Below are 251,172 nucleotides of genomic sequence, written 5' to 3' on the forward strand. Positions count from 1 at the left end.
TATGATTTTTGGCATAAAAGAGAAATCTATCATTTTGACCCATACAGTGTTTTGTTGGCTATTGCCACAAAAATACCTGTGCGACTTATGACTGGTTTTGTGGTCCAGGGTCACATATATTAATATACTCACTACTATCTACAATTATTATTTCTAGTTAATTATTTTAAGTATTGTTATTATTATATACTATTAATTACTAAAAAGCTATTCATTGATCAATTTAATATATAACATTATTAACTACAACTAATAATAATAACTTATAAGATTAGTTAATAATACAATTTTCAATCTTATTTATTTACTTACGTCTTAATTGTTTTTTATTGTTTTGGAGGATAAGCAGATAGTAAAAGCAGCCGTGAACTGACAGTAACCATCCCATGATGCACCTCATGAAGATTTAATGAAATTCTTCTTAATTTCAATTTCCTGACCTTACTAGTGAATCAAAAATAATCAAACAAGCACTTCAATAAATATATTAATCATTTATTACTTCTCCTATTTGTACAAAAGGGGCATTTTTTATTCTTAGTAAACTTTTTTCATTTCACATTGGTTGTGAACAACACAAGAACAGAGTCATATCAAGAGTATAAAATAAATGGATATAAGGGAGATCTTTTTTTTTAGGCACATTTTACAAATATTTTCCACTTAGAGGAAAATCTGGCATTTATACTGGTAAACAATACTGTTTAGTCCCCTAACACCACCAATCATGTGAGTGATGCACAGGAAATGATGCGATACAGGTGTACATTACTGAACATAGTCATGTTTATACACGTAAACAAAAAGATTTGAACAGTTATGTAATGTATAAATACGCACTGCAAAATGGTTTAAAATCAAGTAAGGTTTAATACTATAGCAGAATGAACAACTGTATTTAAAATTTTTTAAATAAATTGGAACTTTTGAGCCCACTTAGAAAATGACATTGAGATTTATAAGCCCATTGTATAATAGAACACATTCCTGGGAACAATAATATACTACAACCTCTTCCTGATGGTGATGTATGAAGAGCACAGGGCACTGCGTGCAGCCTAAGACACACTTCCAGTCCTACAATCACATTCAGCCTCAAGGCACTGTGATACAATCATTTACATATGTGTAACTGTAATCTAGTTACTGTACTATTAAAAAGTAAACCCATCCATTTTCCAAAACCCTTGTCCTATGTAGGGTCAAGGGAATACTGGAGCCAAAGAGCCAGACAATGTCGTAACCGCAATTTTAGGTTCAAAAGATATGAATACATGTCTCATTTTTATAATTTTGATAACATCTGACCAATAGCTGGCGCAGTCCTGAAATATCTCAAATACCATAATGTCTCAATAGCTATGTTTCCATCCAAAGAATTGCGAATTTACCTTATGCACAAAATTGGAATATCATCGCATAAAACATTTGCGAAAAAAAGCACGATTTCCATCCCATGTGCTCAAGAGAACAAAATCGTCACTTCCTGGGAAATTTGGCGCAAAATATCTGGGGTAGCTAATACAACCAAGCCATATTAATGACAGACTTTGGCTCAGGCATTTCAGAATAGGTAAACCAACATTTAAGATGCCGTGCAATGAAAATGGTCCATTGGTAAGTCCAGTTATCCAATCACATCCACTGTTGAGGCAAAGTCACATGAGTTTTTAAAATTTATGCGCATCTTGGCATTTCTTTTATGCAGTATCCCAAAATGCGCATAAGAATAGGTGGATGGAAACATAGCTAATGATACAATCACAATCCAACAGCATTGCCGATTACTTGTCTTTCCCCGACAGAGGGATGGACTTTCATGCACCAAAAATCACCCCTGATTTCAATAAACATAGGTTTTTGAAATCAAAATGGCATCTGAAACATCATTATTGTCTTAAGAGCTTTACAAGTCATTGTCGACCCAGGCTTGATAATTGACCTAAATTTAAGACACTTAATAGCTAATACATTGAGTATTACACTGTTTTAAACTGGACTTCAAACCCAGTCCATTTGACACTGACTTGCTTCATCAAATGCACATTTTCAACATTTTGTGTGCAAAAAAAAGGTCCATTGTCAATAGTGTAGCGATATATGAAGCACAGCCCACACAGAAGTCACTTTCAAGAAGTTTTCTGTTGGTCATCAATTTCACTGTTGGGAAATTCGTGTGACCAACTTGAACCCACTGTGAAATCTGTGTGGGGAGATTTTTCACAAATATGCGCAATTCCTGATTCGCAATTTCCCACGAAAATCTCCAGAATAATGCTAAAAGTGGCCACACCTTGAAACAACAATCTGCACAGTAAAATTATAAAAATAACACATAAAATCAACAAATTTCATACAGAATAAATGAAGTTGGCTATATCAATCATGCACCATTGAAATGACGTTCAGTAAAGGAATGCAAAAACGTTGTGGCACATATTAAGACAAGGCTCAAGGCAAAGTGGCATGTGTGACGTTAAACATCTCTAATATGTATTTTGACATTGTACAAGTAAACTTTACATACAAACTTGTAATACATCCAGTAAAGACTTCCCTGTCCCATTATGTACATTAATACATTTATACACGCTTCAAAACATTAACATTCTATATTTGCCACAACTGCTCTTGTTGCATCATGTTTATAGATGTGGTGACAAATCTCTATGAAGTCAAACAAACCAAATACAAACCCTTTCTAAAAAACAATCCAACCTGTGTGCTTTTGAAAAAGGCACACGCGCTGCTGGTTCACCTCAAAACCTGAGTGCGGCTGAGACGCTTGTATTGTGGTCGGTCATAGGAGCAGCAAGGAGTTTCAGGAGGTGCTACTTCTCTTCCTGGTTCGGGGTTTCCTCTGCATCACCTCCTCTTCTTGATCGCTCTCACACTCTCTTTCGAACATGGCCACCGTGCGCCCTACGTAGCCCATCTTGGGTTTGTCCTGTAAACCCCAACAAAGATAATATGCATTCGTAAAACGGTATTCGACAGATACCAACGTGACAGAGTATGTGATCTTGGGATCTAAGACAATAGAGGGTCGTACTTGTGATTTAAGGTCATATTATTACCTGGAGATTGCTGGACCTACTGGAACCAGACAATTATCTTTATTGGAAATGTTTAACAGAGTATAATTGAGCCAGGCTCATGCATTACCTGTGGTTTGGGCTGACCTTTCTTCATCATGCGTGTCAAGTGGTTGCAGAGGGCCACGATTCTGAAAGAAAGCTATTGGAGAACAGGGAGAAAATGTAATTAAATTTTAGACTAAACACTATAGTTCAAAAGTTTGGGGTCAGTAAAGTAGTGCATTAAAGTACTTTACAATGTTATAAAAGATTTCTAATCCAAATAAATGCTGTTCTTTTAAACTTTCAATTTAACGAAACCTGGAAAACAGTTTTCACAAAGATATTAAGCACAACTGTTTTCAACACTGTTTTTGAGCATCAAATCAGCTTAGAATGATTTCTGTAAGGTCCTTGTGACACTGAAGACTGAAGTAACGATGCTGAAAATTCAGCTTTACCATCACTGGAATAAATTACAATTGAAAATCTATTAAAATAGAAAACAGATATTTTAAATGTAAATGAAATATTTCACAATATTACAGTTTGTACTGTACTTTTGATCAAATAAATGCAGCTTTGGGCAGCAGAAGATATTTTTTTCAAAAACATTAAACAAAATATAGCTGCGAGCAGCAATTATCGGGGTTCAAGCGCTTTAAGGCATGCGTAAAAAGGTATTATGTTTTGATTAGCAAGCCTGTAACCATCTCGATCTTAGATGGAAAAGACCATTTACAGGCAATTTACCATAGGAAATTGTTTTTGAAGCTTTTTAACAGTTATCGAGGTTAAGCCAAAAACCTAGGAGTAGTTCGCCGAAGTTGTTTTTTAAATAATCTCCGATATTTAACAAACAATTTGATTGATATTGGCGGTCCTAAAGGCAAAGTTGCTGAGAATGAGAAGTTTTACTATGCGGTATGGCATGTGTGAAAAATCATGTGGTATACAATCCTTTACGCACGTGAAAAACGCGCAGCTGTGCCCTATAGAGAACCATGTGACTGCAAGCAGATTGAGTCAAGGACCTATCAGCCTGCACCATCTAGAGTTTCAAATAGGCCACTCCCCCCAATCCCTATTTTACTTAAAGGTGAGATGTCCCAACAGGATTGAACAGAAAGTGCAGGTAAAAATATATTGGGGAAACATACAGCACCATTTCTAGATCTAAAACTATGCAAAACTCCTACCTGCCACCTCCTCCGAGCATATTGTCTCCTGAAGTTCTCAATGTTCACCACAGATTGTCGTCGCACCAGGGCTTGTCGGGGGTTTATGGGCTAAAGGAAATAAAATCACATTGTCGTTACCATTCAATATACTGTAAGTCTTTGGATTTCCCTATTTTATCAACTACCAGGTGAAACATCTTAAGTCAGGCTGCCTGTCCACGCAATGTGGGGTATCACTAATGTCTGTAGCACAAACAGTGTTACAGAAGTTCACTATTTTAGGTTAGGGCTTTGTTCAAATCGCTAGCCAAAAGTTTGAGCAATTGTAAAAGTGATGCCTTAGTAATTGCACAAGACTGCACAAGTTCCAAGAAATACACACCCCTGAGGGACTGAATACACTTCATCTCCCTCTATCCCACAATGCACCACGGCCAGCTGCAGGACTAATGATCAGTGTGAGGTATTTAAACATCATTCCACTGCTTTATTCAGTGTAGAAAGAAATGACATCTGTCATGACACGCTGAAGAAAACATCCAAGTGCTGACATTCACAAATCAATGCACGTCACATATTACAAACATGACTTTTTAAATTAAATTAAAGTAGAAAGTAACAGGAATATACAATAAATTACATGTGCAAGAAAGAAAAGTCAGTTTTAATGTAAAATTAAACCTGGCAATGAGTATGTAATATTTAAAGTAAACAGTACTTCAAATAGGTGCATTTACAAATAAATTAGAGAACTCAAAACTACTTATAAGAGAGAGAGAAAAACAAAGCAAATAAACATTTGTATGAAAAAAATCAAATGAATGGCCCCTGTAAACAACAGAAAAACAATCCATAAAGATGAAGTAATGAAATCATAAAGGCTCACATCATCTCAACTGTTGACTCTTGCTTTTAAAAAAAGGAAAGAATTGTTTTATGGATGTTTGATCAGTATTGGACCATAAATGTATTATTGATAAAAACAACCATATTGGGCAATATGTTAAATTCAAAAGTATGCTCTTGAATGATGTAGGTTACCAACATGGGTATAACTTAAATATTAAATATATATATATATATATACATTTCTCAAGTATATACAAAACAAGCATGTTACAAATAAACAGCAACATTTATGCAAAACTGACTTTAAAATTGAGTGTTTTGCATGAAAACTGATTTTGAGGTACTACAGTAAAATAAATATAAAAAAATTCTCAAAATTACCTCAAACTAATGTTTTGTTGAGATAATGATCTTTAATTGTTAGTTTAAGTCTTGTGATATAAACCTGGCCAAGCCTGGCTCACGAATAATAATAATGTGACAATATTCAGTGTGCTGTTTGAACTGGGAACTTGATGCTTGCACGTTCATCCATTTCACTGCCAAACCTTATTTTGCTTGGTCTTAAAGTACTTTTTTTCTTTTTTTTCTTTTTCATTTCACAAAAATTAAACACTTGAAATCTAATTATATTCCAAAAAGTGCAGGACAGGGCAGGAATTTCATAAAGTGGATAATATATGCCATCCAGAATAATAAAAGGTTGCTACACCCTGGTCCTTAGACGTTTTTAAACCGTATTAGTCTAGCTCATAAATATTAAATATTATAGGTCACAAAGGTTGTTCACCCAAAAATTTATATTCTGTCATCAATTAATTACCCTCATGTCATTTAAAATCAGTATGACTTTCTTTTTTCTGTGGAATACATAAAAAGATATTTTGGAGAATGTTAGTAGCCAATCATTTTTGGTAACCATTGACTTTAATTTCATTTCTCAAAATATATTTTTTTGTGTTCCACCCAAGAAAGTCATACTGGTTTGGAACAACATGAGAGTGAGTAAATCATGACAAAATTAGATCTTTAAAATATTACTATTGCCCAAAATGTGTGGGCACAAACTTATACACTTCTTTCACAGCGGTTGCGACTCCACCATCTACGCCACTGACTACACATACTGCAACTCTCCTAATCCCAGTGTATTACAACTGCAGTCGAATCTCTTTTAGCTAGACTCGGGCTGTGCTCGAGGACATAGTTCGCCCCCACAGGCCCTGCTCAACAGCTCCTTCAGGGCCTTGTTCACCTCATTGTTCAGTGCTGAGTTAGAACCCAAGCCCCTGTTCCCTGCCTCTCCATTTAGTGAACCCATAACCTCCTGCAAACAGCGTAGTTCTGCGTTCAGCTCCTGTCTGAGGGAGCTCAGGTGCTCTTCTCTAGTCAGGTATCGTCTGTCAATGCTGGCTAAGTTGGCATCGGTTGTCCTCAAGTCCTCCTGGAGGGCTTTCTTCAACGCCTCCACTTTGCGGAACTCATATCGCACCTGCGAGATCTCCTGCCGGATGGTCTCACTTTCCTCTTTATACCAAGTTTCCTTCTTGCTGTAGTTAGAAAGAAGAGCCTCAATGTCGTCCTGAAGGGATTCATGCTTCTGAGCCACATTTTCGAGACCCATTTCCACCAAAGAGATGTCCTCCAGAACATTGGCGAAGCGCTCAAAGTTGACATAGGTGTTGTTAGGTGGCATGCTGGAGTGGGATTGAATGGTGTACTCTTTCAGGCGTTTGGTCTTCAGCTGCTGTGATTCCACTTTCTCTTCCGCCTCTAGGGTGGCGCTGCTGTCCTCCGGCCGTTCGTGGGTCTTCACATAGAGAAATTAGGAGGAAGAATGAGTAAGAAACTAGTTTGCTTTTTCACCAGGGAGTCAAAGCACTCAACTCACGCACGGGTAAACAGCAGACCCAGGCAGGAAGAAGGATCTTGGATCAAAGGGATGGTGGTGTTAGGATGAGGAGAACAGCATGGTACACACTGGATTGAGTCGTCTCTACAGTCCAATCCTTGATTAGAAGAATTCATCGACATGCGATTGCTTCCATGATGAAGACTTGCATGCATACGTGCATCTAGTAGTTGACCAACAAGGTAATACCAGGATACCTGTGTAGTTCTCCCAAAAATGAAAATTCTGGCATCATTTAATCACCCTCATGTCGTTCCAGATTTTTTAAAGGATTTTTTAGTTCCAAAACAACATTGGACCCCACTGACTTTTATTGTATGGACAAAGCAAACTTTTATTGTATGCACAAAACAAAGATTGAGACATTTTTCAAAAGATCTTCTTTTGAATTCAAATACAAAGGAAAGTAAGCCAAACTGGTTTGCAACGGCATGAGTGTGAGTAAATGATGACAGAATATTCATTATTGGTTGAACTATCACTTAAATTGCACAATGAAGAGCGTGGCATATGTGATATAACGTGTTTACAGTAAGTCTGTCATATGTATCGTTGTTAATGATGTGCGTACAACCCCGGTCAGTTCACTCTAAACAGCAGAGCAAAGTTCAACACTTGCATATGTGATAATGCCAGTAAGAAGCTCTCATTTCACATAAGCCGCACAAGCGTAGATAAATATGCTTTCAATTGTGCATGTTTCAGACATAATCCAAGTTGTTACCTTAATCCAGGGGTGGTTGAGAGCATCTTGTATCTTAAGCCTCTTTCTACAAAGAAAACAAAGACAAAGAAAACTGAAGGTAAACGAAAAAAAGAACAACTTAAAGAGAAAAAAGAAGTCAAGTCAAGTCAAATAAAGTTTAACACAACCGTAGTAAATGTAGACTGTAGTAAACTAAAGTGCTTTACAATACAATAAAAATAAATCAGAATTTATGAGAGTAAAGGAGTAGAAAAAAGACAGAAATGGAGATTAAAATAAAGTATCAAAAACAATCAAAAAAATCAAGTATCAAAAACAATCAAAATGTATACATAACGTAGAACACAGCATCACTCGAACGCTAGAGAATAAAAATAAGTCTTTAAACTGCATTTATAAGCATCCAGTGATGGAGAGGCCCTGATGTTCAAAGGTAGACTGTTCCAGAGCTTTGGGGAAACTACAGAGAAAGCTTGATCACCCTTTGTTTTACAACGAGAACGTGGGACCCATAAAAGTAACTGATCACAAGATCTTAGTGACCTAGAGGCTGTGTATAGCTTATAATAAGATCACAAATATAATCCGGGGCTGAATTGTGCAGTGCCTTGTATGTGAAAAGAAGGATCTTTAAGTCGGCTCTAAATTTCATTGTAAGCCAATGCAATGAGGCAAGCACAGGGGGATATGATCCCTTTTCTTGGTTCCTGTTAACGATCTGGCTGCTGAATTTTGAACCAACTGTAACCGAGACAGTGTAGTTTGAGGTAGGCCAACGTACAGAGAGTTACAGTAATCCAATCGAGAGGAAATTGGTGCATGAATCACAAATCAAATCGAAGTCAAGGGGCCCTATCTTGCACCCAGCGCAATTGACTTTGAACACCGACTCATGTATCATTCCTATTTTGCACCCGCGCACAGTGGACTTTTCCCTCCACAGACGCACGTCGGTAAATTAGGGAATGAACTTGCGCTCGCGGGGGCGGTTCAGCGCAAAGAGGAGCGTATTCCGGCGCAAAACTCCCCTGGTGCTATTTTCCAGTTTTAGAAAGCAATTCCGCCACTGACCAGGAAAAAAAGACAGTGGCGTGTTGCGCGTTAGTGATATGGTATTTTAAGGGCGCGTGCTTGGCCATAATGTAGCGTGTTAACGCGCATCCACTTTGATTCTCTAATATAAACAGACGCAGCAGTTTTCATTTTTGCAAATCATACATTATTACAAGGAAAAATATTAACACACGAGGGAAATCATTGTTGTGTCCGTGAAGATGTGGAAAAAGATCTAGGCCTATCTAGATAAAAAATAAATAAAAAAATCTAGATTAGGCTACACATTTACCCAAATTATACGCCTGTTTAACCGAAGCTAATTTGGGTGGGTTTCTTCCATCATCCCCAATGTCACTTCTCTGTGTTTTACGGCCCTGACGAGAACGTCGGTCTCCTCGGCTGTGAACTGCTCCTGGCGTGCGCTGGCAAATCCACCGTTATAATAGCAATCTGCCATGGAACAAGCGCGCTAGCTCTTAAAGGGAATGTGAGAGGACGCTCTGATTGGTTTATTTCACGTTACGCCCAAACCACACCTATGAATAATGAAGCTACTTCAGACCAACCCCTTTAGATTTGCGTCAGGCGCAAGAGTCATTTATTCCGCCGTTAAAATAGCAACAGCGCCGGGATCCGCCCACAGAGTTACTTGCGCTTTGCGCTTTGACACTTGCGTTTCAGATCGTAAAAATAGGGCCCAATGTCTTTACTAGAAAAAAGTGTTTCACTTTTGCTACAGTTCTGAGTTGAAAGACGCTACTCTTTACAACTGCATGCTTGTCAAATTGGAGAAGAGGATCAAAATAGACTGCAAGATTTTTTGCATGATTGTGTAGGTTGTTACTTAAGGAACCTAACTGTGTTTTAATGGAGTTGTTGGTAGCAGCAGGACCTAGTAAATACACTTAAGTTTTGTTTTCATGCAGTTGCAGTGAGTTATTTGTCATCCAGCTCTTGGCTTCATTGAGGCATGCGAAGAGATGATCTAATGAAAAGTCATTTCCTGGTTTGATTGGAAGATATAGCTGGAGGTCGTCAGCGTAACAATGATAATTCATGTTATGTTTCTGGAATATTGAGCCTAAAGGAAGCATGTAGAGGGAAAACAAAAGAGGGTCAAGAATAGATCCCTGTGGAACACCACAATGGGTGAAGTAAATGACCAGATATTTACAGATAAGGTCCTCCCCTTTAAGTATTAGGCAACCACTGTAAAGCTATGCCTTGGACTCCAACAACACACTCAAGTAATTTCAAGTAGAGTTGAAAGTTTCAACCAGTTGTTCAATGTTCATACAGAATGACAAAGAGAAATTCGAATTTGAAAGGAACTTAAGAATTCAAGAGCATACACTCAGCATACATACATGATCAGAAGTTCCAGCATCAAATACTTCACAGATATGTAAAGAGAAACCACGAGACAAAACAAGATACAGTGTATGGCCTAAATTATGTGTAGGGCTGGAGACCGACTGTACAAAATTAAGTACAAAAAAAAGGTAGAAACTTCACTTTGACTCATAGCAAGTCTACTTAGACGTAATTGACAGCCCTTTAAAAAAAAAGAAAAAACAATTCTACAAAAAAAGCCCCAAAGTCACACTGAAGCCTTTACTGTTGTTTCTCTTTATGGCTGAATCGTGATTTGAACTCTCACCTTGTATCTTTCACCAGCAGCTCTTTGATGAAACTTTTGGCCAGTTCACTTGTGTTGCCGAAGAACTCCTCATCAAATTCGAAGTTAACAGCTGATATGTTTGCAAGAGTTTCCTGTTTGGAGTCGCCCAGGAATGGCGAAGCCCCGCTTAATCTGAAAAAGAAAGACAAATGCTTGACCTATTCAAGCACATTCGAAAATTCCTGTTAATTAATTCCTGAAACTGATCCGACAGTGGAATCTGAGTTTACGCATCAGACAGCTGTTAAGTGCTGTAATTATGTTCACAATGGTGATGGATGGAAAAGTTTGGTTGTCAGTGTCTGATGGCCCAAGGCTCAACCTGTCATTCATTATTCACTTTTCTGGTATATCGATATATTTGTTTACCTCTATCATTCTCAATCAATATGAGCTTGTGAACTGTGAATACAGCTTTGCCATCACAGGCATTAATTATATTTTAAAATATAACTGGATATTGTTTGTTCTCCTACATTAAAATGTAACATGATCTAAATTTAGAATACACATTTTTTATTTGTTTCTATAAAATAGTTGTCAGATTTGTGAATCTAAACAAAAATGTAGTATAAACTGGTATATTGGGTGTGTTCAGATATTAATCCGATCATTTCAATTCACATGGGCTTGGGTGTAACATTAAGGGTGTTATTGTTTTATATGTGAAAGGCCCATTATGAGAACCTCTCATTCATTATTCATTGGTGTGCACTGTGCATCAATACATCTGTTCAGCATGTGACCTGTTAATTCCATGTGTATGGAACTCCATGGAATCTGTCTATCATTCTGTGGAATGTCTAGATGTCATTCTTCCATTCATACTCACAGGATGTATGTGATGACTCCGATGGTCCTGGAGGAAACAGAGGGACGGAAGAGAGCACATGGTTAAGCCATAGCCGAGCTTTGACGCTTGCTGTTTGTAAAGTACAAAGCATGATCTGCTAAAAAGTCCTCACCACATGTCGGCCTCTAATCCCAGCTGCTCATAGTTGACTATCTCTGGAGCTGAAAATAAACCAGGTTAGAGGCATTAGCTACATTTGATTCAAAACAACAATGTAGGATGTCCAAAGATGGTAGAGAATTTCAGAAGCATCTGACTCATCAGTGTCATCCAAGACAATTACTCACTCACTTAGCATTTTACATCATAAACTTTTGAACTTACCAACAAATTCTGGAGTCCCAAAAATGTTTTTGAACTCTACTCCATCTTTGATCCTATGTGCCAAACCGAAGTCGATAACCTTGATCCGTGGCAGTTGGATGTTGTTATCCAGCAGCATGATGTTCTCAGGCTGAAAAACAATTAAATTACCCATTAAAACCATAAACAGTCACCCAAACTAAGTCAAAACCTTCAATCAATTGGCAGCTATGTTCCCATGGACATTATGGGTGTCACTGTCTGACCGTCCAATGCTGAACCTGTCATTCATTATTCAGTTTGTTCTACTATATTATAATTTTACATGATCAATACTTCCTAAAAAGTTAAGGGAAAAAATTATCTCAATTTACAAAAATCAAGTGGGAAACATTTGTCCTCAGTTCTATATATTGAAAATGAGAGAGAGAGAAAATTGCATTGAAAAAAGTGAAACTGCCACATCTTGAGTTCACAAAACACATTATAGCCTGATAGCTAATATTTAATATGAGTCTTGCTAACCTTTCTAAGCCTGGCAGAAAATACAGGCTAGTTTAGTGCACTATGTTTTTGTATCATTCATGACTATGCAAACACCAGTGGAGATACACAAGCTTTCCATTTTCAAGTCCATAAATGGTATTTGTCATGTGTGTGTACGGCTAATCAGCATTAACCTCCACCTCAGCAGTTTGCATGCTGATGAAGTGGCTGAATGTTTCATGTAATTCTGAGGGACGTTGCGTGGGACTCAACACCTGTTATGTTCCCGTATTAATGCCTCTACGCACCCAAGAGGTGAAAAGAGGCATCCAGCTGACTTTAAGTGCGGAGGAGGACGTACACTATGTTCCCTCAGGAATTCTGCCATGTTTAGGATGTACAAGTAGGGATATTTGCTTCATTGTCAATGTAAAAAGAAAGTAAATTAGTCACTGGCTACTTCTTAAATCTTTGAATTTGGCTGCTAGCTAAAATAGCTATTTTTATGAATAATTCTTCTGTGAGCATGGCACACGTCTTTGTTCACATACCAGTTAGAATGTGTTGTTTTGAGCGAGAACGGAAGTCATGCCAAGCTAATATCTTTTTGATTGGCATTCTTTGGGAGTTATGCTAAGCTAAGCTAATATACAGTGACTTAATTAGACTCCGGCTACTTCCTAATGATCTGAATTTAGCTGTTAGCAAAAAATAACATTTTCTAAAAACAATTATTTTTTGAGCGTGGTTCGTTTTGTCAGCAGTTAGCATATGTTCATTGGTGTAAGCGAGAGAGTTATGCAAAGCTAATATCTTTGAGTGGGAGTCTTTGGGAGTAAAGGACGGTTTGTACAAAGATTGAATATTCATTGAATATTCAATGAAAAATTCAGTGCGATAAAAATTTAAATTCTAATGAACGCTGTTTATGCATCTGTTCAGATCAACATGAACGCTTGATTTTTTTAACGGAGGGGTGTTTTCATCTCTAATTTTCTACACTAGGCTTACTACGAAGAAAACATGTCCAGAGCATGACTTGGTGTCACTGAACTATTTTACTAAGCAAGAGTGAATAACAGAGGAAGATTCCAGATCCACCCATATTTCCCTGTACTCTTTCATTAGGCGTGAGCATGGCATGGTGTATTTGTCAAAAGAGCAGTAAGCATTTTGTTTTGAACAAGAAAAGAAGTTCTGCTAAGCTAATATCTTTTTAAATGAAAGAATTTGGTAGTTATGCTAAGCTGAGATAGCTAATATCCAGTGACCTACCTAATTAATTTGTAACTTCCTAAGTCACTGAATTTAGCTGTTAGCTAAAATAGCTATCTTTATGAACAATTATTTTGCATGCATCACACTATACGTTTTGTTTACATAGCAGTTACCATGCGTTGTTTTGAACACGAAACTGAGTTATGCTAAGCTAATTGATTGATAAACAAACAGCGAATACAAAATCTGACCGGCTGTTTGAAAGCATGCAAATACACTTTGATTTCCATGACAAGTGGGTGTCAGAAACGTAAAGTTACGTAGCATTTGCGTAGCAGAGTAATCAGGATATTCTGCTTTGCTAAAAGCACCATCTACTGTCAGAGATCTGCATTTTCATTCAGCCCATCTGCTTTTTACCCATCTGCCCATCTGGGTTTTACACATCGGTCTGAACAGGCCTTTATGCAAAGCGATATCCAGTGATCTACTGTAATTAGTCACTGGCAACTTATTAAATCTCTAAATTTTGCTGCTAGCTAAATTAGCTATTTTTGTTTGCATAGCAGTTAGCATGTGTTGACTGGAGCAAGAGAGGGAGTTTGCCAAAGTTATATCTTTTGAGTGTCTCTTGTCTGCCCTTGTAGAGTTTAAGCGTGTGCTGGCGAATGTGGAGACGTAGCACTTAGAAAAACAGGATGGAGATTATCGCAGGGAACAGCGAGGGTGACATGTCTCATCAAGTGCAGCTGATAACCTTGCTGTGTTAGAATGTCTGGATCTGGGCCAGGCTGGACGAGGAACACATGAATGGGGTTAAAACACACGTACGCTCTCAGTCCATGATGGGACGGCGTATGCAACAGTGATCAGTTAGAGCTGTCATTAGCAGAGGAAGTTGTAAGCTAAAATGGTGAAAGGAAGGAATTTCCAGACGGTTGACAGAAATGGGGTCATGTATGCATTCCCAAGAAACAGTACAATAGCAGGTCTTAGAAAAGTGAATAGCTATTTTGTCATGCAAAGTTGCAGGTGTTGCCACGCAACAGACGCGATTGTTCTTCAGTAAAGGCCAATTCACCTCTGCTTGAAGAAGGGCTATAATGTTGCCATGGCAACCATCATAGCTATTTCTCGCCTCCACAACCAAGCCATTTATAGGAAACTATACAACCGACTTAACATCGCCGAGACAGCCATGGACAAAACTTGTTTTGTACTGTACCTTCAGGTCAAAATGTGAAATTTTCTTGGAGTGCAGGTACTGAACTCCATTGAGAATCTGTTTGATGAATTCTGTGGCTTCCTCTTCACTCAGCGACTCCTTCTGAGCCAGGAAGTCGAAGAGCTCACCTCCTGAAACACTGAGAAAAAAAAGAGTCAGGTGGTTAGAAGTGGGTTACCCATATGTCATGCTAACCAGTAGAGTGACAGACATTCAAAGATGCATCCTCAAACAAGCCCAGCAAACATAAGAAGCTGACTATCCATCCATCCATCCATCCCTATTGCATTTTTGCATTTCTAAAATCATTTGTCTATTTCAATGTGATTATGTTAGTCGAGGGAAAAATAATCTCAAACCTACAACAATTGTTAAAACAGTTTATAAGTCTAAACAAAAGTACCCTCCTAACTGAGTATAAACTGAGCACCTCATTTGGCTTTTGGCTTGCTTAGTTGGGGACACTTAATATTTGATAATATTACTGATCTGACTGCATTGACACCATTATATGAAAACTGGGGCTGTGCTAAACTGTCATAAGCTATGACATCACTGTTTTCTCCAGAGCGGCTATAAATTAATAACCTTTTTACAACAAAAATGAACCAACTTAAAAGTACCTGATAGCGACTACGCTATTTTTTACGCTATTTTCTTCTAGATCTGATGTATAGTCGAAACAGACGTTGTTGCATTATTTCCCTGTAATCACCGTGTAAAGCTGATTTGAAACAATCTGTATTGTAAAAAGTGCTATACAAATAAAGATGACTTGACTTGACTTGACTTGACACACCAAGTCCAGTTTATCTCACACATACAGAGATGTTCATCTCAATAAAATGAGACTAGTAAACTTCCTCTGTGACAGTTAACCACAGCAGAGCTTAAACAGCTTAGCACAGCCCTTTTTTATCACTAACATCAAACCACTTTATCATAGCTCTGCAGAAATCTCTTTACCAAACACTCACAGACATTTTAATATGGTAGTATATCAGCTTAGCTGAATTTGTACACTACAAGGTCTGATCAGTGCACCCAGAACGATGCTCTTTACTTAAAATGCAGAGCAGCTGACTGTCACAGACAGTCCATTCAGCCACCGTTCAGATTGGATTCAGGCCACAATTAGTCCTAATTGAGCTTACACGCTCCCATGCACACATCCCAGGCAGAGAAAACCTGAGCCGGGCCTCCCAGAAACTCTAGAGCTCTGACATTTACTACAGCTTCCCCTACACATTCAGAGAATGACAAACACACTGGCCTTCAGACCACGAGATACAACAAATACACATAATAGTGTGGAAATAGTTCTCTTTAAAATGACGTAAGGGAAGAGTCAACAATGCTTACTGGCAATGTTAATACACTGTATTTGAGTATGTAAACAACAGTATGCCAGTTTTGGAACATAGCCTTTTGCCAATATATATATATATATATATATATAGCAGTAATATGATAAGTTATTTGCATACAGTCAAACCAAAAATTCCACCAGATGTAATTTTTTTATATATTTTTTTTACTAGTGGGTGCACAACACTATAGTTAATTTATGTAAGTGATGATAGCAGAATAAAGTAAACTGTGACATATTATACCCAAATATTCTTCATACAGTGGACTACTGGTAAAATGTATACAAATTTGGGACCAAAAATGATTCAGACACTTTGACCTGACCATGTTTTACTTTAGTGGTTTTTTCTTTATTGCTAATGCAACCTTTTTACACCACAGACTGAACCAAATGAAGCATTGCTTGGTAATTGGTTGACCTAAATTGGTATTATCTAATTGTGGACTTTTAACAGCTGACAGATATTCAGCCTAATTCATTAGTGAGACAGTCTAACAGAAGGATGGCCAAAACCAGTGAAACATCAACTAGTTCTTGCCATATTTTATTACCATTTTTTAAACTATAGCGAATAAACGGTGATAATGTGAGAAATATTGAAGGTGTCTGAATACATTTTGGTTCGACTATGTATGCAAGTTACCATCTATATACATAAATGTTATTACATGAATGCACTATTATATAATTTATAAAATACATATGTTATGCATTAACTAATATATAATATACAAGTTATACATTAACTACAATATTTTATAACCATTATATTTAAATCCTTTATAACTTAGATTTAAGGTTCATACATTTAGGTAGCATGGTAGTTTAACCTCCTCTTCTTCCATAGCACAAGGGGTTCGTGGGTAATATTAGACAAAAAAGTATAAAAATAATAGCCAAACATATAAGCCAAACTGATGCACTGATGAAAATCCAATAGAAATACTAATAATATTTAGAAGTACTATGCCGTCTTTGCACCTTTGGCATAATATTTACAATGCACACAATGATTTGGGACACCAATCCAAATGTCACATAGTGTACTGTGTAGAATGGAGAATATGCAGAATGGGATGCAAACTACTACAACTGTTTTTGCCGACTAATGCACCTGACTCAATGAATCAGGTGTTTGTTGATTAAAATGGTACTTGAAGCAGCTGTTATAGCTCAGGACTAGATGGTAAGCGTTCTTTCGAGAAAGCCTAAAGAGACTAAAGTTAAATAAGTGAGTAAGATAAATTATGAGCTCTTGGACGAGAGCGGCAGGCATTAGTCAACTAAAGAGGAATGTCATTTGAGGACAGGCACTTGAAATCAAGCAGTAGCTCACATTCATTTGAAGGTACAACCCTGTTTGTTAGAGTTGTAATGAGTCACATTTCCACAAATGAACTTTAAACTCAATATTTTGCTGGATTTTTCATTTACATTCAGAAATCTTGAGTGTGAAGTAACAAAAACACCCTTCTGAGTTCTAAGGGTCAGAGAAAAGATGAAAGTGATCATGTACAACTAAGGATGTGTCTGAAAGCTCAATGCACGTCAGAATCCAATGATTGTACCACATCCTGTCTATTGAAATACCTTCATCTGATTGATTTTTGAGAGCAGCATAGATGTATCTTCACTGCCTTTGATATACCACAATCCCGTGCTTTCCATTCTGTGACAGTTGGGTTAAAAAATAGATATAGCATCTGAAAGTTGTTGTTGGTGGTCGGTTTTTCAATGTTTTCCACTTTTGATGTCATTTCTAGTGAGACATTAGTATTGTAGTAATTCAATATTTGCTTATTATATTTGCTTGCTATTTTGTTGTAGATCATTAAATCGTTATGCTGCCTGCCTCAAAAGTCGGTCCGGAATAAGTTTTGTGAGGTACTGCCTGCAAAGTCACAGGGCAATGAGGCAACAAGTCAGCTGCCTAATCTTTCGGACGCAACTTAGGCCCTGTTTACATTATTAATGCTCTCGTATTAAGATGTGATTTGGTCAATCAGATCACAGGTAGACGAGGGAGACAAATCCGCGTTTATACCTGGTGTTTTAATCCGTCTCTTTTGTCTAGTTTCAACCACTTCTGTCCTGATTTCTCTATGAGCGGGTAAATGTATGTTTTTTTTTCAGATCTTTCGATCTAATGGACAAAATATTTACATATGAACGTGCCCAGAGATGACGGAAAAACATACGGAGAGCATCGGCTTTTGTTTCTGCTCTGAAAGCCACAAGACCATGCCGATCGCTGTGAGTGTGTGTTAGAAATCAGGAATGGTGAGAGAACATTGTGCTTGGTACATTTTTCACCTTCAAACCAAACTTGGGTCTCCAGCCAAAGCTTGTAAATAAAGCGATAAAAGGGTTTTGGATATGGCCCCTTTAAGAGCTATACGGTTAGAACAGCTATTTAGTGGGTAATTGTAGCTATTCACAAACAGCGTGGGAGGACGTGTTTTCACTTACAGCTCCAGGATAAGCACCACGTCAGTGCGGTTCTCGTAAACGTCATGCAGCGAGATGATGTTGGGGTGTTGGAGATCCTGGAGGATGTCCACTTCTCTCTCGATATCCTCTCGCCGAACTCCTCTCCGGCTTGCCCGACTCTGACGCTTTTTTATGAACTTTGCAGCATATTCCACACCAGTACTCTTCTCCTTACAGCGCTTCACAATAGCAAACTGCCCACTGAGTAAAAGAAAGGAGAGAGAGAGAGAGAGAGAGAGAGAGAGAGAGAGAGAGAGAGAGAGAGAGAGAGAGAGAGAGAGAGAGAGAGAGAGAGAGAGAATTTAGTTCTTCTGCATAACAAGCCAGATGTAATTACTTCTAACATTCATCTCCTCAGGATATGGTTAATAACGCAATAGCACAAAAAACTGCCACATTGTATCTGTCAGTTTTGTAGGATTAAAACATTCCAGGGGATTGAAACATTTGAAAGTTTCCTAAAAAAAAAGGGGGTTAAGAAAGTAATCGACAGCACAAGAATAAAACTAAATTAACATTAGGTAAAAAACTGGAACAATGTATAAACCACTCATTTATCTAAACAAATGACACTTTCCACACCAGCTGATTTAGTTTCAGTAAAAGGCAGCACTTTCTTTTTTTCTCCCTTGAATTTATCAGTGTTGGCAACTATTTTCAATGCAAATTAGCTCAAAAAGTCATTAAATGACGCTAGATGACGTAATGTGCCAACTGTGGACACTTAACATGTTTTCTCCCCTGATCCGTGATCACACATTTTATTATATAGTCATATGTCCGATAAAGCTGTTCTCCTTTACATATTTTCTGTCAGACAACAAAACGAGTATGATATATAGTGACTGACTAAATGTCAACCAGCAGTCCAAAAAAGTCCCTAGATTTGCCGCTAGTCACTATTTTGAAGAAAAAAAGTTGCTAAAGGGGTGTGAAAAGTTTTTAATCTAGCGACAACATTTATCAAAAGACATATTTCTTTTGTCACATAGGGAAGTATGCAATTTCGGATGAAGCCAACTTTTTGCACTAATGTGTGACCTTCTGGTATATCTGAATCAACATCAAATAAAAGCAAAACTCTTTATCTGATCTGTAAGGTGTTTTTTTTTATTAAGCACCACACAATTTGGTTAAATTTAAATGTGCACCTTTGTGGTGTTTTAAAAATTTAAAAACCTGATGAGACTTTAATGTGATTTAAGAAATAGAATGTTAATATAAACATAAAAATATCATAATATTGGTTTATTATTAGCCCCAAGTTAAAATGCTATTTTATATGCCTTCAAACTTGAACATGAATTTACACTGGACCAAAACAACCAAACTTTACCTCCATTGCAAAAGTCGACCCCATGCCACTGAGACATTGCTGGGAATATTTTCAATAAAAACATTAGATGCTCAATTTCCTTAAATGTAAACAGAAATGCTTGAAATGACACTGGCAGCAGAATTAGAAACAAGAGAAAATACTGTCAGTCTAATAATAATCTCTATAAGCTCTATTTAGCTGCATCACATGCTACATAGCACCACATTTCCCAGTTTAATAACAGAGACTCTTTTTCAAGAGTTACTGACATCACAAAGTACATTAACATATGACCGCCCACGTTCAGTATTCATTAACTTGGCATAGCTTTGCTCTTATCCTGTGAAACACACTGGGTTTGCGCTGTTGTACTGAACGATCAGTATGCGTTGGATCCTTAATGCTGCAATATGTCTGCAAGGATATGCTCCCTATAGAATCTCGGAACAGAACATTTCTTACATAGCAAGAGCCTAAGAGGAAATCCTGCCGCAGGGAAGCGCGCACCAACTGGGGTCACGATGTGGGAGGAAAACGCTCTCAGAGAAAAGAGAGAGACAGAGAAGAGGAATGCCACCCACCCACCGCTTCTGTGTCAAAGACGCTTTTGCTTCCTCACACATGCTTTCAACATTTCAAACAATATCTCCCCAGTCCCGACAGATGAAATATGTCTGCTGCTCATGTTATCTATTGGTTTGTAGACTGCGGGCAGAAAAGATAAATTAAAGGAGAAATTAGGGATGCACCAAAACTGATAATGATTCCAGATTTAGCAACAAACAAGTACTCTTTTTTTTATCTCAATTGAAAAATCATCACTGAGAATTAATTACAAAACTACTTAAAAGTAAAATGTTCGGATGCATTACGCTAATGAAAATTTGACAGGAAAATGTGCATAATTGTCATGAAAATTTCTTACCCAAAACTGTTGTATGATGCACTGTAAAATAAATTTGCTGCCTTACATTTTTTAACTACTGTCAACTTGGATATTTAAGTCATTTCAACTTAAATCACATTAAATTAGATTAATCTTATGCCTTATAAAAGTAGTTGAAAATTGCTTAACTTATTTTGATGAGTTAAAGCAATGTAAAACTTATGTTGTCATAACTTTTTTTTTACAGCAACTTGGCAGGGGGGGGTATGATTAGCCAGTCATGACAGAGGTAATTTACATATATACAGTAGAAATAGCAGCAAAAACAACAGAGAGGGTGGACAATGGTGCCCTTGAAGTTTGAAACTCCTTTAATAATTGCAGTAAATGATTCCTGAGAAACGCTGTTGAAAGTGGATCAGAGCGAGCAACAGAACACATTTGTAGCCAATCAGCAGTAGGGGGCGTGTCCACCCATGAGAGAGAGTGAGCAAGAGCGAGTTTTGAAGAAAGACTGTAGAAAGAGAGATGGCTGAGAGACATTACAAATGTAATGTAATACATCGTAAATACATCATACATGGCATGTTCGTGCAATTTGGGAGGCGGAGCAATGAAGAGGGTTGAGTATATTTGGGTTGATTAATCGCTTACTGCACCTTTAATACAGAAACAGACTCCTGATGCACATGGAGGGGCAGCACATGACGTGAGCAGATTTAGGAAGCGTCTCTGAGTCACGATTATATCTAGCGTGTGCCATCACACCACAGATCTAGACGGACTGCATCTAAACTGACTCAGCTGGCCGTTCTCGACATCATGCCTCACGTCTGCAGATGTACATTTGGCCTGGCTCATTATCAGCTGTGACCGGGAAATACTGTCGCTCGTGACAGACGGCCTGTACCGCCACAGAAGGACAGAGCAGAGAGGAAGGATTAAGGGGGAAATTGACAACAGGATGAGGGGGGGAAGAAAAACGAGGCATGATGTCTTCTCTGTGAAATGTGCGGGATGTTTCGCAAGGTTTCTAAACATGTCATCTGCAGGAATGTCTTCCAGCAGAACACAGCTAGTGGGCTCTGTTTCAGTAGCATTCTTTGTTGTTAAATATACAGTATGTATGTATATAGATATTCTTCTAAGTACTTCTGTTTCCCTGTTCCCTTTTCTCTGATCTCACATTGGAAGTATATATAAATATGATGTTGCACACTTTGTCACCTGCTGTTCTTGTTCATGCATCAAGTACCAAATGCGCTGTGAGAATAGGCTCACAGCGCAATAGGAGAATATGCACAGCGAGCAGATGATTAGACCATGATTGCAGCCAGTTACTTCCTGTGATTCATATGAAAAGCCCCACTGAGAGGTTCTATAAAGCCTGCGATAGGCTGTGTACATAGTACGTGTGTGTCTCTTTTAGATGCCACCCTTCTCCTCTTCTACCTGCTTGGTACAGATTGGGGGGCTATACATTTTATGTCGTCCCATTAGAGGGTCAGGTGTTATTTGTGCTGTTCGTTTTTTCGGACCTTTTAATGTATTCACTGTTTATTGTTTATTTTTTCATTTATCCATCTAGTGTAATATTTAATATAAGATTCTATTCTATTCTAGGGACAGGTGTTGCGAATTAGCATTGGCTTAAACACTATGATACTGATATGGGATTGCTTCGAGAAGATAATGTATGTTCACTGTATCTGTCCCTACCAAATAAACTATAAATAATTAAATACATTTTGGGGAATCTCCTTAAACCTCTCAAGAACATGTCCAGGTCACATTTCACCCAAACATCTATTCATTTAAATAAAATGAACACTGAATAACCTTTTTTCTTCCGCTCCCCATAGTGATATTCTTTTTTGACAATTAAGAACATTTTCCCCATAATTCTCATTGTCATAATGTAAGAAAATGTAATTAGTCTGAGAAATTTTTTTTAAATTGTAAATATTTACACATGATGGTGCTTTTAGTGTACTGCATTAAATCATGATGATTCATATTGATATATATGATTTATTATATATATATATATATATATATATATATAGTATATATAAAATATATTTAAAACAATTAAGCTGTAAAAATATATATATTTATATAAAATATATAACTTTTTATTTTTTGTGTGAATTATGACTTAAATTTGTTTTGTAAGGTTCACCCATTGATTCACAACCCAGTTTGTTTCTATTCCTTCCTTCGCCACAGTAATGGAAGATTTTATTTGTTTCCAGAAAGCACACAGCCTGAAGGACAAGGGGAGTTCACCACACCATTCTGTTTGTTTTATTGCAAAATCACAGACATAATAAAGACAGAGAGATGTGTTCGCTGGGACAAGAAACACTGAAAAAAAAAAAAAAACTACATTTATTTCACTCAGAGGACATTTTTCTCACTGTGTCTAATGCGGTTTCCTGTTCATGTAATAAAATCAAGAGAAGAATTGCATTACAGTTCAGTGCCTTTGGCAAATAACCGAATAAGTTTGATTGCTAAATCAGTAGGGACTATTGGCCACATCGATAACTATGCTTGTTTAACAACCTATAACCCACTGAAATACAAGGACGCCAAACACTGTGAGGCCTCCGCCTGGAAAAAGGGTCGGGCTGTCCGCAGAGAGCTCAGAGGGGCCTATACGATAAGAGGTTTCCCTCGTACACATACACACACATCACAGCCGTGGAAAACCAAAACAGACCCAACAGGAATGTGAATCCCCAGGGATGGCCGGTCTCTCCCAGAGCCACGGGAGAATGCAAACCTAGACCATAACAACTCAGCATCTCAAGTTTTGTTTCCATTTATCACATTAGAGACATATTTCACCTCAATAATGTCATTTATAGCCGCTTGGCTTTCAAGTCACAACACATGATGATGATGCAGGAAGCAGATCAAAGAGGAATTTACTCAAAGCACATCATTTTCTGATGAAGGTACATATTCTGGATAAAAGTATTACTTTATTTTCGAGCTGTGCCAAAATTACCTTTGTTTTGGACATATCATGCAGTTGTACATTAATATTCAGTTAAGGTGAATATTCTGAATAAGGTGTTTAAGACCCAAAAATCTGATTAATACAGGAATATTCCAGCCGTTTTATGCAGATTTCTAGAAACTGGAACTTTGGCTTAATCTGGTTTTGGTTGTAAATTTATTTACAGAATGCTTACATAATCGGAATAGGTCCATATTCAGATTAATATTGGATTTTTTCTTTGCATGTAAACACAAACACACTTGAACCCTCAAACGAAATTTCCAATAGCGTGGATTCCTATTAAAATGACTGGATTTTGCCTGTGAAAAAAATCACAGAATAATATGTTACTGTATCTTAACACTTCCTGATAACTGATAAGGACTACCTCATTCTTTCAAACCAAACAAACACTTCACAAACTGATCCTGACATTCAAAAAGCCTTGTGCAGAAAAAATGCTTTGTCGGAGGTGCAATTTGCAGAAAAGCTGAGGGAGGAGAGAGGCATCCCATAGCACTAGCAGGCGTTCCACTAGCCTCTGTTCTAAGCCCGCTTGTGTTTTTGACGGCTGGAGGTCTCAGTGGACTTTCCACTCCCAACAGCTGCTGGTTATTAGCCGGAGGGCCTCACTTGACCCAATGGCGCCAGTGCAATATTCAAATGCATGTCCATTATGGCCTGAGGGGACATTATAACACTGAGTTTCATTGTATCCATGTGTGTATATATGAAAAACTGGGTCCTCTGCTTTGACGAAAGGATGGAACAGATGTTAACGCATTCTTTATCAGTCTCAGTTAAATAGAAAGTTTAAAACAACAAGAGTGTGTGTTTTTATTCCATCACAAGGGAATACGTGCATATTTCTTTAAAAAAATCAGCATTCAGGACCGGAAGTATTAATTACATGTAAAAACAATAAACTTATTGCATCATGGATGTCATTTCTTTTAAATCCTGCCAGCGAGTTCCTCTCAAACTGAACACAGACTGTCAACCCTCCCACACAATCTATCATAACAGCTTTTCAACTCCTTCGCTTCACAGCTGCCGAATACTTCCTTTTCAACACTATGGACAGATGATTTTTTTTGCGGAGAAAACATTAACAGATTCTTCATCAAAGCATCTTGTTTGTGTTGCATGAGGCAAAAGAGCAGTGGGGGGAAGAATGCAAGGAATGTGCGTTGATGTTTCGACAGATCCCCTTTCCTCTAACTCCTTTGCTATTTTTTTTTTTATGAAGCTTTGACATACACAAATATTCACTATAATTGCACTGGGAGCCTGTTTTAGCTTGCTTAAAATAGCCAACTTTACCCAGATACCCCTGATCAGGACTGTAGGTCAGCTCAGTGTAGGGATCCATGCATGTTCAGAAACCTACATGTCTGGCCTTGAGCTTAGAGAAAAATGGATTCTTCTAAATTAGAGCTTTATGATGGAAATAGACTAGTAGACAATATTTGATGCAAACATTGAGCAACAGAAGTACAGTAGTGCTGTATGGTTAATGGGTCTCATTAAAAAAAAAGCCTCTTCTTAATATCATTAATTCATCTTTGTCATCAGGATACGTACCAAAAACGTTTAAGCTGGCTATGATTAAACCGCTTGTTAAAAAAACGCAACTTTATCCTACAGAATTAGGTAATTACAGGCCGATCTCGAATCTTCCTTTTCTGTCAAAGATACTAGAAAAGGCAGTATCTTCACAACTATGTTAGCCTGGGAAAACCCAGACCACTTCCGGCAAATTTAGATTTGCTCTGCAAGTGGGTCTGGCAAAGAGCCCATTGAAACCCATTTCCAATCCGCCGAAATCGCTGCACCAATCAGAAACGTTTTACACGATGACGACAGAGCAGAGACGGTGACGCAGATTTTGTACATTACAGACATGGATGCCGCCGTGGAACATCACAACATCACTCGTTCGAACAATCAGCTATCGCGTCTGTTTCAAGCGATTTAAAATGGTCATTTTCGTTAACACAAACAGAGAATTGCTGAGAGTCTCAGATGTTTCTCCGTCGCTCTGCATACGTCATGTCATTCATCGCTCTGATTGGTTTTAGATCTATCCGACGTCCGTTGGTGACGCCCCTGTGGAAATGAATTGTCTATGGAGCTTTGCCAGACCCTTACTCAGTTACAACTGAGAGTGGTCTGGGTTTTCCCAGGCTACAACTATGTTCCTTTTTAGCAAGAAATTATATCTGCAAGGATTTTTAATCAGGATTTAGACCATACCATTGTACTGAGACCGCTCTCATTAGAGTCACAAATGAGTAGCACTTATCATCCGATCGTGGTTGTATCTCTCTATTAGTGTTACTGGATCTTAGTGCTGCATTTGATACCATCGACCACAACAATCTTTTGAATAGACTCGGAAATTATGTTTTCGGCATTAGCGGAATTTTGCACTAGGATGGTTTGAAGCATACTTATCTGGCCATTATCAGTTTGTAGCAGTAAATGAAGAGATGTCTTATCGATCAAAGTTCAGTATGGTGTACCACAAGGCTCAGTACTAGGACCGTTGCGGTTCACTCTGTACATGCTACCCTTAGAAGCGTGGCATTAGTTTTCACTGTTATGCTGATGATACTCAGCTCTATATTTCTTCACGACCTGACGAAACTTACCAAGCTATTATGGGTGGTTGCCCTGCACGCTTAATAAACAAGCTACAGCTGGTCCAAAATGCGGCAGCTAGAGTTCTTACCAGAACTAGGAAGAATGACCATATTAGCCCGGTACTGTCAACTCTGCATTGGCTCCCTATTAAATATTGTGTAAATTATAAAATATTGCTGATTACTTACAAAGCACTAAATAGTTTAGTAGCTCCCCAGTACTTGAGATTGCTCTTAGCGCATTATAGTCCTTCTCGTCTATTGCGATCTCAAAATTCCGGCCAGTTGATAATAACTAGAATATAAAAAAATCGACTGCTGGTGGTAGATCCTTTTCCTATTCAGCATCAAAACTTTGGAACAGTATTCCTGACATTGTCCGGGAAGCAGACACACTCTATCAGTTCAAATCTAGACTAAAAAGACATCTCTTTGGCCTAGCATACACATAACACATTATAGACTTCTATAACTCAATGTTAGGCTGCATAGTTTAGGTCAGCCGGAACCGGGAACACTTGCCATAAACCCTGATGTACTTGGTACATCATAAGAAGGATGGCGTCTACACTAATATTAGTCTCTCAGTTTATCCCGAGATTTACCGCAATCCGTCGGATCCAGGCTGTATCCGGATCTGATGAAGGACCTGCGTCTGGACACGACGACAACGCAGTCCTGAAGTGTCAACTAGTCTCTCCTCTGTGAAGGCCTCCCTCCCTTCCCTTTACATCTGTACAGATAAAACGTTGTCGGGATAATTCCGGTTCACATGGCTATAAGGGAGCGATAAAAAATTCTGTATTATACATTTTTCAAGGCTTGTACCTTGGAACCTATTTCATGGTTTGCGTTCTCGAGCCACCAGGCACTGTTTTGTGCAAATGAGCGGCCGGATCACATTAGGGGTTTTCTGTTAGAACGGTGTCGTGTTAGCAATCCCCTAAATTAATAGCTAAATAGCTAAATATGAGTAAAAAATATGAGTACTTGACTAGTGTGTTATAAAGTGTGCAGCACGATTACTTATAGTATTAGTCATTGCAGTGTTCACTCTATGACTCATAAAGCACTCTGACATGGCAGAAAAGTTTGAGATGATTCTCTATTTATATAATAATTAAATGAACGGGGGCCTAGAACAACAGATTTATTGGTAGGGACATTATTGACATTAACTCTTGTCACCTGGTTGTCCTCATGACGACAGCCCTGTATATAGAGCATATAATGACTCACAGATAAGTATGCAGCCAGTAAAAATACAGCCCAGAATCATATGGTATGCTGTTATGGGGGAAAAAACTCACAAATCAAATGCTGTGCGTATAGTCTGTTGCTATGGAGATGATTTGCATGATCTCTTAAAAAAGATACATATATTTATAACATGGCATCTATCGTATTGTAGCAATGACCTGTTAAAATACACATGGACATTACCAAACAGATCATGAAAACTGCACCAATTCTCTTCGTCTTTCTTCAATGGCTTTCATCACTTCCTCCTATTGCTTAACCTCAAGACAGTAAAGGGGAAGATGGCTTTTTTTCTCATAAAACAAGTCTAGCTAAATTTAAAAGTGTTAAATGCTGTTCATGGAGGACCATCCAGCATCATCCGTCTACTGAGCTCAGTAGCACCTGTCAGTTATAAACTGAATGCTTTAACAAATATAGATTTGCTTATGAAAGCGACAGATTTGCCAAAGCCCGCTGACAAAAAAAAAAACAGTTAAGCAATGTAACACGATCACTATGTTTATTAGTTAGGCTACTCTTCCTCTATCTTACCTGTCGACTAACAAACTAGCTGGAACTGGTATCTGCACCACGACTACACAATATATACTGACTGGATTACATGAATCCAAATAGACCTTTAGACACATTATATCATTTGATTCAAAAGATAAAAGTGAGGCTATGCGCGATAGAAATTCAATCTGGTAAATAGGCTTTATTCATGAAACACAAACATTTTCTTCTTGTGTAAATCACTCATAAAACCATTTTTAGGTAAATGTCGCTTTATGAATGAGGCCATTATGTGGCTGTCGAATGTTAAATACACGTCACGTTTCCAGTGGACGCAAACCTTTGCAATAGTGAGTATAACAGCATTATAAGGTCAAATTTGTGTCGTTTTTAGTAATCAATTTAATTTAAATATTCATATAAATATTAGAAGTTTTCTGACATAAGTTTTGAGAGCTGCATTACTCAGTAAAACACGATAGTGATTTGCAATATTTTGAAACTCAGTGGTTGCACAATTTGTTTTGCCCCGCTAAAATACATGATAGAGTAATAGCAAAGATGCAAGAGTTGAGAATTGACAACCGGTTCTTTTTCAGAACTGGTCCCATTATCTAAAAAAAATACCAAGACCAACTGTTTTTCATGATGTTTGATTTTCGAAATGTGGACAAAACATATTAAAATACTTGGGTAACACAATCTACAACCTAGACATCAATAATCAATTGTAAGTATAAGAAATATCTAGAATATATGGAATTTTACAATTATTATTATTGGTTTAATTATTGAATATGATGAACATACTTCTAGGTTTTATTCACATATAAACATTGATCAGCATACAAATATGGAAAATGGAAGTTCAACCATACTTTCTTGACGCGTGGAAACAAACCTTATTGGTTCTCGCGCATCAAGCAAGCATGCTTGTGCTTCTGTTGACCATTATTGTGTGCTGATCAAAGTTTATATGTGAATAAAAGCCGAAATTAAATCTGTATATCATATGACGTGTTATTGTCTCTTCAAAAGACTTGTATTGAACCACTTCAGTTCATATTAATTTATTTTACGATATCTTTATGAATGTTTTGAAGCGTCAGAGTGTTGGCTGAGTAGACTTTCAATGGAGGGACAGAAATCTCTCAGATTTCATTAAAAATATCTTCATTTGTGTTCGGAAAATGAATGAAAGTATTATGGGTTTGGAACGACATGAGGGTGAGTAAATGATGAGTAAATATTTATTTTGGGTGAACTATTCCTTTTAGGTCGTGTCATATTGTTAACATAGTCTCAATACATGCCAACTACGCTACAACAATGTTGGATTTACATCACGATCTCTTTCAAATTACAAATCTTTTTAAATTAAATTTGATGTAACAAACTTGTCCAATGACAGACAAATATAGCCAAACACTGTCATCTGTCCATTACGGAGACTCCTTTCATCTCTGAATAAAGCCCCTGTCAGCAACAAGCCCCCACCTCCAAGGAGCAAAATGGTTGTCTAAAAGGGTCTCATTTGTCCCACATCGTCAGCCTTTGAAGCAGGTGATTCATGCGGTGGTGTGACAGCCAGTCTCCTCCAACCCACACGGAACACGACGGCTGGTGGGAGTTTGTGAGTGTGAACAACTCTTTGCATTTAAAGTGTCTTTATTTTCCCCTTCAGTCTCTCTCTCGCTGTCCTCTTCTAATAGACATGTTTGTAGCTGCTAATGTGTCACAGATCACCACACACTAGCTCTGTGAAACCACACAAGAGCTATTTCCTCTTTCATACGCAAGATACGTGTCTGTGTGCGTGAGTATTTCCACCTCAAATGCAACTGACCCTCCATGACATGTCTTTGGGAATGAAGGTATCTTTTTGAAACAAGAAAACAAAAACATTGCAAAGAGAACTAACATTTTCCAGGATAGGACCTGACTGTTATTAACACACATTGCTAACAAGCTAACAACCTTTAGCTTTTGTAAGTTTGGCTGTAGTCATCACTACAAAAGGTTGTATTATTGTATCTTCTCTGCTGTAAAATGACTATTGGCTCATATTTAGGCTATTTAACATATACTAAGTACAGGTGGTAAAGCTAACACTAAAGCTCTGTACTGAGCTGACATGTGTCCACAGCCCACACAGGCAACTCCCTTTTAATACAGCATCCTAACGTCACAGAACCAGACAAGTGACTGATTTGAAACACTCTACTGTACATAAATATCAAGTCAACACCCAAAAGGCACCGGCGATCTTGGTTAGCATTTGATATCATCAGATTTCAAAGTTAGCATGTTGCTAAGCTAACGACACAATCTAATATAAGCATAGAAATAAATAGCACGTCACACATATTGGGTAAAATATGGATGAACAAAATCCCATAGACTCACACTGAAGGCCATTTCTAGAGTCCAGAATATCATATAATTGTAGATGGACTCTTTTGATTTGAGGCCTATAACACCAAGGACGATAACTAAACTTATACGTTTTAATAATCATTCTAATTCTATGAGAATAGAGAAGTCCACACCACAACTAAATCGCTAATGACATAGAAGAACAATTTTGTTGGAAACACTTTCACTTCCAGCTGATGAATGAAAAAAACATTGACAGCCAATCAGAATTCATCCTGCTTTAAGAACTTGAGCATTTAAAGCGGCAGAGGACAAAACTGCAGCACGCTTATAATAAACTGAACACTATTGTCCATTGGTGTGGACTCAAATATAGTTATAGTTATTTTTATACTTCTCGTTCTTGGTGTGAAATGGTATTTAGGTCAGTAAAGTATGCTATTTATTTTTAAGCTTCTTAAGAGAATTATGTTATTAGATAAGCAAGCAAACTTCAAACTGTTGATATCAAATGTTAGTTCTTTAGAAAAGGTAGCCTAAAAATCTAATTGCATTAGAGGTTTGAAAACACAAAACTAGCCCTTCATTAATTTAAAGTAATTCGCTCCCTGTATCAATCACGTTCTCAGTTACAGTCCTGCAGGGGAGGTCAGGTATCTCATCTAATCTAAGGGTGTGTCATAGAAACTGTGCCATTGAGCGGTACACAAAGCCATCCAGGCAGATGGCTGAGCTGTTACATATTGCAAACAATAACTAACATCTGTCTTTCTACTCATAGTACCTCAACTAGGAGGCCAGGCCACTGTGACAAAAGGGAACAACCTTTCTGAATTACGGGAGGACGCCTTTCCAAGCTTCCCTGAGAACAGTTTTATGGCCTTTCTTGATTAAAGTTTTGATAAGAGAAACCATTGACAGAGAAGTGCCAAAGGGTGACTGACTTTCACCTGCAACCTATAGCCAGGGGCGACCCGGTAGTCACCTGGGTGTGAGACTACACCTTTCCTGAATGTTCACGCTGTTTAGCACTTCCTGTCTAGATGGATTTGCAACTTCCTTCTGCTGAAATGGTAGAAATGTTGTTATTATAACAGGTTTTTTTGCATTAATCAGTGTTTGGCTTGCCTGTTGGGGCAGCTTTTAAGAGGAGTGTGCTTTGTAAGAGAGAACAAAACATGACTCAAGAATGAGAACTGGTGCCAAGGGAAAGGAGGGTGGGGGGGCCCTCACGATTTTTGTTCAGTTTTACTACAATATGAAGAATATAAAATGATTGTTCTCCCAGAAACACAAAAGAAAATATGCTGGTAAATGTCTTTCTGTTCTGTTTATGCGTACACTGAAGGTCCAAAAAAACAGTGGACCCCATTGACTTTTCTATTGTATAAACTAAAACAGTTAAAGTCACAATGCAATCAAAATGGATATATCTTTTTTTTATGGAGTATTGTAGTATTTATTAAAAATGATTTATTTTAAAATGGCGCGAGGGCGGGACAACCTGTCAATCACATGAGATCCACCAATAGCAAACCAAAACAATCCAATCAATTTCCCATGAACAAAATCAAGGCCCAACCTTAATTTTTTTGTTGTTGTTGTTCGAGAAGCGTTTCACTCGGATATACGTCACATAGGGAATAAAATATTATCGCAACTTCAGCTTCATGTCGACTTTAAGATTATTGACAAAAATATATTATGTAAAAAACAATATGAAAATTTTATTTCTGTTTTGTTGGCCCACACAAATGAAAGACAATAGGGCCAAAAACAACTCTGACAACCCCATTGACTTTCCCCATTGACCCCATGTGTTCACTGTATGAACAAAAAACAGTTGAAACATTCTTCAAAATATCTTCTTTTGTGTTCCACAGAAGAAAAAGGGCAAACAATTTACAACATGAGTGAGTAAACGATGACAGAATTTACATTTTTGGGTGAACTCCCTTAAATAACATTTAACGATATAATACTTTGGATGCACTGTCCAGTGATGTGAAAATTCAGAATGGCTTATTGTCAGTTGTAAGGTAAAACCTTTCTTTTCCCAAAGAGCTCACCAGATTTGAACCTGTCCTGCAACAGGGATAGTTCATTTTGCTCACCGGCTAGTCAACAACAAACAAAAGCTAGCCTAGACACAATTATAAGACATCCTCAGGCAACCAATTATATCACGTACCTTCCAAGATCTTCACCAATGTCATAGAAATCCTCCACTTTTTGTTGCTTGAACACAGCCATTCCTAATGTCCTCATTGATGATGATGTTTGTGTCTCAGTAAACAAGGGACAGCAGGCCAAATCTGTCACAATCTTTGGGAAGTTCAGTCGATTTGTAGGGATCAACTCTGCAATGAACAGAGACTCACATAAGCACATGTTCCAGCATGTGCACTCACTGCATTCCTTCCTTTGCAAGAAGGTGTAAGAAAACATATATAATTATCCTTGCTTGGACGTATAAGGCAATGTGACAATATAACAAAACCCTTGGCACCTCAAGTTTAGCTTCCTGAAGCATGAAATGCCAAAGTTGACATACATTTCAAGTCGTTAAAAGTGATTAAATTACTTTCTTTAGAGGAAAATGAGGGTTCAATGTCATGAGAATTATCAGGTGAGATTGAGAGTGCTGTGAAAAAAATGCCAATGCTGGACAGCATTAGTGTTCGGACAGGCTGACAACCCTTACAGTTTTATTGTTATAAAAGTAAAGAATATATAAGTAGCCTATATTGATATCATGATAAATATTTACCTCACAGATGTGCAGAAAACACAGCCAGCTGTTTTAATTGTGTGTTATATTAAGAGCTGCATACCCAGCTAACAAACTAAGGACGTTTTCTAACGTTCCCATTAAGTTATGAAAACATTATTTCTTAATGTCCTCTGGATTGTCAAAATGACCAGTTTTACAAACGTTTTAAAAACAGTTTTGGTTATGCAAACTTTAAGGCAACATTCCCTTTGATAATTTTGCACACATCATGGGAATGTTACTTTTGAATGTTTTCTGAACGTTCTGAAACAAAGAGTGACAGTTAAAAAACGGAATAAAAAACCTTCAATGAACGATGTGTAACATGTTTCCTGCTGTTTTGAGAAAATGAAAGCGAACGTTCTATTAATGTTACTGGAAGAACGCTTGTTCAGAACTTTGCCGGAACGTTAGAAAAGTTCACTGTTTGCTCAATGACACTCATTGATTCACACAATATCTCCTCCTATTTCATTGTTCACAAGTTTTACAAGACACACTGAACAGTGTTTATTTATTTGATATTGTAAATTAGTCATAAAAAGGATGTCTTACCTTTTTTTAAGAAATAACTCTTATATTACTGTATTCCGCTGACATGTGAAGCATATTCCCGGGTTCGAGCTCGTATCTTGCGCGAGTCGCGCTGCTGAACTGGAGACTGAATGAGCGCACGCGCTTATGTTGTCAATCTCGAGCTCGCTCACGCGCCACCTGTTGAGCACAGCGGTAATGTCAGATTGGCAAATCTTTTGAGTGAATCAGTAGAACCGGTTCAAACACATCCGCTTGCATGAGTCATTTATTAGACATTTTCTGAATAATTCAAACCCGTTTCATCAAAATGTTCTTGCTTTCAGTCGAACTAAAGCAATGATATGGCTAGATATTCATTATTTATTTATTTTTAATTACGCTTTAAATGGCTTATTCCAACATAGTTTACACTTAATCGGAGTAATCGGACTCTACGTTTGTGTCAGTGAGCAGTATTTCTTGAAATAATCAATTTTAATTCAACTTTGTGCCATGCAAGCTTTGAATAGACAGATAGGCCTACACATAGGCTAATATTTGGAGTAATAATTTGACTAGAGTGGAAGCGTTACAAATAATATGTATTGAAAATAAATGACAGTTAAATAAACAAACATAGTTTTAATAAAAACCAATAGGCTATATGTAAATATTTGCACTGCGTATTCTATGCGATCAGCAGATTCGGTAAAACCCGGTTCGCAAATAAATCCAATATCAACTATGAATTATTAATTAGAACACACTGTGAATGTTGGAGTCTGGAATACTAAATAAATAATTTAGTCAACTGTCTTTATTGCTTGTGCTTGCACTATTATGTTTGCAATATTATCGCCATCTGCTGGACATATTAAACAAGCTGCATCTGTATAAGATATAGCCGACAAATAATTTAAGCATACCCCCCCCCCCCCCCCAACATCACATTTTTTACTTTAAAAAAAATAAAAAATGAAAAGTATATTTAAATACATAAGTATATTTTAGATGCTGCAAGATTTAGTATTTTAAAACATAACCATCACAAAACAGGAACTCTATTGTTGTGCTTATGCAGTATTTCCTGTCAAACTATTTATCATGTAGGCCTACACGGTAAAAAAATATTGTGATTATTTATCACAACTTAAAATTCAACATTAATAAGAAATGTGTTTTTTCAACTTAAAAAGTATGTGTTCGTGCTTCACTTAAAATATTAAGTTTAGTTAACTTTGTTTAGTTATCTCAACAAATTGTAAGTTGGTACAACTAATTGCAAAAAAAAAATGTATAGGAAGAAGACCTTTGTAATTGATATGGTTCATGGAGAGTGCAGCTACTGAGACTGTAAAGATGTACTGTATATAAAAACGACACAAAAACAATTGTATACAATTGGAATTTAATGGGAAATCATGCATAAGTAAAAAAAAGTATTGGAGGATTATAATGACGTAAGTTTCAGTAACATTTCAAAGAATTCAATAATTTTGTATCAAAGGTCTGCTCAACACATCGTAATGAGAAACAGCAACAAGGACGGTTTGAAACCATAGCTTACTCACTGAAGACATATAGCTCATGAAACATATTTGATGGCTAAATAACATGGTAATAGGAAATATTTTATGAAACAATAATTTGTTCCAACAAGTCTTACACCAAAATTTCTATATATAAAAAAGAATAATTATGTAAATGAGGGATTAGACTGTCTTAAAATGTATCTCACAAAGAATACATTTTCTTTATAATGGCACTGTGGATGACAAAATGCAAAAACAAAAAGCAAAAAAAACATGGTCAGTCTGAGAGACCAGCTCTCAAAAAACAGAACGTTTTATATCTTTGTTCATTATGACAGGAGGTGTTAAAATGTATAATGTGTGTATTATCATGATGCAATGGCGTAGAAGAGATTAATTGACAGCACTTAGTAGATGTACATGCAATGATTTGTAAAAGGAAGTAGTTTTCAAAGCATACATGTGTGTAACAGATTACCTCAAAGCCAAATTGTGCATGGAAAGTTAAGAAAAGTGCTATTAATTTACATATACATTCCCTCATTATACAGGCCCTTATGGATTCTTATTCCATTTTTCGATTTGAAGTGAATTTCAGTAACGACACAAAATGAACATATGCGTGGAACCCATGACAAAAAAAAAACGAAGTCACATTTTCCATATTATTATCTTAATTTTAAGCAGCTTTTTGTGGATTTTAGACTAAAATTCCAAGTATAACATACATTTTTTGTTAGAATATTTCAAATCGACGAGAAGAACACAGAAACATGTGTGGAACAAATGCATCTAAACAATTAATGTACCAATTAGGTAGCAGCAAATGTGCATTGTGCTTCTAGAACCTAAATACACATGAGCTAATATTAGTGAGAAACATGTAAAAATGTCATTCTGTGACATGGCAGTGTTTGGCAATCATGCCGTGAGCAGACAGGAAGATCTATCTTGTGAAATGTTGTGTTTGCAACTCATGTGTGCTTTTCCACGCCTTGATTTGACACCGAATTAAGGAAGTTATTAAAATGACTGTAAATGAACAGTACCGAATGTTTAGTTTAGAAAGTCTTGTAAACCTGAATTTCATTTATATAAAATTATCATGCAATATAATATGTGTTGATATTATTACCAATAGTATGTAAACAAATGAAACGTTTTAATAAGTGCGAGTTGTGCGAAAAAGTGTTGGTGTCTGTTAATATGTCCAGCATAATGCAAGTGTATTAGAATTGTGTCCAAACCGCACCCCGCACAATAATTACTATTTAAATGCAAGTACTTTAGTTACTTTAATACTGATTTTGGTCCATATGTACAAATGGATGAAATATTGGTCAAAGCAATAAAAAGGCATCCATTTTTGATTAATCAAAAGGAATACTGTTCTTTGGTCTCTCGAAGTCACAGTTTGTTGAATGAAATACATTGAAAGATATAAGACACGTTGTGATTGGCTAATGCTTAGCAGGTTTTGTTCCCTCATTGGCTGTGGTTCAGCTGTCCTCGTCGTCGTCACTGATGAGTGTGCGGCCGTCCAGGGTTGTGTCTCTATCCCGCAGGAAGGTCTGACGGATGGCTTCCAGCTCGGTCAGCTCCAGACGGACCTTCTCCAGGTGGAATGTGCGGCGGTTCTGGATCTGCCTCAGTGGGAATGGGTTCATGTCCACAAAGGCCATGCTCATCAACTTCCTGCGAGAAACACAAATAATCATGGTACTGAACAAGTGTGTGTGTGTGTTTATGTATGCATGCATCTACAGGTGAAACTCGAAAAATAAGAATATCGTGCAAAAGTTCATTTATTTCAGTAATTCAACTTAAAAGGTGAAACTAATATATTATATAGACTCATTACATGCAAAGTGCGATATTTCAAGCATTAATTTGTTATAATTTTGATGATTATGGGTTACAGCTGTGAAAACCTTTCCACAATATTCTAATTTTGAATTTGGGGTTTTCATAAGCTGTAAGCCATAATCATCAAAATTATAACAAATAAAGTTTGAAATATCTCACTTCGCATGTAATGAGTCTATATAATATATTAGTTTCACCTTTTAAGTTGAATTACTGAAATAAATGAACTTTTGCACCATATTCAAATTTTTCGAGTTTCACCTGCATGTATACATACCGTACATACCAAACTCACCGGCCACTTTATTAGGTACACCTGTTCAACTGCTCGTTAACGCAAATATTTAATCAGTTAAAATATTTTTTTTCTCCTTATTAAAATTAATATAATAATAAATGTATACCTAACTCACTATATTTAGTTACTATAAAGTCACCATTTTGACAAATAATCAAAATAATAAAACCACAAGTTGAGCAATTATTGTATTTTCATGATTGCACGCACCTTGCATCCAAGATGGTACGTGTGAAGTACCGAAGGTACTTGAAAATGCTCATGGGATCCTGAAGCTTTAGAAATTCCTCTTCTTTGTACTTGAAGAGCGCAAGAGCAAATCGGAATATTATCTGCCAAGGTAAAGAGAAACATCAAAATGTGGGTCAGCAATCATAGAGTACTACTGTCACCCTGAAACAATCAGACTCGTTATGGAAATTAAAAAGAAAGGTGAGTAGTATAATCATCTGTATTATTAAGTATCATACATTAATTTAAGGATTTACAATGCTCATTTTAGGTTTGTTAGTAAATGTTTCACATCATTTGCTTTTGTGGTTATATAAACTGAGTAATGAATACCAGGCTTCAAGGGAAAATGTAGGTATCACTAGTATATAGTCTATAGTATATAGTATTGTATGTTTAAGGAACATTTGTGGCATTAATCCACCATACCTTGGGTCCCTCATAGAGAAAAGCGTCCCAGATCTTGAAGAGGATGTCACTGACCACACTGTCCACAAACACAACCAGGAACCAGTTGAAGGTGATGAGAGAGAAGTCTACCTTATAGTGCTCAAAATGAGCATGAAGCCTGGGTAACTTCTCGTACATCAGGTCCTTAAACACACGCTGATCTACCTACATCAAAAATAAGACACAATCAAAACGGTTAACAACCCCAAATCATTTTGTAACAGGACAACAATATAGATTTTTAAGAAAAAGAATACAAAATATATTCAAGTCACTTAAAATATTATATTTTGGACCCTGCTGCAGTCACATGTCAGCAATGACAAGCCATAACTAGAAGCGTGCCAATAATATGGTTTCAACTGAAAAGCAATTGGCAAGTCACTCCATATATGATCGTGTGGTTAGTAACCGAAAACTTCGGTAAAACATGAGAGTATTCGTGTTGTACAAGGTCAAAATGTGGTAAAGTTTGCTCAGCAAGTATGTTAATGTCTTGACGAGTGACTAAAAAGTCACTGTGACAGATGACAGAATATAGAAGAGACGGGCTGTTAGCCTGCTGCTCATGAGTCATGTGATATACAGCAAACCAAGACATGCTTAAAGCCCCGAGTTTTGGGGGATTTTTCTCGTCCGAGTGAATGAATAATCTTGAAACGGTACCTGTGAGCCTAGCAGTGTTTTAGTGTAATAGTCACGTGGCATGAAAACCTCCACAATGGCCACGAGACACCAGAAAGCATCTTCTTGGTCCAAATACAGAAGAGCAATAGCTGCCAGCCTGAAAAATAATAATAATCAGAAATCATTTAAAGCGCCTTGAAACGCACAGCATTACACAATGAAGATCTTTTTGATGAAATCTGAGAGCTTTCGGTCCCTCCATTGACATCTACACAACTACCACTTTGACAACTACCAAATTGAGAGGTTTAGTCCAAATTTTCTGAAGAGACATTATCGCTTTATATGATGAGCAGAATTTAGGCTTTATTCACATATAAACACTGATCAGCAAACATAAATAGAAGCTCAACCGAACCTGCTTGATGCACAAGAACAAACCTCTTGCTGAAGCTCAAACGTGCTGCGAAACACTAGAATTAACGTCATTGGTTCTTCCTGAAGTTCAAACGTGCTGCGTAACACTAGAATTAACGTCATTGGTTCTTCCTGAAGTTCAAACGTGCTGCGTAACACGAGAATGAACCTCATTGGTTCTTCCTGAAGCTCAAACATGCTGCGTAACACGATTTTGAATTAAGAACTTTTACTACAACCGTAAAAGTGGTAGTTGTGTAGCTGTCAATGGAGGGACAGAAAGCTCTCAAATTTCATCAAAAAGATTTTAATTTGTGTTTCGAAGATGAATGAAAGTCTTACGGGTTTGGAATGACATGAGGGTGAGTAATTTATGACAGAATTTTTTGGGGGGGTAAACTATCCCTTTAAGGCCAACATACAGTATTCATACCAAAAGTCAAAAAACTTCAAATTTGATTTCAAGGGGACTATTAAGAAGTTGATTTCGCTTTAGACATACAAACACCCCAGCAAAGTCAAGAGCTGATGGAATCATTTGGATCTGCTACCTGTTGAGGCCTTGGCAGTAGCCGATATCTGGATTCCTCCAAGAAAAAGCCAGTAGCACGTTCCTGAGTTTCTGGATGCCATCTGAGTCAGGAGAGGCATAGTGCTTGTTGTTTGGGAGCGTCCGCAGAAGATCGAGCTCTATTTGCTTGCAGGCCGGGTTGGGTTTATCGTTCGCCGTGCACAGAAGGTTTTGGTAATAGTCTTTCGGCTGGCAGTCACGAATCTTCTTCACATGGTAGCTCACGCACCAGATCCACACCTTGGAACGGTGGATATGGGGCACCCCGCTTCGCATCAGCGCCTTCAGCTCTGGAGATCGAACCATCTCTCTGTTCATGGTGATGGCCAGGTAGTTGTCCCACTTCACTCTGACTGACGTCTCCTGGTCTGTCAGGGAGAGAGACTTCAGGTCCAGCGCTCTCTTTTTTGCTTCAAGTTTTTCCTCCTCATCTTCCTCCTCCGGGACAGTTTTGAAGCCAAAAATGTCATATTCACTATATGAGAAAGGTAATATTATCACTGGTTATATGTACAATTTGTAACACATGAGGCAACAAGTTTTAAAGTAACAAAGCCCAATTTCAAAAGTAAGCTAGTAGAGATTAGCAAAACAACAAATCTAGTAGTTGGTGAGTTGTCAAAAGAACTTGTTGAAACCAACAACTAGTTGAAATCAAGCGTTTGTATTAGGATAGATCCACAAGAAAGTGGAAGCAAGAAAACCTCCTGTTCCTGTAGACAAGTAGCATTTGAAAAACACTAACATGACCAAACATGTTTGAAGATGGGATCTTTAGAAGTGTGGCAGCACAAAAATGAAAGTAAACAAAAGAAAACTCTTATGGTGACAGAACTAGTGCTACTGTTTATTTCAGTAACCAAAAGTTTAAAGGAGCCATATTTTATAAATTTTCATCACCTTTTTCCCATACAACCTCTTGTAATGTCAGTCAAGGTTTCTTACTTGATCATCTCTATACCTTCTCTTGGCCCCCTTACAATTAAACTGACATTTTTCTACTACCGGTACTGTACCTTTAAGACTGCAATATGTAAATGACCTCTGCTATGACTGGACTCTTTGCATATGAAATTAATAACAATAGACCTTATTTATAGCAGTGCCATCTTTAATTTTGAATCTCTTCGGTGGGTTGTGGTGTTATTTTTTGTGTTTCTGGATTGTTCTGCTGACAAAAAACTGCTAAATATCTTTCCAAGGAATTTAAGTAGACGAAAAACGTATAAGTTATAATTATAAGTGATCTAGGAGTACAGCTTTTTACAGCAATTGAAAACACAGTAAGTCTATCTCTCACAGCCGTGCTTTCATACCTGTCATGGCGCTGCTCTGAATAAGGTCTATTCTTTGGCAACTTACTGAATTTATGTTGACATAAACAAGGACAGCCAAACTTTTCATGTTTGTGACTTGATTATCATGGGGGGTAGGCATGATACCTGACAGCGTTGGGTTTGAGGATAGGGTGCTCTTGCTGGTCTGCACTCTCCACCTGTAGCGCATCTTCTAGTAAGCGGGTGATGACCTCTCCACTATGCGTCTGCTCTGAAGAGGAGCACACAGGAGTCTTCACTTCCTGTAGTAGAACCAGGTACTTGCTCTCCACCTGACACATCTTGGCCTCCAAACTGTTGTACTGTAGAACACACAACAAATGTGTTAGTTGAATCCTCACATTTATGAGAAAGAAAGCCCAAATAACAAAAATGATTCCTCAGCAAACAAAATCATGAGACATAACAGACAACCTTGCAAAGGATAGTGGAATGCTAGGGGAAAGGAAAGGGAAATGCTAACATGGCACATAAGAAAGAATCTGTCAACAAAACATCCAGGATGGTTGTGTGCATTGAGTAGCTGAAGTCACAGACCTTTGCCTCTAGCACTTTCTCTCTGGATTCAGCATTTCTTCGTAAGACTGTCAACTCGAGAATTTCTTTGTTCAAGAATTTATTTTGGGATTTGTAGCCATGAAGACTGTCCTGGAAAAGTGCGAAAACCCAACAAGTTGTATGTAAGACACTACAAATAATCAGAACTTTTGCAGGTGTGTGCTGTTACTGTGCTTGGACAAGCAACTAAAAGTATTAAAGTACTAAATCTGAACATTATTTTACATTTCTGTAATAGATTCACTTAACAGTTGTTACCCAACACCCAACAATTCCAACCCCTACCATGTTAATATACTAATACCACAACTATCATGAAACTAACCTGGAATATACAGACAACTAATACCAAAAAGGATCTGAGACTTGAATTTGTCTCATGATAAAACACTCAAGACTTGACTTGAACTCCACTGTTGCCAATGTTAGCTATACGTACGTCACCCTAAGCTATTATTAATCTCACAAACACGTTCAGATCTACTGATTGGGAAGTACATGTAACAGTGTTCTTGTACTACCTTCAGGCTGTCCAACTCTTGTTGTTCCCTAGTTGCACTAGGTGAGTTGCATTCAGCTGACTGGGTTCCCCCTTCGTCACTCTGCCTGGAAAGTTTCATGATGACTTCGTCCTTGGCCTGAATGGTCTCCATGAGCATGCCCAGCTGTTCATTTATCTCCCCGATTTTGATCTTTAAACCTTTCAACTCCTGTTGAAGACTCTCCTTCTCCAAGGCTAGCCTCTCCATATGACCACAGAGATCTTTGATCTGGGTGTCCCGCTCTGTCAGGGCTTTGTCCACCTCGGTCTCTTCTTCGTTATGATTGTGAGGCTCCATGTTCCCAGGAGGCACTGTGGAACGCCAATCGCATTGGGAGCTACGTAGTGTTTGTTGGAGAAGACGAACCAACTCCTGGTAGAAGGGAATACGGTGTGAATAAGCCTCTAATATAGTTCAGTAGATCACAGTGACCCATCAATTACTTGCACAACTCAGACACACACCAACTGATCTGATCGAGCAAAATGGGGATCCTTTATAATCACCGATCACTCTTTAAAGTCCTGAGGTCAAAGTTTACTCCACATGTGTCAAACTCCAGTCCTGGAGGGCCACTGTCCTGCAGAGTTTAGCTCCAACCAGCTCCAAAATACATGCCTAGACCTTGATTAACTGGATCGGGTTTGTTTAATTTGGGTTAAGCTAAACTCTGCAGGGTTGTGGCCCTCCAGGAACTGATTGTAATCCATTAGAACAGGGGTAGTCCTGCTGCTGGAAGGCAACCATCCTGCCGTATTGCTCCAACTCCAATGAAACACACCTGAACTAGAAAATCACAGGCAGGTGTGTTAAGGCAGAATTGGATCTAAAGTCTGCAGGAAGATAGCCCTCCAACAGTGAGGTTGGCTACCCTTGCATTTGAACCAGTTACGAAAATGTAGACCTCCATTTGAGTCATTGAGCTCTTATCTTCAGATCGACTAAATTATTCATTCATGGTTTCTTACTTTTGACACAAAAAAAAATGTCAAGGAATTTCAGAACACTCGCTTTACAAGGACTCTTAACTTAGCTTGTCCGGTATAAATCGAAAGTCATTTTTGTTACATCCTGACCCTAGAACGGTCTGGTATTGTATTAGGTATTACTAATTAGATCAACATTTTGGAGAAAGGCAATGATAACCTTCAGCATTCAATGGTCTTTTATCTTCATGGACTACCGCATTATCACCAAAACACTGATACAACAAAAAAGAAACATGGAGATCAAAGTTAACTATTATTCTGAACAAACATTCAATTTGCCCTGTAAAATAGTTTCAAGAGTCTGCACATGGTGAAATGACGGAACCTTAAATATGACATCAAATTGAAATACAGGTACATTGGTTAATTTCAAAATTAGTCGTCGAGTCTTCAGGAAGAAAGACCCAGTGATCGGTTTGTTGGCTGGAACAAGTTTTGGTTTGATAAACACTTTTCCCAGCATGCTTTTTTAGTTGTTAATAAAACATAACACCATTTCAAGTCATTAGCAGTATCGTTAAAGGTAGGGACACACTAAACCGACGGCAAAGAACTAGCGCTGATGAAATCCGACTGTGTTGTCGCCTGCGTCGGGAGGGGAGGGGGGATCTGTGCTTGAACACACCAAAAGGACTACAGCCGGACTAGGACTAGGACGCTTGTTCTGCGCCTGCGTGTAAAGGAGATAACTGTCTATTTCAGCAGATATATTAAAAAAGGGAAAGCGAAACTAAGACTGCAGATATACAAACCATAAACAAAGCAGCGCTTGCTAACCGTTTTGAATACCAATCATGCTGATTATGTTCTTTATTTCACTCCACTCATGTTATAATTAAAATATTTGTGCATTGGAATGCTCAGGTAAGATGACGTAAAATTAGAAAAGCCTTTCTGTCTGTGCCGTCATGACTTCTTTACTCGCTTTCATCACTTTTGCTCTTATTCTCGTGCACCGACTCGTTTGCTAAACTGAACAGCCAATCAGAGTTCTCTCTCACCGATGGCCTGACGGCAATTCTACATGTTGAATCCGGAAAAAACAACAACAGCGTTGGCCGACCGTCAGAAACGGCCTGGTGTGTCCCTGGCTTTAAACCTAATTCACCTAATAATTGAAAACATTTTTATTTTGAGTATGCAAATCCTAAAAAGGTTAATAAAATGTTATCAGTAATGTTGTAATAATGAATAACCACATATTGTTGTTTATACATGTTACACAGAATCCTTATTTAGAGTTGTTAATGTGTTAAACGCACATCTAATGGCCCAAAGGGGAACTCTAAAGGGAAAAACATAACAACAGTACCCATTTTGTGGTTCTCAAGGCCCTTGTTTTAGATCCGCTAACACCTTTATAGAAAAGCACACAGAAATTTATGACTGGAGTAGCAAGCATTTACTGCACCAAAGCTTTCTGGTGGGTGTTAGAAAATGCTTTGAATTACAAATGTAGAAGAAAATGTAGAATCATCAGATACTGTGCCAACAAGGGAAATCCCCATTACAAGGAATGAGGAAATACAACATGGGAAAAAAAAAAACCCAGAAATAAATAATGATAAATAATTGATGAATACACATTTTACAGGTTGCATTTCACAAGCAAATACTATATTATTACACTTTGGAAAATTTAGAATGGGATTGCAAACTAACATTTGATACTAACGCTGCCCGCCGAGAACACAATATAAATAAAATATGGTTTATGATTATGAAAGTTATGAGTGTTCTGATTGCTTTAAAAAAACTACCACTACTAGATTTATTCATATTGTACCTTCTGACTGGCGAGTTCCTCTCTGAGGTTGTTCTCTTGCTCCTGCAACCGGTTGATCTCTTCCTGCTGGTTCTGCATGCAGAGCTGCAGTTCGGAGGTCTTGGTCCCATTACACTCAACCGGCGAGCTCTCGGCGCTGCGGTGAACTTTGCCAGAGCCCATGTGAAAGGGCCGTTTCATCCTCGAGGGGTTCCGGAAATCAAACGTGAACGCTGAGCCAATGGAGGCTGTGGACAGTCAGGAGTGAGTTTTAAAGGCCTTTCAATTGAATAATTTGTGTTTTAGTAAGTTAAATCTCTGAATTAATGATCTTACATCGGTTAAAGTGAGATGGGCTCTCCCGGCGTTGGCTGTCTGCCGGGGATTTGTGATCCGTCGCGTCCTTGGTTGGAGGATCCACCATTTCCCAGTCCTCATTGCTGGCTGTGTAAAACACACTGCGTCTGTTCTCTCCTCCTCGGCCGGGCCGCAGGTGAGACATGCTATTTCTGATAGACGGTATAAGGAATGAAAAAAACACATTGTTTTCACACAATGTAGTAAGGAGGAGCAAAATATGTAAACGTCATAACTCAATCCCAGTATAACATGCTACCGCTGATGTCAAATGTTCATTTGAGTTGCATAGCAAAGGTTCATTCCAAACCGTGAGATAATAAAGGAATACGTGGTACATTTATCTTGCTATCAGCATGTTCTGGGATCAATCTCACATGACTTCTTTTATTTGCATAAGGGGTCAACGTATTCTATTCCCAGCCTCTTAAAATCTAACACAGCTGCTGAAGCATTTCCAACTACTTTAGTTTGTTTATCAGTGAAATCCAGATTCAGCCCTTTGGCCGGCTTCGGTATTACGTCATCTGAACAGATCCAAAGTCTTTTGGAAAGTTCGAGGAAGAGTTCATACATGGCAACAGTCGTCAAAGTAGTTAAATATGAACAATTCTAAATCAAGATGCAGATGTACATGTAACTTTACAATTTATAATTATAAATGCAGAAATAAAGACTATTAAAAGTGGAAAAGTAAAAGTTCTTCCATTTCAACCACAATTCCCTAAATAAATTAACCATACTGACTACGTGGGATGTGAAGTACAATGATTCTATGAATTATACTATTTTAATATTATGAAAATATGAAGCGGATTTTGTTTTAAATATAAAAAAAAAGCAAAATGAAGGCTATATTTTATATATATAAAAATATATGTATGACTGTATGCTATACAGTGTGCAAAACAGGATTACCGGTTTTGATACAAATTCCATATAAATTCTCACATTATCAAATACAAACCAATTTAGTTTGTCCCGATTTTTTAAGGAATGGGACAGATTTAATGACTAAATTCCAAATCATAATAACGAAAAAAATAGAAAAAACATTTGATTTTATATTATACACAATTACGGTAGTTGCTGTTCTTATCATTTTTTTTTATAGGACTTGCTGCTCTACATGCAATTTGATGTCCAATAACAATAAATGTCCATTCTAGTGCGAGTCTCGCAGACGTACCTGAGCTCAGAGCCCCAGTGTCGGAGGGAGTTGAGAGCTGCGGTAGGTTGTGCCACAGGGTTACGTGACGACTGGAGCCCGACCAGCCCGTCATTGTCCATCTCCAAAGCAAAGTCATTCCGGACACTTTCCATGCTCTCGTTGGGCTTCTCGTTGAGCATTGCTTCTAAAACAACACAGTCACGGTTTGAGTCATCGGTGTTCATTTGCGCGTATCAACCGCCACAGTCTGGCGCTTTTCTTAGTGTCATTCATCAATCCAAGATGTGTCCTTATTGCCACACATCAGTCAATTTGCACAACAGAGAAAATCTCTCAAATTACACAAAACAACTTTAGTGTCCCTTATTAACTTATGTGCAAATGACACAACTTTTAATTACTATACTATACTACTATAACATTTTATTACTAATAATAATAACAGGGTTGACCATTTTTTGCACAAATATGCTGATTTTGATAAATAATAAGATTTTTCCTGTCCATTCCATTGGATTAAATTACAAATGTAATTTATATTTACATTTATTTCCCTGGGTTATGCAAATATGTTACCAATCAATCTCGCTTCTCTACAGTTGCATAAACTTGTCAAAACTACATCATATTTTTAGGAAGCGAACTCTGCAAGCACAAAAATGTCTTCTAATAATATTTTTGTGGATAATAATACGCAACAAACTGATGATTAATCACTATCTCTAGTATTTTTGAACACAATCCTAAATGATCAACTCTGTTACTGTGAGTTTGTACAGTAAATAATTGATTATTGTAAAGCAGATACAAATATCAGCAATAAATTATCGTTCTAATAAGCATCTTATAGTGCCATCATGCATAAGTGCGGTCTAAATAAAGTCTAAAATTGTCCACCCTATTTCCCATCATGTATTTTTGTAGTTATGTATTGCCTGAATATGCATTTAAGCAAATATTTATGTAAAGTAAATAAATACTACAGAATAAACGACAGAACTTTGGCAAAATTGCTACTTTTTTAAAGTCTTTTATATACTAAGATCTTCATGTATTGAAATACAGTCAGGAAGTATCAGAAACTACTACATAATATAGTCTTTGACTCCGTGGTGCAATAATAATGTTTCTGACAAATATCTAAATTTGAGCAAGTGTAAAGCACATTTACAGTTCTAAATATACTGTAGCTGTACTCCTATTAAAAGTGTAACAAAAGTTCTTGCGATACCAAGACTATGAGCTCTACTTTACTATCATGTGAGTATGCAAACAAATTACATCACAAAGGTCAGTGACAACTATGCTGATCAATTGCATTTAATGACTAATGCAGAGAGAAATTCACATGAGCATTTTTTCTGTTCATTAAAAATGAATTGCTAATGACTTGCAAACTGACACTAATAAGGAGGAAGCGCACTCGCTTTTTGTTTTGGTTCTGCCTTTTCGACTTCAAAAGTAATGCTAAATGCTACAGCCATTCTCAGAGCAGAAACCACAGAACGGTCTAGTCCCTCATTGAAAGGAAAGGGAAATCGAAGAAAACAAAAAAAAAGAAAAAAAACTTCAACCATTTATTTCTTTAACATGATCTCTTTGTTGGCTGCTATACAAAATTATTTCTGACTTTATTTATTAATTAATTTATTTTAATCCTAAATAATTTATATATAAATTATTCTAAACCAAAAAAAATTCTAGGTACATTTGCACGTAAATTACATTCACATAGGCAATTTGAGCATATGATTTTAGATAAAAAAAATTGTAACATAAAAGTATTATTTGTAATAAAATTTAATTATTTGTAATATTTTCTATATTTCGATATTCAATATTTTCACATCTAACATAAGTTTATATATATATATATATATTGTGTGTGTGTGTGTGTGTGTGTGTGTGTGTGTGTGTTTATATTTATATTAAATATAAATTACATTTATATTTGCTAAATATATTCACTATATTATCATACTCATTATATTTTTACCATCAAAAAAAGTTTTTATACCAGTCACCTTTACATGTTTATAATTCAACAACGAATTGGAAACATATCATTAAAAAGTTACTATTATAACTTTACTGTTGGTATACAAATCAGTTGTTATTTTTTTAACCTTTAATATTATTAAAAAGGACCAACTGACAAGGTTATAGTTTACAGCATTACTTGAGAAAGATTTTTTTTCCTTGAGAAAAACTGACGTACTGTATATATACTGATGTATATCCGATTGAATGGATTTGAAACATGAATTGAAATGACGTCGAATCATTAAATGTGTCAATAACCATCCCTAGTAGCCTATGTACTCACCTAAACACATTAACTTTCCACTTCTATATTATTTACACACATGCTTTCTGGAAAATATGTAAACCGGTGTCACACGGACTGAGGAGTCATGTGCATTTACAGTACTGTGTGAGCTTTGACTCACCTCACATGATCAGTAGCAAACAAACTACAGGTTTGCATAGAAAATTCCACATAAGAATAGAGCGCATGAACAAAAACTGATTTGTATCTTTCTTGTGTATTCATTGTGTATTCGTCATGGCCTGCTCACTTCCCCATATAATCTCACCTGCATCTTTGGCCACCAGGCCCGTATGTGGATGAAACGGGGTGGGGGAGCACCAGCTGTCTCTGTGGCCGGACATGTTACAGAACTCCCATCGTTTCTGCTGTAACTGCTGCAGCCAGTAATGCATCACCTGCCTGCTGGGTGCCTGCATGCAGAAAGGGCAAAACAAAAAAAAGCAGTGTGAAACCAAGGCTCTATTTTTGCTTGTCGTTTTGTGGTATAGGCTAACAGCAGTCTTCGGAGGAACAGGGTCAGGTGTGAATGTGACTGTCCCCTTTGAGAATAATCATGCTTGTTTCGTTCTCAGTTCCAGTTTGGTGATGAAGTTGCTCTTTAACTGTGAGAATCAAAACACATTTAAAAACAGAAAAAGAAAAACACTAATAAATGGTCAATTAGTGTCCACAATAAAGAAAATAATTTTAGTTCTTAGAAATGTACCGGTTTAATTTTTGTTGGATTCATCTGGTTTTGAAAGTCTTCATCGAGAAAAGTTTCAATTTAATGCCTGTAAAAATGTCATATGGTGTAACTGGAAATCTGGAATACATTGCGAGTGTACACATCTTAATATTTCCAAAAATGTTTTCAGTTTGAAAAAGATAGTTTACACATATATCATGAAATATGAATTCATAAATACCATCATAGTTTGAGGGAGTCGCACCACATGACATGAGTGGTTTGGTTCTTTTCCTAAGAAATAATAATAAAGGATTGTTTCAAACTACTCATGTCATGTGGTGCATCCAACATACAATAAATAAATAAATAAATAAAACATGAAATTATATAATAGAGGTCTCCTGCATGACTGTTTCAAGTCAGTACCCTTTATTAAATTTCAGATGATTTTGACAAAGCAACGTTAATTAAGAAATGCCATGTGGTGCGACTCCCTCAAACTATGATGGTATTTATGAATTCATATTGAAACAGTCATGCAGGAGACCTCTATTATATAATTTCATGTTTATTATTATTTCTTTTCCTAAGAAATAATAATAAAGGATTATTTCAAACTACTTGAGGTTTTCTTTTCAGGAATTGCTTTTTTTTTAATGAGACTTTTTTATTTTCATTATAATATTGGGACAGTTGTATTACCATACTGTATATTCATGTACATATTAATCATTAATATGAATAACTTGAGTCTTTAGTGACTCGGGATGTTGTTCACTACCCTCCTCTTAATTCATTTTTTTAAACTTGAAATGCTTATCATAAAAACTTATATTCAATACAATAAATGTACATGCATTGCATTTTAAATATAGCTTTGAATAAATTAGTCAACAGAACAAAATATTAGCATAATGTCATTGACCCCACAATGTTACATTACATGGTATGCAAGGTTTTGCAGTAAACACTGCTCATCTTCAGTCAGCACAGGCATGTTGGGACTCGTGCCAGCTCAGATCCGTTTGAAGACATTTCCTTCAACCTAGATCCTGATAACAAATCGCTACACTCCAGTGTCATGAGGGCCTGAAGCCAAGCGAGTGCTATGCGCAATTCAATTTCTAGAACTTGAAGTTAAGAAAGCAGCATCCCGTTGCATTACTGAACAGTTTTAGATCTGATAAACCGCTTTCCATGTCCAGCGAGAAGAAGACCAAACTGTTGCAGAGCTTGCAAAGACAGCAGAGTGCACAATTAATCTTGTGTTATAGTCCTACATTCTCCAGTCATGAGGAAAGAGGTTTAGATGATGAGTCCAGCATGTTATATTGTATCCTAACAACTGCTGAATGACTGAGCCAGTGTGCTTTGTGTAAAGAAATATCCCCTTCTGTCTACATGCATCCTTACATAAATATAGGGAAATCATGAATGCATAGTTTAATGTAGGATAATTATACATATTGTATATAATATAGGTACAATTATGCATATATATGTGTGTGTGTATATATAATGTCAAATTATGCATGCATGTTGCACCAAAATAGTGCATGATATGCAATATTTTCTATTTAATATATTATAAAAGGGAAAATATTAAATTATGCACAATTTTGCTTTACTGTATGTCACTTTAAGGATGGTCAGTCGGTATAACCACTTGTTGCACTAGAACTTTCTCACAGTCACTTAATTTCTTTGAAGTTCATTAAGAATATAGTCTTTCATAAAGAAGCCAATAAATTCAGTGCTTTTCATCTTTATATGGAGAACGCATCTAGGCAGAAGTATAAGATCTACATACCTTCAGCAGGAACTCCTTCCCCTCGGTGTGGATCTCAAAAAGCCCCTCGTCGACCTCGACATCATATCTGAAACAAGCATCCGCGATCTCAATGTGTCCCAGTGGAAGGGCGTCTTGGGGAGTCTTAAAGTAATACAAATAACATTTCCTGGGGTCGTACACAAACCAGCGCATTTTGAAGCCTCTCAGGGGCCCTTTCACTGTTAGTTTATTCAGGTAACCGCATAATTTGGAGTTCTGGTCCTTCGTGCCATCGCATTCGGGCACATCTAAGGACTTGGTCGCCAGGATCCGAGAGTTTCTGCTGGGATTGGCAGCGCTGTCATCCTCTTCATGCATCTTTCTCTGGACTTTCGTCTCTATCAGCGACAAGCGGACACAAGTTTCCATCCGCATGACGTCACATGACTTCCATTCTCGTGCTGCTGCCCGCAGAGCATGATGGGACGTGTAGTTTCGCTGCACAAAAATGAAAAATGTGTAAACACTCGTAGTACGGTTGATTCATAAGAAACATATTATAAAGCGGGAAAACAGAATAAAAATTATATATATAATACAGTCTATAATTAATATAGCATAATAATAATAATAATAAATATGTAAAAAACTAAATATAATATAATATCATATAATATTTTGTTTTATTTGTATTTTTAATTTGATATAATATTTAATATTATTAATTTAATTATTTTAATTTAATTTCATTATTTTATATATAGCCTATATGTATCATATTCAATAGTATTTATTTTTTATATAATATTTAATAGTATTTTATTTATTTTGATTTCATTTCATTCTTGGTATTTCATATTTTATTTTGTTTTATTTTTTTATATAATATTAAATATTATTTTATCTATTTATTTATTTTTCATTTCATTATTTCATTTAATTTAATTTTTTTATATATAATATTTAACATTATTATTTATATATATAATATTTAGCATATTTTGCCGTTGTCTCTCAGGGTGACTGTTAGGGGGCGCCAAAGAGTGATATTTACAGTCAGTGATATTCAACTGCGGCAGTGTTTGCTGTTTTACCTGATATGCTTGTTTTACATATGCTGATTATATTAAGATATGTCTGTTTAATTTAGGCTGAGTTGAATGTCATTTTTGTCAAATCCAGATTCTGTCTGTGCAACATTTTGCCTATGTAATCGACCTATATTATATTAAAACAAAATATATAGACTAATATTTTAATAAAGACCATGCAACAGCACTTTGCATGCATGTTTTCAGAAGTATTACCATACAATATTTACATATGACATACATAAATGCCATAAATACTATTTATTTAACATATTTGAGGATTGCTTCATATCTGATATTCCCTCTGGGGCATCAATGAAATATATTATAAATATGTTCATAAATGATCTGATATGCTTGTTTTACATGCTGAAACTTTCCATTAAAGTGTTTGTGTTTTAAAGCACTTGTTATGTTGTAATTTCTTACATCATCTCAAATTCCAGTAAAAGCTGACTTTCCTACATCATCCCGTCTACTGGGATTACTGGAAACATGAATAATACAGACGAATTACATTAGAAGAGACTGATCCCACCCAGGGAATGAAAGTGATCCTCGCATCAGGAAGAGAGATACAAATGAGACGAGAGGACAAGCCTATATGATTCTGCTCTCAGCTCATGTGACAGAAACCATTTAATGCTTTTGACCTTCAGCAAAAAAAAAAAGTCTGACATACATAAGCAGGGCTTCCATTATCTCTGAATCTGACGTTCTGCTTGTTAGGATGTCGAAACATTACCTTTTGTTTGTTAAACTGTTTCCATGCCCCCAAAATATCTGTAGTTGCCATGGCTGCTGCTCTAACAGTTTGTTTGAGATGAAAAGCGAGAGGGAAACAATTGGGTTTCCTGAACCACAAGAAGGTGCCATCTGTTGAAACCAACGACACAAGTCACGTTACAAACTGCTTTATTGAGAGCTGGAAAAACGCTAATAGAAAACCATATTTAAAACAAAAATTGAAAATGTATTTGGCAATCATGGTAATACTTTGCAATAAGGTCCAGTTAGTTAAACACTAACTAAGCAAAATACATTTGTTACAGTATTTATTCATCTTTGTTACGTTTAGTTAACCCTGGCTTAAATGCATGAATGTTTTGCCAATCATTATGGATCTATATCTAACACAAATGGATCTCTACCTATCGCGGTAATATAAAACTCTCCTGATATTAGAGTAACAATCACAGAAGAATAAAATAAAGCATATTTTGTTACCTTTTGGAGTTTGGAAGGGTTCAGATTGAGCAGATGTTTTATACCATCACCACTGTCCTCATCTGAGCTCATTTCCCAGTCAGCATCTGGCTCATATTCAAGATCTCAAATATATTCGGAAAACTATAATTTTCAACATCTTCAAAATCAAAATTTTGATCGCTGACAGCTTCTTCAGTGACATTAATATTGTCTGTGTTCAGTACTTGCTCTGTTGTAAATATCTGAGCCATTTCAAGTTTTGCTGATGATACTTCCTATTGTTTTCTGCCTGCAGTAACTATGAGTGAAACATCACTTCATCATTGTGTATCAGTCAGCGAATTGCACTTAGTCATCAAAAATGTAATTATTGCTGTAAATATACTTATATAAAAAAATATATACTTAGACTGTTATACATATCATTAGCAACCCTATACGATTTTTATAAAAAATGAATGGGAAAACAGGTATTCTTTTATAAAAAAATAAATAATATATATATATATATATATTGAACGACTTGGAGTATGCTTTTAAATATAAGTAGTTAATTATACCACAGTTTTCAATGTTACTGTGACAAAATGTGACAAATGAATTTTTTTTTTTACTTTTTTACTTGCAATGTCATTTGTATTTCTTTTCTTTTTGATAAAATCCATAATTTCAAGAGTCAAATGCAAAAGTCAAATGCAAATGCTTGGTTTTTTGTTTTTCTTTTATTCTTATGGCGGTTATCTTATTTAAATTTTTGAAAGAAGGCACAATGATCTGCAGCAAACAGACGTAACTGTCACTCTGACATCCTCCGCTGTAAACAGACGTCTGACCTTTCTGAAATGTCACTATATTCCTTCACAGCATCTCACTGATAAGTGTCTTTTTTTCCTTTTACCTTCAGTTTAAACTTCTGGCCTCAAATCTTTGAGGGACAAGTGGGTCATTCGACAAAACGTGTGTCATTTGTGTCCCTCATTCAGTATTTGACTTTAACAATGAATGATGAACTGATCTTGAATTAGATTTTTGTTTTAATGAAATTAATAGGCTACTTTTATTCAACAAGGATGCAATAAATTGATCAAAAGGGACAGTAATGCCATTTAAATTGATACAAATGATTTCTATTTCAAATAATACTAAAGGCAAATCAGCATATTAGAATGATTTCTGAAGGATCATCATGTGACACTGAAGACTGGAGTAATGATTTGCCTTCATAATGACATTTTAAAATGTATTATCAAAGAAAACAGTTATTTTGAATTGTAATAATTTCACAATACTGCTTGTATACTGATCAAATAAATGCAGAATTCTCGCAATTCGGGTGTTTATCGCTCAGAATTGCTAGTTTATATTTCCAATTCTGACTTTAAACCTCACCATTTTGAGTTTATATCTCGTAATTGTGAGGAGAAAAAAGTCCAAATTGTGAGATAAAAAGTTTTGATGTGGCGGAAACAAGCTTCCATAATAGCCTTAGTGAGCATAAGAGACTTTAAAATAAATTAATAAATTCTTACCCATCTCAAACTTTTGAACGGTATACTTTTTTAACATTACAGGAACTCATGAAGAATGTAGGTGTCTCGCGTCTTAAAGATGAAAACGAAAGGCCTTTTCTTTTTGTGCCTCGTGAAATAAATAAAACGGGTTGAAATGATACAAGGGTGAGTAAACGACACAACCATTTTTTGGGGTGATCTCATACCATGCTTTTTGCTGATCTTATACCATGCTTTTTGCATATGTTGTTGTCCCATAACATGCAAGTGATTCACCAACACCAAATAAGGAACAAGTACAGTCCCTAAACTATCCCTCCAGTCAAAGATCAAACAGCTGATATAGAGTACAGCAATGCTGAAGCCACCGCAGAGACACTGGATGGAAGGTCTCAGGAAAACCCTGTCCACCAGCGTGACACACACACTGTTTCTGAGGAGGCTGCTGTCCCACGTGTGAGAGGTGGGGAGAACAGATCAGACCAGGCCTGGGCAAAAACCACAAAAATACAGTACACACACTTTAACCCTGATGAGTCAGTTAGTGATTCTGTGCCGGGTTGCCACAATGACGACCTCTTTACTGACATGATGCCCTTGGGGACACTGATTTTCACAAAACGGATTTCAAAAACTGATTTCAAGATTTAAAGTTAAAATTGTATTATATAATTATATTATATTATATAATCTGTACATTTTAAGTGTGGCATAATTGTCCAAATGTATATTTAGGCCTATTTAAAAAAAAATATATATATATATATATCTTATATACATATATATAGCCTATTTTTTTTGGTATAAAATTAATGAAAACATATTATAGATGAATAAATAAGTTAGTAAATAACATTTAATTAATTTTTTAATCATTTCTAATTTATTATATACTATATTATAATACTAAATTGTATGTTTTAAATATAGTATAAGTGTCCAAACATTTATTTATTAATTTAAATAGATTTCTGTGAATTTTTTTGTTTGAAAATATTTTTTTTAAATGTCACTTGGTTTAATACTTTGTATTATAATTAATGCCGTACATAAAATACAAATTAAATTTAGGCCTAGGCTAAAATAAATGTTCACCAAAACTTTCGGTAGCCTACATAAACACTATTTTAATTTGAATAATTTATTTGAATAAAATCAACTTTGTATTATGATTAATAATGACATTCAGACATTAAGAATGGCCTAATTACTCAAATATGTTTTATTGTCATTTTATAGGCCTAGTATCAAGTAGGCCTATCACACTTGTGTTTTCAAATTGGGTTTACATGACTTCCTGCAAGAAGATAGCCCACCGATGCAAACAGAAAGAGAGAGCGAATGTGTGTGTGTGTGTGTGTGTGTGCGCGCGCGTGTGTGTGTTTGTGCGCGCGCGCGAGAGAGACCACATTTCTTTCCTCTGCGCGTTCCATTTCTCTTCAGGAAACTGTACGCTGTGATCTATAAGAATGTTTGTGTTTTTTTCCTCCCTCCCTCGCGCTGTCATTCATCCGTGAGCTGAGCGTCTTACCCTCTGTATAACACTCTGTTTTTCCAAACCCAGTGTGGAACAATGTGTGAGGTGAATGTCAGCGAGGTATAACAGTCAACACACCTTCACAATGTTCTTCAGAAGTCTCAGGCGTGTGACAGACTGAGGACAGTTTTAATCTTGAGCAACATGACACTCAAATCACACTTCACGCTTCCACGCGCACCAACAGGTACGTCTCTGGCATTCCATGTCCAAGATTTTGCGATGGTTTGAAGGAATATTAATCTACAATCATTATTATGTTGGTTACACTTTATTTGAGGATTTCCTTGTCTCAGCGTATACTTGAAGTACTACGTAATAAATTAACTAATTAGGTTATGATTTGGTTAGTTACATGCAATTATACTTATATTTATTACTAAAGTAACGACTTGTAACGTAACATGGGCACTGTAAAATAAAAATAGGCCTAACTTATTTTTTTGTTAATATTTAAGTAGCCTGTGTAATATTTGTTCAACTTTTGCTTAGGAACATGGCAATAAATTGTGTGGTGTGAAATTAAACTCACTACGCAATTACTGAAAAAGTTTAAGTATTATAAATGTGTGTGTATAAGTTTAAGTATTATAAATGTGTGTGTGTATATATATATATATATATATATATATATATATATATAACATACTGTATATATAATAAAACAAGCAAAACACATAAATAAATAAATAAATAAATAAACATGACAAAAAAAAGAGTTAGTATTTATGGAATTTTGGTCATTGAGTCTGTATTTATGGAAGTTTTTAACAAAAAAAAAATTAATAACTTGAACAACCAATCAATTATAAAAAAAAATTAAGAAAGTAAGAATGAAAAAAGGAACATAACAAGCTTTGTTAGATAGATAAATAAATAAACCTGCTGTTATTGAGTCACTTTCTTTAACAAAGTCATTTACAAACATTTCATTATTTCATTTAATTTTTAAACAGGAAAAAAAAAATCAATAAATCAACCAATAAAGAGATAAAAAAAAGGAACAAACAGTTTTCTATGGAAGCCTTCGACGAAACTACAGTGAAGTGAACTGATGGTTTTACACTTATATATTCATAGGATCTGTATGGAGCAGCGGACACTGCAAAAGACAGCACAGCTCTAAATCGCAGCTTAACTACCTCACAAGAACACATCCGATGGACCAGAGGAGGCCCAAACCTCACAGGTTCCACTCCTGCCTGGTGTTTCGCCTAAAGGTACGTGACACGCCATGGGACACTTCAATCCCACGTCACTGTCATGGAATCAAACAGTCAAGCTGATTTTTAGTGGATGTATGATGTCATTTCCTCTCAAGTTCACACAAGTCATCTCTTTTACACAACTTGTAACGTGATCTAATTTGGGCTTCCGAGATCATAAAATTACAGTAAAGGTGGGCCGGCGAGCTGAGATGTATTGATACACGAAATCCACGGGAAATTTACATGACCTCGGTCCGTTTCGCTTTCACTGAGAAAGGTGCCTTGTGTGGTAAAATATAACCATGCAGAACTGACTCTGCTCTGGCATGATACACAAGAACAATGGCTCTGTTGAAACAGCCACAGGCGTTTTATGACGTCGCCGGGAAAATAGGCAAATGAGACTGTTGGTGTGGACCTGCAGGGTTTAGAGCCAGTGTGACATTGGACATCGTGTCTTTCTGTATTGACGCAGGGCCGTGTGAGGATGGACCACAGCCAGCCTGAAGGAGACGTCCAGGAGAACACTGAGAGCAAACTGAGGGAACTGGCCCTGAAGTGGTTTACAGAGACCCAGGCGCCTTTAATTCTCCACAACGGCAACTTTCCGGAATGGTTCCAAGGATTTATCAGCAGAAAGTAAGAAATGTTTCTGAGAAACAAGCTTTTAGGACAGGCAACAGATGTTTTTCAGTGATACTATCTGTTACGACAGCTTTATTCTAGCATAAAATACGAATTCTTCCAAGAAAAAAGTTGTTTAATTAATATTACTCAGTACGTAAATATATAATTAGACTGTAACAATGACACTTTACAATAAAGTGTAACCCTTTATTTTAAGATGACATTGTTACAGTGTAATTAAGTACTGAGTAACTATGTATTTACCATAGGGTTAATGTTAGGGTTAGGCCTTGGTTTATGTTTTTTTACTTGTAATTATGCATAATTTGCTGCTATTACTATAGGTACATGTAACATGTATAATACTTCACCTTAAAGTGTTACCAAAATGTTCATGTTTATGTCAGTTCATTAACTAAATGTTAACAAATACAACTTTCGATCTTAAAAATGTAATGTTGAGATTAACATCAACTCAGATTAATAAATGCTATAAGTATTTGTCTTTGTTAGTTCATATTAACTAATGTAGTTAACTAGTGTTGACAAATCAAACCTTATTGTAGGGTGTTACTGAGTCAAACCTCTCTTAAAAGAAAGGATCTTTATAGTCATCGTTTGTCCCATGAAGAACTTTTATCATTCGTGAAATCTTTCCATTCCACAAAAGGTTCTTTATAGTGGTTCTTTTAAAGGGATAGTTCACCTAAAAATTTAAAATTTGTTCCAAACCTGTATGAATTTCTTTCCTCTGCTGAACACAAAAGAAGATATTTTGAAGAATGTCGGCAACCACACAGTTGATGCAGCCATTGACTTCCATAGTATATTTTTTTCCTACTATGGAAGTCAATGGGACCAGTTAACTGTTTGATTACCAACATTCTTCAAAATATCTTATTTTACATTCAACAGAAGAATGAAACTCATACAGGTTTGGAACAACATGAGGGTGAGTAAATGACAGAATTTTCATTTTTGGGTGAACTATCCCTTTAAGAGCTGTTCACTGAAAGGTTCTTTGGAACCAAAAATGGTTCTTCTATGACATTGCAGCGAAAAACCCTTTTGGAACCTTTATTTTTGGAACCATTACATTTGGCAATTTCGGTTGCATAATCTCATACTGTTATGCAAGCATTATTCAAAGTTGGAACTCTATCATAATTTGTGGTGGTGTCATGTTTCACAGGGATGCAGAGGAGCATCTGAAAGACAAGGAACTGGGCTGTTTCCTCATTCGGCTCAGTGATAAAGCCACTGGATACATTCTTTCATATAAGTAAGTGTACTTGGAAACAAAATAAGGGCTGGAAATGTCATTGGTGTACCGTTTAGCTTTGTTCTTTTCCTGCTAAATGACTCCGCTAATAACCAGGTGTTTGCATTTCCTTGAAACATTTAAAATGCAAACATTTGGTTGCGTTCCAGCATTTTCTGGAAGCTTAAACAATCTTTAGCTTGTGATGTCAATCATTCTTAAAATATCAGAATGTTTTCAATTCATATTTTTTTTGTAATTTACTTAATTTTTTTTAATGGTGCAAATAATTGTTTTTCAGAGGTCGCGATCGATGTCGGCACTTTGTCATCAATCAGAATAAAGATGGTCGTTTTATTGTGACGGGCGACACAGAGATGCACGACACTCTCACTAGCCTCATTGAATATTACAAGTCAAGGCCCATTGAACCATTTGGAGAATATCTGACGCTCTCATGTTTCGAGGTGAGTTTGTACTGTATAGATATACTCATTTATATTATATATTTGAAGAATATACTTTTTATTTTACACATTAGCGTTTCAAAGATTTTGGTTTCAGTTAGATGATTTTTTAAGAAATTAATACTTTTTATTCAGCAAGGATGCGTTATATCGATCAAAAGTGACAGTAAAGACATTTATCATTTAGAATTCTACTTCACATAGAAATATGTTCTTTTGAACTTTCTATTCATCAAAGAATCCTATTTTTTTTTATCAAAATCCTAAAAAAAACTAAGTTTTCAACATTGATAATAACAAGAAATGTTACTTGTGGAGCAAATTTTACAATATATTCGAATAGAAAACAGATATTTTAAATTGAAATAATAATTCACAGTATTTGTTTTTACTGTATTTTTGAACAAATAAATGCAGCCTTGGTGACTTTTTAAAAAAAATATTACAAAAAAACGTAATTAACCCAACGTTTGAATCGTGTGTGTGTGTGTGTGTGTGTGTGTGTGTGTGTGTGTGTGTGTGTGTGTGTGTGTGTGTGTGTGTGTGTGTGTGTGTGTGTGTGTACAAGGAAAGCACATTACCATGTGCTATTGCTTTTCTAAACTTTATGTATTTTTTTGATTTTGTGTTGCAGTCTTCCACAAGCGAGCTGTATGATGTAATTCACTTTGAGATGAGGGAAAAGCCAGGACTGAGTGTTAATGCTGTGAAGGATATTTGGGACGATCAGCGTAAAAAACATGACTCAATGCAACCTCCCGCCTTGCCACCCAAGGGCAACAGAAACACACCGGTATGTCACAGTTGCCATTTAATCATTTGAATTCAATTTGGAATAATAGTGTTTTTAGTCATTCATTTTAATAGCTATTATTTACGTTTATTAATTAGTTGATCGGTTACTTTGTTGTATTTATTAAATTGTTCAAAAAAAATTAATTTACTGATTATAATTGTGTGTAAATGTGGTCCCACTTTATATCAAGTGTCTTTAACTATATGTAATACCATATATTTAATAATTTGATACAAAAAATACATGTTTTTACATTGTACTTATATTGAAAAATGACCTGCATGCAATTACAGGTGTATTTAATACCTGTAATTACATATATAATGACACTGTTGACCCTTCCTTGACACCTTAACCCACCCTTAAACCTACTTAACCACCTAACCCATCCCTAACCATACACACATATCCCACCTCAATAGCAGCAAACGTAACACTCCGTGGCGTTCGTGGCTCGACTGGTCAAAACTGTTTTCCAAAGATGACTCCTGCCTGTGTACGCGAAGTGTACTGTCTTTATAAAGTATCTTCTTATTAAACTGTCTGTACACGTACAAAAGTCTCAATGCTTCGGTTTGCATGTAGGGACCCTCATTATGCTACCGTGTTAGTGTGAGGCTATTTTGAGCCTTGTTAGTGGTATTAACTAGCGATTTCTTTTTACTTACTCTATGCCCTATATACTAGCGTTATAAGCTAATCAGTGGTTCATGCTAAAACTGGGTACATTCGATCCCAGAGAACGGTCGACTCGGTACCCATGTGTTATTAACCCATAGGTTCATCCTACTTTCTATAGGATTAGGGTTTGGTTGAGGATTAGTTACATGTATTACGCATAATTTACTGTTATTATTATGGTAAGTACCCATAATAATAAGTATGGTAAGCATGGTATGTAACATATGTACATGTAACAAGGACACAGTCAAATAAAGTGTTACCTTAAAGTGTAACCGTGTTTTGCAATACAACACGAACACAATAAGTGAAGTAAGTTGTTAAAGACACCTAATATAAAGTGTGACCGTAAATGAAAGTGCTTAAACATCTGACTGTGGCTTCATATCTGGATAATTATGATTTCCTTCCGCAGGCAGTACCTCCAGTGCCAAGGAAATGTCCTCCTCTGAAAGCCGCCTCCTTGGATGCAAAGTCCAGCACAGACAGTGTGCTGTACACGACGGTAGACCTGCAGAAGTCCAAAGGAAGAGTCAGAACGCCAACCGAGGGCAAAGACATTTCACTTACAGCTAGAAGGGAATTGAGAGCCCAGAGACAGAAACAGAAAATCCCTGTCACACACCAAGGAACCATTTACTCCAAGCTCTTAGTGCCGAACTGCAGAAGTCAATCCCTACCGTTCCTGGATGACGACTGTGAAGAAGAAGAAGAAGAAGATGATGAAGGACACTTTAATAGAAGAAGCCAACCGCAAATCTCTTCCCACGTACAGAGGGATCCGCTCAACAGTCCCACCACCAACATGTTGCCAGGTCTTAGCAACAGCCTGGATGTACTATGCAATTCATCACTGTATCAATTAGCCGGAACAGCTGGCAACCAAAACATGGCCGGGATGAGAATGTCAAAGGTCAGCGTGCAGGAAAGCGATGCTACGTATGCCGAGGTGCCTCTTGAACCCGTTCCAAATCACTTCCTGGTTGACGACACGTACGAGCAGATTCCCGACTCGCAACCTACAGCGAGAGCAGAGGAGAAATCACACACTAATACCTACGAGACGCTAACAGACTTAAAACCCAAGCAGATTATTTCTGCCCGAGCCATTAAGGTGAGTGTTGGTGTGATCTTGGTATAAAAAAATTCTAAGCATATTAATTACGATTTTTAGTTGAACGTAATATTTAGAGATGATTGTGGAAGCTTATCTCATAATGATTGTAATAACGTACCTGTTGTTTCCTGTAGACTGATAAATGGAAATGGCTGTCCCCGGAATACTGGAAAAAATAACTTCTTCATCCTCAGACAAACATCATAAAATTACACTAATAGTGAACAGTTGTTGACGAAAACTACTTCCATCCACCCAAGCTATTTCTGATTATTGAATACTAGAATAGTACAGCTTTATTTTTCACCATATTTGTGTGATTTCTTTATGTGTATTTGTGAAATGTTGAAATCTTAAAATAATATTTATTAACTTAATAAACATATACATATCTAAGCGTCTTTGTCTTGACAAGTTTCATTCTTGTTAGTCATGTGATTGGTGTACCTCTTGATAGTCCTTGTGAAGAAGAAGTGCGCTTTATTGTATTGAATGTGCACTTGTAGTGTACTTCAAATATGAAAAGTATATATTTTTTAAACTACTTGCAGATATCATTAGTCAACAATAAGAGGCTTAGTCGGACAAATTTAAAAGAGATAGTTCACCCAAAAACAATAATTCTGTCATTAATTACTCACCCTCATGTCGTTCCAAACCCGTAAGACTTTCATAAAGTTAACTAGTAAAACTAATCCATGTATGAACTCAGCGGTTTAGTCAAGATTTTCTGAAGCCACTTGATCGTTTTATATGATAAACCAACCCGATCTCACGGCAATTCGTACGAATTTTACGAGGTGGCTAATTCGTACCAATTCATACAACCTCACTCATACAAATTTGTAAGATTTTTGCTAAATGCCGTACATATTTTACGAGTTGGCAAATTCGTATGAATTCGTACGGATGACCTACCCCTGACCCCGCCCCTAAACCTACCCATCACGTGGGTTTAGACAAATAGTACGCATTTGTACAAATTGGTTGTGAGATAGCGTCGGATAAACAGTTTAAATTTAGGCTTTTATTCAAAAGCCTCAGGTGTGGCTTATCATTAGAAACATGTAGCCTAAGTAGTAGCCTAGCATTAGCCACTTTACATGACTGCCTGCTCTAAAGTGAATGTTAACCTGGATAAATATGCACTGTTATTAGGCGCATATCCAAGTGTAAATTCAGAGTGTGGAAGGTAAATTAGTGCCACGCTTACTTCATGCAAAAAAAAAAAAGAAAAAAAAAATCAGACGTCAGCTGTGTGGATGTGTGGAAGACTAGACAAATGTCATTACACCTACATGTCTCCCCTGAAATATTTGCTGCCCTAATTCATTTCGATGTTGACTCATATTTGATATCATTGCAATTCAGTTAGGGGTGAGAGCATGACTCATTTGAAAAGAAGAGAAAATGTAATTTATGTTGGCCTATATGATATAATAAACTGCTGATATTTTGAAAAGTCAGCTTTGAAGCCTCACTTTCAGGGTTTTTTTTATTGGGGGAATGGGCACAACTAATAGTAGGCCTGCACAACAATTCTTGTCTCATCCCCACTTTATTGACCATGAGCCTATAATTATTAATACACAGTGGGAATTGGAAGCTGTTAAAGTTTACAGTCTTCTAAATTACCTTACTTGCCAATAACAGAGACCATCTGTGAAGGTGCACATCTGCCTTTACGAGACTCAGAAAGACAAGATGTCATTGTGTGTGTTCTCTTTCATGGCCTTTCACTGAGCATTTATAGAGTCAAATGACAGATTTCCAGAAGAAACACTTCACGCATGTAAAAAGGGAGGCTATTATTTGGAATTGAACATTAAGATCAAGCAAATCTAAAATCTATAATACATTTTCGAGTGATTGTGATCCTTTTGTAGGCTAAATGCATTCGTGCCTGTGTAAACACATCTATTCGGGCAATTATTTATGCCACCAGAAATCCGATACATGAATTACGCTTATAAATGGTGCATTCAAGTCCTCCTGAAAAGTTTATATTTACAGGTAGGGAAGTCATAATTTTCAGCAAAAATATGATCTGCTTCTACAAAATAATGAAATATGCTATCAGGTGTCGGACTATAGCAGCTAACAAACATAATTATGTGTCTGAGTACTTAAAGATATTATACAAGTACTATAATGTGACAGAGGTCCAATTATCTAATGATTTATTTCTATTTATTCATTAATTGTGCTTGCTATCTAGTAGCAATCAACCAGCTAAAATATTTAATTAATAAATAGCTAACAACCAGCTAATACTCATTATGACAGTCACATTATGGTTACAGTTTACTATGTGTAAACTGTTTTAGGTTTCTATTTATTCATCAGGTGCTTGCTAAGCTATAACAACCAGCTAACTGATTGAACTTATATTAATTAATGCTGCTTATTAAGCTATTAGCCATCTGCTAATACTCATAACACGACAGAGGTGAGTTAGATTATCTGCAAACTGCTTTAGCTTTCTATTTAATCATCAATGGTGACATAAGCTGAGCAACCAGCTAACTGCTTTAATGCTGTTTATTAAGCTATTAGCAACCACCCTGATTTAGCTTATATTGCTGCTTATTAAGCTATTAGCAGCCAGCTAACTGATTTAGCTTATTGCTGCTTATTAAGCTATTAGCCATCAGCTAATACAAATGACAGAAGTGAGTCACATTATCTGAACTGCCTTCTTTTCATTTATTCATCAATGGTACTTGCTAAGCTATTAGCAACCAGTTATGATCAGCTAATTCCAGCTAGAATCCAGTTATCATGATCCAGAACACAGCTACCATCTTAAACTGTGTTTTCAGATTCAAATTAACTGGTCTCGACAACACTGCTGGCTGTTGTACATCCTGTAGAAGAACAATAAGCGTGGGCAACATAAAACAACCACGACAACCAAAGAACATTAATGTTCTGCTTCAATTGGCTCATGCAGAGTGTTTAATAAAAAAGCTAAACTGTCTACTTAACTGTATATGGATTTCAAATATAGGACTATTGATCATAGTAATCATGAATAACTACACGATACTACACATCATTAATCATTGTTTCCTAGAAAATCAAGCACATCACAAAGAAACTTCCTCACTCCATACAGAAAGTAGAAGTGATATCCTCACATGTGATTTATGTCTGGAAGAAATTTATAGCGGCCTTTCTGACTCCCTGGAGAAGCAAGACTGTGATTTGCACGCTTACGCACAAACTCAAGGGACCAAATGGTGTCGGACAAGATCTCCATGTAAAAGGGGACAATAAAGCTGCCAGCAGTGACTGATCTGGTTTTTGTGGGGAGCAGGAATCGTAAATAAGAAACTCATTGCATAGACAGCGCAACTTCAGGCAGATTTAAGAAAAAGACGAGAGACGGCCTACAAAATGTATCCTTCTCTGTAAGACACATACGCTCTGTGCATGATGAATGACATCTACCAGCAGGGGCTAATGTGGCTAAGCTAACCAGTTAAATGTGCCTTGCATCAGAATATGCATACTTCCCTACTACCGTATATAGTAGGCAACATTATTGTACTATACAGTACACGCATTCACTATATACATGTAGAACATACTTTTTGAACAGTTGCAAAGTTCATTCCTCATCAAATGCAGTATAGCTACTCATGAAGTATGAGATTTCAGATGCAGCTCTTGACCACCATACTATCTATTAACGTAATCCTAAAATCGAAACGAGTAAACAAGCTGTGTCCTAAATCGCCCACAGCAGCAACGACCAATTTACACTCAATGAATACCCATAATGCACCATGAGGGTTGCGCTGAAGGAATTCCTGCGTCTTGGCAGTAGATGCCATGCTAGTGTAAACTTATGCACAGAGATACCTTTTTAATTGATTATTGTTTAATTAAGGTTTATACAAGCAAGTTTCTGAATTTGTGTGCAATCACTCCTTCAATGTGACTAATGTATGGAATAGTTATTGAGGGTGTGCGGGGCGATTTCGGATACAACCACTGATCCAGAAACACATGCTACTATGCTAAATAGCATTAGCATAAGGCAACAGTGGCAAAAGAGACTTGGAATTCTAACGGATTAATGAAAAGTGAAAAATGGGATGCAAGTCATTGTGTAAAACCTAGAATGTTGTGTTTGCGGATTCAAACAAACGTATCGCGTTTCCTTGTTTACAGTTATTGATCAGGAGATTAGCGTGCCTGACAAAAAAAAGCCATTACTTGAACACATCCAGTAATCCTGATATATCCTGCCCTTGTTATCGAACTGGCTCCTAAAAAAAACACAAAAATGGATGGTTTTGAAACTCTTGGGACGGCAAACATCACTGAGCTAATAAGATTAGAGGGCAGCCAAGGCCAGCACAGAGTGTGTGCACAAACCACCTTGCATGTGTGAGTCGCTGACGTCCTGTTTTATGCGCTGCGTCCAGAAGAATCAATGCTCTAATGCCTACATTACTGTCAGCAGCCGGAGTGTCTGTATCAGACTGGAACAGAAGCACATCTAAATCAGCAGATGCTCAGGGTGAGAGGCGCAATTAACGAAGGCGCATCATCAGCACTTACATCCCACTGGAGTTTTTAATACAGTCCTCATAAAGGGAGTTGAAGGTAACGGGATGAGGAATTAACTGCATATTAGCGCAGGCGGCCTTATCCCTAATGACCGCACACCGCCGTGATATCGCTAAAACGGTTCCTCAACAATCCATCCAGGCATGCCTTGTTTTATGTCTGAGAACCATTTTCGTGGTTACATAAGCTCTGCAAATGGGATATTTTTGGCAATTAACAAAGACGCAATTGCATTTTTATTTATTTTAAAGTCCGTTTTAGTTGTTTCTGGTACGTGTAACGTACAGAACTTGTCTAAAGATAAAAACAATGTGAGAAACTATAACCATTTCAGATTAGGGATATTCACATCAAAATGAAAACTGTCGTTATTTATTTATGTAGTGGTTAAAAAAATTATGTCCATACAACTACAAAACGTTGGACCGCATTGACTTTCATTGAGACGTTTTTCAAATGATCTACTTTTGAGTTCCACAAAAGACGGAACATAATTCATATCAGGTTTGGAAACATGAGGGTGCAGAAATGGTTTTCATCTTTGGTGGAATTATCTCTTTAAGATTGTGCTACTAAATGAGTACTCATATTAAACTTATGATTTCCCTCCAGTGGATGATAAAATGGTTTATAGTGAAGGCATAAAAAGTCATAATTTTGACAAAGAAACATTATTATGAGGTAAAGTCATATGACAAACTTTGTCCTCGTTGACTTTTTATCTCATCATCATGACTAAGTCAAAATTATGAAAAACGAAAAAGGCAATTATGACTTTTTAAAATGTATGACAAAAATAGTAGAGAAAATCATAATTATGACAATATGAAATAAAATAAAATTATTATGAAATAAAATGTGGACATTTTTACATAACACGAGAGGACAAGTTATAATTATGACAAAAAGTCAATGATGACAAAGTCGAAATTGAGATAAAAACTATTACGACAAAAAGTGTGATTTTCAATTGATATTGACACAAATATGAGATAAAAAGAAATTTGAGATTGAAGATTGAAATTTGAGAAAAAAATCATAAATATGACCAAAAAAACAAACCCAATTACGATAGAAAAAATAGAATTTTATTTGATAATTGTCATGTAGTGAAATTATCAAAACATAGGACCGTTATGTCATTATGTTATGCCAAAATTTCATTATGTCATAATGATTTTTTTTTCATCATTATGACTTATTTATTGTAAAATACCAAAGCATGTTTTTTTTTCTTATGTGACTGAAATTAGCTTCCATACAAAACATATCAAGAGACTAGATAAAATATATAATCTATATAATCACAGCAATGCCTTAGCAGCAGGCTCTCAAAATGTCCAAGCAACCATATATCCATTACACATGTATACAAGATCTGCAGGATCACATACACACCCTGCATCACAGCATATATATTTACACCTTAAACAATCTCCTTGCGAAAACGGTAAAATGCACTTGAATCAATGTTGGACGCTGTTAGGAGGACAGGAAGCGGTTGACCTAGTAAATCATCAGCTGAACTAACATGGCCAAGGACAGCTCTGGGCATCTCTGGGTGGAGATTTACCGGGCTCAAAGTGCGCTGTGTATAATCATACGAATGCTGAGGCAGCGCTGCTCCTAACGATCTCATTCAGCTTTAAAAGTCATTAAAGTGGAATACGACAGATAGGCTGAAGAATCATTGTTGGCCCATCTTTATTGTTAAGGCTGGTTGGTTTGCAGCTGCATAGGGCTTGAACTAGAGCGAGAGGAGGACAATGGAAAAACCAGGACCACGACTGGGGTTGCAAAAGTTTGGCTGTTTCAAATTAGCTTTGAATATGTGACATAATGTACAGTACAAATATTTATAATAAATTAACCAAAAGTGTCAACTCTTGAGCAGTTAATGCAATCGGCTGGTTACCAGAAGACTGCTGGTTCGATCTCCAACATGAGCAAGTCGTAAGGTGCTCCAGAGGGACTGTCCATATAAGTTCTAATATTCCGCATGTAAAAACATGTTTTGCCAAGTTTGATGTTGATACCAATGCCTTTAAAATGATCATTTAGCAAATAATGAAAATTTAGTAATTTACTCACCCGCATATTCTCCCGTTGAACACACAAAAAAAGATATTTGGAAAAATGTCTCTAATGTCGTTTTGGACCCCGTTGACTGCCTACATTGTTCGTACAAGCTTTGATTGATATGAGGATGAGTAAATTATGACCGGAATGCTCCCATCTCTTTAAATAATACATATCACCAAAATTTGCCATTAACCCTGAAGCATCATAAAAACAAATGCACTCAGTCAACAATTGAGAGAAAACCTTTATTAAAATTTAAGTCAAATGCCCTCTATCACATCAAATACTGAAAAAAAGCCAAAGAAAAGAGACAGTTTGACACTAACACCTCAAGTTAGGACAGAAGGGATAGAGGGATTTGCAGGCGGAACAAATACATGGAGAGCGAATGACAGAAGAAGACAATAGGAGAATATATGATGACAGAGCCCTTCGTTCAACTGGAGAACATTTAGATATGATTGTCGTCATGCTCCAGTACTATAAGCAATTAGATTGTGAAATGGCTAAGCTGTGGAAACATTAGGGAATGGGAAAAGGTGGGGAACGTAATCTAATTCATGCATTTAATGGAGAAAGATTGCATAGCTGTAGAAAACACTGTCTCAGTGGTGCTGACGCCTGTAATGTGCTTTTAGCCCTCTCTCTCACTCTCTTGTCCAGCTTGTTTGTTCCTTCCTGAAAACTGTCCCATGATTTATTTGATCCCGCATAAGAGTCTTTAGAAACAGGAGAGTGAGTCAAAATGTTGTCCAATGTGCCACGGACATTGGTAGAAACCCATAAATGCGGTTTACGCCCGTATTAGTTTTACTCCAGGAGCAGGTGTGTGGGTCAAACCCACAAAAGGCGTCACCTTTCCATTTTGTCTCTGAAAACCCAAGGAATTTCTGATCCAACGTTTTCTGAAAAAACAGCCATGCATTTGTCAGTAATCCCATTTAGTGTGCTTCCGGTGCAAAAACCAAAGGAAAACGGCAGACATTTATCCTTCGATGTGGACTTGTCTGTTCAAGGAACGTCAGCATTGGTATCTTCCGTTGAAGCCATTTTAGATTCGTATATGGAAGGTGCTGAGGTACAGAAAGACAACAAAAAGAGAAATAGCATATCAGATTAGAGGTAAAAGCACATGGACCAGTCAACATTTAAAGATCCCCTTTCATGCCCCTAATGCATCATTTATCTGACCAAAAAAGTGACAAATCCCAGATATATATTTTAATATTTGCGTTTAACCATTCAAGGCAATTTTGCTGTCTCACTGGTAACTGATGACAATTGAGCATTAAGTTCTTAAAAAGTATTGAAGCAGATGGCTTTTGATAATGAAATGTTAAAATTAATTTGGAATTCCACCAGATCGAATGGCTGAAAGAGTTCCAAGCCTTTGTCATAGATCTTCAACAATACACATTTACCACCTGTGCACACTTCACTTGGGGAAAGTGCTGTGTCATTCTCTGAAACGGACAATTTTACCTCATGCCACCCTTTAATGATGAACGTTCAAAACAGTGAAGGAGGAATTCACAAAGTTTGAATTGTGCCTGTTGGTTTGTACATGCTGCCTTTATTGTTTTTGCCCCTGATTCACTAAAGAAATGTGCATAATCAGGAACCTGCACAAAAATGGCAAAAACTAAACAAAAGGTTCACTGAACAAAATGTATATATGACTTATTTATTTATTCATTAATTTTATTTATTCATTAATATATTATTAGAAAAATAATATACTACCTTACAAAAGTTTGGGGTCAGTACGTTTATGTTTTTGAAAAAAGTTTCTTATGTTCAACAAATTAAGGCTGCATTTATTTAGGAAAATCAGAAATAATTGTGAAATATCATTACAATAAATGATTTAAAAAAACAACTATTTTCAACTATTTTAAACCTATTACAAAAAAAAACTATTTTCTATTTTAATTTAATTATTATGTAATTTAGTCCTGTCAAGGCAACTTAATTTTCAGCATCATTTTATGTCACAAGATCCTTCAGAAATCATTCTCATTTGATGATTTTTTGCTCAAGAAATATATATATATATATATACTGTATATAGATATACAATTTAAAAGTCTTTACTTTCACTTTTTTGAAAAATAAATCTAATGACACCGAACTTTTGAATGGTAGTGTATATACAGTATATACAAAGAGTTTACAGCATTTAGCACCTGGTTAAATTGAATTGTGAGTGGTTAGTGATCAAGACAAGTATTTGTGTTGAAATACTGTACCATGTGCAAAAGGCATAAGTGTTTAATGAATTGGAGTAATTATGCATCAGCACTTCAATTAATTATTTCAGGAAAGAAGCACAACAAATTAAAACAAGAAGATGAAAGATTTCAAGTGTTTCTTGTAGCGCTCAGGATATTTAAATTACTTTGATCCTTAAACCCTATAATGAATGTTTTAGGTTTAGGGGTCCATGGTCCCATTAATGTGGAAAATTGCTGAGTCATACAAGCACCAATTCTGTTTTAGGATGTTGGTACAGAAATTACACATGCCACCTTTAAGTGAAGTAAAATCCCTTATGGTGTTCCACATGGCTCCATTGTGGGACCTCTTCTTTTTGTTTTATATATTTGATTCCCCTAGGTCCCCTATGCCGATGACACTCAGCTTTATCATAGTGTTAAAAATAACAGCGGTTCGGTGTCTAATCTTTTTGAACATCTTTGTGACATTAATGCTGGATGGACATTCACTTTTTACAGTAAACTAGTGATAAAACTAAGATAAATGTCTTTGGCCCATCAGTTATACATGTGCATCCACTCTCTACCACTCTCTGTGTCAAAAACCTTGGTGTTATCTTCGATCCTACTTTGTGTTTTGACAAGCAGATAAGTGCTGTTGTAAAAAGCAGTTTCTTTCAATTAAGATTGCTAAAATTATGAAGATGATTTCTAAGAATATCTTCATGCAAAGATAACCTATATTCTTAAGGGCAAATAAGATAAATTTAAGAGGGTCTGGAGTCACTTTTTATAATTTATTGAACATGGGGATATTACCAATATAATAGAGGAGGAACAAAATGCTTAATTAGGTATAAAATTCATATGGAATTATATTTGAATGTGCACTATATTAACCCTACTTTATTGCTTATATTTGTGGTTACTATTGACTGCAATGTATTGTTAACTCTGACTCCCAAAGTACATACTGTATTACCACGTGTTGGTTTGTGCTATTGCTTTGTTTTTGTACATTATATGTGTTGTTACAGACATGTGATGTACACTTTTGTGTAAGTTTTCAAGAAAATGCAATAAATAATATTATTCGGAAAAAAACAAACTGCTTTAGATAATTTTCAATTGTGGCAAAACTAGATTATTGATTGGCACTAGAAACCTCTATTTGAGTTTGTATAATTTTAATTTGTACATTTGGTTTTTGTATTATTATTTGTCTAGTCTTTAAATCAGGTTTAAATCATTTTCACTCTACTTGCACAGTACTTTTGTTTTAACTTCTGTTGTTTTAAAATGTGCTTTATAAATAAATAAATATACAAAACTTAAGTAACAAAAAGTACAGTCAGCAGAACGCTAAAAGCATTAACTTTCTATGAGGTTTGAGAAAGTAATTCCCCTCATTGAATGACAGCTGCTGAAAGCAATTCTAGATTTTTTGGCCTCCAAATGATGGTACAAAACGTTCCTGCCCCTCTCAATCATGTGGTCTGTGAGGCACAGCTGTGCAGTTCAAAAAGGCCTGTAAAAGCCAAGCAGAGGAACTCTTGCCCGATAAAGCATATTTGAGCGTACAGCAGCAAAATTATATCAGTGTGCTAACCATGACGTTAGCAACTGGCTTTACACTCATAAGGACTAAGTATGTACGATGTGAGTACATTAACTCCCAATATATATAATGAGAATATTGCCCGCATTCTCCACCATCCTGAATAGATTGGACTACCAAAAGCCTAACTTTAAATTAAATAATTTTTGTAATGAAACAGCAAAATCAAACATACATCTGAGGAAACAGGTCACTTTACCAATATTCTTACCTTAAAAAGTCAGGAGCCCTGGAGATCATGTTCTCAAAGTCAGCAAAGGAGAGCTTGCTGTCTCCATCCAGGTCGGCCTCCTCGATGGCCTTCTCACACACCAGAACAACCTCCTCCGGTGTTAACTCCTCCTTTGTTAACCTGTTGAGAGTCTGTTCTAAGTCCTCCTTGCAGATGTAATTATCCACATTGAAGTCTAAGAACAAAACATGATGATAAGAGTTAACTACAAATGAGATCATGTTATAAAGTTGCTGCAACGTTTATGAATGTTGCAATATAAATGTTTATTACAACCTCTAAAACTGTGCATTGTTACAATCACATTGTAAATACTTTTACATTTTTGTTCTAGTGGACTATGCATAAGGTAATGAAAAATGACATTTACCATATATTTTAAAAGCATAAATGGCTTTCAGTTCTCTCGGAGCCATTTCACTGAGAACTGAAAACATGTCCACAAAGTCGTTGAAGCTGAGGTTCCCCAGGCCATCTTCGGAGAACGATTCCACAATCCGATTCCTGAATGGATTCTCCTAGAAAACAGAAATTGAGAGGTTTCTTCTTTCACGATTCCCTGTGGTTTGTTCCTGTTTGCCTTTGTCTCCATAGTTACCCTTGTTAGTCACCATAACAACTGATTACCCACACCTGTGCCTTGTTATCCTCTTGTTAGCCCCTGTATATACCCTGTGTTCCAATCTTTGTTTGTCGGTCATTCTCTTTACATATGTTGTATTGTAATGCTATTATGTTTCATGTGTTCCCTTATCATCTTAATTGCCACCGTCTCCTGGTTTGGATTACCTTTATGTTATGTGTTCATTGAATAAAGACTGCTTGCTAAAGATCCTCATCTCTCCACAGCTCTGACACCAGTGACATCTAGGTTAATTAGGATACACTTTTAAAAAGGACTAGAGAGGCTGCATATCAGTGTAATTTTATAATTATTTATACGTTATTATAAATATTGTAAACTGCTTTGTTTTCTTTTAAGTTTTAGTAATTTTGTTGAGTGCTTTTGTCATTTTTATTAGTTTATTTGTCTATTTGACTTCCATTCATTTTTACTTCAGATTTGGTAATTTTAGTATATCAATTTTAACTTTTTTAACTACCAGTTGCAACATCTCTAACCTTCACAAAAGTTTTTCATCTAATATTTATATTTGATTTAATTTCAGCTTTATTTCAATTACCGAAAAAACATTTTTAATAGTATTAGAATTAGTTAACAATAACAACTCTCTCTCTATCTCTGCATGTGCATATATCTAGATATTCTTATGGAAACCTGTAATTTTTTATTGTATAGAACTAGAATTTTTAAGTAAAACTTTACAAAAAAAGGATCATGGTATCACTATGTAAATACACTGGAATCAAGTTAACAGATTTCCCCTTAAAATCAGTGTAAAAAAAATTCTAAAGGTTGCTTCTAGGCCTAGCAATAGAGTACAAATCTATGGCTGCACACAAGCATGTGTACAGCAGTGGGAGTTTTGCTGAGTGAGTCATGTATAAAATGTAGAATGGCTGACTCCCCAAACTGGTGCTCATATATTTCTCACTGGCTATTGGCCTAAAGGAATTTTTATGCCCTATGCTACTAGCTGACTCAACAGCTCTGGGAACAGTAGCATGAACACAGCAGAGCAGGATCAACCTAAACATTTCACCTCTGTTTATAGCACTAAAAATCCTGTGAATGGTTATAACTAAACTTTAAAAAGTTTTGTAATGAGTGGCGGTTTGCACTTTCTTTCATGATATCAGGGTGTTCACTCAGACAAAATAGCCTTCATGTACACACCACAATCAATACAATGCAAGTTTGATCTGAATGAAAATTCGATTAGATTGGAATGTGTGGAGTAAATCTGGAAAAATCAGATTAATAGGAAAATATTAAGCATGTACTGTAAATGTTTGAATCTGATTAGAATTCAAAAATACCTTGTGCAGATGCACAGTGCCGTGATGCGTATTCACATACGTTTTATGTCTTACGAACGTGTGGTCTTAGATATTACAAACTGGTTAGTGCAGGAGACCGAATATTTACTAAATATTTTAGGGATGCACGATACATTGGCCACCATATCGGTATCTGCCGATATGTGTTATCGTTATCGCCCCAATAAGAAAATTTGGCCAATATATTAAAGACGAAAAACTGAAACACTTCAGATGACCACTGTTCATGGTTTTGAATTGCTTGAAATGTGATTGGAATCACTTTGAAAAGGAAAATATGGTTAAGTGCAACATGTGCAGCGCAAGTCCAGTGTACTGGCTACATAAAGTATATCGGCTACATAAAATTATAATGAGAACATCATTATAATTGTGTGCTTTTGTTTTTGTAATCAGGCTCTCAAAAATTACATAAAAAGTTGGATTTAGATTTATCAGCCGATACATCGGTTATCGGTTTTGGCCAAAATTTTCATATCAATGCATCCCTAAAATATTGTCTAAAAAAGCTCTTCTGGCATACATGTCAGTTTTATTTTTTAGATACAGTATGTTCTAATGTTCTGCTCATGGTAAATTCAGTGACATTAATCGCACTGGCTTTTTAAACGTGCCATTTTGTTTAAAATACATTCATGTAAATAAATATGGAATTAGCTTGCAAGGTTTAGAGTTCAAATAAACAGATTCGTTTGAATCGAAGCAAATTAGGTTAGGCTGCTTCATGGGCAACAGCATAGAGAACATCCATCCATGTGTAATGTCAAAACACTCTGAGGCATTTGTATTGGCAGAAGTCAAGTAAACCCTCTAAGTGTGTTAAATCTCTCCACTTTTGCTTGAAAAAGCTAATTATCAGACTGAATGGGGATTGGGATTTATATTTATAAAGGTTGAGAGGATCTTTGGAAACTGGAAGCTGTTGTAGTCCCATCAATTCCAGCTTGAATGGTCTCCATCAGTATCGTGCACCTCCTAGGGTTGGGTTTATAGCTCCTTCGTCCATCTGACAGCTTTAAAGGGCAGTAAAATTATGTTCCAACACGGGGGACATAATGGGGCTTATTCTAGAGTTGTAACATCTGACAAATTTTGACTGTCTGAGGGCCGAGTCAGAAAAAGTAAAGGTGAGATCGGATCAGCAAAGTGACTATAATAATGAATTTCTTGACTTGGCAGAATTTCTAGGGGGGTTTTTTGTATTATTTTTAAATGGAACATTTTATTGAACCTTTAGACAAAATCATTTAAAAACTCTAATATAAAAGTTTGCATATGTGTCTTTGTTGACTATGATATATGATATAGGTACATCTGGTTTTTATGGCTCAGTATGATATACTGGAGCTCATACTCGAGGAAAAACAAACTCAATTTTATTCAGAGGCCTAAACTGAATAATTTGGTACAGTTACTGATATTTATATGGACAAAAAGTAAAATATTATTCTGATTGTTTGTAAAGCAAATCAATTTATAACAGTTTAACAGACATGCATATACGTATCAGTTGTCAATGCTTAGTTTTATCGTAGCTCTGAAGTTTTATTTGCGGAGAGAAAACCTATTAATTGCAATACATTGATGATAAAAATTCCCCAAAAGCCTGATATCAAAACTGATACTCGCATTTTAACATGATTTTTCAAAAAATAACTAAATAAACAAATGATGTATGGATAATCAAGCAAACCCAAGTTGCTTCAGTCCAGTAAATGTTTATAATATTACCAACAATATAAAAGTAATTCAGTTGCTTTATAAAAATCAGTAAAGATTTTGCAGCAAAAAGACACAGATGTATCATGACCTGAAGGGGGACGTTTTTACAATTATACTGAAAGTCCTTTGACTTGCTAAAAAAAGAAAAGAAGTATGAACTGTCGATGAGACGACAGAATGCATGTAGAAGATTGTGTAAAACAGGTTTTTTTTTTATCAAGTTTTTAATTAGAGGCCTTATAACTTTGATTATCAAATATGATACAGCTGGCTTTACAAGGTTACAAAAAGTACAGGATAAACTTTGGAGGAGATATCCATCAGCCCTTGCCTTTTTGAAAGATCTGAAAGTTTAACAATAATGAGCTTATGAATGGTGCTAATAAAGCGCTTCCTCTATAAAGTAACATTGTTATGACTTTAATGCTAGCATAAAGCTAACGCTCTTTTTGGCTAATACTATAAAACAATCCCTTGAATCTTCAGTCAGATTAAACGTATGTGTCTTTACAACCATGGGAAATCTAAAGCGCTATAACATAATTTGCTGAAACGGCACCATCTCATGGAGCGTTAACTTTCACAAGCATAGCGGTGTAATATCCCTCGCTCTCACCGCTTGTGCCGTCATATAAACAACCCGGCCAGCATTGTCATTAAAAAACAATTTTGCCCTATAAAAAACAAGTGTCTATTATATTTGATATAAACTAAAAGTGCAGAGAAGGTCATTGCACAAGTATTCTGTTGCCTAAACAAGGGTCTGGGCATATTTCTGCACCCCGTATGCTGTTGTATGCGAACTGGAAGTTTATTTCTATGTAGTTAACACAGACAAGTGATACAAAGAGTAAAACATTCCAGTTATACGAAATGAACTCTCTGAATGCAGCTGGACCAATTACTGGCAAAGTGGTGTGAACTGTTAGAATTACCTTCAGTTCCGGCATGTTGACAATGAGAGCTAAAGGGATTTTAACATCAGGGTCATTGGTGTAGTCCATTGGAACCAAATGTGGAGCCAGCTCGTGGTATCTTCCATGCAAGCTGCAATGCAGAAAATGTGAAAACTGGTTACTGGAGTTCATTACGGTTGCTCTGGCCCTTTTACCTCATCCTTTGAATCAGACTTCATTAGTTTTATTCACAACTACTGCAAAATGAGAATGAACAAAATGGCCCATTTCAAATGTACCACAGAACGGTACTGTAATCTACTGATTTAGAAGATATAAGACATTATGTGTCAAATTAAAATATCAAGTTAAAGTCAGCATGAAACAAGTTGAGATAGTCTTTCCTTTCCTATTCTGACATACATCTGTGTGAAACAGCTTCTCGTTTTAATCTCGTTGATCAAACAAAAAGAAAATGAAAAGAAAAGAAAAGTAAAAGAAAAACAACGAGTAACAAAGGAAATTTTTTATATTTTTGTTCGGCAATGCAATGACAAAACAAAAATGTATTTATTTACTCATTTATTGTTTTGTTTCTTTGTTGATTCAATGACAGCTCAATAAAATATAATAAAACAAATAAAAAGGCAACAAATGAACAAACAACAATGCAAATAAACAAAAAAACAATTTGATTTTACGCAGTATACTTCAGCAATTGACATCTATTCTCCAACAGTGGTGATTTATATAAAAAAGAAATTACCACAATGGATAAAACTAAATGCATTTCACAAATACTGTAAAACTCAATTGTTAATCACACTAACCCATCATAATTATGCACTCAGTGTAAGAAGAATTAGCAGTGCTCTTGAATAAGCAGGCAGATTTCACAAGGCTGTTTTGTCTGTTTGTTCCTCACAGAGAGATCTGGAGACTTGCAGCCAACGGTGAACTGATGACTCATTCTGAGCATGGCAACAAGACAGAGGGAAGCGGACACTGTAATAGGCCTTTGCAGCAGTAAAAAAACAAAAACAAAAAACCTGAACATAGATGATAGGACAGCAGGAACACAGGACGATAGAAAGCTGACGAAGCTTTGTGTAAGCACCAATTCAATAAACAATTAACATTCTGCACCAATAGGCCTGTATATGTCACAAAAACAAAACAACATGTTTATCATCGTATTTGTTTGTTGATTACTGAGCAAAGCGAAACGAAAACAAAGCAGAAACAAAAAACAAAGTAGAATAAAATAACTAAAATAAACAGATAAACTAAACAAAAAATCAAAGCAAGCATGAATAAAGAAAAACAAAATAAACTATGAATAATAAACAAACCAAAAAAGGATAAAAGGAAGCTGATATCACATAGTATACAGCAACAAGCAACAAAATCCACTCGGCTCTAAAGAGATAAAGTAAATGTAGAAGGCTAGAGAAAGAAAGAAGCACATCTCCAATCATGACTGTAATTTTTTTTGGTGACTCACCAATATGACACTTTAGATTATGTTTTCCCAACACCAATAAATAACAGGAAATGTTATTATATAATATTATACTTCATATGAAACACTTCTTTGTAGTAGTAATCACTCAAATGAAGTGATTAAACGTGTGATTAGTAAGTGCTCCAGCTTGTAGAAGTCAATAATAAACAACACATACATTACAATAACTGCTCTGCGGCACATTATATTTATATTATGACATATGATAATATGTTATCAGACAAAAGCTCTGCTATTAGCAGAGGGTGTGGAAATATTTCTAGTATTGATGATTGTATATTACATACTGTAACTTGTCCGTGCCGTAGTTACAAGAACAGAGACACATCTCATGTTCCTCCACAGGCATCCAATCAGGATGCAAGGAAATACAAGCCGATTCATAACGATTGCCGATAACCCTACGCTAACCTTGCATAACAGTGTGGCGGATTGTGCCGGTCTGTGCGGAGAACAGGAGAAACTGAGTGTTTTATGAAGGTGATAAAGTACAAGACTCTATTAGGTTTGCCAGTGATTGTCCATTTTGTTTCTCGTGCTCCACTGGCCCTGTTATCAAAACCAATCTCAGTGTCATTGCAGAGGCACAGTCCATCCACATAAATCAAGATGGGCTGACACATCTTATGTAAGAACTGGAACTACTTATGAAACACCAGATCACAGCTTGAGAAATGAAAAATAGCATCCCTTAAAAAGCTGTCGGAAGTAAGAGTCCTTATGCAAATTAGGGAAGGTTTGCAAGATGTTTTGAACATCTTGGCAACCCCATAGCAACACTCTAACACACTCAGAACATATTGGCAACCCCATAGCAACACTCTAACACACTCAGAACATCTTGGCAACCACATAGCATTGGCAACCCCACAGCAACTCTCTAACACACTCAGAACGCCTTGGTAACCCCATAGCAACACAATAACACACTCAGAATACCTTTGCAACCCCATTGCAACTCTCTAACACAGAACACCTTGGCAATCGCATAGCTAGCAAAACTAACACACTCGGAACACCTTGGCAACCCCATAGCAACACTCTAACACACTCAGAACATCTTGGCAAAATACACTCAGAACCCATTGGCAAATATCAACACTAACACACTCAGAACACCTTGGTAACCCCATAGCAACACAATAACAGACTCAGAATACCTTTGCAACCACATTGCAACTCTCTAACACAGAACACCTTGGCAACCACCGCATAGCAATACTATCATACTCGGAACATCTTGGCAACCACATAGCAACACTCTGACACTCTCAGAACATCTTGGCAAAATACACTCAGAACACATTGGCAACTGTTTATCAACACTAACACACTCAGAACACCTTAGTAACAGCATAGCAACACTCTAACACACTCAGAACATTGTGGCAAATGCATAGCAACACTCTAACACACTCAGAACATATTGGCAAATGCATAGCAATGCTCTAAAGCACTCAGAACACCTTGGTAACCCCGTAGCAACACTCTAACACACTCAGAACATTGTGGCAAATGCATAGCAACACTCTAACACACTCAGAACATTGTGGCAAATGCATAGCAACACTCTAACACACTCAGAACATATTGGCAAATGCAGTAGCAATGCTCTAAAGCACTCACAACACCTTGGTAACCCCGTAGCAACACTCTAACACACTCAGAACACCTTAGTAACAACATAGAAACACTCTAACACTCAGAAAACAATGGCAACTGCATTGCAACACTCTAACACGATCAGAACACCTTGGCAACCACATTGCAACACTATAAACCCCTCAGAACACATTGACAACAACATAGCAACACAAACACTCAGAACATCTTGGCAAATGCATAACAACATTTTAACACACTCAGAACACCTTGGCAACTGCAGAGCAACACTCTAAAGTACTTAGAACACCTTGCCAACTGCATGTCAATGCCCTAGCAACCACTCACAACACCCTAGCTGTTGCACAAGTAAGCACTACACAAATTAAAGGGTTAGTTCACCCAAAAATTAAAATTCTGTCAGTAATTACTCACCCTCATGTTGTTCCAACCCTGTAAGACTTTCGTTCATCTTCGGAACACAAATTAAGATATTTTTGATTAAATCTGAGAGCTGGATCACTCCTCCATAGGCTTCTATGGGATTGAAACTTGCCGGCCCAGAAAAGTTAGTAAAGACATCATTAAAATAGTCCAAAAACATGGAAAAAACATGGAACAACAACATGAGGGTGAGCAATTACTGACAGAATATTCATTTTTGGGTGAACTAACCCTTTAACAGATAAGATAAAGTATTAGTATTGTCAGAGAGACAAAGATCAGACCGCATCAACATTTTATTTGACTTTAGCAGCAGTAGCTCTAGCATGGTATTATTAACCAGAGCTCCAGGTATTAAACAACATCAAGCTAATTTTTTATGTGGAATATGTTGCCGTTTACTCAAAGCACCCTGGTGCATTACAGCACCCAGCGAATGGGTAATGAAAGCAGAGTGTTACAAAGCACTCTGGGGACATGAGATAAAAGCCAGTAATGGTTCATTGCTGAAGAATAAGCTGAGCCTATAATGGCCATTAGAGAGTAATGCATTAAACATCTCATTAACCCCTTTCATGGAGGGAGCCTCTGTTACACTTTAGCCGAGTTAATAAATGCATCGATTTTTTTAACCCACCACATGAAACACATACATGAAAAGTCTTTACAGATACGCCGCATCTTTTATCGAGAAATTTCATTGTGGTTTCTCTGATTGCAGTTTAGAAAGGCAACAACTTGTGAACAACTTAACTATGTGTGGTGGTGATAAGGTCATGTTTCTTTGCTAAGAGAACCTACACACCATGGTGAAGCTTATTCACTGTCACAGGAAAATCCATGAGCCATCATGAGTCACCAGGGGACTGTAGGATGGGTTTCATTATGACAACTGAGGCCTTTCATTACGGTCTCTCTCATTAGATGGGTATAACAGCCACAAAAACACAATCAATCCCAACCAGTACAGATCAACATGGAGATCTTCACCAGCTGCTCATGTGATCTCAGCAAAATGCCCTTTGGAGAAGGAATTCTGGGTGGTATAATATACATAACTTTCCATTAATAGGGTACAATAGGGTCTGAAACTCTTAAATTGAGACATTTTTCACATTTCTTATGCTAATGATCCGACAAATGGTGGGTTTAACATTCATAAAATGTTGATTATCAGTCTGAAGAGGTCAAATTAAACGAGCTGTTTTTGCAAGTTCTGAAACCTTGTTTTCTAAAATTAAGTCTAAATACAATTTAAAACCATGATTGTATTTTTTTTTTAGCAGTAAGCATTAGGCTATATAAACAATTAGATACTAATAAATACTTTATTCTATATTAATATGCCACTCAGTACAATGTTACATGCAACATTTTGGTAAAGTTTTTGGTAAATAAATAAAAAATAAAATTAGCAATTAGAAATATTAGACATAATTAATTCAATCAATACATAAAAACAGACTGTGTCAAGATTATGACAACATTGTTTGATTTTCAATGTTGAATACAGTTGAGAAGATCTGAGGCTCTTTATGCTTTTTCAGATATTACCTTTCATGTAGTCTGTAATATAGCTGATTATAAATGTAAATGGTCTGCAAAGTATTAAAGATCAAAGTGCAGATAAATGGAGTCTGCCATTAGAAAGAACCGGTTCGGAACTTCCTGAAATTAGTTGTCAGTAATCCAAGTCTTACTTCCTCCTCGCAACAAAGTAGGTCTGTAACAATTTGCATAATGCCCGCCTGTGGTCTTCACTGGCTGCTCGTGAATAACGTCTACTTTGACCCTCCAAACACTGTAGTTGTAGATGAGACTGGAAGAGTTTGGTGCATGTTGTCGAGAAGACACTGTTTTCTGCGCTGCCAAAGCAAATCCACTTTGCATTTACTTCAAAAGGATGAGGACTCAGGCTAGATTTAATATGTTAAAACCGATGCCATTGTTACTGTTTGTATCACTGTCTATCAAGTGCTGAGGAAGATCTGGAGCTGAAATTCAGAAATGGTACATTTCATTTCTGACACGCACTGTAGGTGGTAGACCAGTTACAACAGACTGGGCCATCTGACCAATCAGAGCAGAGTAGACCAATCACAACAGACTGGGCCATCTGACCAATCAGAGCAGAGTAGACCAATCACAACAGACTGGGCCATCTGACCAATCAGAGCAGAGTAGACCAATCACAACAGACTGGACCAACTGACCAATCAGAGCAGAGTAGACCAATCACAACAGACTGGGCCATCTGACCAATAAGAGCAGAGCAGACCAATCACAACAGACTGGGCCATCTGACCAATCAGAGTAGAGTAGACCAATCACAACAGACTGGGCCATCTGACCAATCAGAGCAGAGTAGACCAATCACAACAGACTGGACCGTCTGACCAATCAGAGCAGAGTAGACCAATCACAACAGACTGGGCCATCTGACCAATCAGAGCAGAGTAGACCAACCACAACAGACTGGGCCATCTGACCAATCAGAGGAGAGTAGACCACTCACAACAGACTGGGCCATCTGACCAATCAGAGCAATGTTTAAAGCATTTTTAAAGACTGCATTATAGAAGAACATCCACATAAATGTCTTACAGAATCATAATAAAATCTCATTTAACTGTCACTGTGTCCCCAACCAGGGACTCGGACGGACATGGCCAAGAAAATAGCAGTAAATCATCTGTACATGATGCAGCGCAGCATCCTGAATCATATCATATTATCCGTACAAGCTTTACACACCAGGGCAAACCAATCTATCAATCACACATAATGCCCAGAAAAGGACATTGGATTGAATGTAATACACTCTCGGTTGAAGTGAGAGCGATGTATTTTGCGTAGCCGGATTGTTTGGTGAAAGATGGCGATGATATTTGAATAGAAGGTCGAATGCATTGGGTAATGAAAGCTTTGAACATCTAGAGAAACTACTAGGACATTGTGGCTGGGACAAATGGCATTGAGTTGCTGATGATTAAAGATCAATCGTATTTCCCATAATCAATATGTCATGGCAAGTAATTTACATAAAACACTGTTTCTTTCGTATACCAGCTCCATAAAATCTAAAAGCAGAGTCACCGAGAGAACAAAAAAGCAAAGTAGACAGATACCTACTGCATTTCCTACACAGAAACTGACATGGAAATGTTCTGGCCATGAGTCAGACTTGGGGAAGTACACTAGCTACAGCTCAGAGTATGTTTGTCAGGCTTCTGTATTACCGTAATTGGGTCATTTGACTGTAAACTGACACTGTGCCTCTTTCTCCTGTATCTGCTTTTAATTTCTTAAAGTAGACACTTGATCTTCAAACGACAGCGATTAACAGCATATCCTGAAACCCGAGAGCAATATGTCAATCCTATTAGACCAGAAAGCATGCAATTTGTTTTATTTATACCTAATGCACAGAGGGATTGGACAGCCAGGTCGAATAACAACATAAGGCTTTATTTCTTTATGTTATCTTGAATAGGAATATACAAAGGAATGAACCAGACCTGATGTGACACTTTGCAAGTCTGTGCCTAATCAAGAGATTGGGTTCCAGGTCTTTCGTAAGGGTTGAAAAGCGATCCTACGCCGTGAGAGAAACACGGGTAACAGCGTTAACCCAAAACGTCTCAGTTTCAACCATTGGGAAACCATTTTAGAAGCATCTTACGAACACAAAGTTTGTTACAATTTTAATTACAGAATGTTTGTCGTTCTCAAAACAGTAAGAACCAGTTATGACAATGCAATGCAAATCTTGTTAGTGTTTATGGGCATTTCAACACACTTTCATGACGATTCATAGCTATTTTACTGGTGATTTTTGAGATTTCGTACGGATTTCATTAATACTTTTTCATACAATTTAGGTGTGGGTTTGGGTATACATGTTCAGTACATGAACATTTTCCTACAATTGGATAGACATTGTAGCATACAATATATAAGTATATAGTATCTCAACATAAACCCTTTCACATTTTAACTTGCAATATGGCTTCGTAAGTGGTTTGTTTGAGTAGTAGTTATTTTTTTTACGAAATGGGCAATTGTATTAATTCATAGTTGGGACGTTTTTGTACGATCCAAGTGCTACTGTACATTATCGTATGGTTTTATATTTATTATCTCGTACAAATGTATAAAAAACAACTTTGTCGTTGAAAGAATATTTAATTCATAGATTGGTTTATTTTATTTTATTTATAATACATGTAATTAAATGTTTAACTCTAAAATTTATTTGACACAGTTTACACATTTACCTAATTTGACATTGTAACGATTAAATCTGAAAAGTTTCTTGAACGTTTCTCCATTATACACTGATAAATGAGAGTCCCACTTTGTTGCAAACATTTAATCAATTTCAGTAATCAGCCATCAGTAGACTCGCAAAGATTTGTACATCTATAACGTTTATTTTTATATTGTAGATCCTGTTAATATGTTGTTATTCTTGTCTAAACAAACATACAAAAATGCATATGTCTTTATGAAATTGCAGCTATAAAAATGAATGAGATCACCCTGGTTATAATGCACTGAAGCAGCACTGAGATGCAAGATATAAGCTACATTGTAAAAGGATTCTTGGTAGCTGTAACTAATGGCTGGTCTGCTTAAGCTGAGCTGTAAAATACGGCTGACGACAGTCAATAACTGTGACTGAGCCTATTTACAGAGCTACTAGAGCAAAAAGAAATCGCTGTGGTGTGCCCAAAAAAAGTGAGATTGCTCTGGAAAATCCCAATTTTGGGCTTAAAAAAATTATTTTGGAAAATGTTTTTCGTTTTTTTAAACGCCGCCTTTATTAGTTTTTCCGTTTTTGTCGAACACATGCCTATAGAGAAGAAAGTCCTTTCTATGGCCTGCCCAGTGTGGTTTGTGTCAAAGCATTCCATAGTCCGGTTGTCTGATGAGAAATAGAGATTATTTGTAATAAACACTTTAAGAATCCTATAGCAGCAGAGGACTTTTATTCTGTTGCACGGAACTGTGGAAGAACTGAAAGTGACACGGGTTGATCTTTGGTTGACCAATCAGCAGAAAAGGGTGTTTCATGCCCGTCCACATGTGGAAATCGAATATTCAAGCCGTTTATCCATTTTCTACTCCTGAACCTAAAAACATAAAATCAAGCCGAATTCTTGCTTTTTCGAAAAGATGAAAAATGTATAAATGCGTCATTTTCTAATTTTTCTACTTTCCATATTAAATCGGAAAAACAAATGAATGCAACGTACACGGACCAAAATTAAAGGCCCGACTGAAATGCATTTTTTACACTAAAAATCATTTCAACCTCCTGAGGCCATTCACACAGAACAGGTTTTGTTGAATGGCGCAAGATGCAAGTTCAATTTCTTTTAACTTTTAACTTGAGCACCACATTTTAGGAACACTGTATCATGTGCGAGATGCAAGTGGTCAAAAGAAGTCTGTCTATCGCATGTTTACATTGAAAAACAATGGGAAAGAAGCGCAGTGAAAAGCAAAAATGTGTTGTGTGTGAACGGCCCCTAATAGTAAATCAGATCAAGCTACTGTTGCCTCAATTTATTACCAATAATTTCATTAGATGCAAGATACAGCAGTCATTGTGAAATAAAACCTGCCTTATAAACAACATGATTAGACTATTTAATATTAAAAGTTGAAAAATGTCATATTACTAGTTATATATTATACTATTAATATATCATATTTGATTGATCTATTACATTTACAACTTCACTGCAGCTGTGCAATGATTTTAATCTACTGTTTAATCACACAATTATCCTGTTGCCATTGTTTGTATATGCTACACTTTTATTTATTTATAAAACTAACAGAACTTACCAGCTATAGAGAAAATTCTCATTTTGGAGGGCAGCCACATGGTCTAATTGAGGCTGACAGAGAAACTGAGTGATGAACTCTAGTTTTGGCTTGGAGCTCATGCTGATTAAAACCAACAAACCTTTCTGATTGAAAGCCGATTAGTACAGCTACACTGAACACTGCTGCATTGGGCCAAAAGTACAGCGTTATATATGTATATCCCAATGGCTTACAACCGGGGCAATGTCATATTAGTGGTTAAAGACAATTACACGCTTTGCTGCTCGCTGCATGCCCAGTCAGGGAGAGATTCTGATTGAGCCACAAAAAAAGCAAGAAAGAAATCACATTCTTGCAGACAGAGCGAGACTATAAATCTCAACTGAATGGGATGTAATCTCACTCTCTGTTTACCAGGACAAATGTCTCTCGCTTAAGAACATCGGCTTCTAATTCAAAGAATGCTTTCCAAAAACGATTAATTTGAGGAAAAAAGTTGGCTATATACCTACATTGTACTAATTTTAAAATTAGTGATAAAAAGTTCAATCTAATTAAAAAAAGCACTAGAGTGTTATATTGTTAGCTTAGCTACATGCTAATGTCAAACAGCTGAAATCAATCGTGAGATGTATGTTGTCCAGAGTGGCTAGGTTTTCTTGGCCGTCTGACTTAAGACACATTGACTAAAAATATAGCTATATACAATATATATTTTATTAAATACTGAAAAGTAGCACTAAAAAGTACAATCTCCTTAAAAACGTACTTTTTTACCGTACAGGTAACTCAGCGTTAGCTTAGAGTTGCTGACTATGTCCAAATGCCTAGGTTGAGAAAAACTGTGGCTATAATTATATATATATTTCAATAAATACTGAAAAGTAGCATTGAAAAAGGTTAATCTAACTTAAAAATGTGCTATTTTACCCTATGATAGTGTACTATTTGTTCATGCTTGTTAGAGTATTACATTATTAGCTTAGCTACATGCTAATGTCAAACAGTTGAAATAAATCGTGAGACAAATCTGGTCCGCAGTGGCGTGGCTAGATTTTCTGGCCCTCACTAAGGACATGTTGACTAAAACTTAAAACTTATTTACCAAATACTTGATGGTACTGTTAGCTTATGGACTTGCTAATGATAAACTCATGTGAATTTTAGCGACACACAATATTGCGAACCAGTCGAGAGAAAATTACATAAATTTAATACTGAAAATACAGCGACAAAAAGTTAAAGAATCTATTACACTGTAAAAAATGTGGCTGCGATTAGTTAAAATTTGTTGAGATAACTTAAATATCCAACTTAACCAAACTAAACTTAAGTTAACTAAACTTAATATTTTAAGTCAAGCTTGAACACATACTTTTTAAAGTTGAAACAATGTTGGATTTTAAGTTGTGCTAAATAATCGCAGCAATTTTTTTTACAGTGTACTTTACCCAATAATTATATTTTTATGCTTGTTCGAGTATCACATTGTTAGCTTAGCTACATTATAATGTCAAACAGTTGAAATCAATCATGGGACGAATCTTTCGTGCGCTTCATGTGACTAGCGTTATACTGAAAAATAGCATTAAAAAAGTTATTTTGTTAAAAAATTAACCATACTATTTTACCCAATATTTGTTGGCAACACGTAGTTAGCTTTTCAAATTTCTTGTGCGTTTTACATTGGTTTATGTAGAATGACGTGCAGAAATGTAGAGCGTCCCAAATGACAAAATCGAGAAGTACCCAAGTTATTACCCGATATTTGTGTTGCTGCTTATGTAGAACGTTTCAAACCAGTCACTTATGAGGTTCCGTACAAGGCAGCCGTTATGTAGACAGCAGAAAGGAAGTGAGCTCACTCAATTTTGTAAAAGAGTTTTACATTAAAGTTCAGGGCTCAGTGGTTCTTAAATTTGCATAAATGGCAGCTCACATAAAGGGCAATTCCCATAAAAAGAACCTTTATAATGGTCAGGTTCTCTTTATTAGATCTCTGGTCTCATCTGAGCAACCGTATGAATTTCAGTCAAACAAACGGCGCACAGCCTGTGAATGGAATACTAATGAAGCCAGCGGACTGTTAAATGCAGGCAGGTCTGTATGAATGAGCATGGATGAATATCACTGGAGCTGAACTGCTGACAGTGGAAATATCCGTTGAATGAATGGGTGTGAGAGTGATATATAGATGTTAGACATGGTTAATAAGAGTAAGTGGAAGGCAGTGCAATTGAACGAACTGGTAGAACGCACAATACCATAACACAATAGCTGCAAAAGATAGTTTACTTAAAATTCCTGCTTGTATTGATTATGATTCAGATTCATATTGTACTCCTGCTGTATTCCACCAAATTATTTCCCAAAATAAGCACAGGATATGCCAAAAAAGAATCCTATACTCACCGAAGAATCTCTTTGCGGGTGAAGAAGGTGCAGTCCTAAGATGAAAAAAGAAAGATAATCATTTATCTGAAAACACATAACTGCATATAATACAAAAAAAGAATAGTAACAACATCTGGCTTAAACCCCAAGCATCATTTCTAACCTAAATCTTTTGTAAGAAGCCTATTATTACCGCTTTGCTAAATTTGGCAAGACTTCGGCACAGAATTAGGCCACACCCAAAACCTTTTTAATGTCATTTATTCCTGTGATGCGAAGCTGAATTTTCAGGATCATTACTCAGTCTTTAGTTTCCTTCAGAAAACATTCTGATATGCTGATTTGCTGCTCAATAAACATTTCATATTATTATAATAATTGAAAACATTTGTGCCGCTTAATAATTTAGTAGAAACCGTGACACATTTATTTCAGGACTCTTTGATGAATAGAAAGATCAAAATAGCAGCATTTACCGGTATTTGAAATCTTTTTGAAAACAAATGTCTTTACTGCCCATTTAATATATCCTTGCTGAATAAAAGTATTAATTTCTATATTAAAAAAAAAAAACTAAAACTGTTACTGACCCCAAACTAGTGTACAGTGACTTATCATGTTTGAAATGATAAAGATAAAGGGAAAGCACAGAAAATAAAGTGTCGATGAGTTGAAGCACGTGAACCGTGAATCTGACACGTTAAGCAACAGTTTTGCATTCACACTGCATGACTGCACGTGGATCAACACCTGAGCACCTTGTCGGCTTTTTCAACACCTTTTGTATTAGCACACAAAGCCTCTTAGGTTTCACTGTGTATGATGAGTGTTACCCGTCAAAAACACACACACACACACACACACACACACACACACACACACACACACACACACACACACACACACACACACACACACACACACACACACACACACACACACACACACACACACGAAATGAGGCCTGGCAATATGACCACAGGGAATGGCGACAGCTGTCGACTCACGGTAGCACGACTTGCCTTAAAACCCATTGTGAGACTGTTCCCAGGTCTGTGTATCCTTTTTCTTACCTCACTCACTGTACTCATTGTAGCCATGCTGACCTGAGCCGACAGATTTATTAGCTAATGATTAAGCTCTCCTTTATGATGTTTACCCGAACACCCAGCCAGCGTTATGCAAAAAAAAAAAAAAAAAAACATCCTCCAAATCAACCGAGCAGCTTGGAAGACCGCTTCATGATTTACGCGTATAAGCCTTTGAGTACTGTTAATTGCTCGTTAATTTGAAATATTGAGGGTTGAATATGTGAGATGTGAGGTAAGGCCACAGCTGCGAGTTATTAGCGAAGAGGATAGACGACCTGGTGTGAAATTATTACCATAGACGTAGCCCACATATCTAACAAAGAAATGGCTTCTTCATAACTTCTTAAAAACACGTCATAGAGTCATAATATAAAGGTACGAGAGCAGCATTCATTTTCTAAAGATCTTCTCTCTTAAAATATAAAAATGTCGACAATGTATCGCACTTGCTCTGGCGCTAGGTTTGGATGAAGAGACGAGCTTGTTGTCGTTTGTTATTGTTGTACAAGCAGAATGTGACAGTTGGTCAGTGTAGTATTTGTCCCGCCCCCTCCTCCACTGTGATTGGACGGCTGTGAGAAAACAGCAGCAAAGAAAGCATCTGATGACTGCGATGTGGATATGTTTGCACAAGCTGTCCAATTCGACACTGTACAGTCAAGTCACGTCACATTTATTTATAGGCTATCACTTAAACAATTTTGTTTTAAAGCCACACATATCATAACGGTTCTCTATAGGCCATGTTTTGAAAGACGATGTCCTGTAGCTTACTAATGTAAATAAATAAAAATGTATACAAAAATGTGATGATGTCCGACTCGTTTTATGAAGAAGAAAGCCTTAAGTTTTCAAAAAGCATTAGACATATGACCTTCATAAGTACCAAGTTGACAATATGACATAACATGGTTTAATATACCTAAACAATGATTACCAAATTTCTCTCTCATATTCTCTCTCAAAACCACTGAAAACGGTCAAAAAAATCTAACTCAAAGTCCAATTATTATGGACGTTATCTGACATTAAGCGTTTCTGCTTCACATTTTCGGCAGGGCAGCGGGGAGGCTGTGGGTTGACTCCCCACGGTTCTCATGGGCTTTGTATACAAGTCCTAACGTGAAAAAGCTTTACGTGGTTTTATGTGTAGCCAGCGCAGCAGGAGAAATTGAGCTCGAGGTAAAAAAAAAAAAAAAAAAAGCGGTGGGTACAAAATGACTCATGACGAAATCTGGTGGGAACCTAGCCTGGTCCTACCAGACTCTAGTACATTTAATTTGTACAGAGAGTCTGGCCACTCTCCATTGACAAGCGTTAACTTCCTTGAAGCCGGGTACTCGGTTGAAGTTTAACACAATTGGATCTGCCCAGAGTCACTCTGGATCTGCCATAACCAATCGCTAACGTTGGGTCGTCGTGACAAAACTTCAACTCAAACTAGCACACGAACTCAACGTCATCATTCTCAGCTCTGTTCGCTGATTGGACCGGTAAAAAATTGACCGGAGAAAACCCACGAGTACACCGCAAACACAGACGACGTGCTGAAGGAAAATTAAAATTGAGCGAAAGTACGTAGGAGAGCGGAGCCAGGCTAGTGGGTACCCACCGTCCCCACCGAAATCGACGCCTATGGAACAACTTTCCAATCGACCAATCATATTTGAGGGTCGATTGGCTTACAACCATGGTTTGGTGCTTCTACATCAGTGTTAATCACCTATCATTTCCCTCTGATTTAAGGGATAAGTTATGGTTAGGTTTAGGGGTAGGGATATGACTACATTTTCAGACAGAAATGTTGTTCTAGGGTCAACAAAATATGTTGATCCAGGAACATGTCTTACTTGGCAAAATCACAGTGACCATATGAGTGGAGCGGTCAATTAACCACTCTCTCTCGCACCGTTGAGCGTGAGAGCCTTTCAAAGTATACTCTTTTTGCCATGACGTGTGGACTTTGGGTGCTTCTCAATACTCAAATTGACGCTTCCTCATTTCCTCGCTTCTCCATCCTCCAGCCCATGAACCAATCAAACTCAGCCATCTTGAAGGGCGTCTTAATTCACTAATTGCACCGCGGGGATTGAGGAGTGAGGAAGCTTCCTGAGGAGTCATGAGCGAGGATACACAGGTGTATACTTCCCTCGCATCCTAAAGGCGTGGAGTTAAGATGATGGGAAAAGAAAATAAGGATGAAGTTGCACGCGCACCGTGGACTCAATAATTGGACTGGATGTGGACCGTGTGCACGGATATCTACGGACCCTCCTAATGATGAAAATTACATCACACGGATCGTGAGCGGACCGTGGCGGAACACACATGGCCGAAGTATACTTTGGGCTTGAGCGATTGAGCGGAGTACACTGGCGTAGAGTAGAAAATTGTGACCATGCTGGTCAGTGTGACCAGTTCATCCCGATTCACTAACTAACGACTTTTATGAACAAGTTCTTTTTAGCGAATTAAAAACATCAGTGCAGCCAGTGTGTTTTGATTCTTGAATAAACAAATCTTATGAAAAAGTTATGTTTAGTGAATCAAAATAATAAAAGCACGACCAGTGTATTAACTATACAGCATGGCCAGTGTAGCCAATTTCTGAAATCAATGATTCTTATGATGATTCTTTGAATGAATAAGAAAGTTTGAATAAGAACCGTCCTGTATGTTCATATTTAAATTAACATCATAACGGACATATCCCCAAGTGGATTTGAATCGAGTCAAATTGAAATTGGAACGGAGTTGACTGATCACCGTTTGGTCACCATTTACAAAACATCTCCTATAGTGTTTCACTGGAACAATTAAGCCATGCGGTTTTGGAAACAAGAAGATATAGTGACAGAATCCTCATTTTTGGATGTCTTCTTTAAGACACATGGATAAGATTTTCCAATGCAAGCATGTTTTCTGCAATATACTCCCCCAGCCTGATTCACTTTTACATGATGAATGACTTGATAAGACTTGGCTGCTCTGAGGAATGAGTCTATCAGCCAAATGGCCAAGCTCCACTGATCCAGGTACGTTCAACCCAGTGATTAAAGAGCACAAGGAGCGGCGGCCATTGTTGCTAACAGCCATTGATCTCCTTGATGCACTTTGATGATTGGCAGATGGGAAACTTACTATTCAAATGTCCTTAATATCTGACTCAGTGAACCAGTTACCTCATATCTATACCAAGATTATTTGTATATATAAATCCATTTTATGTTAATGTTTCACATACTGCTATAATAAAAAATAGGACTTTAAAGAAAGTCCAACAGCTTACTAATCAGAATTAGTTTTCTTAGACTTGTATTAATATTTAAGCGTCTACGAGTCCTTCTAGAAGCTGTAGGCTATGATGTTTCGCCAAAGCATGACAGACTACTGTTACCGAAGACAAAAGCATCTTCTCTTCTCACATGTTTGCGCACGAGGAGGACAGCTTTGGAACAATATGATCAGATGTCTTGAGATATGCCTCAATGCTCAGACCTTACGTGTTACAAAAAGAGCAAATTATATATATGATACGTGATATATGAATATAAATGCAATTGGCTTACTTCTGTGTGTTGACCATTTCGTTTTAAGAACATCATAAAGATTTACCAAACTAAATACTGACATTTTGACTTGTTGAGTTTAAAAAGCTCAACAACAGGTATATATATATATGTCAAACTCATAAATTCCTTGCAAAATCCTACAATCTTCTTACGGTGAAAGACAATAAAGTGGCTTGTATGCCGCAGAACAATAAACTAAGAACAAGGTGAAGCCTCATATAAAATCATACAGACCATCTCTGGGAATAAACTGTTGTCAGAATAAGCTTTTTCTTACAGCCTTAATTTGTATTTATTTATATTTCATACATATATATATGGGCTTATATATATATGTGTGTGTATATATATATAGGCCTATATTCATATATAATTAATGAAATAGATAAATAAAACGTAAAATGAAGAAAAATGTTTCTAAAATAAGCTTTTTTCTTTTTTGATTTTTTGTTGTTGGTCTTTTTATTTAGGCCATAGAGAAAAGAAAGGCTTTTAAAACATTCTTTTACAAAAAACTTGATTTTGTTGCTGTTCTCTTTTATATATGATCTGCAAAGAATTATAAAGACTTGTCTCTTACCTGATAGGCGTCTAGCTGTTCATCAGTAAATATCGTTTGCTTATTACCCATCTTAGTCGAGTGATTTTCCTCTCGTGCAGATGCATCACATTGGTCTTCTCTGTTCTAGGCATTTATGTCCACGGTTTGGCCAGCCGAGAAAATTGGGAGCCAGCATGAAATTTCAGTGCTTCTTGAAGTAGCCTATGCCTGTTGGTGGAAAAGGCGACACTCTCCATAAATACTTAAACAGCTCAAGAAACGTTACACTTGTTTGACGCGTACCGTTCCTGACGCGCGCAGTATGTACTCGTCCTGTCGCTGTTCGCTCTCACTATGACGGAATTCTCAATGAAAATGATTCTTGAACCAACCAACACCTTTTTACCACCAGGGGGCACCATGGAACGCCCAGTATTATATTATATTATATTATATTATATTATATTATATTATATTATATTATATTATATAAATTAATATACACGTTTTATTTAGCCTAGTAATAAATGTAGTCATCTCAATAGCATACAGTAATTACTAATAAAACAAAACAAAACACTCACACAACATATAACTAAAATATTCTAAACAATCACACTGCAAAAGAAGAGCCATTTTTGTTCACCCAAAGAACCTTTCAGTGAACAGTCACTGATAGAACCATTTTTTTTAGAGTGAAAAACATTTTAAAGGGATAGTTCACGCAAAAACGAAACTTCTGTCATAATTTGCTCACCCTCAACTTATTCCAACCCTGTATGAGTTTCTTTCTTCTGTTTAACACAAAAGAAGATATTTTGAAAAATGTTACCAAACAGTTGACGGCACCCATTGACTTCCATATATTTTTCTTCCCTACTACAGAAGTCAATGGGGTCCATCAACTGTCTGGTTACCAACATTCTTCAAAATATCTTCTTTTGTGTTCAACAGAAGAAAGAAACTCATTCAGCAAGTAAGTGATGACAAAAGTTTCATTTTTGGGTGAACTGGCCCTTTAATAGGGCTAAAGAACATTTTCCCACTTTACAGAACCGTTTGTGCAATGGAAAGATTCCATAAATGTTAAAAGCTCTTCGGGGAACCTTGATTTTGTTTTGTTTGATCTTTATTTTGAAAGTGTGGTCTTTAAAGAATATAGCACCAAGTCACTCGTGATTAAAAAACACTGTAATGTTATAAAAACTATTGACAAAATGTTTCGCTAAAGTTTTTGTGCAAATCTTTCTTTATACTTATTCCAATTCTAAAACAAACTTTACATAACAGAAAAATTCTAAGTTTTACATTCCATTCCTAGTTTCCATGACAATATCCTAGTAACCATTACACAAAAACGCTGAAAGGGCAACTTCCGGATGGTGTGAACTTTAAATAAATAATTAATCCCGCGCGTTAATTAAACCAAGAGAACGTTTGAAAGGAAGAAAAACATCAGAGCCGTAAAGCAGGGGGGCAAACAATCCCCCCATTAAAATCATCGCTATATAGGGCAGACATTACAGTGAGGCTCAGGCTAGCCGGAGAGAGCTAACAGTCACACCTGCTCAGATCTGCCCGTGCGCACTGCACACTGTAAATGCCCACCAGCATTTATTACCAAAACATCCATCCCATGCTGTAATCTGCGAATGACTGCATGAATCTCAGCGACCATGGACTCGAAGAGGGAAAAGGACAATGGTGAGTAGCTAATTATAAACGGTGTTTTAAACCTTAGCGCGTGCTAGCAGCGGTAGCTGTCCACACACCGTGGTGCTGATTCACAAAGACTCCTTCTGGGACTAAAATTACATGTATTTTTATTGGATATATTTTGCGGGATATTTCATTGGTCTGGCAGCATAATGAATGCAGCCTTGCATTATAATTTCAGTAAAACAGCATGGCGTCTCCTTCAGGGAATTACTCGCTTGTTGCTCCGTATGTGCACTGAATTAGGGTTCATTAAACACATGATTCGCCTCTGTTAATTAAACCAACTGTTGGTTTGAGACAACTTTTCGTGTTTCCACATAATTTCAGCTATTGTATTTTAGCTCGCATAACTCTTTTTTCAAGTGGGTGCTGTGCGTGTTGCCATGGTCGACTTTAAAATGAATTAGTATAGATTTTATATCCAAGGCAATTCAGTTTGTTAAGTGAATTTATTTTTAAATGTATATGATTCTTCACCTTTTTAGAGTAGGCCTACCGGATTACAGGAAACCAATCCCATAACCATCCCAAGTGTAGTTTTAGTATTATTTATAGGCTATACTTGTAGTATTTATTTTAATATTTTAAAATTCGCTTTATTTTTCACATTTCCCTTTTTCATTTTCAATTTAGTTGGGCTAATTATTTTGTTATGTGCTTTTGTGTGTGTGTGTGTGTGTGTGTGTGTGTGTGTGTGTTTTATATCTATCTATCTATCTATCTATCTATCTATCTATCTATCTATCTATCTATCTATCTATCTATCTATCTATCTATCTGTCTGTCTATAGATTCAAATGGGAATATTTGCATTATTTGCTGTTATTATTTCATTTTTAAATATATAAAAATAAATAAGCAATATAACAAGACATCAAGAAGAAATGACTAATTACATGTAAGGACACAAAGATGTTGTTAAAATGTCAGCATGAAAAGTGAATATTGAACCCAGAGGGAGTTGCGGCTGTAATCCAGTCTTTGAGAGTTAAAGAAAAGCGACACATAAAAGGAGATTAAAACCGTAATCACCATGAATCTTTTAAATCATGTAAAGCCACATTTATAATCTCCCCACAGAAAATACTGAACACACCACAAAGAGCTTTAATACTGTTCGGACTATCAAAAAAATAAATAAAAAAATGCTATAATCACACATTTTCTCCTTATATTCCAGATACAGAATGTGCAAAGATCACCACCGTGCTTCTGAAATCACGCACTGGGGAGTTCGATTTGGAGTCCATCTTGTTTCTTAAACTGAGGAATTTAGGTTAGACAACATTGTAGTGTCTTTGCTGAATACATTCTCACAGTCGCACATAAACACAATCTTGCTTTTTTTTCAGGGATTTATGATCTTGGATGTATAGGAGAGTGTGTAAACCTGGAGAGGCTGGACCTCTCTGGAAATAACATCACAAATCTGGGGCCTCTTTCACCTCTACGAAGACTTCTCGTTCTTAACTTGTCAGCTAATAGAATCTCAAATTTAGGTAATGATTATTTCAACCTTAAAGAGGCTATCAGTAGAATTCAGAAAGCCTTGTTATTAGCAAAATCAGTGGCTGTTAAATGAACTGCAGCCAGCAACTTATGCTAATAAGAGCGATGTTTAGATGAATATGTAAATATGTGCAGCACGCTTTCCTCTCAATAAAAAAATAACACGCAACAAAAATGACAGCCTTTGTTCATAGCGATGGGATATGTTTGCACTAGCTCTGCAATTCACCGGCATCATGTCGATAGATGAGGTAATTAAATACAATATTGTGATAGTTTGATTATAAAGAATATTTGAGACTATAGACTAAATAGATCTGGCTATGTGAAACACTAGTTTGAATTAATCCCATTTCTTTTATCTCGTTCAGCATTATCCTTTACATTGAAATAATTCATTTCTAATGATTTTCCTGGCAAAAACGTTCAGAGTTCTTTACATAAATGTCAGTCTACAGGCTTTCATAAATAACCTAGGAAGTCTGGGAAGGTCTCGTTTTTTTGTTTCTTTACAAGCTGGTCACACATTGGCAAAAAAAAAGCGATTAATATATGAAAATGATTTTATATAGCCCGTTTAATCTGATTACACTGTATATAAAAATCAGTTATATCTGACTTTTAGAGTTGATCATGTCTCTTCTCAGAACCCCTTTCCAGCTGTGAAAGTTTACAGAGTTTGAATGTCGCTGGTAATGTGATACCGAGGTAAGCCACCTTTTTTTAGCTACTCACATTTATCTGCTTTCCTATCCACCTTTTCAATATGAAACATATTGATTTGCACCTACAGTGTTGATAATGTCCATGCACTCAAGTCTTTAAGAAAGCTGGAGAGCATCAGACTGAAGGACAACACCTATAATTACACCAATCCAGGTTAGCAGGTTTCTGGCTTTACTTTAATAAATCTTGTTGGCACTCAAAACATTTCTTCATTTTGATTTATTTTGCTATAGTCTGCAAGAGTTCATCATACCGAACTATTATTCTAGAAATGTTCTCAAACTTGAAAGTGTTGGATGGTGAGTTTTTCATTTTATTTTGCTAAACACTTTTTCAGAAAATGTTGTACTGTACTCAGTCTAGCAAGTTATCATATTCTCTTTTAATGTGTTATTTAAGGTGAAAGGGTGGTAGGACGTGGAAGTGACTTATATCAACTATGCAAAGACATTGATGAGACTATTAAAGGTACTTGCTGGAATTTAAATCCTGTTGCACTTGTGCACTGATGCACTTGTGTTTCGTTTTGTGTTTAATATGATAATATGCTTAACACAAAAAATAAATATTTAAACGATATACATTTTTTTGGGGTGAAACATATTTGATTAATTAGTGCATTAATTTGAAAATATCCCGGTCGCAACGTTGAGCCCCCAGCATGAAGGCTGTCCCTCCCTCAGGCTGATGTCCAACAAAGTGGCCTTGAGATGGACGACCCAGAGTTGGGAGCTGCTCTGAGACAGGAGGTGGTGATCACACCACTCCTTCCCCTGGAGGAGAGCCGGGCGGAGAATCTTTTGTTTCATTTAAAAGAGTTTATTTATGTTCTTACAGACCCCAAGCATTTTTCTCATTTCTTAATGTATTACTTAATTACATTTTACTTCATTACTTTTAAAAAATAATATTTTTTCTCTGTTATGAGACTCTGCCGATATACTGCATCTAAATGTTCTATAATTATTATTTTCTCTTTCATTTGTAGCAGGCATGTATAAAAATGGCCAACTGCCTGAGGTGCCAGAGACCAAACGTTGGGTGGAGGATGGTTTTTGGGAGATAAAGAGATCAAACAATGCAATTGTTGATGAAGCCTATAAACAGTTCAGTGGTATGGGCTAAACTCATGTACATTAATCATAATCAATTTCTTAAACATTCTTTAAACACATCATCAGCAGTCACACTTTCAAAGCATTGATTTAATATGCCTTCGGTAACCATCTCAACAGATGTTCTTCATGAATGCAGGCTCCTGAATAGTCGAGCAGCACATGTGATCTCACAAAACGAACGGACCTTCAGCCTCAAGAACCAACCAAAGCAGTATGCCGTTTGAATCCGTGAATCTCTCCATCTAATTATGTTTCCATAAGAATGCATCTGTTTTCCACAGCTTTTTCTATGTATTTTTAAATGTCCATAAGCTTGATGCATCACCGGTGCCAGAAATCCAATATGCTCCGTGTTGCCTGCAGTGTGAGGGTTTAGTTTTTTGTAACTACACTTGAGTTCTTTCTGATTTTCCACCATTTAAAGCAGTGGTTCTCAACCAGGGTGCTGCAATGAACTTCTAAGGGGGGGCTCAGATGACTTGAAAATAAGCTAAAACAACAGCAAAATCAAGATATGTCTTTGTATTTGGTTATTTTTATATCGAAGATACACAGATGAGCCAAAACATGACCATCTGTCTAATATGTTGTTGGTCCTCCGCATGCTGCCAAAACAGCACCAACCCACGAGGTATGGACTTTACAAGACCCCTGAAGGTGTCCTGTGGTATCTGGCACCAAGAACAAGACCAGGATCAAGATCCTTCAAGTCATGTAGGTTACAAGGTGGAGATGCCGTGGATCAAAATGGTTGGTTCAGCAGATTCCACAGATGCTCAATTGGATTGAGATCAGGGGAATTTGGAGGCCAGGGCAACACCTTGAACTCTTCATCATGTTCCTCAAACTATTCCACACAATGTGTGACAGGGTGCATTATCCTGCTGGAAGAGGCCACTGCTATCAGGAAACGTCATTGTCATGAAGGGGTGTATCTGGTCTGCAACAATGTTTAAGTAGGTGGCACGTGTCAAATTTATGTCGACACGAATGGCTGGACCCAGGGATTCCCAGCAGAACATTGTCCAGAGCAACATGTACATGGCCGTCCACGTGATGTAAAAGAAAACGAGACTCATCGGACCAGGCAGCCTTCTTCCACTGCTTCAAGGTCCAGTTACGACGCTTGCGTGCCTATTGTAGGTGCTTTCGACGGTGGACGAGGTCATCACAGGCAGTCTGATGGGTCGGTGGCTATGCAGCCCCATACTCAGCAGAGTGAGATGAACTGTGTCTTGTGACTCCCCAACCCTGCTTGTGTTAAAATCTGTCTAACAGTCCTGTCTAATACGATATTAGATAAAACTGTTATACATAGAAAGTAGAATGTAAAAAGGTCGTATTTGAATATATTAGCGTATGCAGCATGGTTTATGCCCAGTGTTACTAGTGAGCAGAAATACATAATCATGCTTCGCTTGGTCCCCTCAAAGTTGCGTAAAAAAAATTTTTTTCCGTAGCGTAAAATTTAAGAGGTCCATCTATCACTGTTTTCCATGTTCGTAGATTTAGTTTCTGGAGAAAATATATAGGCTATAATCTGTGTGTTTACACAGCTTTTTAAAAAATGGCGGGTCCTGGTGTTTCGCTTGCGTTCGGCCAATAAGCGTACACTAATGTCACTGGTAGTTCCTATAGTTCTGGTTTAGACCCTACTCTGAAGTAGGAGCTAAATTAGTTCCTCCAAAAGGAGTTCATAGAACTAAAATCGCTCCTAGTTCCTGCGGTGTGAACACGTTAAAAAAACAGGTACTTCCGTCCGCCTTGTTTGCTTACCATATCTACCTAGAACTTGATTTGTGGCCTTGTTAAGAGATGATCAATTATATTTGCTTCACCTGTGACTGGTTATAATGTATTGGCTCATCAGTGTACATCTTTCTAGTTATGTTAAGCTCTAAAGCTCTATATTTCAGTACATTGTGAGTGAGGAGGGCCTTCAAGTATCGTTGGGGACAATAGGGGGTCTTGAAGTCAAAAGGTTGAGATCCACTGGTTCAGAGAGACTGATACTGTAGTTACCCCTAATCCAATTTGATCACTGTCTCAGGATGTTCAGAATCAAGACAATTCCTCTTTGCACTCCTAAAACAATGCTGTATTTAACATTATGCTTTTAAATTATGCTTAAAATGCTGCTATTTGTATATTTCCTAATGGTAATGCACTTATTGTGTACCATTGGTATTGTTTATTAACCACTTCTGATGCTTTCCCATGTTGCTCTTCTTGTTTACAATTTTTAGAGAATGCTTTTTGCCTTTTTATTCTATGCCTAATGTGGACAATTTTTTGTACATTGCTTGTTTTCATATGGTATTTTTTTTCTTTGCTCAAGCAGCTTTTTGTTTTAAAATACATCTAAATTGTATGACATATGATCATCTTTGTATTTACATTTTGTTGGATAAAGTACGGTACATTCATGCTAGATATCCCTGTGTCTATGTTTATTCATCTTACAAGTAATGTAAGCTGACTATTAAAAAGACTCAGGCCTGATTTCACAGACAGGGCTTAGAGTAAGCCAAAGTCCATAAAAAATAAAAAAATAAATATATATATATATAGCCTTTTTTAATATATAAAAAAACATCTACAGTCTTTGATTAAGCCAGGAGTAGTAAATCGTTAAAATATGACAGTAGCGTTTATAAATGTGCCTTAGAAAAATAAAAACTTTACTGTTGTGCATCTTGAAACAAAACAATGGCAGTGCAAGATCCTTTCAGTTAAGACAAACGTGCATTTTAGTCCCGAGTATTTAAATGGTTAAATGGTATTTAAATGGTTCAAGTGAATGTTTACTCAAAAACAAACATTCTGTCATCATTTACTCACCCACACATGTTGTCCCAAAGTATTTCTGTCTTCCATGGGATAGGCTACTAAAGGCAGAATGATCTGAATTATGCCAGAATTTTCATTTTTGATTGAACTATAGCTTCTATTTTGCACAAATAAGGTATAAAATATCGTTGTGAACACATTCAAGAAAACATCTCCACCTTGTGGTCTATATACATACATCGGTCTAGTCAATACAGGGACTAAACGTAAAAGTTGTCCACCTCACGAATTATTTTCTTTCCTAAAGGTAACTCGCTCACTAAAAAAAAAAATCGTTTTGATCATAAGGGAAAAAAATTCACGTTGTAAAAAAATAAAATAGAAAGGGGGGGAAATTCTAGAAAATGTACAGTGACATCCAGTGCAGTAGGGGGAGTGCAACAAAAGCATGTGCGTTCAGCATGTCAGAGTTTTCATCTTTACAGCTGCATCTGGCTGCATGCAGATCAGCGGGCCTGTACATATCGGGTACATATGGTTGCCAGATTTATCTAAACCCCCATTTGCAGTCTGCAATTTTGAAAATCGAATCCCCATTGAATAAAAAAATTAAATAAAAATGATATATTATATAGGCGGCTAGGCCTATATATAAATATATAAACTGGGGTTTTAAAACCAGGGGGCCGCAATTAAGGGAGTGATATGGGGTCTGTGTTTAGAGAAACAAAGTGTATGTTTTGTATAAAACAATAACAATAAATAATACAAAATAATCAATGATTAAACTAACAAATGAAATTCATTAATTTGAATTAAAAAATAAATGTATTAAAAAAAATAATGCATGATCAGTAGAAAAACATAATAATATAGCCTAACTTAATCAAATAATATAAACTAAATAAAATACAAATAATTTGGTCTTTATGGATGAAAATATATAGTTACAAATTAAGGCTCTCGCACCATAATTGTCATATTTTGCGGTCCGTTTCATCTAAGATTGAAAACCCTTGCCGCAAGGTAAAGCATATTAGTCTAGGTAAAATCTGGCAACCCGAGATACTCATAGCAAAGGATGAGACACCCGATAGCTGCTGCATTGAGTTAGTAGTATTCGCAAGATCACGATAAGCACAGGATGGCTGGAAACGCGTGGAGGTCAACGGTAAGCACTCTATTATATGACAACCCTCCGTTATAGCAGTCCGTGTGCTGTTATGCATGCTATGACTGTGTACTATGAATGCAAGTATATACTTACCGTACGCTGAAAAAACAACGTTGCGTTGCATTAGAGATGCCACAGCGGCCCTGTACTGCATGCCCTTCACACAGGCACTTACATGTTTAACACATCTAACAGCTCCCAGTCAACTCATATACTAGTCTTTTAACACATGAGTGATGAGTGTAAGAGAAGTTATGAGAATAAGACGATGCGTTTTGAATCACGCCCGAGTCAAACGCCACAGATGTTCAACACCACTGCAGTCATCCTCCATCATCACTTTATTGTGTTTAATAGCCCAAAGAGTAAATAAACTCAGCTAGTAAGACAGCAAGGTCAGGTTGTGGTAATTTAAAACGACATTCTTGCCTTTTCAGCTTCTAAAACTTCTCGAGAGATTCGGCGTGCGGATAAGTGACTCGAGCGGGACTCCGGAAGTAAGACGCGCATCTCAGTTCAGTCAGTTAGCTTCAACGCGTTAGCTTGCAGTGGGTTGTTATAGTCATTGAAGATGGCAAATCTGACGTGGACATTAAAATAGTCACGGTGAGATAGTTTATAAACGAGCTTAGCTGATTTACATCAGCAAGGAGATCCATTAACGCCAACTTAACTAACCAACCACCAGCTGAGGGATGAAGGTCACCTCGACATGTTGGCTTCATGAATGCAGTAACACCAGAGCTGACTGATGTCACGACTTAATTTATGAGTTTCCCTCATTAACTTAATGTTATAGTTATTCTAGAACATACAATCATGGATATAAGTGATAAGGACATGACAAACATGCAGAAGAACCGTTTAGTGTCCTTCAGAAAGACAGACTGGTGTTTTTAACATACAAAAATGGCTTCTAATGTAGTTTAGATTCAGATTACTAATATTAGAAGGATAAAATATAAAATAGCTATGCATATGGAGTGAGACATTAGCTCTAAAAATCATCATAATTAATAATTATTTCCACAGATGGCTCTAAATGTGTTCAAACTTAAGCCACATATTTAAAATGTATGAATGTTATTGCAAAATATGAAACATTCTGGCATCTTCAAGAAAAAAAAAAAGAATACTAGCCTACTACTAACGTTTTTCAAAACTAACTACTTTTCTTACAAGGGGCTTGCTAAGAATTCACCTGAGGTGGCAAAAACGTACTATTGTCTTAATTTTTAATCTCTATTGTTTTATAATGAGCACTATTTGTATTTCAACCAAAAATTCTGTCAATTACTCACCCACATGGTTTCCAAACCCTTAAGTCTTTTGTTCATCTTTGAAACACAAATGAAGATATTTAAAATCTGAGAGATTTCTGTCCCTTTAAATTAAATGACATTCATTCATTTTTGAGTGCCATTGTGAATTAAAAATCATTTGTATATTTTTTTTGTGGGAAATGTCCTAATACCTTTTGGTTCACCGGTTTATGGCATCACTCTCTCACAGTACATTGCTTTCTCAAAAAAAACAAAAACAAAAAAAACAATCCTAGTAATGTCCCCATCAGATATGCTGTCTTTTTTGGAGGGGTTTGCTTAAAGAAAATCCTTGTCATTTGTGTTTAATCATCAGTGACCAGAACTTTGAAGTGTTGACAATGCAGATTTGTGAAACTACACCCTTCATTTTACACCAGGGATGAGTAATAACTTCCACCTAATCACGTAGATAATTGGCAAAGATTTGCATTGGTTTAATCGTTTGGCTTCAGGATGGTCCCTGGTGTAATTCACCTTTTACCTTGTCGCCTTAATTGGACTTGCTGCATTGTCTGTTCAACAAAACACTTAAAGTTTGCATGCAGAGTTAATCGGATCAGATTAAGTCTGGCTCAGTCTAATTAACTGCTTAAGCTACTGCGTGCTGCAGTGAACATCAGCCATAGTGGCAGTCGCATTAAACGCAGCGCTTTTTAAAAACGCATGGCCAATAGAATGTTTGGGCTTTGTGTATTGGGTAGTGTCAGCTTGATTGATCTTCCAGTGTTATTGATCTGTTTGTACCTTTTGAAATCGCCTCTGCAGGTGTCCCGGGTAATAGGAGCCATAAAGACTCAGACCCCACAGCCCAGAACCTTCTCTAGAGGGGTAAGTTGAATTTAACTCTCACTGCTGTACCATCATTTGTGATGACACAGTTACTTAATTAACTCAACTATATGGATAACACTAACAAATCTATAGATTGTTCACCCAAAAATGAAAATTCTTGCATCTTTAACTCTCAAGTTGTTCCAAACCTGTATGATGAACACAAAGAAAGATATTTTGAAGAATACGGGTAATCAAACAGTTGCGGGGCATCGTTGACTTTGATAGTATGGAGAGAGAAAAAATACTATGGAAGTCAAATGTTCAAGTAACGTTAATAAAATATTCTGTCAAAGTTATCTAGTTTTTTGTAATGTTCTCAAAATGTTAGGCAAACGTCACTTATACATCGTCCATGGAGGTTTTTTCCTGAAACGTTTTACTACTACGCATTTCAGAATATTAGGAGAACATTTAAAAGTAACATTTCAATAATGTTTGAAGAATGATAATGGAATGTTTCTCTAATGTTCACATAACCAAAAAAAAAAAAAAAAAAAAAACGTTTTAAAACATTTTCTAAAAAAATTACAATTTTATATTCAGAAATAACTTTTATATAATTGGAACGTTAGCAAACCGTTCTAAGAACATATTTTTCTTAGCTGGGAATGATGCATATGAATGTAGTTTGTGGTCCAGTTTTGGTTGGTATAATGTACGGTACATGCTCACTTTTCTTAATCATGAACAGAATTTCAAAACTTAATGTAATTTAAGTACCGGTACATCAATTGCCACAAACCATTTTTTTTTTTTAAATAAGTTTTAATATGTTAAAACTATTAGGAAAATTGAATTTGATATCATAAATTTAAAGTCGATTATATAGTGACCTCAAGTATAGAAATATGCACACTTTGACAAGTAAAATGTTCTAAGTAATCATCAATATAATAAAAGGGATGGTAAATGGTCAGTTTTACATATCCAAAAGTACTCTGAAAAGCTTAATGTTCAGCTTTGGGGTAAGCATGAATCATAAAAGAAGTCTCAAACATTAATTTTGCAGCCTGCTGAAAATATGTAGTTGTGGAAGTTACACACAAAGGCGTTGGCTTTTTGGCACTAGCAACCGTACTCAAAACATGCTGCAAAATAATTTGAGTTATTAAAAGTTGTTCTGGAGACATTAGTTATAGGAGCCTGCAGTTCAAACTTGAAGAACTTTAGTACTTTTGTAGTGAAATCCTCAAATATATGTAGAAGCCTCTTAGGAGAAGAAGAATTTTCCGATTATTTTATTTATTTATTTTTGTGCTTTATTTTGACAGATTCAAACTGTAACGTTAATTCCTGGAGATGGAATCGGCCCCGAGATCTCCACTGCCGTAATGAAGATATTTGAAGCAGCAAAGGTACGGATCTGTTGTTTTACTCTTCGGGAATTCAGCTTAGGCTGCAAGTTGCAACAAGTGCATTGAGGGACTATTATACTTTTAACCCCTTTTGTGCACTGCTTTCAGTCTTAGACGAGAATTCAGCACATTTGTGTAAATATTTGCCCACAACTTGAATAGTGCAGTTGTATTTAAAGTCACCATGAATTCAAAATGGATTTTTTTTTTTTATGTAATATTGTAGGATTTATTTTAAATGATTTATCCGTGCACATCATTATTTTTTTAATTTGTGTGCCCTTGTAGTCTTTAACCAAAATAACTTCCCCTATAAAGTCACCTTTATTTATATGGTGCTTTTTACAATACATATTGTACAGTGATAACAGGGAAGTAATGCAACAAAGTTTGTTTTGGCTGTAAAGCAGCTCTTGAATAAAATGGTGTCATAGTCCAGCTTAAGGAAGTTTAGTGATGGTTCATTTTTGTTACAAAGAAGTGATTAATTTAGTCCATTTTATATATACAGCAGCTCTGGAGAAAGCAGTGATGTCATCATCCAGCTCAGTTCAGATATCATACAATGGTATCAATTCAGGCAGATCAATAATATTGTTGAATATTAAGTGTCCCCAACTAAGCAAGCCAGAGGCGACAGTGGCAATGAACCCAAAACACCATAAGTGGCAGAATGAAGAAGAAAAAAACTGGTTCAGTCGAGGGGCCAGTTCTCTTCTGGCCAACCTACAAACAGTGTATGATTATGATTCAGGCAGAATTATAGCCTAGGTCAGAAGTCAGGTTGGATCGGAACATTCAGAATAATTAATATCCAGTTTCATCTGGTTGAAGATCAGATTCATAACGGCGATATGGAGACGGGTTTGTTGAGGATTTGTGCCACTGGCTGTCGTGTCGCTGAGGCCTTCATAGGAGAGAGTCTAGTTGACATCATCTCTGCCGACACTTCAGGGATGCGTTGTGGTCGAGTCTAGGCGCAAGTCCATAATCTGATCTGAATACGGCCCGGATCCGGCTGACTACGGTAACCTCGGGATAAAAAGAGAGACTAACATTGGCGTAGAGGTCATTCTTTTTAAGTACATCGGGTGTTATAGGAAGTGTTCCCGGTTCCGGCTGACCTAGTTTATGCAGACTAACAATCATTTAACTGATATGAATCATAGAAATTGTTAAACTGACAGAGTGTGTCTGAGGGCAGGACAACCTGTCACTTACATGAGATCGACCAATAGCAAACCAGAACCATCCAATCAATTCCCGATGGACAAAATCAAAATTTCACTCGGATATGTCACAATAGGGAAGGAAAGACTATCGCAATTTTAGTTTCATGTCAACTTTAAAGCGACATTGTTACCTTTTTTCTCAATCAGGCCCCTATTCAGTGGGAAGAGAGAAACGTCACCGCCATCCAAGGTCCTGGAGGCAAATGGATGATCCCTTCTGAGGCTAAAGATTCGATGGACAAAAACAAAATTGGGTTAAAAGGTAAACTTGACAACTCTCTCACATCAGTCGAATCATTATAGTGTTAACGAAACTCACACAGTCAATTTCCATTATATTTCAGGCCCCCTGAAGACGCCAATTGCTGCCGGACACCCGTCCATGAACCTGCTGCTAAGGAAGACCTTCGACCTGTATGCCAATGTGCGTCCTTGTGTGTCCATCGAGGGCTACAAGACGCCTTACACCGATGTGGATCTGGTCACCATCAGAGAAAACACAGAAGGAGAGTACAGTGGGATTGAACACGTGGTATGTATGTGCGCCCATCTGTATTTCAAACTATTTAATCAGTACCTCAACCAAACCAGAGCTAGTTGTTCTTATTCTTTTGATTTCTGCTGCAGAGATCTGCAGTTGCAGGAACAAGTATGTGAATACTTGGACATTTTACATGGATTTATGTATTATTTAAAAGGTCAGATCCAAATCTGATCTCCAATTAAGTCACACCAATAGACATTATCTGTGTCTGAATTTGCATACTATATAGTAAGTACTACATTTGGTTTTGAAACTTGCTTCGTGACCGTTAAAGTACGTTCTACATAGTATGAATGAAATTCAGATGTACTGCATCCGTCATGTAGTCACTGTCATGTGACCTACGTGTCAATTGCATCGCTTCACTGCCATTCACAAATCCTCTCCCGTGGCCTCATGGGATGGTTAAGTGTCCATTGAATGCACACTTCAGAATCTAGAAGTAGTTAGGACTGGTTCACACATAACACATTTTTTGAGACTCAATGTGTTTTGTTTTTTTAGTTGAACTTTTAACTTGAGTGCCGCAATTTTAGAACTTCACATCATGCAAAAAAAAAAAAAAAAGCTGTGAGCGCAATGGTCAAACACGTCCGTCTAGTGAATGTTTACTTTGAAAAACAATGGAAAAGCAGTGTAGTGGAATGGAAACAGTCATTCTGTGTAAACGGCCCCTCGGTCATCTGGGTATTTTTCAAAGTTTTGTGAATACTTTGAATTCAGACATACTAGTTGGCTCACATACAGATTTTTCTGCCTACTATATAGTATGGAATTAGGCATATATATATATATATATATTTTTTTTTTTAAATTCAGTTTAGCAGTATTCCTGATATTTGGTGTGAATCGCTGTCTTAAGGTCATGCCAAAGCATCGCAGTCAGGTTGTCATCAGGATATGGGGTTCATATACTTTTTCCTGCAACTGTACATTTCTACCCCTTTAGTGCTTTAGGCCTAGTATACAACAATAGGATGACATTTGACCTTTGAGGTCCTGATTGGCTCCCTTCACAAATGTCAAAGGTCATGCTATTGTCATCTAATACTATCTTAACCAGTTTTTCACGCAGTGCTAGCGGGAATTCAGGGGGCACAGCTCATATTTCAGTGCTGTTTATTCTTTAGGTAGGTGCCACACGGTCGCTATAATTCAGTTGTCTCTGGTCCCACTCCATAGTGTGTCAAAGTGTTACGTGAAATGACCTTCAGGTCGACACATTCCATTCATACGATCTTCCCTTTGTCTGTTCACGTTATTCAAAGTTTAAACATGTACACTACCATTCAAGAGTTTGGGGTCAGTACATTTTTTTTTGGATGAAATGGATTTATTTTGTAAGGATGAATTGAAATTAAAGTGATGGTAAATACTTTAATAATTGAACTTTCTGTTCATTAAATAATCCTGATTTTTTTTTTATCATGGTTTACACCAAAATATTAAAGGGATAGTTTGCCCTAAAATGAAAATTAAGTCATCATGTACCCACCCTGATTCAATATGCCCTTCTTTCTTTTATGGACCACAAAAGGAGAATCTTTTTTTTATTTATTTTTTATGTCTCGTTTGCACTCGTTTATATAATGGCAGTAAATAGTGAGCAGCATCAAGCTTTTTAAAAGAAGACACAAAAATATCACTGAATGATCCCAAGCGTCACATGCCACATGCGCACACACCCTACATTTTCATTATAGGGTGAACTATCTGTTTTCATCATTGATGATAATAAGAAATGTTTCTTGAGCAGCAAATCAGCATATTATTATGATTTCTGAAAGATCATGTGACTAAAGACTTGAGTAATGATGATGAAAATTCAGCTTTGATCACCGGAATAAATTACATTTTAAAAATATATTCAAATAGAAAACAGTTATTTTTTAAATTAATTTTTCACATTACTTTTTTTTTTTTTTTTTTTTTTTTACTGTATTTTTTATCAAATAAATGCAGACTTGAGCATAAGAGACTTCTTTCAAAAACATAAAAAGCACCAACCCTAAACATTTGAACAGTAGTCTAAATTTAAAAATCACGTTTCTTGAATTTTCTTAAAACCCCCAAACTTTTGAATGGTTAATGTATATGATGTGGTATATGATGTGGTTGTGTACATAAAACCTTGAGTTGCCTTATAGATCAAGTCCATCGAATGAAACTTGTTGTGCAAAACTTAAATCTTTGTATAGCAGTACACCAATAGTTTGTTTAGCAGTCATCATATCTTGCCCTTTTGTATGAACTAACCCGACTCTGTTTTTTTTTAACCTAAACTTGGTAAAGTTAAAAGATAAAGTGGTGTGAACAAAATCAGTTGTGGTTATCACAATATTAAATGTGCTCTATTTTCACCTGAATCAGATTGTGGATGGAGTTGTGCAGAGTATTAAACTGATCACAGAGGATGCCAGCAGACGCATCGCTGAGTATGCATTTGAGTACGCCAGAAATAACCAAAGAACCAGCGTCACGGCTGTTCACAAAGCCAACATCATGTGAGTTTCACCCTTGACTAGAAATGTCACAAATCACATAGTAACTTTGTAGCTATGACAAATTACTATATAACAGGAGTTTTTTTTCACTGGTAACAAATGTCTTATTGGATGTAAAATAATTTGTATATATAAAGATGCTGAATTCAGTGATGTCTTCTAGGCGAATGTCTGACGGTCTGTTTCTGCGGAAGTGCAGAGAGGTTGCTGAGAATTTCAAGGATGTGAAATTCACAGAGATGTATCTGGATACTGTCTGTCTCAATGTATGTACACAAGACAACTTCTTTCATTAGGCCTTTTCTACTCATTTTGCAACTGGGAAATGCTTTTGATGTGCTTTTTGTAATATATACATTATATGTATATAGTGCTGGGCAACAATTAATCGCATCCAAAATAAATGTTTGTGTTTACATATTATATATATATGTGTGTGTGTACTGTGTATAATTATTTTGTATATATAAATACACACACATGCATGTATATATTTAAATATTTGAATGTATCTACAGTATATATATTTCTACATAGTTTATATTATATATAAATATAAACATTTTATATATAAATAACACATGCACATATGTGTGTATTTATATATACAAAATAATTATACACAGTACACACACATATTTTATGTAAACACAAACTTTTATTTTGGATGCGATTAATCACGATTAATCGTTGCCCAGCAATATTATATATATATATATATATGTATATTAGGGGTGTAATGCTTCTCGGTAAAGTAAAATCGAATCACACAAATCACTTGCACCGCGGTTAATCATAAATCTGACGACGCATCTATAATATGGTTTATTGAAAATAACGCGTAAAACAGACAGACAAAGTTCTGCTAATGCATGTTTCTGTCGATGGATACACATTCTGGGTTCCCAATACATTACAACAGCGATGACCAAAAAAAACCGTTGACAAATCTTTGGGCCTATTTAGACCTGATCACTTCTTGCATTTTACATTTTTCATCGGTACCATATGACGCATGTTGCTAAGGCAACATTTCTAATTTCATTCGATTCAAGTTTTTCAATAATAGTAAAATGGGAACGTTTTTTAAGTTTAAAGGTGCTGGATGTACGTTTTTGACTGTACTAAAGCATAAAAATACCATATGTTTGTAGTTGTTTAGGAAACATGCTGAGTTCACAAACTCGTTTCTCTGAGAGAGAAAAAAACCTTCTACAGGCGGTTATTCTACTTTGAAATGTGCATTCCGTTTTGGAATGTCTGTTTTCGTTTTAGTCTGTGCCATAACGCACGTTGCCAATTTACCCAATAGTATTTCGCCACCACAGGTTGCCTGTTGGCGGAAGCATATTACAGCCATGGAGGCTAGCGAACAAACTGGGTCAGATATCGCAGATTCTACCCGACCTAAAAAGCCTCAGCACCCATCTAAAAATCTTTATGAACGGTAGCATAATAAAATCGATATCAACTCATTATATCAAACAGTATAAAGTATTTAATGCGATTACATCATAAGTAACTAATTATATTACAGACGGGAAAAGTAATCAATTACTTGGTTATACATTACACACACTGCCCAGTATTCAGATTATTTTCATCAAAGCATTAAGATCTTTGCAATGTGATTATTCATAGATGGTGCAAGATCCCTCTCAGTTTGATGTGCTGGTAATGCCTAATCTATATGGCGACATCTTGAGGTGAGTCGGTATAAAGCATCATATAATATTAAACGTGATATGATTATCTTTAGACTGCAACTCTCACCAGCCTTTGGTTTGTCTTTCAGTGATCTGTGTGCTGGATTGATTGGAGGCCTTGGAGTCACTCCCAGCGGGAACATCGGAGCCAATGGTGTTGCCATATTTGAATCGGTATGTGTTGGATGCTGGAATAGCTGTACAATGGAGTGATCAATTAGTATCATTCCATTTATCATAATTCTTGTGTGTGTTAGGTACACGGAACTGCCCCTGATATCGCAGGCAAAGATCTGGCAAACCCTACCGCCCTTTTGCTGAGTGCCGTCATGATGCTGCGTCACATGGGACTGCACGGTTACGCTAAAAAGATTGAGACCTCCTGCTACGACACCATACGGGACAAAAAGGTAGGATCAATTATTAGTGATCTTTGGGCATGAATATGAATTTCCACCATCAAGACAGATCTTGATGCTTACATCTATTGTCTTTATATCTTCCAGCTTCTGACCAAAGACCTTGGCGGAAACTCTAAGTGCTCCGAGTTCACCGATGACATCTGCCGACGAGTTAAGGACATGGAATGAGGCTTTTCTAAATGTCTATGTTTGGATCTCATGCCTAAAGAACTGACAGTCAAAAAAAACATGAAATTAATCTTCGTATCATACCGTATCTGATATCTGCGCACAATTCTACTAAGTGTCTGAATTTTTGTTTCTCCAGAACCGCAAAGCACTGTCTTAAATTCTTGTTCTACGGTGACTGTATTTGTGAGTTGTTTTAATCTGTAAAAAAGGAACTACATAATCTAAGATAAACCGTATTTATTGACTGGACATTTTCTCTGGTTTAATATTGACAACTTGCCTTTCTGTCACATGACAGGAATAATCTTGTCCAAGTATTAGGGGCTGAAATACATACGTGTTTTTTTTTCTCTTTAAAGTGTGTTAAATCCGTAAAAAAAAAGAGAGTGAATAGATGTTTCACATTTTTATGCTTGAGCTTTTACATCAGCTATGAACTTTGCATTATGGTTAACAATTAATATAGTTCAAACAGCTGTTGACCTTTGCTGTGTCAATTGTGAAATGACTGTACCATCAAGACATGACTGTGGTCGGAATATATACGTCTATTTTTTATGGGCAAATCAGCCTATGTCTTTATTTTTACAGAGCACTTTTATAAGATCATTATAACACTGGATAAAGATGAAAGCATTGCCATATACAGTATCTCCACAAAGCAAGCCAGTTTTATTTTTAAGATCTGATTAAAACATACAGGAATATTAAACATCATATAACATCAAACACTAACATTGTAAGACAATTAACACTATGTTGAAAAATGGTAATTAAAAAAATAGGAGTAAGTTATGTTGTTAAATTTTAAAAAGCATGTGTTGTGGCAAAAATTCATCAAACAAACATCACTGCGTAAGGGAGACTCAGAGTCAAATTATAAAATAGAAGTATTTATTCTTGCAAGAATAGGAGCAGTCTATAATACACAGCTGTTACCCTGTGCAGAAGAGTGACACACCCCCAGACAGACTGAACCACCTTTTATCTATAAGTTTCAAGGCCTTCTCCGCTGAGCCTTCCTCCCACAGTAGTTTTCCATCCAGTGGTTTTCCATAGACAAGGAAGCCATAACACTAGTTTAGATTCGTCACATATTATCATTCTTATTAGAGTCAGAGTCCTTTTCCCCTGAAAAACGTTCACAAGTCAATATTCATACATTTGGAAAACAGAATCAGTTCAGCTTGATGCAATCCATCCTGACATTCTGCAAAAGGAAAATTTTAAAGTTATGCTCTGCCATTATTTCATTGGCCACATTTTGCCCTGTCTCCCAATCCTGCATGCTCTCTGTAAAGAAAAAACAAATTTCGAGGTTATTGTCAGATAGTAAAGTACGTAGTTTCCACGGCCTTCGATGTCCTGGCGTTTCCTGTTGAAACAATCCAGACAGCAATTTTGTTAGGCAGAAGAATGGCTTCTTTCAGGGCTTTTACCCAATTACCCCTTAATAAACCATATTTGGCAATTGTTATACCATCCCCCTTTTGATGGTCGACACAACTCGATCATCAATTTAACATAACATCTAACAGTGTCTTCAGACAAATTTCCTCCAGACATCTTTCTCTGTCTCTGAAACAAAATATTACATTCTTCACTTAAAGCCACAATCAAATTTTCTTATCGAAGTATTTGAAGGGCAACGGCCCTCAGTCAATATACTCACTATTCAGGCGGAATAGCTGCCCTAAACTAACCTACAAGACATAAAGTGCTGCCCCCATCACACACACTCATGCTAGATACACATATGTTAACTGCTCATTTCCAATGTTCGCTTTTTTATATTAACTCTAAAAGTATAATATTTAAAGTTCAAATTAGATTTAAACTTCACATTTTCCTGTAGCTTTTATATAATTTTACATGGCCTCAAATGTTCATTATTTTGTCTTTAGAAAAGTCTGGGTTGTTTTGGTTCATTATCATTATTTTGTTTAAGCTTGCCTTACCAGGCCTGATAACAGAAAGACAGACAGAGTACCAATCCTTTCCTCCACTCAGCAGTCTCTCATACTATACACAAATAAGCTTTTCAACAGCCTCCTAAGACTGAAACTTAATTAATCATAGTCTTGAACCCTTAATAGTTCACAAATGTTAATATACAAATGTTTAACTCAAATTAGAACCATTACAACAATCTAAAATACATTATGCTATCATTTTCTAAGGTTATCTTTAGTTTGAATACTTGTATAAATTCTCAATTCACCTAAACTTTGTTATCCAAACTGTCTTACTCTTTAGTCACCACCATGTCTAACCTTCAGGAGTTAAAACCATCCTATAGACATATTAGTTCAAAATCAACTATAATTTTCCTTGCCCCTAAGGCAACCAACATGTTCCTGATATAAATTAATAAGTTATGTTACTGTCTCCCCAACAAATAAGGACAATCATGGTCTCAGCTGACTCTTGAAAGCACATTCACATTAGCTCTTTATCTATAATTTCCATCAGACTTGTCACAATTGAAAACAAGCCATACAGTGAATTGCGGGTTTTATCTCTCTGGTGAGTGATATAGAGGAACTCACATTTTTCTCGGTCAGAGACAGGCCGTGACTCCTCACAGCGCCCCTCACCTCCCAATGCTATGCTGACCCCAGTGGCCCCCCAGTAATCAGCGCTCAACTCTCATACCTTTCTCACATAACACCTCCATCCGGAGATGTCCGTGTTTGTGACCCCCTGCGTTAAATAGTCCCCTGGCCAGGAAGATCTATTCGTCCTTGAGTAGCCACGTACACACTTGGACCCGCTCGCATCACACAATCAGTTTTTTCCACAGAACTCAGCTGTTTTTTTTCTGGAGCTTAGGAAAGGCACATTCAAGAGTCACCTCCATCTCCACTGCCTAATAGTGGTAAGGAGACAGGTTAAAAACAACAGTATTTAATCACTCAAATCTGTTAGACCTGTCCGAATCAACAAAATCTCAGTGAACTTTATTCACATCGTCTCTTCATGTACATCTATAGCCATGGTCATAGGTCCTGTGTCATGGTGAAGGCTAAGATCAGACAAATACGTTACTGGTCCTAAAATAACACGTACAAAAATGTCTTCTCAATTCAGGTCTACATTATTTTCTTTAAAGTCATTCAGTTTTACAATCAAAAATATTTAATTACAAATTGTCCTCTGTATGGCAATGATTTCCTTTAACATGATTTCTTTTAACATCTCATTATGCTATAATTTTCAGCTGAAACACTGTGCTTTACTATAAATAGCTTATTGTCACGACAGGCTAAGATAACAGCCTTCTGACATTGAATGAGAGAGAGACTCTGAGGCCTTCAGGACTTGGTACACTGTTTCTCATCCCTAAACTTGCCTTAACTTTATCTTTTAATTTTGGCCCAGCTTAAGGCACCTTTGCCAGAAATTACATACGTTTTCAATATAAAAATAATTTTATAGTTGTCTTTTACTCTTATATCAGGAAATTTCGACATTACAAATTTCCACTCATATTGAGACTGTCATACACTGTAAAAAATAAAACATAGATTTCATTTAAATTTAATTAATTAAAATGAGGCAACAGATTACAAGCAATATTATTAATTAAATTTTACAAATTAGAATTGAGTAATAATTAATCAAATTAATTCCTTAAATGTTAACCATTTAAAATGAGTAAAATTTACAAAATATATGTTATTGCCAACATTGAAGACACCTGATGTTAACAAGCAGAATCACTGAAGGAGAAAACCATAATTAAAGTCACCATTATGGAGATGAGTGTGTGTTTTAGTTGGGCTCTTGACCCTTAAAATAATAACTTTAAGTTTTGTGTGGCTGCTGTACATGAGTTATAACAGCCAGATGAACAAAAAGAAATGTTGATCTGATGGTGTTGGTTGTGTTTCATAATTTCTCAATCATTTGACTTGAATCACTGATCTCATGTAGAGTCCAATTTATGAGTTAAATTTATTTTATTAATTCTAGCTGCATAATATTATTATCCTTTTCAATGGAATCCAAATGATCAAATTAATAATAATAAAAAATATATCTGTTTTTTTTTTAGGCGCACACAGACATCAAGATTTAGCGTATGAATCTCAGCAATGGTGACAACCTCTGAGCTCATTATTTATTCATGCAGCAATACATGATGGGAGCCATGAATGAGTTGTGATTGGTACAAACCAGAATGCACTGCAACATGCTTTATAAATGTCACCATTGTTGAGATGCACAGGCTGATTCATGATGTCTGTTTGTTTGTTTTTTGTACAAGAGAAACTTTTTAGAAATTATTTGAATTACATTGTAAAAGATAAAAATATTATGGTGTACAAGGCCAGTACTTCTATAGTAAATAAAGTTAACTTAAGTCACAAATTGTACTCCATTTGAGTTCAGTGATTCAGGTCAAATGATTGTGAAATAATGATTATGTTAAAACACAACCAACATCATCAGATCACCATTTGTTCATCTGGCTGTTATAACTCACGTACAGCAGCCAAACAAAAACTTAAAGTTAATAATTTAAGGGTGAAGAGCCCAACTAAAACACACACTCATCTCCATAATGGTGACTTTAATTATGGTTTTCTCCTTCAGTGATTCTGCTTGTTAACATCAGGTGTCTTCAATGTTGGCAATAACATATATTTTGTAAAATGTACTCATTTTAAATGGTTAACATTTAAGGAATTAATTTGATTAATTATTACTCAATTCTAATTTGTAAAATTTAATTAATAATATTGCTTGTAATCTGTTGCCTCATTTTAATTAATTAAATTTAAATTAAATCTATGTTTTATTTTTTACAGTGTAACATTTAAGGAATTAATTTGATTAATTATTACTCAATTCTAATTTGTTAAATTTAATTAATAATATTGCTTGTAATCTGTTGCCTCATTTTTATTAATTAAATATAAATAACATCTATGTTTTATTTTTTACAGTGTAACATTTAAGGAATTAATTTGATTAATTATTACTCAATTCTAATTTGTAAAATTTAATTAATAATATTGCTTGTAATCTGTTGCCTCATTTTAATTAATTAAATATAAATGAAATCTATGTTTTATTTTTAAGCTTATCTTTTGAAACCAAAACATCAGCTTCTAGTTCCTTCATGGTCAACTGTTTGTTTAATCAGATCCATTTCTACAATTTTACATTTGTTAAACTGTTAAACCCAGTGCTACTGCTTCTGATTATTTGATCTTAAATACAAATAGTTATTCTAGTTCTCAATAACGTTTCATTAAAAGACAATCTTTTTAATTACCTTTACTTTTACAAATATTTTTCTTATCTGTAATTTTACATCTACTGGTAGTTTAATTATTTTCCTTTTAAAAGGATTTCCTTACGACTTAAATCTATCAACTTTCTTTTCTCTTTCAATCTACTTACGACTTCCATCTATCAACTTTCTTTTCTCTTTCAATCTACTTACGACTTCCATCTATCAACTTTCTTTTCAACTTTCTTTTCATTTAATTAGCACTTTTCACTTTCCTTCATTCTCCATCCACTCCGCACTCCATTCACATTCTTAGTTCTTTCTCAGACGAAAACTTTAATATCGTCATTCAAATACTGTTCTACTTTCAAACCCACATTAATCCACGTCACTTTCACATTCCATCAACTTTCTTTTACACCTTTCTGAGAGGTAATTTTCAGTTACTGCTAAACGCAGCTGACCATAATTAAAACATTCTCTGTCCCCTTGCCTATAGTTCGATTATCTTGAGCTTTCTAGCAGCTCCAACTTACTGCACACCCTTGAAGTGTCCCAATCAGGAATGTAAACAGAGCTTATAAGCAGTTCTCTCTATTCTTTGACAGTCCACCAGTGGCGGATTCTATCACACTAGCCAAATCATTATTTTATCATTATTTTTGGCAGAACATTAATTTTCTGCACGGAAAAGCATAAATTATTTTCTAAGCAGGCTTCAAAAAGTTTCTGTTTAACTTTAACACTTGTCCAGGGAAAATTATCCCCGACCCATAATTTCCTTTATAAAACAGCCAATGTCTTTTTTCCCTCAATGACTTAATATCAACAAAATATCCGACATTTTACATTATTGAATTCCAAAATATTTCTTTACATTTCTCTAATTCGTTATTATCATCAACAACACTGATTACAATAGCAAGTACACATCTAATATCCGGAAGCCGGGCTGAATAAGCACGCGCTGTTGCTGTACTCGCAGCATAGCTGGAGTATTTAGGTTCAAAAGACAATGGTTGTCAAACCAAAAATAAACATAATTTCACTCTTTATTTTACCACTAAAATATAGAATTGTTCCCTATTTTGCTTAATGAAACATTCATTATCTTTATATCATGTTAATCCCTGTTAATCATACTCAATACCTTATTATTATTTTTAATCTGAACCTCACTTTTCATACCATTTCTTAATCTGATTTAACAGGCGTTCATAAATAGTTCCATACATTTTATCAGACATGTTATTTTCATAACATACATTTTCTACAGTTGTTTTCTTCTCAAAATGGTTAGTCTGCAGATTCAACAAGTATTATCATTACTGTCTCCGTCCCACTTATCTCTACTGTTTTTACAGAAACCAAAATATCATATTACTCAAATCTCAATCCTTCACAAAGACAGCCTTATTGCTGCTTGCTACTTCAACTTTTGTTACAAACAAAATCTTCTGACATCTAATGTCTTGAAAAATAAAAACCCTTTTATCAGTTATATTCAATCTTACTATATGGAAATACATTCTACATCAACTCCGTTCTCTTTTATCTGCTTCAAGCCAACAACTTTTTCACACTTGACATTGTCTTTTCCCATTTTTACATACATTTCTGCCCTTAATTTTAGCTCATTTGACAAAACACCGGTGTACCAAATTTCGCAAGCTTGCTTTTGAGACTTCCCCATATTGGCCGCTTATCTGTTTTCTGTGGATTTCTCTTTTACGCGCGTTCTCTTTATTTGTCAGACGTCTCTAGACAAATCCGATTGTTCTTTTAAACCCGAATCGGACGGGTTGCACTATTAGTGCACTCCTAATTACGGGTTACCAAAAAATCTGTTACGACTTTCTTGGATCCCCCTAATTAGCCTCAGCACCCAAAAATAATTTGCTCCGTGGTGGAACAATTCATTTTCAGGTACCTATCTGTGTGAAATGTCTTGGTCTGTCACAGTTCTCAATTAATTCCAGATTATTTATCTGCTTGAAATATATTGTTCTGTCACAGACCTCAATTAATTTCAGATTATTTTCCTTGTATCTGTTTGAAATATCTTGATCTGTACGTAGATCTCAATTAATTTCAGATTACGTACCACAGAAACAGCCCTCAGCCAATATGGTTCAATTTCACTCTTTCCCCCAATTAAACTGAATGTAAATGACCCTTACCAGAGACGTTGTTTCATGCCACACGCGGGTTCTTTAGATCCCAGTGGTCGACTCTCCCGGGCTCTGACATCGGCCGGCCTCTCTCTCTTAAGTTTACGAGGTAGAGCTGGAACTTACTCAGTCCAGGTGGCCAAACACCGTCCGATCTCAGGTCCAGGAGGCATCGTCCAAGGAATCCCACTATTCTGACACCAAATTGTTGTGGCAAAAATTCATCAAACAAACATCACTGCGTAAGGGAGACTCAGAGTCAAATTATAAAATAGAAGTATTTATTCTTGCAAGAATAGGAGCAGTCTAATACACAGCTGTTACCCTGTGCAGAAGAGTGACACACCCCCAGACAGACTGAACCACCTTTTATCTATAGGTTTCAAGGCCTTCTCCGCAGAGCCTTCCTCCCACAGTAGTTTTCCATCCAGTGGTTTTCCATAGACAAGGAAGCCATAACACTAGTTTAGATTTGTCACTAAGCCCCCCCCCCCACCCCCCCCCCCCTCCGCATCAAATGACCTTCTGACATCTAGGTCAAAGGTCCTTGTTCGTCTGTTCTCTGGAGTGCCTCTCCCTTCTGCCTTCCCAGGTACATAAACAGAATCTTCTCACACTAACAAGTGAGAGTCACACATGTGACATTCTTTGAATCATCTATATTTTACTAAAGATCAATGGATATCATAAAACTTCCACCACACATGTTTCTGCAATCTATCTTGACAAAAAGCAACAGTATCTGTGATCGAGATACAGCCAGTCTGGAGATCTTCTATTCTCTGTAAAAACTCTGTATTTCACTGTGATACATCTGCAACACCACTTGTCGGCGTAGTTTCATTGTAGGGCCTGAAAAGAAATGTATAGTCTATTATCTTTTGGAAAGAACAGTCGTGCCAGTTCAATACCAGTTAAGATCCAGATACATTCCTCCACCCAGTTTATAAAAACAAGCAATGGACATCTATAGGGAAGTATTTCGGCACTCACCTAGTTCTCCTCCAACAATTGAGAAATCTTGCCCTAATATGGTCCACTTTTGTATGCGTTGTGCGTTTGAGGTTGCTTTTGAATTGACTTTTACAATACCCTCTTCAATGGACTGGTACACTAGCTTGTCTTTTCCTCCAATGATGTCCGACACTTTTGTCGCTTGGCTACCAAGTCGCTGACAGTATTCCACAGCCTCCAAGCTAAGATTGTCTGTAGGCTCTGCGGTCTCTAGATTTATTGTGCACTATCCAAGGAAAGGAAGAACAAAATAACCTAAATGATTTAAGATTTGATGAAGCCAGAACTTTTCTTAAAGCATAGTTTACCTTTAGCGTTAGCAGAATGGACAAAAATTTCCTTTTGTCTCCGATTAGCATAGCATTGCTGATGATTGGCAACTCCTGTTTCACTGCATCCTCTATGGGAAGTGGGGGGACGTTTTCTCCTCCGGCAGTGATAATGAGCTCTGAAAGTAAAGAGATAGCCCTTTAAAGCTAACCTAAATCCAACTATACAGTACCATCAAAGCTAGTAAAAAAAAGTGTAGCGTTAAAAATAGCATCCTTTACCTTTTATTCTTCCGGTAATGTAAAGAAAGCCATCTTCATCTACCTTTCCCAAGTCTCCAGAGTGGAGCCATCCATCTTCATCCAAAGCCTCCTTTGTTTTATGCTCTAGGTTGAGGAAGCCCATGAAGACATTCCGGCCCCAAAAACACACTTCTCCAATTCCATCAGCATCTATGTTTACTAGTTTGTATCTGCAGCCTGGCACCACCTTACCACAGCTAGAAGAGTTAAAGGAAACGTAACACAGTGAACTTGATTATTGACCTACAAGTTAAAATTATTCAACCTGTAAATTGAGGTAAGAGGGCTTGCCTTAAAAAGCGGAACACTTTCGGTCCAGACATAAAGTGGGGTCCTGAGCTTTCACTCATCCCGTAAGCTTCATACAGTCGAATGTTGAGACCGAGGAAGAACTGAAGGGTTTCGCTTCCAATAGGCGCAGCACCCGAAAAGAATTTCAAACAATTGGAGAAGCCCAGCTCGGCACGAAGCTTTTGTAAGACCAAGCTGTCAGCAAGAGTGAAGAGGAATGACTTCTCCTCATCCCTGATTTGAAGACAATGATCATAAAAACATAAAGGTCCAAATAACATGAATGTATCATTACAGACAATGATATACAGTATACTTTAAAATTATGTATGTACTTGGTAAGCCTTTGATTAGCCTCCAGACTAACAGACATGGCCCATGTCACCAGTTTCCTTTTCATGTATCCACACTGTAAAATGCCTTCTTTGATCTTTTCCATAATTTTCTCCCAAACACGAGGAACGCCCATGTGGGCCGTGGGGTTTACCTCTCGAAGGGTGTCTACCAAACTCCCCTAAGATAAGGGAAGATAAAACAAGTGAGCAATGTAGAATAGACTTCAATCCTTTATTTGACAGTGTGGCAGTAGTCCAGTCTTAAGTCCAAGACCATATTTTCATGACGGACCCGACCTTCACTTGGACTCAACCCTCTTCAGGTGTCTGTCTTGACCTGGGACCAGTTGCATAAACTTAGCCATTATGTTAAGACTGTCTTAAGAACTCCAACTAGAAATTAGTCAAGAGGTAATCAGTCTTACTTTTCTGATTCAAATTAGACCGATCTACCTTTTTACCAGTCTTGAAGAAAAATATTAGATGACTAACAGTCAAGACTAGTCTAAGCAGTTTATGTAACCGGCCCCTGGACTCGACCTACTCAGATCTTGGCCTGGACTCGAATGAACTGGTCTAAATTACAACACTGATATTTGATGACAACACCAGTTATAGGATCTAAAGCAAAAGTTCCACCTTCAAGCAAAGTGTGCATAAGTAATAGAAACTTCAGGGTAGGCGTGCTGAATCTAAACTCTGCATGAAGGTGGTCCTCCTGGAAGAGTACTGGACACCCCAATCTAAAGCTAATCAAGAGTCCTGTTTTTGAGCAATTACCTTTAGAGCATCTGGCTGAGCAAAGGACACCTGCTCCCCCCACTGGATCCCTGTCCAGAGATCGAAGATTTGGGCAGCAATATGGCTGAGAGGAAGGTAGCTGACCAGAGACTCTTGCCTGATTTCAGCCGACTGCATATCTCCAGCCCTGCTTGCATGATGGGCTGTCCATGTGATCTATCGGAGTCCAGAATTCAAAATTGTCAGTAATCTACAACACACTATATTGTGAATGTTATTTTTTTCATAGCTGCTTACGTTGTCATGGCTTAACATCACTCCTTTCGGTGATCCGGTTGTTCCAGATGTGTAAATAAGTACGCAGCACTGATTGGCTTTCTGGTTACTGATGACTTCATCTAGTTCTTGATCAGAGATTTCCAGTCCTAGTCCCATGAATTCTTCCCACTGTCCAAAGACAAGCAGTCATCGTAAGTCTTTGGTTAAAAAAAAAAGTCAACTCAGACAGGTCTCTGTTTATCCAACACTCACCGAATAGAGATTGGGCATATTCTCCTTCAAAGATCCAGAATACTGTACTATGGCTTTTAAGTGTGGCAGCTTATCCTTTATCTAAAAATAAAAACAGGAGTATTAATCAGTTTGTTCATTGATTATGAGAAGGTCCAGGTTGAGAAAATAAAGTACATCAAAGTTTACCTGCAAAATCTTATCCAACTGCTTATGATTTTCCACAACAATGACATTGGCTCTTGAGTCAGTAGCGACATAGAGGCAGGCATCCGGTGAGTTTGTGGTATAGATCCCTGCCATTATGCCCCTAGCATAAACAAAAAATATAGATGTGAGGGCAGGGATTCTAGCCCTAATATTGCTATTTATTTAGTTCGCTTCAGTTTGCATTTGATATTTATAGGCCCCTGTAAGAGCTTGGGCAATGTGTAAATGGGCTTTTCATGCTTTATACTGATAAGACAACCCAGGGTCATTTTTAATAATCCTGGGTTATCTTGTTCCATGTTTCACAGGAAGTACATTTACATGCACTTTTAGATATCAGTCGGACTAAGGCTGCATCCGAAAGCTTAGGCAGCTGACTTGTTTCCTCGCTGCCCTATCAGGCAATGGCTTTGCAGGCAGCGTTTAAGCACAAAGGTACCTTTAGAGCATAACGCTCTAATGATCCACAACCAAATAGAGAGAGCTTTGGTGAAGGCTAAGTGAATATTTTATTACTACAATACTGATTTCCCACTAGAAATTACATAAAAAGTGAAAAAGATTGGTCAAATACGTATTTACACATAGCCACCAACCGCAACGGTCAGACTATTTTTTAGCTTAAAGGGTTAGTTCCCCCAAAAATGAAAATTATTTCATAATTTGCTCGTGTCGTTCCAAACCCGTAAGACTTTCGTTCATCTTCGGAACACAAATGAAGATATTTTTATGTTAAATGTTTGATGATAAAGTTCATAAAGAGAACGTAAAAATAATCCATATGAATTGAGCTGTTTAGTCCAAATTTTCTGAAGAGACATGATCGCTTTATGTGATGAACAGATTTAATTTAGCCACACAAGACGCACAAGAACAAACGTCTTCTTGTGGAAGCTCAAACACGAGAATGAACCTCATTGGTTCTCGCACGGAAGCAAGCATGAGCTTCCGTTTACCATAACTGATGTGTGCGTTGATGAATTTAAAGCGATCGTGTCTCTTCGGAAAAATTTGGACTAAACCAGGTTATTTTCGTAAACGAAAACTGAAACTAAATTTCAATAAATGAAAAAGTAAAACAAAACTAACAACAGTTACTGAAAAACTAACTGAAACAAAATAATAATTAGCAAAAATAAATACGTTTTCGTAATTAATAAGCTCTCATCACTTTTTTCCATTCCACTGCGCTACTTTATTTATCAATGTATGACCGTTGCGCTCGAGTCTTGTGTCTTTTGCAGCATCACAAGCATTACACAACATTCTAAAAATGCGGTAAACTCAAGTTAAAATAAGTTTAACTTTTAAAAGACGTGTATCGAGAGCTTACGCTTTTTCCCCATTCCACTGCCCGCGTCTTTTTTCAATTTTTCAAAGCAAAACCGCTTTCTGTGTGAGCCAGCCCTAAGAGCAGAAATGGCCAAATAAGTATTTCCATCATGTCTAGACCTTATGCAAATACAGCTGTAGCCTACCTTAATTCAAGGTAAGATAGATAACCATCTCATGTAAAACTAGCATAAACAAGATAGGCCTACCACACATATTAGACAAGATACCACACTGAGCAGAAAACGGAAAAAACAAATAGCATGTCTATAGCCCAGAAATAGATGTATAGGCAAGATCCGAGTAGAAGTATAAATGTCTGGTCTGAATAGGATGCATAACTTTTTCTTATACATCACGTTTAACAAGATTTGATTTTTAATATGAATGAGTATGAATTCATAATTTTTACTTTTTAGTTGCATTTGTTTGGTTCTTTGTTCATCCTCAAACAATTATTTTATTTTTATTATTAAGAGGTTTTCACAAGAGTTAACTGTAAACTGCAAACATTACACTTTGCTGAAATTAAATGTTTTTAACTGGAAGTGTTCTGTTAACTCTGCTAAACTATAATTACTAAAACTAAAATACTAAATATACAGTATAGAAAATAAATAGAAATGTGTTGACAAAATAAAAACTAAACTAAAACTAGCAAAATCATTAATGAAACTAACTAAAACTAGGAAATTTGAAAATAATAAAAACTAATTTAAAAATGCAAAACTATAATAACCTTGGACTAAACCACTCAATTCATATGAATTAGTTTTACTATCTCTTTATGAACTTTTTGAACTGTCCAAACTAAGTGGTAGTTGTGTAGACTGTCAATGGAGGGACAGAAATCTCTCAGATTCCATGTAAAATATCTTTATTTGTGGTCTGAAGATGAATGAAAGTCTTACGGGTTTGAAACAATGTGAGGGTGAGTAATTAATGACATTATTTAAATTTTGTGGTGAACTATCCCTCTAACCGTCACAGAATGGAATGCACAGGATGGAGGGATATCATAGGCAGTGAAGGATACGTCTATGCTGCCTTTTTTTTATCAGATAAAGGCATCTCAAGAGACAGGAAGTGAAGCTAACATTGGATTCGGATGTTCCTTGATGCCTTCCTACCTTGTAATGGGTTAACTCTAAAGGCAACATTTGTTAGCTTTCGGATGCAGCCAAAAACTAAATTTCAAAATCATTACTTTTTAAAATGCCATGTAAATGCTTTAGTTAGCTGGTTTTTGTGAATTTGGACTGACAGACCTAGATAATGAAATTGTAGCTTGGGTTGTATACAATTGTGTAATCGTGAAACAGTTGGCCTTTGAATTGTGCCCATGACACAAAAGACAAAAGGTGATGCACAGCGTGCATTTAATTATTTAAATATTTGATTTAAAGCTGCAGTCCGCAGTTTTTCCTCTTTGGCGCCATCTCTGTTCGAAATCTGCAATTGCAGTTATTCGCGGAATTATAAACTTTACGTGAGTTGTGCCTCGGCAATGCACCGCGCGGATGAACACAATGTTTTGAGGAGAATGTGTGGCTGTCAGTCGCCGCGCCGGTGTGGACACTGTCATTCAGAATCACAGATTATACTTTTCGGAAGTATGACCAACATAATAATTTTCACCGGAAAATGTAATTTGAACAAGTAAGTAACATCCACTTTTGTTCTGGGATGTTCAGGGAAAAAAAGCATTGTAGTAAATCGCGCTGAATAAATCTAACGATCGCCTATCTTATCACGTCAAACCGTGCAAATTATACTTTGTTCTCAAATTGTAATGTTAACAACATCAGCATTGCGTGACTACATTTAAAGCCCTTCCTATATTTATCCTTGTTTTCGCATGGGCCGGTTGCGGTCTCTTTTTTTGCAGGTCATTTGCATTTTACATCGGGTGAATCTCCAGTTCTCACTGGTGATTGTCGTTTGAACCTTTCTGGATCCGCCATCAAATTGATAAGTTTAATTATATCAAGTGCTGTGAGAAAAGGCTATAAATCTCCACCTCCAACATCCTCACACTCATAGCCTACTAGCTGAGACTACTTCTTCATGTGTACAGATGTGACGTATAATGATGCAAAAACATGCTTGGATTTCCGGCTGAAATCCACCAGTACCACTGGTAAAAACATTATTACAAGCTTACCGTTTTGAATCGAGCTAAGGCAAGCAGATAGTTTTGAACACTGGCTGGATATGTACTTGCTCAAAAAATATTTTTGAATAATTTTTAACCCCAAAAAGTTACGGACTGCAGCTTTAATTTAATTGTGTCATGTATACACTTAAATAAATGAACACTGTAGTTTGACTATGCACATATAAACATACTTACAGTTCAAGTGTTTGGCAGTACAATTTGGGTTTAGCAACACTAAAACTTACAAGTATGGAATTTTAGGCATAATGTAAATTGTAAACAACCTATTTAGGTATTTCTCACCCTGCAAACACAGTTCCAATAGCAGCGATAAACCACTCTGCAGAGTTAAATCCCAGGATGGCTACACTGTGGAACCGCTCCAGACCAAGCTAGGAGAATTGTCAAATATCACTGTATTATATGTAATCCATAAATTACATGCATATGACTTATGAGAATGAGCTGTGCAAATAAACTTTCTAACATAAACATGAAATTAGTGTTTAAAAAACTTTCTAAGATCACCTTTAGGAAGCTTTTGGCGGCCATTCGACTGTGGTGATAATATTCAGAAAAGGTCACTTTTTCCCATTCGTTTTCTCTTTTGGTTGCCAAAGCAGTCAGCTTTCCATACTTCTGAACTGAGTTGGTAAACATCTGATGTACAGTGATGGGCTGTTCTGGGCAAAGTTCATCTATTCTCAGCTGAACTGATCCACTGGCTTCTGTAGTCCATAGGGATTGGGCTGGGGCCAAGTCCACACCTGCCAGAACCTCCTCAACGCTCTTTTTCTCTGCTGCATTGAATAGGAGATAATCACAGTTCAATGACTACAAATCTGATGATGTGAATGAATGGTCAGAACATAATCCTGATATCCAAACTCTGAATATGAGAAACAAAATAAGAGTCACTCTACTTACACAATCCTTCGCCAACATCCTGCTCCAAAAGGTTTGTCATGGCCCCTAAAGGTGAACGGTCTGAGCTGAAATGCAGAGTGCTGGCCTGTTAGATAGCAGTGGACTCTGGCTCTCCCAGCGGACAGACCCAGCTCTTGCTGCCGTACCCATGAATCACATGGCGCAACTGCTCAACAGCATTGTAAGCCCCCACAATGATGGGTTTTGGTTACTTTGTCCTAAAGCCCCTGCAGCTTTGTTGGCAGACGGGAACTCACAACATGTGTGAGAAACTAGTTCCCATCAGTCATAGAAACTTCTGTTTCCTTCTTCACTTCAGTTGACGTAACAGCCACGAGTAAGAGGCATCCCTGCAAAATGACCGGCTTGATGCTCTTTGTAAACGAGTGCTAGAACTGGCAACTCAGCTGATTTAATTTCCGCTGCGCTTTTTGATTTAGAGTGTGTGGTGAAAAGCACAAACACCAAGAGATTTTTCCAAGAGGTGTTCTGCCAAACTCTTTTTAAACGAGACATTTTACGTTATTCTTACCTATGGCAACTGTAGCTGAAGATAACATCACACAAATTCTAAAGAAACTTAATGTGTCTATTGTTAAAGGAATATTCTAATTTAGCTTCTTTAAAATTTAAAAAAAAAACGTAAACAAAGGACAAATGCATTGATATTTGATTCACGTAAAATTAATCAAATATCAACAGGATGAAGCCATCGCAGTGCAAGGTAATTCAACAGATCTTATTACATTCATTCACATACCTGTTTCCAAGCTGGTTACTGGCGGGATCAGTTTGCTGGTGTGTTTGAGTGCTGGTGCTCATGCTGACTACAGGACTGAGATGAACTACTCAAAATCTCTACGTTCTTGTCATAATGAGGACAGAATGAATAGCTCCATGAGGCAGTGTCACAATTCTGTGAAAAACTTCAGCTAGGTGCTCATGCACTGAGTATGTTGAGTTTCTAGGAAATGTTTTGAAGTTTGCAAAAGTCTGTTCAGTGTGAAATGTCTTTAGGTGAAAACACTTAATGCATATTAATGGTTTTGGGGGCTTTTATATGCAAATGTCTTACAGTCCATTGAATTTTAATAAAACAGCCCACTCAACTGAGTTTATATTAAGTTATTCAAAGATATCTTAATCTAAATTAATTTACTATTACAAGCGTGATATTGATTACATTTTTGTATTTCAATTTTTATTTTAGTTTCATCACCTTTAGGTAAAGAGAGAAAGAGTCATATTTTTCTCTTCTGTGAATTTCTAATAGCATAACACAACTTTGTGATTTGTTGTGTTCCAAACACCAAATACTTTATTTTCAAATCTATAGTCCTTTCTGTTCAGTGCAACAAAGCATACAAGTTTAAATGTATGGGCCAAGGACAAATAAGTGTCCATGATAAGAAAAGGACAAATCGATCAAAAATCTATTAAATATACTGTATGTCAAGTTCTTAGAAATGTACTCTTTGTATTCATATTAATGTGATTTTGAAAAACAATTTTCAATAAACATTTATTTTAAATAATGTCTATACAATGCCATGTGTTACTACCATAAAGGAAAGGGTAATGATATTTATTTAATTTATCCCTTTAATACATGTCAGTGTACACATCTTAATATGTATATTTTTAGTAATGGTATTTTAAGTAAGTCGCACCACATGACATTTTTAAACCTGAACTAATGTTGTCTTGTCATAAAAAGGTTAAAAATTAGACTTGCACTAGGATCTTCAGAGGTCTTTGCAATAATATAATTTCCCATTTTATGTTTGTTTTATGCATGTTGTATTTTTAAAATATTAATAAGCAGTGAAGCAGTTGTTAAAATTGTATTAAAACATTTTTTTTCTAACAATTATTATTATTATATTCCAATAAATAACAAGAAATAATAATAACATGAAGCCAAACTACTTAGTTTTTATTTGCTTTGATTTCATACTTTTAAATGAGGATTTCTTAAATGAGCAAACCCCCAGTGTTAAAGAACATCGCCAGTGCTAATTTAACACTGATATCAGGATAATTGATCAGGATCATGATAAACATTTATTTTTTTACTTTGTATCCAATTATTTGTTTAATTGTATTGTTAATCTGAAAAGTATAGTAGCCTAATATATCTATAAAAAAATGTAATGACACCGTCATGTTAACCGAACAATGTTATTGACTATGTACAAGCTTAATGACACCTATAGAGGACATAACCGACCAAAAGTCCACAGCTTGTCAAACCATTGAATTTTTTATGAAGTTTACCTTAAAAATATATTTTTCTAACCGTGTTGGGATCAGCAAAATGCTATATGATAATATTCGTAACCATATGCAGAAAAAGTAAAAGGCTAACAATGTTTGTAGTATTAGTGTTTTCTCTCACGAAAGGAAAGTGTCTTTTACCTGTAAAAGTGGTTCACAAGCTGCACTTGCAGAGAACTAACCCTCTTCACCGCTGGTAAAGGACGCTTTTGTAGGTTTTAATAGACTATAGGTAAACATCCACTTTATCAAGCTCTCTGGTTTGTTCTCGTTCTGAGGTATCCTTTAGTAGTGAGGGAACCGCTGCAAATGATTCAGAGGGCGAGTGATCGATCCCAGTGATTCATATTGAATCACTTACCCATTTGACCTATTCATGCAAAAGAAGCTAATCAAAAGAGTGAATAGTTTGCTAACCGGCCATCACTAGCATGCATGCATCCATACATACATACATTAATTTATACATACAGTTATTTGTTTATTTATTACAGCTTATTAATTGGCTTTTTTTTGGAGTCGATTTCTCGAAGCTTTTCAACACGGTGTAGCTATTTGTGGCCATCTGGTGGTCAAATATAGTCGCTGTTTTCACATCTGAAAACAAAACAAATGAAAACATAAATTAATTTTAATCATGCCCTTGTTATTTCACAAGCATCAAGCGCATAGGCTTCATGAACAATAGAGAAAAACAATTATAGACATTATTTTTAATTTGTTTAATTTGCCCTTTAGAGTTTAAAAGTATAGTTTCAAAAATAAGGCTTATAATTTATTTAGATGTAGGCTAATGAATGCAATCTTCAGAGAAGTATAGTAATTTAACCAACACTTATAATGTTAATTTACAAAGGCAGCCTACTGTTCATAATGCATTGGCTAATGTTTTTTTTTTAATTTTTTTTTATCTATTAGTAAATGTAGAATAATATTATCTAAGATTAATGGAATGAAAGATCTAAAGGTCTTTGTCATGAGCTTTCACGGCACCAGATGTCATGTTTCACCACTAGTTGTCTTTTAAATGACTCCTTGCACCTGCTTTTAAATGACAACCCAGCCTGTGAGCATGCTATTATTGCTGGGTTCTACCTGGCTTAAACATCTAACTTAAATATGATATAAAACAACAATATAAAACAACTTGGATGGCAGGAAGAGGGCCAATAAGGTTCTGAGTAAAGTCACCGGGCTCACAAAGTTTTTAGCCAAATATTTTACATTTTTAGATAAATCAACAATCATAATTTTAGCTAACGCAGGTCACAAATTGTTGAGCTTAACTGGCTCCCTGTTGAGTCGCGTGTTATTATGTCAAGACTGACCATGACCCATAAAATATTGTATGGTAATGTCCCAATTTTTTTGTTGTGTCTTATTACTAAAGTGAAGGACACACAATACTTGCACTCGTAGCAGCATATCAGACCTCTGTCCTTATGCATTCAAGACAGTATTAGGGAAAGAAACATTTGCCTATATAGGGGCAGTTCAGTGGTTAGACCGGCAAATTAAAGTGATTTCAAGCATAAACTCTTTTAAAAAGAGGATCAAGGACTGGTTACTAGAGAGGGTAGCGTAATAGAACCAGGGGCCAGTTACCGTTTATATTTTTGTTTATTTAAGGAAAATGTTTGTACAGTATGTTATGTCATTGATTATCCAACACTTTGTAAGTGCATGTCTTGTCCTGATGTTATGTGTTGAGGACCACAATGGAAATAAGTCCTGGACTTTATTGTGTTTTTATCCTCGATTGTATTTGATGCCTTTTGTTTTATGTTTAAGGCATTCTTGATATAATTAAATTAATCAAATCAAATCAAAATAATGATATTTTATCAAGTGTATTTATTAAGATATTAAGTGTAAGCCCTTTCCCACGTTTGTCTGATCCCTTGAACCATGAGAACATTGTCTCTGACAGATAAAAGGAATATCACCAATTCATAAACAGTTAAATTATTTTTTTTTTCTTTCTTTTTTTTATTGAGATTGAAAATAAACAAATGATGCTAAATAAATGGCTCAAAGTTTTTAAAGGCACATGTAGCCGACTTAAAAAAAATGCAATGTGGTGTCTGATTAAAATATTGAAAAATCTGTGAAAAACATTAACTTTTCCTTTCATTTCCAGACTTCAATTTTGTCAATAAGGTCTATGCTACATTGTTTCATAAGCAAACGCATTTATTCAAGCGATTTACATCGCATTCAAGGTCTTTTCCCCGAGGACTATGGCAAGCCGTTTTAGCATTAAATACTCCTTCCCGTACTAGTCATAAATCAGTTTTGACTAGTCATAATTCCAGTTCCAGATATCTCTTCTGCAATTTTGACTCGTCGTAATTGCAATTAAGATATCTACAATGTGATTGTGACTAGTCGTAATATGCATTGAAGATATCTACAATGTTAATTTGACTAGTCGTAATATACATTACAGATATCTACAATGCTTTTATGACTAGTCATATTCTTCCATTGACTTCAATTGGAAAATATTTTCAGATATCTACAAATGAGTTTTGACTAGTGGAAATTCTAATTAAAGATATCTCCAATTTGATTATGACTAGACAAAACCCAGTTAGAGATATCTCAAATTATAATTGCACTAGTGGCAATTAAATTAGAGATATCTCTAATTAAGTTTTGCCTAGTCAAAACTCCAGTTCAAGATATCTCTAACTGGGTTTTGTCTAGTCATAATCAAATTGGAGATATCTTTAATTCATCGTTTTTTAAGATATCCAAAAATACATATGTAGATATCTTTAAATAATTTATTACTAGTCAAATTACAGTTGTAGATATCTTGAACTGGAGTTTTGACTAGGCAAAACTTAATTAGAGATATCTTGAATTGGAACTCGTCCTAGTCAAAACTCATTTAAAGATATCTTTAATTTAATTGTAGATATCTCAGTCTGCTTTTTGACTAGGAGGATCTTTCTTTGGAGATATCTGCATTCAGCTTTGTGACTAGGAAGAATGTCAGTGTAGATATCTTGAATGAACATTCTGACTAGTCGAAATTATTTTATAGATATCTTAATTGTGTACTCAAACCACCCCTTTGCTAAGCCCCGCCTTTTCTAACCATTTTGTCTTCGAGGAGCGAGGAGTAGGAGGAGTTCGAGGAGTATTCAATACTGAATCGATACCATGGGGAAAAAACTAAAACAGTAAAAGTAATTGAAAAATATGACAGAACTTACAAATCATTGTTTTATAAATTAATTTTAAAAAAAAACTCTGTTCCTGCCCTGCTTTTTGACCATTCCTTCCCCTTTATAAAATAACTGATTACATGCCAGTGTCCTTACAAAGATGTTTGCAACATTGACATTATTATCAATCATGTTAACATTTGCTAACCTTTCACAATTCTGAACAGGTTTGGGACGACCAAAATCTTATTTCATGAAACGAGTTATTTAATTATTTATTTAATGTAATTTTATAATTACAATATAGGCCTAGATAAGCAAAAAAGATAAGCAAAAAAGCAAATTACAAACAAAATGACAAATACTATAAGAGACAAATAAAATAAACAGTGCCTAATTTCTTTCTACTGTAGCTGAACAAATAAAGTCTTCACTCAATAAATTAACTATAGACTGATTCTTAATAAATGGATACATTTATTCAGTGAAGCATTGAGTGATTGTCTATTGCTAGGGAGGAGCGGAGGAACTCTGGGCGGTGCTGAGGAAATGTAGTTCCACGTCATGCAACAGGGGATTCGACTAGGAGCAAGTGCAATTCAGATATCTTCAAATATAATTGTGACTAGTCGTAATCGAATTAGAGATATCTCTAATTACCTTTGCAGATAGACGACGCGTCTTTTAAAAATAGTAATGACATCATTGCAGATATCTTAAATGGAGTTTTGACTAGTCAAATATATATTACAGATATCTCAAATCGGATTTCTTACTAGTGCAATTATAATTGCAGATATCTCTAATTGTCAATCTGACTAGGCGAATTATAATTATCACTCGTCAAAATACAATTGTTACTAGCTTTAAATATATTTATAGATAGTCAGGACAAAGGTTTAAATGCTAAAACGGCTTGCCATAGAGGACAGGTTACTAAACTTTGAAATTAAACACAAAGCCTACACAAACAAATCAGTTGAATCTAGCCAACTAAAACTTGTTTTTAAGTCCTTTTAAATAAATAAAAATACTAGTAGCTAAATAAATTATATATTGTTACTCTTATTGTTGTTAATGCATATAAATCGATAAATGCACATATAGCCTACCGGTAGGCCTATAATCCTATTACAAGATCCATCATAATAAATTATTAGCGGGCAGAACATTTTAGATAGTTAAATAGTGACCTCTGCTGGGCGTTTGCCCGAACAGACCTCCAAAATTTTGGATGCTGCTAAACTATTATTTATAATGTAAATTAGGCTTTGTACTTACTCAGCGCTGAACGCCACGGATTGTACGGAGTACGGACTAGTTAAATTGAGCAGTTTGACTTTTTTATATGTTGGTTGATTTTAGGCTATATTTAATTTTGATAATGAACAGGCTGCAATGTAAAGTTTGCAATGCAAGAATATAGCTTATAGTGTGTGTGTGTGTGTGTGTGTGTGTGTGTGTGTGTGTGTGTGTGTGTGTGTGTGTGTGTGTGTGTGTGTGTGTGTGTGTGTGTGTGTGTGTGTGTGTGTGTGGAACCGGCTCGATTGTCGTGTGTCGACCAGAGGGGCACAGGGACCGAAGTTTTTCTTTTCTTCTTCTTCGTAACTGCCCATATACTGTCTATGGTAACTGCGCGGTGTGTTATTTATTTGTTTATTTTAATCTAATATTCTTTATTTGTTGTTTTATTAATTTATACATACTACATTTGTATTTTAATCAATATTTTTTCATTTAATATTTGTATTTATTCATTTTAATATCATTATTATTATTAGGCTATTATGTATTATTATTAGTAGTATGTATATTATGTATTATGTATATTACATTTTTTTACATTTACAGTTTTTCTCTAAACATTTCCACGGACCCCTAACACTTCCTTGTGCCGCCAGGCCCTTGGGGATCCCTGGAGCCCAGTTTGAAAACCTGCTCTAAAACATCATGCAAATTCATTATACATCACGTTTTGGTAGCAGTTATACTCGGAGCATATATTTATACTTGGCAGAATAAAATTCATACACATTAGTCTCGACTCAAATCGCATGGGAATCGGCCTGCCCTTCTTTCAACCCATCCCATGATCGAAGTTTCCGGCGCGCGAGCTCGAGAAGGTTCTGGAGCGCAACCGTTTATATAAGAGCGACAGCGCGCGCTGCGTTCACAAGCAGAACAACAGTCACAGATAGACGAACCCGGCGACACAGCGAACCGGCGTTTCCTCTTCTTTTATTTGTGTGAGTATTATAAAACTTATAACATTCACAAGTAGAGCGCGAGGCTTTAGTTGAAGTGTTCTCCAGACTTATTCGCGCATTTATGGGACAGTTTTGAGGAATGGTGTGTGACACGTTAGCTTTCTCCCAAGAACCAACAGTGACATAGCTAGGTGCCACTCAATAAACCTGCCCTAATGTTGTTGTTCTTTAATTTAACAATGTCTCGTGGCGTGATTAAACATAATTTAAAGCTTAATACAATGTCATACGCAAATCTTGCATAGCCTATATTCTTGAAATGAGCAGGACTGTTGATATTATTTTCTATACTGTAACTTAGTTGATTCAAAGATGGTTCGAGAAACCGGTTACTACGACCTGCTCGGCGTGAGTCCCAAAGCCTCGCTGGACGAGATCAAAAAGGCTTATCGGAAACTGGCGTTGAAATATCACCCGGATAAGAACCCGAATGAAGGAGAGAAAGTAAGTGGAGGTGCTGAGCCAAATGCAGATACCGTGTAGAGTTTCACATTGCCTTGTAAATGACAGCGACAGAAACGAGAGGAACTTTCTGGAAGTGTCCCGAACACGCATGTCGGCGAAGGATTGCATTGCTATGGGATCTATCCACATTTATTGATGCAAATAGTCAATGCTTTTTTATTTTTTGTTTTGAATAAAGCCGAAAAACAAAACAACAACAACAACAAAACATGTCCCCGAACAGTCAGGCAATAAAACACAAGTGGATTTATAGGTGCTTTATTTCATTTTATTTTATGATATTTTATTTATATTTTTATTTTGTTGTCATTTTGAAGGGAATAGACCAAACTGCCAATTTCCGAAAACAAACACAAATAAAAATATTTGAGGAATTAAATAGGCTTAACAAATAAATAGGCTAAATAAAAGTTAAAAAGCCAAAGAAAAGAGCCTAAAAAACAAATCAAACATAAAAATTGGCACAAAAATGTTGAATGTAGAAAAATGATTGGGGAAAAATGGCCAAGGGAAAGAAGAAAGGTGTAAAAAGAAAAAGGATCCCACTTGATTAAGGCCCAATTAAGGGCCAATTCAATACGACTTTTGCCTCAATAAACTCCTAATTACTGCTTATTAATAGTATGGTAGTTGTTAAGTTTAGGTAGGATTAAAGGGTTAGTTCACCCAAAAATTAAATTCTGTCATTAATAGGGGTTATGTGCAACTTAACTAAAACAGATCTTATCGCTTCTGGTTCAGGTCTTTTGTATGTGCTTCGTGAAAAAATTAGCTGTTTTACTCAAGATAACTTAAATGGAGCGAGCAAAGATGAGCATAACCAATAATAATAATAATAATTCATTACATTTATATAGCGCTTTTCTGGACACTCAAAGCGCTTTACATAGAAGGGGGGATCTCCTCAACCACCACCAATGTGCCTCGCATATGCAGATTGATATCTAAAAGTTAATTTTTCTTAGTTTAGATATATACACTAACGTTTAGATATTTAAATAGAATAAAAAGCCAATAACAACGTGAACTAGTAGGTAGGTTAGCTGACTACCCATAGATATTATCATCAATTCATACTGCTCTCATGCAACGTTCGACATGTAGGGTTTTACTCACCCTCATGTTTTTTTTCCAAAAAACGTAAGACCTTTCATTTTCGGAACACAAATTAAGATATTTTTGATAAATCTGAGAGCTCTCTGACCCCTCTATAGACAGCAATTTAATTACCACTTTCAAGGCCCAGAAAGGTAGTAAAGACATTCAACCGGTGGTTCAGTGGTTTTCGAGACGTTTTTTTTAAGCGTCTTTGTGTTCATACCCAAGCGATTTTCACTGGTGATGCACCGAATGAACGGGCAAATTCACTCCCTGACAGTAGACGGCACTTATTGAAAAAGCAGAAATACCCCGGTACACGAGGTGTCACTGTGCAACTTTACGCTTCTGACACTCGCTTTTCACACAGAAGAAGAAGAGAGCTAGTATTCACGTGCTTGCCAAAACCATTCACACACTTTTTGTAGTCGCTGTTTGTCATAAAGTTCTTTGTGTTCAGACACCGAAGAGACCAGCAGCTCTACATCTTGCCTACGTTGCATCTTCTTCTTCGTCTATTTACTTCCTCTTCGTCGTCTTCTTCTATCAATGTGTTTTGTGCTTGAGCGTCACCAAGTACTGTAACTTCAGCAGCTCCAGGCACGTGAACAAAAGTGGCAATCTCATTGGTCGGCCAGGTTTTAACGCAGCTTTATTAAACAATTTATTCTCTTCCCTGTCAGTCTCCAATGCTGTTCTCGTAGTAAACACAGTGCAGCGCTTCTGGGTTCTACTTTTTTCTTTTGTACACAAAAAGTATTCTCGTCGCTTCATAACATTAAGGGTGAACCACTGAAGTTACATGGACTATAAAGATGTCTTTCTGGGCCTTGAAAGTGGTAATTAAATTGCTGTCTATGGAGGGGTCAGAGAGCTCTCGGATTTCATCAAAAATATCTTAATTTGTTTTCCGAAGATGAACGAAGGTCTTGCGGGTTTGGGAACGACACGAGGGTGAGTAATTAATGATAGAATTTTCATTTTTTCTGTGGACTAAGCCTTTAAGGGAAGTAGAATATGGTCATGTAGAATAAGGCATTAATATGTACTAATAAACAGCCAATATCCTAGTAATATGCATGCTATTAAGCAACTAGTTAAAGGTGAGAATTGGACCCCAAACTAAAGTGTTACCAAAAAAGTTATTTTAGTACAGAAAGATAAAGAAAAAAAGACTAAGACAGGCACTAAGGCATTTAGGGTTTCCGGAACTCATTTGATCCGTTAAATGCTGCATGGACACTGATCAAGGATGAGAAGTGTTTTTCCTGGGATGTGTTTGCTCATTCATTATTAAAATGAATAATATTTGCTTTTCTATTCTCCAGTTCAAACTCATATCACAAGCCTATGAGGTCCTGTCAGATCCCCAAAAGCGGGATTTGTATGACCAAGGTGGTGAACAAGCCATCAAGGAGGGAGGCATGGGAGGAGGAGAATCTCCCATGGACATTTTCAACATGTTCTTTGGTGGTGGAGGCAGAATGCAGAGAGAAAGGAGAGGTGAGAAATATGTGCACTTATGTATCCCCATTGAAAGTCTAAACAAAAAGGTTTGGGGGGGTCTTGCATAAATTTTATGCACTTCAAAGTTTATGTTAACTTAATATCCATTCATAACTTGTATGTTGTTATTTTCCCTTATTCAGGAAAAAATGTGGTTCACCAACTTGGGGTCACACTGGAGGAATTGTACAATGGCTCAACGAGGAAACTTGGTCTTCAGAAGAATGTGATCTGTGAGAAATGTGACGGTAAGAACAAGGGTTATTATTTAATTTGTGCACCTTTATTGGGAAACGTGTTATATTAATATTATTCGTAAAGACCCAATGTTGATTTATCAATTTAAGATGTGAATGGTTGCAGGTTATGGGGGCAAAAAAGGCACAATTGAAAAATGCTCAACTTGCAAAGGAAGAGGGGTTCAGGTCCAGGTGCAACAGATTGGACCCGGAATGATCCAGCAGATTCAGAGCATGTGCTCAGATTGCCAAGGACAAGGAGAGAAGTTCAACTCCAAGGACCGCTGCAAAAACTGTAATGGACATAAAGTAGAGCGCAAGAAGAAGATTCTTGAAGTTCACATTGACAAAGGTATACAACGCCTTCTGTTTCAATTATTTGGAGCAAGCGTTCCAGAAGTATACGAATAATGGTCTTTGTCACAGGTATGAAGGATGGCCAGAAAATCACATTCCATGGAGAAGGAGATCAAGAGCCTGGACTGGAGCCTGGTGATGTTTTAATTGTACTGGATTTGAAAGAACACCCTGTCTTCCAAAGGCAAGGTGAAAACCTCACCATGACGATGAAGATCAAGCTGGTGGAGGCACTCTGTGGGTTTAAAAAATCAATCCGCACATTAGATAACAGATCGCTGCTCATCAATTCATCTCCAGGTATTTACTATATACCATTTAATTGTGTATAAAACTTTAAAAAAAAAAAAAAAAAAAAAATCTAAATAATATTTAGTTAAATATATTCCCTCATACTATTCATTTGTGTGAATATTTCAATTAATATTTAGTACATGCATGTTTCAATAATTTAATTATTGTCTTTTTTGTTTTAGGTCAAGTAATAAAACCTAATGAACTAAAATGTATTCATAACGAGGGCATGCCTCTGTACAAAGACCCTTGTGAGAAAGGTCTTCTCATCATAAAGTTTGAGGTAAGTCGGTGCCCTGTGTTATACGTTTTTAGTTAAAAAAAATAATAAATTAAATGAGGAGAAAAACGTGTGTGAAAGTATAGAGCCCTACACATGACATGCAGACAAAAAATTATATATTGTGGCCACAAATTAAGTTTTAATTCTCTCATTTTAGTAAATTGTTGTCATGATTTACTAATTTGTTCCCTCATTTTAGTTAAATCGGTCACAAATTTAAGAGTTAGTCCGTAGAAAAAAATAATTATTTTCCATTAATTGCTCTGCCTCATTTCGTTCAAAACATGCAAGACCTGTGCTCATCTTTGAAACACAAATGAAGATTTTTTCAATGAACTGTCCCTCCATTGACAGTCCACTCAACTACCACTTTGTCATTTCAAAAGGTTTATACACAGATTGCAAAACTAATCCACATGAATCAAGCGGTTTAGTCCAAATTTTCTGAAGAGACTCAATTGTTTTTTATCATGAACAGATTGGATTTTGCCTTTTATTCACATTGAAACATTGATCAGCGGACATGAACAGAAGCTCAATTGTAGTTGCTTGATGTGCAAGAACAAACCTCACTGGTTCTTGTTAAAGCTTAAACGTGCTGCATAACACGAGAATGAACCTCATTGGTTGTTGTTAAAGCTCAAACGAGTTGCTTAACACGAGAATGAACCTCATTGGTTGTTGTTAAAACTCAAGCGCGCTGCGTAACACGAGAATGAAGCTCACTGGTTGTTGTTAAAGCTCAAACTTGCTGCATAACACGAGAATGAACCTCATTGGTTGTTGTTAAAGCTCAAATGTGCTGCATAACACAAGAATGAACCTCATTGGTTGTTGTTAAAGCTCAAACTTGCTGCATAACACGAGAATGAACCTCATTGGTTGTTGTTAAAGCTCAAATGTGCTGCATAACACAAGAATGAACCTCATTGGTTGTTGTTAAAGCTCAAACTTGCTGCATAACACGAGAATGAACCTCATTGGTTGTTGTTAAAGCTCAAACGCGCTGAGTAACACGAGAATGAACCTCATTGGTTGTTGTTAAAGCTCAAACGCGCTGCGTAACACGAGAATGAACCTCATTGGTTGTTGTTAAAGCTCAAACGCGTTGTGTAACACGAGAATGAACCTCATTGGTTGTTGTTAAAGCTCAAACGTGCTGCGTAACACGAGAATGAACCTCATTGGTTGTTGTTAAAGCTCAAACGCACTGCGTAACATGAGAGTGAACCTCATTGGTTCTTGTTAAAACTCAAATGTGTTGCGTAACACAAGAATGAACCTCATTGGTTGTTGTTAAAGCTCAAACGCGCTGAGTAACACGAGAATGAACCTCATTGGTTGTTGTTAAAACTCAAATGTGTTGCGTTACACAAGAATGAACCTCATTGGTTGTTGTTAAAGCTCAAATGTGTTGCATAACACAAGAAAGAACCTCATTGGTTGTTGTTAAAGCTCAAATGTGTTGCATAACACAAGAAAGAACCTCATTGGTTGTTGTTAAAGCTCAAATGTGTTGCGTAACACGAGAATGAACCTCATTGGTTGTTGTTAAAGCTCAAACGCGCTGAGTAACACGAGAATGAACCTCATTGGTTGTTGTTAAAACTCAAATGTGTTGCGTAACACAAGAATGAACCTCATTGGTTGTTGTTAAAGCTCAAACGCGCTGAGTAACACGAGAATGAACTTCATTGGTTGTTGTTAAAGCTCAAACGCGCTGAGTAACACGAGAATGAACCTCATTGGTTGTTGTTAAAACTCAAATGTGTTGCGTTACACAAGAATGAACCTCATTGGTTGTTGTTAAAGCTCAAATGTGTTGCATAACACAAGAAAGAACCTCATTGGTTGTTGTTAAAGCTCAAACGCGCTGAGTAACACGAGAATGAACCTCATTGGTTGTTGTTAAAACTCAAATGTGTTGCGTAACACAAGAATGAACCTCATTGGTTGTTGTTAAAGCTCAAACGCGCTGAGTAACACGAGAATGAACCTCATTGGTTGTTGTTAAAGCTCAAACGCGCTGAGTAACACGAGAATGAACCTCATTGGTTGTTGTTAAAACTCAAATGTGTTGCGTTACACAAGAATGAACCTCATTGGTTGTTGTTAAAGCTCAAATGTGTTGCATAACACAAGAAAGAACCTCATTGGTTGTTGTTAAAGCTCAAATGTGTTGCATAACACAAGAAAGAACCTCATTGGTTGTTGTTAAAGCTCAAACGCGCTGAGTAACACGAGAATGAACCTCATTGGTTGTTGTTAAAACTCAAATGTGTTGCGTAACACAAGAATGAACCTCATTGGTTCTTGTTAAAGCTCAAATGTGCTGCGTAACACACGAATGAACCTGCTTGAGCTTCCATTTACCACAACTGATGTGTGAATAAAAGCCTAAATTCAATCTGTTCATCATATAAAGCGATCGAGTCTCTTCAGATCTCTTTATGAACACTTTGAAGAGTCAAAGTTGTAGTTGCATAGCTGTCAATGGAGGGACAGAAATCAATCAGATTTCATTAAAAAATATCTTCATTTTTGTTCTGAAGATGAAAATCTTAAAGGTGCCGTATGTAAGAATGACAACTAGTGGTCGAAATAGGTACTGCAGTCGAATTCAAAATATCGGAGATCGTCGTTTCTCCCGCCGCCACCTGCTTGTCAGACTGGACGGCGCTCACACGGGTTGCCAGTTTGAGCACACGCAACAGGAACGAGCACAATGGACAATGAAAATTGGCAACATGCAGTATCACAGACCAAAACAATAACAAACATTCCAGCCTGGAAACGCACATTTCAAAGTAAAATAACTGGCTGTAGAAGTTAATTTTTCAGAGAAATGAGTATTTGAACTTAGCATGTTTCCTCAATATATGCAAACATATAATGGTATGTTTATACTTTATTAAACATGAAAAAGTTACATACAGCACCTTTAAGGGTTCGGAAAGACATGAGGGTGAGTAATTGATGACCACATTTTCATTTTTGGGTTAACTAACCCTTTAAGAATTCATTTCCATAGCTTATTAAATCTCTTCCGTTCCCTAGTTTTGACTTAACTGAGGGTATGTTTACATGGCAACGATGCTAAGAACTGAAAAGATTTTCCTTTGCATTTTTTAAAAGTGTTGCGTACAATTTTGCGTTCACATGGATCCGCGAAAATGACAAAAACTATATTATGTTTGAGTACAGATAAATGAATACAAACGGTCAAGATGGTGAATGCATCAAGCACGTAATATATGTATAATGTCACTGTTATCACAAATTTAAATTTTTGGGCCCCCAAAACGCTGTTGTTGTGTAAATGAACGGCCAAAACGCATAAAAAGGTTTCCATTTTTAGTTGAAAACAGCGTTGTGTAAACGGCCCCTAAAACAGGGGATGAGTTTGATTGAACTAAAACATGGGATAGAATTAACAAAACTATATATATTTTTTTTTTTTCCCTTTCTTTCAAACAATGGTTATCTTTATATTGTGTTGGGATGGTCTTATCTCATAGAAACATTTCTGTTCCCTCAGATTGAATTCCCAGATAAACACTTCCTACCCGAGCACATGCAGCCTGACCTGGAGAGGTTGCTTCCCGCCAGAGACTACGTCATGGTGACAGATGATATGGAAGAGGTTGACCTCTGTGAAGTAGATTATGAAAGACAAAAGAGAAACCACAGCAGTGAAGCCTATGATGAGGATGAAGCCCCCAGGAATAGTGGCGTCCAATGCCAGACTCAATAAATGTCATAGATCAGGAACATTTGTGCAATACTTCTTGAAATATGACTAGTCTACACTGAATATTAGGGTGGTTAAATTTAGTTATTGCAGAGCAACGCGTACACCAAGGATTTCCCCCTACCAAAGCCTTACAAAATTGACCATTTTCTTGTCACCATCTGCGTCTGATGAGGAACCAGGAATGTTTTGCAACATCCACCACAGATAAGTATTAACAGACAAAGGAATTATTTTGAATAAAAATATCCATGTAGGTTTTATTTTTTTGCATGTAAATTATTCATCCTGTGTGAGAATGTTCACTTTTATGTTTATCTGTTAGATGTGCTTTGGTCGAGCTGGTGCACTTTTTTTGCCAGTTAAAGAAACATCGTATTTGTATATTTTCTATGAACGTGCCTCTGTATGTTTAACTTGTCAAGTTTCTTCCCTTGAATATGTTCTATTTTTCACAAATAAAACATTTCATTACATTTCCTCCTTTGTTTACTTGAGTATACATAACTGAATGGAAGCGATTTAGGAATGGTATATTTGTAATTTCTTTAAGCAAAAAGTTCTAGATGAAGATATAGTACCATAAGATACAGCACACACAAAAACATTTAGTTTTTGTGTGTTCTAGCTGATTTTGTGCTGTATAAAACCCACACATGTACCAATCAAAAGTTTAGGGTCAGTAAGATTTTTGCGTCTTTAAAAAAAATGTATACATTTATTTAGCATGAACTTTCTATTCATCAAGGAATCCTGAAAAATGTATGAGTTTCCACAAAATTGTTAAGCAGCACAACTGTTTTCAACAAATTTTTCTTAAACAGCATCATATTAGAATGATTTCTGAAGGATCTTTTGACAATATTACAGTTTTTACTATATTTTGGTCAAATAAACAAACGTAAGAATTCATAACATAAAAAAAAAAAAACATTTTTTAAAAATCTTACGACCCCAAACTTTTATGAACGGAAAGGATACAAATATCCTCAACAACTTTGAAAGCTTTGATAGTAAAAATGACATAACATGATGTCAACATGCTGATTATTGCACAAGATGGGAAATTAAACATAAAACATCACGCAGAATTTAATTCCAGGATGCAGTTATGTCATGCAGAAGAATCTTTATTCAGAACCACTGAATCGATAACATGGTAGAAAGAACCTGCCATGCACCATTCATAATCACATTTAAAGTTCATTCATTGTAATCAATGAAAAAGTAAGGCATTAAGAAGTTGCACAATTTCTTTGTATTCAAAGCATCATTCCTTTTTCATCCTTCTCAGTGTTGCTTTCTTCTGAAAGAGCAACCTATTTGGAAAAAGAAAACATGTAGCTTCATATCATATTGCAATATGAGATACTGTATCATCAGATAACATTATATTCAGTAACTTCTGATACAAAAACAACAGTAACCCTGGACATATTACAATCAATCATACAGTAAATAAATACACACCCTCAGTGAGCCTAGCTTTTCCTCCTGTTGGCTGGCAGAGAACGGTTGAACACCCAACACACAGCACAACCGTCTGCGCATGACTAAACACAGTTGTGATCTTATAACAACCTACATGGAAATAAGCAGAAAATATTACATTTTCTACAAGTGAAATATTACACATATTAAGCAAACAACGTTTCTTCTATAGATCTCAAACCTGGACATTTTACATCCATGAAGTATGAGTTGGGACTCTGCACAAGCCTTTTCTTCTTATGCTGCCTTCGTTCAAAATCAAAGGACGGGTTGAGTAGATCTTTGGCCAGCTGTCACAATAAGAATATATTAATAAATATACTAATGAATATATATATATATAAAAAAAAAATTATTCACACACAAACACAGACAGTAGTGTCCAAAAGTAATGTCCGACCTAGGACATTTGACATCTTCACCCTTTATTTAAACATTATTAATATAAAAAATGTGTTAAAGGTTGTGTAAGCATATTGCGTAGTTGTGTCAATTGTTTTATTTGTGATAACGCTGTGAAACATGCCAAATTGTGATGTCATGATTTTTGGCCAGGCTATCATACAGAGAAATTATAAACATGCAAAAAACATCAACAGGGAACCAACAAAATATGAATAACCGATTATGATGTAGTCAATGCATGCCTTTTTTCCTGTGAGTTTCTTGTTTTTCTTTACTTTTGGACACTATTAAATGTGTTACATATGTATGTGTGTGTGTGTGTGTTTATGTACACGTAAACGTACGTACACACACACACACACACACACACACACACACACACACACACACACAGTTACTATATAAATCTCCTTCAACAGTATGACAGCTATTTTAATCTCTTAATTAGAAAATCTGCAAATTTTAAGCATGCTTCTTTCATGCTTCTGCACACAAAAACAACATTGCTCGACAGCCATATTGATCACTTACCTGTCAGTCTAAAAACTATAGGCTAATGTCTTACTTTTAAAAGCACAAATGAAACATCAATCTGATTCAATCTATCGTTTTGCTCGGTGCAATGTAACAGTTATGTCCTCGTGTAAAGTGAAACATTAGGCCTTATCTGAACCAGCGCCATGTGAGATCAAAAACTTTCCCATGTTTATCGCACGGTTAAAATAATCAACAGCTGGATTAATATAATATAAAACGGCAGACGTTCTAGTCTATATTAACAACTGTCAAATGCAAGATTCGTTGTCTAGCTGAGCAAATCCACTTACAGGCATTGTCGGGAGCAGCTGATTTTCGCATTCGTGTGTGTGTGTGTGTGTGTGTGTGTCTGTAGCTTTCCTCCTCGAAGGGGTAACTGCAGGGTTGCCACGCGCATCTTCATAAAGTAAGTCTGATCAGACATGCCCAGGCATGCTCAACAATAAAACACTCCTTTATACATTGTCCCTTGTAAAACTATCTATCTGTCTAAAGGTTCTTGAACACTGAGACCTTAACTGTCTGTCTATCCGTCCATCTATCTATTTCCAGAGTTACTATATATGTGCATCTAAGATTCTATCTATCTATCTATCTATCTATCTATCTATCTATCTATCTATCTATCTATCTATCTATCTATCTATCTATCTATCTATCTATCTATCTATCTATCTATCTATCTATCTATCTATCTATCTATCTATCTATCTATCTAAAAATGATAAAGCTGTATTATTTCCAATTGCAATAAAATAAAACATATAGACCCTCTGGGTTGATATTTCCCGCACTGGCAACCCTGACACTTCTCAGAGCTCCTAAAATGCAGTTCCTTCCTTTAGTCTTAGCAGCTCCACTACAAAACACATTTCATTGTTTGATTTAGTTTACTTGTTGTTCTTATTTATTCTTCTTTGATTGAAGCGTAATCGAACGTTGACGTACATCTAGGCTACTATTTTATCTTTATCTGTTATGTACAATCTGTTTAATTTGGTCGTGTGACTACGCCCCCTAGTGGCTGTTAAATGGCAGAATTATTATTATTTTATACTGTATACAATGGACTTTATGCACAGCTGCACTACACTTCCTGAACTTTAGCCAGCTCCTTTGACACACCTGGATTCAGACACACCTGGATTAATCAGTTTGTCCAATAATGGCAGACAGGAAACAAAGGAGCTGGCTAAAGTTCAGGAAGTAGAGCAGCTGTGCATAAAGTCCATTCTTCTAGACAACACTAACAATACGACCACGAACATCCTTTTAGTAGATAGATAGATAGATAGATAGATAGATAGATAGATAGATAGATAGATAGATAGATAGATAGATAGATAGATAGATAGATAGATAGATAGATAGATAGATAGATAGATAGATAGATAGATAGATAGATAGATAGATAGATTTTTTCAAAACGAAACCATTAGCCTACTAACTGGACTTGGAAAAAAATGCTGATATCATAGGTCTATTGAATCCCAAATGACAGATGTTGATTTGTTTCTTAAAAGTTAATCTTGATGTCCAAAGACTAAAAACAAAAAAAATCCTCCTTACACTTAGTATCTATGACATTTTAAAAAATGTGTTGTTTCTAGGGGGCTCCTCATACATAGACATAATTATGTGTATGGGCTCCTAGGGTACCGCGTCACTGTCCTCCTAAAAGGAAAAAACTGTCCTCCTAGAAACTACATTGACCAATCACGTACGTGCCGTCGCGCTGACGTCACTCAACGAGGCCCCGCCCTCGCTCGAGACCGTATGATTTTTTGTGTCAATGCCATGAACAAGGGAAACTGTGCACTGTCATTCATTAAGGAAATACTGGCTTGGTAAATGGCGAAGACTTACGATTACCTTTTCAAACTCTTGCTAATTGGAGACAGCGGAGTGGGAAAGACATGTCTGCTGTTCAGATTCAGCGAGGACGCGTTTAACACCACCTTCATCTCCACAATCGGTCAGTTCACCGGTGATCTGGGTAGAAGGTATTGGACGGTGTCCCGTTATATGCAGGACAATAGTGTTCAGATACAGTACAACTGTAATAATCAAGTTTATAGTTTCATTTGCATTTATAAAGTAGGTTTGAAAACCACATGTGTTTTTTTCAGTTAATTATGATTATGTTTTTAAAAAAACATCTAGATTTATTTAGACATGCATAGGCCTTTGATTACATAGCTTATAATGTAGACAATTTAAAATATATATTTCTCATAATGTTTTGTTTAATATATATATATATATATATATATATATATATATATATATATATATGTTTTTTATTTTAATATTTTATATCATTTTATGTATTATGTGTTTTTATTTCTATACAAATCAGTATTAATCTTAAAAACTAGTATTAACTAATAAAATATAGGTAAATAAGATAGATAGATGAATAAATAGATAGATAGGTAGATGGATAGAATGGATACAGATCCACAGAGATACTCTGGAAACAATGCTGTCGGTGAAGGTGTGAGAGTCATATTTTGCTGACCACGGCTGTATCTACTTTTAACCTGTCAAACCCTGCTCACTAATGGCCTTACAAGTTCACACAGGAGTCTACGCAAGAGAAAAACAAACTGTATTATTGAGTTGTATATTTATTTTGTGTTCATGCTAATGGATTCAAGCCACTTAGTAAGTTGCTGTTTGATGTTTTGCTGTAGTGTTCACTGTTCAGGTTTAAAACCCATGACCATATGCTGTTTCCCATATGATGACAACAAGGAACATACTTCCTCTTGATGCAGAAAACCTAAGATGCTGTAAAATAATATTCATATGCGTACAGGATGTGTAAGTGCGACATTTGCATTGCAAATGCTTAAATGACCTTATCAGCTTTTCTCAAATAGATTTTCTATAATTGTTTTTCCCTGTCAGCATAAACCTCATAACATTTAGTTACATATACGATTAAAATACGAAAAAAAAACAAAAAAACAGGTGTTTATTTCTCATACAATTTAACTTCTCATGCACATTTATCTTGCCTTAAGGATTTTTTAGACAAAATACTTTTGGCATTGTGTGTGTGAAAGTCTTTCGTCTGCCTGCACAGAGAGTTTAGTCATTTCCTTTGTCAGTTTTTCCATCTGATTAAAACGTCACCGCCCCCCTCTGCCTTTGTTTGCGATGCTGTCTTGCAATGGGGTCTCTGAGCCTCGACTTTCTTTCAGACTTCATTTGTATTTAAATAACCATTTATCTGCAAAACCAGCACATTCTCTGAGTCAAAACAGCAATTTCCCTGAAAAAAAAGTAGCTTTTAAAAAAAAAGATGTTAGAAATCATCACGACCACTCTGCATAAACAATATTTTGATGACAACGTCAGGACGGAGTGCTGGGAAAAGTATGGTTCCTTTGTGTGGGGTCATAGACTTGACCGTGAACAGAGAGCTGTACTGTTTAAATCCCCATCATGTTCTCGTGATATTCACTCAGCCCATCTCAGCATTCTTCCGCCAATGCAGTGGAGCATTTGACTGGCATCTGCTTTCTTGTGCCAGGACGTCCATGACCCCAGTTGTGGCCACTCTGCATACTTCCCCACACTTCTCTGAGCTGTCCACCTCCACTTCCTGTCTCTCTCTCTCTCTCTCTCTCTCTCTCTCTCTCTCTCTCTCTCTCTCTCTCTCTCTCTCTCTCTCTCTCTCTCTCTCTCTCTCTCTCTCTCTCTCTCTCTCTCTTGTTGTGATATTGCTTAACTAGATTGCTTGATAAATTGCTTGTCATGTCCCTTATTTTACCTGTAGTATCATCTGGTAAATTACTGGATGTAGATGCAATATACAAACTTTCATTGACTGAAATTCCAATGAACTACAAAATGTTTAAATGGTGTTTGGGTGTTCTGGGTGTAAAGCAACACCCAAGTCTCAAAATATGATATTCTGGTCTCTAAACGAAAAAAAAAAAAAAAAAACTACTTTCTTAAGGACCGTTCACACACCAAGGACGATAACTGTAATGGTAATGATAACAATATAGTTTTTTAAATTGTTTTATTTAAAAGAAAAGCAGAGTCCACACCAGAGCTACAACAATAACGCCACGATATTGTTGGAATCACTTTCGCGATTCTTTTCCAAGAATCCACATTGACAGCCAATCAGAATCCATCCCGAAAGAGCTCGAGCATTTAAAGCGGCAGATGACAAAACTGCAGCGTGTGCTTATAATAAACAGAACGATATTGTGCTTTGGTGTCGACGGAAATTGTTATATTTAGCTTCATAGAAATAGTTTTTAAGGTGAATGGGCCTTTAGTCAGTATTATGGTCTTGTTTTCCAGTGTACATATCTAACAAGATAAATGTAGGCTATTTGTATGCCAAAATGGATAAAGATCTTATTGTCAAAGAAATCAACCTAAATTTAATGAGTTTTAATGCGTAAAACAAGAACTGTTCTTTAGTATAAACCTCTTAGTTACCAGCCCAGATCTTGAACTACTATATTGTTGTAGCATTGTAACATCACAAAGCCTCCCGTTTGACTACGGTGGTTATATTGAGTTATATTGGCATCTTTTTGAATTTCTATTGAATTTGTTTCATAAATAAGCTTATAAATCTTGATTTATTTCTTGAATGGAAGCCATCTTTCTACAACGTCAACAGGTTTAAGATATCAGATTTACAGAGAAAATGTTAGGTTTGATACAAGCAACAAGCAATTTTCCACTAACCAGCAGGACAAAATAAAGGCAAGAGGAGCAGTTTAACCCCAGGAACTGGAAATAGCTCATTATATCTTCACCATGCTATGTAACATTGATTGTACCATTGATTCCATGTGGTGCCAGTCACTGAAGGTCTGACATTGTTTCTCTTTTTCTCTGTTGCCAGGAATTGATTTCAAAATCAGAACTATCGAGCTGAACGGCAAGAAAATCAAGCTGCAGATATGGTGAGCCATTTGTTTGTCATTAATATGCAGTGCCAAGTTGTGTTTTATATATCCTGTTATGTCATCATTTACACTTCGTCTTTAGAGATATTTAAAGCTGTGTAAACTATTGGTTTGTTTAAAGAGATACTCACACCCTAAACAGACTTTTGAATATAGGGAACAGATATCTACACTTAATTTGAGTTTTTTTTTGCTTTTAAATATACCAGTTAGCTTTGAGGCTATTATGCTAAAAAGCCATAATTTTATTCATCTTGCACACAAATATTCACATTTTCTGTCCAATAAAATGCTCTCTGACAATGCACTTGTGAAAATATGAGTACACTTTAGCATACTTTTAAAATTAGTACTTATTACAAAAAATATATATACTTAAGTGCGAACTGAATATGTTTTTTGACACTTAACTGCATGTCATTTGGAATTAAATGAATTGTATTATATAGTTTTTTATTAAATGCAATTAGTTAAACTTAAGACTGCTTATTTGGCCCACTTAAGTCCATCTTTATATGTAATTTCATAATTACTCCTGTTGTCTTTGAAATATGGTTAAAGTGTACTGCTGAATGTACTAAAATAAACGTTAATGTAATTTCTATTGAAACTATTTGTAATTATACATATGTAGTTGCAATTTAGTACATTTAAAATATATGTGTGCTTTAGCATGTTAGGCAACACATCAAAATGATTTAAAATTTACTTTAAAGTAACACTTTGAATGCAACATTATTACAAAGTGCACTTTTCGAAAAGTGTACAGTAAATAAGTGTGTTAAGTACACTTAAGCGGCCTTTTATTTAATAATATTATATTATCTGCAAGTACTGTCTTTTAAAAACACACTTTTAAGATTTGAAGAACACTACAAGTGCACATTCAATACAATGAAGTGTACTTTTTTTATTACAACTATGTAACTTGCCTATGATTACCAATAGCAAGTAGCTAATCATGGTTTGTTATTTTTGGTTTCACTAACACTCATACATTTGCACTTTTTCTGCTCTAAAACTGAATAAGCCTTTAACTTCTTTTTTTTCTAAAACTGGAAATATGTCATAACAAAATAGAAAACAGTTAAAGAAACCAATTCATGTGCTAGCAATATGCTAGTTAATATCTAGGCACTAATACGAAGGTTTTTGGGATCCTCAAGTGCTGATATTATGAGTGTACTTGATAAGTAAGAAGGAAATGACATCACACACTGTGGCTCATAATGCTCACACACCCTGTCCAGCTTTAATGAAGGATGAGACGTGCAGACAATAGTGTCATGGACATCCGTGCCTTCTATCTGCACATTCTACAGGATGTTTATATAAAAATTTTGGAAAGAACGGGGTGGGATTCACCGCAAACCAATGTAAAGTGTCGAGGTTGAGCGAGGTGACAAAAGACGAAAGGAACTAGGTGAGGATGCGTATTTGCGTGTGACTGTCTGGCTGTTTTACAGGGACACTGCAGGGCAGGAAAGATTTAGGACGATCACCACAGCGTATTACAGAGGCGCTATGGTAAGACACTACTGGGTACTACACTGCAAACTACACTCTCTTACTCACTACATTTGTCTTGATTTCCAGTACAAATATCTAAATTTCTTAAAATCAAGATACATTTACTTTAGAAGTTACTTAAAATATTTTAGAGTTATATTATATATATAAGTATAATTAAGTATAAACCAGATTTTGATCTAGTTTTTAGTATACAAGACAAGGGTGTGTTCACACGTGTAGTTCGGTTCTCTTGGTTCTTTTGGTCCGGATTAAAGCCTTGTTCCGACTGTCACTCAAAATCTGATTTTTGTGCAAATCTGATAGCAAATGTGAACGACAAGTCACATGACATTTTTACAAATCCGTTTCAAGCTACATTCATATTTGGTTTGAAGTCCTATTAAAATTTCATTCCTGGAAATCTTTTTCAGTCTGACCGCTCTGATCGGATTTCGTGTGGTTTATGTGACTTTTTTTCACACCTCGTAAAATGTAAACAGGTCAGACTGCCGAAAGTGCCAGAAAAGCAGAAAATGACAATAAAAATGGAGACATGTTTTGAAACCGGCAGAGACGACAGCATGGAATAAATCCGCACAAATCCGCTGCCTCATAAGAGGAAGTACTCCAGTGCAGCGGCTACATAGTCATGTTGTAAAGAAGGCAGCATCTGCATTGCAAAACCCTCCATGTTGCGGTTGTTTTTGTTTTTGGCGTATGCCTACTAACGCAAGTCATTGCCATAGAAACCAATGCATATATCCCGGAAAACGAAAGAGATGCATGGACACACAAATCCGACCTGAACAGTTGTGATACACAATGTGTACCGATTGAAATCAATAATTTTAGATCATATTCCAATCGGATACACAAATAATCGGATTTGGACTGACAGTGTGAACGTAGCAAAGGGTGCTTTCGAACGTGCCCAGTGTGAAAACATGTGCGCTCCCCTAAGAAAACGAGACATGTAGTCCTGGTTCGCTTAGCATTCACACTGTCATTTTTAACACCGATCCCAAGTGAATTTCCTAAACGTAATTTCAGGAGGAGTGAATCCATATAATCTTTTAATGATCTGCCGGAGCATATAAGCAGCCACTCACCTTGGTCCGGGCTAGTGTTGTCAAAAGTACCGACTTCGGTATCAAGTCAGTACTGAAATTTAAAAAATGTGACGGTACTACAATTTCCCTTAGCATTTTGAGCGCTGTTGAATTGATTCTTAAACACCTCTGATTGGCCATTGTGTTCACACGCTCAACATATATGTCTGTGATTGGGCCAATCACAGACATATGTTGAGCGCGTGAACATATGGTACCGAAGTTGGTACTTTTGACAACTATAAGTCCGGCATCAGCTGTTTTGGCATCCCTCCACCTCCCTAACTCCACCAATATAATTTAGGCATCTTGCTACCAGACTCATCTTCCGGGCATTAGTAGTCCCACTGGGGGGTATGCTCTGCGAACAGCAAGCCAAATACGTTTAACATTAATATTAGAGATTTTATGGGCAACCAAATTCATGAAAGGCACTGTACAAAAAAAGGTATTTTCTTACGTATATTTTGCGACAGAACTTACGAACATCTAAAACAATGCTGTGTGCTGGGCTAAACGTGCTCGTTGTATGAGTGCACATATGATGATATACTGTATTTTTACCAGCTAAGAGTTCTTCAAATGAACCGCACTAGAGCAATCGCACCAGAGTTCATTTTAATCAAACCAAACCTGCCAAGTGTGAACACAACCTTAATATCTAAAGTCATTTTGCCATTTAATTAAATGTATCTTGATTTGAATGAGTACTGGAAAACAAGACAAAAATACTGAACAAGAATATATTTGCAGTGCACACATATATATGACTAAGTTTTCATTGCTGAAGATGGATGTTTCATATTTCTGCTGGCTTTGTTTTCAGGGCATTATGTTGGTATATGACATCACCAGCGAAAAGTCATTTGAGAACATTAAAAACTGGATCCGCAACATTGAGGAGGTTACTGACATTACATATGTTCAATTGATAAAGTAAAATGATTTACATTATAAAACATATCCGATCCATATTTATTATTGGTTGGTACACTGCTTGTCTAATTAACTGGAGGCCATTGAATAATAGGCTTGTTACCAACGCTGTAAATTCATATCAAATATAATTTTTTCAAGGATTTGATATATTTGTTGGAGAATTACATTTCTTTTGACTGCTGAACTTCTCAATCTCTGATTTCAGCATGCATCATCTGACGTAGAGAAGATGATCCTCGGAAACAAATGTGACATGAACGACAGGAGACAGGTGTCCAAAGAGAGAGGAGAGAAAGTGAGATCTCTCTATACGCTTTTACAGTATTTCACACAAATAGATGTATAAAATAAATCATTTAAAATTCATTGTAAAAAATATATTGTATTTTTAAAATGTCATTATTGTAGTAGAGCTAGTTTGCGTGTCGATATTTGTTAATAACTGTTGTTTTTTTTCCAGCTGGCAATTGATTACGGGATCAAGTTTTTGGAAACAAGTGCAAAAACCAGTGTGAATGTCGAAGAGGCCTTTTTCACCCTTGGCAGAGACATTATGGCTCGACTTAACAGAAAAATGGTGTGTTTTTTGTAAATCTTCCAAAACAAAGACAAAATACAAATGCATTAGACTGGATATCATTTATGATTAATTGTCTTATAGTTATAAATTTTTTTTTATTTTATATATATAATTGTAAACATCAATCCTTCTTACTATGAATCGTTTTAAAACAATCACTACTGAGGGTAAAAAAACGGTAACACTTTCCAATAAGGTCTCAGTCAGTTGTTAAAGGATTAGTTCACTTTTAAAAAACTTTTGCTGATAATTTACTCACCCCCATGTCATCCAAGATGTCCATGTCTTTCTTTCTTCAGTCGAAAAGAAATTAAGGTTTTTGATGAAAACATTTCACCACATAATGGACTTCACTGGCGACCAAACGGTTCAAGGTCCAAATGACAGTGTCAGTGCAGCTTCGAAGGGCTTTAAACGATACCAGACGACGAATAAGGGTCTTATCTAGCGAAACGTTCGCTCATTTCAAAAATAAATTAAGTTTTATAAGCACAAACGCTCGCCTTGCTCTGTTCTGTGATGCGCGTTCGTGACGTCACGTAATACGCAATTACGTTGAAAAGGTCACGCTTGACGTACCGAGTCAGTGTTTACAAATGTGCGGAAGGAGGAACATATACACATATTAAAATGTCTGTCGTGTGCGTATCCTGGGTGTTGTAATATTAAAAAGCCTAAAAGAAAATTTTCGTCAGGACAGAAATTTTGTATTTTTCATAGAAGCATGACCTTTTCAACGTAATTTTGTAATACGTGACGTCCCGAATGTGCATCACAGAACAAAGCAAGGCGAGCATTTGTGCTTATAAAATTTATTTATTTTTGAAATGAGCGAACGTTTCACTAGATAAGACCCTTATTCATCGTCTGGTATCGTTTAAAGCCCTTTGAAGCTGCACTGAAACTGTCATTTGGACCTTGAACCGTTTGGGGCCCATTGACGTCCATTATATGGAGAAATGTTTTCATCAAAAACCTTAATTTCTTTTCGACTGAAGAAAGAAAGACATGGACATCTTGGATGACATGGGGGTGAGTGAGTAAATTATCAACAAAAGTTTTTTAAAAAGTGAACTAATCCTTTAACATTAGTTAATGCATTAGCTAACATGAACTGACAATATATTTTTAAAGCATTCATTAATCTTTGTCAAGTTAGTACTAACACATTTGCATATTCATAGAACCGTGTATACGAAATGAGGCAAGGGTATAGAGTTGCATTCAAGCTATTTTAAGCCATGAAGATTTTTTTCTAGGACAAAAATGCTTAAATATGTCATTTTGGTGATCAAAGATGAGTTTAAAGGGATCAAATGATTGACTACAGAGGGACTTTAAATCATTTTAAACATGCATAACTGTTACAATGAATCATACAACATCATGGTTAAAAAAACAGGCCCATTATTTTATTACTACATAGTTTGATATCAGTTCAGCAATTAAGTACAAAAAGTCTCAGGATTACTTGTTTTAACTGATACAACCCTGATATTATTAACTTAATTTCTTTTTTATAGGTTTTACAAAGCAAAATTCAAATGTGTCTGTCTTTCTGTTGACTAGAATGATGGCGGTCAAGCAGATGGCGGGGGGCCGGTGAAGATTTCAGAGAAGCGCACCAAAAAGCACAGCATCTTTAAGTGTGCTCTGCTGTAACTCATTTGCAGCGCGTGGAATACGTTCACTTGCTGTGTCTCTGCGGCAGCTCAGCTGGTATAACATATCACACGAGCCCCTGCAAAAGAGCTGGACCATCAGGCTCAAGAAGGTTCGTGTTTCCAAGCCCTTCAATTCAAGAGGGTACAGAGGAATGATGCCGTTTTCAGAGATTTACATGGTTCGCTCTGTGCTAGAGTCACAATAGGAAACGTCTCCTTTGTTGTGTGGTGATAATCGTGATGATTGTGTCAAAAGATAATGGATCAAATATGAATGGTTTGGCTTTGATAAGTTTTTGTAAAATATTCTATATAGACACAGCACTGGCTGGCTTAACACATTTGCTGCTGAAGGCTTAAATGTATCGCGTACAATATTTATGAAGTCTGTTTTGTTGTAATATGTTCCTGAGTGTCTTTTATACTGCATATACACTGTTCTTGCACTGGTTCAAAAAAAATGTAATAGAGAAGATCTGTAAAAATGCCATTTTTGGAACACTAGTGGGTTAAAAGCACTTTACATGTGTTTTCAATGAGCTCTTCACAGGCACATGTCCATGTATAGCACAGACGGACATCAATCCACTTGCTGGAAGGTTGCAAAGATAGAACATGACGGCTGCAGGGCATGATGGGTAAAGGAATAGGGTATCAAAGGGAACACGTCTTACTTGGCACAATCAGGAATTGGAAGTGAGTGTCTGACACAGCCAGTCAAACCTGAGAACCATCAGTATTAAGGGAATAAGAAAAAGTGTGCCTGTGTTGTAGATCCTTAGCTTTAGGGCTATAAGCATAGGGTTTCAAATTCAGTCCAGCACTGATTTGTGAAAATGATGTGACATTTTGATGATCATTAACGATTAAATTAGCATTTAAAAATGCTAGGGTCCTTGTGTCAATGCTATAGTATAATGTTTTGTAACATGATAAAAAAGAAAGTTACTGATGCATGTTTATGTAAATCCATTAATGGAAACTGAGCTTTTTTTGTATTTCAATTTGATATTTCTCACATTTTTAGCTCTTTTTCATTTTTTTTTTTTTGAAAATGTCCAATGCATGATATATTAATACTGTACAAACAACTTTTATTTATGGTTTACATTTTTTTTTTCACCATAGGCTCTTAAAAGAAACAGAGTTGCCAAAAAGTGGCATTATGTGATATTCATGCTTGACTGTCAATGTGTGTAAGTTGTTTTAGTCGAAGGATCCAGGGTGAATTCAACTGGTTAGATCAGCACTTATGTTTCAAATGTGTGAGACATTTAGGTCTCCTATTGAAACTGCACTAAAGGCTGTGTCAGAAGAAGTATACAGATTACAGCAATAAAATGTCCCTATTTGGGAATTACTTCCGACTACTTGTGCTGATATTAGGGACCTTAAAGCCTTGGATCTGTGTCCATTTATCGGAGTTGGACAGATACTGCCGTAGTATTTTGAAAGAATGTTTTGATGATTATCATTTCACTTTGACAAATGTAGCATATATATCATGACCACTGATATTCAGATGGGACCATTGTTATGCATGTATTTTCTTTCATATTTGTGACTGTATGACCGATCTTTTTAAAGAGACATATAACGCAACTAGTTACCTGAAAAGCTAATATGCTCATTTAAACATGTTAAAACCTTAACAAAGAAAATGTGAACAAGAATTTGAAGTGTGGTTTTATTAATTGTAGATTTTTATACTACATATAACCAAAGTAAATACTGTATAAACATATCTTTATACTTTTCAGCTTATTTTTTCCACGGCTGTACAGTACTTTCATCTTCTTTTTTTGTCAGCAATACATCATACAGAACAGTAGATGGTGCTATTAGACAGTCTTATCACAACAATAAACAGAATGCAGCTCACACACAACCTGCTAACTTCAAACATTTTGCATTGAGGTAGACTCATTTTGACTTTTGACTAGTTCAGTTTGCATAGCCTTACACTAATTTTCATTATTCTGTATACTGTTTACCAATCCAAAACATCTAAACCCTAACACATAAATGGCATGATGAAGACCAGAACAGTGAGCAAGGTTACATACTGTAATATAATGTATTTTGTACCTTAAATATATATAATGATGAAAATACTTTTAGTGCAAGCACACAATTAATGAACAGTTGATGATATGGTTTCAGAGATTTGCTACTCAATTAACTTGATTATGACACCTGAGTACATACTGCTAATGTAAGTATCTAGTGTTACAGGTGCATATATAAGGAATTGAATGTGTGCATCGTTCTTATCTGAGGAATGTATCTTATCATTGGACTCCTTCAAGAGTGTCCCCTTTGTGTATGGCTACGGCTCGTTTGAAGGTACATCGTCTGTTGTCTTCTGTGCTGGTTTCCCTGGATCATCAGGAGAGTCTCCACAGGCTCCAGAAAGGTCTCTTTCACTGCTTGATTCATGGGCTCTTTTCAAACTGCTTCCTAAGGACTTGCAAGGTTTTGTGGACCAGCTCTTGGATCTTCCAGGGAGGAACATTGTGTCATCTGGCAGAGGCAGGTGGCTACCATCAACTTGGACTTCAGAATCACTGGAAACGGCACCTGCAGTTTTCTCCTCTGTTTGCTCTCCATCTTCCTTCTCTGAACTTTTTTCCTTTCCCAGACTTCCTTCAGGATCATCTGGATCCTTTTCCATCTTCTGCTGAGTATCTTGCAGGCGTTTGTCCACTTCGTCACTTCTTTCTTCCTGGTTTACCTGATCTACATCCAGCAATGGCTCTATACCAGTCGCCCCTGTTGAATTTATCTCTCCACCCTTTGTCATCCCATCTTCTATTATCAGGTGAACTCTTTCTTGATTCGTTGGTCCATCCGAACTGTCCAGTGTCTTCTCTCCTTCTTGCATTCCCGTCTCCTCTTTACTGTCTATAGTAGAAACGCTCAGCCTCTGTTGCTCAGGGTGGTCAGAATGTTGATCTACCTTGAAACTGTCGCTAAACTTGTCAATCTGGTCTACCAAGGGTCTTACCATTGATACCTTTGGCATCTGACCAAAAAGACTAGGGTGTACCTTATACTCATAACCAGCACTCCAACGTCTTGTAGCTGGAGACGCATCCATTCCTTCCCCTTCTTGATTTGTTTCCCTTTCACTTGCTTGATCAAATGAGATTGTGCTCCTATACTTTCGCACAGTGGACGGGGATGTGCTTTGTATTTCTGTGGGATAGTATTTGAAAGCTTTCACCTTTTCTAGAGGGTAGGATGTAGTCGCCTGAAGTTTCACTCTTTCGGTCATCAAGACTTCTTTCTGTGTGGCACTATCCAAAGAAGTCTGGTTGTCATGAACTGAAGATTGTGGCGATTCCGGCTTTGTTCCATCAACCTCAACACCCTTATCACAAGGGAAGATTCGGATGTCCACACATGAGCCAAGGCGTCTTCTTGTCCCTGGAACATCTACCTCTAGGTTCTGGCCATATTCCTTTGTGTTGAGGTTTGTAGGGCTTATTGTTTTACTCTGATCTGCCTCTTTTTCCTCGGGTGGACGTTCATCAACACCCAGGTAATAGCGGTAGAGGCTGTACCCATCAGCACTGTTGATGCTACTGTGACGTTGAAGAGAAGGGTCACAAATAGAGGAGGCCGTTGACCGTGTCCGGGTCAATTCAGAGTGGTCGATTCCCACCAGTCTTTCCAAGGCATTCACCATTCGGCCATTAATGTCTTCCAGTTGGGCCAAACGAAGGTCCACTGTCTGAAGGGAGGCCTTCATTGTGTTCTCCCTCTCATTCACCTCCTCAAGGCGCATGGACATGTTCTCTACCCTGTGCAGGAACAAGAAGAGTATGTTAATGTGATGATCACATAAAAAAGAAGTTTGTAAAAAAGGGTATTTAAGAAGTTTACCTGTATAAGTGTATTTCAGTTACCTTTCATTTGTAACCCTGATACGCTCATCATTTGAAGACAGTTGCTCGTCTTCTCTCTCCCTGAAATATTCCTCCACACATTGCTCCTCAAACTCATACAGCATCTTCAGCTCTTCCGGGGTAAGAATAAGCTCTTTATGACGAAAACAGAGAATACAAACAATGTTCAGTTTGACCACCTGCATCTTGATCCTTTATAATTTGGTCTAATTATTTTATGAAACTCACTTAATCCTTTATCCTTCTCATCCAGTTCTCCCTCCTTTTTCTTGCTACAGCGACAGCAGAGTTTGCGGAATAGGATGTAGAGGTGGCTAAATATAATGAGTGGTGGAGGTAGCACAGGCCTGTCATGGAAGGTCATGATGAGCTGATATCTCTGAAATTTCCACACCTGGTTGGAGATGGACTTAACCTCAAAGAACGTGTTGCTTTATTGGGAGGAAACACATAACAACTAGCAAATCAAAACCATTGAACTGTTACTAAAGATACACCAATCAAGACATTTTGGTAAAGACCAATAGTCACAACTTATTCTTTATGTTGAAGATGATCCTACACTGTTTGTTTTTACATGCAAACAAGTCATCAAAACATTGTAATGGTAGCATTCTTACTTGAAGACAGCAATGAGCAAGTTCACAAGCAGGATGTTGGCCACTAACAAATAACAGGCCATGATGGCTGGAGTCAGCCATGCTCCAGGGATGCAGGGTGGAAGCTTTTTCCCATCCTCATCATATAAATTATCTCCACAGGGGGCTGTTTAGAAAAAGCTTTCTTGTTACATTATAGTACCAGCGATGAATTTGTTTCGGATTCACAACAATTCCAATGCCATTATACCATTAGTAGTGTTATTTTTCATGAAAACAGTGTTTGTCATTGTGTCAAATGTTCATCGTTGTGCTTACGATTTATTTCCATTGCGTAAACTTCAGGCCATTCCAGAAGGGCAAAATAGAGACGAACAAGTCAGTTAGTGCAATTGGAAACCAATGTGTGCAACAATAATTAATCAAACACAATATCAATCAAGAGACAGACAGGAAAATCAACTAGAAAACTGCTGCAGTGTGTACATTCTGAAATAACAACAATTTGACTAACACATTTTTCTGTCTCCAAGTTCATAACTCAACAAGAAAGACACTAAGGACGAAGTTATAGGGGAAACTGCAACAAACAACAAGATCACAGAGGTAATGAAGATATTGGTGAGGTGTTAGAATGGAGGATCAGACTGTTATCTATCTACCCTGGAGGCAGGAAACAAAATCTTACTATAAATTCTAGTCTTACGGTCTATCGAATCTGCAAACACCTCTCCATAAATCATCCAATAAGGCATGTAGAAGATGTTGCGGGCCAAGCGCCATGTTGGCTCCTCATCTGGGTGGAGGATGGCCTGTCGTGCCACACCGAAACTCATCAGGACCACCAACATGATCACCACAAAATACAGCATGTCAATCATCTGCAAATCAAAAAGTCCATATAGTTGATAATCAAGCGTACAAGGTCTAAAAGTATGATAACTTTAGTACAATGAATTACGTTACCATTTTCCCTATCATCATGACATAAGGTCCTAGGTACTTGTTGACCCCGAATATGTCCAGCACGCGGATATACCAGAAGATAATGTCCACGCAGTAGATCACACGACCGTAGCCCATGTAGGGTTCACTTTGTAGCCTAAGTAATACCCCGAACAAGAAAGTCGCGATGGCCACCATATCTGTGATGTTCCAGTACTCCTCCATCCACACGTTTATCTTTTGCTTGAGCTTGCCTGGTTCAGACATCAAGATCTGGAAGAGAGAGTACCAGAAATAGGCTACAAACTGATTCTTTACAATTGGGTCTTAGTTGGTTTAACTTGATTGCATCGATTTCTAGAGCTGGTGATTTAAGGAGAGATATTTACATCTTTACCTGTCTGACTTTCTCTAGCCCCAAAGTGATGATGTATGAAATGACGATCCACTCTTGTAAACATGGCCAACGCTCCATCTTCACCAGTACTATGTAATTGTACAGCATGAGGTAGCCAAGGTATGAAATCTGCCCAATGCAAGGCAATTTTGCATTTTAGATTAAATGTATTTATTTGATTAGTAATATAACAAAAATATACACATTTCATTTTATTGCATTAAATAAAATCATTATTTTACAACATAAAATAATATATTTAAAAATATATACTACTCAATCTGTTCTGGGTATAGGCAAGCTTGCGACCTTAGGACAAGCGGTTTGGAAAATGGATGAATTAATATTCTACTCACAGTATTGAACCAAAATTTGGTGAAAGGGGCATTGTAGAACTCAAAGATTTTTCTCCCAATTGGAATCTGCCTCATTTTCTTATCGCCTTCCTCCTCATCTCCTTTCTTCGAGGCTGCATCTGCGTTGGCATCCTAGATATACATGAGGAGTTTTCACAAAATGTAGGATTCATAGAAACAGCAGTTGCTAAAATCTAAAACATCCAGGATTTGTTTTAACCAGACCAAACATAAGATTAAGAAGCCGTTTGATGCAGCATTAACCTCTCAACTAGAGTCGTCGTCGTCCCCCCCCCCCCCCCCCCCGACTCAGTTTGTAATAGATTATAAAAGTATCTGCACACTATATGCTTTCTATAACTAATTACATTTTTTCCTTACGCTTTCTATCATGTGTGGATGTGTCACGCCATTCACTGCACTGATCTAATAGAGGAGGGGTTTGTTTGAATAGAAGGAGTGGTGCAGTTTACCCGGCTGGACTTATCATCCTTGGTGTTCTTGTCCTCATTATCCACAGTGACTTGATGAGACATGTCATCACCCAGACGGAAATCCAACAGCAGGATAAAAGGTGGGAAAATGAGGTTGAGTATCACCTGGAAGAGTTGACAGAAGCAAAATGCACATTACAAACAAGAAATATGTTACTATCAATGATAAATGTCTATTTTATATTATATCAAACTTATAATTATTTTGTTTCATTCTTTGGTGTGCATATGTTTATTTTACATTTTGTTTACTTTTATTTTTATGTGAATTCTCCGTGTCCTAAACAGACCCGAGACACGACAAAATCAATAAAAAAATCAAAGCGAATCAGAAGAGTGTGTGGGCGGGCTTTCTCTGTAAGCACACTCACTGCATTCACAATAAAATGGATAGGCTACACTATTAATTCTTAAATCTTACACCATTTTAGCACTATTAAAATACATACTGAGTGACTGAAAGAGTCTTTTTTTTAATCATATAATACACATAGTGTTTGTTCACTATAAGTTGACAGTTTGAACATTGTTGTTGCCTTTAAATTTTTTTCAAGATCTGAGGTGAATTAGCCTATCAATTGTTGCGTTCAGTAGGCTATGATATTCAAACTCACATTACATTATTTTTACATTAAATAAAGCACATAATCAGCACCTGAGATTATTATGGTCATTTGTATGTTGTTCCAGCCACAGCGGCGAAGAAATAGAAACTGATTGGAAAACAGATTTGTCGCGAATCTCCGTTGTGGCTGGTTAGTACAAAAAACTCTGATTACCATGGAAAATATACATTTTCTCATGTGCCGCGTCTGGTTAGGACACAGTGTATGCTTAGGGCTGTTTCAGAATTTGCATTGATTTCTTTTTGTTGTTAAGTCTGTGCATGATCCATGGACTCTGTCCATTATTTTAGTATAGTGGACTTTTGTCCAATTTTTTTTTTAGATATAATGATAACTTGGGAATGTTGTTGTTGTATGGCCAGAATGAGTCATGCCATACCCTAGGTTTTTGTGAAACGCCACCACTGCATGACAAGTTGCTGTGAGCTACTAAGACATGCTGCTGCTCCTGTATAATATAGCATACATGAATTACCCATAGTGTATCTATACAGGTGGAGCTGGGGAAGGTGGAGGGTTTTTGAAAGCATACTGCTACAGCTGGCCAAGTATTTGAAGGTTGAGCAGCGAGCTCATTGGCTGCTGATAAAGCAGGAACCAATCAGCTGTGCCCTATAGAGAATGATGTGATTGCAAGCAGATTGAGTTTAGCCTGCGCCATCTAGAGTTTCAAGACAGATCGTTGTATTTACAAGTAAAATAAATGATTATGAATATGTACATTTCTAAATAAGGAACTCTGTAGATTATCTTGAAATGTCTCAAAGAAAATGCCTCACCTTCAGTCCTGGGTTTTTACCCATCCTCAGGCTGCCCATCCACATGTCAGTGAGGAGCATCTGGCAGCAGGTGTGGGCTATGAAGTCTCTGTGCTTGGCAGCCACTGCCAGCTTCAGACAGGTGGAGTTACTCCAGTTCTTTAACTCGTAAGTCAACAGTTTCATGGCTAGCTGTTCATCATGTTTGTAGGACTGATCCAGCAACTCATAGGCCAAGGTTCCAAACTCCCTAAAATTGCCAGAAGAATAATTTTACAGTGTAGAAATAACATTTTGCAGTATTTAAGTAACAAATACAATTGTTTTGATCTACTGTAACACTGTAAAACAATTTAGGAAAAATAACACTTAGCATTTAACTTGGCATGCATTTAGCAGTTGCACTTGCATGCCTATTGTCAACATAGAAGTGAAGTGTACTTGAAAGGGACTTCGCATTAACTCACTTGGAGTTGTTATCGAGGTCTTGAGATATGTCATCCACCATCTCACTCTGAGACGACTCGTGAGCCATAGCTTTGAGGAGCTTACAGGCCACCAAAGCTTTAGCCATAGCCTCCTCGCCCCTCTGCCACAGAAACAGAGACATCTTCTGCCGTTTCATCAGCACTGCCCAGACCATCAGCTCATGAAACGGGTAATGGAAGCGACAGACCTCTGGGTCATCCACGTCAATGTCCTCTTCCTCTTCTTTCTTCTTCTTTTGCTTCTTCTTGCCTTTTGACCTGGGCTCATCATCCTAATGTGGTGAGCATGATATTTATGTTAATAAAGATATTGTGTGATCTGTCAGAGAATATAATTAAAAGAAGGTCAAATATTTGACGTGCACCTCCATTCCAAGCAGCTTCAAGGCTTTAGGCTACAAATAAAGGGACATTAAATTATTTAGACTATTTGTACATGATTGAAACATTTACTAATTGTATTAACCTCTACGTCTCACCCTCTTCAGTCCATAAAGATTGTTGTAAAGAGCTCTGAAGTTTTTCCTTGTGTAGTTACAGCGATAGGCTCCGCCCATCAGGTACTCCACCACCAGTCCAATGTCAATCAATGTGATTTGGTAATCCGGTGGGAGATTCCCCTTTGAAAAAAATAAATATATATTTCTCCTGAGATGTTCGTCATATTAAGTTTGCTGAAAATACATGCACAAAATATTATATTTTTACATTTTCTTCAAAAAACATAAGCAGTCAGATAGCTTTACCTTTTTGACATCTCTTACTACAATATGTAGAGTGTTGGCAGGACCAAGTTTCTGATAAAAACAAAACACACACACAAGCCAAGAGATTGCGTATGATTGAGTAATAATATAAGCAATATTAAAAAATATGACAGCAGGGCTTGCATTTTCCCCTCAGTGGATTAATGAATTGCTCTCATCCTGTGTTGTGCTTCCTTTGTGATAAGCTCCAAAATGATAATGGTTACGGTGCTTACAGTGTTGTATAACTCCTCTAATCGAGGGATGGTTAGAAAATGGTGAATGTTTACACCGTTTTCTATCAGGAGCTTGACGAAATCCACTCTGTCCAGAACCAAAGCATCCATCATGGCCTGCTCGAGGGAGTTCACCTGAAGAGGGCGACAGTAAGCAAGAATTCACCATGAGGAAAAGCTAAACACACTGAAGCACTAAACTTAAAGCTAAGTATGTCCTATATGTGAGATTATCTAGTTTGGTAATGGTGGACTATAAACCCTGTCTCACTTAAGGACCAGTGATTACTGCAGATAGTGTACGACAAAATAATGGCAAGAAAAAAATATCTGTTAAACAAGCTGCATGAATGTAATTTGATTCATGAACAAAGGACTCTTATGAGCCACTTTTGTTTAGTGAATCAAAAACCTACAGCACAAACAGTGAAGTCTGATTCACAATCAAATGACTCTGGTTATGATCTGGGTCTTTTAATGAATCGGTAACCTAATCTGCGTCCTAATTGCATACTTTCCAAATATAGTAGGCGAAAAACAGTATGTGACAAAAGCAGTATGTCCAAATTCACAGTCCTGATAAAAGAGTAGGCAACAAAGTACCTGGATGACCTCCTACTTCCAGCGAGATTCTGGTGTGCATATGATACTATAGAACATACTTTTTTAGCAGCCCTAAAGTAATTACTCAAATTCAAAATAAGTAGCTACTCAAGAGAGTGCGATTTCGGACGCAGCTAAAGACTAAAGAACTCTGGAGATACTGGATTAAATCAGTCTGACAAATCCTTCATTTCAAGTTTTGTGTACTTAATGTTCACAATGAAAACCAGCAAGACTTCATATAAAAATGGGTTATATTATACAAAATACTTTAATGATGGTGGAAATTATGGTGCAGAGGGACCACACTCTTACCCAGTTTAGTAGTTCTAACTTTCTGGGGTCAGTTTCCTCTGGTTGTTCTGGTTTGGCTTTGCCTCCTTTGCCCTTTTTTCCTCTAGCCTTTCCTTTGTTACGTTGAGTTGCTCCTTTCTGCTTTTCGCGAGATGGTGCTGTGCTGGTGGAGAGGCTAGCAAGGGCACTCGCCGGCTACGAAAACACATTTTACAACTTAAGAAAAGTCTCTGGGAAATATTATTGTCTTATTTCTTGGGTATATTTTGAAAAGTCACATATTTCACTCACTGGTAGGTTGTGGCCATACACAAAGATTTGGTTGCGTGCTATGTCAACTCTATTCCAAGCCAGAGCCAAGCTCAGTTGATCTGGAGCTGATGCGTTTGTTCCTGAATTACAATGAACACATTTGAGCTCATTTTTAACCATGGACCAAATTTGTGGGGAAATTTTAGAAGGTCTGCATTCTCACAATACCTTTCAGTAATGCAGTGAGGATAGCCATTTCAATGTCATCCTGTCCCTCAGCGCCCATTCGAAAGACTGTTATCTACACATAAAAAGTTAAATGGGGCAGCAAAACTAACTCTTGACACTTTTTAATACCTTTATTTTGGGGAAGGATGTGAGCTCATTCAGAATTAGGGTGATGAAAATGAATGGAAGATCTGTTTTCATGGATGAATGTTTAGCTTAATTTGATCAGAATTAAGTATTAACTCTGCATAACTTCATAGCTCTCAAATTAAGTAATACTGCTTTCCTTGTTTAAGATGTCTGGTATAAAATGCAATTGCCTCAGAGCTGCAGTCACATGCGCGGTAATATTAAATGTAATTACGTTGACGTTGATGAGTGGCCTTATTTTAAGACACTCCTGAGTGTTAGCATTCATTGCTAATGAGAAAATTATGGTTGGGTCTACAGTTATAGCTATTAGTATATCATGGCTAAAATGGGTTGCAACACCTAAACACTTAATATTTTGACAATGAATGTCAAGTTCATGTTAAATATCTCTGGTTTTAAGCAAACCATTTTTTACACAAATGATTTGGGGAAACATTAGCATGCTTGTTTTCATACTAGCATCGGCTAAGCTATCAATAGTCACTTTTAATATTGTGCTTGAATTTTTTTTGTACATTTATGTCCCTAATATCCATATAAACCAAAGGTTTTATGTATGTACATGGACTTGAGCTCTTAACATACATTAGCATCTCATTTTATGTAAAACACTGTTGTGGAAGCCATTAGCCTATCTAATGCCAGACAACGTGATGTGATATCACTGTAATAAGCAGGAGATGTACAGTGTGGATTAGAGAGAAATGGATCCACCCTCCCTCCCTCCCCCATCTGCTCATGTTCAGGAACAGGGTGAATGAGCGTAGCTGGTAAGCAAGAACAGGTGGCACTACACTGATCCTAGACCAGATGTATAGAGCTACAGATTATCTCCTGTCCTGAGGCAGTATTACTAAATACTTAACACATCACTTACCCTCAGTTAAAGCTGCAGCGGCACAAATATTACCATTAGCCGAGCTCCCAGAGTGCACTGGGTCACCCTGTATGTGAATGTATAGGTAAATATCTGGTGATTGTGAAGTCAGTTCTAACTAATGGACTCAGAAAGCACTTATTTTCTACCAGATACTGTAAATTGCATGCTTGTCATCTGTTAATCACAACGGTCTCATATGTGAAGCAAAATTATTACTCGCTTCTGATAAGAGTGTCTGCTAAATACTTTACATGTAAGGAGGATGTGATTTGATTTGATGTACCCGATTAATACAACTAGGGAGCAGATGTAGATGAATGCATGAGACAGACACATGAATAAAAACACATGACAAAATGAACAATGAATGGGAATGTTTATTGATGAAAGTTTGCACAAAATATCTAGCTGGTCTCCCAGCCTGGCCAAACTGGTCTCTCTAGAACAAGCTGAAAAGACAACCTAAAACCAGAAAACCTGACAAGACTGAGAGACCACCTAAGAGCATATTAAAAAAAGATAAGAGTATCTTTTTTCATCATGAAAGAAAATTAATGTGGTTTTGTTTTAATTAATGTTGGTCTACATTTGTTACATGATCTTACGCCATTGTAAATACTTACCAACTCCCTCTTCTTCATGCATTCAATGACCATTAACAGAATCTGCCCTGACTGCATTTTGTTGTAGTTAAAGGTTTTCTGGATGGTGACCAGCAGTTGCTCTTTTGCGTCCTCGTTTACCAGTCTGAAAATACAGTTTTGATAATAAACAGATTGGGCAACTGATTCTCAGTGTTCCTATTAATGATGGGCCTGTAATAGAAATTTAAGGGATCATGTTCAGGTATCTGGTCATTATTGGAACATAAACCCCTAAAGGCCAATCGGGACCTTTTCAGGGTGAAGCAAAAGGGATCTGATCTTGATTACATGCATCAATTTTGTGACTGACAAATCAGAATCAAATAACGTATTCTATAGATCTGTGTAATAATGATTATTAATACCCACCCTTCAATCTCTGAGTATTTGTGGGCGAAGGAAATAATATCAGAGGCTCGACCGCTGCCATCACAAACCACTACAGGCACAGGCGGTTCCTCCCGCAGGCTTTCCAGGACGATGGAGATGACATTGGGACCCCCCTCCACAATCAGACACACCACCGGTACACCCTGGCCCAATCCTAACACGCATACACGCAAAAAAGCAATTCACTTACCTAAATGTTTTGATTTTCTTAGTACAGGGATTGTGCACATATCAATATAATACTATTACAAAACATTAGCCTGAATGTTTGAGCCTTTTGGGTGTTGCTTTTTAAATCTTATTTTCAATTACTCCAAATGCATGCACATAAAAAAACAAAAAGCCCTTTTGTGATTAACAAAAGGAGTGGTATTTAAAAGTCGGAAATGTGGGGAGTACAATCATTTTAATTTGCTGCTCCCGGGTCTGATCCTAGATCAGCCGATGGACGATGTGAGTGGTGACAGCTGAGCCTCCCTTTGCTGTCCCTGCCTTATCACAAGCTCCAGGCATAGGATGACAAAGGGAAACCCACAGGTCACAGACAGCAAAACCTTGATCAAACCTGTAATGGCATGGAGCATATCTCTATTGGTCCCTGACCATCACTGATAATCAGGATATATATTGTGTCATTCAAACCCTTAGCAAGCTTTCAAATGCACCCTCTTAGGAGATCAGAGGTACATTAGACCTAAAGCAGATAAGATTCGCTGATGCTACTGCACTTACGCGTGTTAATCTTCTGGAGTGAAATGTGTTTCTCCAACTGCCTGCGTAGTTTGACCTCCGCCCCGTATTTCCCACATGTGCCATTATCGGATAGTATGAAGTGTGAGTGGCTATTGTTGAGAACGGCGAGTTTGCTCAGAGGGTTGGAGATGGCCTGGTACGGTTTGTTCACCTGAAGAGGAACAAAACATTGTGGATATCAGTAGACAAGTATGAAGCTTCTACTATTAGTTGACATAGCATAACACCTCAGAATATCAGTTTAAGTTACAAGTTTACGAGCACCATCATGATTTGTATTATATACCGATAGATCATGCTTACATCTTTTCCAATTAAATCCTCTTTGCTCTCCAGGATTCCCCATGGAGCGATGCCTATAGCGCAGACCTTCCATCTGGATTTAGAAGAGTGGTCCTTCAAAGCATCTCCAACGTGCCGGATTACTCCTACATCGTGAGAGTAACATAAAACAGATTAAGGAAACACTCTCAATCACATCTGATGTCAAACAAATCACATGTCCCTAAGAAAACCAGATTGAAGATGGATCCAAATGTTGGATGATTTCAGCTGTGTGAATTGAATTCGGTAAATACCCACCAGTGCTTACTCCACCAGTGAAGATCCATGCTCCGGTAGTCACGGCAGCCTTGATCAGGCCTTTCCCAAAGACTTGCTTTAGTTTGGGTTGCAGGTCGAAGTTCTGGAGACCACCGTGAACTGATATGAGCAGCGTGGGCAACTCTAGCTGCCATTCCTTCACCATGAGATGCAGTAAGCTGTCCGGCTTAGTATCATGCGACACCCGAATATACTGAAGGAAAGATTGCATTTTAAGATTAAATGCAAATTTAACTGTCGTTCTTGTTTATTTTCAAACTATGTTAGCAGGTTCATTAATCTTTACCTGCAATTATGTAACCACAAAAGTGGTTTGGTTGGTTATTTAGACATTGTCGGATGTAAAATTCAACTCTCAAGGGGGAATTTATTGAGAGTTAGTTTGTTTATTGCATCCACTTACAGGTAGTCAGCAAATAAGTTTTCCATTGAAAAACCAGGTGCAAAAGTAGAACTAGTAAGGGAATTCACCCAATAATGTTCAGAATAGATACCATGGCTTTGTTGACAAATCCTCCTCCTTGAAATTCAATGGTGCCATAAGCGTCAGTAGGGGTTGTGTGGGTATGTCTGACCACCGACCATTTTTCTTGAGGAGGGTCTACTTGCACAAGATGGTTCTCTTCTGATGGCTTGTTGGTGACGGCGCCTGCAGCAATGCCCGTGTGTTGAGTCAGTAGATAACCACAGGCGCACCTGAGGAAAATCACAGCAGAAGTATTGTTTGTTTTATTGCATGCAACAAGATGTGGCTCAATTAGCTGACATTTCATCATTGAAATAATTTGGTTGGAGGGCACTGTCTATTCTTTCTACGCATATAGACCACCAATCAGGGCTGTGTCTAAACCATGGTTGGTGTTGGTACACGCATCAGCGCACATCCTGGCATCCCTCAACCTACAGGAAGTGTGGTGGTCTGAACTACACCGATCCCTTCATATTCAGCCCTGAAACATGCCCACACAGTGATCTGTAAAAGGGCTTATGATGTCACACAATCACCCCTCATTACATAAGAGTCTAAAAAGCCTCAAAACAAAATGAGTCATAGAGGTAATTTGTCTTGCACAATGGTGTCATTATATGTAGTTGGTTGCATGTTCTTTAGCTCACCGTGTTGGATCCTTGGCTGGAAATATATGGAAACATTCTCTTTTGTAAAAGGTTCTCTCAATCCAAGCTCTCTGGCACTAGGAAACAGATAATAAAAAGCAGTAAATATGGTGTAAGATTATCTGAAACTATACATTAATGTTTCACAATTCAGATTATTATGAAATTAAAATAAAATTAATAGTAGTTTGGTTCTAGAAACAATTATACAAGCACAAACCTTCTACATTACACATATACAGTATTTAATGTACCATCCATTTTTACCATCAGACCTCATATTTCAACATCAATTACAGCAAGAACTGCTTTTAGTCCCTTGAGTTTGCCTAGAGTGAATGGAGTAAATCCTCTTTGCAATGATAATCCTTCCTAAAGTATGAGTGGGTACACTACACGCTAGCCGTAGATATACAGAAAACACAGAAGAGAAAATATGTACATGGCAAATGCATAAAAATTAATAACTATGGGCACTTCTTGTGAAATGCATTTGTTCACCATTATCACAGATCAATGTGCTTTTAGTAATATACTAGTACACAGAAAATGCTGGTCATTTACAGTTCCCATAGTTATAACACTGCAAATTAACTGTTGCTTGTGGTCAGGATGTGTATGAATGAAAGACCCATCCAAAGAGTCTAGGCTGTGGCCTGTTTTGCTTGCAATTATTAGTGCATAGCAAATTAGAGTTCAAACCCTGTTCCAGACCAGAGATATTCATGTCTTTTTTCTGTTCAGTGCCATGGAAACCCACCAACATTTTTAGCTTTTGCAAAAGACCATGTCAGGTTTTGCCGTGCCAGCTTTGTGATTGTCCTCTTGCGCTGGACGAAAATAACCTTTGGTTCAAAGCAATATCTGTCTAGGCTTTTGTTGTTGGTTCAGCCCTAATTAAGACGAAAACTTTTGAGGCAAATCTCCCCAGAAAAATCAGTCACAGGGAAGTAGCCAAGATAAGAAAGACAAAACATGTTAGAAACCCACTAAACCGTGACTTTCCATTGCACAATTAAAACGGTAAAGCAATGAAAACTTACATTATATATATATATATATAAACATTGTTAACAAAGATGTTTTTTTGGAAATTGCTCATTGCATGCTGTTGCAGGGGGAAAACACAAGAAAATATTGGTAAATTGTTCTCAAGTTTTATATTTCAATACTACGATCTTAAACCCAGTCCTGATCATTCCTATCCCCTCCTCACAGTAGCATCAGTGGACCATGGATCCATGGGTTCCTTCTGTTCACCTAGCGTTAGCTAGCAGGGGTCCTACCTGTGGAGCCTCTAGTCGACGTTAAGAAGGAGCCAACGGGAAACTTTCTGCATCAGTGTCCCTCCTGGAGCTCTGCTGGCGAGGGGTGCTCTTTCCCAGAGCACCAGCGCTCAATGAATCCCACAGGACATGAAACTTCATCACTTTATGAGGGGCTGTTCATATGATGAGCATGTGAGCAGGCTCTTTGTTCGGGGCACGTCCCATGACTCCAGTTCAAGGTAATCCTTTTGGGAGTCCCATGACCCCTCTCTCCTTGCCCACAGGGTATTTTCATCCCTCGCTGGAGCAAAGCACAACAAATCTACTTTGATAGCTTCACAACCCCCATGAAACGCACTCCTTAAGCTCAGAAAAACTTGCGACGGCTTTTCTACCTCAAACACTCTTCACAAGTTGATGCGAGTCAGGTTTGTATCTAGAAATGGACAGGAATGGGAACTCACCAAAGCCTTTCATTTGAAAGTGTCACCCTCCTCCGACCACTTTGATTTCAAGCCCAATTTGCATAATTGAGAGAATTGGGCATTCTTTTGAAAAGAGGCCTAGTTAAGACATGACAGGACTCCAGTTGGGGGCAAGGTCATCCAACACTAATTGTTGTTAATCTCTATTTTCACCAACCATATTGTGGAGGGGAAATGGTTCTGACGGACTAACAATCACGTCTAAGCATTGATGACTCTACTGACTTTATTCTTTTAGGGAAGAATCTTTTATCCAAAAGAAGAAAAGTCATTAACCACCAACCATAGTGAGGAACATTACTCAGTAGAAAATTTTTCATCTGTTGATTTAAGAAGATCCAATTGTGAAAATATTAATAATACATTGTGAAATAAAGTAGTGGTTTGGTTTTATGAAGCGATCAGTAGTTGATAAAAGAATATCAGTAATTAATTCTAAGGTTTTGGCTGGTCTCCCAACCTGGTTAAGCTGGTCTACTAGCATGACCAGGTTAAAAATGCCCTTAAAACAGACCAGTCGGACCAATTTGGCCATGCAGGGAGATTATTTAACGACATTGGGCTAGTTACATATATTATATTATTCAGCACGGTTGCTTGGTCAACCATTGCAAACATGGGGAGATTACACCCAAAATGAAGATGTCAATTTATCCCTTCATGGGTCAAATAGAAGTACTGAGATCATTGGTTTAAAGTGCTTTTCAATGGGTTATTTCCTCAACCATCTCACTCTTTCAGCAGTCTAATACTGTCCTCAAAACGCACGTGGACTACTGGTAATTAAAGCTCTTGAAGACAAAGGGCTCTTGCCACTGCAGTAGTTCAGCCAGTATGACGCACTTATTTCGGCTTGTTTAAACTCATTATCCACAGCAATTAAAACTCAAATCTGCTGAGCGCTCATCAGCTTTGTTAGAGTTTTCCTCGGAAAACGGACAAAAGCTCTCTGGAAGGAAAAACCTGATTTTCTTGCTCAAATTAACAAGGCCTATAGCAAACCTGGCAACAATCAACACCATTGAGTCTTTGCACATAGTCAGACATCTCGCACATTGTTGCTCAACTAAAATGGCATTTGTTCATAAATAGGATTGCAGCTGCGATTTGTGAGAGCTGAAAAGGGGAAATCAGATTAAAAGTTTATGCAAAACTTTCCCACAGTTTGTAGTCAAGTCTATATTTTCACATTCTAAAGACAAAACCCACAAAGACATGGTAAATAAATATATACTTTCTAAACGTTGATATAGCATAGCCTGTTGTTAACACACTTCATGCATTGTTTGGTTTCTTCAAAACCAGACACTGAGGATCACATGAGAGGGCAACAGTCCGGTGACCCATTCCTTAGAACTAATGAGCAGTGTGGGATTTGATTTGTGCTCACAGTTCAACTCACAACTTTGCACAAAAAAAATCTATCTATCTATCTATCTATCTATCTATCTATCTATCTATCTATCTATCTATCTATCTATCTATCTATCTATCTATCTATCTATCTAATATTTGTGAACATCTAGCAAGAGAAAGACAAATATCTTCAAACACTGTGAGTATTCAATTTTGTGCCCTAAATCCTATTTGAAAACTACAGTAGAACATTCTCGGTCTTTGTGGATGGGTGTTCATCCTCTAAATCAGTCTTGACCTGTGGGGTTCCCCAAGGATATATCCTTGCCCCTATTTCGTTTCCTCTATATATGCAAATAATCGATGTGCCTTTTACGCAAAATGACAGCCATGCGAGTGCTTTAACCTCTTTTTTGTCAGGTATTGAAGCATGGATGTCCCTAAATTTCTTAAATCTCAAGGAGAGTACAAAAACACTCACAAAACCTCTCTTTAAAAAGGCTTATAAGAGTTAAATGGGGCTTGTCTAAGTTTCATTTATGTGTTTATGTTACATTTTACTGTCAAACTGTTGTACGTATTGTACACAATAGTCAACTACTGTTGTTTTATTGTGCTTTATAAATAAATTGAGATTGAGAGCTTGCTTGTAAAGAACTTTTTACGTCATTTTAAGATCTTAAACTGAAAAGCTATATGTTTTTTTTGTTTGCCGTAATTTGTTCTGATGGTTGCCAATGCAGTATTATTGAGGTTATACCAAGTTCGAAGACAATGGTCTGTAGAGTTCTGGGCAAGTTTAAAATGCTTAACCTTTTTAAAACAGTACTTTCCCCCTCTTACTCAGCCTCTAAAAAGACTCATTGTCTCTGTGGGTTTGAAAATCCAGTTAGCCATCATCACATGAGACCAACATGTCACTGATTAGCCTTGAGATTTCTTAGTCATAAGACACATTTTTTAGACAACTATGTTTGTGTGAGAGTGTTTTTCTCTGTCTGGGCGGGGGGAAGGGACAGAGACCGAAAAGAGAAACTATTGTGAATTTTTGGAGGATGCATGCAAATGTCAAAGGAGATGTTTAAATAACCATATCCTTAGACTGGACACAACCACTTAAAAACGTTCTGCATGAGTCTATTTGCTGGTGCTGTCATCTTTTCCCAATTATTTTAGTTACTTTTCTTTATGAAATTTGTTTTTCACTGTACTCCTAGACAATAATAGAAGTATTGCATGCATTCACTAATCACACATTCATAAACATTCACAGGAATTTGATTTATGTATTCTGACTCATTTACCCTCTCCTGGAAGATACGGAGTAGATTTTACTTTGACAACTCCTACATGTTTTACAAAATGTGCCTCTTGGCATTGGCACAAGAGTCTACCGCTGTAAAGATACAGTATATTCGATTCCTTCTGAAGGCTATATTTCAGTGTTAATCACATGAAATTGGACATTTGAAAGTAGGGAGTGAAAGTGCTTAATCTTGCCTAGCTGCTGGTGCTCATACTGGGCATTATGGAGGATTAGAGGCAGCAGAGGAGCATCAAACCACAGAGGTGCCGCTCATTCTGGTGCTGCTGGAGAAAGTTGCGTTGCTTGTTCGGGCTTAGTGCCCTTTTGGTTTCTCTTGCGATCGTTAAGATTAGGATTTGGATTAGTAAGAGATTTAAAAGATGCAAATCTGTTTTATATAATGTATCTCTAACTTCATGTTTCGCAACATAGCAACAAGTTAAATTTGCTTTTTAGCTTCATGGGAGCAGCCGTGGTTAGTGGTGCAACGAGAGATAATCTGCAAGTTTCAAAGAGGGAAATCAGTTTTTTAAATTTACAAATTAATTTTTCACATTATCCCTTTGCATATTATATTATATTATATTATATTATATTATATTATATTATATTATATTATATATAAACATGACACCTCACAAACACAATAAAAAAATCAACATTAAACAACAAATAATCATTATTACAGCCAGATTGGACAAAAGCATCAAAGTAATCACATAAAAGCTTGCTTAAAAAGAAGGGTCTTAAGGCAAGATTTAAGACAAGAAGACTTTCACTGTTTCACACATCCCGTGGCAACAAGTTCCATAAATAAGTTCCATGACTAAAGGCTCGGGACCTTAGAAGCTGTGCGAGATACGAATACGAATACGAATAGATAAAACACAAGTAGGAGTGTAGATATGAAGAAGGTCAGATATAAAGGGGCAAGATTACTGAGTTCCTTGTAAGTAAGAAGAAGGATTTTAAAATCAATAAAACACTTAACCGGGAGCCAATGCAAGTGTTGTAATATGGGAGTAATGTGTTCAGTTAGAGGAGTTCTGCAAATAATACGAGCAGCTGAATTCTTTACTAGCTGGAGTTTGTAGAGAAGCGCTGAGAAGTGTTACAGAAATCAATACGGGAAGTGACTAAAGCATGAACAAGAATCGCAGTGCTATTTAGTGAGAGAGCTGGATGAAGTCAATTAATATTACATATGTGGAAATATGCAAACACGAATGACACTGTTTACAATATATGTGCTTCGAAATAATAAAGTACTGTCAAAGATGACACCCAAACTTTTAACCTGTTTAGAAACAGATACTGGCAAATTATTAATATTCACAGGGGAAAATTTAGATTTGGCCAGACTGGTTTTTAAACCAACAAGAAGAAGTTTTACTGCTGTTAAGTTTAACAAGATTTTATTTAAACCTCTCTTTAATTTCAGCTATACAATCTGAGATGATAAATGGAGGAAAAGTAGAGGTAGGTTTGGAGGACAGGTAAAGTTGGGTATTATTGGCATAGTAGTGGAATTGAATACCACATTTCCTAAAATATTACCAAGGGGGTAGAAGATAAAAAAATACATATAAGAGGACCCAAAACAGACCCCTGTGGAACACCAGTATTGACGTACGAAAGCTTTGATCTAAACTGCTTCAACTGAACAAATTGAGTATGACTGTAATATGATAATAGTTTACCAAGCCTCACTAACAATTCAAAAACAAGTTAAGAAGCATATGCACAGAAGTAATAACAAGCAGAATGATTCTACATCCAAGTCAAAAAGGAAACATGTTGTAAACAATATGTAGCCCAAGCTGATTGGACTGTCTTCTGCACTCTACCCCATTCTTACAAGCTGATTGGACGAAGACTAAACCCTTCAAGTTCATGTCTAAATAGTTTTTACGTTTTAGTGTTTCGTTTTAGTTATTGTAGGAGGCTACTTGAAAATGTATTTTTATGGTTTTAGTTCAATAGTTTTAGTTAATGATAAGAATCCTGCTGTACCTGGTTCAGTATCATGTCACATACTCCTGACTCAAAAAGAAAAACATACTTTCACTCTTTTAATCACCTCTAGATCATTAAATCATATAATAGGAAACATCCCTAAAACCAGTGGACACTCTTACCCTCTGTGACCCTGATGGTGTGCGTTTGATGGAGGCCCGTGAGATGGATCCACTGGCTCTCCTGCCGCCCCTCTCCATTTATCCGGTTCACGCTGCACCTCAAAGACTCATGACCGTGTCGGACCCTCTAAGACCCTCTTTTGCTCTGTCTCTAAAGCGGTCCCAGCACTAGCAGTGTAAAATCTCATCTCCTGATGTTCACTCTTTGGGTTCTACCGCCCTTAACTGACAAGACAGAAAGATGCAGATGAGGATAAAAAACATCTCTCGATGACACGCTTGACACATAGACCCCGTTTCCTCCGCTTGACAGCCTGTAATCAGGATTAATGCAGCCAGCTCTTGGGAGCTTGCGACTTTAATGGGGGAGAGATTTAATAAATGGTTATTGAAGGTAAATCTACTTTAGGACACTGTGGCCAAAAAAGGGTTTGAAGAACTTTGTGAGGATATGTCTCCTGGACTGAAGACTTGAGTTGCAGGAAGATAACAGGTACACTACCTGTGATATGTCAGAATGACTGTTTGAAGAGAAAGTCTGTGAGGACGGAAAAGTTCGCAAACCGTATAACAATATTTACCTGCTTAGATCATGATGATCTTATGTTAAATCTCCTGGTATTTTTTTTGTTAAAGTTAAGCGAACCATCTTAATAGTCCAATGCAAGAGTCTAGCACTCTACAACCAAGGGATTATTTAAAATAAATAAATATTAAATTCATTTTTCATTTTCTAAATACATGCACACAGAAATAAAAGAGTCAATCAAATGAAACCTGAAACAGATGCGCACCTTCCAAACCTTTCAAATAAATTACATTGAGAGGAACCTTTCTGTAAATGCATTGTGAACATCTGAAAAAGTTAAATAGAATACTGCCCCCTTGTGCTTATTGTTGTTATTGTATGTAATTGTATGTATTGAATGTTAAGGGTCAAACCTTTGATTTAAGTGTCCATGCTACACACACTTTAGATTAATTACTAATGTTGTAACAATAAGCTGTATTGTTAGACACAATGTATTATAAACATTATATCGATTACCCCATGGGGTAAAAAAGAAAAAGTTAGTTCAACTCAAATTTTCAAGGCAACCGACTGCACAGAATTTTCGAGTTGAAGATATCAACTTAATTTTTTAAGTTTTGAAGAACTTCAATTATTAAGTTGCGTCAGGTACGTTTTTCAAGTTCTGACAACTACGTTTTTTTTTTGTGCACATCTTGTTTCACTATAAAATGCTCCTCGTTTCCTTTGACCAAGCGTGGATGCCCAGAATAAATAAATATCAGAAGGCATATTAGAATATTTATGAGTGCATAATGAGAGTTTATAAGATGCCTCATCTAATGCATAAAAAGATATGTAGAGGTCAAATTTGGAACCTGCAGCTTGTTAGCAATAAACAAGTTTCTAATGTTACATAAGAGTAGTGATTTATTGATAGCTTGATTTTGTATTATTTGTGATGCTTTGTGCTTAGTAAAATGACAATATCATAATTAATAAAATTCAATCCCAAAAATTGTTTCATGCACAGGGGGGATTTAAAACAAGCCAGGACAAACACTGATATGTTTACAGGCTAAAATGAAACCATCTACTAATTCCTCCAACACTTTTGATTAAATGCCACAGATGAGTAGGCTACATTTGCCAATTGAATCTTTGTCAAAGGCATACAATAAAATCACAACAATAAAATCTGAAGTGCCGAAATAGCAGTCATACACACTCGCTCTTACCTGTGCTGAATTCTGTGAACTTCTTATCATATTATATTGTGGTGTAAACAATGATGGTTCTCCTCAAACAGAAGTGCCTTCCCTCCATGAAAGAATACTCAAAGCGTTTCCATTGCTTTAAGAACAGATAATGCATAATTTCTCCTCGTAAGCAGACACAAATGAGCTTTATGGGCGCAGATGGCTCAGGCGCACATTCTAATTCCCTACAACTCCTGAGCCTGTTGTGCTCACCAGAGCTCTCCAAAAAACACTGAGGCCTCCTATATACCGAATGTAGTGGCTGGAACCAAACTATATGGCCTTTGTATCACTGTATTACTGTAAAGTATTACGTAAATGTAAAAAAAAAAAAGAAGCATGTTGCCCCCTGAAGCCACGGGTTTGTAATTTTAAACAGTAAATGTATTACCATACACCTTTGACCTGTCCTGAAAAAATAAATATTAGAATGATTTTGTTTATTTTTAATATGTGAAGACAAATCACATGATCTCCCCTCTCAGGAATGTGCTGAAACCCAATCCATCATATGGATTCCCATACACTAACATTGACCAGAGACCTTACAGTTTTTCTCAGTCGCTTTGGTGCATTTCTCACATCACTATTTACATTTGGACAACAGTTAGTTCAACCTCCACAACATTTAGTCATTTGTGCACATCATAGTAGCAGTTTCTCATTCCTTCGAACAAATTGCAAATGCTTTTGGACATGCATCAATTGCTTTCATACAACTCTCTGCTGTTTTCAAACATTATCATTTGCTTATGTCATGTCAGTCAAAATTAACTATACTTGTGAATGCTGAATAGTCATTCCATATAAAACTAATAGTCCTCCTTTCATTGCTTGAGTCATTACATACAAAAATGTTGAACTAGTTGTTAAAATCTGTCAAGCAAATTTTACAAAAAACATTTAATCTTTTTTTTTCCTGAAAATGTCTCCTAAATTGAACAATTTATCTTAGGTGAATCTCAACTTTCACTGATGCGAAGGGGTGTGTGATGCATTACTAGTTGCAACCAATGATACGCCACTTCTCTACAATCACTGTCAGAGCTGAATCCCATAAACCCCCACTTTACAAGCATATATGAACCAAGCAGGACATAGTACCATTTCTACAATACTGTGACACAGAAATGGAAGGCCAGCCTCGTGGAGGGGTGCGGGTGAGGGTGCAGGACGGGGAAGGGGAAGGGGAAGGGGAAGGGGAAGGGGAAGGAGAGACCAAGTACATAGGCGGATCCCTGATGAAATCAACGCTACAATTGTGGATCATGTTGTCAATCACGGCCTCACAACGGCTGAGGCTGGTCGAAGGGTGCAGCCAAATGTTGGGAGAACCACTGTAAATTCAATTATTCAAACATTTCGTCGGGAGAACAGGTGTGTATAAATGGCATATCCCCAGTCTTGCTCCATACAACACACAACATCTGCTGACTTTGTTAGACACTCTTTACAGGGACATAATCCCTGAGAATGAGAGGGGTCTAACTGGAGACCATCTGAGCAAGCAGGTTGTTGTTTTGGATTGCATTGATATTTGCTGTATGTAGATGAAATTATGTGGCCAGACAGAGAGGAACGTCTGGATGTGCATGAATGATTACAGTATGTATGTTGTATGTTCAGTTCCAACATGTACTGCAATATTGTTTACAGTTGTGCACAGCTCTACCCAAAGGGAGTTTATGTTTGTTGTAAATAAGGGTGTATTTTTTCTTTTGCACAATGCTGTGAACAAATTAGAATTGCAAAGAGCATATGCAGTAAAAATGTGAAACATTCAGTGTCTTGTAGTTACATCACTAAATACAGTAATGTGTAACTTTACTGTATTTTTCAAATGGCTGTGCAAATTGAATATAATGCCGTCTTAAGCATTTTCAGGTAGTGTCACCAATATCTGACTTTTTTGCATTGGAAAACATTTACAGAGTAAACTGTCATAATGAAAACATGACAAAGCCATTTGACTATCTTGTTCATAAGCAAATGGTGTCAAGACTTTTCATCTTGATGACACTGACACTTTCATTGACATGAATACTTGCTTTTGAGGAATGAGCGATCCATTTTGAGCAAGTGACGCTTTTGCAGGTTATCAACTAGGTTTTGCAGTTTGTACTAATTGTTTTGAGAACTGCATTAACTGTTGTGCAAATGTAAATAGTGATGTGAGAAATGCACCAAAGCAACTGAGAAAAACTGTAATTGAGAATGCAGGATTAAGAACATGAACATTATTTCATCTGTGCTGGAACACATCCAAGCCTAATCTCACATCCAGAATGAGTTGTTTTATATAAAGCTAATGCACAAGATTGCCTTATTTTAGTAGATAGATAGATAGATAGATAGATAGATAGATAGATAGATAGATAGATAGATAGATAGATAGATAGATAGATAGATAGATAGATAGATAGATAGATAGATAGGAAAATACAGATAGATAGATAGATAGATAGGAAAAGACAGATAGATAGATAGATAGATAGATAGATAGATAGATAGGAAAAGACAGATAGATAGATAGATAGATAGATAGATAGATAGATAGGAAAAGACAGACAGATAGATAGATAGATAGATAGATAGATAGATAGATAGGGATGGATGGATGGATGGATAGATAGGAAAAGACAGATAGATAGATAGATAGATAGATAGATAGATAGATAGATAGATAGATAGATAGATAGATCAGAAAAGACAGATAAGATCTTTGTCTATCAGGTGTTTAACAGTCTCTGAACCCATTACATTGCGGCCGAGATATATTTCTTACCACTAGATGGCGCTCACACATCATTGTTTATCACATATCTCACTTATTCTAACTAGAAGTTGCTGGCATGAACTTGCACTTCCTGATCTCTTTGTCTGGCTGATTTGCATAAGAGACAAGTTTTAGGTCAACAGTCCAGGCGAATGATTTGCTTTGTTTGAACGTCTCCTCCTGCTGTACTCCTTGTCAACATACACCTTTTCTGTGTTAAGCAACAGTTTGAAAATGACTCATGTTTTCAGGTAATTATATCAGGTATCTTTGCAGAACCAGTTATCACAAGCACCTTGTCGGTGGTCATGACCATGTCAATGACAAGGCAAACTGCAGAGGGTCACGTACAAAGTCTGTATAGACCCATCAGATTCACCCAAAAAAACACATTTATGTCCAAAAACAAGCGTGCAGAAACAAAGTTCATTGTGTTGTAGATCAACAGCTGTCATGAATGCATTGTTTGGTTTTCTACTTGTTAATTTCCAAATGTTTTTACCCTGACATGTTTTCAAAAAGACGGAAAACGTAGTAAACAGCTGGCCGGCAGGTTAAAACCTCCCAAATTATCTATGGAGAACACTTCTTAGAAATGTATTACAAGACCAGATTTCAACCTCCTTTCAGTCAAAAACAAAGCAATGTCACAGAATAAAAGAAGTGGGTTCAAAATAAATGTGGAAAAGAAACCTTACAGACAATATATCACCAGCGTAAAGAGATATGTGTTCCCGTGTAGTCAGATTACAGGCAGCTATGCATTACAGAGATGAATAATGCAGCAGGTGTCTGTCCTACCTGGAAGCTGACAGCCCCACCTGGTTACTATGGCCACAGACAAACACCCCAGAAGGCATAAAGGGTGCGTTTCCGCCCCTTACCCTCTGCACGTGTGTTTCGACGAGGGTTGGGGGTCAGGAAAATGGTTGATGGACACGAATGGTGGATCACGTACACCAGACTTTCATGTTCTGAGAGAATCATCTCAGAGAAGGTACAAGAGATGGAAGTTTGGGTCTTTCACAATTCATGTCATCCTGCAAAAAGGAAACACAGGCTGGACAAGCATCCGAGAGAACGGAAAACTTTACACAGAGCTCATATCAGGGCATGCCAAGGCATGTCAATTTCTCCCAGCAGAACTTCTAGAGACAGGAGGATTTGAACCTGTGGCTCTAGCTCAACTAGTTAATCTTGTATGAAGTACAGCAGAACGTACTGGATATGTCAACACAAACACTGGAGAGACCGCTATGGACCTTAGAATCACTAATCTTGAACATTTCACTTTGTTTGTGTTTCTTTTCATTTCCTCATACTCAAAAAAAACCCCTGAACTTAAGTGCACAATTGGTCTTTTTTACTGGCAGTCATAACAAAGTCCCAGTTTCGCATGCAGTGAGGGACGCACCCGTTTATTACCACATCACTACATACTTTGAGTGTGAGACCATCACAGGCACGCGCCTCTCCTAATCACCCTCACCTTCAGGTAAACATCACTCACATTTGTTGAAATCGAGGCCAGTGGCCTCTGGTTGGCTTCCTAGAGACCTGGAGTTAAAAGGCTGATTTAATTTAATTAATTACATTAAATTGAATATACTCTATGCCATTCTTCACATGTATTAAATGCATTTTAGTCATGACAACTCTCGGATTGGATTATTTGAACCAGCATTTATTGGCATGGGGCATGGAATATACATAAGCTTGATTTTGGCAAACTACGCCTCTGCTGCTGTGCAAAAACAAGAATTTGTTCAGCTTAGTCATAATAAAAAAAGGCCAGGCTGCTGCAAGAAAATGGTAGAACCCTTGTAGTAGATCTCTACAAGTGGTGCTGGGGAGGAGGAGGGGTAGACATAAGTTTTCATAATCGCACAGCGGGGAGATTGCAGGCTAGGGTACGAGACATGCTTATGTTAGGAAGTACTGAAGAACCAATTAGGAAGTACTGAAGAACCGTTGGAAGAACCAATCAGTGCTCGGTTAGAGTTTCAGGCCTGAACATACGTACATAATTTGACATTATAATGGTTTCCCTTTCTGGCACCATATACTCAAGAGATTTACCCTAGGCTAAACTTTAAAATGTTAAAATGAAAGGAAATTCTGTGAACATTTAAACATCACTTAAATTATTATTGCTGTACATTTATCTACCTACTGAGTTTTTTCATATTATCAAGAAGTTCTCAGAAAATACATTTTCAGTTATAAAGAATTTGTAAAGATTATTTGCATTTCTTAAACTGTGCATTACGTTTAAGTTTCAGCATACCAAAAATGCATGAGTAAACCTTACCTACGAATAGAATGCAACAGTCGAGTTCCAGAAGTAAAACCTCAATTCATTTTCTCCATAGGGAAACTTATTTTTAATGATAAGTTATAAAACCTTAAAGATAGCCTTACTGTGAGCTACGAGGTTGTTAATCGATGGCATTTGCTTCAGTTGAAGCCTACAGCCTGCATTATTTCAACTTAGTTTTAAAATAATCGTGTTTAACAGTGGAATCTGTGGTGAATAACTCCAATACCCATGATGCTGTAGAGAAAATTCCACCAAAAATTAAAAATAAAAATTATTTAGCCCCGCCCACTCCCATAAAGCACTGTGGTTGGCGTACTAGAGTCCGTTTCGCCACACTCAAAATATTTCAATATATATGCATATTTTCCCCCAATTTTTAATTTATATATATATAATCAACATTTTTAAATGCGTAGTTTTATATTTCTCCAGCATTTTTAATTTGATTATGCTTGTAGGTCTTTTCCTCACTAAAGCCAATAAGTACAAAGTCTTGTACCTTTGTATTTTTGTCTGATCCATAATACTTTTTTGCTTAAAATCAAGATTTGTAATGTTAACTTATGGTTCTTATGTTTGCAAAAAAACAAACAAAATAAATAAATGGAGGAAGATTCCCTGCATAAAGCTAACCTACTAGCAGCGGCTAGCTCTTCATGCTAACCAGCCAAAAATTCACCCTTGTGTGGTGACTCTCAGAAATACTTTAGCCATTTAGTTACAAAACAGCAAAGATTTAGCATTAGCGCAGTGTATCAGTACTGTTGCTTATGGTTTAGACTCGCACACATTTCTCAAGGCATGTGGAAGGCATCAGGATTTACCACAGTTTTCATGTTGTCAGGGCACACGACATTACTAAAGGATGGTAATGGTAAGGAATACTAAGGATGAGCTTCAGGAATTTAAGCCCGGGACCAACTTTGGGGACAAGATTTTTGATAGTGTCCTCATCTAAGAGAAGAAATGCCTCCTCATCAATGGAGATGTCTTCATCTGAAAGACAGAAAACAAGACAACATGAGTATTATTAATAAGTCGAGACAATTGTGAACCACTCACCAAACACTTGTGTTGTGTTGTTGTTTTTTAACGTGGCCCAATTTCCTAGTTAACTAATGTGGTTATTTTGCAGCATTACCCATTTAGTCTGAATGACAGTCTATACTACTGTCCATCTTTTCTTTCATTAACAAGTGTAATGACATTAATGGTAAGGATGGTAAGGATGGTAATGGTAAGGATGGTAAGGATGGAGTGTTGGTAATGTTTCATCAAAGGATAGCGTTGAATGATACAAAACAGTGAGTAAACCACAGATGTGAAATACAAGCCTTTCTCCTAAAACAAATGTGATATATGTCATGCCAAAATGCTTTGAATGTACTGTGGGATTTATAGTGGGTTTTTTAAACTTTCCTCTTTTAGATTTTTCTTTCTGTAGTACATATGCAACCTTTGTTATCGCTAGGAGTCATAATTACATATTTTACCCAAATTATACCAGTCTTTCCACATATTTGTGTTTGTACTTATTAGTGTGAGGACCATTTTTAAGTGTCAGAAGTTCAAAAAAGTGCTTGTCTTGACTGACTACTACCCAGCAAGCCCTAACAAAGCAGTAAAAAACAACAACAGTAATGAGGTTTACAGCTTGTTTCCTGTGTGGAATTGTGGGGGTGGTTGAAGGTGGGAGGGAGGGAAGGAACACGAGAGACAGACAGGGAGAGGTGTAATATCACTCTCATGAGAGACCTACTGTAATTACACTGGATGTTTTAGGTAAACATACGAGTTGTGCAGTTTCCATGATGATTCTGATGTTTTCCTGATTTTTATTAAAATACGTTCTTCTAATACACTCTGTGTCGATGAATATTCAAAGCACAATGTCCCTTCCAATGAAACTCAAGATGTCCAATATGATTTATGTGGACGCCATTGCTTAGACACTCATGGCAAAGACAGCACATTACTATCATTTAAATTATTAATAAGTATACATTTGGCAATAAAGAGCTTTATGAAACCTATGCAATCTTGCCATGCAAATCATTTGCTTCCAGTTCAACTTCTCAGATGCTAGATATTTATATGTTCTGAAGAAAACATCCACCTTCAAGTCTACCATCATATTCTAATCCTTGGGCCTGATCCCTCCTTCATTTTAAGTTTATGGGATTTTTTTGTCCGTTTTATTGCTTACAAGGAAAAAAGTCTAATTACAACAATTCGGATGATTTGAAGTATAATTCATGTTCGTAGCAGTACATGCTATGTGCCAAAATTTGTTAAAATCCGTAACCTTAAGTATGAGCAATCAAACTAGTAATTCATGCCTAAGCAATGCCCATTGAGTTAGTCTTACTCTTGAGTCATGAGAAGGAGGAAAAAAAATCATATTCTTTAGATGTTATGTAGGTATTTTAACGACAGTTCTCTTTCCCCAAACCTTGCCGAGGGGGCTGAACCATCCGAATAGAGCAGGTGTTCTGCATTGACAAGAAACATGGGAATAGGTGGTGGTGTAGCCGTCTACGCGTCATGCCCCAGATTGAATGGGGGCTGGAGGAGAAGGAGCAGTCCAGTCTCTGGGTCTTGGGAAAGAGATAATTTGCCCCTGAAATCATGAGGCCTCATGGGTGGAACAACCTCAGTGTTTCTCTTCAGGACCAACCTACTTCCCTTTCTTTTGCTCTCTCTCGCCCCCTCTTCAACACAGGGCTCACGTATAGGGAAAACACTTCTTAGAAACTCTCCCTGAGGGATACCGCATTCCATGAATCCCCCTCTTCGAGTAGAAAGGGTGATGGGGAACAGTGAGCCGTATAATTGTATGTTCCAATCCCTTTCTACTTGGAGAACAAAGTTGGACAAAAGGTCATGCCCCCAAACGGGTGAGTGAGCGAAAATCCATCTGAAGAGGCTTCCTCTTGCTCACTTGCTTGGAATTGATGAGTTGTGATGGATTTGACGGCCAGTGAGTTGTGGGTGACCTTAAATTTGTAACTGGAGGCAACTTGTACGACCCTGGTAGTTATTTAAGTAAACAACACTAATGTCAGATTGGCTATTAAGTCACTTTGACCTGTCAGCACTGTGTCCGATTTAACTCAAAGATTTGTCTAGCAGAAAAAAAGAGTGGCTTCTCTCCTCAGAGTGAAGGCTTAGGTTAAGCCCCTCTGTTTTCTTTCAGCAGTGGCCTCTTATGCCAACTAAGTCAACTTCCAAGGTTAAATTGGAGTTGATGTGCCTTTACAAAATAGGAGGAGAAAACAACCATTTCAAGATCTCTCAAATGTTCTGCTAAAGGAACATTTTTATGCAAAAAAGGGGGAAACTTCTGTCATCAAATCTGTATTCTTTTGTTCCAGATCTGTATGACTTACTTTCTTCTGTCAAACAAGACTGTACTGGTTGCTCTTTTCCAGCATTTATAATGAATGATGACTGGTGCTTTAACACTCAACAAGAACTAAAAAGTGGTGCAAAAGTAGTTTATAAATCTTGTGCACTATATTCAAAGTCTTTTGAAGTCATATGCTATATTTGCATGATGAACAGTCCAGAATTTACAAAGTTATTCACTAAGAAACTACCTTTCCAGTGAGCTGGTGACTGCAGCAATTGAAATGAATCAGTGAGTTGAACTCGAGAACCAGGTCAGTCCGATTTGTGACTGAATCATTCAGACTGCTTGTTAAATAAATCAACTAATTTACTGAAACATTCTGACTAAGAACCGTTTTTTTTATGAATCAGACATCGCTACTTCTCTAATGGAGCTCATGAAATGTCAGTCTGTTCCTCACACAGCAATATTGTATGACCAATATTGTAGAAAACTAATGCTTGAAAGCCCCAGTCATCATTCACTTCCATTATATAAAATGGCTAAGCACGATATTCTTCCAAAACCCACTTCTTGTGTTCTAGGAAAGATTTTAGAAAGTCATACAGATTTGGAAGTGAGTAAATGATGACAAAATGTCCATTTGTTGAACTATACCTTGTTGCATTCGCACCAGAACTAACTACTAGTGTGATGTTTGTCTCACCAGCGGACTGTTGTGAGGAACAACAAATCTGCTGTATGGGTAATTTCCAAGACTGTGTGACAAAAATAGACATGTCTGCTGTCTGCTACTCACGAGACAGGCATATGGCATTACTACACATGTTTATATTGCACATGTTTACATTAACCAGCGTATAATATCCTATTACTAACCTAAATTACTGTGAGGCAAACCCCATCTCAAACCACGGCCCATCACAAACACGCATTTTACAGTAACAAACTCTCCATTATATGACCATAATGTAAATGAACGTCAACAAAAGAATATAATCACCAAAGATCTGTATCAGTCTCGATAATGCTCGACTGACTCACAAGACAAAGACTGACTATCACTCTTAAAAATAAAGCTTCCCCAAAAACCTTTCAGTAAACCGCTCTTAAAGGAACCAATTTTTCATTAGTATGAAGAACATAATAATAAACGAACCTTTTCCACTACAAAGGACCATCTGTGTGAAAGGTTCTTCATCGACCTTTATTTTTAACAATAACTACATTTGCTACATTTATGTACACGTTTATTACATACATTGTACTTACAGTTTAAAAAATACAAGCATGTAATTACATCTATAATTACACTGTAGACCCTTCTCTTACACCTTAACCTACCCTTAAACCGACCCATACCACCAAACCTGTCCCTAACCATACCCGTATCCCACCTCAATAGCAGCGAAGGTGTTTTGCAATACAATATGACCACAATAAGTACATTGTATTTAATTTTTGATGCAATAGTAGTTAAGGACACCTAATATAAAGTGTGACTCAAAGCGCTTTACATATGGAAGGGGGGCATCTCCTTAACCACCACCAATGTGCAGTATCCACCTGGATTATGCGTCGGCAGGCATATTGTGCCAGAACGCCCACCACACACCAACTTACTGGTGGAGAGAAGACGGAGTGATGAAGCCAATCAGTATCTATGGGGATGATTAGGAGTCCATGATGATGGACAGAGGCAATTACACTCCTATTCTTTTGCGAAGGATTTTTAATAACCACAGAGAGTCAGGACCTCGGTTTAACGTCTAATCAGAAGGACGGCGCTTTTTGACAGTATGTCCCCGTCACTATACTGGGGTGCTAGACTCACACATACCACAGGGTAAGCACCTCACTAACACCTCTTCCAGCAACCTACATTTCCCAGGAAGTCAGGGTTATTTTTAATGTCTACTTAACCCATCCAGGTACTGACCAGTCTCAACCCTGCTTAGCTTCAGTGGACAGCCAGTCTTGGGCTACAGGGCGATAGCTGCTAGCTGCTGGTTTAAGAGTGTAGACTGGGATTATTGTGTATAACAAGCATGGATGGTCAATATTTGTTCCGCCTAAGGCAGAGCATGTTGTCAGCTACACAGCACCAGCCAAATTAGGCTTTGTCGCTGGGTTACAGAAGCTTAATCATTCTCAACATGGCATCTCAAGGTCCCATAAATATTACAGAACTGTAATCTAATTGAAGTACGATACATTGAAACATTGTATATGACATACGCAAATCATCAATTAAGATGTTTTTAGTTGTGCCAAGGACCCTTTTTGCTAAATGGAGGAGACGAATGTGGGTCAGTGTGTTGAGTATGTAAACCACATAGCTCAGCTGGAATTCAGGGTGATTTGTGGCGAGCCTCAGCGCCACTCGGCAGATTACACTGCATGTTAACAGAACAAATCTGAAATGTAGTCTTGTGCTTTATTCCGCTTGTTCTGTCCCACAGTTTTCACCAAAGATGTGACCTGCAAATGAACTTTAAAGGTTGATGTGAACAGATTGTGACTGCATAAAAGCGCACGTAATTGTGGGTTCGCTGGAAAGCCCGAGACACAAAACAAATATGCCTGCTGTCAAGAGTGATGCAGGAGGGTTATTATCTAGTTCTCAACAGATCATTTTGGGTGGAGAAGACACTGAAGACAATAGTTGTTTATCGTTGGAGCACCAGCACCGACTCGTCAAGCAACAGTTGAGATGAAACGATAAGAAACGAGGGACATGGAAAAATAAAAAAATCGAATGAACGTGCATAGAAGATCTTTGGTCTGATGAGGACTGAACCTTCATCCCATTTCATTGTTGGTAATATTGTTCTTGCTTGGGTTTGACATACAGTATTAGTATTTGCAGATGATAGGGCTAGGTAAAAAAAAAAAAATCATATTTCATATTTACAGTTGATTTTGAATGGTATGGAATAAAAAATACAGTGTACTGCAAAATAGTGACAAGAAACGTTCAATTGGGAGGTCCTCTATGGCTGCTTGAAATATAGACCTATATGAACAGGTTCACTTTGGTGATTCATAAACAGCATACAGCATCTCTATAGAGAATCAAAAACATATGTGAGATGTGGACTGTCCAATTCATGAACAACTGACTCTTATGAATCAATTGTTTTAAGTGTTTCAAAACCAAACAGCAGGATCAGTGTGGTCCAATTCATAATTCAAAAAAACTCTTATGAACTCATTTTTTTAGTGATTCATGAGGCTAATTCCAAACCAAATAACTTCTTTGAGGCTATTATTTAATTAAATAGTCCAAAAAGACGAGTTACTGGTTTGATGGAGTCTAAAAAAACACTGCCGTCTATATTTTACAGAGTTAGCAGAGAGAGGATTTCTTTAATATGTAAGCAAACTCGACATTACAAATGAAATATACTCAAATCAAAACATAGCCTATTAGAATCGAAACCATGTGAATCAGAATCTAACCGAAACAGGAAATTTGAATCGATATCCAGTAAGATAAAACTCACTCATCAGATACAGAGGTGGATCAAAGGCCAATGTAACTCTGTAGTGAAAAACACCGTGCAACTAGAAACATTCATAAAACATGTCCATCTTTAATGCTTAGACTTGATTCTGCATTTCAAAATAACATTTCATTGAAGCCATGGATTGGAGTCAGCTTATTAGCATCGGTTTAATCTTGCTGATGATAGCTGTCTTGCCTTGTATTTATGGGACCTTATCTGTGGATGTATTATCTGAAGAACAGATGGTGTGTGTTGGGGAGGGGGGTCACAGCAAATGGGAAGGAAATGTCGTAATTGGCTATGCTTCAGCAGAGTGGACAGAATATACCTGCTCAAGTTGACTGTGGGCAAAGGCTAAACGAGATTAGTGTGTGCCATGTGGTATCTGTAGAGAAAGGAGACCCAATATACTTGAAAGCTTTAGCCTTTAAATGAACCCTAAAGCTTGCATTCATATTATCTAAACTATATATACTGTATATTCACACAAAATAACACCTTGAGATTTTGTTGTGTCCATATGGACGACCAAAGGCTCTCCCCGTTCACAAATATTTGACCCACATTCATAATGTCCTGAACATTGTGCTCTTTAGAAGAACCTAGAACTAGCAGCAGCATATTTTAGAAAGAGGAATTCCCACGGACAACATTTGCCTAGTATTTACCCAATGTTTAGTTGCTATGCAGCATAAAGGGAACAAGAATTTCCCCAAATTACATTTTTGTATATTCTCATTACTATGTATTACTCTTTTACTCTTTATTGTAAATCCCAAGTTTTTGAAAACGATACCGTTATCGTCTCTATGTACACAACAAAAACTTGAATTTGTGAAAACGGCGACGTCATGCGTATGCGTAATTTTGTGTTCAGTCTATAGGCACGTAATGTTTCTTTACACAGTGCCATATCTAGAAACTCTGAGTTGGCTCTTTTAACTAGGGTACAGTACAAAACCACCCAGAACACCCTAACAACATGCTAAAAAACACCCAGAACACCCTAACAACATGCTAAAAAACACACAGAACACCCTAACAACACCCTGGTAGCCACCCGCAACTCTCCAGAATCACGACTGCAGGTTCTGAACATTAAGTACCATCGTAATTTCATCACATTTCCACAGACTTCTTGTGGAGCACAATCCCCTAACACTCATGTGTAAGGACAGGAACTGAAAGTGTTCAGTTTCCATGTGAAAACAAAATGCAATCCAAGCAGTATTGAGTAAACAAGTGACATAACTAGCACTGCACATCTATAAGAGATAGCAGCAGTTTCATAGATCAATAGTTTCAAACATCATTATAACCATACAACGGTTTGCTTGTTCATCCAACACATTCAGCCTGAGTAGGTTTGTGTTTTGACATGACAAAACATTGCACAGCTACGATCCGGAGCATCTAATGGCAGTACAAATCACCCACATGGGTAATAAAATGTGAGGCCTATAGGCAGGGCCTCTGCTTTTCATGACTCAAATGGTTCATCATTGAGTTGTCAGTCCTGTTCTACTATCTGTCTGGGTCTGCTTCAGAGGGACGTGCTCCTTCCGTAGGGGCTGCTGTCTCACTGGTAATTGTAAGTGGGTGTGTTTGGGGTTGTGCTGTAATTTGCATGGTGCCTGCTGTCTGGGTGAGGCTCTGACTGAACCGACTGAACCGAGACCTAGGGATGTTGGTCTCATGCACGGGTCCTGTAATTGCTGGTTTGCTAGAAGTGGACCAAGATGGGATGTGTCTTTAGGTAGACGGGGGGTTGTGATGAACTGGAGGATCTCCTCCACTTATTTTACACATGCCAGTAGCACAGATAGCTATATGGAAGCTTGTTTCCACCACAGAATAAAACATAAAAAAGGTGATCATCTCACAATGCTGACTTTTTTCTCACAATTGCGAGTTTACATCACTTTTTATCTCAGAATTGCGTGATATAAAGGTGCAATTTTGGGTTTAAAGGTCAGAATTGTATCATATAAAGTCGCAATTGTGGTTATAAAGTCAGAATTAAGTGATGAAATCAGAATTGGGTGTTATAAAGTCAGAATTGTGAAATATAAACTCGCAATTGCGAGAAATAAATGTGCAATTCTGGCTTTTTTTCTCAGAATTGCTTTATATGTTATAAAGTCCAATTCTGAGGGAAAAAAGACTGACTTTGTGACTGCAATTGGGACTTTATTTCACATAAATCTGACTTTATATCTCACAATTCCGAGAAATAGTCAGAATTGCGAAATGTTGGGGAAAAAGGTGGAAACAAGCTTCCATAGCTAATTTTCTATTATCTCAAAGATAAAACGGTAGCACTAAAATAAATACTAAAAGGTTTTTGTGATATATAAATCTAAATAAAAGTAAAAACATAATGACTTTATCATTTTACCGCCTGAAACAGATTATGTTTTACCTATTATGCCCTGTGACAAATTCTTAATTTTATGGTCAACTAGTACTTGTTTTCACATATTTAACTTAGAAAGCTGAAAATCATAATAGGTATTCTTTAAACAGAATTACACTGTAATATAATATCCAAGATGTACGGTAAAAAGCTGGTGACAACAGCTAGATGGAGCACAGGATCATTCACACACAAAGAAAACACCATTAGGTAACACAGATCAAATAAAGCCAAATAAAAAAAATATCTAGGTGAGTTGTTTGTGACTGAATAGGTTAGTCTGCATGCAGTACACACAGGGGAGCTCGGTCAGGTTTGTCTCTAAGCATCAACACCCCCATCTCCCCACAGACTACAACACTGAACCCAGCAATTGAAAGATCCACCTCCCTCCTCTGTCTGTCTCTCTCTCCCTCCTCCTCTCTGTCTGCTATCCCCTTTCTCTGGGGCCGGGCCAAGATCCCACTGCACCCGAGCGTTAAACTCCAGCAGAAGCTGGTGGAAGCCGATCGCGTCCGCTTCACTTTGCTTTTAATCACATTGTTATATTAAGCTAATGAATGATATCAGCGGTTGCTCTAATAATGTAACCAGATACACATTATGCATCGCTGCAACTGCAGGGCATGTTACTAAGTCATTGCAAACTGCATGTGGCGTGATGGTTAAAGAGTTTCCTGAAAACAACAGGTGTGGATGTGAATCATGCAGATACAGTATGTTTACAAAGATCAAGAGCAATGACAAACTAGGCTTACAAAATCATATGTATTGACATGGGGATTTCGAAGCATCAGATGTTGATTTAAATGTTGGCTTTCACCTAAGAAGACGCATGAAGAAAAATGGAAAACTTACCTGTGTGAATTTGGAAAGAAATATGATAACTCTGGCTGATAGACCAAATGGCTGTTATTAAAATTTCACACTATTTTGTCTAGCCTACATACATTTAAACTAAAACACTAAAATAAAATAAGTTTACATGCTACAAGTGAATATGCATTGCATAATTATACTGCACAGTATGAAAAATATGTGATTTAATAAAGATTACGTTTAACAGTGTTATCAATTTATTAGTGTTTAACTTTAAGTGCGTGTTTGATAACAGCAAAGGTAATCTAAATGTAAAAATATATGAAAGGAGCATGAAAAATTCAACATCTAAAATCAACCAATACCGATATATTTATATATAGCAATGTCTATATAGCTTTAGAGGCGCTGAATGAAAAATGTTAAAGTACGGTACTGTGATGTAGCTACTGTCGTCAGAAAGTACACTTAACATTACCTAACCAAACTAACATAAAATGCCTGTATATGTAGCCTATCCAGTGTTACGTATCAAAAAGTCAATGAAGATGACACTAAACTGCTATTGAGTTTTGTGCCAATTCTAACAGGACAATATTAGTCAATACACTAATGGATACAGAAATACGGTTTACTATTGCAGCCTACATATGGCCTAGCAGTCATTCTGATTTCATGAACTATGTTTCAATTCTCTCTGCCTGACAGGTTTCATGACTAAACTAACTTAAGTTTAAGCAACTTCCATTTAAAATTGCATTTCCAAACGCATGTGATCTTGAGATATTACTGTGAAGTAGGCTAATACTCTTGAAATTAGGAAATTAGCATAACCACTTCCTGTTAAGCCCTTTGGTGTAATCAATACACCACGTATTACGTTAGTGCACACGTTCCCACATCCGACCTAGACATTAATCTGATGCACGATGAATATCTGTTTTATAACGATGTTTGTTTGGAGTGTGAATGCGAAGCTGTGCTTTTGGCTAGCATCGCGTGTCTAGCAGAGCAGTCTAGCACAATTTGGTGACGCAAGGGAGCTATTAATAGGCTATCACAGGAACGGGATGTACTCACTTCTGCAGCGGTTCACTTGAGGACAAACAGTGGACATTATATTTCTTGAGCGCTGCAGCTTTTGGTAAGGCTGCGAGAAAAAAGATATTTAAGTTTTCTCGCTGGAATAACACACGTTTTGTCGTGAGAGAGAGAGAGAGCACACTGGGTTTGGGGGAAAAGAGTTGAAGGCTACGCAGCCTCTGAGCCTCGCCCACTTTTGAACCCGTTGACTCGCTGCACTCCGATGAAAACAACCATACAAAGAATGTGCACTCAACGGGGGAGGGTTTTGTTTTCGGTCTGAGGGGTAGATACATCTTATTGTAGCCACCATTATGATACTTGAACTGAAGTATTCATGGATGGTGCATTAAAAATCTCAAAAAAAAGAAAAAAAAAGAAAAGATAAATCCTTATTAAAATGCTTCTGAAATTAAAGTGATAGTTCACCACAAATTGAAAATCATTTAATTTTGCTCTTGTGCCAAACATTAGGCTACTTGTCTCCCCTTCTGATGCATGTTATTCTCAATATATTTACATTTAATGGGGCACTGAAGCAGTCATGCTCCAAATTATCCCCAAACACCATACAACTATCATAAAAGTTGTGCATACAATTAGTGTTCGTAATAGTGATAACTGAGTCATAACCATATCGTTTTTTGAGTCTGATTTTTTTCAATTAATCGGTTGGTTCAGTTCACAAAATCAGTTAATTGCTGCATTCCCCATTCGATACACTATGGCATAAAGCATGTCTCTTTTTGTGAAGGAAAAAAAAGTATAAAAGTAGGCTATATATATTTTTGAGAGCGGTCCTTAACTCAATCTGCTTGCAATTACATCATTCTCTATAGGGCACAACTTATTAGTTCCTGCTGTATCCGTAGCCAATGATCTCACTGCTCAACCTTCAAAAATTTGGCCAGCATTTGCTGTTGCAGTTTGCTTTCATAAACCCTCCACCTTCCCCAGATCCACCTGTATAGATCAACATTGTCATATCCATTACCATGCCAAACACGTAGAGAGTTGTCATGACAGAAATGCATTTTATTGATCTCATTGAGAATGACTCATCCATATATGTTGTATGTTTACGTTGTAATTTTTTAAATCAAAATTTAAGACTTCTTGAAATTGTAGACTTCTCTCTGGTGGCGTATGCTGGACCCAATCATCCCATCTGCATAAATCCCGCCCCTTTCTTACAATTGACCCTTCGCAGGGAGCTTAATTGACAGGTGATCTGGCCAATCACACTTCGCCATCCGGCATTTTGTCCGACAGAGCAGTCAGGAGAGTTAGTAGATTAACATGGGCGGATTTTAATTTGAGAAACGGAGTGTACTGAGTGTTCTTTGCGAACAATTGACTATAAGCTTGCGTTCATCTGACTCCATCCAATCAACAACCAGTGGATTGAACAAAGCTTTAGAAAATGAAATTTTCTTTGAAATTTCAAAGCTTTAGGCTATACATTTTCTGACCAACCCAAAAAAGTGTTACAATCATCTCTGCTTATTCCCTAACTCTCAGAGCTCTTGTTTAAGATAATTCACATTATTGCCTGTGATTCATCCACACTAAGTTGTGCAACTTGATCTGTGTACAGTGCTCGATTGTTTATGTTTCCAAAGTCCAATTTTGAATGCAATGAGCATGTGTCAGATGTGACTAATGAATTCCATTCAAGGCGATAATAACAAATACATTACAACCTCAGCATGTGAGAACATGCAATAATACATATACCTCCTGCACGCAATAAAAATATGCCATAAAATCCATACATTACTCAACAAGGGTGAGGTCAGCAGATAATGGTGTTATTTAAGCCAATGTACTGGATTTGCTTTTTTATTGAAAAATGCGTTCTTGGGGTATATCTCGTGTTAGCTATAATTATATCCACATTTCACATGGATGCCTATAGACTATATCACAGTCCTTTGGAGTCATTGTTGAGCACCAAAAGAATAAGCTACAAATCACAGGCACTGGAAAATTACATTAATGCGCTGCCAGCTGCAATTCTCATTTTGGTTTCACAAGTTTGAAAGCAGAAATGCACACCCACTGCACTGACTTCAAGTGATATAATACAAATATAGATGTTTACATGCAGACCTGGAGTTAAAGTTTCCATAAAAGAATCAGTGGTCATTTTATGTATGTGTTTAGCCTTGTTTTTATTGTGGTCGGTTTGTCATCGGATTTCAAGCACAAATCCCCAGAGAAAAAAATATCAATAAAAACAATCCAATTTATTTTTATTTTTTTTAAACGATATTGAATGAGGAAATATTAAATAAATACTGATCTAAATCGTATGTGTTCAAAATACCATTTAAGGGTTTTAATAATGATCTTGGTTTTTCAGTTTGGCAGTTGACTTCAAATCCAGCCATGACCTCTTTGTGTTTCGGAAGGATTTGTTCTCATTTAATGAGAGCTTTGTTAATCTGTTCTCTTATTAGCTGCTAGAGGGCATGGCCTGTTTGGCTCTTCATATGTTCACCCTATTGACATCTGCTGTGAGGTGTGGATGTTGGAATATTGATGTTCTGTCAATTTCCATAGTTTATCCTGAATTACAAAATTGGGGTGGGATAGATGTTATATGTGATTATTGATTATAGGGTACCGGAAGTAAGAAAAAAGCCCATTCATTCATTTTAAAGGATAATTCCGGTATTTAACACCTTGAGTCTATATTGTAGTTTGTTTTGGATGAACAAGAGTGGTGGACAACATTTTTTTGACAATGGTTCCTCTCTCGAGTTTTTGACTATAAAAGAATTGGACATGGACCCATTTAACATTGGAGTCAATGGGCATGTCCGAAAATGTCATTAAAACAGCCAATAATGTTCGTTTACAAAACTGTTAAACTCACCGAGTGATTAGTGATGTTAGTTGATGATCCAAAAACAAAAAGTGTTGCGAAATACAGTTTCTGTCGTGTTTTATTCGTCATTTTGTAAAATCCCATTGAATTCTGTTGAAGAACTGAGTGCTCGTTAATATAAATGCGCTACCGGAAACGGGGCTGTTTACATTTGGTCGATGTAGTCTTTTTGCTCGCTTCTGTTTCTCATAAGGCTATAGCAGAGCAACTGTGCTCCGGGAGAGTAAGCGAAATAAACAAACAAAACCTTGAAAATATTGAAAGACGTGACCACTGACCAGTGCAATATGAAGTTGAACTCGACTGTGACCGTGAGTGTCCCGCGAGACATAAACATCGGTTATCGCCATCAAGTGGTCGGGAGTGTGCTAACGCTTCAGATTCAAATATTGAGCGGAAGTTACACGGTTGTGAAGTGTCTGAAAAAATAGTTCCACTATAGCAAAATAAACGGATTGGAATTATATATTGCGACGATATATTGTTTATAATCATCAACGAACACCACTAACCACTCGGTGAGTTTAACAGTTTTGTAAACGAACATTATTGGCTGTTTTAATGACATTTTCGGACATGCCCATTGACTCCAATGTTAAATGGGTCCATGGCCAATTCTATTATAGTCAAAAACTCGAGAGAGGAACCATTGTCAAAAAAATGTTGTCCACCACTCTTGTTCATCCAAAACAAACTACAATATAGACTCAAGGTGTTAAATACCGGAACTATCCTTTAACCATTAGAATTTAAAAAAATACTTTGAAGATTTACTGAACCATAAGTGTCAATTTGGTTAAGTGGTAACTTTCTATCTATCTATCTATCTATCTATCTATCTATCTATCTATCTATCTATCTATCTATCTATCTATCTATCTATCTATCTATCTATCTATCTATCTATCTATCTATCTATCTATCTATCTATCTGTATTTTAATGACTTTTTAAAGCTTAAATACAAATATATAAGTAGTTTAAGACTATTGTAGGGGGAGCATTTGTTTATTCCATTTGTTTGTTCCATTAGATAATTTGCAATGCTTTGTTGGATTAACACTTAAACGCATACCTCGGGTCTTTAGTGACCCAGGACGTCATTTGTTACCCTCTTCCTTATTCATTTTCTAAAGTTAGACATCAACCTTCTTTGTATTCCTCAATCTATTAATTATAAACAAGAAACACATAATAAAATGCCTGTTTTCCCATTCATTTTTTCTACAAATTGTGTAAGGTTATATTTTTTTCTGCACAACAACAATTGAATCTTTGATGACTGAATAAGTGCAATTTACCTTTATTCCACAAGGTGGCAATGACTGATACACAATGATGACTTGATGTTTCACTCATAATTACCACAGGTAGAAAACAAAAGAATAGGAAGTTTCATCAGCAAAACATGAAAGGGCTCAGTGATTTACTGCTGAGCAAGAATGCAATCTAATATAAGTGTCACTGGCACTTGAAGGTGGATCTGGTGAAGAAGCTGTCAGCGATCAAAATATTTATTTATTTATATTTCGTTTTGAGAATATGTTTGAGATTGCGAATATGAGCCAGATGCTGAATGTACTGGGAAATGAGCTCTGATGAGGACAGTGGTGAGGGTATAAAACATCTGCTCAATCTGAACCCTTCCAAGCTCCAAAAAGTAACAAAATATGCTTTATTTTATTCTTCTGTTATTGTTACTCTAATATCAGGAGAGTTTTATATTATCATGACAGGTAGAGATCCATTTGTGTTAGATATAGATCCGGGTCGCTAGAGACCTGAATATGTAATAATGATTAGCGAACCTTATGATTAGCAATTACACCTTGCACCTTTTACTCGACTTTAAATCACGTTGAAGAAAATGAATGAGAAAAATTCTGTAATTCTGTAAGCCAAAGGTCTTTACTAAAGAACAGGAACAGCATTGTTCAAAGTTCTACCTTGAGTACATTACATACATGTACCCTAAGGCCATGCCATTGTGTGATGTAGGTTACACTAGTATAGTGCACATAGTGTGCATGTAGATATCACTGCTGAGTTTGAATAGGGGTAGGCAAAAGGCCCATACGCATACCATCATCAAGTCATGCTAATGCAGAGCCTGGGGGTCAAACTGTGCGGTTGAATGGAGAGAGGGCAAGAGAGACATAGAGATGAGGGTTTCCTCCATCAGACATGTCCCACCAGCCCATTGACCGATGCCTCATGAATAGCGCTGCTCCTCACTGGCATCTACAGTAGCAGACTTTGTTTAAGTGTGTTTGCTCCAATGTGTTCTTTTTAGCTGTATTGTGTGGAGACGACAAAGTCTTTCCCCGCAGAATTGTTTCAGACTGGGTTACTGCTAGCCTCAGCATGCATCCGCCAAATAAAATCAATCTACGCTTCACTTAGCCTGTCACCGACTTTTGCCAATGAACACAACTACATTGGTTACTGAACAATCAAAATGTTAACAATGAAAACACTGCGGATTTTATTCTTGTGCCAATGTATTTCCTGTTGAAACAGGAAGTTGGGGCCATATTAATGACTTCAACCTACATTGCAAATTTGTTTTATTGGCAAAATTGACAGACTTTCAGCTTGCAATGAATAAATCACACAAAATTGAAATTACAAGTGTTTTAAGTGATATCCCCAAATTCAACTGAAAATGCAACTTTTGATGACTTTTGCAGTCTCAAAGTTATTCAACCCCCTAAATAAAATCCTTTAAAACAGCACAAATCTGCACAACAAATGTTGGCTCAAGCACACCTGATGCCACTAATCAAGGGCTTCATTAGTTGCACCAGGTGTGCTTGAGCTAGCACACATGAAATATCTGAACTGGCTAAGTTTGTTGAGTGTCAAATTTGACTGCATGTTAGAAATATGGCTTAAAGGGTATATTGCATTTTTTTTTTTTTTTTTACAATTAATATAAAACCTTGTATTAAAGTACCATATGAAAAGTGAATGCACTATTTAAAATAGTTTTGCAAGACATAAAGGGCACAAATTTAGTATAAAACGTAACTGTTTCCTTGTCCCTTGTGTCTTAAAGGGATAGTTCACTTTGAAATTAAATTTTGGTATGTTTTAGCTAACCTCGAGGGCATCCAAGATGTAGGTGTCTTTTTTTCCGCAGTAGTTTCAATTTTGATATTTTTAGGTCAAACCGTTCTTGTCTGACAGTCATATCATGCAGGTCTATGGTCATTGTCTCAAAGAGCATACACAGAGTCCAAATTAAAACAATTCCCCATCGTCCAAATTAAACAATTCCCCATCGTAAGTAGCCTACACATTGATGGCCTAAGACACGAAACGAGCGGTTTGTGTGAGAAAACGAACGGTATTTATATGGTTTTTACCTCTTGTAACACAGCCACGACCAAGTTATCTGAGGGCACAAGCGCTTCTTTCTGTGTGACGTGTGCGCAGACTGGTGCATAGATGTATACACTAGATGTCGCCTTGGCTACGGCAGTTCATTGGAACGAATGTCTTTAATGCGAAATCTAGTGTATATATTTCTATGTACCAGTCTGCGTACACGTCACACAGAAGGAAGCGCCTGCGCCCTCAGATCACTTGGTCGTGGCTGAGGTAAGCTAAACATACCAAAATTTAATTTCAAAGTGAACTATCCCTTTAATTGACACAATATTAATTGAATTCATGAACATATCCTACATAAACTTTTAATGTAATGTATTTATGTATTTGTTATTAGTCTGCAGCCGAAATTTATTATTATCATAAATAGTTATATAATTAATTTTCAATCTGTACAAAAACCACCCCCTTCCTCTGGAAACTGTCTCCTGATGGCTGACCGAACACATGCAGGTAAGGGTCCAATACTAGCTTTGCTATTGTCTGATACATGATAATAATCTGTACAATATTGTGATCTAAGCATAGTGTTACATATTGTCAGCTAACGTACATGCCTATAAGCTAACACTGGTCTCTCACCAAGACACCTGCCCTTTTCTCCTCACACCACAATGTGTCTCCTCGGACTGTTGTTTTGTCTAATCCTGGCCTGTTCCTGCTCTCTTGGCTGCATTGCAGGCTCATAATTATATGGCTGAGGTCCGTCATACGAGTAAACATTTAAATTTTTCCTCAGAATCCGAACTGTCATTGCGATCCATTGTTTGGTGCACTCCCTCCCTTTACGTCACTTCCGGTTTGGCGGTTTTCAGATGCTGAAGTAACATTTTCTCACAAAAACGGCTCCAGAAGCCTTAATAGCATTTTATAAGTATATCTAGTTCCTACATTATTTTTCTATACATTGACTCACTGGGTACTTTAACCTGCAATATGCCCTTTAAGGTCCTTGCAAACTTGGTTAAAAAATGTTTTATGTGTTTTCGTCTGGTGTTCGCTTGTATGGTGGCTCTGAACTGTCAAAACACCTCTCAAAATGCTTGTTAGGGATACGAAAAGTGCAGAAAATGGATTGATGGACGAAAGTTTCGGAGGCAGTGTGTAAACATGATTAACACAACGTGAGGACGTATTTATTTTTAACGTGCGAAAATTTCGGACGAGAATTTTGGACTGCAAGGACATTAGAAAAACCCTTGAGTGACTGCAAAACCTTGACCTGCAGCAAGACTTGCTGGCAACAGGCACTGAGGTTTCAGCTTGCACGGTAAGGCACATACTAAACGCATACTGTTTCCATGGCAGAACTCCAAGACGTACACCACTACTGACCCAAAAGCATAAGAAAAGTGCTCAAAATCATATAAATAAGCCACAGAAGTTTTGGGATTCTGCTCTGTGGAGCGATGAAACAAAACTGGACCTTTTCGGCCCTATGGATCAGCGGTATGCCTGGAGGAAGAAGAATGAAGCATATGCTGAAAAGAACACTATGTCTACAGTAAAGTATGGTGGTGGCTCGGTGATGCTCTGGGGCTGCTTTGCATTCTCTGGCACTGGAAACCTGCAGGTTGTGGAAGGCAGGATGGATTTATTGAAGTATCAGTAAATCCTAGGAGAAAACGTCATGCCATCAGTGAGGAAGCTGAAGCTTGGGCATCATTGGACCTTCCGACAGGACAATGATCCCAAGCATACCTCAAATTCCACCAAGGCTTGGTTTTAGAAGAAGTCCTGGAAGATCCTACAGTGGCCATCACAGTCACCTGACTTGAACCCTATAGAAAATCTCTAGTGGGATTTGAAGGTGGCGGTTGCAGCACGCATTCATTGCTCATGAGGAATTGGCTAAGATTCTTCAGAAATGCTGCCAGAAGCTGGTGTCTGGTTATACATCTTGTTTGCAACAGGTCATAACAACAAAAGGGTGTGACGATGCTTGCCATGAAGAGGTTGAGTAATTTTGAGACTGCAAAAATAATTAAAAGTTTACATGTTTAGTTGAATTTGGGGAAACCACTTGAAACGTTTGTTGTGTTGAGCTATTTCAATTTGTTTGATTTGTTCATTTCAAACAGCTGAAAGTTTCTAAATTTAGCCAATAAACCTGATTTGCAACTGTAGCTAATACGTTTTACTCTTTCAAAGCTATTAACTCTTTCTCCGCCAATGATGAGATTTTCTGTCATTTTTGACACAGCATTTCCCCACGATTGACGGATTTTTTCCAGCAATCTGTGCTTTCACTGTTATAGGGGGCTCTGTTACGCATCTTCTGATATCCTTCTTCTGAAAACAAGCGAAGAAGAAGATCTGTGCAACCAGAAGGAGCTGATAGAAGTTGTTCACGCTGCAAGTAAGCTAACGTGATCATCAAACATTCAACAGCATATAAATCCAAACTGCCTAACGTTACAGAATGAAATGTCGAACCCTGGGAATAGAGATATACGACTGTGCAATAAATGTATTGATCATTGTTCTGAATTTGATCTGGACGATGGTTTTGACAAAAACACGATATTCAGGTGTTGATAAAAATTAATGAAAATGCTGCATCCGAAATCGCATACTTCCCTACTATATAGTCACAAAAAGTATGTCTGTGTTCACAGTACTTTTAAAAGTGTAGGCAAAAAGTACCTGGGTGACCTACTTCTTCCGGTGAGACATAATGGACTTTACTATCCCATGAGGCCACAGAAGAGGATTAATGAAAGGCAGTGAAGCGACGCAATTGATACTGGTCACGTGATAATGACAACATGGCGAATGTAGTACATCCGGTTTACATTTACACACATTCATACTTTTTAGAACATACTTTTTTAGTAATTACTTATTCAAAATTTTTACCTACTTAAGAAATGTTTACTTGCTAGTTATTTAGGGGCGGGACTTTCTCATTCGGAGAGCATTTGATTGGACAAAAACCTGTGTGGTGCAGGATAAGTCATCAACATTTTTGGCCCGTTTTCCCTGAGGACCCAGACTATATTTTAAATACGCATGTATGCGACATTAAGAGTACAACACAAGGAATAAGGCAATTTTGATTTCACAGACTCATTAAAGTGACTTAATTGTTACTTGAACTGTAAATGACAATTCGCTGCTTTATTGCTGAGAAAGACAAAATATCTTTGTGGCATGTGTAACCTAAATATGCAGCTGAACCAAAGCCAAGTTCTGGACACTGATTGAATAAACTGCAGTTTGGACTTGTGTTTGTCTCTCAGAAGCATAAAACCCTAAACTAGTGTTCACATGAATCAGCGACACTTATGATTTTTTATTTTTAGGTGAACTATCCCTTTAACATCTATGATACATTTATCTCATTGTTCTCAGTTTATCTAGAAACTGCTTAATAGTTTGGACAAGCTGTCCGTTTTTACAGCTTAATGTTTTACATTGTGCTCTATTCTCCTTGAACAGACAAAACAATGGCATCTGGTTGAAACTCAGCTCATGTACCTTTTTGTGGGATGTTTGTTCTGGGGTGTTTGGGACAGTGCAGAACAGCGTGATCCTCAGTAGTCATTGAGGTCAGAAATCATGCCAAGGACAAGGGAGGAAATTTCACCATGTGAAATGATTGACCAGTCAGTATATTATGCAAGAGCACTGTTGATGTTATCCGGGAAGTTCATGCAGGTTGTTATTCTCACGGTCGGCTTTGTTTTGTAGGTTTAAGCACATTTGTTATTTGTCGTGTGCTGCTGAAGTCTGCAGAGGGGTGTTGTTGAAGTTGTCTTTGGGAGCTGATCTGAGTCCAGATCTGTGGTTTGTCTTTTGATGGTTAAAATCAGAATTGGTCTGAGACAAAGCTGGTCCAAGATCAACATATAAAGACACTGTCTAAAGACGAACAGGAAGAGTTGTTACATGCATGATGGGAAATGATATGTTTCCCAACTCTAGATCAAAAGTGCAAAGCTTAACCACAAGTAGTAAACAGCCTCTGAGTTTCACATGTGACTGAGCTGCTGAATTGACATTTAAATGCTACAGTAAGGTCAATGTAAAAACACACAAAAACATAACCGAGAGAAAAGAAAAAAAGAAACGGCCACACAAAATCCTCGGCAGCAATCAAGCCCTGGTTATCAGAGTCAGGCCTTGATGAGAGTGCAGGTCATTTCTAATTTATGGCTTCCACAGAAAGGAGACAAACTGATCTGTATTATGTGACCTTCAGTCCTTTGAGGTGTGTTTGCCAATCAGACTCTCAGATCACGATGACACGTTGTTAGGAAGCGTGCACGCGGTCAAGTGGTGATTATGATAGACACTGTAAGAGCTGCCACATTATTGTCCTTCTTTGCTTGTTTGGGGAGGGAAAGGAATCACATGCACAACCCACATGAGTCATGACTGGAAAGTATCAGTTTCCACCTATAATGACTGCGTAAAACGTATCAACTTGCTTGGGCAAAGCTGACAGGGCTTTGAGGGGAGTTCAAATCTATCTATCGATCTATCGATCTATCTATCTATCTATCTATCTATCTATCTATCTATCTATCTATCTATCTATCTATCTATCTATCTATCTATCTATCTATCTGTCTATCTGTCTATCTGTCTGTCTGTCTGTCTGTCTGTCTGTCTGTCTGTCTGTCCAACCCGATCTCACCAAATGCGTCTATATAGCACGCAGTGTGTTTATCGTGTAATATATACGCGAAAATGAGTTTTTACGTGCATAGTATACGCATGGATAGCACATGGTTGGGTTTAGGGTGGGGTAGGGTGCGTGTGTATTATACGCTTGGGTAGGATTAGTGGTGTGGGGTTCGTGTGTATATCACGAAATTAAGTGCGTATCATATGCACGCGCAAAACTGCGTATCATATCCACGTAAAAACTCATTTTCGCGTATAAATTGCACGATAAACACACTGCGTGCTATAGAGACGCATTTGGGTGAGAACAGGCTGGTCTGTCTGTCTGTCTGTCTGTCCTAACCACTTTTTCTGAAAACAGCAACCTTGTGTTCCACAGAGGAAAATAAATGTTTAAAGGGATAGTTCACTTTAAATGAAAATTCTGTCATCATATAGGCTACTTGCCCTCAAGTAGTTTCAATCCTGTATGAATTTCCTTCTTCTGCTGAACACAAAGGAAGATATTTTCAAGAATGTCAGTAACCAAACAGTTAACTGATCCCATTGACTTCCATAGTAGGAAAAAAAAAATACTATGGAAGTCAATGGGACCAGTTAACTGTTTGGTTACTGACATTCTTCAAAATATCTTCCTTTGTGTTCAGCAGAAGAAAGAAATTCATACAGGCTTGAAACAACTTGAGGGTGAGTATATGATTACATAATTTTAATTTTAAAGTGAACTTTCCCTTTAAATTGAACCTATATTGACAAAGTCAGAAAGAGCCTCATTAAGTCAAGTTCTATATAAACAATAAAAAAAGTTGATATTAAATGTTCCATGTGCCATACAAGGAAACAGTCTAATCAGCCCATGCGGCTATGGGCCTTGTGTTCTAGGACAGCATGGCCTTGATTGGGCAGTTCCACCTGTTCGTACGGTCAGGCTGTCCTCACAAACTGTTTGTAAGTCCAATGGGATTACATCTCAAAGCCCAGAGAGGACAAGTGTAACAATCATCAGTAGCCTTTGCAGAGCCCCAGGGGAATACAATATTTCTTGATAGTATAGAAGAATGGCTGAGTCATCTCACTCGGATGGGGAAATTGAGAATGTGATTCAACCTGAAACGTTTTATTGATTGTTGAGCGAAGAACACATATTCAATGTGTGGGACATTGAGTTTCATTTAGATTTTCTCACTGGCATCAAAAATGCATTTTGCTGAATGGCAAAAGTCAAATTGTATGGTGAGGTGCACTTATACATCCTGTGGTGTGTTCTTGGAGAAACATTGCTCAAGAATGTCAGGTCTATCTTACACTTATTATTGAATCACAGACTATTCTTTTTCTAATATGCAATGTTCATTTAGGTGCAGAATATCTATTATATAAAGTGCAAAAATAATTATATAAAATGTATAAAATAATAACACAAAATAGAATTAATTTCAATTATAAATACATATTTTTATACAAATTATCTTTTTAGGGGACATTTTCTTCCATTTGAGACGTGAGGCAGCCATCTTGTGAAATATGAACTGCCGTCTTGTCGTTATGCTGTGATTTGCTTCAGAAACACTGCATGAAATGCAAGAACAGCCAGTTCTTGTCGTGGTGAAAGAATATGTAAAGTAATACAACCAGATGGCTCTCTGAATGCCATGTAGCCTTGCTCTCAATGAACACTTAGAACTTTCCAGAGAAGTACTGTGAATAGGACTGAAAGAGAGTACATTGCTTTCCCACAGGAGAACAGTGCATCGTTCGCTGAAGTGTTGGGCTTCAGCCCTTTATTTCCTCCTCTCCTCCTTTCATATCAAATAAAAGATTAAGCAACTTTTGAAACACTGATCTCCATTTTCACCTGCACAGTCTGCTTGTGTAATGCAGGAATTAATATATTTTCCAGTCTGGGATTCAGTGTCTATGCGCTATTTATTTAGAAAAGTTGTGTAACTTGGCCCTTGGAGTGTCTGACTTAAATGGGAGCCGACTGTATAAATATTTTACAGTTCAGTATATCATTTGATATAGTGTTGACCCTAATCCTGCTTTTTTTACATTACTAATCTTGATCAGAATGCTTTGAGAGGATGAGGGGAAATCTTTATTGCTTTGATTCATTCACACATGCTGTAGACCATTTTTCACTATATATGATAACCACCAATTATTTTACCATTTAAATTAGGCTATGGATAAAAATATAATGCTTCAAAATAATCTCCTTCCTGAGTGGAGTTCCTTTTTATACTTTGTAAAAGTTTGGTGAGGGCAAGTGAGGTAGCGAACTCCAGGACACGTCGCCATCCAATGAGTGCGCGTGGCTCGGATGACGTTCCCAAACGCTACCGGCCGACACGCCCCCAGCATGGATACAATCAGCACTAATCGGCGCACACCATACTGTCACTTTAACGTCGTGAGGACTACAGCCACGATGGGAGTTTTGATACTCAATCAAGACAAGTTTTCAGAGCTCTCATCACCGGAAACTTCTCTCTAAAGGAAGAAAGCAGTCGGTGTCGCGTGCTCACGGCTTGATCTCGCATGATTTACATGCAGGATGTCAGTGTTGCTGAAAAGCCGGTAAGATAGTGCAAAGTGAGTTTGCTTATGAGAGCTGCCTATTCAGCACCACACAAAGGGGATCTACTGAGTCCAGTGGTCTGCTGTCATTGGGTTTGAATGTCATAAAGAATTTCTACTCTTAAAACGAAATGGATCACTTCGCAGCAGAGTGCCTTGTGTCAATGTCCAGCCAAGCAATTGTCCACGGTCCAAAAGGGAATAGAGAGATCAAGCCCGAAACTGCGTCTGCACAGAGGAATGGAGAAGAAAACAAGGAGCCTTTGAAAGACAACTCATCTCTTTTTGTGGTGGCGAGAATTCTGGCGGATTTTAATCAACAGACCCCCACCAATTTTGCCGAGCAGGCAAAAGTAAAAGAGGAGAGCACGCCACCAACAGCAACCCCGACCAGAGATGATGGGAACTCTGCCACACCTACCACCATCACCGGCGACCCTGCTCTTAAACAAAGAAACAAACGATTTAGGGGGCGAATTGAACAAGAACCCCCACAGAAAAAGCACAAATGCCACTATTCAGGTTGTGAAAAAGTTTATGGCAAATCGTCCCATCTCAAAGCCCACCTAAGGACACATACAGGTCAGTTTCCATTCCTGCCAAGCGTATTGCCGTTTCGAAGATCCAATGTAAACATCGCGACACATTTGGGCACATTATGTTCCGCACAAGCTGTTTTACGTGACGGGACAACTGTTGTCGCACTGAATACGATGGTATCTTTTATGAAACGTGCATTTACTCTAACTTGTCGTTTGAAGAGAATAGTAGCTATATTATTCGATATAGCCGTAAATATTGTCACGCCCACCATGAGGAAGCTATATGGTAAACAGCAACAGTTCTCCCCCAGAGCCTCGCCTATATGAGCCACCTCAACAACACACACACATACAAGCCCACCACTTTGGAGTTTCAAAAAGCACTTTATTTGCATGATTATTCTGCGAACAATATTCCCAAAGCATATACACACAATAAGAACGGTGACAGCAAATAAAACAATAATAATAAAAAAAAAGAATAGTAGCAACAATACTATTAAATAATACTATAAAAGAAACATTCAAAAAGACATAGCATAACACACCATTTACAACATATGCGCGCGTGCTCGTGCATACAGACATGTTGCACTCTATAATCAATACCTTGGCGTAACAAAAAAAATCTGCACGCAATTAAATCTAACACTGCAGCAAAGAAGCCAGGAACCCCATGATGTAATCACTCATAAACGTCTTGTAGTCTATAGTTTCAGGAGTCGATGGTGGTGGTGGTTTGAGAAAAGTGCACTGGTAGTAGCTCGCGGTACAGACAGCAACGGTCCAAAAACAGCAGAATTCGCGTATACTTCGTTTTTTTTCTTTGCGTTAGTCCGTTAGATATATGTAAGGGGGTTAAAAATGAAAACTGAATAAAAGATGGGGGTTGGTGAGACTTCTGCGGTTGCTTGTTTGACTGTTAAGCTCTTTGTTGTGATGTGCCACACCCCCGTCAGACAGACTGCCAGCTGATCTGGCCAGCAACAGACTCGACCAGTCGAGCGCGGAGCCGCGCAGACAGAGTGCCCGCCCTCGGCACACACCTCAAGCCTTTATAATTGACCGTTAGGATGGAAAATACATTTAGGGGAGTAATTACACGTTCTGTACCACGTTTTCACGCGTCGTAGTGTGCAAAACCACCACTATCATTTTAAGTGTTGCTGTCTTTATGTCAGACAATAGATATATGCTACTGACAGGAAACCCTGAGCTAAATCGAAACTTTCTTGACACCTAATGCACCATGGTCTCAGATCAGAGATAAATCGCATAAGTGTGTACATTGTGTCTGGGTTTCCCATAAAAACAACCCAGTTACTTAAAATGATTAATGTTCACAGAAACGTGTTTCTGTCAATCATCTGGTGTCAATGTGTGATGGTTCGATTTTGATACAGGCCTGGTTTCACAGACAGAGTTTAGATTAAGCCAGGATTAGATTTTAGTTCAATTAGGACATTTAAGTTGTAGATTTTATAAACCTGCCTCAAAAAAAAAAAAAGACTAATTTGCATCTTGAGGAAATAAATGGCAGCATTTTGAGAGATGTAACTGAAAGCAATTAGCACTGACAACTCTAACATGCATTTAAGTCTGTGACTAGCTTAAGCCTGGTTGGTGATGAAACCATTCTTTATCATCATCTTTGCCTGATTTACCAGATGTAGAAGTTTAAGAATGTGTAATTGGAAAAACTCATTGGTTGATCACTTATCTGAATATTGGGCGAGGAGACTTCATGTACACACTGTAAAAAAAAAAAAAAAAAAAAAAAAAAAAAACCTTCCTTACTTAATTTTATAAATTTCTTACTTAAGTATAATAATTTTTTACAGTTAACTTATTTTCAAGCTAGTTGTTTTGGGCAATCCACTGACTGAAAACATGCAGTTTTGCACATTAATTAATCGATCTTAAGGTAGTCCTGTAAAAATGTTTTGAAGTAAATCACAGCATTCTAGTTAAAGCACTACAGTTAAAAATATAAAAAGTATAACAATGTAACACAAATGTGAGTAAACTAGTCATTCTCACAAATCCAGAACCTAACTAATAAACCATAGTGACTCATCTCATGTGGGTCTGGTGTTCTGAAAATCGGACATATCTGCTTACGATGACTTTTACTGTCATCTTTGAAACTTCAACAAAGGCAGCACTTATTGTCAGGTATAAAAAAAAAAGTATGTAAATGTATGTACTAGCAACAATAAATGTGTTAAAAATGTTGGTTGCACACCTTGTCATGCTTATCAGGATTTGCTGCCACCACAAAAATCATATCTTGTGAGGCTGGCAAGACTTCCCCCAAAACCTTACCTTAACATTAAAAGAATAGTCTAAACGATTACATAGATACATTAAAATAATTATATAGTGTGGATTGACCAGATTTTCAGCACACGCCTTGTATATAATACTGTAACTTAGCTTTGAAGTACTTAAGGAGGGCGTGTCATACACACGGTTGCAATTTTTTTTTTAGTTTTTACTTTGCTTGATAATAGGTTTGGCCTTTTACAGTAGGCTATATATAATGACATGTTTATGTCGGAACACACCACATAGCACCCTGCATTCAGGCATATTGTTCTGAGAAAACTCTAGCTCCAGTTGTGGTCCAGTGTATGGTGTTGGTTATGTGTCTAGTTTTGTGTTGACATGTCAGAGTAAGTCATCTAGAACAGATAAACAGAACAATTCATAATTTGTGGTGATTTTGTTTATGTTGTGCATTTAAGATCTCCCTCACTTACTATCTTTCAATTGGGTTATTCTCTAAGTTCCAGACTTTAGATTGGGTTTCACTGTAGTCACCGGGCTGCGATCGGACCATGATTCGGTTAAACAATGAGTGTTCCATCTCATTTGTTTTGGTAATCAGAGAATGTGGGTCATTTGAGTTCAGGCTCAGCCAACCTGCTCTGTTATGGAAGCCTTTCTTAAGTACTCAGCGGATTTTCCATCAGTCTCTACCAATGGAGCAAAGAGAGAATGGATCTTTCTCCCAGCAACACGCTGCTTTTTGAACTGAAGGGGGAACACAGAGTTATAAAAACAAACTTGGGGAGCCAAAAGTACTGAAGACCTCATTTGACTTCAGCAAACGCCCTGAATTCCCTGCTGGTTCTGGTTTGAACCCTGCTTTGGATCATTTGTTTTAATCCAGAAGGAATTGGGCACAGGGTTGCATCCAGCTTTCTATTCAGAGCACAGTGTGGTCGATGGAGTCATATAGTACAGCGGAAAGATAAAAGCTTGGCCTTTCCCTCATGCGCAGAGATGCAGTCACTCTAGTCAAACTGCTTTCATAAAAACGATTAGTAATTTCTGACAGGTGCAACAGGTCTTGATATGTTTCTTTGTTGCATGTTTCTGTCATGGCAACTATAAAGTGTAAAAATTTCATTTGTTTGCAAGACCTTTGCAGTGTTCTTGTGCTCTACGGTTGAATGAGTAAATCTTGGGGAAAGGGGGAGGGCCCAACCATCACAAGTGCAAGCTTGCTGGAAAAAGTAGGAGTTTTATGATATAGCTGGAGCAGATGTACTCTCACGATTATACAACATTGAAATATTGCAAAGGGCTCAACTTAATGCTTTGAAATGTGCTGTTGAAAATGCAGTTGTTTAAACTGCAATGTTTTTAAATGGAAGGAACCTTTGACTTTGTACGAAGACAGTATTTTATTTAAGTTGTATTTACCCTCCCAGGAATTTCTTACTAGCTCACATAACTTTGTAAAGCACTTGTTTGCGGACTGAAAAGACCCTTTCCATCCTGTTAACTGTCTCAAACCACATACGTTTGCCAAGTCAACAATTTTAGGTTCAGGATCTATTTGCAGCTTTGTTTTCTTTTTATGAGACTAAAGAAAGATTATGTATTGTAAGTTCTTGCCCTCAGTAATTCTGTGGTAACCTGCGGTTACAGAGTGTCCCTTACTTAGATAAGTCTGGTAAAATAACCTTCTTGTGACCTTTCGAGAGGATGGTTTCAGTTTAGTTTGTACTAGCACTACTTCTGTTGTCTGGGTGCATTCTGAACTTTTATCTCCACTGTTATAGTCAAGTTAAGATCAGAATTTGGCCTAGGAGAGCATCAAGCATAATATTTGACAGATGTTTTATGGCTGTGCAGAGTCTCAAGGCAAGAAAGGAGGACACACAGGAAAATTTGGAGAGGGTAGAAAGAAAGGAAAAGATTCCAACCAGCATGTGGCTGAATAAGGAAGGGCTCATTAATCATCCTAATAAACACAGATGGACAGATTCAGAGAAATGCTTGGTTTGCATTCGATGAGTTGTTAACTGTAATGGTAAATGATGATAATTTATAACATTATCATGACTTTATTAGACTGCAGTTGACTTGTGATGAGAAAAGGAAGTTGTGGTAGGTAGATGAAATGGGTGTGGGGCCATCCGGTAGCAAAAAATAAAAAAGATTTTCACGAAACCTGCAGTTTTCGGTTCAGGAAGAGGAAGTGACATGGCTTGAGTAGAAAGCCAAGGCCATGACTGTGACGTATTCTGGCGGTTCAGTATGCAAAAAAAGACATTGTGTCCTTTCAGTGATGTGACTTTTCTCGTAAATGTAGTTCCTCTGAAAGTATTCTGCATGCGACAGTGAAAACCTGACTTTCAAAGTGAAACCACTGGATTAGTACTTTACCACAGTATTCGTTTTTTTCTACAAATTTAAAGTTGTAATGCAAATTGCAATGCAAAAAACAACTACATTATTTTGTTTTCAGCATTAAATAAATAGGTTGGGTTCAATAATGCTGATTATTTCAAAATATAATTTCTACTAGTCAAAAAACAAAACAAAACATTGAAGTACTTCCAATGGGGACAATTTTTTGAGAATTTAAAAGCAGAGAAGCACATCTATTTATGTTATTTGAGCTGTAAATCTGCTTAAATCATAATTTTCAACAAACTATGCAACTTTACATAAAAGATTAGTAAGCTTTTTTTTGTGCAGGTTTTCATGTGTTTTGTTTGTCTTGTGGCTGTACTATTAACACAGTGAGTATTTTAATGTCCCTGAATATGCAAAAAAAATCAACATTATGCCACAGATGTGGTTAATTGATCTTAACTTTTACAGAAATTGTACCTGAAAACTTGCTTTGGCTTGCATTCGATTAAGTCACTTTCCTATATAATCCTGTTCAAAGGTATTCACCTTAATTGTGTTTGTTAGCTTTCTCCTCTGATGTTTTTTGAAAGTCAAGGTTAAATGAAAAAGTTCATTAGGTTCACAAATTGCTTTCAGTGGCAAACCCATGACAGACCCTCGTGATCACAATGGGTACATGTGGCCCCTGTGTTCTTGGTTAATCTACCTCGCCCCATAATTTAATCTTCTCCCGGTACAACTCTATAATGTCATCTGGGCCCAGATCCTAGATTCATTATTCTGATTGGGATACTCAGGACCTGAATCACTAGTCCTTGTACTCATGGGAATATCTCCAAGGAAGTGGAGGGGCATGTTACCACATCAAGCCACTAAGTACTCGAGAGAGTCTTGAATATTGATAGCAAGCCTCAGATCACACTGTTGCATGATGTGCTGTGCGAGGGAGATTAAATGAGATCACCTCCAAGGCCTCAGAGTTTTTTTTGTAATCCTCCGTAGCATTGTGATGCTAAGTTTGAGCGAGCGGAGCGGTGGGACGTAGAAGATGAGAGCAAACGCGGTACACAAATTGCTCATTCTGCTGAGTGGGTTGGGGAAGAGAAGAGGAACACAGCAGGTTGAGGGTCTAAGGTTACCAGACAGCTTTGTCTGATCTCCTGTGAATATGAAGAGGCGGGGTTCCTCTTCAGACCGAAAGAGAATAAGAGGACAGAATTGGTCACAAATTGATGAGCAAGATTGGCTAAAGCAGCTTTGTTAGGAGAAGGATGCTAACAGGTACATTGTGCCATCAAAGACATGATTGGCTTTTTACAAACTGATAACCTCACACTTATCATTAACTAATTTTAACAAGATTGTTCAAATTAAAACATGTTTCATTTGGAATCACATCTTGGCGTGATGTAGTTCTGTTGTCCACCAGTTGCCTTGACTGTTATGAATTACGTGATTATAGGGTCATTAGGAAAGGTCATGCTGCCTCTGTGTGTGGCTAGTACGCATTAGCTTCAATCACCAACAGCACCCCTCTTTAACATACACATAAACAAAGCCCATAATCACATATTTCACAGTTGGTTAGCTTTTTTGTTCGGCCGGTGAACCATTATGTTCCTTACGTGATCCTTTATATTGTGTTCAAGAGTCCCAGGAGATACAGTAGTGTGCACAATGTATAGATGACATTGTTTTGCTACAGAATTCAGCATATGGATAAAAACAGTGTACGTAGTCAAATATTTTCAGTCGAACAATAGACCGTAGCATTGGTTAAAGTCCACATTAAAGCACACCCTCCTGCCACGTGTATAGCAAATACGTGCAAAATTAAACTGACTTGTCAGCCATTTTTCTTTCCTCCGCACTGGGTTATTTACAGACATGACATCCTGTGCAGTCATCCTGCCCGTGGTTCAGGTGGAAGGTTTTAGAGGATGGGCTGGACCTGGGCACTTTTGCCCTGTGCTGGGCTCAGTGCCATGGCTGGGGTGGGTCTGGGCGCAGTGTGAGGGTGATTGCTTCACAACAAGGAATCTCCTCTCTCTGACTAAAACTCTTTTCCGTTCCACACCCCTGGCCTGATACCTTGTAACCAGAATATATGTTAGATGCCCAACAGTGCATGGGCTTGGCTGACCCAATTGTCATTCAGGATACACGCAATGTTCGTTAATTGGGAATGATGTTAAGCAGGGGGTCACATGAGTTTTATGTGTGTACTTGTGTTTATGTTTGAGAGAAGATTAAAACAAAGAGAAGTTAAAAGAAATTAGTTATGCTAGGTCAATTAGACTTTAGAAATATCAGAGTTTTTTTTTTTTTATGTTTTATTTTAGGTTGTAAAATGTCTTATGTTGCTACTCGCCGAAAATTTAATATTTGTTTAAAAAAATACATTTTAATGTGTCCCTGTTACAGTGTAATTATACATTTAAGTACCGAGTAATAATAGTAATTAAATATACTTACTATAGGGTTTGGGTTGGATTAGAATTTGGTTTAGGGTTAGTTGCATATAATTATGCCTAATTTATAGTTATTACTATAGTAAATACATACGTGTAATATACGTGTAACAAGGTTACATTAAAATAAAGTGTTACCAAATTTTTCACCACATGGCATTTTTTGAGCATAATATAAGCATTTTAAACTTTTCTTAAATGGTATAAAATTTTGTTAAATCCATATTAAACAAACATGAATGTCAAAAGTACATTTCTAAGAACTTGCCACATGTGCTTTACTAAGTGTTTATTTTATTTTAAAGATATTTGCTATAATTTATCGTGGACACTCTTCATGACATTAGCTATGTTTCCATCCACCTATTTTTATGCGTATTTTGGGAAATTGCATAAAAAAAACTGCTGAATGGAAACGCCAAGATGCACATAAATCAAACAAATTTGTAGACGGGTAAATTTTTATCCGATGAGAAACCATGGGCATAAACTACGATGGAAACACATTTACAGAATAAATACCTTGATACGCATCAAAAAAAATTATGTGTTTGCATGATTGGATGGCATAAGTAAACTAACCAGCGGGCCGATCTTTACACGTCTTCGACTACTACGTTCCTCAACAGCAGGCATCTTCCTCCGAAATGCGTTTATTGCGTTTCGTCTGTACGCTCTGAGACGCAAGTAATTTATTATATACGAAAATTATTACAATGGCTTCTCCTACTTTTCTTAGTGATATTTAGCGTCAATTGTCCTCTTCGACTCACTGAATGGAAACGCTGCTTTATTCACGCATGTTCTATGCAATATTCTCATTTTGCACATAAGTTAAATTCGCAACTTTGGATGGAAACATAGCTACTGACCCAGTTGTCTGTACACACCGGTTCTGTCCACTTAGCATTTCTCATTTCTGTGAAGATAAAGTCTCTTTGTGTCAGATTTTTACAGTCAGCCTCCTGTGTGAATGGTAGAAACCATGCTTTGGTGCATCTCTCTCTCACTCAAATATGATTGGCTGAAGTGCTAAAGCCCCCTGGGTGTTTCATCATGCGCTTATCCGCCCTTTTGCAGTCATCCATCTCTCCTGAAGCAGCCCTCACTGACGGGAATACAGCTCTCTTATTTTTCTTTCATATGAAGAAAAGCATACAGTCTTTAGTTACTATAAAACAAAACAAAAAAACAACTCAGAATTCACCACACATTAGACCAACTCAGCCATAGTTATCTCACCATAGAGTTGGCATTAGGCCTCAGCTTCCTATAAGTACCTTTCGTACTCTGCTGAACTTATGGTTATTTAAGTTAGCTTTGGCAGCGTCATATAAAAGCCAGTCTGTTCCTACCCAACCATCCCCCATTGCCCTGTGTTCTCTCCACCCACCCGTGAGGGTGCAAGGTGAAAGAACTGCTGAAGCGTTGTATAGTTTGAGCTATTTTTCTTTCATACATTTACTCTGTATGGGTGTCGATTTCTCTGTGCAGGAAGAAGGGGATCTGGAGCTAGTGTGGAGCTGTATTTTCAGCTTGCTAAAGCATGAGCCGCTGACTTAGAGTCTCACGCAAACTCAACGTGGGGCACTAACCCTGCAATTTGTGGGTGGGGATGTACTGTACGGAAAGGCAGAAGTGTGGGGGTGGGTACAGGGTGGAATCCGTTGTCAAAGCCCTCCATTGATGTAGGTCACTTGCTCAGCTTCATCTGCCGGCAATCTGATTTGATGATTCTCTGCAGTTGCAGAAGCAATGCATGCATTTGGATTTTTGAAAATGAAAATTGAGGGGAGCCACAAAAAGAAAAGTAGAGAGGTTGTTCTCTGCTCTGTGCCAGAACCTTGGTTGCCTCCTAGGCTTTTATATTGACATTAGCCCTTTCCAGTGAGATGTTTGACCCCTTTACTGTCTAATAAATGTGTATGTGGAGGACCCGGGCCTGTGTGCTCTGCCAGGCGTGGCTGTAGGATGAAAAGGATCATTCAGTGGACGGTCATGGGGGAAGGGTTGGCTTGGTGGTTTCGCATAGAGAAGATCTCACTGTCAGTGGTGTCTACTCAAGGTATATCTTCAGGAACTAAATATGTTCAAGGTGTAGTTCACCCAAAAATGTACGTTTACTCTATTTACTTTTTGTTCAAAAAATGTATAACTTTTGTTTTCCAGAAAACAAACAAATAAAATATAGTCTAAAGCAGTGGTCGGGAACCTATGGCTCGCAAAAATCAGCCAATTACAATTCCTTTGTTGTACAGCCTACCGAAGTTAATGAAAAGTTTATAATAATAATATATTTTAAGTTGTACCAGCCAAAAGTGTGTGTTCAGTGCAGTTTGTGAGTGTCACGACAGCAATCAGCGGTAAACCACTTGCATTTCTATGGTAACCTAGAGCAGGGGTTCCCAAACTTTTCCATGACAAGGCCCCCCAAATACCACGAGGTTCTGGCCAAGGCCCCCCTTTTGCTGGATGTGTTATTGAACCCAGCGACAATACTACGGCAAATGTAGAAATAAATAAATAAAACATCTGTTAACATCAGATTATGTGATGGTGTTTGATACCAGCCAATCAGAAAGATTATAGAGATGCACCGATTACAATTTTCTAGGCTGATTCAGATTTTTCTTTGAGTCTGACCTGCCGATACCGATTTTAGCCGATTCTGATTTTATTTTTTCTAACCACTTTACAGCACACACAAATATTTATTTTCTATATATATATATTTTTTAAATCACCATATACTTTTACCAAAACTGAATAATGAAAACAAGTTTAAATGGGTAAATTTCCTAAATATATCTATATTTTTTAGTCTTCATTTTCTTTTCTGACATAGCCTATTCTCCAGTTCTTGTTAAAACACACTAGACATGCAAATAATGTGCATTTTAGGCACTTTTTGTGTGAAATCATATTTATTTTGTCCATCAAAAGTGTGCTTTCACTTTAATTGAGTGTGAGCAGCGCCACGAAACCCCGTCTTCACTGCTGCTCACGCGACGCTCCTGCTCGCGGTGTGAATGCACTCATTGATTAACATGCACACCACGCTGAAAAAAATAAAATAAGATATGATATAAGATATAAAAAAAATATGCACTGCTCACGCGTTGCTCGCGCTTGCGGTGTGAAACGGACGTAATTCCTACATGTGCGTTCCGTGTGCACGTGTGATGCTGATGTTACGTGATGTTAATCATGCAGCGCCCGAGTGCATTTGAGCGGCATAAAATTGGTATATATGTCAGACTGATTGGCTGGTCTCCTAATCTCTAAAAGATTAGCATTTTAAAGTATAATGTTCAGATAGGCTATGCGACAAATTATTATAATGCTATTTCATAACAAGTCTCATAATAATATACTTTTTTTTTTTCTTCCAACTTGCTGCGGACCCCCTGGCGGCCCCCACTTTGAAAACCCCTGACCTAGAGCTCCTGCACTCCGATTCAAGCAGCTACGTAACTTATTTGTGGTAATTGTGAAAAAAATTTAATAATTTAGAACAGCAGCGAAAATTTTAAAGTATATAAAAAAAGTGACTAAACTAAGGCCCTGTCCACACGGAGACGCGTTTAGCTGTATAGCTACGTACAAATTTTGTGTCGTATTGACGTTTGGTTCAGACGGATCCGGCATTTTGGGAGACTGAAGCCGCTATTTTTTTTAAACCGGGTCCCAGAGTGGATAAATCTGAAAACACAGTGTTGTAACAGCGAATCCGTATATTTTGTGAAACAATGATGTCATCACCCCACGTGTCGACTAACAGCAACACCAACTACATGCTTGTGTTCGTGCTGCAGAACCTACTGAGCCTCTTTTTTTCTGTATTTATTATTTGCTTGAATGTATTTTTATTTTATTTCTTTAGTTTACTTCTTTATTTCTTTATATTTTCTTTCTTATGCTATGATGCTTGTCTGTTGTCTGATTTAAGACATTTCGTATTTTGTAGGGATTGGCATTTCAAGCAAAAATAATATTCAACATTCGCAGGGAATTATTTGATGATTGTTCAAAAAATGTGCCAGCGCGATATAACTTGCATTGCTCGTGAACTGGAGCTCGTCTCATAAATGAACCGAAACTCAGAAATATATAGAAAGCTTAAATGTCTACTTTTAAACAAAATAATTCAAAACGAAAAGAAACGGACAACTCTCTTATGTAATCCGTATGAAGTGCATTTCTCTCTATAGGCGCGTTCACAATACTGCGAAGCTGGCTCAGCATCGTCAGCCTCTTTGCAGCCGAGATTGACAGAAAACACTAGTTTATTAATAAACAATAAAAATTTCTCCTTGCTATAGGCTATTTGACACATTCATAATGAATACTTTTGCCGGTTCTTTGTGGCAAGCTTTATGCGTCCGCTAACTAATCGAATATCGTGACTCATCACTATTTTGTACCAGGCCATTTATGGTTGTTCATATTGTTTAATAAAGTTCTTGGTAAAAAAAGAAAAAAGAAAGAAGCTGCTGCTGTGCCTAATATTATTGTATAACAGTTACAGCGTGCAAGGTTTTTGCGCATGCTCTAAGTCTTCTTCTCCGTTGTTAGTGCATTTCTGTGGCAGAATTACATCACCACATACTGGTCTGGGATGTATACTATATTGTTTTGAGTTGGTTTCAGTGGTTTCGTGTGTACGCATATATTTCTTGAGACGACGCCGTGTTTACGGAATTTTTTGTTGCTTGAGGAAAAAAAAAACATAGGATAGGGAAAGCTCTGGCTTCGTGTGGATGTGGCCTAAAACGTATCCTTTTATAGAAAACGGTGCTCTGCTGTGCCAAGAGAAATTTCAATGTATTTCACTGGGTGTTGTGTTATGTCCGTATGATAATCCGTGCAGCTTTCAGTAGGTGAGACTGTTTGAAGATATTAAAAAAGACACATGGATGAATGAGAAGGTAAAGAGCGGGATATGCTTGATATTAAAAATAAATATTAAAAGCGCAATAAGCTGTGAAAGAGAATTGAATCCGCTACTGACAGGATGCTTTCTGTGTGAGCACATCATAGTAGCCTTTGTCTTCGGTTGCGTGCCTTAATGGTCAAATACGCACAGAAATATCAAAATGCCCACCTTGGTGGGTATTCACGTAAACACATTTGATGTAAGCACTGTGTTGTTCTTCACTCACTCGTATACACACAAACACACATGCACACGCGCGTTGGGTTTTCATGTTTTATGTTGACATTCCATAAACATGAGTGTGATAACCAAATTTAAATTTTGGGTGGAACTATCCCTTTTAAGTTTTGCATAATTCTAATTTGTTAACCGAACTTAAAACAGCTTTGATAAATGTTTGGACGATTTCATGGTTGACAAAAGAAATTATCCAGCTGGACAGGAAAAATTGTGCATACAAATTGGGATTTGAAAAGAGGACGCTTGTTCAAGATCAGCCTTCATAAGCTATTTCTGTTATTAGCTGTAGATATAAAAAATTATTTTAGCTCAGTGTCCTGACATTTAACAGGCTTTGTGTCTGTACATGAGTGTCAGAGCAATGGGTGACCCCACCCACCTGCTCTTGCCTGTTACCATTTGTAGGCTTATGGCTACAGCTGTCTTAATGTCCCTCGTTAAATGGAGTTAAAATAATTAAGCTGTGTTGCAAATCAATCCTAGTGGCCCAGTTAGGCCAGGACCCGCAGAAAGGTCTATTCCAAGGCTGCAATCATGAGTAGGGCAATGCTGTGAGATGCGCTCCTCACAAGGTGGGAAAATAAAGAGGAGGGGACGTAAATCTGCAGCAGTTGTGGCTGCTTTCTCATATAATGTGTCTTAGACCGTGTGTGCACATGTGCTGTAGAGACTGGGAGGAGTGAGTTATGTCTACTAGGCTTGATTGAAATGCCTGATGGCGAAGGCTCTCTTGCCAGACACAAGGCCACCACTATTGTTTCTCAACAGCATTAAAACCCTGGGAGGAGAATGTGCAATTGAAAAGCAAGTGGTTCTTGTCGTTTTTCATCAAAGACAATAGATGATGATAAATTAAACATAGTTGTCTTTGTCACAATGTCCCTGGACAAGTCTGTTCCAGTCCTAATCGGTGCACCTGACCTAGCCGTAATGTCTTTGTTACACCCACATCCATTAGCATTAATCCTCAGTTTCTCAAAGTCACTGGCACGAACAGAGTACTGAAAGCCTGATCTGACTCACCAAGTCTCAATGTGGTTAGTCAACCCCGCGCGCCCTCCCTCCATTAGCACATACATATGTGTGTTGTACTTCTGTTTTTGGTTTCATTCCCACACTTGTCTCTGAATTCGAGAAAAATTTTGCTCTGTCAGCAATCTGCTCACTAGACCTTCACGAGATTAATATGAAGTTGTGTCTAATGCAGATATGACGATAATTTACTAAATTACCCTCAATTATAGTGTAAGTAAAAACTGTGTTTGTGCCCAACTTTGTGGTTTTTGGTCTCCATGGTGTGTTGCGGTCTCTGTGAACTCACATTTTGGCAACCTCGGTGTGATGGAGGGTGTGACCCATTCTCTCTCCCAACTTGGTTGCTGATGGGATTACATCCACTTCCAAAATTCCCTGCTCCTATGGGGTAGTGATGAGGTCATCTTGGCAAACATCTCAGCCTTAGTATAAAGGGGAAGCTGGGTAGTTGGTAGAAATTCCCCAGTTTGCTGTGCTGAGACAAACTCAGAACTTACTTGCAGACAGTTTAGGAAGCTTTGGGATTGCGAAGAGACCTGTGTAGGTTGTCAGTGTCCCAAAGCAGTCTTATCATTAACATTGAGAGGGCTTGAGCTGGCAGATTCCTGTATGACCCACCAGGAACAAATTACAACCTGCTGTGTAAGTGCTGCAACTACATTTGTGGTGCCATTTTGAGCTTCTTATGGTTTTCCACAAATAATGAATCCAGAGGACGACCAGAGGCTAGGACTGTGCCCCTGATTCAGAACTTCTGATCTAATTGGGATCACCATCTGCAACATTGGAATCTCTAATACATACTATATTGAAAGCATCGGGTCTTGTTCTAGTTTACATCTGTATGTGTTGTATTGTTTTTGCTTTGCCTCTGGCTAAAGGTAACTGAAGGCACATGTGTACTGTCTGTAAAATTCTAGGCAATAAACCTTGCAAAAACAAGGACAAATTCACAGTAACCTTCTAGATACTTATGGTTATAAATAGGTATTTTATACTAATCTAAGATCAGTTTCCACTCTCCTGGTCCTGACTGGACGTTCCTGCAAGTTAAAATGAACAAATAGCAAACAGTTTCTGCTATAAACTCCTGTCTTCCGTTTTGTGCGGGCATTATGCATGGGTGTGGTTTGGTATCTGTAGGATTAATCTAAAATCTTCGCCTAAACATAGTATAAACATTTTCTCAGTTTTCTGAATGACAGCAGCTGACGTGGGACTTGGAGAGTTTAATCTTTGGAACACCTAATTTCAGAGCATGTTCTAGGGCATCAAGTGTGTGCTGCCCTTGAGCAAGCCCATAGTGCACTTTGAGCTCATGGTAACTTATAAAGGATTTGTAAGACCTCCCACTGGAGTTCCTCCCTGCCTGTCTTAATGTCTCCCTGCCTTTCTCACAGTGTCTGGCTGTCTCCACTCCTACCTACGTCTCTGCCTGCATAAGTGTCCTCACGGTTGAAGAAACCTGAGGAATTTTATCTCACCCACACAGAGATGCTGGTAGCTCTTGTTGGAACAGGTGAGCGACACCAAGTCTCCTGGATCGACATTCAGTCTGCACTTGTGTTGCTCAGATAGTGGCCTGATCAGATGTCTGGGCCATAGACTGTTCACCTCAAAAGGCCCTTTTCTCCTGTTTCCTACAGATTCAAGGGAGTCTGAAGTTGTTCTTTATTCAGGCCTCTGTGCAATTGAGCATTTTCGATGTGTTTTTGTACATGAGAGAAGACATAAGTATTCGTCTATTTACTGACCCAGTGGCCCTGAAAGGGAACATTTATGTAAGGCTGCTGTCTGTGACATAATGGTATCGCCTCTGAAGGGAAAGAGTTGCTCAGTTACCTTCGTTATGGGATGTCCGTACTAGCAGGTGTGATGTAACTGCTGCAAAGGGTAACTGGGTCACTGTGTTCGTTAACATGGAGGTCAAATCTTAATCTCTCCTAATAACCGTCCCCAGTTGCGAAAAGACATGGGCACATGCAGACCTGGTTGCACCACACCAGAGAGACTGTAGCCCATCAGTATGATGACATGCCAGTGCCTATGGCATACAAACCATTATTATTATTATTAAGTGACACGTTGCAATGCTGCGATAAAAAAAAAAAAAAGACCATGGGCAAGGGGTCAATAAAGTAAAGTTTACATCAATTTTGGCATGGACATTTGCATGAACAGCATGACACAGTTTCACCATGGGTTGCGGACTCACTATTGTTTTCCCAGAGGGACAAAAAGCAGAAGCGTCCTCATTGTCCCTTTTGCATGGTTCTTGATGTACTGGATAGTGCTGCAGCAACTTCCATCTGTTATGAAACTGCCCCATGCTGGACAGTGCGATCTTTTTACATAAGCCTTCTTTTGAGCCACGTCAAGAGTGTCCTCATTGGTGGTAATAATATTCCCGGAAATGTGTCCCAGTTGAAAGTTATGGTCACACCACACTCTAAAAAATGCTGGGTTGTTTCAACCCAATTTTGGGTCAAATATTGACAAACCCAAACGGTGGGTTAAACATTTAATTTAAAAATGTAACCCAACAGCTGGGTTTGTCCATATTTGACCCAAAATTAGGTTGAAACTACCCAGCATTTTTTAGAGTGCATGCAAGCAGAAAATTAAGATTATAATAGATGAAAAGCTTAAACTTAAAAAAACATTTGAACTGAAATAGATATGTTCAAGTTGAAGTACCAAAATGATTAAACAAAACTGAAATAAAAATGAACTAAAGCTATATAAATAATAAAACAAACTGATAAAATGACAAAAACTAACTTTAAAACATTAATAAACGCTATAATAGGATATAAATCATATTAAAATACTGACAGCAAAGATTAGAATTTGAGATTTTTTTTAAACCTGCCCTATTCAACTGCTTTGCTCGCGTGAGGATTAGACTTACTAACACCTGTGCATTGTATTGATGTCACAATTCACACCATTACATGGCCTAGTCCTGCTGATTTCTGTTTTAACCTGTAAAATATTCATACTATTGCAACTCTGTGAAGCTCCTCCATTTTTTTCCCTGACTCATAACACACACTTTACAACCTTGAGTTCCCACAGACGCTTTCGTGAATTAATTAGACCGTAAATTACAGGTTGGCTCCTGTCGTCACTGAAGGAAGAATCTTAAACCGCCCAACGCTCTGTCCCATTTCTACTACGCTAATGTTAGAGCTTGTGTATTTATGTTTATACGCCACAATCATGACTAGATCCAGGATGTTTAAAAAAGGTCAAACAACAGTGGCCCTCTCAAATTAGTTCTCGTGGGTGTGGCACATTTGAAGGTTAGAGGATTTAAATTGTGGTTTTGTATACTTAAGGTATGTTTGGATGGGCTTGCATATGTGTGTGGCAAATGAGTATCAGATGATGAGAGTGCTGAGAAGTTATTTGCTTTACTTCAAGTGGGAGTGAGTGTTTGTGTGTGCGTAACTGTGTATTTTTGTGCATTTTGTCGCATGGGTGTGTGGGGGGATATAATATATGGCCGATACAAGTGAACTTACACAGACATTGTTATGGACATAAAGTTTCACACAGATTTTATTCTTGTGAGTGTATGAAGGTTTTATTTGTTGACAATGTTGAAAGGGTCTATGTGTGAGGTGCATATGCCATTATTGTATGTGTGTTTGTGCAAATGGTGGGAGCAAATCTGTCTGAAAGTGAGTGACAGATCATAGATAGACAGTCTAGACTCACTCTGCCTGCTGTTTCTCTCACTTTCTCAGTGTTTTATAGTAGGGGGAAGGGACCCCAGCAAAGCTGTTGTCCCACACATAAATTTGGTATCACGTATATGTTTCGTTTGAAGTTGTTTTTCTTTGGGGCCTTAAGGGGAAACCACAAAACAAAGGCAGCAGCAACAAGCTGTCTGGATCACTGTGTACTCTGTCTAATTTAACCAAGTAATGACTGAGATGTCTGGATATTTTTCCTGTTCTTTGCTTTTCAAAAATTTTGCAAAGTGCAGACACAGAACCCATACGTTTTTCAACGGTGGTTTCAAGACCTTTGTGGTGGCACTGCTCAGGGAGTGAAACGGCTGTTGAAAAGCTGGTAAAATAAGTAAAGCAGTTCGCACGTTCATGGTGGAAGACACCAAATGAAATGGAACTAAAATGCATGCTGTATCTGACATGTGGGCCCTTTTGTGCACAAAGAAAATGGGCGTTGGTACCACATCTACTCGCCTTACATGAAACTCTGAGGAAACCACACCGAGATATATGGTCCCATCTGGCTTTGGGTAGATTTGTGTCAAAGCCCACTTTTATTGCCTGAAGGGGAAGGGGTAGGGTATAATTTCCCATGCTTTTGGCTCATTGCTAGTTTCATGTTTGAGTACAAGTTGGGGCAGGGTACCAGAGTAGAGACTGTTAACCTGCCTAATTAAACGCGCTGTCTGGCTTTGCAACATGTGGCGGTAATGGGGGGAAGAAAAAATACTTTGCTAGGCCGTTTCGAGATGTGTGCCAGTTCCACATAAACCAGCGAGTATGTGTTTGTGTGTCCATCAGTTATCTCAATAATGAGTCAGTAAATCCCATAAGCCTCTTTGGAGCAGTCAAAATGATACATGTCCCCCATGTATTCTCATGATTCTCCAATTAGCATGATGCAATGCTTACTGGACTGGAACATATGGTTCATTTTTAATGCAGTGCATTCCTGGTTTAATGTGTGGGCTTTTCACTCAGCTTAGCGATTGTAAAAGGAAAAAAAAAAGTTTTTTGCAGACTTTTGCTTCTATAGGAGAGGATTAGCACACTCTCACGAGCCGCTTCTAAATAGTTGTGCCACATCAGGTCTTTCACGTCTGGTTAAAGACTGTTCATTTTGGGATTTAAAAGCCATCCGTGGAAGGTAAACCCCTGCATGACCTGGACCTGAATGGTCTGGGTCATTCACCGTTGTTTTTAGTGTGAACTGATCTCGAGTCTGTGGTGGTTTAGCTGTTCTAGTGTGAGAACTTGGGTTGTATGGGACCTGTATGGCTTTTGTGCTCTGTTCTAGGTTTGCCTTTTCTTCAGTGAATGCTACACGTTCGCATACCAAGAGAAACCACAAAACTGCTTCAACATCAGTGTAAAAGAACATATTATACCAATGAGGCATGTCGGCACGGGCTTAACGGGGGCCAAGAATAAAAAAGGCCGCAGTCGGACTTTCTTTACTGAAAGAGTTCATTGTCCACATAAGGACTGACAAAAAGAAATAGGTTCACATCAGTTGGCACCGCTGGCCCTATTTATCGCTGTTAGCGACGCATGGTGGTGTTTATGATGTGGGCTCCTTAACACCTTGTTTTTTATTTTTTCAAAAACGGATTCAAAGCGAAGTTTCTGAAGCACAGCTGCAACTTCTTATTTGTAGATGCTTGTATATCTTTACTGATTCTTCTGTTTTGAAAGTATCACATATGTCTGACGGATCATGAATGTATGTAATAACTCTAACAGCTGTGTGCTCTGCTTTCTTTTTGTGTTTGTCACAGGAGAGCGCCCCTTTCCTTGCACCTGGCCCGACTGCAGTAAGAAGTTTGCTCGCTCTGATGAGCTGGCACGGCACTATCGTACCCACACGGGCGAGAAGAAGTTTGGCTGCCCCCTCTGCGACAAGCGATTCATGCGGAGCGACCACCTGATGAAACATGCACGCCGTCACTCCGACTTCCAGCCGGCCATGCTGAAGAGACAGCATGGTGGTGGCAACGCCACCGTTTCAAACAGCACACGTCCCGGCTCCCTCAGCGATTACAGTCGATCCGATGCCTCAAGCCCCACCCTTAGCCCCGCCCTCAGCCCAGCCAACTCGCCTTAACCTGGCCGCACTTTCTGCCCACAGCGCCTGGGTCTCCAGGCTGATTTTTTTTTCTTCTCTATCCATTGTTTTTCTTTCCCCCAAAAAATAACCGGCGTAATAAGCGCCCATGCTAAACCCCGTCGCTTGCTGTGGTGTACTGTACTGTACATAACTGCTTCTTGTAGTGCAATTTTCTTGTGCAACCCCTAAAAGAGAAAAAAAAAAAACACAAAAAAGAAAATGCCTTTTCCACATGGCAATATTTACATGATGTACCATATGTCTGTATTTTTATAGCTTCTGGCCACAGCCTCTTTCCATTATTTTAATTTTTTGCTGATTCTTTCATATACAACCGCTCTGTTCAAGTGAACTAAAAAGTTGAAAGGTTTGACAGGTAAAGATGTTTCTTTTTTATTTAAAACGGGTGAGGGAGAGGGGCACACACACACCTCAGGATTCAGAACAGTTTTTTTTCTCGTTTAATACTCACATTGACTGCACAATACAAGCATCACTTTACTCCGAAATTCAACAGAGGTTGAATTTTGCGCCCTGCTCAGGGATGGCCTCGTTAGCTTGAAAGAATGAACATGATGAAGATAAACATACGTTAAGAAACAGCCTTACACTTGGACAAAAGGAACTTTTGCACTCTTTTTTTTTTTTTTTTTTTTTGTTGGTTTTCACATCAGGGGAAGCAAATTCTGGGTTTTAACAGTCATTCATACTCTTTAATGTTTGTAAACAGTCTTTTAAAGAGAGTGGCAGAACCACTCGCCAGATACGAAGGGTTGGGGGGTAATTCTGTTTTGAGACTGGAAATGACTTTATTTTCAACATCTCTATCTCCCGATAACCCTGTACTTACAAAGAGCAGTGCTGGCCTGGGTCCATGTTGCAAAGGGAATCCTCTCAATATAGCATGAATGTCGTGATCAATCCACTTTTACATGCTTGAGCCACCCCATAAAAATAAAAAAAAACAGCACCACTTCTCTCTCAGTGGACTAAACTAAACTCCCCTTGAAATTTTGGAGGCTGAAGTTTCAAAGCAGCTGTTTCCTCAATAAAAACAGCACATTCGTCAACTTCAGGGTTTTTCACTATAGTACGACACATTCAAAGGGACTCGTCTGGATGCAAAAAAACTTCAGATACAAAAAAAGACACAAAGCACATGAGCAGAATCCACCAAAGATCAAGGTGTGAACGAGAGAACAGTTTTTATTCCACCCAGAGGAAGAAGGAAAGGAGGGAGGGAGGGATGTTGGCATTCTCTCAGGTAACAGCAGAAGTCCATCTGCAGAGGCCTTCCACTTAGGAAACTGCATCATCCTACACAGGGCTATTCATAGCACACTAGCCAGGGAGACGAGAGCTTTACAGTGGAGCTTTACGCACTCTGTCTCGCTCACTCTGGCTGATGAGAAGGAGTGGGCGTATGAGAGAGATGGATGGAGGGCCAAAGCAAAAGTTTAAAAGAAAGATATCAGTGTCATAACCAGGCGCCATGCAACAATTAGTGATGTGACAATATTGCTACCATATTTGAAGATTAATATACAGCTATGTGAATCTGGAATTTGGGCCAATGAGACTATCCAGCAAAAACAAACGAAAATCAAAACCATGTAGGCTTATTAATCCGCCTGGTTGATATATATTGGTCTGTCTGACGTGGTTATTGGATGATACTGGTAAATGGTGAAATATTGACTGAATAATCGGCTTCGGCTGCATTTTCCAAAAACATTGTGAGCCTAAGTAGATCGTAGAGTCCACTGGTGCCAATGATTTCTAAAATCTAGGCTTATCTATAAGATACTGTTATCATCCGATACCGATAATCTAAAAGTTACCAAATATTGGCTGATTAATTGGCCTGGCCAATATATATTTATATATATATATATTCGTCTGTCAGACACTGTTATCGCCAGGATGGCCAATTATCAGATTATCCGGCCTTGCCGATATATCAGTCGATCACTAGTTAGGACACAGATAATACAACTCAATGTGAATTCGATTGTCAGAGTGTGTATGATCAGGGCCGACTCACTTTATGGTGAGGAGAGCAACAGGCCTCCATGAGAACAAAAAGTGCTATCTGCAGGAGGCAGGAAAGAGGGGGTTGACCCATAGCGAGACAGATAAAGACTGAAGCTTTATCAGGAGCTGAGCACTCCAGCAGAAGAAACACCCAGTCAGCTCCCTCTCTCTCTCACACAGAAACCTCCCTCCCCTCTGCACTACTCCCCTCTCACCCGCCAACAGCATCCCACAATGCATTGCAGGAGCTTAAAGAGGGAAAATGGCCTCGTCTGATTGGATAGCATCAGAGAGGGAGAGGGGGAGGGGAGGGGAGTTGGGGGGTTGTAATAGAGGAAGTTGAGGCCCAAATCATAACATCACAGAGACAATGGGCATGATATGCTATCAGAGTTGAGCATGTTGGGAATTTTCAAATGAGATGTTATCAGTGTTTTTTTCCTCCAGTTCGGCACTGTTGACTTCTCAGACGAGATCAGTCACACTTTCCTCAAATGACTGTACTTTTTTACAAGCACAGGGAAAAATCGCACATCCTTTTTTTTTTACTGTTACGGAGCACTGACACATCAGTGTGACCACTCATTACCTCAATGAACAGCTGCTTTCAAACTTAACTCATTAAAAACGGGGCTTTAGGCATTGCTACTCAAGTTGTACATATTCATACATATCAAGTGAACAATGAATTTGCCGTCCTTTGTCGCTTCAGCCTCCGAGGATGAAGGGACACCATGAGAAACTGTCGACCGGCCTTACTCGCTCAGGCGAAAGGCATACAAGACCCTCCAGGAACTGAGGCACCGCTATCAAAACTATTGTGGCGCCGCCTCGTTCACGCTCTCACTTTCCCACACGCGCAATGTTCCTAAAGTGACACTTTAATATTAGTTTAGCAACTTTTCTGAAACAGTTTTTCACTTTATATTCACAAGCTCATTAGTCAAAACCAGCCATCTTGTCTTGTCTCATATTATCTTGCACGTTTTCCTTGCACACCCTCCATGCCCAGTGCGGGGAGACCAGCATCAGAGCCACCCAGCTGGACGAGCGCTCCGGAGTTTGAGGAGCAGGTGGGGAGGCCTGTGAATGCCAGGCCTTGTCCCCCCTTTATCCTTCCTAACAGTCCCCCATCTCCCTCCCAGGGCCTCTCTCATAGCCCTGAAAAAAAAAGAACTCTACATAATCACGGCTTTCAGCTAAAGAAAACAGCCCTAATCAAAATAAACAGTGCCACGGCGGCATTATTTCTGCAATAAACCCACCCGTAAAGCCGTCTAGCTGTGGTTGCACACTCCCCTCGCCCCGACAGTCATTTCAGATGCGACGTCAACCATCGCCATTGCGACGATGCCAACTTTAGCGTATTTCTCCTCCAGAATTTCATGTGAGCTTTACTTCCAAAGCAAGCTGGCCACATATGTTCACTGTGTGCAAGAATCTTTACTCATTTGTAGACATTTTATATTAGTATCTGTTCAGCCGCCCTTGATTGTATCTGCAAATCCCCCCAACTGCTGGTTAGGAGAGGGTATTTCAGGGAATACAAGGGTGGAATAAGGCCGGTCTGAACCAACCTTCTCTTCATTAGTACTTCTCAAACCCGGTAAAACATGTTGGGTATCGTTCAGTGAACCTCGAAAACCCGAAACCTGCAGGCAACAGAAGTCTCTCGCATTTGGGTACTGGTTAGATAGAGTATACACGACTAAATATATATTTTTTTCCTTATAATATTTACTGAAAAAAATTATTTTCTCAATGGAAATTCACTCAGCCCGGGTTAGTGTGAATTACATGTAAAACCGAACACGTGTGCTTATGTTTCTGTATTTTTCACTGTACCGATACTACTTGAATGCGAAGCAAGACCATTGAACACAGGTGGAAACATGTCTAGGTCATGACAAGTCAAACTGTACCTGCTACGTTTCTCGGCTTACAACCCATGGATGTACTCATTTCTCTTTACTTGTTATATTTCTGCATTGTGGTGTAATTTTTCTGATTATTTTCTTTGTGTTCAGATCTTAGCTGTTATAATTATTATTATTATTACTGATATTTTTTGCGAAGTTTGTTAGTGTTTCATAAGGCTTTCTTTTCAGTCTGCTGCAACGATGCTAGTAAAATTGGACACTGAAAGCTCTTTGTCAGGAGCAGGATAGGTGTATAACCACCAAATTCAGAAACATGGAGGGTAAAAGGTGGTTTTAGTTGGAAAAAAAGGGAAATATCCTGACTTCGCGTGAGACTGAGTGCGATTCGCACAATCAAGTTCGATATCGCATTACCATAGAGACCACAGCATTGTGAGTAGATAGTCACATTCATGTTTTGTTGTTTTCTTTGTTATTTAACGTTAGAATTCCACCTATGTGTTATTTTTTTCTGTCATGTATCTTTTCAAACTCATACCTCTAAAAAAAAATCAAGAAGGTTATGAATTATTATTATTATTTTTTGATGGGGTGGGGTAGGGGAATTCATATCTGAAAGAATTGTAAATTTAAAACAATATTTTTTATGAATTATCAGGGTCTTATGAGCCACAGAGCATGATATTGAAACGAATCATCTTTCGTGAAACTCATTCTACCAGTGGATTGCATAAACCCACACTCCCGACTCGATTTGTTTTGTATAAGGCTATTTTGTTCACAAAATCCAACTAATGATTTTGATTGCATTTGAATCCTACGTTCGACAAACTGCATGTTAGTTCAATAAAACGTGCCAAAGGCATTAGAAGGGTGGTTTTATTTGATCATATACAGTGATAGTCAAGATAAAAATGACCTTGTACAGTTTTCTATGAGTGATGTACGTTTTTACGTGTATGTAGCGGGGTGAATGATGTTTTTAGATTCGCAAGTATTTCTAATTTCCCCCCTTTGCCGTGATCTCGATGTAATTTTTGTTTCCTTTAGTTGTTTTTTTCTTAATTTGTCATTGTTGTACAGAACAAATGCACATATTAGTAAAAGTGAAAACTCAGATATTAACCTGTCCACCATCCTACGTTAAAGCTCTACCATTCCAAAGGATTGCAATTACATTTGCTATAAATATGCTGCTTATATCCAACCAATGCATCAAAGCTTACTTTCTTTATGTATTTATTTTGCAATTACTCCTCTTGACTGTGATATATGTATTACATGACTTATGTTACTATAGTTCAATTTGGTACTTAACTTTTTTTCCTCTTTGCTGTTCTTCTGACTTTAATTTGTCTGTAAACTGCTTCATACTCTCTTTACCTAAAGAAACAGCCATGTTCTGATACATTAAACAGAACCCTTGACCCTCTCAGAATAGAGAACAGACAAGATGGCTTCCATGCAAGTGTGCAGTTATCAGTTCCAATATTGTCTTCCCATGCAAAATAAGGTCAGTTTGAATAACTGATGTTCTCAGTGCTGAAGGAGGATGACGTTGTTAGTTTAAAGAGCTGTAGGATGCGATTGCCAAGGATGCTGTAGTGCCACGACATGTACTTTCGCCCTCACTTTTGGCATTGTGTGCATTGGAAGTCTCATTGAATTCTTGTTTTAAAGACGTTACCAAAGGCTTCAGGATCGAAATAATGAATGTTCATACCGCGTTAGTTGGAAAGTTTCAGAAGAATATTTGTTTTACTGAAAGATTCTAAGCAAAATATCAATGCACCCTAAACTCATTTTTAGTGGAATCAATCAAACTAGGCTGTTTTCAACATGGATATGCAAAATCTTTTTTTGATTTAATAGTCCCAAGGAATGCATATCTGGGAATAAATCCACATAAAAAACAACTGCACAGCATTGTCTTTATAGTCCCACCGTGCAGTCAAAGATCCCGTACTGGTGAAAGTCACACTGTGTTTTTGCAGTTTCTCCAAAGAACCAATGGATGTTTAAATGCCATTCAGTGATTGTGTATTCAGGTTAACAAAGCTTCAGAGACACTGACACGCTTCGGGAATCACTAGACAGTGAGCGTAACTTCAGAAATGGATATTTATGATGTCATGGGCTAAAAAGTTTAGGTCTGCGTAATGGTAACCTCTAATGGTGGATGTGGATTGAAGTCTTAGCCGTGGCTTAGTTTCGACTGTTGTTTATGTTTCGTCTCTTGCTCCGCTCAGGAGACACTAACTGCTTTTGAGGGCTGTGGTCATTTCTGTTAGTCTGGTCGTCTGCCAAATCGCGTGGTTGGGTTCGCACAACCTCACGCCTGTAAAAAGCGTAGGGCAGTCTCTGATCCCCAGGTGTGGTGACCTAACTCCTCTAATTTGGGGAGAATCGCGCAGACGACCCCCTACCGGACACCGAAACTCATTTCAAATGAATACGCCAACATTTCCCATATGATTAAACCCCGGTCTGAAAATAAGAGACTGTGAAAGAGCCATCCGAAAGACTGAACGCATCCTCGCTTCCATATGACTTTTCTCTCCGACACCTTCTCCACCAATCATGTGTTCGATGTTCCGTATATGGGAACTTCATACATGCATACCAGTTAAGCACATCTTGTGCTAACACTCTCCTATTGTAGAGATTTCAATAAATGTTGTATATTGAATCTTAATGAGGCACCAGTGGCCTCATGCTGTCCTGTAGACGTTCGCCGCGTGAACTCGACTTGCCTTCCTATCGTACGTATTCGTCTGTATTTTAACAATCTCTTTTAACGACACCGTGTGATGCCTGCTCCAGTGACTACATTGCGCTGGGTTTCTATTTCCCAGCACCTCTGTACTTTGTACAATAGCTCTTCTTTAGCAATGGCCAGTTCTGTTCTCCATAACCTCATTCAAGACAACTGCCGCATAATGAAACTATTTTTGATTTTATTTTGATTTGCAATCAACCAAATCACTACAGTGAAGTATTACAGTTGTACAGTTCCTTGAATTATTCAGATTATATTATTGTTGCTGGTCTATGGTTGCTCTGCTGTATCTTTTTATGACTTTTTTTTTTTACATGTTAGACAATATTGTGACTATGTCCTATGCAAATATGAGAATTAACAAGAATTTGTCAAATAATGTATGTTGTATGTCTTAACTTGTATGCATGAAATAGTGAAGTTTACATTTGAGAATAAATTCATAAATAAGAAGCATTACTAGGATTGTCTCGTTTTGTTTACCAAGTGTATTTTTGTTGTTGTACAATATATATTTCATTTTAGTGTTTGAGCAGGTGTGCACAGCTATTTAAAATGTTAAAATAAATATGATATTTACATATTTAAAAAAATAGTAATACAAAAATATGTAATTCATTTAATGGATGCATTACATTAATTTGAATATTTTAATAATATATTTAATTTTTTAATATAAAAAAGATTTTAAAATGTTATTATAAAATGTTTTATATATTACATATATATTCAAATAGTATATATTCACATTTAATATATGTATTAAATCTCCAGTTTTGTTTAATTTATCAGCTATTTTTCAGCGCTTATTTTATAGGTTATTTTCAGCTCATATTTAAATATATAAAATCTTTAAAATGTCGTATTTTGAAATACTTAAAACATTTTTTTTAAATGATTTTATAATTTTATCTCATTTAAATAAATGTATCTTTCATGTTTATGTGCATTTATTTGTTTGATCACCCATATAATAAACTGGATATTTTACAGTCAGCCTGTTATTATCGCATATAAAATATATAGACACGATGATATAAGGGATTGCGATAATGACCAACTGATTTGTTTTTTTAAGTAAAAGTTGTCAAACAGATTTATTCTTATCAAAGTTATCCGAACTAGGCTAGAAAAATCCATCAAACTATAATGACTTGCTTATTTGTATGCCCAGTAGGCCTAACTTCAATACAGGCTGTAGGCTACTCCTTAAAGATACCCTTGACATACACAGTATTTGTCAGCCCCCTGGGCGCACTGCAGTCCCTGGCTCTGAATTTAAAAAGCTCTGGCATGAAGAGCACAATTCTAGGCAGACTTTGCATCACATATTCACCGAACCCGTGCACAGCCAATGGCTGCACTTGTTGCTCAGCAGGATGCCAATAAGAACCAAGCACAGAGAGATGCCTGTTGTGTAAAACGATGCGCTCAGATACGCAGGAAGTACAGCTTGTTTTTGACATTTGTGCACTCATGCAAATATTTACTGTAACTGATACAGGGACATGTCAACAGAGACCACAAAACAGGTGGCATTTGTGTTTTCTGTCTTGTCATTTGCAACACTGAACAAGGCCGGTGTTGAATATATAGAGGGTCAAGATGGTGAGATATCAAAGGAGCAATGTGCTTGAACATGTGCGCTGCAACATATGCCATGTGTGTAAAGTCATATATTTGACACAACTGAAAATCTGGACCATTGCAATATCAAATAAGGGCCGATTCAAAACTAGAGAATGAGTGGCCCACATTTTGTCCCACTCAGTTATGTAATGAATCAACACTTTCAAAATTCACAACCACCCACACTGAGTGGCCTTTCCTTCTGGTGATTCTCATTTTCAAGCTTCTTAAGAAGGATGAAAATGCTAAAAAAAAAAACATGCTGAGAGAAGGCCAGTGTGTTCTTACATCTGCTCACCTCCTGTCGCTCTGTCTGTCCACGAGACACTTGTGCTTTCTCCTACTTTATTCCTCTTTCAATATGCGAGACACAAACTTAAGTTTCATACTCTTCTACTTCTGTGAGTTAAAACAGTTTTTGATCTAAAACTTTTGAATGGTAGTGAGTGCGCGCGCGCGTTCACGAGAGCACCACAACGCATGCGTGTTGTGAGAACGCGAGAGCAGGGCTGCGTTTAACTACACTCGCAAACTTCCCTTTATATGATAAATTTTATTCTTTTAATGGCAAAATTCCATGTTATATATTCATATTTTTTTAAAGAAAAAAAAAATAAAGTTTACTTTTAAAAAATTGAATTCTAGAATTTTAAGGATAAGAGGACAGTGATATTACCCTGACATTTCTAATTTTATTCCTCCCAAAAATGTCAAAATTAATTTTAATACAGTAATGAAAACATTAACAGATTTTGAGTATTCAACCACATTTTAAAAAGGATATATTATGCTAATGTGAATGTTCAACTTTAGTGATTAATGTTGCTGTTTGGCATGAAAAAAAGTCTGCAAAGTTATGAAGTCACTTCAAAGGGTGCTATTTTCTATATCAGTTTACACTGTTTCTGAACTCCCTGAAATGCCTTGATTTTAGTCTTGAGTTTTCTTCTGGGAATGAACACTTGACAATATCCCTCGTTTAAATAACTCCACCTCAAGGCATACACAGAACAAAAGAGACAAGGCCTGATTGAGTTGAGTTAGTAGTGTGTTGAAACTCACGATTATGGTAAGAGGCGTGGTAAACACGGTCAACCAATCACAACGCAATGATCCAGCTGACCAATCAGAACAGATTGTGCTTTTCGAAATGTGGGGCTTCATAGAGACAGGGACTAAACAGAGCGTTACTGACAGACTGTGAAGCGAGGTGCTGCAACAATGTGAAAAATATATTTTTTGAACATTCAAGCATGAAAACATATTCTAGAAGCCTCCAAAAACAAAATGAAGACATGGCATTGAAAAAGGGCATAAAAGGTCCTCTTTAATGTTTTTATTTTATTTTTATTAATCAATAGATCCGGATGGAAGTTTGGAACCTTGAATGTCCAGACAGACAGAGAGAATACGCATCATTTAGTTCTCTCACCATCAGTGAATAATCAAACTGCAGTGAGAGTGAGAGAGAGAGAGAGAGAGAGAGAGAGAGAGAGAGAGAGAGAGAGAGAGAGAGAGAGAGAGAGAGAGAGAGAGAGAGAGAGAAAGAGAGAGAGACAGACCATGTGAGCCCAGAGAACGAACTGTTCCTCTGCTGACTGTGTGTGTGTGTGTGTGTGTGTGTGTATACAGTGACTGCTGGTGGGTGGAGGGGTAAGGAGAAGGAGAGAAGATAGCTGAATCTTTTCCTTTTATTTCTCTGTCTATCTGCTTTTGGTTTTCGCCAGCTGGGATGCTAAACGGCAGCTTGTGGTCAATTGATGTGAGGTCGGCAATCATTTGACAAGCATTTCATTCGGTTTTGTGGCACGGTGGCTTTAGAGCATCAGTGCGAGTGTGAGTTTAAAACTGAAACGGGTAAACTGCAAAGATAAAAAGAAAAGAAGGTGTGTGTGGGTGTGTGTGAGAGAGAGAGAGAGAGAGAGAGAGAGAGAGAGAGGCAGTGAGATAAAAGAGTGGGTGAAATCGTGTACTTTATGATCAGGATTCGAGCTTCATGAGCTCAGACTGTGAGTGGGCGTCTCTGTGGGTGCCGTCGTGGTGTGATGCTCTTCTGTCCCCCAACATGGCAAGGGGACGGCACCGGGTGGCACTGGCGCTGACTGTACGACCGTCCAGGAAATAATACTGATCCCGATCACCCTCTCGCTTACACACTTCCTGTCTAGCTTTTCTCTCCTTTCAATGTATAGGCTAAAAATATGTAATCTTGCAAGACTTATGAATTTCAGGCATAAAGTTGCACTGTCTATTGGTTTACTCTAGATCCTTTAGCCTATTAAGCTGGAATCCTTCATACAATGACCCCATATTCTGTTCTGCTGATATATACTTTTTTTTACACGCCATTTAGGTGCAGTTCTGAATATTTCAGAGACAAAACACTGAAACAAAGCAGAATATACAGTTGTGCAGGAATTTGGAAGCAATATTTTGAGGCTCTTTTAGAACTCTTTACTTAAAGGTTAAGTAATATTAGTCGTATGAACTAACCCAGACAGCAACATAGTGTCGGCCTAGATCTGGCCCACATCTGGAAACTTTGGGTGCTTTCATACCCACCTCGTTTAGTTCGGTTGAATCGCACTACAGTTCGTTGGAGCGGTTCGTTTGGGCAGGTGTGAATGCAGCAATCACACTCGGGTGCGCAAAAACTCACAAGAACAGCGAAATCTTCACTTTGTTCAGCGAACAGCTCAGGGAAAGGGGGTTTCATATATTCTGTTGGAATTTTCCCGCATGTTAATTCTGACCAATCGAAGTGCAGTTATGGAAATACGTTCAAGACACATCTGGCCAACGAGTGATGTGAATGTTGTCACGTGACTGCATTTTGGTTTGCTTCATCAGCTCATCAACTGATTCAGACCAGAGCAATCAGTGTGTTGTGAAAAGGAACCAAAATGCCTAAAAAAATGCTTCAAAGTATAATTTTTCACCCTTGGTCCGGACCAAATGAACTGAAGTACAGATGTGAAAGCACCCTTAGATTCCACACGACCCAGATGTGGGCCGACACTATGTTGCTGTCTAGGAATTTTATGATGCTTTTATGTTGATTTACATCGTTTTAGAAGAACGCTCTTGCATTGCATGAAAAAAGAATGACCAGCACATTCTTCAGGATTTCTCTTTTTGTGTTCCACAGAAGAAAGTAAATGATGACAAAAATCTATATATATTTTTTTATGGTGGACTTTTACTTGAAACAGAAACACTGATTTTAACAGCTTGCTATAGCTTCAAAGCTTCAAAGGACCAATACAACAACTAAAAAGAGAAGAAGAAAAAAGAAAAAGAAAGAAAAACTGTTGTCAGTTTCCAACGCGCATTATAGTTATTATCGACAACTAAAACTATTAAAATGTTTTTTGGTAATTTAAAAATTATAAGCTGATTTTTTAAAAAATATATTTATCAGATGAAAAACTTAAACTTAAAACAAAACTTGAAAAAACTTTGAAACTAGAAATGTTGCCTTGGCAATCAACTTAAATTTAACTAAACTGAAGTTGAAGTAATAAAATTAAACTAATTACTAAGTTGAAGTAAAACTTAAATAAAATAAATTGAAGATAAATAGAAATATATAAAAAAAAATGACAACAGCAAATAACAAAATTAAAACCTAAACAAAAATTAAAATGGCAATACCCCTTTCCACCCCGTGGAATCCACATGCATGTACCAGATGTGGCCCGGATATGGGCCAACAAGTATGTTGCTCTGGGACGAAAAAAAGCTACTTTGAAATATTAATAAATGCAATAACAGTAATAAACATAGCATTAGATTTGACTAGATACTATGAATTTTATTATTTATTTATTTATTAATATGGTCAAAATGTTTTTTAATATGGTCAAAATGTTTCTCTCTCTCTCTCTCTCTCTCTCTCTCTCTCTCTCTCTCTCTCTCTCTCTCTCTCTCTCTCTCTCTCTCTCGTTAAAATCAAGATATAAATTGACAGGGAAACTGTGTAAATTAAGACTTGCTTATATGCTGAATTAGCACATTGACCAAGCAAAGGAACCATTATCATTATCAAGAGAAAGCTCTTTCTCTCTTTGTGGGGCTGGGCTGAAGCCTTCCTGGATGAGACACAGTGAGCAGGGAACATCTGTCTCTGGAGACACATAGATCACAGACACACCTCATCTAGCATCTATAAGCTAAAAAGGCTTGTGTATATGAGCCGTCTAAACAGGCTTGTACAGTAGGTGGACACAGTTCTGAAACCAATTAACACTTCAAACTTCTGCATCAAAGCAGACTTAGATGTGAAGGTCTTTCATTTAAGGTGCAGTAAATTATTTTTCATTGCCTTATAAATCATTGCCTAGCAGGGCGGCTAAAGCCTGGTGCACGCTGTTCTTCTACGACTGCACAAATCAAACAAGAAAAACTACCATATATAGCTAAAATTGTACTTTTTGGCCAGAAAGAATTTACCTTTTCCTGGAGATCTCAGCAAGAAAGACCAGAATTAAGGTGATTTATTCATCTTCTGTCTAGATTTAAAATGGTCTAGACCGATCTGAATATTTTTGTCCATTAAAAAAACACATAAATACATAACCAGTGAAAAACTGCAACTTTTTTCAAGATGTAGAATTAAAAGCATTGCTAAAACAGAGTTGATCCATGCTGTTACAGTCAGTCCTCTTGTTTTAATTTAAAGGGATACTTCACCTCTGGAAAGATGAATGTGTATTTAAAATGGGTCATTTATGTAGTAGAAATGTGAAATTATTTTTGAATTTGGAGCCTTCTGAGAAAAGCCAGAAAATGTATTTGTGGCTTATGTGGATGAAAGACAACAACTCCCAGAAGGCACTTGCTTCTCTGCCCTACGAGGCCACTCACAAGCCACGCCTACCGGTAAGATCGCAGTTAAACAACAAGGCTAGGCTACTAGTGAGTCTCCGTGACAAGTCTGCCTGGGATTTCGAGACCGCCAAACATGTCCGGGATTCGTCTTTTGCGTTCTACAGATCGCCATTCATTATGTTTACTGTGGCGAGCAGGACGAGACTGACGGCCGCGGGAGAACGACGCCGGTGGCGTGATTACTGATGAGCGACACCTGTGAGATGCACCGGTCTCGTATCTCTCACGGAGGAGCGGGAATTTTCTTAGCAATATTAAAACGCACATTAACCCATCACTTGTTTAGCGTTCATGTAAACACTACATTCAGATTCACCAATCGGAAGGAATTCAGTTAGATTGAAACAAAAGGTGTGCATGTAAACAATGAATGGTGACTGGAGAAAGCAAAAGCCGAATCCCGGACATCGACATGTCCGGGAAAAAGAGGATGGTAACCCCTACTACTCCGCTTTCTCTACAGAACTAGAGCCTGTTAGCTTAGCTTCCAAAAAAGATGGCTGACACTATTTATACATTCTGTGAGTGAGATCCCTCCCACTATGGGCGGGTTGAAAACATGCGGATCTAGCGCCTTCTACTGGCTGTAGTTTTTAGCCTCTGGCCAAAAAATCCTCCGATGATGCAAAATAACGATTTTTTAATACATAAATCTCTCGTCTCAGGGGGACATGAGGGAGGGAAGCACGGTGATTTGAAAATACTACAGATTTTCTACTGATACAAAGCTTAATGCTAAATCCTGAAGTATCTCTTTAAATGCTTGGCAGAAAATAAGCATTCATATTTATTAGAAGCTTCATTTCCTCTGGTCTCATCATGTCAGAGCCAAAACAGACACCGCTGTTACCAACAAAAAGATGATAATTAGCATTTCTGATAAGGGTTTTTGTTGGAAAATTGTTTCCATACAAGTGGCAACACAGATCACAGGGTGTGTCTCCATCTCAGGGCTTCTCCGGTCTCTGCCAAAAGAGCAAAAGCTGTTGATGGTTTCAATTGCAACCGTAAATCTTGTGGACACACACGCACACACACACACACACACACACACACACACACACACACACACACACACACACACACACACACACACGAAGAAAAGACAGGTCTTGTTCTTTCTCTGTCTCACTGTCTCTTTCAGAATAACCAGTGAAAAGACACTCCCACCAGTGAGTATTTTGGTTGTTTCCTTTCTCTGCTCATACACTGCCTACACAGGCTGGGCTGATTCACCTGCACAAAGACCTTTATGTTCTCCTCCAATCTTTCTAACATCTTGATCTTTGTTTTAAATGGCTATACATAGACAACTAGTGTGCAAAAAAGGCCATCAATAGAGAAAGAAACTAATAAGAAGCATGGCATCAGCTAACAGGCTAATGAGGCCATGCAAACCTGCTAAACTTTGATCCCTTGCTGTAAATAGTTTACAGAAAAATGACAAGAAAATGCTTTAGAACATGGTTTTCATGGAAGAGATACTTTAGCTTTTAGTGCGCTAATCAGGCTAATATAGCCATGCTAACCTGCTAAACCTTGACCCCTTGCTGTTAACAGCCATAGAAAAAGAAAATGGTTGGGACCATCATGGTTAGGACAAAAGCACAGATTTCATGAAAGAGATGAGCTTTTAGCACAGAAGTGTACATTTACAATTATTAATTCAGCTTAAGCTTTTATTCAATGCGACTTACAAATGAGGAATACAACATACTAACCTGCTAGCGTTGACCCCTTGTTACCGACCTTATTTTGCAATGTGGAATTAAGCTATTTTTTGTGAATGTGCAAGACTTCAGATTAATTTACTGCTACATGGCTTGACATACATTTTTTAACATGGGGAAAAACGTCCGTATAGATATTTTGAATATTATCTCATAATTTGGCAGCAGGTAGGCCTATATTAGGCTGGTGTCACTTTAAACGAACACTCCACTTTTTTTTTGGAAATAGGCTCATTTTCCAACTCCCCTAGAGTTAAACAGTTGAGTTTTATCGTTTTCGAATCCATTCAGCCGATCTCCGGGTTTGGCGGTAGCACTTTTAGCATAGCTTAGCATAGATCATTGAATCTGATTAGACCGTTAGCATCTCTCTCAAAAAAATGACCAAAGAGTTTCGATATTTTTCCTATTTAAAACTTGACTCTTCTGTAGTTACATCGTGTACTTAGCCTGGGTTCCCCCATAAAGCCTTTGTGCAGCGCGATTTTATTCACGCTGAAAGGCAGTCTGGATACCATGGACCAGATTTTCACCTCATCTAGGGAACCAATCACAGAACGGGGAGGGAGCAGCAAGACGATGACGACATCTATGCGACACAACTAAGCAGTTTGTTTATATCTATGGATTCAACATGGCAGCAGACGCGAAGCTACCTTTTGATGCAGCCTTGGATATTGTTTTAAGTATATAAAAATATCTTACCCATCATCTTCTTCCTTGTCTAATTTCTGTCGCACTACATACGTCGTCTGGTATAATGGAAACGATTGGCTATGAGCTACGTACAGGCGCATTTGATAGACATTCTTAGCACCCAATAAACGGCGCCGGGCATTCGTAAACCACGCCTCAAATACGAGAATATGAACATGTGGTTCCCAGACCCAAGTCTCAACGAGAATTGGGTCTGGCGTTAGCCAGGCGACCGTGTACTAAGACCACTGCTGAAATCCACCTGCATTTGGCAGGTGTTATTGTCAAGCCCAGGCTATAGGGAAATAAAAATCACATACAATAACTAAAAATATGATTATCACTTTCGACCAATAGGTGGCGCAGTTACGAAACTGATGTGATGTGGTCAGAGTGAAGTGACAATGACACATACAAAGTTTCGAGTAAATATGTCAAGGCATTGCAGATATAAAGCCTGAATAGTCATTTTGGCATCATCCCTCAACTTTGCCACTGCGGTATACGAAAACGGTTTAGTCTATCGACACGAAATCCATAAATTTTATTCGGCACGGTCTGGAGATGACACGATCCGATTTTGGTGAAAATCGGACGTTCGGTCTAGGACGAGTTCGAAAAAGTACGCTTTAAAAGGAAATAAAGATGGCGGACAGGAAGTTTGACTGACTATGGCAAAATTGGTATCTATGTTTTCAGCATAACCCAAGGAATCTATTGAGATCAGTGTCATTACTATAGGCACATTTATTCAAAAGTTATTAGCATTTTTGGAAATTTCATTATAACTTTTGACCAAAAGGTGGCGCTGTCTCATAATCTTTTGAGTATCTTTAGGGCCTTGTACTGATGACCCATACTGAGTTTCGTAATGTTACAGCAATGCATTCATTAAGTATAGCATTTTACATCACAAAACTGTATTAAAGTCAATGGGAATTTCATGTTTTGTTCTATTATAGCGCCACCAAGAGGCTCAATCCCACCATTTTTTGAATGTGTCCTCACAGTAAGCCCATACATATGTGTGTCAATTTTGGTGAAAATATCTCAATCCGCTTCGGAGTTATAGACATTTATGTGAAAAAACACGTCAAAAATGACTGACACATGACTTTGATTGAATTTTACTACCCCTTACTATCAATATTTTTGTATTTGGGTGTTAGCGTTCAGCTATCGACCTATGTTTCCAAACTTCTGACGGTGGTTTCGTCTCGATCGGACTAGCGGTTTCGAAGATATCGCCAAATGTTCTTTAAGCGCTAAATTACAACGCTGAACAAACCATATGCCGAAACCTGGCAAGTCTGGTATCGTTGGACTCGGCAACGATTCAGGAGTCTAAGGAGATGACTCCCGTGAGAATAAGTCGACCACACCCAAAGTTATAAGCATTTGGGGAAAAAATTATCCACTAGGTGGCGCTGTTTCGAAACTTCTCAGGCTCCTTCAGGGCATTGTACTGATGACTCATACCGAGTTTCGTAAAAATGCGTTCATGCGTTCAAAAAATACAGCATTTTAGCACATAATTCAAAATGGCCGACAGACAAAATGGCCGATCTGGAAAAATTGGATATCAGTCGACTCGGCATGACGCCCTGAATCTAACGAGACAACGTTTAGGATTCTTGGACAAACCGTTCAGAAGTTATAAGCCAAAATAGTAATTTTTCATATCTCTGGACCAGTAGGTGGCGCTGCGCCGAAACGCTGCATTTAGCCTCAGGTCATGCTTATGATGACATGTACCAAGTTTGGTCTGAATTCGATAAAGTGTTGCGGAGATACAGCCTTACGTCTGTTTTCGCAAGCGCTACGTAAAATTTGTTTGCGTGTTATTTTATAACGATTGGGTTTATCAAAAAGCTTTTAATAACTTTTTGTCAGCATGGTCTGAAGATGATCTGGTTCAATTTTGGTGATAATCGGAGCAACCGTCTAGGACGAGTTCGAAAAAGTAAGCTTTTTTGAGAATTCAAAATGGCGGACAATTTTTCATGACGGAAAATGACGTCATGCAGTCGAATCGTCGTGAGCTCAGGAATCAGAGGAAAAAAGAATTTTGATTCTAGCCCTTATGGTTCAAAAGTTATTAGCATGGACATGAGTGAAACTTTGGACAGCTGGTGGCGCTAGAGGGAATGAGTTGGAGACTCCAAATTTGCTATGGTGATAGTTCAGGCTGTCCTCTATCACTGTGCCAATTTTCATAAGTTTCCCGCAAACGGTTCTATAGGCTGCCATAGACGCCCAGTCGGAAGAAAAAGAAAAAGAAAAAGAATAAGAATAAGAACCGGAACAGATACAATAGGTGCCCGCACCTTCAGTGCTTGGCCCCTAATAAGGTGGATAAACAGCCTACAGAAAAAGAAGATGCATGTGGGAAAATCAGTACAAAAATAGATTTATATGGGAGATGCTTTAGCTTTTTAGCATGCCCACAATGATAATGCTATGCTAACCTTCTAAACTTGACCCCTCGCTATAAACAACCCACAGAAAAGAAAAAAAACACACACTCAAGAAAATACTTGGGAAAATGGATAGGACAAAAACAGACATTTAGTTTTTTATTCTGATTATTTAAATTAATCATTTTCATTATTTATTGAACATTTGAACAATAAATTATTCATTGAAATGATCAGAACAAAAGATGAAACATCTGTTAAGCCTATGTATGTACTGTGTTGCATAATTATATACATTTATTAATTATAATATTTATCCACAATTTTTTATTGAAAATAATGAATTTTATTACTATTTTTATTGCTGTTGTTGTTTTTAGGATTTATTACTATTTTTGAAAGCAATAAGCCATTCAAGGCTGCATGTTACCATAAAATTACCACAAGCGAGCTTGTTTTACAGTAAGAACTCTGCTTCACATAATGCCTAAGAACCTCTCTTTCCCCATGTAAAAGAATGGCTTATTGCTGTAACACTAGGAAATCTATTTGTGGTATCAACAGTCAGGAGCGTCACGATTGTAAAGTGTTTCCGCTGTGGACCGCGTACAATGGTACTCTATCGCTGCCTCGTGCTGCTACGCACTGTAAGGCACAAAGCATTGGCTGCCGTGTCACAAGACCTCTTAACACTCAGTCCAATAAACACATGACGGCATGCCATGTCCGAGTTGAGCACATTCTCCGTCTTCCTCTCCACCACTGCAGCAAAGACATGGATCACAAACATTTTAGCAAAGAACTGCATGACCTTATACTGTCTCTCTCTCCTGTTTTTCTTCTCACATTTTTCACATTTTTTCTAAAACTAAGCCATTGAAGAAAAAGTTGGATTATTGACAAGAGACTTCTGAGAGAAAAAAAAATCACAGGCAGGGTGATGTTTTGAAGAGAGCTGCGCACAAACGCAAACTAGGTCATGGGAGAGCCGTACAGGGTCCGTTCTGGTGATTGATAGATGGCATTGTTTCTTTGCATCTCTGTGCGTGCTGCCTTGAGCGGAGATGAGATCATGTGGGCTTGCTTGAAAAGAAAAACATCTTTCCCCTTCTGCTTACCCCTCGAGAGGTCAGGGCGCTACACGGATGTCAGTAGTATTTTGGTTTTCGCATTCAGGAAAGGTCTCAGAGTTTTCTAAGAGAAAGATCTAAGTAAACTCACATGTCTCTTTGAGAGGTTCAGACGAGATAACATCTCACACTGCTTGAATTTGCCAAGTTTCTGATCAAAAGTCTGTGGTGT

General features: G+C 37.3%; 12 protein-coding genes across 22 annotated transcripts; 6 read left to right on the top strand and 6 right to left on the bottom strand.

Moving 5' to 3' along the window:
- Positions 1 to 479: 479 nt before the first annotated feature.
- dapk2b (death-associated protein kinase 2b) lies at positions 480 to 33,900 on the bottom strand. 2 transcript variants are annotated; one of them, XM_079604620.1, is made up of 13 exons: positions 33,731 to 33,867; positions 32,594 to 32,762; positions 18,389 to 18,610; positions 14,548 to 14,686; positions 11,640 to 11,769; positions 11,428 to 11,476; positions 11,295 to 11,321; positions 10,442 to 10,594; positions 7,744 to 7,789; positions 6,408 to 6,917; positions 4,277 to 4,366; positions 3,166 to 3,237; positions 487 to 2,947 (listed from the first exon to the last, which is right to left on the bottom strand). In XM_079604620.1, exons 2-13 carry the CDS (start codon positions 32,668 to 32,670, stop codon positions 2,822 to 2,824), a joined length of 1,641 nt encoding a protein of 546 aa, XP_079460746.1. In that variant the 5' UTR covers positions 32,671 to 32,762; positions 33,731 to 33,867; the 3' UTR covers positions 487 to 2,821. The 2 variants fall into 2 exon arrangements, with proteins under 2 accessions (XP_079460745.1, XP_079460746.1); XM_079604619.1 differs by lacking the exon at positions 6,408 to 6,917 and having other exon boundaries at positions 480 to 2,947; positions 33,731 to 33,900.
- A 1,183-nt stretch (positions 33,901 to 35,083) lies between these two features.
- tbc1d2b (TBC1 domain family, member 2B) lies at positions 35,084 to 51,690 on the bottom strand. The gene is made up of 13 exons (XM_079602899.1): positions 51,215 to 51,690; positions 49,000 to 49,144; positions 46,421 to 46,586; positions 45,211 to 45,383; positions 44,896 to 45,122; positions 42,100 to 42,492; positions 41,558 to 41,668; positions 41,126 to 41,322; positions 39,664 to 40,158; positions 38,735 to 38,852; positions 38,048 to 38,233; positions 37,598 to 37,719; positions 35,084 to 36,918 (listed from the first exon to the last, which is right to left on the bottom strand). The coding sequence occupies exons 1-13, from the start codon at positions 51,608 to 51,610 to the stop codon at positions 36,723 to 36,725; spliced, it is 2,925 nt and encodes a 974-aa protein (XP_079459025.1). The 5' UTR covers positions 51,611 to 51,690; the 3' UTR covers positions 35,084 to 36,722.
- Positions 51,691 to 56,314: 4,624 nt separating this feature from the next.
- On the top strand, positions 56,315 to 63,081 carry LOC306993934 (uncharacterized protein). 2 transcript variants are annotated; one of them, XM_079604149.1, is made up of 9 exons: positions 56,531 to 56,710; positions 57,604 to 57,743; positions 58,207 to 58,370; positions 59,551 to 59,640; positions 59,921 to 60,086; positions 60,721 to 60,879; positions 61,979 to 62,331; positions 62,377 to 62,677; positions 62,815 to 62,982. In XM_079604149.1, exons 1-9 carry the CDS (start codon positions 56,668 to 56,670, stop codon positions 62,857 to 62,859), a joined length of 1,461 nt encoding a protein of 486 aa, XP_079460275.1. In that variant the 5' UTR covers positions 56,531 to 56,667; the 3' UTR covers positions 62,860 to 62,982. The 2 variants fall into 2 exon arrangements, with proteins under 2 accessions (XP_079460274.1, XP_079460275.1); XM_079604148.1 differs by having other exon boundaries at positions 56,315 to 56,710; positions 61,979 to 62,677; positions 62,815 to 63,081.
- Positions 63,082 to 69,569: 6,488 nt separating this feature from the next.
- On the bottom strand, positions 69,570 to 104,564 carry cib2 (calcium and integrin binding family member 2). 4 transcript variants are annotated; one of them, XM_079602904.1, is made up of 7 exons: positions 104,126 to 104,564; positions 95,036 to 95,224; positions 89,811 to 89,845; positions 78,029 to 78,140; positions 73,780 to 73,927; positions 73,389 to 73,584; positions 69,570 to 70,416 (listed from the first exon to the last, which is right to left on the bottom strand). In XM_079602904.1, exons 2-7 carry the CDS (start codon positions 95,084 to 95,086, stop codon positions 70,395 to 70,397), a joined length of 564 nt encoding a protein of 187 aa, XP_079459030.1. In that variant the 5' UTR covers positions 95,087 to 95,224; positions 104,126 to 104,564; the 3' UTR covers positions 69,570 to 70,394. The 4 variants fall into 4 exon arrangements, with proteins under 4 accessions (XP_079459030.1, XP_079459032.1, XP_079459029.1 ...); XM_079602906.1 differs by having other exon boundaries at positions 104,462 to 104,559; XM_079602903.1 differs by lacking the exon at positions 104,126 to 104,564 and adding an exon at positions 102,910 to 103,114.
- lrrc61 (leucine rich repeat containing 61) lies at positions 96,516 to 102,498 on the top strand. The gene is made up of 9 exons (XM_079603611.1): positions 96,516 to 96,700; positions 97,896 to 97,991; positions 98,068 to 98,214; positions 98,872 to 98,932; positions 99,018 to 99,103; positions 99,184 to 99,249; positions 99,350 to 99,418; positions 99,939 to 100,064; positions 100,186 to 102,498. Exons 1-9 carry the CDS (start codon positions 96,673 to 96,675, stop codon positions 100,290 to 100,292), a joined length of 786 nt encoding a protein of 261 aa, XP_079459737.1. The 5' UTR covers positions 96,516 to 96,672; the 3' UTR covers positions 100,293 to 102,498.
- On the top strand, positions 103,897 to 114,374 carry idh3a (isocitrate dehydrogenase (NAD(+)) 3 catalytic subunit alpha). 2 transcript variants are annotated; one of them, XM_079602901.1, is made up of 11 exons: positions 103,897 to 104,029; positions 106,123 to 106,185; positions 107,463 to 107,546; positions 108,926 to 109,040; positions 109,123 to 109,310; positions 111,693 to 111,826; positions 111,990 to 112,092; positions 113,468 to 113,532; positions 113,622 to 113,706; positions 113,790 to 113,942; positions 114,039 to 114,374. In XM_079602901.1, the coding sequence occupies exons 1-11, from the start codon at positions 104,003 to 104,005 to the stop codon at positions 114,120 to 114,122; spliced, it is 1,101 nt and encodes a 366-aa protein (XP_079459027.1). In that variant the 5' UTR covers positions 103,897 to 104,002; the 3' UTR covers positions 114,123 to 114,374. The 2 variants fall into 2 exon arrangements, with proteins under 2 accessions (XP_079459027.1, XP_079459028.1); XM_079602902.1 differs by lacking the exon at positions 103,897 to 104,029 and adding an exon at positions 104,525 to 104,638.
- Positions 114,375 to 114,825: 451 nt separating this feature from the next.
- acsbg1 (acyl-CoA synthetase bubblegum family member 1) lies at positions 114,826 to 132,230 on the bottom strand. The gene is made up of 16 exons (XM_079602900.1): positions 132,047 to 132,230; positions 130,389 to 130,493; positions 129,629 to 129,693; positions 129,230 to 129,501; positions 129,005 to 129,093; positions 125,191 to 125,311; positions 125,023 to 125,103; positions 124,789 to 124,938; positions 124,531 to 124,707; positions 123,751 to 123,929; positions 123,416 to 123,649; positions 123,104 to 123,321; positions 122,861 to 123,000; positions 122,532 to 122,778; positions 122,241 to 122,390; positions 114,826 to 114,939 (listed from the first exon to the last, which is right to left on the bottom strand). Exons 2-15 carry the CDS (start codon positions 130,448 to 130,450, stop codon positions 122,314 to 122,316), a joined length of 2,112 nt encoding a protein of 703 aa, XP_079459026.1. The 5' UTR covers positions 130,451 to 130,493; positions 132,047 to 132,230; the 3' UTR covers positions 114,826 to 114,939; positions 122,241 to 122,313.
- A 5,000-nt stretch (positions 132,231 to 137,230) lies between these two features.
- Positions 137,231 to 145,344, top strand: dnaja (DnaJ heat shock protein family (Hsp40) member A; the record flags this gene model as incomplete). 2 transcript variants are annotated; one of them, XM_079603385.1, is made up of 8 exons in its annotated part: positions 137,233 to 137,327; positions 137,650 to 137,792; positions 140,240 to 140,414; positions 140,561 to 140,665; positions 140,781 to 141,008; positions 141,083 to 141,313; positions 141,490 to 141,590; positions 145,129 to 145,344. In XM_079603385.1, exons 2-8 carry the CDS (start codon positions 137,661 to 137,663, stop codon positions 145,342 to 145,344), a joined length of 1,188 nt encoding a protein of 395 aa, XP_079459511.1. In that variant the 5' UTR covers positions 137,233 to 137,327; positions 137,650 to 137,660. The 2 variants fall into 2 exon arrangements, with proteins under 2 accessions (XP_079459512.1, XP_079459511.1); XM_079603386.1 differs by lacking the exon at positions 137,650 to 137,792 and having other exon boundaries at positions 137,231 to 137,327.
- Positions 145,345 to 146,247: 903 nt separating this feature from the next.
- rps27l (ribosomal protein S27 like) lies at positions 146,248 to 148,200 on the bottom strand. Its single transcript, XM_079603387.1, has 4 exons — positions 148,065 to 148,200; positions 147,014 to 147,122; positions 146,812 to 146,922; positions 146,248 to 146,660 (listed from the first exon to the last, which is right to left on the bottom strand). The coding sequence occupies exons 1-4, from the start codon at positions 148,068 to 148,070 to the stop codon at positions 146,632 to 146,634; spliced, it is 255 nt and encodes an 84-aa protein (XP_079459513.1). The 5' UTR covers positions 148,071 to 148,200; the 3' UTR covers positions 146,248 to 146,631.
- Positions 148,201 to 149,434: 1,234 nt separating this feature from the next.
- On the top strand, positions 149,435 to 160,261 carry LOC306993536 (ras-related protein Rab-8B). Its single transcript, XM_079603392.1, has 7 exons — positions 149,435 to 149,749; positions 152,657 to 152,717; positions 154,187 to 154,247; positions 156,168 to 156,245; positions 156,486 to 156,575; positions 156,741 to 156,857; positions 158,430 to 160,261. The coding sequence occupies exons 1-7, from the start codon at positions 149,626 to 149,628 to the stop codon at positions 158,520 to 158,522; spliced, it is 624 nt and encodes a 207-aa protein (XP_079459518.1). The 5' UTR covers positions 149,435 to 149,625; the 3' UTR covers positions 158,523 to 160,261.
- trpm1b (transient receptor potential cation channel, subfamily M, member 1b) lies at positions 160,202 to 182,432 on the bottom strand. Of its 4 annotated transcripts, XM_079603388.1 has the most exons (28): positions 182,299 to 182,432; positions 180,550 to 180,774; positions 173,997 to 174,073; positions 173,375 to 173,576; positions 172,860 to 173,073; positions 172,581 to 172,705; positions 172,257 to 172,428; positions 171,504 to 171,678; positions 171,114 to 171,237; positions 169,458 to 169,530; positions 169,269 to 169,369; positions 168,999 to 169,172; positions 168,081 to 168,215; positions 167,845 to 167,895; positions 167,578 to 167,718; positions 167,464 to 167,493; positions 167,078 to 167,370; positions 166,632 to 166,860; positions 165,206 to 165,331; positions 164,733 to 164,864; positions 164,377 to 164,505; positions 164,001 to 164,252; positions 163,741 to 163,915; positions 163,353 to 163,373; positions 163,056 to 163,200; positions 162,664 to 162,866; positions 162,436 to 162,568; positions 160,202 to 162,330 (listed from the first exon to the last, which is right to left on the bottom strand). In XM_079603388.1, the coding sequence occupies exons 2-28, from the start codon at positions 180,625 to 180,627 to the stop codon at positions 160,854 to 160,856; spliced, it is 5,187 nt and encodes a 1,728-aa protein (XP_079459514.1). In that variant the 5' UTR covers positions 180,628 to 180,774; positions 182,299 to 182,432; the 3' UTR covers positions 160,202 to 160,853. The 4 variants fall into 4 exon arrangements, with proteins under 4 accessions (XP_079459514.1, XP_079459515.1, XP_079459516.1 ...); XM_079603389.1 differs by lacking the exons at positions 163,353 to 163,373; positions 182,299 to 182,432 and having other exon boundaries at positions 163,723 to 163,915; positions 180,550 to 180,882; XM_079603390.1 differs by lacking the exons at positions 163,353 to 163,373; positions 180,550 to 180,774; positions 182,299 to 182,432 and adding an exon at positions 175,283 to 175,418 and having other exon boundaries at positions 163,723 to 163,915.
- Positions 182,433 to 211,775: 29,343 nt separating this feature from the next.
- On the top strand, positions 211,776 to 235,025 carry klf13 (Kruppel like factor 13). The gene is made up of 2 exons (XM_079604490.1): positions 211,776 to 212,673; positions 231,487 to 235,025. Exons 1-2 carry the CDS (start codon positions 212,223 to 212,225, stop codon positions 231,810 to 231,812), a joined length of 777 nt encoding a protein of 258 aa, XP_079460616.1. The 5' UTR covers positions 211,776 to 212,222; the 3' UTR covers positions 231,813 to 235,025.
- Positions 235,026 to 251,172: the final 16,147 nt, after the last annotated feature.

Source organism: Phoxinus phoxinus (genome assembly GCF_949152265.1).
Source record: "Phoxinus phoxinus genome assembly, chromosome: 25".
Taxonomy (NCBI): domain Eukaryota; kingdom Metazoa; phylum Chordata; class Actinopteri; order Cypriniformes; family Leuciscidae; genus Phoxinus; species Phoxinus phoxinus.

Excerpts from the sequence above, each read along its gene's own strand:
- dapk2b (XM_079604620.1), bottom strand. The coding sequence starts at position 32,670 with ATGAGGACATTAGGAATGGCTGTGTTCAAGCAACAAAAAGTGGAGGAT. Across the intron at positions 11,477-11,639 it reads TGGGACTCCAGAATTTGTTG|CTCCAGAGATAGTCAACTAT; the intron begins GTAAGTTCAAAA and ends GTTTATTTTCAG. Across the intron at positions 7,790-10,441 it reads CTGCTGGTGAAAGATACAAG|AAAGAGGCTTAAGATACAAG; the intron begins GTGAGAGTTCAA and ends TTTTCTTTGTAG.
- tbc1d2b (XM_079602899.1), bottom strand. The coding sequence starts at position 51,610 with ATGCGGATGGAAACTTGTGTCCGCTTGTCGCTGATAGAGACGAAAGTC. Across the intron at positions 41,669-42,099 it reads AAGAGTTGGACAGCCTGAAG|GACAGTCTTCATGGCTACAA; the intron begins GTAGTACAAGAA and ends GCACTTTTCCAG. Across the intron at positions 36,919-37,597 it reads CGTACCATCTTGGATGCAAG|GAAGTTGATGAGCATGGCCT; the intron begins GTGCGTGCAATC and ends TGTTTCTCGCAG.
- LOC306993934 (XM_079604148.1), top strand. The coding sequence starts at position 56,668 with ATGACACTCAAATCACACTTCACGCTTCCACGCGCACCAACAG. Across the intron at positions 59,641-59,920 it reads GGATACATTCTTTCATATAA|AGGTCGCGATCGATGTCGGC; the intron begins GTAAGTGTACTT and ends ATTGTTTTTCAG. Across the intron at positions 60,880-61,978 it reads AGGGCAACAGAAACACACCG|GCAGTACCTCCAGTGCCAAG; the intron begins GTATGTCACAGT and ends TTCCTTCCGCAG.
- cib2 (XM_079602904.1), bottom strand. The coding sequence starts at position 95,086 with ATGGGTAATAAGCAAACGATATTTACTGATGAACAGCTAGACGCCTAT. Across the intron at positions 89,846-95,035 it reads AACAGCTAGACGCCTATCAG|GACTGCACCTTCTTCACCCG; the intron begins GTAAGAGACAAG and ends TTTTCATCTTAG. Across the intron at positions 73,928-78,028 it reads TCAACATGCCGGAACTGAAG|GAGAATCCATTCAGGAATCG; the intron begins GTAATTCTAACA and ends TCTGTTTTCTAG.
- lrrc61 (XM_079603611.1), top strand. The coding sequence starts at position 96,673 with ATGGACTCGAAGAGGGAAAAGGACAATG. Across the intron at positions 98,215-98,871 it reads TAATAGAATCTCAAATTTAG|AACCCCTTTCCAGCTGTGAA; the intron begins GTAATGATTATT and ends GTCTCTTCTCAG. Across the intron at positions 99,250-99,349 it reads AAACTTGAAAGTGTTGGATG|GTGAAAGGGTGGTAGGACGT; the intron begins GTGAGTTTTTCA and ends GTGTTATTTAAG.
- idh3a (XM_079602901.1), top strand. The coding sequence starts at position 104,003 with ATGGCTGGAAACGCGTGGAGGTCAACG. Across the intron at positions 106,186-107,462 it reads CCAGAACCTTCTCTAGAGGG|ATTCAAACTGTAACGTTAAT; the intron begins GTAAGTTGAATT and ends TTATTTTGACAG. Across the intron at positions 109,041-109,122 it reads AAACAAAATTGGGTTAAAAG|GCCCCCTGAAGACGCCAATT; the intron begins GTAAACTTGACA and ends ATTATATTTCAG.
- acsbg1 (XM_079602900.1), bottom strand. The coding sequence starts at position 130,450 with ATGAGCACCAGCACTCAAACACACCAGCAAACTGATCCCGCCAGTAAC. Across the intron at positions 129,694-130,388 it reads AGTAACCAGCTTGGAAACAG|CTCAGACCGTTCACCTTTAG; the intron begins GTATGTGAATGA and ends TCTGCATTTCAG. Across the intron at positions 123,650-123,750 it reads GCTAATCAAAGGCTTACCAA|GGATGAGGAGAAGTCATTCC; the intron begins GTACATACATAA and ends TCTTCAAATCAG.
- rps27l (XM_079603387.1), bottom strand. Across the intron at positions 146,923-147,013 it reads CATGGATGTAAAATGTCCAG|GTTGTTATAAGATCACAACT; the intron begins GTTTGAGATCTA and ends ATTTCCATGTAG. Across the intron at positions 146,661-146,811 it reads AAAAGCTAGGCTCACTGAGG|GTTGCTCTTTCAGAAGAAAG; the intron begins GTGTGTATTTAT and ends TTTTCCAAATAG.
- LOC306993536 (XM_079603392.1), top strand. The coding sequence starts at position 149,626 with ATGGCGAAGACTTACGATTACCTTTTCAAACTCTTGCTAATTGGAGAC. Across the intron at positions 156,246-156,485 it reads GGATCCGCAACATTGAGGAG|CATGCATCATCTGACGTAGA; the intron begins GTTACTGACATT and ends CTCTGATTTCAG. Across the intron at positions 156,576-156,740 it reads CCAAAGAGAGAGGAGAGAAA|CTGGCAATTGATTACGGGAT; the intron begins GTGAGATCTCTC and ends TTTTTTTTCCAG.
- trpm1b (XM_079603388.1), bottom strand. The coding sequence starts at position 180,627 with ATGGAGAGGGGCGGCAGGAGAGCCAGTGGATCCATCTCACGGGCCTCC. Across the intron at positions 172,706-172,859 it reads CACTGGTGGAGTAAGCACTG|GAGTAATCCGGCACGTTGGA; the intron begins GTGGGTATTTAC and ends CTCACGATGTAG. Across the intron at positions 164,253-164,376 it reads GGCTAGAGAAAGTCAGACAG|ATCTTGATGTCTGAACCAGG; the intron begins GTAAAGATGTAA and ends TCTCTCTTCCAG.
- klf13 (XM_079604490.1), top strand. The coding sequence starts at position 212,223 with ATGGATCACTTCGCAGCAGAGTGCCTTGTGTCAATGTCCAGCCAAGCA. Across the intron at positions 212,674-231,486 it reads CCACCTAAGGACACATACAG|GAGAGCGCCCCTTTCCTTGC; the intron begins GTCAGTTTCCAT and ends TGTTTGTCACAG.